This window comes from Pelophylax lessonae, assembly GCF_965119305.1.
Source record: "Pelophylax lessonae genome assembly, chromosome: 12".
Taxonomy (NCBI): Eukaryota; Metazoa; Chordata; class Amphibia; order Anura; family Ranidae; genus Pelophylax; species Pelophylax lessonae.
The window spans coordinates 46,419,974-46,708,331 of NC_138779.1; the positions used below are offsets into that span (position 1 = coordinate 46,419,974).

At 45.3% G+C, this 288,358-nt stretch overlaps 1 protein-coding gene across 2 annotated transcripts; it reads right to left on the reverse strand.

Annotated features, from left to right (window-relative positions):
• Positions 1 to 56,215: 56,215 nt before the first annotated feature.
• ZBTB44 (zinc finger and BTB domain containing 44) lies at positions 56,216 to 176,099 on the reverse strand. 2 transcript variants are annotated; one of them, XM_082273863.1, is made up of 6 exons: positions 175,980 to 176,099; positions 119,661 to 120,725; positions 102,420 to 102,504; positions 90,942 to 91,105; positions 82,351 to 82,651; positions 56,216 to 56,706 (listed from the first exon to the last, which is right to left on the reverse strand). In XM_082273863.1, exons 2-6 carry the CDS (start codon positions 120,667 to 120,669, stop codon positions 56,415 to 56,417), a joined length of 1,851 nt encoding a protein of 616 aa, XP_082129989.1. In that variant the 5' UTR covers positions 120,670 to 120,725; positions 175,980 to 176,099; the 3' UTR covers positions 56,216 to 56,414. The 2 variants fall into 2 exon arrangements, with proteins under 2 accessions (XP_082129989.1, XP_082129990.1); XM_082273864.1 differs by having other exon boundaries at positions 56,564 to 56,706; positions 82,568 to 82,651.
• Positions 176,100 to 288,358: the final 112,259 nt, after the last annotated feature.

Below are 288,358 nucleotides of genomic sequence, written 5' to 3' on the forward strand. Positions count from 1 at the left end.
CCAAAAGTGTAAAAAATATCAGTCAGGGGTCCGATCTGTCCGCCGCAATGTCGCAGTCCCGCAAAAAATCACATATTGCTGCCATTACTAGTAAAAAAAAAAAAAAAAACAATAAAAATGACATAAATCTCTCCCGTAGTTAGTAGACGTGATAACTTTTGCGCAAACCAATCAAAATACGCTTATTGCGATTTTTTTTTTTACCAAAAATTTGTAGCAGAAAACAAATTGGCCTAAAATGTTAAAAATTTTAGATTTTTACATTTTTATTTTTGAGAATGTCATAAAGCAGAATGTGAAAAATAAATTGTCGCTATTTTTCTGTTTATAGCGCAAAAAATAAAAATCGCACAGGTGATCAAATACCACCAAAAGAAAGCTCTATTTGTGGGGGAAAAAATGACGTCAATTTTATTTGGGTACAGCATCGCACCACTGCGCAATTGTCCGTTAAAGTAACACGGTGCCGAATTGCAAACTAGGGCCTGGTCTAGATTATCTAGTGCGAAACCAAAGCCAGGTGTTGGTTTCTGGATCTTGGTCCTCAGGAACTAACTAGCTAAACTAGTTAAAAATTAAAAAAATCACAAACTTTCCCTGTTACAGCTAAGACCAAAAGTCCCAGCAGGGAGCTAGGCCCTATTCCTAACACTAGGCAGAACAAAACTGTTTAGGCAGAGTCTGAGGGGTTATGCCTGCAGGGACAGCCCCCATAGGCGTGGTTACGTTTTTCTCCTGCCTAGTGCCTATTCCTAGAAGGAGGAGCATAACCCTATGAGTCATGAAGATAATGAGCTGCGTCTGTCGATGAACGATAGAGAAATACGAATTGTTACATTTAAACAAAAAGTGCCAGAAAAGGCCTAGGGTTCAAGTGGATAAACATATTCAATCTATATACCAGATACTCACCACCTGCTGTTTCCTGGAGCGGCCTTTGACCTGAGAAATGCATTGAATATCCTCATATCTTGTCAGATGAAAATATTTGTACGCATAAATGTCTGCAAAATATTGTGTATGCAGAAGTTTTGAGATATATATATATATATATATATACTGTATATATCAAAACAAGATGAGCATTGTACTGTATGCTGTTGAATTTAATTGTATGCTTATAAGCTCTATTTTTAATATTTACCAATATTAAAAAATACCACTTCAAACGTATGGTACCGAAGCCCTATCGTTTTCTTCTGTTGGATTTATTTCTTCTTTTCTTTTTTTTATACTATATTTGATTTTATAGCAACAAAAAAAAACCTGTCTAGTATATCAAATATAAGATACAATTGATCAATACATTCTTAATAATTCCCTCCCTCCTCGCTCTCTTTAGCCGATCTCCCCTGCTCATCCTTTCATCACCAACTCTTCTCTCTTCTACCTCCCCTGGCCTATTCTATCCATTTCTCTGTATAGTTCCTATTTTTCTTAAAATCTATCAATTTTTTCAATATATTGTTACATTTTTCGACTTGGCCCTCTTCTCTACTACAGAGATATTCTATGTTTTATATATATATATATATATATATATATATATATATATATAGTTTATTCTCTTCAAACCATTCTTTTCGAGAAGGATTCCCTGGGTCTAGCCATTTTTTTTGGTATTGTTCCTTTCGCTGCATTTATTAAGTGTGATACAAATGATCTCCTATATTGATTTTGCGTGCAATCTGTATTATGGAAAATGCATACCCATGGGTCATTTGGGATCTCCTCTCCTGTGGTCTCCTTTACATAATATTATATTTCTTGCCAATATTTCTTAATTTTTATACAATCCCACCAAATATGGGCCACAGTGCTCTTCTGATTGCAACCTCTCCAACATAAGGGAGAGTTGGTCTGTTGATGTTTTTGGGAGTTCACCAGTGTTATATACCATCTTACTAGGCATTTATAATTAATTTCTACTGTATTTTATATCGGTCACGTACCCATGTGCTGATCTCAATACTTTAGCTACCTGTTGCTCATTCAATCGTGTATTTAACTCTTCTTCCCATTTTCTAATGAATGTGGGCCTTTCCAGTCCCCCAAACTCCTTAAGTATTCTATAAATCAAAGATGTTCCGTGTTTTATTATTGTCTGTGAGTTGCATAATCGTTCAATTGGGTTCAGATTCCCTCCTGACCTAATTAGTTGTGGTAATGTAGTAACAAAATGCTTCAACTGTAAATATCTTTAATATTAATTTATCTTTGTCAGTTCACCTTGGTGTTTTAATTCCTGTAGTGATCAAATGTTCCCTTCTCAAACTATATATTTCAATTGTGTATTTCCTAACCAGTTTCTAAACAGTGTCCTTTTACCAGGTAAAAAAAAAAAAAATTGCCCCTGCTAGTGAGATTAATAGCAAGTTGTATTTCTGGTTGGATTCATTTCTAAAAGCTCCTAAATTGGGAGTACCTATTATGGTTTAACACTAAACACTTCCTCTCTTTTACGTATATCTATTACCAGTTTGCCTGCTGGTCGTGGGACTACAAGTAACAGATCATCTACAAGTAACAAATCAGGTTTACGTTGTCTGTGAAACTACAGGCAACCGATCATCTTGCAGCTGATCTGTGACACTGGTCAACTGCAGAATCCAGGTTTGTCTACTACTGTACAATATAGTTCTCTACAATCCCAATAACACAACCAATTCACAGAATTACAAAAAGGCAAATCATGCAGCCACATGCATGCAAGGGGACAGACATTGAACCACATACAGTATGTAATAGTGTCTCATGTTTTCGTGTGCCCACAATAGCAGGGCAGGCTTCCAATGTCATTTTTCTACCATACGAAAGGCCGGCTGTCTTTTAGCATTGAATGGTAACTGGGTGAATAAAGGTCTTCTGAAGATCATTAGTAGAAGGATGAAGAACATTCTAGTTTCTGCAAACTAAAGTTGAAGAAGAGGTCAGTCCTTAGCTGGGAGTTCTGGCATATTAAATTATCCAGTCAGTGACATGTCTTATTCACACTTATTGTGATCGATTTGACAGTTTTAATGTCACCAAGAGATTGCTGCTCTGTAATCATACTGGAAACACAGACAGGCTTGATGTCAGTAGATATAAAAGCCCAAATACGTACTGACTAGGTTCCTTCTGATATTGTATATGACCCCTATTCTGTGTAATGAATGAGGGATACAGAACATAAACGATGCTGGAATTCGACATTTCTTTGGGGTGTCAGGTCTTTTTACTCTGAATAGCAAGAAGAAAATACCTGTACAACGGAACATGTCTCCATGGAGAGGCTTCTTGGAGGGTACTGTAAGACTTCTTTGTGTTCACTGTATTCTTCTGTCTATTTACAGTGAATGACAAGCAGCTATTTACCATTGCCCTGAGCATTAACGCTACAAGACCTGAATCCTGAGATGTGTGTGCACCAGCCTGGAAGGCAATGCCAACTCTGGGTCCCTTCTCCTCAAGCATACAGAATACATTCTCCTGTACCAATTTGAGTGAACAAAAGTAGCAGACTATTTAGAAATAGTTACTAAATGTAATTTTGCAAAAATGTGGAAGCTGAATACCAAGATGTCTCTGTAATTTATGGCCATACTAACCCTAGGACATATTGTACATGTAAGGGACTAAACTGAGACTAAGAGTGCATATAAATTATTGCATTGTATTAAATTACATTACCATGATGCAAATACCACATTGCATTGTGGTTCCATTCATACTGATTCATTGAGGCTACTGTATCATTCATGCAAACATCATATAAATGAATTTTGCTAATTGGGCTATTTGAGTATCACTTATGCAAACTTGATATGAATTAATTTAGCTATATGTGCTTTTTAAGTCCTTACAATAGTTTACTTAACATCCAAGCCCTCATAAAGAAGGAGCCTTCAGACCCCTAAAACACTGGCTTTTTTTAAAAAACATATTCGAACAATTAAAACTCTTTTGCATTAATTTGTGGTCTGGTGCTTTTTAGGTCAACAATGTTTTTGTATCCTGATTCTGGGTACAGCAAATAATGTGACCCAGTCTGACAAAAGCAGCCTTACCAGGGCCATTGGGCCTTGGCATTTTGTAATATTGGCTTCACTATTTCCAATCTCCTCTCTGATACCTCTGTCCAGTCTTTATTGCAGTCTGTGTCCCTGCTGGAAATGATCAGGACAGAAAAATGATGGGACTGTTCTGATGTAGACAGACAACAATAGCAAATTTAGCAAAGTGTAAAATAGTTAGAACAGCTCCAGGATTTTAGTAATCTCTGTGTCTCCTCAATCTGGTGACTCTTACTCACTCTTATCAAAAACTGGATTTGGGATTAAAAGGTAAAAGGTAAAATCATAAGTGATCTAGAGTTGCTCAGGGTAACCACAGCACTCTGAAATGAGGTAAACGGTTAGGGTGAATTCATACAGTGGGCACAATTCACTAAGCAATATTTTACTGCATCTGAGTATGTGGTAAAATAACGCACAACGTTGGGGGAAGAAAGAACTGTGCAATTCACGAAGAAACTCTCCTTAAAATCTTGCAAGTGTTCCCTTGCATGCCTTAAATATCACATGAAATGATGCAGTAAATTACCGCAAGCATCTTGCATGAACGTCATCTCAAGCTACCATCTGATAGGATGCTTTGCAAAAAAGTGTTAGGCAGCCAACAATTCAGTAATGGGTGGTATGGCATGGCTTCTCTGGGTTAAGGGCTCAGGGTACCCTATGAGTTGAGTATACAGCTCCATGATCAGTGCCGTGGATAAGCGGAACTTCTGCAGGGTATCAGCATCCGTGAATGTATCCAGCAATGTGGACTTCTTAAAGCTTCTTTCCTTTAAAAGGACCACTTGAGATCTTCTTCTTCTCCTCCTCCTCCTCCTCTGCATTACCTTAGATTCCAGAAGACTGGATACAAAGGGCTGGAATTGACTTTGATGCCTTTGTATGCAGTATTTAACAAGCATTTTTCGTGTTTGTGCTAAATACCACATATGAGCAATACTGAATATACCTTTTCATTATCGCATGCATTAAGTGGTCGCATGGCCGTCTTAAGGCATGCGATAATCTTTAGTGAATTGTGCCTATAGTGCGATGACAGGCATTTTACGGCATTGTAAAATGCTTGTCACCGCAAGGACACGCAGAAATGTCCTGTGTTTCCCATTCACATTGCAACGCAGTACAGAGCTAAGCTAAAATACAGACACGGCACTGTACAGCAGCGGCGTGTACTTTTGTATGTTTCAAATAAAGTTTGTTTAAAAAGAAAAAATACACCAAAAAAAGGGAGCTGAATCGCGCACCACACTGCCCCCTACCGCAGTCAGAAATGGACAGATGCTGGAGAGGTAAAGTGATCTGGCAGCTGTCTGTTCCTGTGTGAGTCCACCCTTATTGTAAAGATTTTTTACAATAGCAATGAATAACTTGGGCTCTTTAAATAGACTTGTGTAGCCATACCATTAAAATATTATTATTATACAGGATTTATAAAGCGCCAACAGTTTGCGCAGCACTTTACAACATGAGGGCAGTCAGTACAGTTACAATACAATTCAATACAAGAGGAATCATAAGGTCCTGCTCCTTAGAGCTTACAATCTAAAATATAACTAGACATTTGGTATATCTGGAAAGCAACATTCCCTGCAGAGTTGACTGCTGGACTATAGACTGGTGTAAGTTCTGCCTAGAACGCAGATCACATTCTGCCTCCAAAAGGCATACTGCAACTGTTTCAATATTTGGAATAAAACAACATCATAATTAATTTAACAAGGGTCTCGAGCAGAAGGTATGGGGCCACGTGGACAAAATAGCATTATTACATTCTTGTGGCCTATACATCACAAGGAACAGAACCCATTATCCAACACTTTTAGGAATATCTATCAATGTGCAGCAGATATCCATTATAGCTCTTCTGACTGAAGGAATTGGCACATGGAATATCTACATCTCTGTGGAGGGTGTAGCTGAAGCATGTGTCCTCAGGCCCCAACACAGGGGAGGTATGCATATTCCTTACAGGTGCCAAGTTTTGTGTGGTTTATTCTCGGAAGTACAGCAACAAAACATACATGTACAAGTGTAAAGAGCACAAAGCTCTTCATGCCAAAAGCTGGTAGCGATGCCAGTTTACACATGCTACAAAGACCAGGTGGGGGGCATGAAGGTACATAGAGTCCACATTTAACACAAGTGGAAATAAACATCAAGGTTATTAAAATGATCAAAAAACAAGGGGACTTTTGAACATTATTTAACTTGTTCAGAGAGTTTTATATTTTCTGTCTGTTGGAATCACTTAAAAAAAACAAATATTCCAGCAGTAAAGAGTGATCAGTGCTTCCAGTACTTACCATAACAGCCTGTGGTCTTGGGAACAGAAGTTATAAATCCCCTTATTTACGTATTAAGAACACGTGTTTTTAAGTAGCCTTGCAAGATTTGAAAGGAACCTTTTTTGTGTATGTGTGTGCTATACTATATGGTTCAATTTGGATATTGGGCTCTATAGCAGCACCAGCCTTAGAAATGTATGTTTAGGGTGTGCCCCCCAACCCTTTCTTTGTTTGTAACATATTGAGTCCTGACCAGACTTCTGGGTGGAGTACCCCACTCTCCCACATTAGTACTTCATTATCAGTGTCCACCAGTAAGTAGTTATAGAAGGAGTCTCTTTAACAATCAGTTTTAGCATTTAGAATTTGCAGTTAGCACACTTCACCCATGTAAGGAGTGAGTATGCCCCATGGTTTTGAGAAGTGGGGATTTATCTTCCATTCTATGAATAGTGTAGGACCCACTGAAAATGGGGTACTTTGATGCAGTGATGGGCTAAAGCATGGTATGGCCATATGATGTGACTAAATCCCCATATTTACTTAAGATCAGGTGTTATTAAGTAGCATTGGAAGATTTGAAAGCAAACTTTTTTTCTGTATGTGTGCGCTATTCTCTATGGTGCAATTTGTGTATTGGTCTCTATAGCAGCACCAACCATAGAAATGTATGTTTAGGGTGTGCCCCCTAATCCTTTGTTTGTTACAGAAGTTATAAGGGTACAGGAAACTAAAACCAGAAAAAAGTTAATACTGGGATTTTTGACTTACCGTACAATCCATTTCTCTGATGTTCATTGACGGACATCGCTCCTGGTCTTCATAACCATCGGAGTTAAGTTACAGGAGTAGGCAGAAAAAGAATCTGGCTTCGCCAATGGGCAGTCCCAGGGGGGTATACTCCCTCTCCCTGCGATAGGTACTCAGTTTAGTTACAAGCAGTGTCAGAAGAATTACAACTGCACAGAGGGGTGGGTTCTGTGTCCATCAATGAACATTAGAGAAATAAAAAGAGGGAGGGAATCAGCGCTTAATTTCTAAATGTGGTGGACCACAAATAAAACTGTGAATAAATAATAATGGCCAATATGGGCGTGAAATGAAGAACAATGAATGTAAAAAGGATGAGTGTAAAAGAGCAATCCTACGTAAAAGATGTATGAAGGTATAATAGATGTTAAATAAAATAGTTGACCATAAATGATGATATGAAGCAATATAAAATAAGGCACAATCCTGATATAATAATGTGAACAATATAAAGGTGCTGAAGTGCTAATACATATAACGATATAGGTGATAAGTGCTAGACATAAATAATAAGTGCTAAAAAACACTAATAATGAGGACTGTGAACAACAGACTGGTTGCACAATGCAGGTGATGAATATCCTGTGCAGGTGAAAAGTGATCAATAGTGCAAAATGAATTGCTCAATAGTGCAAAAAATATATAAACCAGCAAACAATGCTGTCAATGCTTGGAATAAATAAACGCAAAAAAACATAAAAGCAAATAATCCCAAAATAGTTGAGTGCACAAACTAAGGTGCTACCAATGACAAGTGAGGGAAATAAAGTTCGTTGGTGATCCAGTGGCTAAATAAAGAAAAACACTTCTAGGTGACAGCCAGGTGCAATAATTAGTGAGCTTTGAATCCAAATTAAGTGCAATGACCGCTCACCTCCATTAACACTCAAATGAGCGTTTTGGTATAATCAATCACCATAGGGGACCTCCAGATATTCTCCAATAATCTTAGGGCTTATGGATGTGAAAAGGTCTTCAAGGATATAATGCCCAATAGATATTCCTTTCCCTTCTAAAGGATCATCACTTCTGGCAGATGGGAATCGATATTCAAAATGGATTCCTGGGACACTCGCTCATCAAGAATGATAAGAGGGGGCTCTCATAGTGCAGTAAATTAAATTTAATGGCAAAACAAATATATCACACTTACAGTTAAAATTGCAGTGATGCGAGTAGTACACAGCAAAAAAACGCCGATGCGGTATGTTCCGATACTTTCGGTCTCGGCCGTAGACCGGAAGTGACGTCACCCGGCTTCTCCCTTAGAGAAATAGGTTTTACAGTAAGTCAAAAATCCCATTTTCTTTTCGTTCATTGACGGACAGTTCCTGATCTTCATAACCATTGGGACGTCCCAAAGTAGTGTTAAACATGAGGGGTGGGAATAGCAAAAAAAAAAAAAAAAAAAAAATCAAGGCTAAACAGTAGCTAACCAGGCTAAAGGAGCTCAAACAAAACAACTGGAGCCCACCTGAAAAAACAATACACCCTCGAAGAGGATCAGGTCCTCTAAACAGCAGCCTGAAAGTGTGCACCGATGACCAGGTGGCCGCCTTGCAAACCTGCGTCACTGACACCTAATGAAGGAAGGCCCAGGAGGCATTAAGCGCCCCATGTAGAGTGCACCTTAATAGAGAAAGGAGGAACCTGACCCTTGATGGAATAGGCTTGAATCTTTCGTCTGTCTAATCCATCAGGAAATGGTCGCAGAGGAAATAAACAACCCTTTCTAAATCCCAATCCGTGAGCACAACTAGTGAGTCTGAGTTCCTAAAAGACTCCGTAGCTGCAAGGTATAGCCTAATTACCTGGACCACATGCAAGGCAAGCAAGACAATTTCCTTCGGATGTTTAGGCCTGGGACACAGGGAAGGCAACACAATGTCTTCATTCAAATTACATTTAGAGACAACCTCTGCTAGGAGCGACAGACCCACCTTATCTCTGTGAATCACCAGGTAAGGTGAACGACAGGATAACCCCGCCAGTTCTGACACTCTTCGCGCAGAGGTAAAAGCAAGGGAATCTCCCGAAGATTCTCAAAGAGAGGCTTCTGGAGGACCGAAAACACAAAATTGAGGTCTCAAGGCGGCGACTGGGACCTCACTGGAAGAACCAAATGTCAGACACCCTGAAGAAAGGTACGCACTAGGGAGTGTGTGACCAAGGTTCATTGGAAGAAGAACGCCAAAGCAGATACCTGGCCCTTAATGGTAGGTCAAGATCTGAGCCACTGAGAAGGAGCGAGGATGAACCTCAAGAGACTCACACCACGCAATTTACGTCTTCCACGTACAATGGTAGATCTTCTTAGAAATAGATTTCCTAGCTTTTAACAGCGTAGGAATCACTGACTCAGATAAACCTCTATCCTTCAGCACCTGGCGTTCAACAGCCAAGCTGTCAAAGCCAGCAACTGTAAAAGCAGGATGGAAGATTGGTCTTTGGGACAGCAGATCCTCCCTGAGAGGAAGCTTCCAAGGAACATCAGCGACCAGCCGCACCAGATCGGCGTATCAAGCCTGGCGAGGCCAGTCTGGAGCCACTAAGATGACCGGAATCCCTTCTGCCTCGATCCTGCATAGAAGCTTGGCAGAGGCTTGAGAGGAGGGAAGGCGTAAATCAGACGATACTGACCCCATGGGGCCACCAGCCCATCTGTGGCGTGCGCCAGAGGATCCTGTGACCGAGCCACAAATCTCTGCACCTTTCTGTCAAAGCCGAGATGCCAACAGATCCACCTCAGGCATGCCCCACAAGAGACACAACTGATGAAACACCTGATGAATGGACCATTCACCTTGGTCCAACACCTGCTGACTAAGGTAATCCGCCTGCCAGTTTTCCATCCCTGGAATGTATACAGCAGAGAGGGCTGGAACGAACCGTTCTGCCAACCTTAGAATGCCGACTTCCTTCACAGAATCCAGCCAAACTCCTGCAGAGTTCGTATGGTGATCTCCAGGTTTTCCACCAGAGCAGTAGGAGACTCCGCTCGCAGAAGGAGGTTGTCCAAGAAGCCCAGTTCCGCGATCCCCCGATGGTGTAACAAAGCTAACACCGGTGCTAACATTTTTGTGAAGACCAAAGGAGCAGAGGGGAGACCAAAGGGTAATGGCACAAACTGATAATGCTCCTCTCCCACGGCAAAGCGGAGGAAGCGCCAGTGACGGGCATATATCGGAATGTGAAGGTAAACATCGTTGATGCCGATAGAGGCAAGAAAATCCCAGACGCAGGGATACCACCACCGTGGGAATGGACTCTATTCTCAACTTCTGCACCCGCACAAAGCAGTTTAGACATAAAAACTACACCGACCTAAATCGATGGGTCAGCGATCACTGCAGCAACAGGAAAAAATTACCACACATGATAAAAGCAATAGAAACTGAGTCAATGAATGTATCTAAAATCCAAAAACCTGTCCATGGAGATGTGACTCTGTTATGAAGCGTCCAGGGTGGGTTGAAATGTACTGGCCTCTGGTGAAAAAGATGAAGAGAATCCAAGGGACATGTGGGTACCAAGACCGGCAGCTCCTAGATGAGGTGAGGGATCCCTCCAGACATGTAGACAAGAAAAAACAAGGGCGCCAGGTCAAAAGTGGAAATTTGTAAAACAGCATTTATTCATGAACACTTACATAAAAGCAGGCAAACGTCAGCATGCAGACAATCAAAAGAATATCCCCAAGCGTGATGGACTGGAGGGTGACGTGGGAGTCGGTGAGCCAGCACCGAATGTACCACTATGTACCAGGGGCGGAGGTGAGATGATGCAGGGCAGGATCCGAACGAACCTACCCCGAGGCATCAGCGGCGCAACGCCAGAAGTCGGCAATGACGTCACTGAGCACTGCCGGTTCCTCCACGGACCCCGGCAGAGGACAAAACAAGCAGTGGAGAGGGCAGTCCGCAACGTCGTTTCAGAGGATCAACCTCCTTCATCAGCCTGGCTCACCGACTCCCACGTCACTCTCCAGTCTATCACGACTTATTGGGATAATGTGCTAGGCTGGTGTGCCCTCTCTTCTTTGTGTTTTTCTTTTGTAGAATGCTATCAGGGCATCCCCAGTCCGGAAAGGGGAAGCAAAGTGTGGTGCATCCCTGATTTCCATTTATGAAGCGGATATATGTGAAAAGATGGGGTCTGACCATTGTACTCATGCGCAGGAAAGTGGATTATAGTAAGGTTCCCCCCAAGTCAATACTTTGTAGAACCATCTTTTGCTGCAATTACAGCTGCAAGTTATTTTGGACATGTCTCTACCAGCTTTGCACATCTAGAGAGTGACATTTTTGCCCATTCTTCCTTGAAAAATAGCTCAAGCTCTGTCAGATTGGATGGAGAGCGTCTGTGAACAGCAATTTTCAAGTCTTGCCACAGATTCCTAAGTTGATTTAGGTCTGGACTTTGGGCCATTCTAACACATGAATATGCTTTGATCTAAACCATTCCATTGGAGCTCTGGCTGTATGTTTAGGGTCGTTGTCCTGCCGGAAGGTGAACCTCCGTCCGAGTCGCAAGTCATTTGCAGACTCTAACACAGGGGTGTCAAACCCAACTTCATCAAGGGCCACATCAGCATTATGATTGCCCTCAAAGGGCCGGTTGCATCTGTAATACTAGATGTCCAGAGTATCCCAACCCCCTTAAATCAGATGTTTAGAGTCTACCCCCACCCTCTCTCTGCACCCCCTTTCCTTGTATTGCTGCTGGGAAGAAGTTGGTGGCAGAGCTGGGAAGCAGAAAGTGCAGGGTCTGCAGGAGGGCTGGAGTTCTACTGCAGCTCCAGGAGAGGTGTGAGGGCCACATAAAATGGACTGGAGGGCCCAATTCGGCCCGCGGGCCTTGTGTTTGACACATGTGCTCTAGCAGGTTTTCTTCTACGATTGCCCTGTATTTGGCTCCATCCATCTTCCCATCCACTCTGACCAGCTTCCCTGTCCCTGCTGAAGGAAAGCATCCCAACATGATGCTGCCACCGCATTGTTTCATGGTGGCGATGGGGTGTTCAGGGAGATGAGCAGTGTTAGTTTTCCACCACACAGAGTTTTGCTTTTAGGCCAAAAAAACTGAATTTTTGTAAAATCTTACCTGTAAAATTCCTTTCTCTGAGTCCTCCGACAGTCGCCGCCTCTTCATATTCGTCACATATGGGGTATTAGACTTTGCTCCGAAGGAGTAGCTAGGCAACAGAATATGTTAACAATAAAGCTTTAACATATCCCACCCTCAAGGGGTGGTCCCCTCAGTCAATACCCTCCTACTTCCTGCAACCATATCTCAGTTTTAGTGGAATAGCAGTAGAGTATACAATCAAACCCCAAAAGAGGGGCGGGGGCGGCGACTGTCGGAGGACTCAGAGAAAGGAATTTTACAGGTAAGATTTTACAAAAATTCCGTTTTCTCTTACGTCCTCCGACAGTCGCCGCCTCTTCATATTCGTCACATATGGGGACGTCCCAAAGCAGTGCAAACATGAGGGGTGGGAAACGCATCCGCGCCGAAAGGCAACGCAGTCTCCGCATCAAAGAAGGAACCTTACCAAAGGAAGGAAACCAGCTGGGCAACAGCAAAAAACAAGTGCTCAACAGGAGCAACAACCCAGGAAAAGACAAAAAACCAGGGGATACAAAACTTATCCCAACAGCCAGGAGTCCCCAACAAGGGACCCTAGGGAACAGCCGCACTAAGAACCTTGCGGCCAAAGGAAGCATCCGCCGATGCCTGAACATCTACTTTGTAGAATTTTGTGAAAGTGTGCACGGTCGACCAAGTCGCCGCCTTACACACCTGGGCTACAGAAGCCCCATGACGACAGGCCCAAGACGTACTCAGAGATCTAGTAGAGTGCGCCTTCACAGGCACAGGGGGAACCTTCCCCTGCAAAGCATAGGCCTGTTCAATGGTCTGCCTGATCCATTTGGCGATGGTAGAGGCCGAAGCCGCCATGCCCTTCCGAGGACCCTCTGGAAGAACAAACAAGGAGTCCGTCTTTCGAAAAGACTCAGTCGATTTAAGGTAAACCCTTATCGCCCGAACAACATCCAGAGAGTGCAATCTCACCTCCTTTGGATGTTTAGGCTTCGTGCACAACGAAGGCAAGACAATATCCTCATTAAGATGGAAGTCCGAAACTCGTTTCGGAAGAAAAGAAGGATTAGGTCGCAAGACCACCTTATCCAAATGAATAACCAGGTACGGAGACTTGCAGGACAAAGCCGCCAGCTCCGACACTCTGCGAGCCGAAGTGATCGCCACCAAAAAGGCGACCTTTTTGGACAACATAGACAACGAGATCTCTCTGATCTGTTCAAAAGGAGCACGTTGTAACACAGATAGAACGAGATTCAAGTCCCAAGGGGGCAGAGGATCCCGCCTCGGGGGAACCAGACGCCGCACACCCTGAACAAAGGTGCCAACCAATGGGTTGGAAGCCACGGGACGTTGAAACAGAACGGCCAGAGCAGACACCTGACCCTTTATCGTAGCCAGCGCCAAACGCTGATCAACACCCGTTTGAAGGAAAGACAGCACACGGGACACCGAGTACGTGCGGGGTGAAAACCCCCTGGACTCACACCAGGCAAAATAGGCCTTCCAAGTACGGTAATAAACCTTCCCCGAGGAAGACTTCCTCGCGTTGATTAAAGTATGAACGACCTCCGGAGAGAGACCCCTCTCCTTCAGGACCTCGGTCTCAACAGCCAGGCCGTCAAAGCCAGCGACTGTAAAGCAGGATGGTATATCGGTCCTTGAGACAGTAGATCGTCTCGAAGAGGCAGACGCCACGGGGCGTCGACCGCCAGATTCACGAGGTCTGCGTACCAGGACCGGCGAGGCCAGTCCGGTGCCACAAGAATCACCGTGTTGCGTTCCGAGTGTAACCTGCGAAGGAACCTGGACAGCAACTGAATCGGTGGAAACGCGTACATCAGCCTGTACTGATGCCACGGGGCCACTAACGCGTCCGACGCGTCTGCCCGAGGGTCGCGCGTCCTTGCCACGAACCTCTTCACCTTGTTGTTGAGGCGAGACGCGAACAGGTCCACATCTGGAAGACCCCACTTCGCGCACAACGTCTGGAAGACAGCCGGATGGAGAGACCATTCCCCCTGATCCAGGGCCTGGCGACTCAGATAGTCCGCCTGCCAGTTCTCCACTCCCGGAATGTGAACCGCCGTTATCGCCGGGACATGAGTCTCGGCCCAAGACAGAATGTCGGCCACTTCTCGAGCCGCTCGGGCACTCCTGGTGCCCCCTTGGTGGTTGATGTAGGCCACCGCCGTGGCATTGTCCGTCTGCACCCGAACCGGGCAACCCTGCAGCCGGTCCGTCCAGCGATGAAGACAGAGACTTATCGCACGCAATTCCAGAATGTTGATCGGAAGGGAAGACTCCCCCTCCGACCAAGTCCCCTGAGCGGACAGAACGCCCAGAACTCCACCCCAGCCCGACAGGCTGGCATCCGTGGTGATTACCGTCCACGAGATCGGACGAAACGACTTGCCCCCGGACACCAACGGGGACTGGAGCCACCACAGAAGGTTTTCCCTGGTGCGAAGACTCAACGAGATTTGAAGATCCAGAGATTGAGGTTGCCCGTCCCACCTGGACAGGATCTCCGCTTGGAGACCCCGCGTGTGAAACTGTGCAAAAGGAATCGCCTCGAAGGCCGAGACCATCAATCCCAGACATCTCATACACGTCCGCAGAGACGAGTTCGGAACGTCCCTGAGGGACCTGACTTCCTCCCGGAGAGTCCTGAGTTTGTCTTCCGGCAGGAAGACCTTCGCCTGCACCGAGTCCAGTATCATTCCCAGATAGGGGAGACGAACCAACGGACTCAGTGTCGACTTTGGAAAATTTATCGTCCAACCAAACTCCTGCAGAGTTTGCATCGTGACAGACAGGTCCTCCTCCAGACCCTGGCTGGTCGCAGACCGAACCAGAATGTCGTCCAGATACCCCAGGACAGAAACGCCCTGGGCCCTCAATAATGCCAGAACCGGTGCAAGCACCTTGGTGAAGACCCGCGGAGCCGAGGCGAGACCAAAAGGCAACGCCACGAACTGGTAGTGATCCTCCGCAATGGCAAATCGAAGGTACCTCTGATGACCCTCGAATATGGGGATGTGAAGGTACGCATCCTTCAAATCGATGGAGGCCATGAATTCCCCCGGAACCAGGGCAGCCACCACCGACCGCAGGGATTCCATGCGGAACTTGCGAACCCGCACAGAGCGGTTCAGAGCCTTCAAGTCCAGAATCGGACGAACCTTGCCCTCCTTTCTGGGCACGGTGAACAGATTGGAATAAAACCCCCGAAACCTGTCCCGATGAGGCACCGGAACCACCACTCCCTGAGCCCTCAGGTCCCGCACCGCCAGGTGCAGGTCCCGCAAGCGCTCTGGAGACAGCTGAAGATTTGAGGGAAAAAATCTGCTCTCCGGCCGAGAGAGAAACTCGATCTTGTAACCAGATCGAACGATTTCCAGAACCCATCTGTCCCGCACACGGGCCAACCAGGGCTGAAGAAAACCGAGCAAGCGTCCCCCCACCCCAAAACTGGGTGAGGGCGCCCCTTCAGGCCGAACTGTTATGGGCTGCAGGTCCGGATTGGCCGGACTTCTGTTTACCAGACCAGGGCTTCTTCTGAGAGCCTTGACCTTTGAACGGTTTGCCCTTGTAGTGCGGCCGAAAGGCACGAAAGGACCCCTGAGGGGGCCGAAAATTAGCATGCTTCTTCCCAGAAGCCCCCTTAGCCTTGGGGAAATGGGACAAGAGAGTGCTCTTACCCCCGGTGATCCCCTTAATCAACACATCCAGGGACTCCCCAAAAAGGCGAGACCCATCATAAGGCAGATTGGCTAAGGTCTTACGTGAAGATTGGTCCACCGACCAACATTTTAACCAAACCAGGCGGCGAGACAACACCGCCACGCTGTGCACACGTGCAGCCAACGGAATCAGGTCCAGGTCCGCATCACACAGATACATGACACCCTGGTGGATCTGATCCACCATATCCAGGGTCGCCGGCGAGGCCGAGTCGGCCACTAGGACGCCCCTAAGCATCTGCGTCCAACTTGCGATCGCCTGGGCCGCCATGAGAGAAGCAAACAGAGCCTTAAGCATAGAACCCGTAACAGAATAAGTATGACGGGCAAGAGACTCCAGTCTCCTATCCGTGGCATCACGGAAAACAGGGGAACCCTCTGCAGGAATCGCAGTGGCTTTGTTCAAAACCGCAATTGCATGATCCACTGGTGGAGGCACACACCACCTTTCATCAGTGGCAGGCGAAAAAGGATAACGCAGCTTGAATTTGCTTGGTACCGCAAAAGGTTTGCGCAGATCGCGCCATTGATCCTTAACAGCGCGCTGAAAATCAGCATTGCAGGGAAAAACCTGCGGCGTCCTGCGTTTCCTCTGCGTCCCATAAGCCGCCAAGGCAGCGGGGGGACACACTTCGTCCTGCAAACGCAGCGTTTGCTTAATGGAAGCAATCAACTCATCCATGATTGCAAGCTCTTCAGGCGAGCCAGGGGGAGAATTATCAACCCCCTCAACTTCAGCCTCCACCTCAGACTCCACTAGATCAAGAGAGGAGCGGGACCCCGATAAGGAGGCCCCTGCCAGAACAGCCCCATCACCTTCACCCTCAGAATCAGAGGAAAGAGCAACTCTGGGCCTTTTAGTAGATTGAGCAGCCACCAGCATTTGCACCTGAGCAGCAAGGCCAGCCACAATAGTGGCTAAATCCCCCCCTGGGGGGGAAACAGCGGTCCCCTGGCTTTCCACCAATACTGTAGGAAATTTGCCCTCCTGAGAATCCATTGCCCCTGTAATGCCAGACAACCAAGGGTTAACTGCCCCTTTTAAGCAAGCGCGGCAAGCGCAGCCCACCGCACCACACTCAAGCACAATGAGACCCCCACAGGGAATATGCAAACTGAACACAGGCAATGGATAGCAAGAACAGAAGGATAAAACCTGAGGAGACCCTCGCCGCTGCTGCTGCCTCGATCGGTGTTCCTGGAAAGAGGAAGTGATGCTGCCAGGGCGCTCTATGTAAGCCTATGGAGGCTACAAGAAAATGGCCGCCATGCATGTAAACCATGCGGCCGGAGCGGGTGTAGGCAAAATGGCGTCGTTTGGCGCCGAAACCGCCGCTCCACAGTGCATTAAAACACACATTACATTCCAATATCAGAATACATGTCAGATCGCCGCAGCGATCGCTGTATATGCCCAAACATGCCAAAAAAACATGCCCCACAGCACACAGCTTCTCACACTGACCAGTCTGACACACACAGTGTCATACAGCTCCCCCCCCCCTTGCAGCCCACAGCATGCAGCCGAGAGATAGGGAGACAAGCAGTGTGAATAGAGGCAGGTTACACAGTCCCAGACTGACACCCCCCCAGACAGACAGGTCCCCACATAAATACACTTACCTCACATGGCGTGGGGGACCCGCACAGGCGAACAAGCCGCTGCACATGAGGCAGGGAGAGTCGCAATTCAAGACGCACAAAATGGGGGTTAAGAAACCGCACAGCGTCCAGTGAGGTAGCCACCTCACCAATCATCCCTGCACCGAACAGGGATGGGTCGTTCACTATGCCAGGAGCGTTACCTGGCTGAACGCTCGATGGCAGACTGGGAAGCCACTGACCCACGACCTGCGACCAGGGGGATCAGCCCGAGACCCAGTCCGCATGATCCTCTTCGTCCGAAGAACTAACTAACGCTGACAAAATAACAGCTAAATAAAGGTAGAGAGAAAAACTCAAACAAAATATTAAAAAGAAGAAAGAGTCTGGGACAGAAAGTCCCAGCACAGAGAGAGCCAGCCACTCCTGACAAGCTAGACATTAAAACTGAGATATGGTTGCAGGAAGTAGGAGGGTATTGACTGAGGGGACCACCCCTTGAGGGTGGGATATGTTAAAGCTTTATTGTTAACATATTCTGTTGCCTAGCTACTCCTTCGGAGCAAAGTCTAATACCCCATATGTGACGAATATGAAGAGGCGGCGACTGTCGGAGGACGTAAGAGAAATTGGATTTTTGACTTACCGTAAAATCAATTTCTCCATTGTTCATTGACGGACACAGCTCCTGATATTCTTAACCATATATTATGTTATACTGCCCCCTACAGGAGTAGGACACTGGGCGGAAAAAAGTCTGGCTACGCCTATGGGCAGTCCCAGGGGGTATACTCCCTCTCTCTGCTTTCGGTACTCAGTTTTATTACAAGCAGTGTCAGAAGAATTACAACTCCACAGAGAGGTGGGTGCTATGCCAGTCAATAAACATTGGAGAAAATAGAATTTTTGTAAGAACTTACCGTAAAATTATTTTCTCTGAGTCCTCTGACAGTCGCTGCCCACTCATACAATCTGCACGTCTGGATATTGGTCTTATCCACAGGAGTAAGCTAGGCAGAAGATTTTGTTAGAAAACATTCACAAAACCTTTGTATAGACACACCTACAGGGGGCCGTCCCTCTGGTCCAATACCCCCATCTAGCTGCATTCCCAGTTCAGTTTGGTAGCAAGCAGTATAGAGATCCATGAACCCCAAAAGAGGGGTGGGGGCGGCGACTGTCAGAGGACTCAGAGAAAAGAATTTTACGGTAAGTTCTTACAAAAATTCTATTTTCTCTTACGTCCTCTGACAGTCGCCGCACACTCATACAATCTGCACGTCTGGGACGTCCTAAAGCAGTGTAGATGTGAGGGGTGGGAAACGTAACCGTCAAAAAGGCAACGCAACACCCAGGTCAGAGAAAAGAATCTCTTCTGAACCAGAAAGGTAAAACACTGGGTAACAAGAAAGCTCAACTGGAGCAAACAAACCCAGAAAAGCAAAATAAACAAGGGGAAAAAAACCCCAACAGGAGGAGAAAGGCTAAAACCACCATGTCTCCCCTAAGGCACTGCTGCACTCAGAACTTTGTGGCCAAAAGAGGCATCCGCTGATGCCAAGATATCAAGTTTGTAAAATTTTGTAAAGGTATGCACGGACGACCAGGTCACCGCTTTGCACACCTGAGTCACTGACGCCTGATGGCGGAAGGCCCAAGACGCACTTAATCACTCTGGTAGAGTGTGCTGTGACAGGGAAAGGTGGAACTTGATCCCTCATTGAATAGGCCTGCACAATCGTCTGCCTGATCCATTTTGAAATGGTTGCCGCAGACGCAGCCGTACCCTTCCAAGGTCCCTCAGGAAGGACAAAAAGAGAATCCGACTTTCTGAAGGATTCAGTAGACGACAGGTAAACCCTGATCGCCCTTACCACATCCAAGGAATGCAAGGCAAACTCCTTAGGATGCTTAGGCTTCGCACACAGCAAAGGTAGGACAATGTCCTCGTTGAGATGGAAATCCGAAACCACTTTCGGAAGAAAGGACTGATGAGGTCGCAAGACCACTTTGTCCCTATGAACAACTAGATAGGGGGAGTGGCAAGACAGGGCCGCCAACTCCGACACACTGCGAGCAGATGTGACCGCCACCAGAAAGGCAACTTTCCATGACAGCACCAGCAGAGGAATCTCCTGGATGTTCTCAAAGGGAGGAAGTTGCAAAACGGACAAAACCAAATTCAGGTCCCAAGGAGGCAAGGGTGCCCTCCTAGGGGGAGCCAGATGACGCACCCCTTGAATGAAAGTGCGGATCAAGGAATTTGACGCCAAAGGGCACTGAAAAAGAATGGCCAGCGCAGATAACTGGCCCTTAAAAGTGGTCAGTAGGGATGATCGAACGGTTCGGGGCGACCATCGGTTCGACCCGAACATTGGCTGTTCGAGGTTCGGCCGAATTCCGAACTTTTTGCTGAAAAAGTTCGGAATTCTGCAACCAGAACCGACCAAAATGCAATGGGACAGGAAATGGGCTTTAAAAGCCCGTGATTGGACCAGAACCATCAGTAAAAGCCAATTGAGGGGGCAGGAGAATGCTAGGAATGTGATTGGAGTGACTAGGGGGTCCAAAGGCCAATCATTAGTGAATACGCCCCCCAGTATATAAGATAGCCCCCGCCAAATTCCTAGCATTGTAATACAGGGACGTGGAAGAGAGTGGAAGCAGTTCTGTGACTTCTGCTTCAAAGTGTCATTTAGCAATTTTTAGTGGGAGGAAAGGGATAATCTAGTGTAGTTAGGGTGCTATCTTCCACTATAGTTAGATTTAATAATCTAGTTTCTGTAGGGAAAGTGTCAAGTGTAAGGGGACCGTAGTGTAGTGTAGGGTTAACTGAATGACTGCTATGGCAGGGTGACAAAACCCTTCCATGTCAGGGTGACCACTACAGAGAAAAGATTGTTTCCCTTAGGTCACTTATAGAACAGCGATATGGCTTCTCGCCTGTCACCCTGCTTTTTGCTGCAGGCGTTTATAGGGCTTTTTTGAGGACATGTTTGGAGTCAGGCATGACATCTGAACTTCTGTGTAGGGGTATATATATACACACACACCCATGTATGTATATATACACATATATAGGTGTGAAAGTAGCAGAAACCTATGGTTGCGCTAATGAAATAATTAACACCCATATGGCTTCTCTGCTATCACACCTATATGTGTGCATGTGTATAAATACATATCTGTGTGTGTGTGTGTATATATATATATATATATATATATATATATATACACACCCCTACACAGAAGTTCAGATGTTATGCCTGCCTCCAAAGACGCCCAAAAAATGCCCAAAAAAACGCCAGCTACAAAAACGCCCAGGTGTGTTTTTGAAGCAGGCGTTTTTTTGGGCATTTTTTTTGGGGTCTTTGGAGGCAGGCAAAACATCTGAACTTCTGTATAGGGGTATATACACACACACACTATGTATTTATAAACATACACCCATATAGGTGTGAAAGCAGAGAAGCCATATGGGTGTTAATGTAATTATTTCATTAGCGCAACCATAGGTTTCTGCTACTTTCACACCTATATATGTGTATGTGTATATATACGTACATGGGTGTGTGTATATATACCCTTACACAGAAGTTCAGATGTTATGCCTGCCTCCAAAGACCCCCAAAAAATGCCCCAAAAAAAACGCTTGCTACAAAACCAGCAAGGTGTGAAAATAGCGGAGCCATATTCCTGTTCTAAATAAATTCTAATACAAACAACCTTTTTTTTCTGGTTCTGGACATGCTACAGAGCTGAAACTTCACAGGTACACTTTTTAGAACCCCCAGACACTAAATCCAAAGAAATCTCATTTTTTTTTTTCAATATTTTTTTCAATAATTGGCTCCCTATCAAAAATGACAATTTTTAAGAACTTTTTTTTTTGTGTGATTAATAGTCCCTGGGGCATGACCCAGAACCCTAGGCACTTTTTAGGGGCATGTATTGGGTTTTAGGGCTTCAAAATTGTGTTTTTTGATTCCAGAAGTTCGGGTCCCATTGATTTCAATGGGGTTCTGGAATCCGATCCAAACTTTCAGGAAATTCGGGTGTTCTAGTCGAACCAAACTTTTCAAAAGTTCGATCATCCCTAGTGGTCAGCGCCAGACGCTGCTCCACACCAGTTTGCAGGAAAGCTAACACCCTTGCCACCAAAAAGGAGCAGGGATGGAACCCCTGCGATTCACACCAGGCAAAATAAGCCTTCCAGGTACGATAATAAATCCTACCAGACGAGGCTTTCCTGGCCTTGAGTAAGGTAGGAATGACCGCCAACGAGAGACCTCTGACTCTTAAGACCTGGCTTTCAACAGCTACACCGTCAAAGCCAGCGACTGTAAAGCAGGATGTAAAATCAGCCCGAGACAGAAGATTGTCTCGTAGTGGCAGCCCCCAGGGAGGCTCGACGATCAGTTGCATGATGTCCGCGTACCAAGACCGGAGCGGCCAGTCTGGTGACACTAGAATCACCAACCTTGGTTCCGAGACCAACCTGCGAAGGAATGTGGATAACAACTGACTCGGTGGAAATGCGAGTGGCCGCCCGGGCACTCCTTGGTCATTGATGTAAGTCACCGCAGTGGCGTTGTCCGTCTGCACCCGCACTGGGCAGCCCCGCAGACGATCCGACCAACGGAGCAAACAGAGCCTGATTGCTCTCAGTTCCAAGACATTTATCGGCAGGGAGGATTCTCCCGCCGACCAGGTGCCCTGGGCAGACAAATTGCCCAGAACCCCACCCCAGCCCGACAGGCTGGCGTCCGTGGTGACCACTGTCCATAGCAACGGTCGAAAGGACTTGCCTATCGTCAGAGCTGGAGACTGGAGCCACCACAGGAGATCCGATCTCACTAGGGGGCTCAAAAAAATCCTTCTTTCCAAAGAGTGAGGACGTCTGTCCCACCTGGCGAGAATCTCCGCTTGAAGAGATCTCGTGTGAAACTGGGCAGATGGGATTGCCTCGAAAGCCGACACCATTAAGCCCAGAGACCGCATGCAGGTCCAAAGCGAGGAGGACTCGTTGTCCCTGAGGGACCTGACCTCCGCCTGCAGGATCCGGAGTTTGTTCTCCGGAAGAAAGACCTTCGCCTGGGCGGAGTCCAGAATCATCCCCAGGTAAGGGAGATGAACAGAAGGGGACAAGGTCGACTTCTGAAAATTGATGGTTCACCCGAACTCCTGGATCATCTTAACCGTGATCGACAGATCGCGCAACAGAGTGGCACTGGAGCTCGACCTTAACAGGAGATCGTCCAGGTAACCGAGGACGGCAATCCCCCGTACCCGCAACAAGGCTAGAACAGGAGCCAAAACTTTGGTAAACACCCTTGGAGCCGAAGCGAGGCCTTAAGGCAGCACCGCGAACTGATAGTGCTCCTCCGCTATTGCGAATCGGAGGTACCTCTAATGACCCTCGTATATAGGGATGTGTAGATACGCATCCTTGAGGTCGATGGAAGCCAGGAAATCTCCTGGACTCAGGGATGCCACCACCGACCGGAGGGACTCTATTCGGAACTTCTGGACCCGCACAAAGCGGTTTAGAAACTTTAAGTCCAGAATCGGAAGCACCTTGCCCTCCTTTCTGGGCACTGTAAACAGATTAGAGTAAAAACCCCAAAACCTGTCTCAGTGATGAACCGGGACAACCACCCCTTGGGCGAGGAGATCCTGAACCACCCGATGGAGATCTCGGAAACTATCTGGGGTCAAATGAAGATTTGAGGGAAAGAATCTGTCTGCTGGGCGCGATCGAAACTCGATCTTGTACCCTGACCGAATGAGTTCTTGAACCCACCTGTCCTGAATCTTGGCAAGCCAAGGTTCGGGAAAACGGCGCAGACGTCCCCCCACCCCTGAAACGGGTGAGGGCGCCGCTTCGGGTCGAGGCGGACTGAGTCGCCGTGCCAGTGTGGGCGGCTTTTGACTTGCCCGCCCAAGGCTTCTTCTGGCCACCAGAGGCCTTGAAGGACTTACCTTTGTCTTGTGCCTTGAAGGCACGAAAGGACCCCTGGTTAGGTTTAAAGGAAGGGCCCCGCTTACCGCGGAAGGACTTGCCCCGGGACACCTGAGTGTCCCCAAAAAGACGATTCCCTGAATAAGGGATGTCAGACACCGTCTTCTTGGAAGAATGGTCCGCCGACCAGCTTTTTAACCAAACGATCTGACGAATCGTAACTGCGACTGCAGACAGTCGTGCGACTAAAGGGGCCTCATCTAAGGCTGCGTCACACAGGTATAAAACAGCCTGACCAATTCGATCCACCATCTCCAGAGTAGCAGGAGGGGCGGAGTCAGGAATTAGAGTGCGCTTAAGTGCCTTGGCCCACTCCACAACAGCCTGAGAGACCATTACAGAAGCGAACATGGGTTTCAGCAAGGAACCCGCTACCATGTAGATGTGGGGGGTAAGAGTTTCCACCCGCCTATACGCTGGGTCTTTAAACACCGGAGAATCCTCCACGGGCATTAAAGTGGCTTTGTATTAAAAAAGAATAGCGCACACATGCAAAAGAAATGACTATCAAATATGAAGACAATCCATAAATAAAAATGGGGATTTGGTCCCACCATATGGCCATATCGTGCTCAAGCCCACCACTACGTCAAAGTACCCCATTATCAGTGGCTCCTACACTATCCATAAAAAAAAAAAAAAAAAAAAAAAAAAAAAAAGGATGAATCCAGCCTCTCTAACCCTTGGAGACAACACTCCTTGCTGGTAGAGATGTGCTACTGCACTACAAGAGACTCCTCCTATATCTACTTGATAGTGGACTCTGATAGAGTACAGGTGTGTGTGGGGAGGTGGGGTGCTCAACCTCAGAAGTCTGGTCAGACCGAATACATAATAAACAAGCAAAAAGTTTCATAGCTGCATCAGCTTTAGAAATACATGTTCAGGGTTTGCTCCCCCAACTTTTTGCTTGTTTATTATGTATTCGGTCTGAGGGTTGAGCACCCCACCCCACCTCCCCACACACACCTGTACTCTATCAGAGTCCACTATCAAGTAGATATAGGAGGAGTCTCTTGTAGTGCAGAAGCACATCTCTCCCAGCAAGGAGTGTTGTCTCCAAGGGTTAGAGAGGCTGGTTTCATCCTTTTTTTTTTTATGGATAGTGTAGGAGCCACTGATAATGGGGTACTTTGACGTAGTGGTGGGCTTGAGCACGATATGGCCATATGGTGGGACCAAATCCCCATTTTTATTTATGGATTGTCTTCATATTTGATAGTCATTTCTTTTGCATGTGTGCGCTATTCTTTTTTAATATACATATCACTTGGTTCATAGCTGCACCAGCTTTAGAAATACATGTTCAGGGTTTGCTCCCCCAACTTTTTGCTTGTTTATTAAAGTGGCTTTATTCAACCTGGACACAGTGTGGTCCACCTTAGGAGCTGCAGTCCAGCAAGAATCCACCGGATCCGCAAAGGCATAATGGTACTGAAATCTCTTGGGCACCACAAAATTACGTTTTAAATTGCGCCACTGGTCATTCACGGTATCGTGAAACTCCGCAGGACAGGGAAAAACCTGGCCCGACGTCTGGGCTTTGCGGGTCCCAAAGGAAGACCGCTTACCCGACAGGTGGGGCTCATCATCCAAATTCAAAATGTCTTTCACAGAGCTAATAAGCGCAGACATTGCAGCGCGTTCTCTTGCTGATCCGGAGGGGGAATCCTCCTCCTCCTCCACATCCGACTCAGAGGACTGAGACCCCTCAGGGGTACGCTGTCCGTGGCAACCAAATCTGGCTCTGAGTCAGACGACTGAGAGGGCATAGGCCTTTTCTTAGAAGCCCGGTCAGACACCAACAAATCCACTTTAGACGCTAAAGTCACAAGTGCAGCAGTAAGTGAGACTATAGCAGAGGATTCGGGAGTACCTGAACCCTCCACCAGATCTGGGTGGAATTTGCTATCCTGGGACTCCATAATAGCAAGCTCAAATTTAAATGACACTGGCCCTTTAAATCAGCGATTTCCACGGTTCCCACCGCAAATGCACCGCAATCAGGAACACGTCCTGTGCTACCAGAAACTGCAGGAAAATTAATGCTAGCAGGAATGCAGGCCAGGAAACACCATAAAATCCCCCCAAAGTGTGCCTATACTTGCCACACGCTGCCAACTCGATCTGCATGTGAGAATAAAGGAAGTGACCTCACGCCTCTAGAGGCAGAACGCAGCCCTGAGCCACAAAAAAATGGTTGCCAATACCAGTCTATGGAGAAAGCTCTGGGAAAATGGCTGCTGACCACATAAAGACAGTGCCCACAACAAAGAAGGCGCCCGATCGGTGCCAACAGTATTGCAGAAAATGGCTGCTGCCCTCATAATGAGGCCAAAACAGCCTGCCCACACCTAAAATGGCGGCCGCGCGGTTTTTCGCCGATTGCGGCCCCCACACACCATGTCTGTACTTCCAAATAGATGCCGAAGGGACCCCCGCAACCCCCCATACAGCGGTAGAACCGCCACAGCGCCCCCGCAGGGACCGGGAAGGGACAAACAGCGACCGCACTGACAGACATGAGGGGGATATTACAGATCCATACCGAACTACCATCCCCATAAACAGAGGGCCCACATACACACCCCGACAGCAATGCCATAGACAGAGGGGTAGTATGGTACTCACCGGTCCAGCGAAAACGTGGGTACCGCTCTGTGACAGGAAGCCTCCCATTCTGGGTGGTGGTGCCGTCAGCCGAAAGGGACGCTGGCAACACGCGGCGTACCGCAGTTGAGACATCCCAGCGAAGTAGCCACTCCGCAGGCTCGTCCCCGAGGACAGGGACATGGTCCGACTAACTAAGCGCAGGAACAAATAAAAAGCTATCATTGTAAAGAAAAAACACTTTCTTAGAGGAAAAAATAAGAAGAAGAAAAAAGGCTGAGACTGCAGCCCCAGCCAGGGAAAAGCCAGCCTACTCCTATGCCAGGCAGAGACAAACTGAATTGGGAATGCAGCTAGATGGGGGTATTGGACCAGAGGGACGGCCCCCTGTAGGTGTGTTTATACAAAGGTTTTGTGAATGTTTTCTAACAAAATCTTCTGCCTAGCTTACTCCTGTGGATATGACCAATACCCAGACGTGCAGATTGTATGAGTGGGTGGTGACTGTCAGAGGACGTAAGAGAAATGGATTTTACGGTAAGTCCAAAATCCCATATTGGCTTTCGTTCATTAACAGACACAGCTTCTGATATTCCTAACCATTGAGACGTCCCAAAGCAGTGTTAAATATGAGGGGTGGGAACAGCAAAAAAGTCCCAAGGCTAAAAACAGTAGCAAACCAGGCAATATGGGCTCAGCCAAAACAACTGGAGCCCGCCTGAAAAAAACAATACACCCTCAAAGAGGACCAAGTCCTCTAAACAGTAGCCTGCAAAACCTTGCGACCAAAAGAGGCATCCGCAGATGCCAACACATCCACTTTATAGAACTTAGTGAAAGTGTGCACCGACGACCAGGTGGCCACCATGCAAACCTGCGTCATCTATGCCTGATGAGGGAAGGCCCAGGAGGCACTGAGCGCCCAAGTAGAGTGCACCTTGATAGGGAAAGGAGGAACCTGACCCCTGATGGAATAGGCCTGACCCACTGCCTGTCTGATCCATCTGGGAATGGTCACAGAGGAAGCGGACAACCCTGCCCGAGACCCATCCATCCTGACTTCCTAAAAGATTCCATAGCTGCCAGGTACACCCTAATTGCCCGAACCACATCCAAGGCATGCAAGGTAATTTCCTTAGGATGTTTTGGCCTGGGACAGAGGGAAGGCAACACAATGTCTTCATTCAAATGGAAATCAGAGACAACCTTTGGAAGGAATGACGGGCAGGGGCGAAGAACCACCTTATCTCTGTGAACCAACAAGGAAGGTGAACGACAGGATAATGCCGGCAGTCAACACAATGTCTTCATTCCCACCTTCTGAGATAGCGTAAATAAGGGAATCTCCTGAAGAAGGTAAACTTCTAGAGGATGGAAAACACCAAATTGAGATCCCAAGGCGGCAACGGGGACCGCACTGGAGGAACCAAATGGCGAACAACCTGAAGAAAGGCCGCACCAGGAAGTGTGGGGCCAAGGGTCGTTGAAAGAAGACCGCCAAAGCCGACACCTGGCCTTTGGTGGTACTCAAGGCCAATTTCTGTTCAACCCCCTGTGAAGGAAGGTCAAGATTCAAGCCACAGAGAAAGGGTGAGGATGAACCCCAAGGGACTCAGACCACGCAATCTAAGTCTTCCACGTATGATGGTCGATCTTAATCAAAGTTGATTTCCTTGCTTTTAACAGCGTTGAAATCACAGATTCAGACCAACCCCTATCCTTCAGTATCTGGCTTTCAACAGCCAAGCCGTCAAAGCAAACGACTGTAAAGTAGGGTGGAAGATTGGCTCTTGGGACAGCAGATCCTCCCTGAGGGAAGCTTCCAAGGAATGTTGGCGACCAGCCGCACCAGATCGGCGTATCAAGCCCGGCGAGGCCAGTCTGGGGCCACTAAGATGACTGCAATCCCTTCTGCCTCAATCCGGCATAGAAATCTTGGCAGAAGCTTGAGAGGAGGGAAGCCATAAATCAGACGATACTGACCCCACAGGGCCACCAGCGCGTCTGTGGAGTATCCTGTGACCGTGCCACAAACCTCTCGGCTCAACAGAAAGGTGCAGATGCCAACAGATCCACCTCTGGGATGCCTGACCGTAGAGACAACAACTGATGAAACACCTCCGGATAAAGAGACCATTCCCCCTGGTCCAACGCTTGCTGACGGAGGTAATCTGCCTGCCAGTTTTCCACTCCAGGAATGTGTACAGCAGAATAGAATGCCGGCTACCTCCAGAGCTGCCAGGGCACTTCTTGTGCCCCCTTGGTGATTTACATAAGCCACAGCTGTGGCATTGTCTGATTGAATGCACACTGGACATCCTTGGAGATGATCTGTCCAACGTTCCAGGCACAGTCTGATCGCTCGGAGCTCCAGGATATTGATTGGAAGTCAGGACTCTTCCAAGATTCAGACCCCCTGTAGAATTTCTGTCGAGAACCCCTCCCCATCCCGACAGACTGGCCTCCGTGGTGACAACTGTCCAATACAAGGGGAGGATGAATTTGCCCTGCCGGAGCGCCGGGGGCCGAAAACACCAGATCAGGGACCCTTTTGCACCCCGGAGAGGTGCTCTAAAAGATTCCATAAGTCACCAGGGGGTAAAACACTGCTAAGGGACACCCCCACTGCTCTGGCAGCCCACCCGATTGCCAGTCACAGAGCCCCGATCAATCCTCAGCAGAGAGGGAGAGGACCCCACCAGACTCACCACCCTGCAGAAACCAGGCACTGCAGCCACCAGGAGAATCTGCACTGCACGTACGGCGATCAGAAAAGGAAAGGATCCAGGAGTCAGCACCAGGGGACGAGGAGGGGCTTCCACCACCAAAATCTTTGCCCATAGGGCACCACTTTCATGGCCGCTGCTGTTCTCTATGGCAAACCACCGCAAAATGGCTGCCGGACTACACAAACACAGCCGCCGTTCATTGTAGCACAAAGGCTACAAGAAAATGGCGGCCCCACAAGGCTCCTAGGGACCCAGGAGGGATCCCTAGGCCTCAGGACAGTCCCAGCCAGGACGGGGGGCCCTGGCAAAAGCCTCCACCAGGTACAACCCTCCCCCCCTGCACAGCCGATCATCCAGTCGCCAGTGGCGTACCCCTTGGCCTCCATCGACAGCATAACGCCCTATACCCACTCTGGGAGGTGTACCAGACCACGCGCACAGTCCCAGCATTGGTGGAGGGGGGGGTAGGATGGGGGAACAGGTGAGGGGGTGCCTGACGGGAAGGAGGGGAACCCGGGGGTCAGACTGTCCCATGGAGGCACCAGCGTCTACCTTAAAACCCTCCAGGGGGAGACAGCTACTCACCATACCAGGAACCAGGAGGGCACCTCTTCAGACAGAACCCCTCACCATAGAAATGTGGGGGCTGTCAGCCAGGAGGAATGCTGCGACTCCAGCCGAGGCCCGGTCGTATGCGACCTCGCAGGCCAGCCCCGATCCAGTGGGGCTATGTCACGGCCAACCTAGCATGGAGTTGAGGTCTGCGTGTGTTCGGTGGCCAGACTGGGGTGACCACTAGATCTAGATTATCCAGCCCATCGCCCAGTCTAACAGCTGATTGTAGGATCTTACACAAAAAACAGGGGAATAAAAATGTATCTAAAAGAGAAAAAATTGCCAGGACCAAAGATCCCAGCAAGGAACTAGGTCCTTACTCCTGACTAGGCAGAAAAAAACTGAATGGCTATAGCATAGAGAGGGAGTATACCCCCTGGGACTGCCCATAGGCATAGCCAGACTTTTTTTCTGCCTATTGTCCTACTCCTGTAGAGGGCAGTAAAACCCAACGGTTAACCACTTTCCTGCTGGACACTTGAACCCCATTCCTGGCCAGACCAATTCTCAGCTTTCAGAGCTGTCACACTTTGAATGTAAATTTGCGCGGTCATGCAACACTGTACCCTAATGACATTTTTAGCATTTTTTTTTCAAACAAATACAGCTTTCTTTTGGTGGTATTCAATCGTAAACAGAAGGGATTGTGCAGACTGGGGGAGGGGGAGATTGTGCAGACTGGGAAGGAGAAATTGTGCAGACTGGGGGTGGTATGCACAGACTAGGGGTGGGGGGATTATTCAGACTGGGGGGGGGGACTAAGAGCAGCACAGAGGAAACTACAACTCCTGGAGTTTTAGAGGCAGGCAGAGCGCTCCAGGGAGTCGGGGCACACCTGACTAGCTAAGGCTGCATGCCGGCTGCCACAACTTGACCCCAGGACCAGGAGCATCACTCCCCCAAGGGGCTGTGCAAGGACCCGCTAAGCTGCCATCGCTGAGGTGAGAGATCATAACACAGCTGACCCTCACATCAGGCTGCATTGATGGGTACTGGTGAGGCTGATCTGATGGGCACTTATGAGGCTGAGCTGATGGGCACTGGTGAGGTTGAATTGCTGTTGAGAAAGGGGTGGGACATATGTGATGTCATGATTTGGGCAGATCATATGGGTTTGTGATGTCACATCGTGTGCTAAGCATATGGGGGGGGCGCGGACAATTTTTATTTTGCCAAGGGCGGCAAAAATCCTTGCACCGGCCCTGGATAGACTGCACTGATGGGTGGCACCGATGGGCACTGGTAGGTGGCACTGAAGTGCAATAATAGACGGCACTGGTAGGTGACACTTATGGGCAGCACTTATGATGGGGCACTGACAGGTGGCGCTGATCCTCTTTGGGACTGATGTTCCTCTGACAGCAGCGGTGATTGGCTTTTTTTCTCCTCAGCGTGAGGAGAAAAAAACAGCGGATTGAGAGCTGCTGTTTACATCACACGATCAGCTGTCATTGGCTTACAGCTGATCACATGGTAAGGGACCTTACTCCGATCTGTGATCAGCCGAGTTTAATGGCCTCGCTGATCAGAGCGAGCCGCACGCGCTCTGCAGGGAGCTCCCGGCAATTAAGGTCTGTGCTGTAGCCGTCTTTCGGTTATAGCGCGGACGGGAAGAGGTTAAGAATATCAGGAGCGGTGTCTGTCAATGAACAAAAGAGAAAGTTCAATTTTGGTCTCATCTGACCAGAGCACATTCTTCCACGTTTGCTGTGTCCCCCACATGGCTTCTCACAAACTGCAAACGGGACTTCTTATGGCTTTCTTCTTGCCACTCTTCCATAAGGGCCAGATTTGTGCAGTGCACGACTAATAGCTGTGGCTCTCTGCAGCTCCTCCAGAGTTACCATGGGCCTCATGGCTGCTTCTATGATTAAAGGGATTGTAAATTTTTTTTTTTTTTTTTAAAATAACATATTCTTACTTACCTCCTCTGTGCAGTTGGTTTTGCACAGAGCAGCCCGGATCCTCCTCTTTTCGGGTCCCTCGTTCCTGCTCCTGACCCCTCCCTCCCATCACGTTACCCCACAGCAAGCAGCTTGCTATGGGGGCACCCAATCGGAGCTGCAGCTCTGTGTGTCCGTTCAGACACAGAGCTGCCGCTCGGCCCGCCCCCCTCTCTCTCCTGTTTGGCTCACTTACTTCGACAGCTGTGGGAGCCAATGGCGCCACGGCTGTATCTCAGCCAATCAGGAGGGAGAGTCCCAGGACAGCCGAGGGATTCATGAACTTCGCTGGACTGGACAGAGAGGGGGCACAGGTAAGAATTAGGGGTGCTGCTACACACAGAAGGCTTTTTATCTTAATGCATAGAATGCATTAAGATAACAAAACCTTCCTGACTTTACAACTCCTTTAATGCTCACCTTGCCCAGCCTGTTCGTTTAGGTGAGGGGTGGGGAACCTGGGGCCCGCACGATTGTTATGTCCGGCCCACACGATCATTACGTCCGCCCCCCATGCCGCTGTGTCAGAAGGAGCCGATGGCTCAGTCCTGACACGGAGTCTCCGAAAAGGGTGGACCCGGGGCGCAGAGCAGTGCGCCTCGAGCCCGCCCATTTGTGTGACAATAGCGAATAAAAATTAGCTATTGTCTCACGGATCCTCCTCCTCGGCCAATGCCATTGGCCGAGGAGGAGGTGGGACGCGGGAGGACTCGAAGAGACGCAGGGACTGAAGAGAGGAAGCCGCCGCTACAACAGGTAAGTCAAGTGCACTGGTCTGGGGGGCTTGGCAAGCTGTTCACTCTGCATTGTAAGGGGGCACGATGATCTCTGCATTGTGGTCAGTCTGCATTGAAACGGGGCATGCTGTGGTCAGTCTGCATTGAAAGGGGGCACTCTGTGGTCAGTCTGCATTGAAAGGGGGCACTCTGTGGTCAGTCTGCATTGAAAGGGGGCACGCTGTGGTCAGTCTGCATTGAAAGGGGGCACGCTGTGGTCAGTCTGCATTGAAAGGGGGCACGCTATGGTCAGTCTGCATTGAAAGGGGGCACGCTGTGGTCAGTCTGCATTGAAAGGGGGCACGCTGTGGTCAGTCTGCATTGAAAGGGGGCACGCTGTGATCACTCTGCATTGAAAGGGGGCACGCTGTGGTTACTCTGCATTGAAAGGGGGCACGCTGTGGTCAATCTGCATTGAAAGGGGGCACGCTGTGGTCAAATATAACAGGCTTATTTTTAAGTTGATCATTTTTTTACGGCCTCCGAATGATGTTACATAAATCCAAATGGCCCTTGGCAGACAAAAGGTTCCCCACCCCTGGTTTAGGTGGACAGCAATGTCTTGGTAGGTTTGAAGTTCTGCCATAGTCTGATGGATGATGATGGATTGAACAGTGCTCCGTGAGATGTTCAAAGTTTGGGATTGGGATATTTTATTTATAACCTAACTCTGCTTTAAACTTCTCCAGAACCTTATCCCTGACCTGTCTCACGTGTTTGTTGGCCTTCATGATGCTGTTTGTTCACTAAGGTTCTCTAACAAACCTCAAAGGGCTTCTCCTAACAGCTGTATTTATATTGTGATTAAATTACACACAGGTGGACTCTATTTACTAATTAGCTGACTTCTGAAGGCAATTGGTTCCACTAGATTTTAGTTAGGGGTAGATGACAAGGGGAGGGTACCTGATGGGAAGGAGGGGAACCAGGGGGTCTGACTGTCCCAAGGAGGGGCCCACGTCCACCCCAAAACCTTCCAGGGGGAGTGGGGGGGGGGGGTAGCTACTCACCATACCAGGAACAGGCGGGCACCGCTCCAGACAGAACCCCTCTCCATCTAAATGGGGGGCTATCGGCCAGGAACGCTGTGACTTGGGCCGAGACCCCATCGTATGCGACCTCCTGAGGCATTTGTGGGGCTATGTCTCGGCTGACCTAGCGGGGAGCTAAAGTCTGCGCACGCTCGCTGGCCAGACTGGGGGTCACCACTGGATCTAGATTATCCAGCCCGTCGCCCTTTCCGGCAGTTGATTGTAGATCTCACAGGAAAAACACAGGAGAAAAAAATTCTTTCTAAAAGAAAAAAAAAATTGCCAGGACCAGAGATTCCAGCAAGGAACTAGGTCCTTACTTCTGACTAGGCAGAAAAAAAACTGAGTACCTATAGCAGAGAGAGGGAGTACACCCCCTGGGACTGCCAATAGGGGTAGCCAGACTCCTATTCTGCCTAGTGTCCTACTCCTGTAGGGAGCAGTATAACTAAATGGTTATGAAGATCAGGAGCGGTGTCCGTCAATGAACGAAAGAGAAATGGGATTTTTGACAGACATTGTTTATTGATGGACACAGCTCTCCAGTATCCTGAACCATAAAAAGAAAAGAGAAGGCGCCTGGCCCTTTAAATAAAAGATTGTTGAACCTGCTGCCCTTTTAATTGTAATAAAACAATAAATAGGTATATATCATAGGTAAAAAGGCGCTGGTAATCTTAATATATCAAGTGTTATAAAAATTAATAGGTGATTTAAAGTGTAATATATGTGATTAAAAATTGCTACAAATATATATATGATCTACTATTGGTGCAATTAGCAAAGAAAAGTGCATACCAGTGCAATTTCAATTCAGAAGTGTTTGTGCTTCTCAAAGTAAATTAATCCACAAAGGTGTGGATCAGTGAACCAATAAATAGATATATAAAGAATTCCATACAAAAATCACATAAGAATATATAAAAATATAAATAGCCAGACTCCTATTCTGCCTAGTGTCCTACTCCTGTAGGGAGCAGTATAACTAAATGGTTATGAAGATCAGGAGCGGTGTCCGTCAATGAACGAAAGAGAAATGGGATTTTTGACAGACATTGTTTATTGATGGACACAGCTCTCCAGTATCCTGAACCATAGTGATATATTGCCCCCTACAAGAGTAGGACAAGAGGCAGAAAAAAAAAGTGGCTACGTCTATGGGCAGTCATAGGTGGTATGCTCCCCCTCTCTGCTATAGGCCTTCAGATAAGTAACAAGCAGTGTCAGAAGTATTACAACTCCATAGAGGGGTGGGTGCTGTGTCCGTCAATGAACTCAGAGAAATGGATTTTACTGTAAGTCAAAAATCCCCATTTTTGTCTTGTTCATTGACAGACATAGCTCTCCAGTATTCTGAACCATAGGGACTTCCCCAAGCAGTGCCAAACATGATGGGTGGGACAAAAAAAAAATCCCAAGGCTTAACACAATAGCCAGGTAAACAGGAGCTCAACAAAAAACAACTGGAGGCCAACAAATACACACCTAAAGAGGAAACAGCCCATATAATCAGCAGCCTGCAAAACCTTGCGGCCAAAGCATCCCCAGATGCAAACACATCCACTTTGTAGAACTTAGTGTAAGTGTGCACCGACGACCAAATTGCCGCCTTGCAAACCTGCGCCACTGACGCCTGATGGAAGGCCCAAGAAGCACTAAGGGCACAAGTAGAGTGCGCCGTTACAGGTAAAGGAGGAACCTGACCCTCGAATCCCTGTTGTCTGATCCATCTGGAAAATGGTCACAGAAGAAGCGAACAGCCCCTTTCATGGCCCGATCCTGATCACAGTGAGTCTGACCTCCGAAAAGGCTCAGTGGCTGCCAAATACACCCAAAATCGCCCAAACCACATTCAAGGCATGCAAAGCAAATTCCTTAGGATGCTTGGTCCTGGGACACAGGGAAGGCAACACAATGTCTTCAATCAAATGGAAATCAGAATACCTTAGGATGGTTCTTCGCCCATGTGCGTCATTCCTTCCTATCTTTGTGAACCACCAAAAAGGGGGGTATGACAAGATAATGCCGCCAGTTTTGACACCCTGTGAGCAGAAGTAATAGCCACCAAAAAGGCCACCTTCTGGGACAACATAAGCAGGGGAATCTCACAAATATTTTCAAAGGGAGGCTTCTGGAGAACTGAAAGCACCTTAAACTGAAAGTTTAGATCCCAAGGCCGTAGAGGAGACTGCACCAGTGGAGTCAGATGTCAAACCCTTTAAGTAAAAGTACGCATCGGGAAGTGCATGGCCAGAGGTCGCTGAAATAAGACTGCCAAGGCCAACACCTGGCCCTTGATAGTACTCAAGGCCAATTTCTGGCTCAACACCTCGTTGAACAAAGGTCAGAATCTGAGCCACGAGAACGAACGTGGGTGAACGCCAATCGACTCACACCACGAAATGTACGCTTTCCATGTACGATGGTAGATTTTCCTAGAAAAAAGCTTCCTAGCCTTCAGCAGTATCGGAATCACTGACCCAGGCAAACCTCTATCCTTCAGCACCTGGCTTTCAACAGTCAGGCCAGCGACTGTAAGGCAGGATGGAAGATCATCCCTTGGGACAGTAGAGCCTCCCTGAGAGGTAGTTTCCAAGGGACGTGGGTGACCAGCTTCACCAGGTCAACATACCAAGACCAACGAGGCCAATCCAGGGCCCCTAGAATTACCAGAATCCCCTCAGCCTCGATTCTGTGCAAAAACCGTGGCAGAAGCTTGAGGGATGAAAAGGCATAAATCAGATGATACTGGCCCCATGGGGGCCACTAAAGCATCTGCCATAGGATCCTGTGACCTTGCTACAAATCTTGATACCTTTCTGTTGAGCCGGGACACCAACAGATCCACCTCGGGGGGTTCCCCGCCGGAGAAATATCTGATGAAACACGTCCTGATGAAGGGGACCACTCACCTTGGTCCAATGCCAGTCGACTGAGATAGTCTGCTTGCAAGTTTCCACTCCTGGAATGCGTACGGAGGAGAGGTCCGGAACAAAGGTTTCTGCCTACCAGAGAAGGCTGGCTACTTTCAGGGTTGCCAACACACTCTTTGTTCCGCCCTGGTGATTGACATATGCCACCACAGTGGTATTGTCTGACTGGGTCCGCACCAGAAGTCCTTGGAGTCGATCCATCCAGTGATCCAGGCACAGCCTGATTGTCTGAAGTTCCAAGACATTAATGGGTAGTCTGTACTCTTCCAGTATCCAACAACCTTGAGCAGAGCTCAGTCCCAGGACACCTACCCGCCCAGATAGACTGGCATCCGTAGGGACCACTGTCCAATACAAGGGGAGAAAGGATTTGCCCTGCCGAAGAGCCAAGCCACCAGACCAGAGACCCCCTGGTTTCCCAGCTCAGATTGTCCATAGACTTTGGACACGTCCCATTTTACCAGGATCTCCTTTTGAAGGGACCTCATATGGAACTGTGCAAATGGAACCATCTCAAAAAAGGTAGATACCATCAGGCCCAGCACCCGCATGCAAGGGAGGACCAGCAGGAGATGAATCACAGCATGCAACTTCTGGAGTTTGTCCAGAGGAAGGAACACTCTAGCTAGGGCTAAATCCAGAGGGTCAGCCCCAGATAATCCAATTTTCTAGATGGAATCACAGAGCAGACTTCTTGTAATTTAGAAGCCAACCAAACTCCTCCAGGGTCTGTATAGTGATCTCTACGTCGTCCATCAAGGCAGCAGAGGACCCCGCTCGCAGGAGGTTGTCCTCCAGATAGCCCAGTACTGCAATTCCCCACTGATGTAGCAACACCAGAACCGGGGTTAACACTTTTGTGAAGAACCGAGGAGCAGAGGCGCAACCAAAGGGTAACACGGCAAACTGATGCTTTTTTCCTACAGCAAAATGGAGGAAGGCCTGGTGTCGGGCACATATTGGAATGTGCAGGTAAGCATCCTTGATGTCGATAGAGGCAAGAAAATCCCCCTGCTGTAGGGATGCCACAACTGTGCACATGAAATCCCATTCTGAACTTCTATGCCCCCAAAAAGCAGTTTAGGGCCTTGAGGTTCAGAATCTTTCTTTGGGACCGTGAACAGGTTTGAATAAAAACCCTGAAACCGTTCCGATACCGGAACTGGAACAATTACTCCCTGAAGTAGCAGGTCTTGTATCGCCCCAAAGAGAGCAATCAGTCCTGGGACAGACGCACATTGGAAGGGAGGAACCTTTCCAGAGGGCCAGAACGAAACTATCTTGTAACCGGACAGTATCAATTCGTTGACCCACTTGTCGTTTACCAAGGAGGTCCACGGGCCCAGAAACCAGCGAAGACATCCTTACATAGTAGGTGAGGTTGAATAAAGACAATAGTCCATCCAGTTCAACCTGTGTAGGTGTGTGTGGCTGTAATCATCTCACATACCCCTGAATGTTCTGATCCTTGAGATGCAAGTCTAAGAGTCTTTTTTAAAGCCACCATACTACCCGCAGAAACCACCTCTTGTGGTAGAGAATTCCACAATCTTGTAGCCCTAACAGTAAAGAACCCCCCACGTTGCCTGAGGTTAAAACGCTTCTCCTCTAATCGCATTGTATGCCCTCGAGTCCTCATGCAATCCCTTCGAATGAACAGCTTTTTTTCTAAGCTGGGATCCCCATTAAGATATTTATAAATTGCTATCATGTCCCCCCTCAGACGTCTCTTCTCCAGGGAGAATAAATCGAGCGATTGTAGACGCTCTTCATAGTCAAGGTCCTCCAATCCCCTAATTAGTTTAGTTGCCCTTCTCTGGACTCTCTCCAGCTCCAACACATCCCTCCTGAGGACTGGCGACCAGAACTGGACAGAATACTCCAGATGCGGTCGGACCAGAGTTTTATAAAGTGGAAGGATTATAGTCTTATCTCTGGAATACATCCCTTTCTTTATGCATGCTAATATTCTGCTGGCTTTGGCAGCTGCCGCTTGACATTGCATGCTGTTGCCTAATCTATCATCCACCAAGACTCCCAGATCCTTCTCCATTTTTGATTCCCCCAGGGGTTCCCCTCCTAAAGTGAATTGTGCTTTTATGTTTTTAGTCCCCAAGTGCAAAACCTTACACTTCTCCATGTTAAACCTCATTTGCCATGTCTTTGCCCACTCTGTAATTTTGTCCAGGTCATTCTGTAGGATATCTGCTTCATGCTGTGCAGTTATTGCCCTGGCCAATTTTGTGTCATCTGCAAAAACTGATAACGCACTACTGATCCCGTCCTCAATGCTGTTTATGAATAAATTGAACAAGGTTGGTCCCAGGACTGAGCCCTGGGGCACCCCACTTACAACCTCAGACCAGTGTGAGTATGCGCTGTTTATTACCACCCTTTGGACACGCCCTTTAAGCCAATTCCGTATCCAAGAGCAAACTCTGCGGTCGATGCCTGCAGACCTTATTTTATAAATTAAGCGCTTGTGGGGAACTGTATCAAACGCCTTAGCGAAATTCAAGTACACCACATCCACTGGTCTCCCCCTATCTAGCTCACAGCTTACCTCCTCGTAGAATGCTAAGAGATTGGTTTGACAAGAACGCCCATTTGTAAACCCGTGCTGATTACTGCTGATGATGTTGTTGTCTTTAGCAAACTCTACGATATAGTCCCTTATCATCCCCTCCAGAAGTTTACATACTATTGATGTAAAACTGACAGGCCTATAATTTCCCGGGATATGCCTCTGGACCTTTTTGAATATCGGAATCACGTTAGCTTTCTTCCAATCCCCTGGTACATCTCCTGTCCTAATACTGTCAGCAAAGATCAGGAACAGTGGTCTGGATATAACCTTACTGAGTTCCTTGAGTACTCTCGGATGTACGCCATCCGGGCCTGGTGATTTGTTTGTGTTAAGTTTATCCAGCCTTTCCCTGATTTCACCCTCTGTTAGCCATAGTGGCAAGTCCTGTGTATTACTACTAACCATACAGTCATGGTCAGTGTACCCCTCAGTTTCCTGTGTAAAGACCGACGAGAAAAAAGCATTCAGCACGGTTGCTTTTTCAGTGTCCTCTGTAACCATCCCCCCATCATCGCTAATTATGTGTGCAATATGCTCTGCCCTAGTTTTTTTGCTGTTGATATATTTAAAGAATTTCTTTGGGTTTTTTTTACTATCCTCCGCTATTTGTCTCTCAAAGTTGATTTTAGCCATCTTGATTTTGTGTTTACTTTTCTTATTTGCCTCCTTGTATTGCTCGAAAGCTGATACTGTGCCCTCTGATTTATATTTCCTGAAGGCCAATTTTTTTCCCCTAATAAGTTTTTTAATGCTACGGTTTAGCCAGCCAGGTTTGGCTTTGTCTCTTCTAAATTTATTTCCCATAGGAATGCACTGCAAGATGCATTTGCCTAATATGTTCCTAAAGCATTCCCATTTTTCCTCTGTGGTCAGTGATCCCAGGGTTTGGTCCCAGTTTACCCTTTCCATCAAGGAGTATAATTTTGGAAAGTTAGCCCTTCTGAAGTTTAGGGTTCTTATGTTCCCCACTTGCCTTGTTATTGTTATTTACACTAAATGTGATCATCCTGTGATCGCTAGAGCCCAGGTTGTCTTGGACTACTACCTCCGAGATTAGGTCTGGGTCATTAGTGATCAATAGATCCAGGACTGCATTTTCTCTAGTCGGAGAGTCCACCAACTGTGACATGTAATTATCCAGTAAGGTTTCTGTGAATAGGCGGGCCTTCTGTGAGTGTGTAATCCCCTCATCCCAGTCAATGTCGGGATAATTGAAGTCCCCTAATATGATGACTGATCCCAATTTTGCCACTTTACTCATTAGTGCTAAGAATTCCAGCTCTATCTCCTCCCCTTGGTTAGGTGGCCTATAGCAAACCCCCACAATTACTTTCCCCTTTTCTCCTTCCCTATGGAGTTCAACCCACACAGATTCTAACTCCATACTCATCCCTTCCGTAATGTCACTCCTTTCTATCACCTTTATATTGTTCTTGACATAGAGACATACCCCTCCCCCTCTTTTTCCTACCCTGTCCTTCCGGTACACTGAATACCCTTGGATATTGGCCAGCCAGTCATGTGAGGGGTCGAACCAAGTCTCTGTTATTCCCACAAGGTCTATGTCCTCCTCATGTACTAATATTTCCAACTCATCCATTTTATTAGCTAGGCTTCTGGCATTAGCATATACCCCTCTTAGTTTTACGGAAGTTGAGCGCAATTGGTGGTTATGTTTATTCCTGTTTGGTCTGAGGTTTTCCCGCACAGACCTACCGATTGATGTTGTGGACCTACTGTCGCTGCTGACCCTACAACTGCCTTCAGTCCTCTGCTCCCTCCTGACTGACTCTACTTCTGAGCCCTCCCCCCCGTCTCCTAGTTTAAAAGCCCCTCCAACTTGGTGGCCATCTTTCTCCCCAAAAGAGCTGTACCGTCCCCATTAAGGTGCAGCCCATCCTTACTAAAGAGCCAGTAGCCGACTGAGAAGTCAGCCCAGTTCTCCAGGAACCCAAACCCCTCCTTCCTACACCAATTCCTCAGCCACTTGTTAAGTTCCCTAATCTCCTTCTGCCTCTCCTGTGTGGCTCGAGGTACAGGCAGTATTTCAGAGAAAACCACCTTGGAGGTCCTTTTCCTCAATCTATTACCTCCCACCGTAGGCATGGGTGAGGGCGCACCTTCATGCTGAAAAAGCCTTGTCTCAGCTTGCCAGACCAGGGCCAATTGGATCCTCCCAAGGAGGACTTGAAAGGTTTTGAGCCCTTGTCAGTGGACTCTGAGGGATGAAAAAAACTTTGTGAGCCGAGAAAGATGGGCCACGTCTGAGACGAGGTTCTTTACCCCTCCCAGACTGTGGAAGAAAAGTACTCTTCACCCCTGTGAGACTGTTAATGAAGTCATTCAGGGTAACCCCAAACAGGTGATCGCCCTGAAAAAGGTAAATAAGTCAGAGCTTTTTTTTTTAGATGTCTGGTCCGCAGACCAACGCTTAAGCCACAACACTCCTAAGCACCACTGCTGAAACAGACAGCCTAGAAATTAGGTGAGCTGCGTCCAGAGGCATCACAGACAAACTGCAGCCCCTGGACAAACTGTTCTGCCAATTCAGCAAAGGCAGGGGGAAGCTGCTTACCATCTAGGTCATGGCGCAGAAGTTTAGCCCACTCGGTCAGTTTGCGACACCAGGGAAATGGTCAGGACTGGCCTCTGCGCTGAACCAGCAACAGTGAACATATTGAGGGCCACAGACTCCGCCTTTGCCGGATCTTTAAAAGCCAGAGATTCCTCTACCAGTATCATGGTTGCCTTGTTCAAATTGGAAACCGGGGGGTCCACCACCTGGTGGAACAGTACACTTCTTGAGGAGGAACTCCTCAAACAGAGATCCCGGCAGGGAACTAGGTCCTTACTCCTGACTAGGCAGAAAAAGACTGAAGGCCTATAGCAGAGAGGGGGAGTATACCACCTAGGACTGCCCATAGGTGTAGCCAAGTCTTTTTTCTGCATAGTGTCCTACTCCTGTAGGGGGGCAATATAACCCTATGGTTCAGAATACTGGAGAGCTGTGTCAGTCAAGGAACGAAAGCAAAATCTCCTTTCATGCCATGGAAGCTGCCTTTCTGCTGGTCCCATCTTTCCACAACTTCCTCCTGGATTCCCCAAGTGCTTTGCAGCTTCTCCTCTGCAGTTTACTTTTACATTTTATGGACAACATATCCAATGGTACCTTGTTGCCTGCAAGCAGTGATAGCTTTACTGACTCCACCTCTTGCCATCCTCTTAGCACCTCTGTAGTTCAGAAGGTAGGCTCTGTGAAATGTGTGACACAGCAGTGCCTACTCACAAGGCATAGTGAATATGTACCACCGAATTCAAGACAGTAAATGTGTGGGGATCTTCACAAAGCAAGTTTACAAACTTCAAGATCGTTCAGATTAAAAGCAATAGGCTAGAAATAGTCCACATTTGTTGTGGAAATGAACACATGATTTTACATTTTGACCATCGATGCATGAGGGTAGTGGGAGGGGTTATACTGGCCCTCCCACTGTTTTTTCTTTGTCAGTGTCCTATCTCCTGTAGGCGGTGTAATATAAGCCATACATCTAACACGACTTTGCTCTGTGTCCCTTAATGAACAATAAAGAGGCTAGCTGATGAATCAAAGGTCATCTGGGATAAACACAAAGTGAAGCAAAGACTTAAAAACAAAAATAACAAAAGGAAACACATACACCAGAGGACATTAATAATAATATATTTTAAGGAAAAAATCTTAGCATCATTATGTTTCTATCCAAAGACACTCAAAACTAGTTTTTTAAATCCTTATTTTGACCTATGACAGAACCAGTGAGAACTCATGTCTTTTCTGCATTTCCAAACAAGTTTTTTGTTTTTTTGTTTTTTTTGTTTTTTTATTTCCAAGATTAAACAACCAGGCTAGCAAAATGTACCCAATACATACTTCTCTTATATCAAATATCAAACAAGCTAGGTATTCCATACAATGTAGCTATACAGAGTATATACAATACACAACAGGGGTAGAGCCGGACCTGGTCCTGGATGGTAGATGTTGGGAAAAGGAGAGGAGTACCATTAACTGCTTGCAGGATGCTATATAATCAAACAGACTGGCCAATAATAAGCAACTGTTCTGTTTTTAAAAGGTTCTGTTTCTTGTACTGAACTGTCATCCTAATTTTACATGTGAATCTGCGTCACCAAGAGCAGCAGCTTTGTTTTAAGAGCGATAAATTAAGGTTTGGTAGAGCAGCTGGACTGTGTCAAGGCTATAGCTAACAAGTCCTAACATTTCTAAATCTACAGCATTAGTGTGCAAATTGAGAGCAGGCCAGATGCAAAAAAGCAGCCATCCAGAACAGAGATAAGCAAATTAAAGACGTTCTAGAATTTAGCTATTATTAGTACAGGTGTATACCTATTCACCTGTATATCAGAGCCAAGCTTGCTAACCGGTATATATGAAAACTCATAAATTTAGCTTGCCGCGATTTATGAACTATGCGATTCTCCAAACACGAGTATATACCTAATCAAAATACTTGGAGAATGAGGATTTGCTTAAAAACTGGTGGAAATTCATTGATTTTGTAATTAGTTTATCTTTCCATAGAAACAACAGGCTGTGATTGGGTTCTGTCCCCACAACTAACCTACGATTTTGTTAGCTCAAACCACTACTGCAGATTCTCCACAGTACTGGTGACCAGGGCAGACTATATGTGTGTGGGGTTCTTGCTGGTTTTACTTTGCTACCCTAGCTCAACTGGCTTGTGGACACAGCTCACTACAGAGGTTCATAGAAGTCTGGATGTCTCTTGCACAAGAGAAGTAAATATGTGAAGCACGCCTTAATCTCCAGAAATGAAAACTACCTTTATTGTCCTCTCATCTCCATATCCTAGAGAAATTTTTTGGAACCACCAGGGGTCCTTCCATCATGAAAAGTGATACTTTTCCTGATAAATGACCCCTAGTGGAACTGTTTCTAGAAGGACATGTGCAAGGGAAGTCAAAAAAGACAATTCTAATTGAGGCTCTTCTGGCAATATATTTTCTTCTGACTGCTGTGATCCCATTCACTACTTGCTTCAGCACTCTAAACTTTGGTGTATGGCACAACCAGTTACTTCAGCTCCCAATACTTAGCTATATGGTAGCACCTGTTGCTTCAGCACCCTATACTTGGGTGTATGGCACCACTAGTTATTTCAGCGCCCCATAGTTGGGTGTATACCAATTTGGTGTGTAAAAGAGGTGTCTATACGATTTCACACAAGAAAAACCTGAGCAGTGCACCATGCATATTCGTGTAGGTAGATGGAGGGGTAAAGAAAAGTGCTTTGACCAGGACAATATTACAATCATGCTAATCTTACTATAGAAAGCAGCGACCCAAGACTTGTCACAGCTCTAATCATTTGTCTGTACATACACTACATGAAATTTACCACAAATGCATATTCCTGGTAGTGCAGCAATTGCTGGCAACTGACAATGGTTAAAGAGGGTACCTGGCTATCACTGCTAAAAAGCCTGCACTTGTTACTAAAACCCAAGTCACTAAACATTCCCTATGGATGTTTGAAATAGACATAGGTGAACACAAACCATATAATGTATGTCTGCTCACAATACAAAGGAAATATTGACCATTTAACAAGGCATGTGTGTCTGCAAGGTTACATTTTACAAATGACAGAAACACATAACCAGAATAACAGAGACAAATTCTAAGGTTTTAATCTTCACTCTCCAGATTTCTCTCTCCCCATCACAGGATGTGAAGTTCGGCTCTACCCCTCTTAGACATTTGAAAAACATCAAAAGCTTACAGCTACAGGCTCAAAAAACAGATCAGAAAATAAAGGACAACAAAATTAGCAACTGTGACTCTCACACGGATTACAAGAACTGTAGAAATAATCGTAACGTTTCCAAAACGGCACTTGTTTTCCAAAAATGGGCACAAAAATAGATATTGTTGCCACCAAGAACAATGGGGTACTATAAAAATGTTAAAAGCCAGATACAAGTATATAAAATGTGTATTTTTTTTTTAAACATTGTATACATTTAAACAAAAGAAAGCTATTTTTGCCAACAAATTAATGTACATGCTCCGTGTCTAAAATGAGTTCAGAGGCATCGGCTAATGCCATAGGAACCGTATAAGTGTTATTAGTTCAGCGAGAGTTAAAGAAGGGGAAGGAGGTTTGATGAGACAGGATAGAGGCTCCCCAATACTAGGTCTTCGCACCCCACTGTTATAGTTCAAGGTGCTGCGTGCAAACAGCTACAAGGTAAAACACATATCAGCATCTTAGCAAGAATCTGATGTGCAGAGTGATTCAGATTGTATGTAGAGAGAGGTGCAGATCCTGTGCTGGGTCTATTAGAGGGAATGTGTCATTAGGAAATCCAATATAAAACTGACCTTAATGGATGATGAGAGACACTACAATGTGCTGTGTACACCATGATTTTGTTATAATTCCTTTCCAAAGCTCCCTAGACCCAGTGAGCACACAGTAAGCAAAGTTTGACTTTACAAAAAGTCCTCACATCCCACAAAGCAATAGGTGTGCCCCCACCCATCTGTTAGCAAGTACTGGCATGGCAACAAAGGGAAAGTGAAGGGAAGGTTACACCCGTGCTCTCTGATTAGGCCCAAAGTCATGATTTGTCTACTGGGGCACCAACATTGCAGCGAGGAAGGGAAGAGTTTTTGTGTGGTTTCACCTATGCTCTGATGGGTCCTCTTGATTTTGAAGGTAGCCAGTAAAGGAATCATACAAAGACACAGACATGTTCTGGCATTTTTTGGTACTGTTTATCTTCCAGAAAAGCAAGGCTTTAATCATATCTCCTTATGACAGATTCCCTTTAACTTGCTGGAGCTCAGACATCTACCTGTAAACAAGTCTTTCACCTCGTGCACAGCAGAGTTTGGTTTGCTGCACTGCTACAAATTGCACACCACTTCCACACATGCAGAAACATCTGGACAAAACACCAAAGTGCCTGTGTTTGTTTATACTCAAGAAAAGACACAAACCTACCAAGGGCAAGAAAAAAAATTCTTTACACTGGAACTCCAAAAAAAAATAAAACAGGATTTTTCACTCGCCTATAAAATCCTTTTTCTGGAGTTTAATGGGACACAGGATATGCAGTAAAATTGGTCGCTGACAAACAAAAAAGGTTCTGTTGTGCAAGATAACCCCTTCTAATTCCATCATGCCTAGGTTTTGTGGCAAATCTATAGAGCTGTAGATCATAGGACAGAGGGAAGGGACCTATGTCCCTTAAAGAGGTTGTAGACTCAGTTACATTTTTTTACAAGCTGAAAGAGAAACACATAATGAGCTAGTATGCATCGCATACTAGCTCATTATGAAATACTTACCTTAGAACGAGCCCCCGCCGTGCCGCCCGCTTACCTCTATGATGGGCGACATGTCCAGTCGCCCATCTTCTGGGATCGCGGCATCCAGCCATCTGATTGGCCGGAGCCGCGGTGACGTCACTCCCGCGCGCGTGAGCCAATGGTCACGGCGCTTTGAAGGAACGGCACCAGCGGCCGTTCCTTCAGAGCGCATGCGCCAGTGACGTCACTGGCTGCATGTAAGGTAAATATCTCCTAAACGGTACATGTTTAGGAGATATTTACAGTACCTATAGGTAAGCCTTAATATAGGCTTACCTATAGGTAAAAGTGTCAGAGGAGGGTTTACTTCCTCTTTAACTCCCAAAAAAAAAAAGGATTTTACAGGGAAGTCAAAATCCAAATTTTCTTAACCACTCATTAAGGGACAAATGATATTCAGAGACAAGTGGGACATTAAAGAGCAGTCCAACTGAGGGGTGGGCAACAAAGCAAAGAGCAATGAAACAGGACTTGTAGGATGTTTCAAAGAGCTGCCTGAAGGACCCTACATCTGAAATGGGCATCAGCTGAGGACTGAACATCCACTTGGTAGAACTTAGTGTATGGGTGAAAAAAGAAGCAACCTGGCAAATCTGGAAAACAGATGTTTAAGGCTAAGTTCACCTTTTGGGAAATATAAATGCACATATTTTTTCAGGCAAAAAATGTGTATTTATTATTTTTTCCCTCAGGAGCCTACATAGTATTGCACCAATGATCAGGGGAGCAATGTCAGGATTATGCAGACAAGCTCTGCAGCGTTCAGCCCATACCTCCAATACATGCTCTGACTGATTGAACTATGAGAGTGCTCATTGCAGTCTATTGATAGGTACAAGCCATCAGTCGCAATGAATGATGGTACTTGTACTCTTAATCAAAGATGGCTGCTGTGTGAGCGGAACGGCACTCCTTTCAAAAAGCGGCAGCGAGTGCGGGGAGAAAAATCCCCTGCTTGCTGGCACAGGGGGGCAGGTCTGGAGCATGTTACACATTAAACCTGAATTCTGGGTGTAATATGTAACATGCTCTGAAAGGTGAACTTGCCCTTTAATGCTGAAAAGCTCAAGAGGCACTTAGGCTCCATTCACACCTGGGCGTTTTTGAGTGTTTTTCAGCTCCAAAAACGCTAAAAAAAAAAAAACATTCCAAAACGCCCAACAAGTAAAACCCCATTCATTTAAATGGCCCCTGTTCACATCTGAGCGTTTTGCAAAACGCCTGTAGCTGAAAAAAGTACATGAGCTTCTTTTTGGGCTGATTACCAGCGTTTTTGATAGATGTCAATGCCTGCCTCCAAAAATGCCTGAAAAAAACGCCTAAAAATCGCGGTAAAAAATGCAGTAAAACGCTACGCTCAAGTGTGAATGTAGCCTTACTGATCTAGGAGAGTACACCCGAACAGGAAATATGGGAACCCTAATCCTTTAGTCCTTAGGCTTTAATGGTAACCGGTCTATGCACCCCTAGAGATGGTGGAAAGAGAAGCATGTAATTCCCTTTGAGGTCCCTCAGGGATGGAGAAAAAGCATCAGATTAAGGGCTAGTTGCCACTGCAATCACATGCATTTCTAAATGTGTTTGTAATGTGTTTAAGTGCACCCCCACCCCTTTTTTTTACCCCACTTGAAAAATCTTTATTTTTAAATAAATATGCTAGCATTTCCTATGAGGTCACTTTCAGCTTCTTCCTAAAGGCTTTTCCATTGTGTGATGTGTGCATTAGTGTACAGAATCAGAGTGGTAAGTATATCTGCCCTTACAGACATAATCATGGTGCTGGCCACTCCAACGTTCTGGTGCATTTACACACATTCCAGTGCATGCTGCTCTACTTTTTTTTTCATTATTAAGCACTGGAATTAAACACAGTGCTGGTAACTAGGGTGAACTTTAACAGCTAGCAACCAGGAAGCAAGATAGCATAGAAGTCCTACTTTGTTCCTTCTGGGCTAATTTGTTGACACTAGAATTACAGGAATGTCCTCCATTTCAACCCTGTGGAGCAGACGAAGAGGGACGGTGTAAATCAGGTTGAACTAATCTCATTGAGCACCCAAAGCCTTAACTGCCAGGAGGATCTTTTCATCTGGAGACAAACTGACTCCATTTCACATTGAACCTGGACACCAGGAGATCCACATCTGGGGTTTCTCTCCCACAACAGACATGAACAGGGGTTTGCAGCTGCCTGACACAGTGCACAAGGTGATCTGCGCAGCACCAGAAGCAGAGACTAGCTAAAAAAAAAAAAAAAAGAAGGGTCACATTATAGGTTGGCCCCATGACTTCTTTGCAGCAAGGTAAGAAGAACCAGAAAACTGCATGCAGCAGCACTCACTTGGCTTCACAGGGATCTTGCTAGTAGAAAGAAAAATATCTTGATAAAAAGGTGAAATAGTAAAGCTTTTCCCCCAGAGAAGAAAAGATATCCATTCTCCCAGGATAGTGGCTAAAAAAACAGGGCATGCTGGGAGTAGATCTTTCCTGACTGATATATATATATATTTTTTTAATTGCCAGTAACCCATTCTTCTGTATACAGCAATATAACCTACTCATCTGAATATCCTGTGTCCCTTATTGAATGGTTATGAAAATATAATCATCAATATAATCACCACCCTTTAGTTTGGTTAAGAAATACAAAAAAAAATAAAAATCTTTGAATGTATTTTTAACTATTGCTACCATAACTATAAAAAAAAATCCGCCTTTATTTTAGCGTCCGTGAAACCGATCTCAACCAGACAGAACCAATTAGGCTCTATTGCACAGTGCTATGCAGCCATCATAACACATTTCAGGCACTGGGGGCTGGAGGGGAGGTGTTTAGGCAGCTTACAGCAAGGGACTGTTATTTATAGTCTAATAAGACATCTGGAGGTGGGGAGGTGATGCAGGAAGCTGCAGGTTCTGAAGGTTGGCGTCACCTTCCTAGTTATATACTACAAAATGTATGAATCAAATATTTTGGCAGATAGAACAAGTTACATGTGCGGTTTAGTGAACTACTTTTTTTTTTTTTTTTTAACAATTTGCAAATTCACTCTGCAAAGTAACAGAATCATTATCTTAAATAGTGCAGCAAGGTCAGACCAGACATCACAACTGGGTAAACACTGATATGGGCGTGTGTTCTGTGTGATGTCAGGATCATGACCGGAGATTAAATAAAAGGAGTAATAGAAATCAATCAGAGCACATCTAAATTGCAGGTAAAACATGCAGTTCCCTACTGTATTAGTGAGACTCTAGTTTTCCCTTTATTAAAATATAAAAATGCTCTGCAAGTGTGAAAAGGGAGGATAATTCTGATACTGCAGTACCAATCACATTTAATATATAAAAGGGATTTGGTGGACAGATGACATCTCTATTGGCGCTTTTCCACTGCATGGAACCGAACGGTTCGGCTCGCTTTTGTGCTTTTCCACTGCTGGTACCGCATGGTATGGTGTAGGAACGGTTCGGTACGGTACAGCGGCGCTTTTCCACTGCATGGAACCCAACGGTACGGCTCTCAAAAGTACCACCTCGATTGTGGTTCCAAGAGGTACCATATCCCACAATCCTTTGCATACAGTCACTACTAGCCACTCATTGGTCAGAGAATCCCACCCACCCCGTTGTTATCCCACCCACTTAACTTTAGTACTACTTTAGTGGAAAAGCAAACCAAACCGTACCGTACCGAACCGTTCTAACACCGTACCATGCGGTACCAGCAGTGGAAAAGCAAACCGGGCCAAACAGGGCCAAGCAGGGCCAAGTAGAGCCGAGCCGGTACTTGCAGTGGAAAAGTGCCATATGATACAATCCAATAGTACAGTCCACCAAGAACCCACAGAAAAGTCATCATGATGTTGCAAGGCATAACTAAATCAGTGGTAGAGAATAATCTGCAGAATTCAGGAACAAGCCATTCCCAGACACTAACCAGCAGGCAATTTTAAGAAGCTGGAGAACATGTGCTTCTACTAAAAACATTAGGTTTAAAAAAGGTTTTACATCAACCTCCTATACAGGTAGGTGGCCCTATCTGGGGTCTGAGCTTTGTCCACACCTGCCCTCCTCCAATATAAAAGAATAAGAGAATTAAGACAAAAGTCTCAAATAATGATTTTTCATGATAAAAATCAGCAAGTACTAAGCATTTTAAACATTTTTCTGTCATGATAATAACCATTGGGGGGGTCCTCATTGAGTAACAGTAGCCTGAGTACACTGATAACAATTCTTCATCTACTGGCAAGATTCACAAAATACATAAAAATTTGCAACCCCCCTCCCCTCCAATGAAAGATTCTCAAGGCGCACTGTGGGATTGCACAGCAGGATTGGGCAGTAGATATGGTTTGTGCTGTTTTCTGTTACTTTCCTGTATGAGTGACAGGTAACATTGTGCTGCTATGGCTGGCTTTTTCTCATGACTAGAAGATGTGTGCTCATTTCATTTTTTTCTAAACAATAAAGAGGAGGACTTTTTGTAAAGATCAGTGAAATATCTTCTGTTTTTTTTCTGAGAATTAAAACCGAACACTCTTTCTGTATAAATACTAAAAGCTAGGGTGGACAAACACATAAAACAAATCAGAGAAAGACACAGCAATTCAAATCACTAAACACTGAATTTTCATCTCAATCTGTAGCCAGCTGTGATTCCTTAAAACAGACTAAAAATTTATTTATTTTTTCTTACTTGCAATTATGAAAACAGCATTCATACTGTAAACAGTAACTGTCTCACTGCTTTTTCCAAAAGTCGGCACAAAGCACGGGGACAAATGACAGGCATTCCCTGCTATGTTCTTAGCCTTACTGCACTAAGTGTTATATCTTTGGTGAAATATATGCCTAAGGTGCTGTGTGTAGACTGCAAAAAGTGGGCCTGGTCATGTGATTACAGTAACCGCAGAACAACTTGGACCTAATTTTTGTGCCCTACTATGTTTAGTAGGGCACAAAAACCTCATTAGAGCTTTCTATCCCGCCTCTGTGTGCATGTGAGGGAATAATTGACTCAGTCTGTGTTTTTTAGTTAACTGCCACATAATGCACTAGAACAGTGATGGCGAAACTTGGCACCCCAGATGTTTTGGAAATATATTTCCCATGATTCCCAACTACACTGCGGAGTGCATGAGCATCATGGGAAATGTAGTTCCAAAACATCTGGGGTTCCAAAGTTCGCCATCACTGCACTAGGAGAAGACAAGGACACTCATAGAGAAGAGCCCAACAGGAACAAACTTCTAGGTGTACAGATAGGAGTGCCTTGTAAAAAACGATTATCTTGCTTGAAATCTTTCAGTATTAGGAACTACAGATACAGTTAATCCATTTTTGAAGAAAGAACTCTCTTTGGGTCCTTTCACACGGTGCGCCGTCCGGCGAGGTCCGTTCTGCGCAGCGGGGGATCGATCCGCCGATCAGGCGGATGACAGCTCCGTCTCCGCTCTGTGTGCGCAGACGGAGCTGTCAGATCCCCCCGCTGTCCTCTATGGGGAGATCGGATGAGAACGGACCGCCTGTCCATTCTCACCTGATCCAATCCGCCAGAAGGATGGAAAATTGGGTTTCCATCCATCCGGATTTCACGGACAGGATCGGATCGGAGAGCAGCAGGTGTCAGCAGACATGTCTGCGCTGACATCCGCTGCCCCATTGGAATGCATGGAGCATCCGATCAGGTCCGCCTGAAAAACTGACAGGCAGATCGGATTGGATCGCCCGTGTGAAAGGACCCTTTTTCTGGGGCTTGAGACCGAGTTCACACTGGGGCGACTTGTCAGGCGACCTGGTCGCCTGCCATAGATTAGCACAGGAACCGTTCTAATAGGAGCGACACAAGTCGCTCCGACTTAGAAAAAGGGTCCTGTACTACTTTGGGGCGTCCTGGAGTGACCTGCATTGACTTCAATGATACGAAGTCCGTGCATGCCGCTCTGAGGTCGCGGTGCGAGCTGTGCACCGCGACTTTACAGGTCGCCCCGGCAAGTCGGGTCGCGCCTATGTGAACCGGCTCTGAACAACAATTGTTTAATAAAAAAAAGAAAAAACAGAACCTGTATTTGAGGCTGGATGAAATCTTGTGTGCCCCAGCAGCACGTAAACATCCGGCTGGAATAGAAGCAGTTAATAATGTGTGTTCTGTCATTGGCATAATAGCCAAGATCTGAATCTGTGAAGTGGATATTATTTTAGTTGTATATTGGATTGGTGTAATTGCGGTAAGTAAGCCTTGGGTAAAGTAATGACGAGGCCTACACACGGAAACAAAATAAGTACCATTTACGTGTGCAAAAATTCCCAGTTTTGTGTCCTTATAGCTGTAGCCCATTTTATCAAAGGACTCAGGGGACACAGGCAGCACTGTATTGATAGGGCTTCCCTACATTATTATGGCTTGCTACAGCACTAATTAAAGAGAACAATTCACACAGGAGTTGTGCGTAGTCCTGAGGATCGAGTGCTCACCAGGGGAAAAAAAATATGCAGAAGGTGTGCCACCTGTGTGTGTGCTATTTTGATTTCTGAAAAAGGCACTGTAGTTTCTGGCCAAGAAACACTGATAAAACAGTTTCTGCACGTAAAGTGGTGGATGCACCACACAAGTAAATCCTCAAATTATGCTACCAATGCTTATAGCTGATCTGGTGCTTTGGGGCAATCATACCTGAATCCCTGAGGCCGGGTTCACATATGTGTGAATTGGATGCTGATTTCCCTGCATCCAATTCGCATTACAGACAGGTGTGACCGGCTCTCAATGAAGTTGGTTCATACATGTCTGGGAAGGCTGCGGTCCGCATTCAAAAAAGGATCCTGTGCTTGTTTGGTTCAGATGCAAATTCAGGCAAAAATTCAGACCTGAATCACACCTGAATCACACCTGAACCAGTGGACAGGAACGCACCGGACCCCATGCTGGGAACTGTGACCGCACATATGTGAACCTGGCCCTACACTTAATCTCACAACATCCAAAACTGTAGCACATCAAATAGGTTATGTGCCAAAAAAAATCTATGCTAGTAAACAGAAAGTCAGTCAAAATGTTTGCTGAACATTTCTGCTTGGATATACAGGAGCATTATACTGGCAGTAGACAATTCTCTGAAGAAGAATTGATAAAATATTCATTAAACACAAACATCATTGCATTCTAGGGGCAAAATAATCACTGAAAACCTAAAATAGAAGATCAACTTGATTATCTGAACCAGCAGCCCTAAAGATTTCCAACACGTTCCTATTTTTCAATTCTGACCATTTTCATAAAGATCACTCGTTCAGTGTTCCAATATTTGTCAAATGTTCTGCAAATCTTTCCGAATACTATGCCATCTATGAGCAGCTCTAGAAGCAGACTGGCTGGAGTGCAGTTTTGTACCAAAACCCCAGCACGGATGTTACTATAGAAATAACTGTACACAGCAAGGAGGATACAGAGATGAACAATTTTAGACATGGCGACAGTTGGTTCTGGCATATGAAGGTCTTATAGAATCATAGATGTCTAGTGTTTGCCACTTGCTGACATTGAGGTGTGATAATATTCTAGTCATGTAGTGTAACATTGTGATCATATAAATGAACCTGCTGGGTGGCAGAAAAGGATGACCGCACGAAAGTAACATTTCCTGCCAACCCACAGCTGAAGAGTTGAACTGCCGCACCCATCCAAGTAATCTTGGCCAAATCAAAGCAAACCCCACAAGATGCTCATTAGAATTCAATCCAGGTGTTGCTGAATCCCCAGGGTGCACTTGACTGCCAAATCCTTTCACTTCCTTCACCACCCTCAGAAGTGTTACTTTTATTAGCTGCTGAGCCCACAAACACTTCTCTTTCCCGCTAAACAGCCATAAATCAGGAAAACAGAACATAAGAGACATAAAATTAACCATAGTTCTAATCCATTCTATATAAAAGGTGACCTGCTCTCCTGCCATATTGCAGAACTCAGTGAAGAAGGCATAGACAGACTGCAAGGAAGTTTCTTGCCATATCTGATCTAAACAACCAATTATGGCTAGAAACCAAGAGTAGATGTATCTAGCTAGTGGCAAATTTGCTCTTGCCAACCTCTACATACTGGGGTCACAGGATGAAGGTAATTTCAATCATCAACAGAATCTGAAGTGTTAAATACCATTTATAATTATTTAGGCACATCGGCTATCTGACTCCTGGCATTTATCCAGCCCTGATAATTAGCCTTTAACAAAAACAAATTATTTTTCTGAAATCAGACTTCCATCACCTCTTAGTTGGTGACACAGAATGGAAGCTTATTTAATAAAGAATGCAAGAATGAGAGAGCCAAGGATGAAGCGAGACCGCTGAACCCCCGAAACATGTTAGATTAGTGACCTTCTGGTACAAAAAAAGGGACTCACTATATGCTTGGCATTCTCATCCCTCTCACATTATTTAGAATACTACAAAGACCACTGAGAATACCCCAGCTGACAGAGAACACTTGTAAAATCTGGATCCAAAGTCCTAGCTCTCCTGTTTTTGGTTCAGCTCTCTAATATGTCCATTGTTGAGCATGGATGTCATGCACAGTGCAGTAAGAATGAGTGGGGAATTCAGGTGAGTAGGCTGCAGACCTATGCTTTTTAATCAAGCCTGATTCTGTTGAATTTCCGGAATGACATATTTTCTAATCAAAACTTATGGCAGACAGACCAGGCAGTGAAGAAAAGTTTGCTTCCACAGCACTTCAGACTTTTGGTTGACAAATACAATTAAGTAGGGAAAATCCAGAGTTGACAAACCTTACTCCCCTGCTGATCTCTTCATTAGGCTCTAAAGCTGGCCATATAGCTTTGAAACTGAGTTTGCAATCCCTATTCAATTTCTTTTAGGCCCACCTTAACAATCAAATCAATTTCAAGTCAGGTAGGCTTTCATATTGTATGTTCAATCTAAGGACGCGTGTTCCTTCCTTCCTCCATCATCCTCTTCCCATGCTGACACAGCTCCTTCTCTCATTAACTCAAGTCTTTTCTTCACCGTCATAAAAAGGCCTGAAGCCACCACCAGACACAACAGTGCTTGTAAAATCTGGCACTACGCCCCTTCCAATCTCTCTGGATCAGAAAATCCCCAAACCTGGCCTACAGGTAAGGCTTACAAAAATAAACTAAAAGGAGAATAATAAACTCCTATAAAGTAGGAGAATTAGTTTTATATATTATAAAAAAAGGTTAGTAAATAAAAAGAAAAAAAAAAACACAGGTAATATCAATATATAGGCAACAGCAGCTGAACTATCAGTAAAATATTAACCATAAAATATTAAAATTTAGCTTAGTGCGGCTTTCACCCGAGGACAAACATGTTGTGCTTGCTGACAGAAGAGGTTACACTAGATTAGCTACAGAATGATAGACTAGGCTGTTCATACATCTCTCGGGCTGACAGTATGTCATATTATACTCATTCTGTTCAGAGATGATCTGTACACTTCTGTTTGCTGGTGAATACATTTGGTCAAATCATTTCTGAAAATTAAAAAAATAAAATACCACACAGAAAAGCATATATGAGTTGAGATAAAATCTCAGTACCAGAGCAGTCCCAGTGAGACAATACAGGTCACTTCTCAAATTAAAAATAAAAAAAAAAATTAAAAATAAAAACAACACTCCAATCATGTAATACGATTACACTGAAAGTTTCAAGCTTCCTATGATGAGCAGAAAATTGTCGAGTTCTGAGCAGCATGATGAGGAAAAAGAGCATTCCCACCGCAGTACACACGGGTCAAAGCCAATGCGGACCTCTCGAGCAACTGTCCCCGCACGCAAACTATCACACCACACCAGGGAGCAGTCAGACGCGAGTCACATCCTCTTCATATACACAGCCATCCTCCTGCAGAAAAGGTTATATAGAACAAAATGATATAGAAACGACCTCCAAATGTGCGATGGTTGTATCCAGCACAGCACACAAAATAAAAAGGAAGCCAAAGTTCCTGACAGATTGGGATCGGAGATAGACAAGTGATGTCCTCAGGAGCTTGATTTACGTTCCTTAGAAAACAGAAGGTAAACTAGAATTGACCAATCACGGGTGTTTCCCAAACAAGGGGAAAAGAATAAAGATGAAGCAGATTCTCACGGGGTGTGGGACACGTATATCCAGACTATTCCACAGCAATGGAAGATACCTCTGCTTTGGGGGTGTCATCTCTGCTGCTCTCATCCATAGGGCTGGCCTTGACAGACTCGGTCATCTCCTCCTCTTCCCCCTCTTTCTCGGCCAGGCTGCCCAGGGAGCCCAAGGGGAAAGTACTCTCGCAGTTCTGTGTGGAGGAAACCTGGGAGATGACCGGCATTTGGACAGAAGAGTTGTTTTCAAAGCCGTGTTCTGCCAGTTCGTACTGCCCAAGCGCCTCTTCCTGCTCCTGGCTCAAGTAATCTGGGACTAGGAAATCGCTAATGGAAAGAGAGAGGAGAATCACATTACCAATAAACGATGGTAAGCACAGATTAGAACATCAAATTAACAAGCACATGACAAAGTTTAGGCTGGTTGAATACCCCTAAGCGCAATTTTTGTAGAGGTGTTTTATAATCAGTTATACTATGTACTAACAGCAACATTACAGACAGGTAGTCAGCCATGTGTCACCAAAGAAATTTCATGCAAACACACAATCAAACTGTAATGGAAAAATGGGATGTTTACCTTAAAATCCATTTCTCTGATGTTCATTGATGGACACAGCTCCTGATCTTCACAACCATTGGGTTATACTGCCCCCTACAGGAGTAGGACACTAGACGAAAAAGAATTTGGCTATGCCTATGGGCAGTCCCAGGGGGTATACTCCCTCTCTCTGCTATAGTCACTCAGTTTTGTTACAAGCAGTGTCAGAAGAATTACAACTCCACAGAGGGATGGGTGCTTTGTCTGTCAATGAACATCAGAGAAATGGATTTTACGGAAAGTCAAAAATCCCATTTTTGCTTTTGTTCACTGACGGACACAGCTCCTGATCTTCATAACCATTGGGACATCCCAAAGCAGTGTTAAACATGAGGGGAGGGAACGGCAACAGGAGCTCAACCTAAACAACTGGAGCCCACCTGAAAACAAACAATACACCCTCAAAGAGGATCATATCATCTAAACAGCAGCCTGCCAAACCTTGTGGCCAAAACAAGGATCCGCAAATGCCAACACATCCACTTTATAGAACTTTGTGAAAGTGTGCACCGACGACCAAGTGGCCGTCTTGCAAACCTGTGTCACTGACTACGGAAAGCCCAGGAGGCACTGAGCGCCTTATTACAGTGTGCCTTGAGGGGAAAGGAGGAACCTGACCCCTGATGGAATAGGCCTGAATCACCGTCTGTCTGATCCATCTGGAAATGGTGGCAGAGGAAGCGGACAACCCTTTCCGAGGCCCATCTGTGAGCACAAATAGTGAGTCTGACTTCCTAAAATACTCCATAGCTGCCAGGTACACCCTAATTGCCTGGACCACATCCAAGGCATGCAAGGCAATTTCCTTTGGATATTTCGGCCTAGGACACAGGGAAGGCAACATAATGCCTTCATTCAAATGAAAATCAGAGACAACTTTTGGAAGGAACAAAGGACATGGGCGAAGAACCACCTTATCTCTGTGAATCACCAAGTAAAGGTGAATGACAACATAACGCCGCCAGTTCAGATACCCTGCATGCAGAGGTGATAGCCACTAAAAAGACCCCCTTCTGAGACAGCATAAACAAGGGAATGTCCTGAAGATTCTCAAAAGGGAGGCTTCTGGAGGACCAAAAGCACCAAATTGAGGTCCCAAGGCAGCAACGGAGACCGCACTGGAGGAACCAAATGTTGGACACCCTGAAGAAAGATACGCACCAGGGAGTATGGGGCCAAGGGTCGTTGAAAGAAGACCACCAAAGCTGACACCTGGCCCTTGATACTCAAGGCCAATTTCTGTTCAATCCCTCATTGAAGGAAAGTAAAGATCCGAGCCACCGAGAAGGAGCGAGGATGAACCTCAAGAGACTCATACCATGCAATGTATGTCTTCCACTTACGATGGTAGATCTTCCTAGAAGTAGATTTCCTAGCTTTTAACAGCGCTGGAATCATCGACTGAGATAAACCTCTATCCATCAGCACCTGGCGTTTAACAGCCAAGCCGTCAAAGCCAGCGAATGTAAACCAGCATGGAAGATTGGTCCTTGAGACAGAAGATCCTCCCTGAGAGGAAGCTTCCAAGGAACGTCGGCGACTAGCCACACTAGATCAGCGTAGCAAGCGTGGTGAGGCCAGTCCAGGGCCCCTAAGATGACCGGAATCCCTTCTGCCTCAATACTGCGTAGAAGTCTTGGCAGAAGCTTGAGAGGAGGGAAGGCTTAAATCAGACGATACTGACCCCACGGGGCCACCAGCGCATCTGTGGCGTCTGCCAGAAGATCCCGTGACTGAGCCACAAACCTCTGCATCTTTCTCTTGAGCCGCAACGCCAACAGATCCACCTCAGGTATGCCCCACCGGAGACCCAACTGATGAAACGCCTCCAGATGAAGGGACCACTCCCCTTGGTCCAACGCCTGCCGACTAAGGTAATTCGCCTGCCAGTTTTCAACACAAGGAATGTATACAGCGAAGAGGGCTGGAACGAATTGTTCTGCCCACCTTAGAATGTTGGCTACCTCCCAAGCCACCAGGACACTTTTTGTGACCCCTTGGTGATTGACATAAGCCATGGTCGTGGCATTGTCCAATTGAATGCTCACTGGACATCCCTGAAGACAATCCGTCCAATGGTCCAGGCACAGTGTGATCACTCAGTTCCAAGACATTGATCGGTAGTATGGACTCTTCCATTGTCCAGATGCCCTGAGCAGACTTTTTGCCGAGGATGCCTCCCCACCCAGACAGGCTGGCATCCGTGGTGACCACTGTCCAATACAAAGGAAGGAAGGATTTGCCCAGCTGAAGCGCCAGAGAACGAAGCCACCATATCAGGGACTCTTTCGGTCCCAGGCTCAGCCAGGTCTATTTGTCCAGAGACTGCGGAGTCTTGTCCCATGTGGCCAGAATCTCCCTTTGCAGGGACCTCGTATGGAACTGTGCAAACGGAACCGCCTCGAAGGTAGACACCATCGGGCCCAGCATCCACATGCAAGTCCAGGGGATGACCATCTGCTGGACAGCAGGAGACGAATTGCAGCCTGCAATTTCTGGAGTTTGTCCAGAGGAAGGAGCACTCTGGCTAAGGTCGAGTCCAGAGTCAGAACCAGACAGTCCAGCTTTGTGGACGGAACAAGAGCAGACTTCTAAAAATTCAGAATCTAGCCAAACACCCTCAGATTTTGTATGGTTATTTCCAGGTTTTCCACCAAAACAGTAGGGGACTCTGCTCGCAGAAGGAGGTCGTCTAAATAGCCCAGTACCGTAATCCCTAGTTCCCCAACAATGCTAGCACCAGGGGTAAAACTTTTGGGAAGATCTGAGAAGCAGAGGCGAGACCAAAGGGTAACGCCGCAAACGGATAATGCTCCTCTCCCACGGCAAAGCAGAGGAAGTGCAGGTGACCGACACATATTGGAAAGTGAAGGTAAGCATCCTTGATGTCGATAGAGGCAAGAAAATCCCCTTGATGCAGGGATGCCACTACCGTGCGAATGGACTCCATCCTGAACTTCTGCACCCGCACAAAGCAGTTCAGCACCTTGAGGTCCAGGATTGGACGCACCTTGCCTTCCTTCCTGGGAACTGTAAACAGGTTTGAGTAAAAACCCTGAAAACCTTCTGAAATCGGAACCGGGACAATCACCCCTTGAAGCAACAGGTCTTGTACTGCCTCAAACAGACCATGTAAATGGTCCGGGGACAGGAGCAAGTTGGAAGGAAAGAACCTTGCTGGACCGAATTACTTTTTGGACCCACTTGTCTTGTACCGGAAGTCCACGGGTCTGGAAACCAACAAAGATGTGCCCCCACCCCTGATACGGGTGAGGGCGCACCTTCATGCTGAAGGAAACTTGTCCACGGGTCTGGAGAAGCCCCCTCTCAGCATGCCAGACCAGATTAGTTTGGATCTTCTATAAGAGGCCCTGAAAAGCTCTGAGCCTCGTCAGTCGACCCTAAGGGACGAAAAAAAAAAAAAAAAAAAAAAACTTATGAGCCGAAAAGGAAGGTTCCTTACCCTTAGTAGCCTGCAGAAGAAAAGTACTCTATCCCCCAGTGAGACCTCTAATGTCATCCAGGGTAGCCCCAAACAGGCGATCCCCTTGAAAAGGGAGGTCAAGGCCTTTTTAAAAGTCTGGTCCGCAAACCAGCATTTAAGCCAAAAGACACGCCGAAGGGCCACTGCCGAAACAGAGAGCCGAGCCACTAGGGGAGCTGCATCCAAAGAGGCATTACAGATAAACTGCAGCCCCTAGACCAGCTGGTCTGCCAGCTAGGAAAAGGCAGGGGGGAGCTGTTCTCCCTCCAGGTCACGGGGTAAAAGCTTAGCCCACTTGGTCAGAGTTTGCAATGGTGAATACCAGCCTCCATGCCGAACCTGCCAGAGTGTACATATTGCGGGCCACAGCCTCCACATTCCTGTCAGCCAGATCCTTAAAGGCGGGGGGCTCTTCAACCAGAATCATGGTTGCCTTATTCAATCTGGAAACCGGAGGGTCCACCACCGGTGGAACAGTCCACTTCTTAATAAAGAGCTCCTCATAGGGGTAATGCCTAGTAAATCGCTTAGGACCCCAAGGGAAGCTTGGTTGTCCCCACTCTTTAGCGACAATTCTGTCAAAATAGGTGGGGGAAGGAAACACCTTTGGCGCTCTGGATAACTTATGAGTGCCAAAAGGAATCTGCGCTTCCTCGCAGCTGCAGCCGCTATTTTCAATGGCAAACCACCGCAAAATGCCTACCGGTCTACACAAACATGGCCACCGTGCACAGAAACACACAGGCTACAGCAAAATGGCGGCACCAGAGGCTCCCAGGAGGGATCCCTAGGCCTCAAGGCTAGGCTCAGGCAGAACGGTGGGCCCTGGCAGGACAGCCCACCAGGTACAATTCCTCCCCCCTTCCCACCTGATTGTCCGGTCGCCAGCAGTGCTCTCCCCCAGCCCCCTGCCCCCATCCCAGAAGGTGGACAAGACCACGCACACTGCCCCAGCATAAGTAGAAGGGGGGGTAGGATGGGGGACAGATGAAAGGGGGGCGCCTGATGAGGAGGGGAACCCGGGGGTCCGACTGTCCCAACCCTCCAGTGGGAGAGGGGGGACACTTACTCACCATACCAGGAGGGCACCGCTCCAGACAGAATCCCTCACCATCGAAATGGGGGGGTTGTTGGCCAGAAGGAATGCTGCGACTCAGGCCAAGACCCAGTCCTATGCAACCTCGCTAGGCGTTCAACTTGCAGGCCAGCCCCCGTCCAGTGGGGCTATGCCACGGCCGATCTAGTGTAGCACTGGGGTCTGTGCGTACTTGGTGGTCAGACTCGGGTGACCACTGGATCTAGATTATCCAGCCCATCGCCCAGGCCGGCAGTTGATTGTAGATCTCACAGGGAAAAAAACAGGAGAAAAACATTTCTATTTAAAAAGGAAAAAATTTGCCAGGACCAGAGATCCCAGCAAGGAACTAGGTCCTTACTCCTGACTAGGCAGAAAACAGTGTTTTTGCATGCTATAGCAGGGAGAGGGAGTTTCCCCCCTGGGACAGCCCATAGGCATAGCCAGATTCTTTTTCTACCTATTGTCCTACACCTGTAAGGGGCAGTATAAAGCAATGGTTATGAAGATCAGGAGCTGTGTCCGTCAAAGAAGAAAAGAGAAAACAACCACACAGTGTGCTACACACCCTCTGGAGTCTTGGCTTCCTCTCCCAGCCTTTCCACAAGGTCCATTCTTGCATGAGGTTAGGAATATCTTCCTCCCTCAAACAATAGTCATATTGGCCTGGTCACTCTATTATGAAGCACTGCATTTTGGGTAAGCAGGGAGACAGCACAAGTGCCCCCATACCTGAAATACTCTCCCCACCCCCTGTCTCTCGTCCATGGCTCTCATGAAACATCACTGGATTGAGATGGGGCTCAGATAAGATTTAGGGGGGGGGGGGGGCTGATGCACACAGAAGGCATTTTATCTTCATGCAGAGAATGCATAAAGATAAAAAAAAAAAAACCTTCTGCCTTTAGAACCACTTTACATGTATAAAATGTCTGAGGGTTGCATCTTCTATTTCATTTTGACTATTGATTTAGGACTACAAACTTCTTCCTATGCAACACATGTGGTAGGTCTTTGTGATATATTTTATAATGCCTGCACAGACTCTTTATATATTATATTAAACTCAAGGAACAATGACTGAATTTACCTTTTTAGTTATATCTCTGCTCTCCTGAGCTTTCCATAGCACTGTGTACACAGTGTGTAAGGAGTGAAGGACCTGGACCATACTGAGCAATACAGTATATAGTACACTTAGGTTAAAGCTGAAATACAGGTATGGAATTTTTTTATGGTTACATTGGTCCAGGCTAGACCAATGTATTTAGCATAGGTCATATCCATGGGATCCCTGTGAAAGCAGAGAATCACAGTAGTAATACAGGGATAGCCTTCCAAGTCCCAAGCCAAGCAGCATGAGTGCCATTCACAGAACACCTTGCATTTTTCTCACTGAATGCAAGGCATAATCTGACTGGATGAGGTGGAAAGGTGGGACAGTGAGGGAATTTTAACCCAACTGCTGCTCTTCCACGCCTTAAAGCAGTATTAAATCCAAAAGCAAATCTTTATTATATTGCAGCTTATCAATTCTTGAATGTAATAGCTGCATTCATTTTCTCTGCAATGCTGCTGTCTGCGGTGCTTCATGTGCTCCTTCAACTAATACAGGTGGTGTGTTACTGGTCAGATCACCAGGTGAAACCAGAGGGAAAAAAAAGCCAAAGAAAAGAAAACCGAGCTAGCCACCACATCATTGCATCTGCAATATATTCCATTTTTGGTTTTGGCTTTAATACCACTTTAATTACATATTTTTCCAGAGAAATGTGAGATTTGATTGCATCTTTACTAAAAGGATTGAAAAAAAGAATTACTATTCATATGGGTACTTACACTTGCTTACTTACAACAGCTTTAAAAAATTTTTTCGAGGAGCTTAGTCACTATAAGCATGGCCCTAACCAGCAATTGTTTGTTTTATATATTATGTGATTCTGATATGAATCCATTGTTGATAAATCTTTGTCACCAGCTTTTCTATTGGCTACCAGGAAAGCTATGCTACGCGTTCCTAGATTTCCACCCTGGTAGCTTCTGGGGTCACCGTTCCCATTTTTTTTACTCGCTGAGAGTGCAGAGACAGGGCTTGCAGCTTTTTATTGAAAACTTCAACATATGATATGATAAATAATAATTCTTTGATATTCTCCTGATGAAATGGAACTGTCCATGAAACAAAGGGTTCTCCAGTCTAATACATTTTATACACCTCTGTAAATGTGTATTCATTTCACAAGCACAGCAATGTCCTTGTTACTATAGATGTTGTTACAAGCCCTTTATTAGGCTTTGAGTATTTTTTTTTTTTTTTATAAACAGCAATTTTTAGGTCTTTGTTACCTAAAGAAATTTTGCACTGAAAAAAAATCAAATGTGTTTTTTTTTTTTTAACATTTTTCTAATGATGTAGATTAATTTTATACCTTGAAAATCCAATTTATTCTCAATATTTTTTTGTGTAAAGCTTTCCGTGAATGGCATCTGTGCCAGGCAGGCCAACCCGTGTGTTCACTAAGCAGCAGGGTGGCTACTTAGTAGGGAATAGAGAGGGCAAAAGCAATCACTATAGTAGCGATGACTACTACAGTGATTCCCTGCCTCCACAGGGATCCCAAAAGTATGGTATATGTATATTCAGATTGGTCCGAGCTGAACCAATGTAACTATGCATAAAATCCATTCCTGAAATTCAGCTTTAAAGTAGAATTCCATCCTAAACCTATATATAGTCTTTAAATGTCCCCTTCCTCCTCCTAACACCTATGCTGACTAACCCGTGTAAAAAGAATGCATGCACTTAACCATTTTAAGCCTGCCCCAGTCTGGTCACGTGATCCAGCTCCCCTGTGTCAGCCAGCTGTGGCTGCGGGGCAGAGGAGGGAGTGCAGACAAAGGACGGGTCATGGGAGCATATGGGTGAAGTCATTGTTTCAGGCTTTACAAGCCGTTGTTGAGCACTCTCTCCTCTCCCCTGCAGCCACTGCTGGCCAACACAGGGGACCATGTGTCTCAAATGGAGCAGGCTGAAAATAGGTAAGTACATACAGTACATCATAGTAAGCAGAGGTATTGAGATAGGGGGAGGGGACATTTTTAGGGATAGTTAGAGTTGAGCTGGAATTCCACTTTAACTATTGCTTTTGCTAAAGGTTTTAATTCACATACAAATCAATAGGAAAGTGACGTGAACATAGCTTACTTACACAAATCATTTTAAGTTTGAAAGCATGTAACAGCATGCTGGGTTTGCATTGCTCCTAAGTCCAACCCCAGAGTACACCGAGCGATGGCAGAGTGAAAACAGGCTTTAATGAAAGCCAACTCCAGCCCAATCTTTGTTTTTGGCTACTGTCTGTTTCAGGGTTTTTTTTTTTGCCCTCTGTGACGCTAGTGAGGATATTTCTCTGCACTTCCTGTCAGGAGAGGAAGTGATTGGAATACTCTCCCAAAAGGGACACATTTTGAGTAGGACAGACTTTTTAACAGGTTATTGCTGTATGAGCCTGACAATCACATTCCTTATTTCCTGCGTGTCAAAAGGGCAGAGAGTAAAGCCTGGTACACACGATGAGAATATTGGACGAATGATAATCTGTTTTTTTTTTTTTTTTGCATGCTAGTCTCATATCGAAAATAAAGAGGTTACTAAACTTACAAAAATTCTCCTACAACAGAATACAACTTCGGACGTGATTTAATGTGTTGGGTGGGTCAGACAAACACTGCACTGGTTAAACATAAATCGTACGATCTTGTATTGTACAAGCAAAATTTTCTTGTTTGTCCCTTCGGTTAATTTTGGCTAAACTGTATTGATTGGCTCTCAAAAGCTGTGTACTAACACTCAGGTTATCATACGATTGATTCAAAAGCAGTATTTTTAGGTCTGATTTCTGATCACATGTAGTAGGCTTAAGGGAGAGTCTCTGGGTTGCAGACAGAAAAAAAAAAAATTCCCATTCTACCTACTACTACAAATTGTTAGGAGTTGAGCTTTAAAAAGGGGTTTCCCAGTTTCTATTAAATTCTATGGAAATGCCCCTGAAGCCTATAGTACATACCACTAGATTTTTTTTTTCGTTCTGACAGGGGGCCCCCCCACACAAATCAGACGTTGTGTTCACCTATGATAAAAGTTTTATAGCCAGCACATTCACTTTTCGTCATCCGAAAATTCGGAATTGGTCGTCGAAAGCACAATACTAATGATCCGAAAACTGTCAGATCGTTCGTCAGACGAAGTTTTAGCTCCAATTTTCTTATCGTGTGTTAAAATTGAAGCGTTCAAAATCTGGTGCAGCTAAGCATAAAAACCAATCAGTTTGGAGGTTTCATTGACAAAACTTAATTGAACAAGCTTTAGTTAGAAGATGATTGGTTACTATGTAGCGCTGCACCAGATTCTGAGTGCTCCAGTTTTAGTAAATCTCCACCACAGTTTTGCAAGTACAGAAGTGTGCACAGTTTTTAACTTGCAATTTCAGATTGACTACAATAAAAAAATGCCTACTCCATTGAAGACATTGTTTCCATACACTGCAGGGATGATGGTCAAAAAGCCTGAAACCGTTGTATGTAGGAATAAATTACTCTAGAATATTAGGTTATATTTGCACTATACACCTGTGGTTTTGGATGAGCATCTAGTTCATGGGGGCATAAAGAAATGATTTGCATGGCTCTGAAATGGGGGAATAATCCTCTTATTTTTGGGATACGTGATGGAATGAGATGTGAACATCTTCTGTCCTACGGGCTCATGCACATGAACATATACTATTTACACTATTTACAGATCTTGCTGGCAGAAAAAAAATCTTCATAAACCGATCTCTATAAACTCTATGCAAGTAACGCCTGTGCTAACGTTTACATGCATACACCATGAATGAACTCCTTTGGGGTCCATTTACAATGGAAATATCAATATGTTACACCACAGTTTATAGAAGTCATTCATGCGGTGGCAATGCATACACATGGTTTGCGATTACATGGTGTATTCGATCGCATGCAGAGCTGCACAGGGGGGATCATATAGGACAAGATGCTTAATAAAAGGGGGAAGCCACACCCCTGAAACAAGTTGCATAGTTTCCACAGGAATAGGCCACACTCTTCCTGGCAGTGTCCGGTGATCAGCTGAGCCTCCTGAGCCTTACACCTTCCCGCTTTGCAACTCTGCATTGGAGGCTCTTGGCTCCCCCCCCCCCTCCTTCCAGCTTACCGGTATACAGACAATGGTGCAAGGCAATGGTGAGATGAGGTTGTTCCCGCCAAGCCTTTTTGATGTCCCCTGTGGTTTTTTTTCCAAGGCAAGCTGATTTATTACACAAGCGAGTGCATTTGATTTCTTTTTATTCCCATTCCATGAAAAGTTTTATTGCGCTTTGATATGCTCTTCCCTTGTTTGTTTTTCATCTGGAAGTAACCCAACAACAAACTTTGCCTATTTGACCCTTCGGTCTGTTAACTATACTATTTTGTTACATCTGTTCAGTAAGAAAAAAAAACGAAACCCTGTACTCTGCATTATTTTCCACAGTCTTTGAAAACTACAGAACCCAACTTCTCTATGTTATGGAGAGGAGGGAAAGATGTTCTGCCGTACTGCCCTAGGGTAACAATGATGCTACTCTACAGATACAATGCAACGTGTGAGCATTGTCAACCTAGGACAGGAAGAATATTAATGGCAGAATCACCAGGTAAATAAAGGAATAAAATACTGAAAAAAAGAAAGCTAATGCAGCCATCACATCTAAGGACTAGTAAGCTGCAGTATATTAAAATTACTGGGCTTAGATACATTTTTAAAAAAAGACACTTCTGTTATACGCAGTGACTCAGATCTTCATTTATTATTATATGAAACGCTCCCAGGTTTGTCTGATGCCTGCATCTCCCACTGCACACTGCGGTTCCTTCAGTCCCCCATTACATTAGTATTGCTGAGCAGTGATACAAGACTGACATAGCAGCTGGCAGGTGAAAACACAGACAAATGACAAACCCACGAGGGTTTCTGAAGATCCTTTGGCTGTTGTAGCTCCGCAAGAGACCGAAGACTGGAGTCACTGCTGACTGAGCTTAAATTAGAACGCTTGCATTTTTTTTTTTTTAAAGATCTGGTAACAGATTTATTTTAATACTTTGTTCAATACTACAATAAATTGCAGGTTTCATCAGGAGAAACAAAACAAGAAATGTTTATTTTCTTCTACATAGAGCAATCTTCAGCATGCACGACCACTCAATGCCATTTGCACTGGCCCCTGCTGCTACTGACTGTAATTGACAGTTCAGACGGCTGTCAAATACAAATGCTGGCACATCCACCTCCCAGAAATCACTGAAAGCCTTTTCAGTGACTGTGTGTGCATTGTGGCTGAACTGAGGTTTGAAGTGCTTACATTGGGGGCTGATCAGTTGTCTGGGTGTATGCATGCGTCTGATCAGAGAACCGAAGCGTATGCATAGGGGGATTGATCTGAAGTCTAAAGTGTATGCACTGGGGCTGATCAGTTCTCTGGAGTGGATGCATGGGTCTGATCTGAGGACGGAAGCCTATGCATTAGGATGGATCTGAGGTATGCAATGCATGCATGCATGCATTTGGACTGATTTGAGGTGGGGAATTTATGCACCTAGACTGATCTGAAGACTAAAGTTCATGCATTGCAACATTTAAAATGATTTTTCACATTAAGGCAGAGAATGCATTATGATGAAAATCTTTGGACTTTACAACCACTTTAAGGAATATAAAGCTATAGTGTCATTAGCAGTACAACAATCACTGCATACATTGTCTTGTGCTAGAATTATTGCTCTCGCTCGAATGAACGTGGCAAAACCTCACGTGTGGTTTGAACACTGTTTACATGTTTACATTTGCGGTTGCGACTTCCGTATGCATTCACTTCTGCGTGCGAGAACGGAGTAATGGAGCACCTTAATTTTTTTTTTTTTCTTCTTATTTATTCTATTTTTTTTTTTACACTTTCCCTTTAAAAAAAAAAAAAATAAATAAAATTATGATCACTTTTATTGCTGTCAGAAGGAATGTAAACATCCCTTGTGACAGTAATAGGCGGTGACAGGTACTCTTTATGGAGGGATCTGGGGTCTTTAAGACCTCAAATTCCTCCTTTGCAGTTAAAAGCATTCAAAATGCCAAGTTTGGCTGTTTTGAATGCTGTATTTTTTTTTTTAAATTTGGCACCTTTAAAGTGTTTTCTGTAAACCGGAAGTGATGTCATGACATCGCTTCCGGGTTACTAGATCAGAGACCCGATCAAAGCCAATTCTGGCTACGTTCGGGTCTCCTGGTGGGATGGGAGAGCCAGGACGAGCTGCGGAAGGCGACGGGAGAGAGATGTCCCCTCCTGCTGCTTGGGATAACAGCCAAGCGGCTTCTTAGCCGCATCGGTTGTTATCCCAAAAAAGAGAACCGCTGGCTCTAAAAAACGATACCGGGGTGATGCGTGCAGCTGCAGGAATCACCCCGGTTCAACCACTTCAAGCCGAGGCTGCATATTTGCCTATGGTCAGCATGAAGGGGTTAAAGTGATTGTAAATGATCACCTTGTAAAACAATCCATTCGGTTTAAAACTGAAATGAAAGGCAAAAACATATGTATAAAGATATAAAAAGTGCATTATAAAAACTTTTTTTCCCCTTTTTTTTTTAGAAGCGATTACATTTATAATCTCTGTTCTCAGCTGCATAAGAGCTTGGGGGAGCAAAAGCAACAGCACACTGAACTCCCCAGTGAATAGCTGGGCATGTCAGGACAAGTCTGATCATTGGAGGAGAGCAGGCTGGGTTCCCAGCATAGCTAGAGAACTAACCACAATGTGCTTTCCAGCTTAGTGTGGTCAGTTTGTAATAAGAAAGCAGAGGGACAGGCAGAAATGCCAGGGATTTCCCACAAAGGAATCAATACAAAGAAACCAAGATACTATACCCGTACAAGAACATGGTACAGCAGGCACATATCAGGAATTTGAAATGCTGGGCTAGCGAACACTTAAAAGTCTATCCAAACCTAAAAACACATATTGCATCATTCCAATCTGTAGATGTTGTGGCTGCATTCGTTTTCTGTTTTCAGTTGTTTGATGATCTGGCCAGTAGTACAATGCACAGTAGTAAGGCAGTAGTTCCTGCCTCTATAGAGGAGCAATGGAGACACCCTTGGACAGCAGCACTGTCTGGAGAAGTTAGTGCTCAATGGATTATCACACTGCTCAAAAAAATTAAAGGAACTCTTTTTAATCAGAGTATAGCATCAAGTCAGTTAAACTCCTGGGATATTTATCTAGCCTGTTAAGTAGCAAAGGGGTTGTTAAAATGTTTCAGCTGCCCTGGTGTTAATTAAATAACAAGTGCATTAGATGTGCAGCAATAAGACAACCTTCAAAAACAGGAATGGTTTTACAGGTGGAGGCCACTGCCATTTTTTTCCCCACTCCTCCTTTTCCAACTGTTTTTCACTAGTTTTGCATTTGGCCATGCGGTCACTACTGGTAGCATGAGGCGATACCTGGACCCTATAGAGGTTACACAGGCAGTCCAACTCTTCCAAGATGGCACATCAATACGTGCCATTGCCAGAAGGTTTACGAGGCTTCCCAGTACAGTCTCAGGAACATGGAGAAGATTTCAGGAGACAGGCAGTTACTCTAGGAGAGCTGGACAGGGCCACAGAAGGTCCTCAACCCATCAGCAGGACTAGTATCTGTTCCTTTATACAAGGAGGAACAAGATGAGCACTGCCAGAGCCCTACAAAATAATCTTCAGTAGGCCACTAGCGTGAAAATCTCTGACCACACAATCTGAAACTGACTTCATAAGGGTGGCTGAGGGCCAACGTCCTCTAGTGGGCCCTGTGCTCACTTGCTTGGCACCATGGAGCTCAATTAGCATTTTCCATTGAACACCAGAATTTGCAGGTCCGCCACTGGCACCCTGTGCTTTTCACAGATGAGAGCAGGTTCACCCTGAGCACATGTGACAGGCGTGAAAGGGTCTGGAGAAGCCATCAAGAACATTATCCTGCCTGTAACATCTTTCAGCATGACCGGTTTGGTGGTGGGTCAGTGATGGTATGGGGAGGCATATCCATTGAGGGATGCACAGACCTCTACAGGCTAGACAATGGAACCCTGACTGCAATTAGGCATTGGGATTAAATTCTTGGACCCATTGTCAGACCCTATGCTGGTGCATTGGGTCCTGGATTTCTCCTGGTGCACTAAACTGCCTGGCCTCATGTGGCAAGAGTATGCAGCCAGTTCCTGGAAGATGAAGGAATTGATACCATTGAATGGCCCCCACACTCGCCTGACCTAAATCCAATAGAACACTTTTGGGATTATTATTATTATTATTATACAGGATTTATATAGCGCCAACAGTTTCCGCAGCGCTTTACAATGTGAGGGAAGACAATACAGTTACAATACAATTCAAAACAGGAGGAACTAGAGGGCCCTGCTCGTTAGAGCTTACAATCTAGAAGGGAGGTTTTGTCATAGAGGTGGTCGGTAGCAGAGTAGAGAACAGAAGGGTTGAGATGGCGTAGGTTTCTGCGAGTAACTGTAAGGTAGCTGGAGGTGGAGGAGAGGGAGAGAGTGAAACTAATGAGGTAGTGATCAGAGAGAGGGAAAGGATTGTTTGAAAGGTTGTGCGGAGTGCATAGGTGGGAGAAAACAAGGTCAAGGATATTGCCTTCAGAGTGAGTAGAAGCATGTATCCATTGCTTCAGGTCAAAGGAGGAGGTTAGACTGAGAAGTTTGGAAGTGGTAGGAGTGTTAGTATTAGTAGGGATGTTGAAGTCGCCAAGAATGATTGTGGGGATTTCAGAAGAGAGAAAGTAGGGTAGCCAGGCAGAGAAGTCATCAAGAAATGTCGATACTAGTCCAGGGGGGCGGTAGATCACAGCTATCCTTAGAGAAACAGGGGAGAAAAGAAGAATGCAGTGTACCTCAAATGAGGAGAGTGACAGAGAGGGAGGTGGGTGAAGTACCTGAAAGGTGCTATGTGGGGCTAAAAGAATCCCAACACCCCCTCCCTTGCGTCCATTGGGTTTCGGTCCATCCAACACTGCCAGGTTGCACCTCAGTCTGTTCAGGAGCTCAGTGATACCCTTGGTCCGGATCTGGAAGGAAATACCCCAGGACACCATCCATAGTCTCATTAGGAGCATACCCCGACGTTGTCAAGCATGCATAAAAGCATGTGGGGGCCATACAAACTACTGAGTACCATTTTGAGTTGCTGCAATGAAATTTCAGCAAAAAGGACTTTTTTAACTTTGATTTTTGGGGTGTCTTTGAATTCAGCCCTCTATAGGTTCATAGTTTTCACTTCCATCAAATGATGTAGCATCCTTTCATTCCTAACACATTAGCCAGTCCATATCAGTATAGATATCCAGCATGAGATTTTTCCACATTCAGATGTGTTTTCAAAGCGTTCCTTTAATTTTTTTTAACAGTGTAGATTAAGATGGACTCCCCCTTCTCATTTTCTACTTCTGCCCCCTGGTTGTTTTCCCTTGTTTACTGTTTCATTTGGACCACTTCTGAAAGATGATCTTTCTTATATTCTCATTACCTGTCAATATGCAAGACTTAACAATTTCTCAGGTGCTCTATGCTTTTGTATTGAGTTTATACTTGGGATTCTGTGTCACTGATTTGCACGCTGCTTATTTAACTCTTGATGCCCTGCTGTACCACTTCTTTTAGGCTCCATGTACACGGGACGCTGGAAATGGCCGTTTAGGAGCAGTTGGGCGTTTTTTTCAGAAGCCCCTGAACCCATCTACATTTTATCTTATCTGTCCATGTACACCAGGTCGTTTACAGTCATTTGCGGGCAGTTGCGTTCAGGGACTGTTTAGAACGCAATTATTTGCGTTCGAACGTGTGTTTCCCGGCGTTTCAAACGCACAAACGAGTCCGAACGCGATGACCCACGTTTAGCATTCGCGTTTTTCCATTTTAAAGGGGAATCATTTTTTTGACCTCTAGGAACGCTTCTAAAACGCAAACGCCTGCAAACGCTGCTAAACGCCCACTAAACGCGGGTACAAACGCGAACGAACGGACGTTTCAAACGTCATAAAAATTCCAACATTCAAAAGGGACTTTTAACAACGTCCCGTGTACATGAAGCCTAATACTCAATCTCTTTTAGGCCTTATGTACACTGATAAACGGACATTTAGGAGCATTTTTTCAGCAGCCCCTGAACTCTCCTCTATGTTATCTTATCTGTCCATGTACACTGGGATGTTTATAGTCGTTTAGAGGCAGTTGAGTTTAGTGGCATTTTTTTTAAAAGCAAAAAAAATGCGTTAAGACGAAAGTTTATTGGCATTTGAAATGCCAAATGCTTGTAACTGTGTGCAAACACGTCTAAACACTGTAAGGGCTCGTTCACATGGTCCGCCTCCGTAGGCGGATCCGTGCTGCTCAGCGGACATCAATCTGCGATCCCCGCTGAGCCGGCGGATGACAGCTCCGTCTCCGCTTGCAGAGCAGAGAGGGAGGTGTCACAGCCCCTGCTGCTCTCTATGGGGGATCGGATGAGAGCGGACCGCCTGTCCACTCTCATCAGATCCGATCCGATACCTGAACGGATGGAAAAATAGGGTTTCCATCCGTCCAGATTTCACGGACAGGATCGGATACGGATGGCAGCAGAGGTGTCTCCGCTGACATCCGCTGCCCCATAGAGCTGCATGGAGGATCCGATCAGATCCGCCTAAAAAACTGACAGGCGGATCTGATCGGACCGCCCGTGTGAAAGAGCCCTAACTCATGTTTATAAGCATTTTATTTATGGGTGTTTTCAATGGGGATACATTTCCTGACCATTTAAAATATAAAAACTCTTCTGAACGCAAACGCCGCTAAACGCGGCAACATGGACGTTTTTAACTGTCGGTTACTAGCTGTCAAGTTCCAGCGTTCAGGAGAACTTTTCAAACATCCCGTGTACATGAAGCCTAGCGTGAAGTTTCTTTTGGTTGTTTTGAAGACTTAAAAAAAAAAAAAAAAACGTTTTCGGTTAAAAAAAAAAGCCCATTTTTTTATAACTGCATCATACATGTAATTTTTGATTTTGCCTTTACTACCTCTTTAAATGTAGAATTGGCTGCCAACCCATGGCATAGAGGGTCATTTCCTCCTCTAAATTTGGGGAATCCTGGTCCCTCCCACCTAACTAGGAAAAACACCATCCATATCTACCAGGTAGGCGTTTCCTACAGGCAAAGGTGCAGTCAGACAGCTGGAAGGTAGTAGAGGTGGGATATTTGGTATAGTCAAGGGGTTGGATTAGTACATTTGGCCGTGTCATGTGTTCATTCATGACGTTACAATATCAGATTGAGACATGCAAACTATGTCCTTTTGTCCTACTTTACACAAAGATCTGTTAATTTATAGCACAGATACTCAGTGTAGTATAATTTACCAAGTTTGCATAATACAGTTTCAGACTTGTTAGCTCTTATCAATGCTGAACATGAACACCAAGCCCTTACAGCTGAAGTTCATCCTTCTGTTCAGCTTGCACAGGCTCCTCTCTTGTACCTGACATTCCTAATCTGATTTCACTACACACTGTGAGCTTCTCACAATGTTCATTAGAAGCTACAGGAAGTCAAACACAGCCTTCATCAGTCCCTTGCTGGAGGACATCCAGCACCATTTAGTCCTTTCGTCCCTTCTCAGGCTTATTGTCTCAGACCTGCTGCTTTCATAAACTGAATTTAAACTCTTTCAATCAAGGAGGCTGACCATCACATGTGGACATTACCAAGGGAGGCCTGAATAAAAAAGCAGCTGGTCAAAAAACACCCACTCCTCCAGACTGATATCCACCCATCAAAGCATTTTGGTATTCGCATAACTTCTCCCAAGAGTCAAAATATTACTAGAAATGTTTTTAAGTTTCTTCTAACAAGGTATTTGGAGGTCATGATTTCAAACACTAACTCATAAAGTCAGGCGGTTATTGTTAATTTTGTAGTCAGTGACCTGAGGGAGTAAAGCAGGGCAATGATCGAGTTAAACCTCTCCCTGTTCTGACAAGCCTATTTACACAATCACAGAGGCTGAAGAGGGAAAAAAACAAAAGTTACAAATCCCAACTACTCTGCCAGTACATAACTTGGCCTGGAGAATGCATGTTTGGAAGTGTGACGCACAGCGTAAGAAATCAGAATTTTTACTAGTAAAATGATGATGTGGACAGCATGATAGGAATGCGGAGGACGGGCTCATTCCATCAAAATGAAGTCATGGGTACCAGGAGAGCCTCCACATATCCTCTTACTCATTGCTTGATGCCACTAAGAAATATGCCACCATATATCTGAAGGCTGTGTAGAAAAACACAAGGACTGTTTGTGGTTTCACAACGCCCTGAAATTTATGGACAAGGAGGTCAAATGTCATCTAAGTCTGACTGTTTAAAATATCATTGTCCACAGTTTACAATGTTACACAAAATATTTAAAGAGGAAGTAAACCCTCCTCTGCAACTTGTACCTATAGGTAAGCCTATGATAAGACTTACCTATAGGTACTGTAAATATCTCCTAAACATGTACCGTTTAGGAAATATTTACTTTGCATGCAGCCAGTGACATCACTGGCGCATGCGCTCTGAAGGAACGGCCGCTCGGAGCCCTGTGCTGTGAACGTTGGCTCCCGCGCACATGCGCGGGAGTGACGTCATCGCAGCTCCAGCCAATTAGATGGCCGGATGCCACAAACCCAGAAGAAGGGCGACCGAACATGTCACCCGTGAGAGAGGCGAGTGGTCGGTTCTAAGGTAAGTATTTCATAGTGAGCTAGTATGTGATGCACACTAGCTCATTATGTGTTTATCTTTCAGGCGTTTTTTTTTTTTTTTTTTAAATTCTGAGGTTTACAACCATTTTAAAAGGATGCATCCTTCTCTGAACCCATTACTTTAATGCTTTTGCATAGGGCCCCTATAGCGCCATTTCCCCTAGTAATTCACACACAATATCTTCAGGGCCATATACAACATTATTAAAAGTACCACTACCATTAATATCAGAATTATGGTAATGCCTAACATGTTTACAGATTTGTGGATACATTATATTATATTTTGAGTTTGTAGCCCTGGTACTGGAAGTAAAAGCAATCCAGAGCAGAAAGGCAGGAATTGGTGAAAAAGGAGTGTTAGCAATATATAAAAAACTATAAGTACAGAATACAGGACAGAGCCCCGGCTCACTTGAACATGGCAGATTGGGCATTTTAGAATGCACCGGGGGAAAATAATAAATGCACTGTTCTTTTACAGAAGAACCCAATCAAACACTGTTAACATCTACATTGGCCAAATAAACCTAAATCCAATGCAATTTCAAAAAACAATATACAGTGTACGACAACTTCTAACAAGCTATACACAGGTGGGGGCTGGGCACAGCAGGAAACCAGGCCACAGACATTTTATTCTGTGTGTCAGCTTGTGGAATGGATGTTACACAAGAGACCCAGACAGCTGTCATTAAAAACTTTAAAACATATAGGCCTGATCTGTAGAAAATCTACCCCCAAAAAAAAAAAAAATTTGCTTACTCTGCACAAGTTACATACGTGAATATGGTATGAATGAAAATAGACAAAGGTCCATCTATTTCAATCAATCAAAGATAGAAAACCTACATATACAGAACCCTAAACTGAAGAGGGTCCTGTGAAATTTGCACGATTCCCCCATCAACACAGACAGTACTGACAGGGGAATCCCTCCTGCTGAGCAATTGTCTGCTCTTGGCGGGGGAAGCCATCACCGCCGGGAGAAGACAATAATTATCGTTTGCGGCTATAGCAGCCGCTCGCTAGAATTGCAAGAGAATCCGGCAGGCTGGTTGTACCCAAGCTGATCGATCAACTTGGTACATTCAATCCTGCCCATTAACGGTTTTGAATCTCGGCAAGTTCCTGCTGAACCGGCCACAATTCGAACCGTGTATAGCTGGCCTAACTACACCTCTTATCAGTTTGGTTACACTTCTCTGTACTTTCTCCAGTTTCCCAGTATCCTTTTTTGAGAACCGGTGCCCAAAACTGAACTGCATATTCCAAAGGTCTTACCGATGATTTGCACAGAGGCAAAATTATGTCTCTGTCTTTGGAGTTTATAAATATTTTAATACAAGAAAGTATTATGTTTGTTTTAACTGCAGCTCGGCATAGCATGCTATTATGGAGTAGAATTTACTCAGGAAACCTAGCTCCTACTCTATCATTGACTCCCCCAGTTGTACTTTTAGAATGTTTGAAGCATGCATGTTTTTAGCACCTAAGTGCATAACTTTACATTTGCCAGCATTAAATATCATCTGCCACATAGCTGGCCAATCAAGGTGCAATCAGGTCTACTTGTAAATTATAGACATCCAGCAGTGTCCTCCTCTGCTTCCCCCCCCCCCCTCTCTGTACTATGGAGAGTTTGAATAAATTGGACTGAAGGCTTTTACATAGCGAGTGGCTTCCTTTGGAAAAGTTAAAGTGATTGTAAAGTCTCTTTTTTTTGGGGGGGGGGGGTTTAAAAATAACAAATGTAATACTTTTGCGTGCCCTCACAGCAAGCAGCTTGCTATAGGGGCAACTGAGCCGAGCTGCAGCTCCCTGTGTCCATTCAGACACGGAGCCACATCCCAGCGCCACCCCCTCCCTCTCCTGATTGGCTCACTGAATTTCATTGACAGCACCAGGAGCCAATGGCGCCGCACTGCTGTCTCAGCCAATCAGGAGGGAGAGTCTCAGGCAGCTGAGACACTCCTGCGCTGGATCGAGATGGGTTCAGGAAAGCATTAGGGGGGCTGCTGCACACAGAAAGCTTTTTATCTAATGCATAGAATGTATTATGATAAAAAAAACCTTCTGACTTTACAACTAATTTAATTTCCTTCGCAGTTTTACAGAATGAGCTTGAAGAAAAGAGGTAAATCTAAAAATACAACACTTAGGTTATTAAAAGGAATCTATAGTCTTACAAATAATTAGGCCCCTTTGACACAGGCGGTGTGCCCGGTAGGGATGATCGAACTTTTCAAAAGTTCGGTTCGACCAGAACACCCGAACTTCCCGAAAGTTCGGCCCGGATTTCAGAACCCCATTGAAATCAATGGGACCCGAACTCCGGTAATCAAAAAACACAATTTTGAAGCCCTAAAACCCAATAAATGCCCCTAAAAAGTGCCTAGGGTTCTGGGTCATGCCCCAGGGACTATTAATCACACAAAAAAAAGCTCTTAAAATTGTCATTTTTGATAGAGAGCCAATTATTGAAAAAATTATTGAAAAAAAAAAAAAAAAGATTTCTTTGGATTTAGTGTCTGGGGGGGTCTAAAAATTGTACCTGTGAAGTTTCAGCTCTGCAGCATGTCCAGAACCAGAAAAAAAAAGGCATAACATCAGAACTTCTGTGTAGGGGTATATATACACACACACGTATGTATATATACACATACACATATATAGGTGTGAAAGTAGCAGAAACCTATGCTTGCGCTAATGAAATAATTAACACCCATATGGCTTCTCTGCTAGAACACCTATATATGTGTGTGTGTATAAATACATATAACACCTATATATGTGTGTGTGTATAAATACATATAAGTGTGTGTGTATATATACCCCTATACAGAAGTTCAGATGTTTTGCCTGCCTCCAAAGACCCCAAAAAAATGCCCAAAAAAAAACGCCAGCTACAAAAACGTCAAGGTGTGTTTTTGCAGCAGGCGTTTTTTTTGGGCATTTTTTGGGGGTCTTTGGAGGCAGGCAAAACATCCGAAATTCTGTATAGGGGTATATATACACACACACTTATATGTATTTATACACATATAGGTGTTATAGCAGAGAAGCCATATGGGTGTTAATTATTTCATTAGCGCAAGCATAGTGTTATGCTACTTTCACACCTATATATGTGAATATATACACACACATGTGTGTGTATATATACCCCTACACAGAAGTTCAGATGTCATGCCTGACTCCAAACATGTCCTCAAAAAAGCCCTATAAACGCCTGCAGCAAAAAGCAGAGTGACAGGGGCGAAGCCATATCCCTGTTCTATAAGTGTTCTAAGAGAAACGATCTTTTCTCTATAGCGGTCACCCTGAAATGGAAGGGTTTTGTCACCCTGCCATAGCAGTCAGAGTCAGTTAACCCTACACTACAATACGGTCCCCTTACACTTAACACTTTCCCTACAGAAACTAGATTATTAAAACTATAGTGGAAAATAGTACCCTAACTACACTAGATATCCCTTTCCTCACACTAATAATTGCTAAATGACACTTTGAAGCAGAAGTAACAGAACTGCTTCCACTCTCTTCCACGTCCCTGTATTACAATGCTAGGAATTTGGCAGGGCTATCTTATATACTGGGGAGCGTATTCACTAATGATTGGCCTCTGGACCCCCTAGTCACTCCAATCACATTTCTAGCATTCTCCTGCCACCTCAATTGGCTTTTACTGATGGTTCTGGTCCAATCACGTGCTTTTAAAGCCCATTTCCTGTCCCATTGCATTTTGGTCGGTTCTGGTTGCCGAATTCCCAACTTTTTCAGCAAAAAGTTCGGAATTCGGCCGAACCTCGAACAGTCAATGTTCGGGTCGAAACTGATGGTCGACCCGAACCGTTCGATCATCCCTAGTGCCGGCGGACTCAGTTTTGCTCAGCGGGGATCGATCCGGCGATCCCCGCTGAGCAGGTGGATGACAGCTCCCTCTCCACTTACTTTGCTGTCAGAGAGACCCGCTCTCCTCTATGGGAGATCGGATGAAAACGGACCGCTTGTCCGTTGTCCTGTTTTCGTTTTCACCCGATCTTATCCAATCCTCCAGACGGATGGAAAATAGGGTTTCCACCCATCCGGATTTCACGGACAGGATCGGATAGCAGCGGGTGTCAGTGGAGATGTCTCCGCTGATATCCGCTGCTCCATATGGCTGCATGGAGCATCCGATCAGGTCCGCCTGAAACACTGACAGGCGAAGTGGATCAGAAAGCCTGTGAGAAAGGTGCCTTAAGAGATTAATGCTCCATTTACTTTGTTTCAATAGTTTGTAATCCTTGGTACACAGGGCAGCTATACTTCTTCATTACATGTACAGGGCTTTGCTTCCTATGGCTTTTTTATCTCAATGCATGTTCATCAGTTTTTCAGCATCTGTTCAGCAGGGATGCAGACTTCTAGGTATATTCACTAGCAGGAGAATCTATACATCTCTAGATGAAATATAAAGATTGCTTCCAACATTTGAAGCCACATTTAACCACTTGCCTACCGGGCACTTTCACCCCCTTCCCATCCAGGCAAATTTTCAGCTTTCAACGCTCTCACGCTTTGAATGACAATTGCGCAGTCATGCTACACTGTACCCATATGAAATTTTTATCATTTTTTTCACACAAATAGAGCTTTCTTTTGGTGGTATTTAATCATCTCTGGGTTTTTTATTTTTTACAAAAAAAAAAGAAAAAAGACAGAAAATTTTGAAAAAAAAAGTTTCTTATTTTCTGCAAGTAAATTTTTAAAATAAATAAATTTTTCTCCTTCACTGATGTGCGCTGATGAGGCGGCACTGATGGGCGCTGATAGGCTGCACTTATGGCACTGATGAGGTGGCACTTATGGGCACTGATGAGGTGGCACTAATATGCCACACTGATGAGCACTGATAGGCGGCACTGATGAGCACTGATAGGTGGCACTGCTGGGCACTGAGAGGTGGCACTGCTGGGCACTGATGGGCACTGACGGGTGGCACTGATGAGCAGCACCATCAGTGCCCACACTCAGTGCCCATAGTGCTGCCAGTCAGTGCTCATCAGTGCCTAGATGAGCAGGCACTGACTGGCAGCACTATGGGCACTGATGGCGGGCACTGTGGGCACTGATGGTGGGCACTTAGTGTTTTTTTTTTTACCTTGTGTAATCAGGGCACTGGTGATCAGTGCCCTGATTACATTCCTCTGTATCCCCGGCAGCTGATCGGCTCTCCTCCTTCCTCACACTGCAGTATCCGTGTGAGGAAGGAGCGCTGGCGATGAGAGATGATCTCATATGTTTACATACGAGATCATCTCTCATTGCATGGGCCGATCACATGGTAAATGGCCGCTGTGATTGGCCATTTACCACGATCTGTGATTGGCTGTGTCCAAGGGACACGGCCCACACAGATTTTCCCCCATGCGCGCTCGTGGGAGCGCGCGGGGAGCCTGTGTCTGGGAGGCCGTTTAAAGGCGGCCTCCCGAAAATGTGAGTCCGCGCTGCAGCCGTACATAGGCTATAGCGTGGATGGCAACAAGTTAAGAAACCTCCACCATGTTTGTTTGTTATGCATTCCCATTCAAAAAGCATACCTAAAAATAATTCATACCTTTCTAGTTGTTTCTTTGGAGTAGGATTATGCACGTGACTCTATAGAGTCACATGCAGTTTTTGCTGTTCAGAATAACTTGCAATGTGCTTATTTGGGACACTTTACTTACAGCTTGGTTTAAAAGTGCATTAAAGATATCAAGGCTTAGGTTCTGCATTGTAGTTCAATTCCCTTGTTAGGGCAGACATTGGCCACAACTAGTTCGCGACTGACAATGAGATCTGCCAGCACAGTACAAACATGGTTATACATGGTAGACATGGTAGACATAAATACCCCAGTCCCCTCCCTAACATTACATGGAAGAGAGAGCTAGGAATGATTTTCAGTTTTGGAATTTTCAAAAGAAAGCACCTAAAGCGCTAAGCAGCTATTTTTTCTTTTAAAGTTACACAATGTGAATGGGAACAAGTGGGTGTTTTGCCAACTTGGCTACAAATGTGGAAATACACTTTAAAACATAAAAGTCTGGCAACTCAATCAAATGTTATTTCATGTGAAATTTAAAATGCAAAAATGTGTCTTCAATGAAAATGCCCTATAGTTATCATTTAATTACAGTTCCACATACTGTATTATTTTGCTATTTGGCAGTACTTGATATTTTTTTCATTGGAAGATTGAAATCTTCTTACTCAGAAATGTCTGTCATAAATCCAGATAAGAAGAAAGAAGTAGCTGCACTACACGGATGGGAATAGGAGACTACTTTATTTATACTGGATAATTACTACAAGAAAGCCAACTCTTTCAAGGGGTTTACAAACTCCCCCCTTCATCAGGGCTTTTACAATATGTGATATAACCGAAAAAATGCCTGGACTCAGACATATGAAAATGTTTATAGGTTTCACATCAATCGATGTGCATCAGCAAGTAATGCAGCATGGGGAAAGTTTTTCAGATCTCTTTTTGAGTGAAGGCATTTGTGAAGTTACAGAACATATAAACCTTGATGAAGGAGGAGTGTCTGAATCCCAGAAAACATGTTAGATTTCTTATGCTATTGAATGGTAATAGAGTCCAGAGTTTTTTTTGGATGTGCTTTGGTACATGAGAGCGGCCTCACTGAAGTGCGTCAGCCTAATTAATAGGATTGTCATTCACATCACTGGACATTTATAATAGGAGATCTAGTTATGCATATTTACCTCTATCATAAATCCAGCATTTAAAATATTTTGGTCTAATACCGCAAACCATTCGTTGACATAAAGCTAGGGTGTATGGCTGATCAGTGAAGCCCCTTGCGCTGTGTGAAGGAAGATTTGGTTATTTAAGGCCTGTCAACCCTCTGCCATCTTCTTGCCGGGTACCTCACCTGCTCTGGAAGTAGTTTGCTAGCTCTGACGCTTCGTGGTTCAGGCTCCTCAGGTGCACGATTAAATTTCCAGAGTTGGTGAACATGGCACCGCATGTTTTGCACTCATATATCCGAGGCTTGCGGATAATGTGCCGGGAAACCCGCATGTGGTGTTTGTATTCCCCGAAGGAAGTGAATGTGGCACTACATATCTGGCACCGGAAACAGCGTTTACCTTCGTGTTTCAGCCGATGCATCTTTAAGGAGTATGCCCGAGTGAATTTTTTCCCACAGCGATCGCACTGAAACGGTTTAATTCCTGAAGGAGAGAGAGAGGCATGCCATCAACACAAACACCTACATGAGATTTGGGACATACAGACATCTAAAATATACATAATACTAAAGCTGGTCATACATTACACTGTACAATCTCCTTGGATTGCACAAATATGTGCTATGTACTCCCTATTAATGCCCAAGTAGACTCATCCTAACAGAACCATGAACTAGTTAAAACAGAACTTAAAGGGCAACTCCACTTTCGTGGGGGGAAAAAAAAAAGCAAATTAAGAAAAATAATATAGCGTATACAATTGCGACACAAGTCATATTGTAATTGAATGTTATTAAAAATTACCTTTCCTTTTCGAACTGCAGCTCTGTAATTTTCTGAAAATGCAATGCAATATGGCTACCTGGAGTTCTGTACACAGAATGTATACTGAACATGCCCCAGAAACATAATTTCCTGCCTATGTGATTGGCTCACCGATTTTCCCAGAAGTCTGCACTGAGATGCAAGTCAGATTTAGGCATCCCCTGCAACAAAAATGTCATTTTTGGTGAGATACTCCCAATAGGAACACGTCTAAAGGGATGCAGACCCAGCAGCTTTTCTCATTAGTGCCCTAAAACTGCTGCAGCTGAGAATTAGGAAACCACTCCCATAAGACTTAGGGCTCTTTCACACGGGCGGTCCGATCAGATCCGCCTGTCAGTTTTTTAGGCGGATCTGATCGGATCCTCCATGCAGCTCTATGGGGCAGCGGGTGTCAGCGGAGGTCGCCTCCGCTGACACCCGCTGCCATCCGCATCCGATCCTGTGCTGAAATCTGGACGGATGGAAACCCTATTTTTCCATCCGTTCAGTAATCGGAGCGGATCTGATGAGAGCGGACAAGCGGTCCGCTCTCCTCCGATCCCCCATAGAGGGCAGCGGGTGCTGAGACACCTCCCTCTCCGCTCTGCAAGCGGAGACGGAGCTGTCATCCGCCCGGCTCAGCGGGGATCGAGGATCGATCCCCGCTGAGCAACACGGATCCGCCTGCGGAGGCGGACCGTGTGAAAGAGCCCTTACTTAGCACAGAGGAACAAACCGTGATTTCTTCAGAATAACAAAAGGTAGGAATCTGCAACAAAATTTGTTAAAATCCTTGCAATGTACAGAGATCACCCAGAGGGGAATGTTTTTTTTCTCAACAAAAGTGGAGTTACGCTTTAAGGAAAGACTAAGTGCCGGTTCACACTAACGCGGCACGACTTCAGGGGCGACCTGTGAAGTCGCGTGCACCGCGACTTCCGCGCGACTTGCACGGACTTCATATAATGAATGTCTATGCAAGTCGCCCCGAAGTAGTACAGGAACCTTTTTCTAAATTGGAGCGACTTGTGTCGCTTCTATTAGAACAGTTCCTGTAGCACACAATGGACCGCGACTTGTCAGGCTGACCAGTCGCCTGACAAGTCGCCGTAGTGTGAATGGACACGAAGACCTGTCATGCAATCCATACTAAGACTAAACGAAAAGAAAACATTTAGAGCTTGTGTAGACCGGTAGAAAGGCTTTGTTTGACCAATGCAAACATCTTATTAGAACCTGCTCTGTTGACTAAGTTCCAGACTTTGGCCGTCCTACACACACACACACACAAAAAACGTGAGTTGCACAAAAGATATGTGTAGCATGTCCAGTCTCTCTGCCCCGATTCTAGGACCAAACCCCTCCCCTCCCAATATACAGCAGCTGTCAGCTTTGATTAATCAAAACCAGGATTGCTGAGTACTCAGAGAAGGTGAAGGCAGCTGCAGCTGTCAAAAAAGCAGTCTGAATAAGGCCCTTTTCACACAGGCGGACCGTTCAGATCCGCCTGTCTGTTTTTTTGGCGGATCTGAACGGATGCCTCATGTATCTCTATGGGGCATTGGATGTTAGCGGAGACATGTCCGCTGACATCCGATCCGTCAAATCTGGACGGATGTAAACCCTATTTTCCAATCCGTCCAGCGGATCGGATGAGAACGGATAGACGGTCCATTCCCATCCGATTCCCCCGTAGAGAACAGCAGGACCTGACAGCTGCGTCTCCGCACACAGCGCGGAGACACAGCTGCCATCCGCCTTCTCAGGGCGGGATCAGCGGATCGATTCCCCCGCAGAGAAAATAGGAGTCCGCCTGATGGACTCCCTGTGTGATAGGGGCCTAAGTGTTAATTATTCTGCTTAGAATACAGGGAAAAAAAAAACTAACAATGTTACTATTGTATCATTCATCTGCAGATCAAAGGTATGAACATAGATGTGCAGATCAAGTCAGTAAACGCAACCTGACAAAGTGAGACAAAAAAAAAAAAAAAATTTCCCCTCTATTTAACCTTTTAATATTGATTGAAACTTTTTTTGGTTGTTAACATTTTACACAATTAACATGTATTTACACATTTCCTATATAAACAAGCACAAAAATTGGAAAAAAAAAACGAAACTAAAAAATAAACAAAAAATCATTTGTAAATAATACTTTTTACAAAAATTTTAAATTTTAGTGTCATTTTAAACAGGACAAATTGCAGGAAAAAAATACATATTTTTTATCTGCAGTAACACTATTTTTTAAAGAACACTGCTCAAAAAAAGAAAAAGGGAGTTTTGTTTAGTTTTGTTGGCGAAGGATTGCGAGAAAAAAAAAACAATTGATGCAAAACAAGGACATGAAAAGAAAGCCTGGTTTGTCCTTAAAGAAACATCATATGTATTACCTTAAAGTAGAAATAAAGTTCCACATATTACTTTTACCTATAGATAGGCCTATAAGGGCTTACCTATAGGTAGTGTAAATATCTCCTAAAGTAGGCACAGTTTAGGAGATATTTACATTAAATGCAGCCAGTGACGTCATTGGCGCATGCGCTCTGAAGGAACGGTCAGCCATGCTGTTTCTTCCAAGCCCTGTGCCATCATCGGTGGCTCCCACGCGAATGTGCGGAAGTGACATCACCGTGGCTCCGGCCAGTCAGCGCCATAATCTGTGAACTCAGAAGCAAGACAGATGAAGATGGAAGCCTGCTGCAGTTCTGAGATCTCGGCACGGGAGGGCTTTGTTTTAAAGGGAAGTTTAACATAATGTGCTAGTATGCGATCATGCATACGAGCACAATATGCCTTTAGGATGTAAAAAAAAAAAAGTTAAGGTTTACAACCACTTTAAGTAGGGACAAAAGTTATTGCTGAATGTTCAGGTCTGTAGCAGAAATGAAAAAATTGTTCTGGCCCATAGGAGGTGAACAGGTTTGAGATTGAAACAATCAACACTTTATTCTCTAGAGTCTCTGCTAAAATATATATAATGTTTGAGGGTTTTAAGTAATCTAGCAAAAAAAAAAAAAAATGGGATTTACTTACCGTCAAATCCATTTCTCTGATGTTCATTGACGGACACAGCTCCTGATTCTTCTTAACCATTGGGTTTTGCTACAGGAGTAGGACACTAGGCAGGAAAAAAACTTGACTATGCCTATGGGGGCAGTCCCAGGGAGTATACTCCCACTTCCTACTATAGGTACTCAGTTTTAGTTACAAGCAGTGTAACAAGCAGGTTTACAAGAATAAAAAACCCCAACTCCATAGAGGGGCGGGTGCTGTGTTCGTCAATGAACATCAGAGAAATGGATTTTTACGGTAAGTCAAAAATCCCATGTTCTCTTTCGTTCATTGACGGACACAGCTCCTGATTCTTCTTAACCATTGGGATGTCCCAAAGCAGTGTCAAACATGAGGGGTGGGAAACCGCAGAAAAAAATTCCCAAGGAAACCCAAAGCCAACCAGGTAACATGGAGCTCAACCACAAACTGGAGCTCACCTGAAAAAACAATACACCCTCAAAGAGGACCAGGTCCTCAAAACAGCAACCAGCAAAAACCTTGCCGCCAAAAGAAGCATCCGCAGATGCCAACACAACCACTTTACAAAAACTTTGTAAAAGCATGCATTGACAACCAGGGGGCCGCCTTGCAAACCTGCGTCACTGATGCTTGATGACGGGAAGCCCAGGAGACACTAAGCGCACTAATAGAGTGCTCCTAAAAAGGGAAAGGAGGAACCTGACCCCCGATGCAATAGGCCTGAAGAAGCGGACAACCCTTTGGGAGGTCCGTCCATGAGCACAAATAGAGTCGGACTTCCTAAAAAGACTCCGTAGCTGCCAGGTACACCCTAATAGCCCAGACCACATCAAAGGCATGCAAGGCAATTTCCTTTGGATGTTTTGTCTGGGAAACAGGGAAGGCAACACAATGACTTCATTCAAATGACAGTCAGAGACCACCTTAGGAAGGAATGATGGAAAGAGACAAAGCACAACCTTATCCTTGTGAATCACCAATAAGGTGAACAACAGCATACTGCCGCCAGTTGAGACACCCTGCGCACAGAGGTGATAGCCACCAAAAAAGGCCACCTTCTGGGGCACCGCAAGCAGGGAAACCTCCCGAATATTTTCAAAGGGAGGATTCTGTAGAGCTGAAAGCAATGCATTAAGATCCCAGGATGGCAACGGACCCCTACACTGAAGGAACCAAATGTAGGACATCCTGAAGATAGGTACGCACCAGGGAGTGTGACACCAAAGGTTATTGGAAAAAGACCACCAAAGCCCATACCTGGCCCTTGATGGTACTGAAGGCCAATTTCTGTTCAACCTCCCATTGAAGGAAGGTTAAGATCTGAACCACTGAAAAGGAGCAAGGATGAACCCAAAGACATCACACCACGCAATGTACGTCCTCCATGTATGATGGTAGATCCTCCTAGAAGTAGATTTCCTAGCTTTCAACAGCGTAAGAAATCACCGACTTAGACAAACCCCCATCCTTCAGCACCTGGTGTTCAACAGCCAAGCAGTCAAAGCCAGCGACTGTAAATCAGGATGGAAGATCGGTCCTTGGGACAGCAGATCCTCCCTGAGAGGAAGCTTCCAAGGAACATCGGCGACCAGCCGTACCCGATCAACATACCAAGCCCGGCAAGTCAATCTGGATGGAATTCCTTCTGCTTCCTCAGCTGAGGTGAATGGCCCATGTCTACGACGGAGCTCCTTGCCCTTGGTAGCCTGCAGGAGAAGAGTACTCCCCCCCATGTGATACCTTTAACAATGTCACCCAAGGAAGGTCCAAACAGGCAATCCCCAACAAGGGAGAGATCAGATAAGGCCTTCTTAGAAGTCTGGTCTGCAGAGTGCAGACCAGTATTTTAGCCAGATAATAAGCCAAAGAACCACTGCTGATACAGACAGCCTAGAAATCTAAGGAGCCGCATCCAAAGAGGCATCACAGATAAACTGTAGCCCCTGGACCAACTGATACGCTAGCTCCGCAAGACAGGGAAAAACGGTTTCCCTTCCAGTTCCCGGCATACAAAAGTTTAGCCCACTCGGTCAGAGCTTGCGACACCAGGGCAATAGTAAATACCACCCTAAGTGCAGAACCAGCCTCCTCAACCGGATTGAAGGTAGCTTTATGTAACCTGGAAACCACAACAGGTGGGATTGTCCACCTTTAAAAATGCAGTGAATCCTTAATTGGACACCGCAAGCAAAAAGTGCTTAGGAACCACTGCGTTTTGGACAACCCCACTGTTTTGTGACAATGTTATCAAAGTAAGTGGAAAAGGGAACACCCTCGCAGCTTTGTAGGGCCTGTGGGTGCCAAAAGAGACGGGCGCCTCTGACGCAGCATCAGTCGCAACCTCTATTTTTTAAAGTGTCAAGCACTGACACAAACCATGCATCCACCAGCACCTTTTCATGCGCGGCTAGAGGAGCAGAGGAATCAGCCTCACTATCTGAGCACTCAGGGTGCGTGGACACAGACCCAGTAGGGTCCCTATATACCAAGCTCACCCGGAAAAACATAACAATCAGGGGGGACGTCAACTGCGATCCTACAAAGGGGACGCCAACAAAAGGGCCCACGAACGGACCATCTACTGAACCCAGCAGAAAAAAATAAAAAAAAACTAGAGGGTCGCCCTCCATAGAGGGCATAATAGGAAATAGCCCCCTTAAAAGGGGGCCGTCTGCGGTGACGTGGGTGCGCAGGCAGGGTACCCTGATGGTCCCGCAGCGCAAAAAAAGGGCAGTTGCCCCACACAATAATGGTGGCAAGGCTGTCATTAAAAAATAAAACGCCCCCACAGCACCACCCATTCCAAGGGAGGCACCAAGCTGACCACATGGCCTAGCCAGGCTGCAAGCCACAGCCTAAATTTTTGTGGAGGCTCAGCAGCAAGTGCACGGATCCCAGCCAGGCAGATGCCCAAAGGAACAGGTGGCCCAATAGGTCCCAAGGCGCGACCTAAATTTTTGTGGGCGCCCAGCTGCTTGGGCGCGAGCCCCAGCGAAGTCGACCGCCCAGGTGCAGCTGAGGGGAGGGCAGATGCCCAAACGGAGCCTTTAGCTACCCTCACAGGGGCCGCCTCACATAGTTTCTGACTAGTAGGCGATCAGGCCGCATGAGGCGCCTACCCGCAGAAGCTAAACTATCTGCTCCCCCAGCCCAACTGCCGCCACAGGGAACCCAAAGGACATCAATGCATCAGTCACCAACCCCCAGAGTGGCAGGGAACCCTGCTCAACCCCCCGTTGCGCACCAGGAAAAACTCTGTCAGCAACTCCAACCAGCCCCCCTTAAGAGCATGCGGCAACAGCCAGCTCATAACTTCACCCAGGGAGGGGCGGCCGTAAGACTCACAGTGACCACTGGAATTTTAGAGGGGCTGGGGGAGGGGAACCTGGGGGTCCCACTGACCCAGGGAGGGGCCCACGTCCACCCCAAAACCCTCCAGGAGTAGAGGGGGGACAGCTACTTACCATGCCAGGAACAGGGTGGGCACTGCTCCAGAGAGACCACTGCTCCATCGTAATGTGTGCTGCCGACCAGGAGAAACGCTGCAATTCAGGCCAAGACAAGGTCGTATGCGTGCTCATGAGATGTTTGACTCGCAGTCCAGCCCCCGTCCAGTGGGGCTATGTCGCGGCGGACCGAGCGCGGAGCTGCGGTCTGCCCATGCTCGCTGGCCAGACTTGGGGGACCCTCTGGATCTAGATTATTCAGTCTGTCCCCCAGTTGAATGTAGATTCTCACCGGAACAAAATAAGATAGGAACAAAATTCCATTTAAAAAGAAAAAAATGCCAGTACCAGAGATCCCAGCAAGGAACTAGTTCCTTACTCCTGAATAGGCAGAAAAAAAAGTGCCTATAGCTGAGAGTGGGTGTATACCCCATGGAACAGCCCATAGGTGTAGTGAAGCTTTTTCCTGCCTAGTGTCCTACTCCTGTAGGGGGCAGTATAATCCAATGGTTAAGAAGAATCAGGAGCTGTGTCTGTCATTGAAGGAAATAGAAATGCTGATTTTAACTTGTAAGCAACAAGTGTCAGAAAAAGGCTTAGTCTTTAAGAGGTTAAACTGCCCTCACAGACAGAAGTTCATTCCTTTGATTTAAGAGAAGGAAATTATACATTGTAAGAGCCAGTTCACACTGGGGCGACTTGTCAGGCGACTTAGTCGCCTGACAAGTCGTGCTCCATTCAGTGCAATGGAACCGTTCTAATCAGAGCAACTCAAGTCACTCCGACTTAGAAAAAGGTTCCTGCACTACTTTGGGACGACTTCGGAGTGACTTGCATTGACTTCTATGAAAGAAGTTGTTTGCAAGCCATGCTGAAGTCGCGATGCAGGGGGTGGCTTCAGAATCGGGCGGCTCTGAAGCTGCCCCAGTGTGGACCGGCTCTAAAGCATTGTGTTTTTTAGTTATCTAGCAGCCTTATAAATGTTAATAAACATTTGCCAGAGGCTTTTTTTTGACAGCTGTGAGTGAGCAGAGAACAACTGTAAGAATCGAGGACATGCCATGTGAAGATCGTGATAGGGGATGAATCGAAATCACGATTTTTTAACGATTAATCGTGCAGCTCTAATATGTGCCCAAGTGGTATAAATCAATGAGCAAAATTACAAACATTTTGGCATAAAAAAAGCAAACACACATACATATATCTACTGTAAACTTGGTTGCTGGAGATTTCCTTTATAAAGAAACAATTTACTCCATTAGATTTAGACAAAACTGGAAGCTTTGGAGGGTCTAGTAACAGTAGAACATGATGGGTTCACAGGAATGCATGAAGAAAATGGAAGCAAACCTGGGTCGGAGTTAGCAGCCCCCAAAGCGCTCTAGAGATAAAAGCTGAGAGAGAAGTGAAGTGGACAGACGACACCACAGACACTATGGACATTTATATCCCCCACCCGCCACACCCTCAGTACTGACCAGAATGTATCAGCATGTGCTGCTTGAGGTTCTGGATCCGAGTGAAACGCACTCCGCAGGTGGGGCACTGGAAAGGTCTATCAGGGCCGTTGGGACTAGGCCGCTCTGTACTGCTTGTGGAGGGAGTCAGGTACAGCTGGTAAGGATACTGAACATTTTCCAGTCTGAGAAAAGACAACAGAAACATAAGCTTATACCAAAGGCTCCTCCAGAGGACCGGTCACTTGAGCTTTACATCAGAGGCTCATTCAGAGGACCTGTCACATGAGCTTTAAACCAGGGGCTCCTTCAATGTACCTGTCACATGAGCTTTAAACCAAAGGCTCCTCTAGTGCACCTGTTATGTAAGCTTTACAACAGAGGGTCCATCATATGAGCTTTACACCTGGGGCTCTTTCAGAGGACCGGTTACTCAGCTAGCCAAGAACTGCAGGGAAAATACATGTCAATCTAGAACCAGGATGGAACCTCCTTCTTTAGCATCTTCCCAACACTAGAACTTTTAGTTATTGGAATATAAGTTATAATGTTGTGTTTTCCTGTTAATAAAAAGGTAGAAAGTCACCATCACTCTTAAAATGAGTTTTCAGAATTTATTACAAACACATATGAACTAGGACATTATTATCAGGGACGAGGGTCAGACTGCTAAAATGTACTGGACTCCATGGTCTGGTAACTTGTATACGGATTGTCAAAGAGTCATTCTGATGAAACGGAAGGGGGTCCTGCAATGCCCTGAAACATTTGCATTTGGACTTGATGTGACATTATGTGTTCCAACTGAATCTTGGAAATACATAACTGAAGTACTGGTGACTTTCTACTCTTCACTACTGCACAGCACCATCCATTGAGGGCACTGCATGGATTAGACATGGCCAAGGACCATCAGGACTGTGCAGCTCTACATTAGATTTGCTTCATGTTTCCCCAAACATCACATTCCCATTATTTTCCCATTCGGAAACCTACTGCATGATGTTTCTGCTGTGTAGAATAACGCAATGTCATCATGGACTGTATTTCCAATGTAGAGAAGGAATTTGACACACAACCCGTTAATCGCTACCAGTGATCCTTACCGAGCACATATGAGCTCTGAGAGGACTGTAGCAGCTGTCTGAAAAGTAAATGTAAACCCAATCACTAAAATCTTACATAAGATTTAACATGTTAAAGCGGTTCTTCAGTCAGTCATTCTGCAAAAATAAAAAACTAAAACCGTAGCTGCTGATTTTAATAAACAGACACTCACCTGTCCAAGAATCCAGTGCTGTCCGTACCTGGGCTGGGTTTTTCAATGATCTTTGGTCGAGGGCACCAGTGGGTAGCCGGCTTTGATGCCTTGCGAATGGTTTTGCAGCCTTCTGGGAACTGTGACGTGTCCCAGAAGGATGCAGGCCAGGGGAGGGGGGACCTTCTGCTTGGATTGCCCAGGCAATCCGAGCAGAAGTGGGAGCAGGTACCTATTAAAACCAGGTACCTGCTGCCCACCCTTTTTCCCTAATATGTGCCAAATATGTCAGAAGGGGGGGGGGGGGGGGGGGATGATGAGCGAACACCCCTTTTTCGGTGAAGTTCCGCTTTAATGCAAATTGAAAAATAAATGTTATGATCCTGCTATGTGGGTTCTTTTTCAGCTACTTCCTGTTATAGGATGACACCGCTCTTTCCCAGTATCCCTTTTTGTTTCTGCATGGTCACCCTGTCACACGGGCTTCTAATGCAGACTACAAGCAGTCCTTTCAACACACATTATGGTACAGAAATGCCATGTAGCCACCACTGGAATGCATGTAGACAGAAAGCGGCTGCAAAAAGGCTGCAGGAGATCAGCAGCACTGAGATAGAACCTGACCAGTTATCGTCTCGTCTTTTCATCAATTTTGGAGGGAAGTCCAGTTCTTGGTAATGTCACTGTTGTGTCATATTTTCTCCACTTGATGAGGACTGTCTTCACTGTGTTCCATGGTATATCTAATGCCTTGGAAAATCTTTTGCACCCTCCTGACTGATCCCTTTTAACAATGAGATCCCTCTGATGCTTTGGAAGCGCTCTGCGGACCATGGCTTTTGCTGTAGGATGCGACAAACTAGAACAGCTGAACTTTATTTGGGGTTAATCAGAGGCACTTTAACCACTTAAGCCCCGGAGGATTTTCCTGCTAAAAGACCAGGGGGTATTTTGCGATTCGGCACTGCGTGACTTTAACGGACAATTGCGCGGTCGTGCGACGCTGTACCTAAACGAATTTGACGTCCTTTTTTTCCCACAAACAGAGCTTTCTTTTGGTGGTATTTGATCACCTGTGCGATTTTTTGATCACGCGCTATAAACAAAAAAAGAGCGACAATTTTGCAAAAATAGCAATATTTTTCACATTTTTTATATGAAATTCCCCCCAAAAAAAATGTAAAAATCAAAATTTTTTAACATTTTTGGCCAATTTGTTTTATGCTACCTATGTTTGGTAAAAAAAAAAAAAAAAAAAAAAAAAAAAAAAAATCGCAAAAAGCGTATTTTGATTGGTTTGCGCAAAAGTTATCGCGTTTACTAACAAAGGGAAAGATTTTTGTCATTTTTGTCGTTTTTTTTAACGCGTAATGGCGGCGATCTGCGATTTTTTTTGCGGTACTGCGACATTGCGGCGGACAGATCGGACCCTTGACTAACATTTTTGACACTTTTGGGGTTACCAGTGACATTTCTACAGTAATCAGTGCTATACATATGCACTGTTACTGTAAAAATACACTGGCAGTGAAGGGGTTAACTTTATTTGGGAGGGAGGGGCTGTGTGTGTCCCTAGGGGAGTGATTCTTACTGTGATTGGCTGTGGCTCTAGCTGTAAGGACACTGATCAACGGATCTACATACTAGATCCGTGTAATCAGTGTCTTTACAGCGAGGAGAATGACAGGTGGCTTGTTTACACAAGCTGCCTGACATTCTCCCTCTTCCCCCGACGATCGCCGAGTGGCCGGCGGACATCGGGTCCGCTGGTCACACGCGGGGGGGGGGGGGGGTGCGTGACCACGCGGGCGCGCGCTCGCTCCCCAGACCCTCCCAGGCTAGTGACGTTAATTAACGTCACTCTGCCTGGCAGGGGCTGACCGCCGCAGTAAATCTACTTGCGGCGGTCGGCAAGCAGTTAAATGATGGCGGGCGTGTACGGACTCCTATTTAAGAGGAGTTTGAATCTGATTGCTTAATTCTGAACACAGTTATATCTGAACACAGTTATAAGAGAGTGTACACACATATGCAACCACATTATTTTAGTTTTTTTATTTTTACTCGCCCCCCCCCCCAAAGATTTCAGTTTGTTGTTCAACTTAGTTGTACTGTTTATAGGTCGCACTAAAGGTGGAAAAAGTTCTGAAATTATTTATCTTTGTCTAATTTCACATCACAGAAACCTGATATTTTAACAGGGATGTGTAGAAATTTTTTTTTTTTATCCACTGTACCTGTAAATTCCTTATATTGGAGTACAGTACATGATATGTATTAAAAAAAAAAAAAACAATGGGTTATGCTACTATTTTATGTGATTGGACACTGGCAGAAACTTTTGCTAGGGTTGCCCTTAAAGTGTACCCATATAACCCTGCCCACTATGTGAGGCTTCAGTTTTTTTCAATTTCAATAGGTTTTTATAGAAAAAAATTAAAAGGTACAAAGCATGGTGTAAGAGAACTTTTTGAAATTTCCATGAAGATGTTAGACAGCTGGAACAAAGCTGCTGAAAATGCAAAAACATCCAACAGTATAAATAGCATATTAATAAACAAAACTTGTAGCTTGCAAGTTATGGCGCTTTTCCACTGCATGGAACTGAACAGTTAGGCTCGCTTTTGTGCTTTTCCACTGCTGGTACCACATGGTATGGTGTAGGAACGGTTCGGTACGGTACGGTGGCGCTTTTCCACTGCATGGAACCGAACGGTACGGCTCTCAAAAACAGTACCACCTCGATTGTGGTTCCAACAGGTACCATACCCGGTACCATATCCCACAATCCTTTGCATGCAGTCACTACTAACCACTGATTGGTCAGAGAATCCCACCCACCCCGTTGTTATCCCACCCACTTAACTTTAGTACTACTTTAGTGGAAAAGCAAACCCTACCGTACTGTACCGAACCGTTCCAACACCGTACCATGCGGTACCAGCAGTGGAAAAGCAAACCGGGCCAAGCAGGGCAGAGTAGAGCCGAGCCGGTACTTGCAGTGGAAAAGTGCCAATAGAGTAGGTATCAATGAGCCAGGTAAATTTGTTGCAGGCCGGAAAACAACAATAAGAAGATCAAGACATCAAGTCTGAATAAACAGAATGATCTACAACAAGGAAATAAGAAAGAAGGAAAGAGGAAGGATGTTGAGGCTCCAGTTTTTTTTTACAAGCAATATGGAGTAATCAAAACACAAAGGGGAGGGACCTGTGTCTTGTACTTTCCTCCAAGATAATAGGAATTTTGACTTGCTGTAAATTCTTTATCTTATTCGTACAGTACATAAGCTATATTCATAGATTATAAGATGTACTTAAACATAAGGGGTGAGCAACAACATAACCGACAACAGGCCCACAAGAAACACAAGCGTTTAGCAACCCAAAAAAACTCAAGATAACAGCTTGAAGCACCTCGTGACCGAAGCTTGCATCAGCTGAAGTCTAAACCTCCACCTTGGAGAACGTGTCAACAGAGGGCTAGGTGGTGGCCTTGCAAATTCAAGATACAGATGCTCGATGATGAATAGTCCAAAATAAATCAACAACCCTTGTGAGATGGGCTCTGATGGGAAAGGAAGAAAAATGTCTCTTAGGGGTGTAGACTCTAAAAAGTAGCTATCTAATCCACCTAGCATGATGGAGCAGGGTGTCCTCTACAAGGACCTCCAGACAGAACAAAAAAAAACCTCTGTATTGAGAAGAGGGACCATGGCTGCCATATAGACGGACAGTTCAGACGATATCCAAACATTGTGGGGCAATTTTCTTGTCATGGCCTGGGGCAGGACAGAAGGAAGGGGAGACACTTAGAGGCGGAAAGAGGAGGACACCTTAGGTAAAAAGGAAGGTTTAAGTCTCAAAACAACCTTGTTCTTGTGCAAAACAAGAAAAGGTCCCTTACAGGAGAGCTGCTAAATTCTAAGGGCGTCCCTGAAGAGGAGAGAGAGGTTTAAAGCTGAATTCCAACTTTCTTTTTACTAGAACTGAATGGAATGATCAGTGCCAGCACAGATTATACCTCTGTACCATGTTGATCTGATGTCTGCAGATCCTCTGATATTCTGCATTTAGTTGAGGCAAAGGGAACCCTCATGAGGAAGCAAAATGATGAGTGTCATTGTGACCCGAAGGGTCTAAGAGCTGGAACAAAAGGAGGCAATCTTCCAAGGGAGGAAGACTGACTTGAGCACAGGTACTCCAGATGGCGTGTGGGGTAGAAAGCGGACTTTGGAAAGTTGACTTTACAGTCAAAGGTTTGAGGGAGCTGGGTGGTCCATTGGCAGACGAGGAGGAGGAGTAATTCAGCAGGAGGTCATCCAGGTAACCTGTTACATGAATGTGCTGGGTACATAGAAGCGTCAGAAGAGGGACAAGCACTTTCGTGAACACTTGGGATGCAGAGAAAAGCTGAATGGCAACACCACAAACTGGAAGTGCTGATCTCTCCCAGCAAAACGCAGAAAGGGTTGGTTTGAGGAGAAAATTGGAATAAATCGATAAGAATCTTTTTTGTCTAATGATGCAAGAAATTCTTTTTGACTGGGGGAAGCAATAACAGGTGAGAAAAACAAAGATGACCAGCACTATGGACTATCTCAAAATTGAAAGATGAATAAATACAGGCGTAAGCAGCCAAAAACCAACCTCTAGCAAAAGCCAGGGGCACGATATATGTGAGAGAAAGGGAGTTTGTATATGGCGCTACCTGTTTAAGCAGTTTTTCTCCCACAAAAGGGGATAATGACCTCCACGCAAAAATGTGTGCACTAAACCAATAATACAAAAAGTATGTGCATTGCGATAAATGATGCAGTGGTAAGTGTTGGTGCAGTGGGTGGATTAGCATGCACCCCCTAGAAACAAAGTGCACAGTGCAATTAAAATGAATAATATAAGTGACTGCTCATACAAATAGAAGTGACTTCTTATATGGATAAAATCAATGAATAAAAAAGTGCATAACATAAAGGTGATAATTTATTGCCTGTAATGGTGCTGGTGAAAAGTGTACAGACAATACAAATTAAGGTGAGCCAACAGTAATAGAAATTCTCATTGGTAACAGGTAAAATTTATAAAATATAAAAACACCTTCCAGAATGTGGAGAATAGTGAAATTAGTGATTTGTAAAGAAGGTATGGTGAGTGAGGTGTCCAAAAGGTGAAACCAATAGGTAACGCTCTCTCACCCAATTATTTCTCTCCTGGGCCAGGGATGTATGGTAACTAGCCACAGAGAGAAAAGAGGATTCAGTCCGGAGTTCCTTTGGTCCCGGTGTCCGCTAGACAGCTGATGTGATCGGTCCGAATAGTAAGTTATCTACACTTGCCTCTGATTTTTCTACTGCATACTACGCCATTGGGGTTCCTTGTTCTTTCTGTTGAGCACCACAGATTTGAACATTCGAGGGAGGCAGCTCCTAGTGACCAAAGGAACTCCGGACTGAATTGAATAGGATTATCATTGGATAGAAATGTTGTACACGTTTGAAATGACAAATTGGATTTAGAGATCCAGGATGTTTTGGATCCACAGTGGAGCAAATGGTAACAGACATCACCCCCATTCCAAGGAATCTAAATGCCTCTTCATTGTGAGGAGGGCTTCTGGGAGGGCTTGGTGGACCCGAGGCTTGCAATAAAAGAAAAAGTGTTAAGTCTTGGTTTTGAAGTTAACGTCTGGGTAGAATGGAAAGACCCTTTCCTTGAGTACAGGTAGAAGCCGTAGGAGTCTTAAGCTTTTTCTTAGGAATACCTTTTCCCCAGTTACTTAATTGATGAATTTGTCAAGGGAGTCCACATAGAGGCATTCACCATCAAATGGTACGTGTACAGGACATTTCTTTCAAGCAGGTTAGGCAGACCAAGCTTTTAGCCAAAAATCCTGCACATGCGCACAGAAAAACATGATTCCCGTCACTTGTCAAATTACATTCTTAAGAGAATCAACACAAAATGGGGCTGAAAGGATCAGCTGTATTTGTTCCAAGAGCAGGTTCCTTGTCTTTGTTTTTGTGCCTTTACCAGTTAGCAATAGTCTGGCAAATGGCCCCAATTGCTGGCTGCAGAGATGGACCTGGAAAAGCAAATAAGGTCCTTAATAGGGCTTCAAAACACCCATTAACTGAATTCCTAAAAGAGGGACAATCCTCAATAGGAACTATAAGGAGTTTACTGAGAACTGAAGTGATATGATCCATTACAGAAGAGACCATTTCTTGAAAAGCTTGGGAAAAGCACATACCTTTTTAGGGTTAAGAGACTGGCTAAGTCTTTTTAGACATAGCCAGTCTCTTAGTACCTATAGGGGTTGGTTTAGGTTGTGGAGAATCAGGTGCAGTTAGGCAAAGATTATTGCACATGCCATCAATTAGTGTTTCCATAGTGGAAAGCATTTGACGCAAGGTCATAGGTTGTAACTCATAAGTTTCAGAGGAAGGAAAATGCTCTACTGCCTCTCTACAAAATCAACATCTGCATTACTTTCTTCCATAGCTTTCAGTAAAGGTTTCACTCCTGATTCTTATATAGGGTCTGGAGGAAAAATTGGGATGTGTAGCCTTTTTGGCCTCTGGAAATCAAACGTTCTTAAAGTATTGAAAGTTTTCCAAAGAATTTAGATAAAGTGACAGAGAATCCTGTTTAGTCAGACAGACCGCATAGTGTTTGCTTAAAAGGGAGCTAGAGCAAGATGGGGGAAGTGGTGTCAATATAGAACATTGCTCCATTAACAAGGGAACAGCTATCACTGTGAGAGGTGTTCTTTGCTTCCTGTAGGCCATCAGCAGAATGAATGTTATTCTGGCCCTTATTCTCAGCTTTCTTGTGCCTGTGATCTGCCATTGCTAGCATGAAGATCTCCAGTGGGCTACTCAGAATTCAGGTGTGTGGAATAGAAAGGGTTTTGCAGGTATGGAAATAGAGCTGGACAGGTTTTTGTAACCGTGTCTCTGTAGAAGATGGCTGCAGGAAAGCAGCAACCAACTGTGTGCTCTCGGTAGAACAGGCTGGTGAAAATACGTCACCTGGGAGGTGACACAATTACTTCATCCTTCTGAGAGAAGTTCAGATAGGAGGGGGAAAAAACGTAAATTTAAAATGTGCTAATGCTGAAAAAGCATTACGAGACAAACTGACAGGGATTACCACAATAAAGTGAATACCTCCTAATCCTCTGCCAACTAAAGCACATAGTCTTACCTTAGCCACAAAACTGGGCAAATTAGGGTCCAGGCCCATCATGGTGGGAGTACACCTAAAAGGGGTCTTCAGGGTATCAGTACCATAGAAACGGACCACCACCCTGGACCCGTATAGCACCCTGCAGCCAACTTCACACGTTTCACTTTTTGCTAAGGAGAGTGCCTAGCACAGAATCCAGTGCCCGCAGCAAACATTACAGGTGGCCCGCAGCAAACATTGGGGTCTAGGTATGGTCCCTGAGGTACACACCAAGGGTAACTGATACGGAAAATGCTGGGTAGTGCAAGGCAAAAAGTAGTCAGATGCTGACAGTGGTTTTAAAAGAAAAAGACGTTAATGGTTAAAAAAAAAAAAAAACACAACAGGTCCAGTACCTAAAAACGGTAGCAAAAAAAAAAAAAAAACTTGAGTTTATACAACGGACAGGGTTATATGGGTATGTTCAATGGGCAGCCCTAGCAAAAGTTTTTGCCAGTGTCCAAACACCTGAACGTAGCAGCAAATAACCCACGGTCTATAAATAGTGTACTGTAGGATTAAGATACATTTTTTTTTATAGTACAGTGAATCAAGTACCGTACATACTATTAAATTTAGTTCAGATCTACTTACAAATATTGACACTGTATCTCTTCTGTGTGGACATCAAGTTAGCAAACTATAAGGCCTCTTGCACACGATACTCCTGTTTTAGCATCTCCTTTTGGCCTCTTGCACACAATACTCCTGTTTGAGCATCTACTTTTTCCAGACCTTTTTTTTGTATGTATTTGCAAGTATTTGCGTGCATTGAGGTTTAAATTACTGACCGAAAATGCAGATTTTTCTATTTTATTCTTACTGAAGAATGCACAGCGCTTGTTTATGCACCTGTTTGCATAGGCACATTACAATTAATGGGCTGTATTTTAGCTCAAAAAGCTGTACTGAGCTTTTTTAAGCCGTGAGATGCTCAAACAGGAGTATCGTGTGCAAGCCCTTAATATCATCGAAAGATTAGTGTGCAGATCAGGAATATCCCAGTGTACAATAAAACCTTAGGGGAGATTATGTTCCCCAAACAGAAGGCTGCCAGCAATGATTGGTGAGAATTTGTGAATGGAAAACAGAATACATAGTGGGTATCCACCCTTGAGTACACTGCACAAATAGGATTATTATTATTATTATTATTAACGGTGGATCTCACATTAACTTTATAACTTTGCATGAATAGATTCCTGACATGTCATAGTGTAGTTTTTCAGAGAAGCTCCGCCTCTTTTCATTAACGAGTTTAGTTAAAAGAGAAGTACACGGTATGGGATTTTTGCTAATTTATTCTTACCTAGGTGGATACAGCACTGGTCTGATGCCGCATCTGTCCTCCGCTGCCTCTAAAACTGAGAACCAAGCGATCTAACACCGCAGATCGCTCAGTTCTCACAGCTCACTGAGGAGAGAGCTGCTGTCAGTCACCGCTCTCTGCTCTGCCCCCCCCCCCCCCCCACGCTCACTGGAGCGTTGAGCTGTGGAGGGGGTGGGAGCAGCCAGCTCAGGCTCTCAGCGTCTCGCTGAGAGGCTGAGCCAGGTGCCAGTCCAGGCATGTGGGTGGATCCCAACCCTGTGTCGGGATCTTGCCCGGGCCTGGACCGGCTGTGACGTCGGCAGACAGCCGACTTCAGCCCGATTTCTGCTGAAAACGAGTCACCGTCACAGGAGTGCAGAACGAGCTTTGGATGTACTACTTTGCCTAGGCGGAGATGATGGCCTCAGTCTGCTGCGGAAAGCAGGATACATTTTCTTCTTAGGGCTCTTTCACACGGGCGTTCCGTATGTCCGTTTTTCATCCCATCCGTTTGCGGATGAAAAACGGACATAATGTATCTCTATGTAAATACGGATGTCATCGGACGATCATCCTCTGACATCCGTTTTTTGTCAGTTCAGTTCAGTTTTTTTGAACGGAGGAGAACCCTATTTTTTCTTCCTTTCAAAAAACGGAACTGAAGCAAAAACGGATGTCAGTGGTGTCATCCGCAGACATCCGTATTTACATAGACATGCATTATGTCAGTTTTTCATCCGCAAACGGATGGGATGAAAAACGGACATACGGACCGGATGACACAAGTGTCATCCGTGTCCGTTACAAAAAAAAAAAAAAGGACCTGATCGGGCAAAAAAAAAGGAACGCCCGTGTGAAAGAGCCCTTAGGGCTCTTTCACACGGGCGTTCAGTTTTTTTTTGTCCGATCAGGTCCTTTTTTTTTTTGAAACGGACACCGGTCCGTCTGTCCGTTTTTCATCCCATCCGTTTGCGGATGAAAAACGGACATAAGGTATCTCTATGTAAATACGGATGTCAGCGGATGACACCACTGACATCCGTTTTTGCGTCCGTTCCGTTTTTTGGACGGAAGAAAAAATAGGTTTCTCTTCCGTTCCAAAAACTGAACTGAACGGACGAAAAACGGATGTCAGCGGATGATCATCCGCTGACATCCGTATTTACATAGAGACGCAAACGGATGGGATGAAAAACGGACATACGGAATGCCCGTGTGAAAGAGCCCTTACTTTGCTCTACCCCAGAGATCAAACTGCAACACTAACTTTGTAGCAAGTCACAAGGTGGGGGACTGCAGCAGGGGCTGGTCTGTGTCAGGCATTTGTGAACACAGCCAACAGGATTTACATAACTGTCATCTCAGTCCAGGGTGTAGATGGAAAACCCTGGATGATGGCCAAAAAAAAATACATCTCTGTCCTTCTGGAGGGAAAAGCTGATGAAAGACATTGTCATGGGGAGTACTGTGATCTTTCTGAGAGGAAAAAAAAATACCCGAGTGTTATACTGACACATTATTCAGCATGCAGCACTTAACCTGAAAAAATATATCTGATGTCAGCTTTACTTTCACTGGAGTGACAATAAAAATTAAGTATATAATTTTGCACAGGATCAGACATACATATAGACCAGAATAAACTTAGTTGCTCCATAAAGAAATAAAAAAAACATTTCAAATACCTGCACACTGCAGATACCTACCTGTCATCATCATCTGCATGAACATTGGTGCTTGCTGTTCCCTGGAGCGCAGGCAGTCCTTCCCCAACACCCTCATCGATGGAGCCTAAACACACAAGAACAAAAGCATAAGCTTAGAAGCGGAAGCTCAGGTCTGATGTACCATCCTAGCATTTGTAGGGCAAAGATATACATTATCAGATAGAGAATTAAAGGTTACTAAAGGATAAATTACAAATAGATCTGAGTGAAATCGTGTTTTTTTTTTTTATTATTCAAAAAGAAAAGAACTTACTGTAAAATTATTTTCTTAGAATACATTAGCCACTTGTCTGCCTGGGCAATTTTTTTTTTATTTTTTTTGTACACATTTTAAAATTTGAATTTTTTGCTAGAAATTACTTTAAACCCCCAAACAATATATTTTCTTACAGCAGAGACCCTGAAGAATAAAAATGGTGGCAGTTGCAATGTTTACGTTGCACGATATTTGCGCAGCTAATTATCAAACACATCATTTCAGGAAACAAAAACATTAAAATGAATTGTAGTGCAAAGAAACACAATATGGTATTCATTTTTTTTTGGGGGGGGAATATAAAAGTTGGGGTTGCATCGAGTTAACAGATACCAAACATATCAAGCCTTAAATTTGCATGCAACCATAAGGAAAAAAAAAAACGATGATGTCCAAAATTCTCCATAGGTGACACTTTAAAAGTCTTTACACCAGAGAGGCTTTAGAGCCAATTATGAATGGCCTCAGACTGACTGCTCTCATTTGGGCGTTCACATCCATACCACCCATGTGTAGAACCATACCACCCATGTGTAGAACCATACCACCCATGTGTAGCACAATTGTGTTTAAATACATTTTCGCACCCTATATTGCAAGTTTGCACTTGGGTGTGTACAAAGATGACAAGGGTGCTTTCAATTGCTTTTTAAATCTTTGTTTTTTTTCTTTTTGTAAACAATGATTTTATTTTTAAATGTAACTTTATTGCTACCACAAGGGAGCTAAAGGGGGGGGGTCTCTTAATAGAGACATCAGGGATCCATTAGGCCCCAGTGTCTCCTCTGTCCTCCACTGCAACTGATCAACCACGTCATGACAGCTGTGAACCCAGAAATGAAGTGATACACTTCCTGGGTTCATTATTCACAGGGCGCAAAGAAGAATGGATGTTCCCCAATCACCTCCTGCTCTCAATTCTTCAGCCATTTACCACAATCCTGGGTTTCCTGGAGAAGTGGAAGAGCCAGGGAACCACTGCTCCCTTTTACCTGCAGTAGAGGCCCTGAACTTACTTGAACCTAGAGCTACACGATTAATCGTTAAAAAAATCGTGATCTTGATTCACCCCCCCCCCCTCACGATCTCAAAACAGCATGTCCTTGATTCTTAGGCCTCATGCACACAGGGCGCTTTTGCAGTTGCTTTTAGGAGAGTCAGATGTTTTGTTTTTTTTTGCAGTTTAAAAACGCCCCTCCATGTTATTTTAAGGCCTCATGCACACACAGACGTTTTGAAGCTGTGGTATAGGTGTTTTTAAGCTGCAAAATAAAACCCAGGGCCAGCGCATTCTGAGGACCGGCGTTACAGCTGTAAAAACGTCTGACGCTGCTAAAGGCTGCTCAACGTTGCTTATACAGCATTAAGCCGCATCATACGTTTTTTTTATGTGAAAATCAATGATTCCCAATGGGAGCCCATTGATTGGAATGGAAGTTGCAGGATGATCCGACTTGTGGTGCAACTTGCTCTCTGAGGATCTTGAGGGGGAACTCCATGCCAAAATGGGAAAGAAAGGCTGGTGTGGGGGACCCCCCGGGTTCCATACCAGGCCCTTCGGGTTACTTCCGGTGAGTGTACACCAAGAATAATTGGAGATTTCGGCCACATGGGGTTTTCGCAGAGCACTGGCAGCCTATATACTCCGCTACATGCTATAATAAGTGCAGAGTGTTAGTCCGCCCACTAATTGTCACCGCCTAGGAGGCGGCCATGTTTTTGGTTACTAGCAGGCGGAGTAACAATTTGCACGAATTATAGCGTCTACCGGAGTATATAGGCTGCTGGTATTGTGTGAAAACCCCAAGTGATCGAAATCTCCAATTATTCCTGGTGTACACTCACCGGAAATAATGTCGTTCGAGATCTCAGCAAGTTGGAGTTTTCAGCAGGACACCGACAAATGTTTATCAACATTGTTAAGGCTGCTAGATAACTACAAACACAATGCTTTACAATGTATCTTTTCGTTCTTTTAGGCTACGTTCACATATCAGCGTAGCGATCGTGGGCAATTTTTTTTGCGCGATGTTACCGCGATTCGGCAGGCGGAAATCATGGCAACAAACAGTGTTTGGGGTGCTATTGCAAATCACGGGCAACGCATGGGCAATGATTTCCAGATGCATACTAGCTCATTATGCCTTTGTCTTTACAGGGGTTTTTTTTTCTCAATTTTTTTATGTGGGTTTACTGCCTCTTTAAAGACCCAACCTTTTTCTGACACTTGCTGCTTACAAGTTAAAATCAGTATTTTTTGCTAGAAAATTACTTAGAACCCCCAAACATTATATTTATTTTTAATAGCAGAGACCCTAGAGAATAAAATGGCGATCGTTGCAATCTTTTATGTCACAATGTATTTGTGCAGAAGTCTTTCAAACGCAGTTTTTTTTTGGAAAAAAAATACACTTTAATGAATTAAAAAAAAAAAAAAAAAAACAACAACTAAAAACAGTAAAGTTAGCCCATTTTTTTTTTTTTAATAATGTTAAAGATGATGTTATGCCGAGAATAGCGGGAAAATCGTGATTTGTTTTTGAATAAAGATCACGATTTTCTTTTACATTATTCAAAAAAAAAAAAAAAAAATATGGGCTAACTTTACTGTTTTTAGCTTTTTTTTTTAATAAAGAATCGGGATTCTGATTTTATCCAGAATCGTGCAGCTCCACTTTAACCCCTCAAATACTAGAACTTTTATAAACTTAGACAAGGGGTTTAGGAACACAGGACACATTGCCCTATGCTGCTGCCTTTAGTAGATTAGGCACTGGCAAACAAAGCTACATGCAGAGCTCAGGATGCCCCCTCCCACCCAAGCCTGCCTTGGATTTAGGACAAATTCACACCAGAACGCAGTGCTGGAAACCTGTGGTTTGTACGCGTTTTCTGCACCGTGTTCAAAATGCACTGCACTGCGATCTGCAGAGGAGGACAGTGTTAACTTACGGATACCCCAAACACCGGTCTCAAATGCATTGCATTTGCCTGCACCAGATTGCATTGTACAATAGTACCATGTGATTCGGGTGCAGTGCACTTTTTAAAGTAGTGCATGCACTATTTTTGGTGCGGTCCAGCACAATTTTAGCCCATTTATATGAATGGGCTGAAATCGTACTGCACCCAGATCGCATGTGAATCGCACAGTAACACACAGCTTGTTCCTGTGCGATTCATGGTGTGAACTGGCCCTTAAAGCAAACAATAGTAGCAAGAGTGGATTATAAGAACAGAAGAGACACTTGTGTTCCTTAACCTCTTCACACCTAAGAGTAAATATTTTGCAATATGAACATGCGTTAGGAAAACAGTACATATCAATACAACTACTTTGTGCATCCAGTGTTTTATTCAGGACAAATTGGGCTTTCTTATGGAAGTAAATGGTTGTGAATATCTCCTGATTTTTTTATATTATCAAAGGAAACTGGGCAAAAATAGTAAAAATAAAAAAAAGAGAATTTTCTTGAACTACTTCAGCTCCGGAAGGTTTTACCCATTAATGACCAGGCCATTTTTTGCGATACATGACTGCATTGCTTTAAAGGGTAACTTCACTTTCGTGGGGGAAAAAAATAGCAAATAAAGAAAAAACAATATAGCGTATACAATTGTGACATAAATCATATTGTACTTGAAGGTTATTAAAAATTACCTTTCCTTTTCAATCTGCAGCTGTTGTAATTTTCTGCAAGTGCAATACAATATGGCTACCTCTGGAGCTGTTCTGTATACAGAATGTATACTGACCACACCCCAGAAACAATTTTCTGCTTGTGCGATTGGCTCACCAATTTTCCCAGAAGTCTGACTAAGATACAAGTCAGATTTCTGGCATCCCCTGCAACAAAAATTTCATTTTTGGTGAGATATTCCCAATAGGAACACGTCTAAAGGGATGCAGACCAAGCAGCTTCCCTCATTAGTGCCCTGCAACTGCCACAGCTGATAGATAATTATGAAACCACTCCCATTAGACCCACGCAGCACAGAGGAACAAACAGGGATTTCTTCAGAACAAAAAGGATAGGAATCTGCAAAGCCAGCAACTTTACAGCAGGATGGAAAATCGGATCGGTCCTTGGGACGGCAGATCCTCCCTGGGAGGGAGCTTCCAAGGAAACATCGGCAACCAGCCGCACCTGATCAACGTACCAAGCCCGACAAGGCCAGTCCCAAGCCACTAAGATGACCATAACCCCTTCTGCCTCGATCCTACGTAATAGTCTTGGCAGAAGTTCGAGAGGAGGGAAGGCGTAAATAAGCAGATACTGACCCCACGGGGCCACCAGCACAAAAAGTGGCATCCGCCAGAGGATCCCTTAACTGAGTCACAAACCTCTGCACCTTTCTGTTGAGCCCAGATGCCAACAGATCTACCTCAGGGGTGCCCCACGGGAACACAGCTGATGAAACACCTCCGGATAAAAGGGGCCACTCCCCTTGGTCCAACGCTTACCGACTGAAGTAGTCCGCCTGCCAATTTTCCACCCCGAGAATGTGTACGGCGGAGAGGGCTGGAACAAACCATTCCGCCCACCTTAGCATGCTGGGTACCTCCAGAGCTGCCAGGACACTTATTCTGTCCCCTTGGTGATTGACATAAGCCACGGCCGTGGCACTGTCCGATAGAATGCGCACTGGACAACCCTGAAGATGATCAGACCAATGATCCAGACACAGTCTGATCGCTCAGAGTTCCAAAACATTGATCTGTAGTCTGGACACTTCCAGCATCCAGATCCCCTGAGTAGAATGCTTGCCCAGGACGCCTCCCCAGCCGAACAGGCTGGCATCCATGTTGACTACTGTCCAATACCAGGGGAGGAAGGATTTTCCTAGCAGAAGCGCCGGAGAACAAAGCCACCATATCAGGGACGCCCTCGTTCCCTGACTGCAGAGTATTGTCCTATTTGGTCAGAATCGTCCTTGCAGGGACCTCATATGGAACTGTGCAAAGGAACAGCCTCAACAGTAAACACCATCAGGCCCAGCACCCGCATGCAAGTCCAGAGGGATGACCATCGGTTGGGACAACAGGAGGCGAATCGCAGCCTGCAATTTCTGAAGTTTGTCCAGAGGTCGGAGCACTCTGGCTAGGGCAGAATTCAGAGTCAGGCCCAGATAGTTCAGCGTCATGGACAGAGCCCAAGCAGATTTCTGAAATTTCAGAATCCAGCCAAACTCGCAGAGTTAGTATTGAAATCTCCAGGTTTTCCACCAGAGCAGAGGGAGACTACTCACAGAAGGAGATCATCCAAGTAGCCCAGTAATGCAATCCCCCGTTAGCGTAGCAAGGCTAGCACCTGGGCTAACACTTTTGTGAAGATCCAAGGAGCAGAGGTGAGACCAAAGGATAACGCCACAAACTGACAATACTCCTCTCCCACAGCAAAGTGAGAAAACGCTGGTGAATGGCACATATTGGAATGTGTACCCGCACAAAGCAGTTGAGCGCCTTGAGCTCCAGGATTGGACGCACTTTGCCTTCCTTCTTTGGGACTGAACAGGTTTGTGTAAAAACCCTGAAAACGTTCCCAAGTCGGAAACGATCTGGGGCAGGCGAAAATTGGAAGAAAAAACCTTGCTGGGAGACCAGAGCGAAACCCGATCTTGTAGGCGGAGCGAAAGACTTTGTGGACCCATTTGTCTTGCCCAAGGGAAGTCCACAGATCCTGAAACCAGCGAAGACATCCCCCCACCCCCGATATGGATGAGGACGCACCGAAGGAACCTTTTCCACTGGTCTGGAGAAGCCAGAGCTTGGCATGCCAGACCAGGTTCATTTAGATCCTCCTGAAGAGACCCTGAAAGGTTTCAAAAAAACTTTATGAACTGAGAAGGAAGGCCTACATCTACAAAGAGATTCCTTGCCCTTAGTAGCCTGCGGAAGAAAAGTACTCTTCCCCCCCACTGTGAGACTTAATGATGTCATCCAGGGTAGCTCAAAACAGGCGATCTTCTTGGAAAGGAAGATCAGTCAAGGACTTTTTTGAAGTCTGATCCACAGACCAGCACTTGAGCCAAAGGCACGCCGAAGGACCACTGCCAAAACAGAGAGGCGAGCCATCAGGGGAGCTGCAGCCAGAAAATCAGAGACAGACCAGAGGAAAGGGCTAAACAGTACATTTGCTTTGCCTGCATTCTGAGTCAGCCACCACGGTGAAAAATTTTCCAGTTGTTCTGGTATAACCACAGATATCTCCTCCCTGTGTTACACAGAGAAGGGGGCAACACTTGAGGGGGCAAACAAGAATCCTAGGAGCATGTAGAACTGTAGCAGGGGACACTGATCTGGGCTATTGGTGACTGAACTAGGGCTCGAACATGGCAACTAGAACTCTCTTCCTTCTCACCTGTGCCCTCTCCTCTATCAGTGCCGAGCTGTCCCTCTCTGTCTATCACTGTGGGGGCTCAGTGCAGAATTAAAGCCTAAATTTATGAAGAATTTTTTTTGTTTATGGGATGTTTTATGGCAAAACGTAAACAAATATTGTTTTTTTTTTCTCCAAAATTTTCAGTCTTTTTTTATTTATAGCGCAAAAAAAAAAAAAACAAGTGGAGATCAAAATATCACCAAAAGAAATCTCTTTTTGTGGGGAAAGAATAGATTTTTTATCTTACCGTAAAATTCTTTGATGTTAACTGACGGATACAGCATCATATCTTCATTTGACGGATGGGTTATGCTGCGCTTCCTAGGAGTAGGACACTAGGCGGAAAAGGGTTACCAAAGTTAACAGAGCTTAACTACGCCTATGGGGCAGTTCCAGGTGGTATACTCCCACTTTCTGCTCTAGGATCTCAGTTTTGTACCAAGCAGTGTGAGAAGAATACATAACCCAACTCCAGAGGGGTGGGTGCTGTGTCCATCAATGAACATCAGAGAAAAGGATTTACAGTAAGACAAATATCCGGTTTTCTCTTTCGTTCATTGATGGACACAGTGCCATATCTTCATTTGATGGATGGGATGTCCCAAAGCAGTATCAGCATGAGGGGTAGGAAACAAACACTGCAAGAAACAATTCCCAACAACCAGGTAAATCAGGAGCTCAACCAGGAACAACTGGAGCTCACGTACCAGAGAAAAACCCCCTCAAGAGGCAGAAGTCTCTGCCACAGCAGCCTGCAAAACCTTGTGGCCAAAGGCAGCATCTGCAGATGCAAAAATATCCACTTTATCCACTGACGCATGATGACAGAAGGCCCAGGAGGCACCGAGCACCCTTGTAGAATGCGCCTTAACAGGGAAAGGAGGAACCTGACCCTTAATGAAATAGGCCTGCACCACCGTCTGCCTGATCCATCTGGAAATGGTCATAGCAGACACAACCTGTCCTTTACAAGGACCCTTCAAGGAATCCGATTTCTGAATGGATTCAGTTGCCATCAAGTACACCCTGATGGCCCGAACCACATCCAACAAATGCAAACCAACCTCCTTCGGGTGCTTAGGCCATAACAAACGTAACACAATGTCCTCATTCAAGTGAAACCTTGAAACGACCTTAGGCAGGAAGGACTGACAGGGACGAAGTACCACTATGTCCCTGTGAACCACCAGGTAAGGCGACCAACAGGACAACGCAGCAAACTCCAAAAACCTGCGTGCAGAAATAATAGCCACCAAGAAAGCCACTGTGACAAGGCAAGTAAAGGTATTTCATGAATATTCTCAAACGGCGGTCTTTGAAGGACCGACAGTACTAGGTTGAGGTCCCACGGAGGCACTAGGGACCGCACCAGGGAAGACAAATGGCAAAGTCTCTGCACGAATGTGCGAACCAAGGAATTGCCAATTGTCTTTGGAAGAAAACTGCCAAAGGCGATATCTGGCCCTTAATGGTGCCCAAAGCCAAACGCTGATCAACGCTTTTTTGTAAAAACTCCAGAAGACGTGATACCGAAAGAGGAGCTGGGGGAAATCCCCCAAGACTCACACCAACATATGCTTTTCGAACTCGACAATACATTTTTTCAAGAGGTAGATTTTCTAGCTTTTAACAGGGTAGGAATCGCCGATTCTGACAAATCCCTATCCTTCAGTACCTGGCTTTCAATAGCCAGGCCCTTAAAGCCAGCGACCATAAAGCAGGATGGAAGATCGGTCCTTGAGACAGAAGATATTCCCTGAGGGGAAGCTGCCAGGGGGCATCGGCTACCAATCTTACCAGGCCCGCGTACCAGGACCAACAAAGTCAGTCTGGTGCCACCAGAATCCCTTCTGCATCGATTCTGTGCAAAAGTCTTGGCAGAAGTTGTATTGAAGGAAATGCATGACAAATCAGACGATACCGGCCCCAAGGGGCCACCAGGGCGTCTGCAGCATCCGCCAGAGGATCCCGAGACCTTGCAACGAATCTCAGAACCTTCTGGTTGAGACGAGAAGCCAACAGGTTCACATCTGGTGTCCCCCACCGAAGACACAGTTGTTGGAAAACTCCCGGGCGAAGGGATCATTCGTCCGGACACAGAGCCAGACGACTGAGGTAGTCTGCCTGCCAAATTTCCCCCCTTGGAATCTGCACTGCCGATAGTGCCAGAACAAGATGTTCCACCCACTGTAGAATACTGGCCACTTATTTTGCCGCTAGGGCACATCTGGTGCCCCCTTGGTGATTAATATATTCCACAGCCGTGGCATTGTCCAATTGAATCCTCACTGGACACCCTCGCAGATGATCTGTCCCCAGGGACAGGCAAAGCCTGATGGCTCGAATTTCTAGGATGTTGATCAGCAGACTGGACTCCTCCGGAGACCAAAACCCCTGGGCTGAATCCGTGCCCAGGACACCCCAAATGCGGAAAGGCTGGTGTACGTAGTCACCACTATTCAGAACAGGGGCAGGAAGGATTTTCCTATTTTCCTTAACGAAGCGCCAGGGAACGGAGCCACCAAAGCAGTGACCCTCTCCCAACCCGACTCAACAGGATCAAATTGTCCAGAGACTGTGGATTCTTGTCCCATTTGGTTAGAATTTCCTTTTGCAGAAGTCTGGTATGGAACTGAGCGAAGGGAACGGCCTCGAAGGTGGAAACCCTCAGACCCAGCAAGTGCATGCAGGTCCTCAGAGAAGACCAACGATTGGATAACAGTGGATGAATCGCTCGCTGCAATATCAATAGTTTTGTTTCTGGGAGAAACACCTGGGCTGATGCTGAACCCAGAGTCAGCTCCAGAAAGTCCAACTTGTTGGACGTAGTCAAGGCTGACTTTTGAAAATTCAGGGTCCAGCCAAACTCCTGCAGAGTTCTCACCATTATGTCCAGATCCTTCTTCAGGACTGATGACTATTCCACCCTCAGAAAAAGATTGTCAATGTACCCCAGAACCAAAATCCCCCATTGTCTGAGTAAGGCTAACACCTGGGCAAAAACTTTTGTGAACACCCGAGGAGCAGAGGCAAGACCAAATGGTAACGCCAAGAATTGATAGCGCTCCTCGTCTATTACAAAGCGAAGAAAATGTTGATGCCCGATCTAATTACCTAAATCGTAATATGAAGGTAAGCATCCTTGATAATCGATGGAGGCTAGAAAGTCCCCCGATGGAGAAGCCACGGCTGAGCGAATGAATTCCATTCTGAATTTTTGAACCCACACAAAATGGTTCAGGGCCTTGAGATCCAGGATAGGATGAACCTTCCCTTCCTTCCTGGGAACTGTAAAGAGGTTTGAATAAAACACCTGAAAGTGTTGAGACTCTGGAACAGGGGCTATCCCCCTTTGTGACAACAAATTCTGAACCGATCCGAAAAGGCCTTAAAGCCGATCCGTGGACAAACGGAAATTAGAAGAGAAGAACCTTGGTGGGGGCAAGGACCGAAACTCGATCTTGTAACCCATTTGTCTTTGATTGTTGAGATCCGTGGATCCGGAAGAAACAAAGACGTCAGGGTACCTGACCTGACCAAGGTGCTGAGAGAGCTCCCCTTGCGGCTCAGTGCGGCACACCCCTGAAGGTGGTACAGAAGGTATAGTGTCCAAAGTGGCATGGGTTACCAGCAGGATACAGATGAGTAGAGCCGATGGACTCCAAAAGCCTGCTGGAAGAACTGGAAGCACAGCAGGGTGGAAGTCTCTAGAAAGCTCTAGAGAAGCTAGGCAACCTTGTGCAGCGGTAAGTCCAGGCAGATGGTCAAGCACAGAAAGTCAATCCAATGGTAAGTCTTTGGTAGAAGAAACAGGAACAGGCCGAGGTCTTTAGGCAGGAGAAGGTAAAGAGATCAGTAGTGTAGCTGGGTTCATGCACAGGAGACTGACAGAACAATGGAGAGAATTCCTTGAAGCAAGCCAGGGTCATACACAGTAGATCAGCAGGAGCGAAGTTGGTGAAGAGAGCCAGAGAGTCAAGCCAGGAGCAGGAAATCAAACAGAGTCAGGAGCAAGCAGGACCACAACAGACAATCCAATAGCAGAATACAGGAGGCACAGGAACACGGCGAAGCTGTTGATAATCCAGCAATGAGGAAGATCCCACAGCGACCTTTTATAGGCCGGCAAGAGGCTGTGTCTGTCAAGCATTGCGTACGCGCGTTTGCCAATTCTCACAGCCACAGGGATGCACTGAGTGCGCTCATTAGTACTACTGGCAATGCTGCCAGCTCTCTTTCTGCCATTTTCCTGACACCCCTAGCACGGTTGAGGGCGTCCCTTCAAGCGGAGGAGGGCTTATCCTCTAGACTGGAGGGACCCGCCTTGGCCTTACCACCCCAGTGTCTCTTGGAACCCCCCCCAAGAAGGGTCGAGAGGGTTTTGATCCTTTGTCCTGCGACCCCTTTGGGGCGAAAGGGCGCTTGTGAGCCGAAAAGATCGGACCACGTTTGCGGTGAGACTCTCTGTTCTTTGTAACCTGTGGGAGCGAAGTACTCTTGCCTCTCGCGAGACCCTTAATGATCTCTTCCATGGAGGTTTCATTGCCTCTCGCGAGACCCTTAATGATCTCTTCCATGGAGGTTTCAAACAGACGGTCACCCACGAAGGAAAGATCCGTCAGAACCTTTTTTTTAGAGGCCTGGTCCGCAGACCAGCATTTCAACCAGATCATGTGACGCAAAGTCACCGCTGTCACCAACGCCCTACAGGCTAACGGGGCTGCTTCCAGGGAGGCATCGCAAATATATTGCAATACCTGAATTAATTGATCCACCAGCTCCTTCATTTCCTGAGGGTGCTGACCCTCCTTCAAATCCTGACGTAACAGCTTTGTCCACTCAGTCAAGGTCTGGGAGACCAAGGTTATGGCAAACACCGGTCTCAGAATTGAGCCGGACACGGTAAAAAGATGGAGCACCAACGATTTAGCCTTCCTATCTGCAGGGTCCTTAAAGGATGGAGCATCCTCCACAGCTAGTAATGTGACTTTATTCAATCTAGAAACCTGGGAGTCCACCACCGGTGGTACTGTCTGTTTCTTTACAAACTGAGTCTTTAAAGGGATATCTCCTAGTGAAACGCTTAGGTATCCCAGCCATGCGTTTCGGGGACCCACACTGACTGACTAGCCAAAATCTCGTCGAAATATGCAGGGAAAGGAAACACTTTAGCCACTCTGCCAAACTACACCAGTGTGGCCGATGCAGTTTCCTCTGCGTCCTCCATTTTTAAAGTTTCCCGCACTGACACATTCAGTGCCTCTACCAGTGCTTTTTTATGTGCCGAGGTGGAGGAAGAGGAATAGTCTTCACTGTCAGAGCAAATCGAAGTGCGTGGACGGGGACCCCATGGGGTTACTTACGTCCACGACGGCCATATCAGCCTCAGATTCTAAAGGAGGCAGAAGAAACAGGAGAGGACAGTGGGTGCTTTTTGGCGGGTCTTTTTTGTAAAACCATGTTCACTTTTGACACTAAAGATTGTAGGACCGCCGTCATGGTCGCAATAGCAGAGTGGGACCCCGAGGATCCCCCCTCAGAGTGGTTCTGGTGGTGAGACATGTTCGGCCGGCTCCCTGACACCCTTGTGCCACAATGGGAATACAGTAAAAGTTTCAACAGTAGCTGTGAGAAAAAAAAAAAAAACCCCAGCAGCGCTAATGCCTGTGGGTCTACAGGTCCCAGAACACTGCAATAAATCAGACCAGGTAGGGAGATACTGCCCCAGGACTCAACCACATTGTGTCTCCGCAGCACAAGGAGCGAGGAAAAGAGGTGCCAATCGCTTGCAGCACTCCGCTCTCAACAGAAGAACAGCCGTGTCACCACTAGAGGCCACCTGCCGCATACTGTACAATGCAGCTACAAGAAAACGGCCGCTGTGCCTGCGCATCAGCCTGATCCACCAAAGCATGGCACATGGATCCTCAAGAAGGTGGCAGCATCTATGGGCACGCGAAGCACCCAGTACAGCACACCTCAGGGATCCCGCTTAGGTACCACCCCCCCCCCCCCCCACAGCCACAATACTCCCTGGCTGATGCCCGGCCGCACAGGCAAATGGCAGCTAGCCATTACACCCACTAATCACCTCACCACAATTTAAATTAACCACCCCTGGACAGCCCCCAGGGGAAATGGGGGGTGGGAGACGGACCCCTTGTGAGGATAGGCAAAATATGGGGGGAAGGCAGAGCATCGCCAAGACCACCGACCCGGGAAGGACCCACACTAACCCCAAACTTCCAAGGGAGAAAGGGGGTTACTCACCATACCATTGGAGACTCAGTGGGGTTCACTCCATGCGGGTCACCTCCTCATCTTGAAACAAGGGGTGCTGTGGGCCCGAGGAATGCTGCGACTCCGACCGCAACCAGGTTGTGTGTGGCCGTGCGAGATGTCCCACTCATAAGCCTGTCCCCTCCAGAGGAATCATGTTGCAGCCAACCTAGCGCGGAGCTGAGGCCTGCAGGACCAGAGATCCCAGAGAGAGAAAAATGCCAGGACCAGAAATCCCAGCAAGGAGCTAGGTCCTTACTCCTGACTAGGTAGAAAAAAAACTGAGATCCTAGAGCAGGAAGTGGGAGTATACCACTTGGGACTGCCCCTTAGGCTTAGTTAAGCTGTGTTAACCCTTTTCCTCCTAGTGTTCTACTCCTAGGAAGCGCAGCATAACATGAACTAAAGAGAAATACAAAATTCCCTTTGTGTACGGTGTTGCATGACCATGCAATTGGTAAAGTAGCGCAGCACACTATAGCAAAAAAGCTTTGTTAGTTAAAAAAACTGGCTCCTAACTTTTTTAGCTGGCTCCTAGATTCGCTAAGTAAAGAGATAGCCAACATAGACTCTTGAGGTCTTACCTGCCCTTCACTAAAGGTCACACTCCATTAGCTTCTTCCCTGACTACAGCGGTCAGGGAGAGGGATAGCCAAACCCGAAAATTATGTAATACACAATACTTCCTTGTTTTTACTAGGGGGGGGGGGGGGTGCATTGAAGCGAGCCGACATCTGTACAGAAACTTTCACATGACAGCCGATAGTGAACTTATCATCTGATTTACACACATTTGCAGGTGCTATAGCAGAGTGTGTAGTACACCACGCTGCTGCAAACCTGTATCATACCTCAAGCTTTGTTGACCAAGAATACATTTTAGGCAAATACACTGTAGATTCTCCCTCAACGAATGTTTACATTGATAGCAATTACTATAATTACACCTGCTAAAAGACCGTGCCAAGATGGAGGGTCTGCCTACTATAATCATACAATGAGTACCAGGGTTGTAACACTACTTTCCCCTGGCATCCGTTTAGGCACAAATCATTACATCTAAAAGATGAAATGCTAAATGTTTAAATCCCTTACCTGCAAGGAATGTCTCATTTGATCTCATGTTCTATGAGCATTTCCGTGAAAAGCAGTATAGCAATCAAAAAAGAAAGCGAATGAGAACTCTGGAAAATCCTATTTACAAACCTAACGTAGTCTTTTTCTAGCAAAAGCTAAAAATTATTACAATGTACAGTTTATGCAATACCAAATTATTTTGCTTAGGCATTCCATCCTATCCGTCTTTATTTTCTATCGATTTTTTGCATAATCACACCTTGTAAAAGCATTCAGCTTGTATGTACAGCACTCTGGAGCAGGGCTGAGAGGGGGTAAATTTAGAAGGGCAAATACATTTCCTACAGCTCTGCCTATTAAACTGGTGGTTTAGAGACAGTATGGTGGTATGTCAAGAGGAGAGAACTTTTTATAGCCAAAATCCTAGTGAAAGCGGACACACTGGAATGTCTTGTACTTGAACCTGGTTGGTGAGCTTGGTCTCTTATACTGTGAATTTGTACTGAAGTAAACACATAACTGGCTCTGTTCAAAGACTGTTATGCGCTGACAAGAATCTGTTACACGTTTTGTTTTGCATTGAATGAAACCCCTATGTCTTTATTTTTTTGTCTGCTGACCAATAGAATGGACTTTAGGTTTATACAGTGCTGTTGATGCCAGTTTCCCCTCTGATCCTAACAGCGCATATAAAATGAGAACCTGGCGTCTAAATAAACTCATTATCAGAAGCTTTAGGTACGGTTATAGGCTAATGCCAGATGACATAGTTGAACTTGGCCCTCCTCTGAACACAATCTAGCTTCTTTCAACTAACAATAAGCTGTGCACACCTGTTATTGCACAGCACAGACAACACACTGAGCAATCTTGCAATGTCTGTCTGACCTTCTGTCCTCGGCTGTAGTTTGGAATGGATAGGACATACGATCAGATGAGCCAAGTGAAAAGTATTCAATGACTTCACTGAAAAGCACAAAGGTCTTCCAGAAATAAAATAAATAGAACATTTTTTTCATTGCTAGGCAAAACAAGTCTTGTGTTGCGAAACATTCCTTTACAATGGCATTATCACAAGCTGACACACACAGGTCAGATTAGTAACAGGGACATCAGATGTGGAAACCGAGAGGAATTTCACATTACTGCAAAATAAACCTACATCTGATTTAATGACCAGAGGTCACTGATGCTTAGATGCCCAGACCATGTATTAACCGTTGGGTAATTTAGCAACAGCTATCTGATTAATTTGTTTGCCTAAATCATGTTCACATTGCTTTTATTAAAGGCTTTAATTACAAAAATGTGATATTTTATATAGGCATGAAAAAGTATATAAACCCCTAGGAATTAATGCAGAACTTCACTCTAAAAGGGAATGTTCCGCTTTTCTGCCTCCTCCCTCCTATTTTTTAACTGGTTTTGACAGGTACCTGCTCCCACAATCGCTCGTATTGCCTAAGCAATCTGAGCGAAGTTTGGTCCCCCATTGCCCGCAGCCTCTTGGGACACGGCTCAGGTCCCACGGGGTTGCAGGACAATTCACAAAGTGCAGTGCGGCTCGCACATGTGCAGTGGGAAGCTGGCTTTGAAGCCACAAGTAGTCACAGCCAGCTTCTCAAACTAAATATGCAGGTGCCAGGGACCGGAAGACCAGCGAAGAACCAGTCCGTGTGAGGACAGCGCTGGATCCTTGAACAGGTAAGTGTCCTTTTATTAAAAGTTGCAGCTACACTATTTGTAGCCGTTTACTTTTAGTTTTTTTCTTTCTGGGGTGAAGATCCTCTTTATCTGGTTTTCTGTAGCAATTTGCCATAAAACACGAACTGATCCTCATCTAAGTCACAATCGCGGCTGTACTCTAGAATAAAACTAAGATTGGTAAGACATGCAAGAAATAAACCTTTTTGGAAGTCTTTGTTCTTCAAATTCTTGAAGTGGCAGACTTACTATAAAAACAAGCAAGTGCACACAGAAAGAAACACTGACAGCTCGAGCCAGGAGAGGTTTGTTTACTAACAAATCATGTGTGATGACCATGTTACAATAATCATATAATTTTAGAGTGGTGGAAAACCCCCTTCTCTAACTTGTACCTATAGGTAAGCCTATAATAAGGCTTACCTATAGGTACTGTAAATATCTACTAACCTTGCAACGTTTAGGAGATATTTACTGTATAGTGCGCCAATGTCATCTGCGCATGCGCTCGGAGGGAACGGCCGCCCGTGCGGTTTCTTTAGAGCCCTGTGCCGTGTCCAGTGGCTCCTGGGTGCATGTGACCTCACGCGGCTCTGGCCAGTAGCACAGCCTGGAGTCCGGAGACCCTGAAAAGAGACAGCTGAAGATGGATGCGGCCTCCAGTGGGGACGACGAGGGCTTTGTTTGGAGGTAAAGGTCACAATGTGCTAATATGCGATGCATACTAGCACATTATGCCTTTACTTTTCAGGTAACAAAAAAAAAAAAAAATCACTGGCTTTATGTCCTCTTTTAGGGCGATTTCACACAGGTGGAGAATTTGCCTGCTCAGCGGGGAATCTGTTCGCCGATTCCCGCTGAGCAGGTGGATGACAGGTCATTTTCTTGTTCCGCCTTTGCAGTGAGGACACAGCCCACTTTCCTCTATGGATGGTTGGATGGAAACAGACTTCCTGTCCTTTTACATCCAACTGTCATCAAATTCCACCATCCGTCTATTTTTAGTGGACAGAATGAGATCAGATCAAATGTCGGCGGGTGTAAACTAATACAAGCTCGTTTACATCCGCTGCTCCATAGAGGGCAATGGGTGGTCCGATTGGGTGGGTTTGGGCAGGCCCGAATCGGTACACCCATGTGAAAGGGGCCCAAGCCATGTAAATTAGTACTATTTAGACAAAAAATGGTCAGAGACTGCATGGTCTACCAGCTTAGTAGTATTATCAGATCATGGTATCAAAAGGTGTTCTGACTAGTATGGGTTGCTAAAATAATTACTGCCTGGATCACAGCATATAACAAAGACTGAGACATCTATGGCACAGAGTACCCCAGTTTATGGGATCCTCCTTTACCTGGAACACCTCATGCATTCTAAATTACGATAACCTACCTGTACTGCAATCCCATATTCAGGGCTCTTCAGCTTCTTCCGAGAAGTCATTTTCTACCTATATCTCTGTTACGGATGCTCTACAGCATACAGCCATATGGAAAGCAGAGGAGTTTCATACCACTCACCTATGGAAGATGACTGAGGGCTGATAAGTAGGTCTTCCTGCACTTGCTCACTGCCAGGGACAGTTTGCTGGTCACTCACTGAACTCTGAGATGCACTGACAGGTTGCGACACCTCTTCATGTACCTCTTCATCACTCAACCTCTCCACCTTGACCCGAACATCTTCCTCCATTACCAGTGGAGAACTGACTTTAGTGCTTTCGCACGGCACATAATCGGTCACTCTCCTGGTTACTTCAGAAGGTCCAGGAAGTTCTAATGTTCTGGACTCAATCTGCTTCACTTTCTCAGACTGTAACCGTCGATCAATGCCAAAAGGGAAAGTCCAGGGGAAAGCGTGTGATGAGTCCACAGGTTGACTCCGTGCCTCAGTGTAAGAAGCTGTGGGGTTTAGGACTTGTGGAGAATTAGTCTGAGTGCCACACTTTAAGGGGCTCTCAGGGGACATGACAATATAGCTTTTTCGTTTGCGCCGGGACTCGCGGCAGATGGGAATCGTCCTCTCGACAACGCTGCACTCTGAGGACACCGGAGAAAGGCTACCATCTCGGAAGTTGTTACAATTGGCTGGGTTCTCCTGTCCGGTATCGAGAACCTTCTCTTGTTGAGTGTTCCATAAGATGCTGGACTTCATGAACTCTGAGCATGTGCTGGCCACACTGAACATCTGCATGTAGCTGGCTGCAGCTAACACATCAATAATATTTTCTGTATTAATAGACAGGGTTGCTGTGTAGGCATACTCCAGCAGAGGGATGAATCCGGTCACCGTTACATGGTGCAGATCAAGTACACATTGGGTGCTTTCTTCCGCCTGACCCACCAACTTAGTACGGAAGAATTCACTGCAGGCCGCCAGCACCACTTTGTGTGCTCGAAAGATCTTATCCTGGACCCGTATGGTAATGTCACAGAAGTGTCCGTCATTACGTAACATATTCAGTTTCCCCAGCATTTCCTGGCTGTGTGCCGGGGAACTGTGCGTAAATGTCTTCACCCCCATCTTCATGTGCTCCAGGGGGTGGCGCTTTCTTCTATACAGAAACACTTGCAGCAGCCTGGGGTCTGAAAGGAAGGAGAAAGAAATATATATAAATTTAGAATTAGACTATGTTCCTGGGTCACAAAAATATGCTCATTATTTATCAATTTATATTTATAAATGCCCTATTCTGATTTGAGGTCAAGAGTATTAATGGCCAAGATGTAACCCTAATCACAATTAATTCTAGTCCTAGCACCCCTAAGTAGCAAAGGAAAGAAATTCTTAGGAGAAACCCACCTTGTTATTAAGCCACTCCCGCTCAACTGTGTTGTACATTAGATAGCCCTTACCACTGTAGCCTATGTGCTGCGTCATACTTTACACTGTCCAGATCCTTGTACTGAAAACAACAAATACCTAACCAAAGTACTTATTGCCTCAACAGCTGCTTGTTTCAATGTACTCCCTACCTTTTAAAGTATTGTTCTTCTTTATGGTAGGCTCAGACACAGTGTTGACTCTGTCTATATGACATGTGTATAAAAGCATATGAGGATATTAATTTTACAAAAATGATCTTTTGTCCTGAGGTTTGTGTGTGTCTCAGAGATTGTTGCTTGTGGTAAAGTAAAATAGTTTTGTGGGTACAAAGATGGCGCTATACGTATGCAGTATACTGTGGCTCAGAGTTTATTTAAACCATCCTCCTTGAGGCTACTCCCATTATTCTTTACTAGCTAGCCACATGTACTTTTTGTCTAAGCATGCTGCATATTCAAGCACCAAGCTGCCCCTTTTTTCTAAAGCTGGGCATTTTTAAGCTCCATTCACTACATCACTTTCAGCACATAATTTCCGGTCCCTGTGAAGAGAGCAGCCAGCTTGTTAGTTGGATTTCTGTTATAATGTAAACAGACTGGCGTTTTTTGTTCCTGTTGGTTACAAATAAAAGTTTTAAACTGGATTACACTATTGTGCACCCTTTCCTTTTATGACGGCGGCGCCTGAGAGACCCAAATGCAGAGAAGGAATAACATAACACAAAAATGTACATTGACCTTCTTATGATATATGGTGTCACAACAAATCTGGTGAGTGGAGCACACAAAGGGTGGATGATGGAGGTGATCACAGGCTATGGGTCGTCCCCCAGGACGGTCACATGAGAGATAGGTTTAAAATGGCCACCGCAACAGCTGCTCCTCAGTTGTGTAAAGATGACCTGGACAGCATAGGCTTTTGGCCTGAGATAACCAACTAACAATTATCCAAAAAATATGGTGGGGGTCCACCGTCCTTGAGGATTCCGAGAAAGGGGATTATTAGGTAAAAACTCTGACTTTCCCAAGTCATCCTCCAGGACGGTCACATGAGACCCCAACGATGCATACCTAGGGTGGGACTACCGCTTGCAGGACCTAATGACCAAAGGTCAGATATCAGGCAGAGACCAGATCAACCTAGTTGTGTCTCATGAAGGTAGAGTCACTGGACCTGGTGGCTGCTCGGCAGATTTGGTCAATGGACGCCCCAGCCTTTTCTGCCTAGGAAGCAGCTACCGAGTGAGTGCAGTGTGCCTCAACATCTGAAGGACTGATCTGACATTGGGTCGAGTAGGCTGTTCCTATCACCAACTTGATCCATCTGGCTACAGAGTTTTTAGAGGCTGCTTTACCCCTTCGAACAATATAAAAGAGGTTTGACGCTCTCCTGAATGGTTTATTGACCTCCAAGTAGTGCAGGACGCACTTCCTGACATCTAGCGCAGCGAAAGGTACTTCCAACTGGTTAGAAGGATTTTGGCAAAAAGACGGGAGTATCACTTGAACGATGAAAAGTCGATGCGACCTTAGGGAGGAACAGGGGGTCTGTTTTGAGTACCAATTTATCTGGAAAAACTGTTAGGAAAGGTTCATTTATGGACAGAGCTTGCAGTTCACTCACTTGCCTGGCCGATGTGATGGCGACCAATAGTGCTACCTTAAGAGTAAGGATTTTTTTTAGAGAAGCCTCCGCTAGAGGTTCAAAGGGGTCGTTAGTGAGAGCCTTGAAATACTGATAATGTGGTTGCCTGGACTTTGAGAGTACTCACTGCGAGTCATGTTCAGGATCCAAGCCACCAGTTCTGGATATGGGGGTGATAGGCTCCTGATTGAACTAGGTCTCTCTGGTTTGGAAGGATCTAGGGGTCCTCTTCCGTCATCCTTTTAAGGGGTGTGAACCATGCCCGTTTCGGCCAGTAAGTTGCTACAAGGATCACCCAGCCAGATCTTCGAGATTTTTCTCGAAATGAGCTGGATTGGCGGAAATGGGTAGGTGAGGTTTAATCGCAAAGGGAACCCCAGGGAGTCTATTCCTAGAGAATCCTTCTCTGTTCAAGGAGAAGTAATTTGCCCCTTTTTTTTGTTGTTCCCCGTGGCAAACAAATCGACTTCTGGAAAACTCAATCTTAGAGTTAGTGTCTCGAAGATCTGGTGGTTCAGCTCCTATTCTGTCGGATCTAGCTGTCTGCGACTTAAAAGGTCTGCCATCACATTGACCGTCCCCTTGATGTGGAAAGATGAAAGGGAAAGCAGGGGAGTTTCTGCCCATGAAAGTAAGTCGTGGCCTACCCTCATGAGAAGTTTTGATCGTGTCCCCCCTGGTGGTTGAGATTTGCCACCGCCATGACATTGTCTGACAGTACCTGGATATGTCTGCCTGTCGTTTCCTTTTAAAAAGCGAACAGAGCTTCCCATACCACTGCGAGTTCTCTTACGTTGGAGGAGATTTCTGGTCCAGAGTGGAACAAGGCTCCCTGTCTCACCCGGTGGTCTTTGTGGGCTCCCCACCCGGGAGCGCTTGCAACCGTGGTGACTCTGACCTAAAATAGGTGACAGCCAGAGTCTTCCCCTTGTGAGAGTTCTTTTTCAGCCACCAAGAACAGAAGAACAGCAGGAAAGGAAAGTCAGCATGAAAAAAAACAACAGCTACCTCTCCACCCTTGGAGCAGCCACCTACAAAGTCAGTACTCCATCCACCATAATAAGGCTGGGGTCTGTATCAACAGCCTCTGGTAGGGGGCAAGGTCCTCTGTCATTGGGACCGCCTGGAGGGAAGGTAGCACGCCAGCTTCCGGGAGTAACTGCGCCGCCATCTTGTGCAGACTGCCTTATACAGTATCTCACAAAAGCGAGTACACCCCTCACATTTTTGTAAATATATTATATCTTTTCATGTGACAACACTGAAGAAATTACACTTTGATACAATGTAAAGTAGTAAGAGTGTACAGCTTGTATAACAGTGCAAATTTGCTGTCCAAACTGGGCCCAAAGTGTCATCATTTTATGTGGCCACCATTATTTTCCAGCACTGCCTTATTTATTTTGAGGGGACAGCAAATTTACACTGTTATACAAGCTGTACACTCACTACTTTACATTGTAGCAAAGTGTAATTTCTTCAGTGTTGTCACATGAAAAGATATAATAAAATATTTAGAAAAATGTGAGGGGTGTATTTCACTTTTGTGAGATACTGTATATATAGGGGGAGAGTAGAAAGGGAGGGGGCAAAACTGCCCCCCCCTAAAAGCCACCAACCAATCTCAGGCAATGAAACTTCCCCCTGCACCAATGTGCGCTCGTTCCCTGATTCAAGATGGCCGACGCGCTACTTCCAGTGGTGGCGCCATCGTGAAAGTGTCACTTCCATAGGCGTATCCAGCTGGCGTGCTGCACGTGGAATCTCCAGCCCCTAGAGCTCCGCGTGCGAGCCTGAACGAGAGGGGTAGCGGGCAGCCTCACACAGGGCCTCCGGCTGGTTGTAAAGAACTCCCCCCCGGTAAGTGAAACAAAAAATGCCTTGGGAGGACACAAGCCCCCTTAACCTCTGCCATACTTAAAACACCTCCTGGTGCAAAGAAAGCAAATAGGGAATCAAGGACAGAGAGGGGAAGTCCTGTGAGGATTACAGGGCTCACCCCTGGAAGTCCCTCCTCCCTTACTCCAAAAAAAAAAAAACCTGAAACTGGTGGCCTCACCAGTTGGATACAGGCAGAGGAAGGATGTGTCCAGGGCACCTACTGTGGACAGGGTAGAAAAATAACAAACAGGGGATGAATGTCATCTTCAGCTCATGTATGCAGGACAGAAAACACAAGAATTGAAGGGTGGCCATTTTAAACATATCTGTGCTTGTGTTTCCTGCAGGAGGAGGAGCCTATCTCTCATGAGACCATCCTGGAGGATGACTTGGGAAAATAGGATTAACACTTTATATTCACTGGATGAACTTTACTTTATGGTTGCAGCACTCTATTGAACTATACACCTTTTGGTTGGTTGGAGCACTGTTAACGGACTTTAAATGTACATTTGAGCTGTGACTATTATAATGAACTGGAGTAAGGCAAGTGATATTATTATTAGTAGTTGCCTCTTGATCTATCATTTGAATGCTGTGCATAATAAAATAGTCATAATGTTTGCATTTATTTATATATTGTTTTGCACATAGAAATGTAGGATTTGCACTGGGAATTAAGCTTAACCACTTGCCAACCGCCGCACGACTATCTACGTCGGCGGTCAGCCCCTCACAGGCAAACTAACGTAGGGCTACGTCGCTTGCTTGTGAGGGTCTAGGGAGCGAGCGCGCGCCCCCGGAGGCGCGCTCCCACTCCCGCGTGGTCACGGACCCCCCCCCCCCCCGCGCGTGTGACCAGCGGACCCGATGTCCGCCGGCCACTTGGCGATCGGCGGGGGAGAGGGAGAATGTCAGGCAGCTTGTGTAAACAAGCCACCCGTCATTCTCCTCGCTGTAAAGACACTGATCACATGGATCTACTATGTAGATCCGTTGATCAGTGTCCTTACAGCTCAAGCCACAGCCAATCACAGTAGAAAGCACGCCCCTAGGGACACACACAGCCCCTCCCTCCCAAATAAAGTTAACCCCTTCACTACCAGTGTATTTTTACAGTAACAGTGCATATATATAGCACTGATTACTGTAGAAATGTCACTGGTAACCCCAAAAGTGTCAAAAATGTCAGTCAAGGGTCCGATCTGTCCGCCGCAATGTCGCAGTACCGCAAAAAAAAAAAAAATCGCTTTTTGCGATTTTTTTTACCAAACATAGGTAGCATAAAACAAATTGGCCGAAAATGTTAAAAAATTTTGATTTTTACATTTTTTGGGGGGGGGGGGGGGGGGGGAATTTCATATAAAAAAAATGTGAAAAATATTGCTATTTTTGCAAAATTGACGCTCTTTTTTTGTTTATAGCGCGTGATCAAAAAATCGCACAGGTGATCAAATACCACCAAAAGAAAGCTCTGTTTGTGGGAAAAAAAGGACGCCAAATTCGTTTAGGTACAGCGTCGCACGACCGCGCAATTGTCCGTTAAAGTCACGCAGTGCCGAATCGCAAAATACCCCCTGGTCGGAATGGGGGTAAAATCTTCCGGAGTTTAAGTGGTTAAAGTGAAATGGATACTAGTTATATTTCTGCAAGTGTATTTTCGCAGCACCAGGTTTACTAAAATATTTTTTTTAATCCTTCCCATGTTTTTGTGGTATTCCTTCAACTTTTTCTGGTTTCTTTTCACAAAAATATACTCAAAAGATAATCATCTTGCACTAATGTCTTTTACTAAATGGGGGCATTTTTTCCTTTAGTACAGAAACTGATGTAGTTCAAGCATAAAGACAGTATTGAAGAAAAAAACATAAAATGCAACATGCACGTGTATTTTTAAAAGTCTATGTAAGACGGTCAATTCAGTATTGCCACTAAAAATCATAGTGGGCGATGGGCTGGGGATTTAAGAATGCCAGTATGAGCTGTCCAGACTAAAATAGAACTTAGTTCTTATAATGTATCTGGAGGTTGTGCTGCGAGCCAGCATGTACTTTCACAGGGCATGCTATGGAAAAAAAAATCTTTAACATCAAACCGTGAAAGATGCACAGTTGGCAAAACTGAAAGCTTAGGTCTATAACCTCCAAGCCAAAACCATCTTCTTACACCAACACTGCCAAACAAAGCCTCTCATTTCTGAAACATCTCAGAGCACTTCAAAGCTATTTTCCATGCCAACTACCTTGCGTGGATGTCATCAGCTTGGAATGTCATCCTAATAACAAGCCTTTTACAGTATGGCCATGGTGTTATCAGGATACAATGAACGGAAAGAGAGACTGTGGCAATAGACAGGTGCACAATGAGCTCAGTGAATGTTAAAGGACAAATAAATGATATACTAAATACAATAGAGTAATAAGAATAATTATCTGTTGCCAGATACATAGTGAAAAGTAAATACAGGTCCTCATTCTTATATTAAACCACAACAGGCATATAACACAGGCTGGATACAACTGCCATGTTCTTCACTAGAAATATACGGCTAATGTAATTGTTATAATTAAAAGATAAAATAAAAATACAATGAAAAAATAATCTGAAAAGGTAATAAAATTGCCAACTTTCAGTCTGAGTTTTGTAAATGTACTCTCATGAATCTCCTTCTTTCTAAAAGGGAAACATTTTGAGGACAGGAAGGCAAAAACAGCCCATAAACGTTATAAAACGGTCAATCGTTTGACTGATATGCAATACTATTATAGATGGCTTTTTGACAATTTTCTTGCCAACTTTTTAGCTGATAATTTTTGCTATCCTAAATCTTGTATCATTTATACTTACTAGAAATCAACTGGTGCATTTTTACTTTATCCCCCCCACACACACACAACTTTGCCACATTTTATCTTTCTCTGCTAGCATTTTTTTTTTAAATTACATCAACATTAGAACCTTCCATGTCAAACTTACACAAATGAAGCTCAACCATGCATTTTTGCCATCCCCCAACCACAAGACTAATGCCCTGTACACACTATCAGATTATCTGAAGACTTTTGTCTTCAGATTTACCTTTTCTATGTAGTGCAAGGGCCTGCCGGATTGCATACAAATTGAAAGTGTTTAGGTTTGACCTCATATTATATGGTTTTGGTAAGTCTGCAGACAAAAGTCTTCAGATAATCTGATAGTGTGTACAGGGCATAAGGCTCCTTTCACACACTCCATCCGTTGGACGGAGTCCGTTTTTCTCAGCGGGGGATCGAGCTGCCGATCCCCCGCTGAGCAGCAGGAGGACAGCTGTGTCTCCGCGCTGTGTGCGGAGACACAGCTGACAGTTCCCCATGCATCTCTATGGGGGAAATCGGATGTCAACGGACCGTCAGTCCGTTCTCACCCGATCCCATCCGATCCGCTGGACGGATGGAAAATAGGGTTTCCATCCGTCCAGATTTGACGGATCGGGTCGGATGTCAGCTGACATGTCTCCGCTGACATCCGATGCCCCATAGGAATGCATGGGGGGACCGTTCAGATCCGCCAAAAAAACGGACAGGCGGATCTGAACGGTCCGCCTGTGTGAAAGGGGCCTTAATGAGGCTGGCCGTATTGTCAATTTACAAGCATTAGGCCCTTTTAACACTGATCCACTGCATTTTCCCTGCAGCACGTGGTTTTCGTGCGAGTTACCCGTGCTTTGTCATAGCCCTACATGAGACTGGACAATTTTGGTGCATTTTCTGAAAGCCCACCAAAAGTTGGTAAGATTTCATAAAACACACCAAGACTCCTCAATTTAATGAAAATCTATGGCAAAGCGTTTGTAGCTACGCCGTGGGGAAACAGCAGTGTGAAAGGGGCCTTAGACAACCAGCATTCCAATAGCCATATAGTCAAAGTAGTTCTAAAGGCTGAAGGTTTTTTTTTTTTTTTACCTTTATGTATTCTTGGCATGAAGGTAAAGTAAAACTTCAGTATACAGCTCCCCCCGAACCCAACCAAATACTTACCAGAGCCCGATCATGATCCAGCAAAGTGCATGAGAGCAGCTGCTCTCCTGCATCTCTGCCTCCTCATTTGGCTAGAAGACAGCAGCAGCAGCAGGAGCCACTGGCATCCACTGCTGTCAATCACAGCCAGTGAGGAGGGAGCAGGGGCTCAAGGAAAAGCACACACGAGTGTCCCCATAGCAAGAAGGCTTGCTAAAGGGGCCCTCAGAGAAGAGAAGGAGACAGGAGTCCTGATGGGGGACCAGAAAAGAGGAGGATCAGTGCCTGCTCTGTGCAAAACATGTAAAATGTTGTTTTTAGGTTTTTTAATCGCCTTTAATATCACTTTTATTTCCAATTTTTGCCACAAAGTTGTACTACTAAGAGAAAGTTAAATTCTTTAATTAGTATAATATGCTTGTACATACTTTTTTTTTTTATACAAACAGGTTTAAATTTATCTGCTCAGTGCAACTGAATTGCAGAGAAGTCATAAACCTTCTCTTCTCGGGTCCCCCGCTAGCGCTCTTGGTTCCTCCGGTCTAGTGACACTGATGCCTAAACATTTTTTACCCTAATGTAAGGAATGTATAAAAGGTCAAATGCATTCCTAAGGACAGATGCATGCCTGAGGTAAAGACAGATGGATTCCAGGAAGTAATTGCTACATAATTCATCTGCCCTTACTCAATATGGCTGTAGCTAGAAACACTGGGGTGGTGATTTCTCAACAAAATTATGCAAGGAGACTAGGATGGGTGAATGTGCTTTGAATAATAAAAATGAATCAAATAGCGATTTGGTTTGTGATGCTCAGATACAGTAAAGTTCCATTAATCTTCGTGCACCACAGTGTGCTAAAATACAGTGTAGCCTGTCACAACAGGTAACTGATGTAGGTCGGATTTGAGATAAACTGACAATGATCTTCAGGTGTGTAAAAAATATGCTTAGACATATATGTGGATCCAAATGCAAAGAAAAATGTACCAGAATAATGTAAAGGCTACAATTTTCAAATATAATTTGCCTGGTACACTCACAACAAAACAGACTGGATAATAATAATTACCAGACTTTACTACAAGTGCTTTAGGTTGTGGACTCCTGATCTCCTTGCTTTCATGGGAAACATGGAAAAAAACTCATAAGTGGGTATACACAATTTAGACTAAACGTTGACTAAAATCTGTTTTTTTTAACTTACCGTAAAATCCATTTCTCTGACGTTCATTGACAGACACAGCTCCCGTCATTCTTGACCATTGGGTTATACTGCCCCCTACAGGAGAAGGACAGTAGGCAGAAAAAAAAAAAAAAAAACTTCTGACTACACCCATGGGCAGTCCCAGGGGGTATACTCCCTCTCTCTGATATAATCACTTAGTTTTGTTACAAGCAGTGGCAGGAGAAAAATAAAATAACTCCAGAGAGAGGTGGGTGCTGTGTCCGTCAATGAACAAGAGAGAAATGGATTTTATGGGAAGTCAAAAATCCCATTTTCTTTCGTTCATTGACATACACAGCTCATTTCATTCTTGACCATTGGGACGTCCCAAAGCAGTGTCAACCATGAGGGGTGGGAAAAAGCAAAAAATTCCCAAGGTTTAACATTAGCCAAACAGGCAACAGGTGCTCAACCAAAACAACTGGATGCCACCTGAAGAAAATAATACACCCTCAAAGAGGAACGGGTCCTCTTAAACAGTCTGCAAAACCTTACAGCCAAAAGGAAGTATCCGCAGATGCCAACACATCCACTTCATAAAACTTTGTAAAAGTGTGCACCGACAACTAGGTGGCCGCCTTGCAAACCTGCGTCATTGATGCCTGATGGACGGAAGGCCCAGGATGCACTAAGCGCCCTAGTATAGTGCGCCTTGACAGGGAAAAGAGGAACCTAACCCCTAATGGAATAGGCCTGAACCACAGTCTGTCTGATACATCTGGAAATGGTCGCAGAGGAAGCTGACAACCCTTTGCGAGGTCCATCCATGAGCACAAATAGAGAGTCTGACTTCCTGAAAGACTCCGTAGCTGCCAGGTACACCCTAACTGCCCAGACCACTTTCAAGGAAGGTAAGGCAATTTCCTTTGGATGTTTAGGCCTGGGACACAGGGAAGGCAACACAATGTCTTCATTCAAATGAAAATCAGAGACCACCTTAGGAAGGAATAATGGGGCGAAGCACCACCATATCCTTGTTAATCACCAGATAAGGTGAACGACAGGATAACGCCGCCAGTTCTGACACCCTGCGCACAGAGGTGATGGCCACCAAAAAGGCCACCTACTGGGACAGCGTAAGCAGGGGAGTCTCCCGAATATTTTCAAAGGGAGGCTACTGTAGAGCTGAAAGCACAAATTAAGATCCAAAGGCGGCAATGGAGCCTGCACTGGAGGAACCAAATGTCGGACACCCTGAAGAAAAGTACACAGCAGGGAGTGTGTGGCCAAAGGTCGTTGGAAAAAGACTGCCAAGGGCGATACTTGGCCCTTGATGGTACTCAAGGCCAATTTCTGTTCAACCCCCAGTTTAAGGAAGGTTAGGATCCGAGCCACTGAGAAGGAGCGAGGATGAACCCCAAAAGACTCACACCATGCAATGTACGTCTTCCATGTACGATGGCACATCACAGATCACATCACAGATTCAGATAAACCTCTATCCTTTAGCACCTGGCATGCAACAGCCAAGCCATGAAAGCCAGCGACTGCAAAGCAGGTAATAGAGGGTGCCGTGAAGTGGCCCTGCAGCTTACACATGCGTATGCAAATGTATGCCAATTGAACTCGTGTTTTTAACGCATACTGTTAGACAGGTTAATTTGGTTGGTAAGCAAACTGGTTGGTAAATTGAGCTGGTAATTTTTTCTGTTTTCCTCTCTAAAAGCAGGATTGAAGGTCGGTCCTTGGAAAGCAGGATTGAAGGTCGGTCCTTGGAACAACAGACCCTCCCTAACAGGAAGCTTCCAAGGAATGTCGGCGACCAGCCGCACCAGATCGGCGTACCAATCCCGGCTAGGCCAATCCGAAGCCACTAAAAATTACCGGAATCCCTTCTGCCTCGATCCTGCGTAGAAGTCTTAGCAAAAGCTTGAGAGGAGGGAAGGCATAAATCAGTTGACACTGAACCCACACGACCACCAGTGCGACTCTCTGCACCTTTCTGTTGAGCCGAGATGCCAACGGATTCACCTCGGGGGTGCCCCACCTGAGACACAGCTGATGAAATACCTCTGGATGAAGGGACTACTTCCCCTTGGTCCAACGCCTGCCAACTGAGGTCATCCGCCTGACAATTTTCCACCCCTGAAATATGCAAGGCGGAGAGGGCTGGAATGAACCATTCTGCCCACCTTAGAATGCCGGCTACCTCCAGAGCCACCAGAGCACTTCTTGTGCTTCCTTGGTGATTGACATAAGCCACTGCCGTGGCATTGTCCAATTGAATGCGCACAGGGCATCCCTGAAGACGATCTGTCCAATCCTCCAGACACAGTCTGATCACATGGATCTCCAGGACATTGATCGGTAGTCTGGACTCCTCCAACGTCCACATCCCCTGAGCAGAATGCTTGCCAAGGAAGCCATCCCCAGCCGGACAGGCTGGCATCCGTGGTGACCACTGTTCAATACAAGGGCAGGAATGATTTTCCCAGCCAAAGAGCCGAAGAGAGAAGCCACCATATCAGGGACTCCTTTGTACGTCGACTCAGCAGGATCGGATTGTCCAGAGACTGCAGAGTCTTGTCCCTTTTCGTCAGAATCTTTTTTTTTTCCCAGAGACCTCGTTTGGAACTGCACAAACTGAACCACTTCGAAGGTAGACGCCAACAGGCCCAGCACCTGCATGCAAGTGTGGAGGGATGACCATTTGTTGGGACAGCAGGAGGCGAATAGCCATCTGCAATTTCAGGAGTTTGGCAAGAGGAAGGAGCACTCTGGCTACAGCCGAGTCCAGAGTCAGACCCAGATAGTTCTGCTTTGTGGACAGAACCAGGACAGACTTCTAAAAATTCAGAATCCAGCCAAACTCGCAGAGTTCGCATTGTGATCTCCAGGTTCTCCACCAGAGCAGATGGAGAATCTGCTCGCAGAAGGAGATCATCCAAGTAGCCCAGTACCGCAATCCCCTATTGCTGTAGCAAAGCTAGCACTGGAGCCAACACTTTTGTTAAGACCAGAGGAGCGGAGGCAAGACCACAAACTGATAATGCTCCTCTCCCACAGCAAAGCGGAGAAAACGCTGCTGACCGCAGCAGGTGAAGGTGCGGATCCTTGATGTTGATAGAGGCAAGAAAATTCCCCTGATGCAGAGATGCCACCACCATTCGATTGAACTCCATTCTGAACTTCTGTACCCGCAGAAAGCAGTTTAGCACCTTGTGGTCCAAGATTGGACACACTTTGCCTTCCTTCCTGGGGACTGTGAAAAGGTTGGAGTAAAAACTCTGAAAAAGTTTTGAAGTCGGAACTGGAACAATTACCCCTTGAAGAAACAGGATGGAATATAGGGTTTGTAGTAGATATTAATAACAAAAAAAGGTACCGACATACATCCCCAGTTAACAATTGCAATTTTGGGAGTCACCCAAACTGAATTGGAAAGGAGATGGGCTCTGACACCTAGAGCCTATCATCCTCTTCTGGGACATCTTCCTTTTTCTTTACTTCTCTCTCAGATGATGGGCTCCGACACCTAGAGCCTATCTCCTTGAAGAAACAGGTTTTGTACCACCTCAAACAGAACCTGTACCCGGTCTGCGGGCAGGCGCAGGTTGGAAGGAAAAAACCTTGCCGGGGGGACAAAAGCGAAATGTGATCTTGTAACCGGATCGAATAACTTCATGGACCCACTTGTCTTGCACCGGGGAAGTCAACGGGTCTGGAAACGAGCGAAGACTTCCCCCCACCTGTATCATGCTGAAGGAGCCTTGTCCGTGGTTCTGGAGAAGCCTGCTCTGGGCTCATTTGGAGCCCCCAGAGGAGGCCCTAAAAGGCTTCGAGCCCTTCTCAGACCCTGAGGGACGAAAAACTTCTTATGAGCCAAGAAGGAAGGTCCACGTCTATGGTGAGGTTCCTTGGCCTTAGTAGCCTGCGGAAGAAAAATAGGTACTCTTTCCCCCCTGTGAGACTTTTATTTATGTCATCCAAGGTAGCTCCAAACAGACGATCTCCTTGAAAGGGAATATCAGTCAAGGCTTTTTTAGAAGTCTGATCCGCAGACCAGCATTTAAGCCAAAGTGACACGCCGAAGGACCACAGCCAAAACAGAGGCGAGCCATCAGGGGAGCCGCATCTAAGGAGGCATCACAGATAAACTACAACCCCTGGACCAGCTGGTCTGCCAGCTGAGCAAAGGCAGGAGGGAGCTGTTCAACCTTCAGGTCATGGCGTAAAAGCTTAGCCCACTCGGTCAGAGCTGGCAACACTAGGGCAATTGTAAATACCAGCCTCGTTGCCGAACCCGCTAATGTGTACATAATGCGGGCCACAGCCTCCGCCTTCCGGTCAGCTGGATCCTTAAAGGTCGAGGACTTTTCCACCGGAATCATGGTTGCATTGTTTAGTCTGGAAACCAGAGGGTCCACCACACATGGCACAGTCTACTTCCTCATAGGGGTAATGCCTAGTAAAGTGCATAGTAATCCCACGGGGACGCTTTGGTCATCCCCACTTTAGCGACAATTCTGTCAGAATAGGAAAAGAAATAAAAACACCTTTGCCACTCTGGATGGCTTGCGAGTGCCAAAGGGTACCTGCGCTTACGTCGCAGCTTCAGCTGCGTCCATCTTCAGGGTCTCACGCACAGATACACTCAGTGCATCTACCAGTGCCTTTTCGTGCGCGGTCGCAGACATGGAGGAATCATCCTATCCTATCAGAGGATTCCAGACGTGTGGTCGCAGACCCAACAGGTTAACCCACGTCCGCAGCGGCACAATCAGATTCAGGATCTGAGGAGACAGATGAGGCAGGGGGCAAGCTGCCTCCACCCGGGACACAAGGGACTCCAGGACGGCTGTCATTGCATGGATGGATGATTGGGACCTGGGGGGCCCTGCAGCCTCAGAGAGGGGATCAGGTGGGGAAACGTGCTCCAAGGACTCAATAAGTCACCAGGGGGACCCCACAAAAAGTGTAAAACACTGCTAAGGGATAACCCCCACTGCGCTGGCAGCACCACCTGGTCGCCAAGCACAAGGCACAGAGCGATCCTCAGCAGAAAGGGAGAGGAGCCCACCAGACTCACCCCTTGCTGACACAAACACCTGCAAGCACCAGGAAATTCTGCACTACACGTGCGGCGACCAGGAAGCTAACTGATCCAGGAGTCAGCACCAGGGGATAAGGAGGGGCTCCCACCGCCTAACTCGTCCCCCACAGGGCTTCACTGTCATGGCCACCGCTTTTTGCAGTGGTAAAACAAAAGAAAAAATGGTCACCAGACTACACAAAAATGGCCACAGTGCATAGAAACACACAGGCTACAAAATGGTGGTGCCACGAGGCATACAGGGATCCAAAATGGGGGTACCAGGCCTCAGGACAGATCCAGGCAGGAAGGGGGGCCTTGGCAGGAGCCCCCACCAGGGACAACCCCCCCGCGCAATTGATCGTCCAGCCGGTGGCATACTACCCCCCCCCCCCAGCCCCCTTTGCCAGTAGCGCCCTGCCCCCACCCCAGCAAGGTGGCAAGATCACCCAGAAAAAAAAACATCCCCAGCGTATGTGGAGGGTGGGGGGGCAGGATGAGGGACTTGACAAGGGGGAGTGCCTGCAGGAAGGAGGGGAACCCGGGGGTCCGACTGACCCAAGGAGGGGCCCACGTCCACCCCAAAACCCTCCAGGGGTAGAGGGGGACAGCTACTCCCCATACCAGGAACCAGATGGGCATCAATCCAGACAGATCTTCCTCTTCATCGAAATGGGGGGGGGGGGGGGGGGGCTGTCTGCCAGAAGGAACGCTGCGACTCAGACTGAGGCAAGTTCGTATGTGAACTTGCAAGACATTTAATTCACAGGGCCAGCCCCCGTCCAGTGGGGCTATGTGGCGGCTGACCTAGCGCGGAGCTGAGGCCTGCGAGCGCTCGCTGGCCTGACTGGGTTGACCACTGGATCTAGATTATCCAGCCCATCACCCAGTCCAGCAGTTGATAGTAGATTACACAGGAAAAATCCAGGAGGAAAAGATTTTGCCAGGACCAAAAATCCCAGGAAGGAACTAGGTCCTTACTCCTGACTAGGCAGAAAAAAAAACTGAGTGACTATAGCAGGGAGAGGGAGAACACCCCTGGGACTGCCCCCCGGGTGTAGCCAGAAGTTTTTTTTGCCTAGTGTCCTACTCCTGTAGGGGGCAGTACAACCCAAGCGTTAAGAAGAATCAGGAGCTGTGTACGTCAATGAACGAAAGAGAAAAGATTTTTATACACCAGCAACTCACTTTTCATACGGTTGCCTAGCTGAAATAAGGTGAAACGTTAAAAGGCAAAGTCTAAAAATAGTAGAAAGTTTGCTTTTTTGTTCTCGTGCTCCACAAGTGAGAGGAGCAAAGGGGGAGGATAACCAACACAGACGCTCAAACATAGCCAGAAGCAACCTACGCTGCAAAACACACTACTCATCCATATGTATGCCAAGTTAAATAAAAACAGGTGTGTGACAAAACAAGACAACAGTGCTTTGGCCTAGAGAACAGTGAAGTTCCCAGCACTACAAAACAAAAAACAAAAAAAAGGGGGGGGGGGGGTCAGAACTGACACTGTATTTCACATTACCCTCTGTGTTACTCAGGTAAAACGGACTCTTCAAAAGGTATTCTGAGTACAGGGATTTTTGGACATTCTTGACCCTCAATCAATTTTCTACCCACACAAAATTGTGTCTTCCCACCTCAAAGTCATCTTAACGGGAGCGATCGATTTCACATCATGTCTGAAATACTGGACCCATACAGATTTTCCTCACAGTTCATTTTTTTTCAGGCGTTAGAAAGATGATTGCTGTGTGTTACAGACACAAGATCTGTACAGACATAAGATCTGAAATGAAGGAGGAAAATGGAAAATACCAAGTAAAAAGGAGATCAATTTGTTTTGAAAATAAAAATGTGACTGTCTAGAATTGATGATTTACGTCACTAAGATTTCATTGTACATTATATCCAAGGTTGATGATACAAGGGTGTTTTGCAGAGATTAGATTTCTAATACCAGCTATTAACAGCGATTTGCAGCTAGCGTTTTAATTGCTAGATTCACTGGGAATTTTCTACCGAATGGAGTTTTGCTCTGCTACAAAACTGCTCTTCAGTTAAAGGGTAACTCCACCTTTGTGGGGGAAAAAAAAAATAGCAAATAAAAAAAAAAAAAGAAAAAATAATATAGCATATCATATTGGAATTGAATGTCATTAAAAATTACCTTTCCTTTTCAAACTGCGGCCACTGTAATTTTCTTAAAATGCAATGCAATATGGCTACCTGGAGGTGTTCTAATCTGTACACAAAATGTGTACAGAACTCTCCCAAGAAAACTAATTTCCTGCTTGTGCGATTGGCTCACCGATTTTCGCACTAGGGAGATACTCCCAATAGGAACACGTCTAAAGGGATGCAGGCCCAGCAGATTTCCCCATTAGTGTTCTGCAGCTGCACAACTGATAGATAATTATGAAACCACTCACATTAGACCCATTCAGAACAGAGAAACAAACAGTGGTTTCTTCAGATTAACAAAAAGGTAGGAATCTGCAACATAGGTTGTTATAATCCTTGAAATGTACATAGATCACCCAGAGAGGAATGTTTCTGAACAAAAGTGGAGTTATGCTTCAAAGTGATTTTAAGAGCCGGTTCACATTGCAGCGACCCGACTTGCCGGGGCGACCTGTGAAGTTGCGGTGCGCAGCTCGCACCGCGACCTCGGAGCGGCTGGCACGGACTTCATATCATTGAAGTCAATGCAGGTCGCTCCAGGTCGCCCCAAAAGAAGCTCAGGACCCTTTTTCTAAGTCGGAGCGACTTTTGTCGCTCCTATTAGAACAGGTCCTATGCTAATCTATGGCAAGCTACCCACGGCAACTTTTCAGGCAACCAGGTCGCCTGACAAGTCGCCCCAGTGTGAACCGGCTCTTAAAGTCTCGTTAAAATATAAAATAAACATGATATACACACCTGCCCTGTGCAGTTTGTTTTGCACAGAGCAGCCCAGATCTTCCTCTTCTCGGGTGCCTATTTTCTGCTCCAGGCCCCTCCCTTCTGTTGAGTGCCTCCACAGCGAGCAGCTTACTATGGGGGCACTCGAGCCGAGCTGCAGCTCCGTGTGTCCATTCAGACACAGAGCAGTGATTCGGCCCTGCCCCCTCTCTCTCCTGACTGTATTTGACTGACAACCGCAGGAGCCAATATCACCTTGGCTGTGTCTTAGCCAATCAGATGGTAGAAAAAAAAAAAATAAAGACAGAAGAGCGCCTCCAAGTGCAGTATTTTATTGTACATAAATAAGGCAATAAGCCAAGTGAAAACTCACATGTAAAACAGAAAAAGCAGGCTCATCTGTGGTGACACTCCAGCAGCGGGGGGGATCCCCGTATCCACACTCAAGGGTATGGAGCCGCGGTATAGCGTGTACTCGCGAGAAAGTAATCGCTGAGTGGACCGCAGTGTCACAATCAGAAGGGCGAAGGACTCAGTCCCAGGCAGCCGAGGGACTTGTGGACATCGTTGGACAGAGAAGGGGCTCAAGTATTAGGGGGTGCTGGGGAGGCTGCTGCAGACAGATGCTTTTTATTCTAATGCATAGAATGCATTAGGATAAAAAACCTTCTGCCTTAACCACTTGCCGACTGGACCATAGCTAAATGACGGCTACAGCGCGGTCGGTTTATTCTGCGAGGGCGTACAATGACGTCCTCCCAGAATATGACTTCCCGCAAGCCCCCTAGGGTGTGCACACAGAAGTGTTCATGCTCGCCGGGTCCAAGTGACCTGGCACATCACGGATCGTGGTAAAGGGCCAATGACAGCGGCTCTTTGCCACATGATCAGTTGTCAACAGACCGGCGCATGTCCGGTTCAGTTCTCTCCTCGTACGCTGTACACAGCGTTCGGTACAGCTTGCGAGGAGAGGAGAGAGACTACAGCAGCGCTCATCCCCTGCCCCCTCTATGCCTCAATCATGCCTCATCCATGCCCATCTCATTGAGGGGGAAGAAGTTGAAGCCGCCGCTGCTGCCTGCCTCCCTCCAGGGTGAATGACCTGGCGGGGGGAAGGGAATATGATGTGTGGCCTGGTGTGGTCCGGGGGGGGGAGGGGGGTGGTGCTGCGGTCCATCTGCCCCCCCCCCCCCAGCCCAAGTAGCACCAGCCGCCACTGCATTGTAAACATGTAAACCTGGATCGGCCCATTGATCTGTACATTTTTCCGATCCCAAATCCAGCTATTTTGTCAGTATCAAGGCCGATACCCGATCCTAATATCAGATAAGTGCAATGCCATATTATATATATATATATATATATATATATAAATATAAATAAGACTTAGAACCCCTGTCAGTTTTTTACTGCTTAGGATTCCTCACCAGGAATCGTAAGCAGTCCTGGTCACCATTATCACTGGGACAGAAAGTTTAGAGAATTCTAAGATGTTATAGTTGTCATCAGAACAGAAATACAGAGACACCTGTTGGTAGGTACACCGGTTCAGGGGACAAATGTAATTTCCCTCACCTTGAGAGATTCCCTCTCACTACCTGTTGACTGTACAGGAGAGGAAGCAAATGGAAATATAGAAAATTAGACACGGATGGCAAAAACAAAAGCCCGACAGCGATTTTAACCATTTTCTTGTTTTAGCTATAATGTATTCAGCATACATTTTCTGCACATACTTGTTTTAAAACTTATTTTATTTAAGATTTTGCTCTGTATGTAAGCAGCGTAGATGGGAAATAAGTGTGCCACCTGTGCCCACTGAAATGTGGTAAAAGCTTCTTTTTAATTTTCTCTATAGGAAGGTACAAAGATCTGAGGGTTCTGGCAATCTGAGAACACTTCGGAAATGCTTGCTGAGTGATCTAGGCATCTGGCAAATATATGGGAAGATAACACCAATGTGTTAAAAGTCTAACCAAAAAAGAGGCTTCTGTGACTTGCCCATCTGATTCCCTCATGTATTACTGCAGGCCTGGACAAGTCCCAGGAGCCATCTGGCCAAGGCCAAGGCTTGTAAAATGAATCCCAAAGCCCCGGGTCTAAGAAATCTGCAACTCGTGTCAACAGAAGCACACACATCATTCTTTTTCTAAACTACAGAATTTCATTTTACTTTACTCGGAATCCTGGTGCATTTTTCAAGGCTTCGTGTCCTAATGCGAAATGATTTTATTATATTGCCCTATGCTTTACAAATCCCATTAATAACCAGCCTTGTTTTTGGTTCAAACACAATATGGATTGGCCACCTCTGTGGGCATGGGGTACACACATGTATTCAATTCTACTTCATAGAGCCAGCAAAAATCAGAAGTGGAATGACAGAGACACAATGAAGAAGGCTAAAATGTGGATCTACACTGGAGCAATGTGCTCTGTAATTAACCAGCGTAATAAAAAGCAGAAATACTCAAAGGATTTATATTCATATCCACCGGGGCATTTTACTGTGATGGAATCATTCAAAAAAATCGATTGATGGAATTCCAGCAAATTATCCACCCCTAATCAATACATGCTGCCAAATATCAGGCACTCATACTAGCCATGTGCGTTATTATGTAGCAGATTATACCTCAAATGTCCCAAATAAGGGCCAAAGGCACACATATACTAACCACATAAAGCACAAGATGAAGAAGACAGAATCATCCCCTCCTGCTTAGACTTCTCTTCTACATAAACACACCAGGGAAATATGAAAAAAGGACACAAGCTGCGTGTTGAAATGACTTCTTTACCTCCAGACAATCCTCTTGTGCAGTGAATAGCCTTGTTGGCAAATTTCCATAAATGCCAGTGTTGTCATTCTCTGCATGGGCCTGAATCTGAACCTGAGAAAACACGGGTCTTTATGTTCCCTGGGTCAAGCTCTGTCCTCTCTTTAAGCCCACTGTCGCCCCAACCACACAGGCTAAAGGCCCGTACAAACGATAAGAAAATCGGAAGGGAAATTTCGTCAGACGAACGATCTGCCGATTTTCGGATTATTAGTATAGTGCTTTCGACAGCCGATTACGGATTTTCGGATGCCAAAAACTGGATGTGCAGGCTATAAATTTTTTATCGTACGTCAACACAACGTCCGATTTTCGCTTAATTAGTACAGTTTTCGTCTGAAAAATATCTTAAGAGCAAGACTAGGCATCCTCAGAAACGAAAGAACACATACAAAGCAATTCAACACGACATCACTTCTGAAGTAGAATTCTGTCGTACGAAAATTTTCTTATGAAAGTAACCTCTTCACTTTCGACATGAGGCTAGCATGCAACAAAAAAACGGACGACAGATCGTTTGATAATCTGATCGTGTGTACGAGGCTTTAGAAACAGGGCTGGGGCGGGGAATGCACAGCACATATCCAAGTCTCAGCTATAGATAGATCTTAGCCTGGATATACTGGTTGCATGGTATTAAACGGTGTGACAGAAAAAGACACTGTCACAGTGAAAATGGAGGAGAATATGACACAGGATTGGCATCAAGGGCCAGTTCACACTATAAAACCCAGTCCAGATTCTGGATGTGTTTTTGCATGCGCATTTTTGATGCATCCTGGTGCATTTTTCCCCCTTTTATTTCCTTCATTTTAAAATGAGGACGTGCTTTTCGCTGCATTTTTTATGCATTTTACTGCGTTCCAGTACAGTTCAGTGCAGACAAAAGAACTGCACATTCTACTTTTTTTTCTGGAACTGACCGCACTGGTGTGAACTATGCCATTGGAAACCATATGACCTACTATCCATGAGTTTTTGTTGTAGAAAAAAAAAAAGGCACTGGACTGCATGTGGTGTGAACCGACCCCAAGGGTTAATGCAAGAACCAAACTATCATTTCTGAGCAGAAAAGCCTGTGTTTTTAGTTTTCTCCAGATTCTGTAGTTCTAGATCAGAATCTTCGATCCTGTGTCCAGATTTTTCCAGGTGCCTGCAGTCTTCTTGAGTACACAGGTGTGTAGGATCGTTATACACAAGCCTGAGAATAAATTAGAGCTCCCAGTTTGCCAGCAGCCAAGGAACCTCACCCAAGAGTCGAGAGAAAAAAAAAAAAAAAAAAAAGGTCTCACCCAGGGGTCAGAGGAACCCCAGTCAGCAAATCTCCTTCCAGGAGTCAGGTGGGCTCCTATCAGGGTGTCAGAAGAACCCCTACCCAGCCAGGATTGGGTCATGCAGTAGGGAGCTGAGGCTAAGCAAGCCAACACAGTCAGAGGGACTGGTAAAAAGAGCAGTGGTGTAAATAAACAAGGGAGCCAGGTGTCTTGGTATTTTAGTTTGTTCATGATGATGTGGAAAAACCCCTGCGTGGGCAACTGATGTGCATGTGAACTTTACGTTTTATTTAACCACTTAAGCCCCGGAGGATTTGGCTGCTAAACGACCAGAGGGTATTTTGCGATTCGGCACTGCGTGACTTTAACGGACAATTGCGCGGTCGTGCGACGCTGTACCTAAACGAATTTGGCGTCCTTTTTTTCCCACAAACAGAGCTTTCTTTTGGCGGTATTTGATCACCTGTGCGATTTTTTGATCACGCGCTATAAACAAAAAAAGAGCGTAAATTTTTCAAAAATAGCAATATTTTTCCCTTTTTTTATATGAAATTCCCCCCCAAAAAAATGTAAAAATCAAAATTTTTTAATATTTTCGGGCAATTTGTTTTATGCTACCTATGTTTGGTAAAAAAAAAAAAAAAAAAAAAAAAAAAATCGCAAAAAGCGTATTTTGATTGGTTTGCGCAAAAGTTATTGCGTTTACTAACAAAGGGAAAGATTTTTGTCATTTTTGTTGTTTTTTTTTTTAACGCGTAATGGCGGCGATCTGCGATTTTTTTTGCGGTACTGCGACATTGCGGCGGACAGATCGGACCCTTGACTGACATTTTTGACACTTTTGGGGTTACCAGTGACATTTCTACAGTAATCAGTGCTATATATATGCACTGTTACTGTAAAAATACACTGGTAGTGAAGGGGTTAACTTCATTTGAGAGGGAGGGGCTGTGTGTGTCCCTAGGGGCGTGATTCTAACTGTGATTGGCTGTGGCTTCAACTGTATGCAGAGTGATCAATGGATCTACATAGTAGATCCATGTGATCATCTCTCATACAGAGAGGAGAATGACAGGCAGCTTGTTTACACAAGCTGCCTGACTTTCTCCCTCTCCCCCGCCGATCGCAGAGTGGCAGGCGGCGATCGGGTCCGCCGGTCACACGCGCGGGGGGGGTCCGTGACCACGCGGGAGCGCGCCTCCGGCGGCGCGCGCTCGCTCCCTAAACCCTCACAGGCGAGCGACGTAGACCTACGTCACTTTGCCTGTGAGGGGCTGACCGCCGCCGTAGATAGTCGTGCGGCGGTCGGCAAGTGGTTATTAATGGTGGGCTGAAATGCTCTAAAATACAGTTTGGACTAGGGGTGTTGAATATAATCCCAGTATCACGATTCAGATATTCACGATTCTGCATTGATGCTGAGAGTTGGCTAAATCGATCGGCGATGACATCATCCGGTGCTCCGCGCGGTGCTCTGCCTCTTCTTGAAAAACACAGAGGCAGAGCCTGCCTAGTGACTAAAGCACCCTCCCCTACCAGATGGACACTGGAGCAGAAAGTCAGCTGATGAGCTGACAGCCAGTAGAGTGAAGGGGGAGGAGCACGAGGAAACCCCACGTCAGCAGAAGCATTACTCGAGGCACCGGAAGAGAGGCATAGACACACTAAGCATGGAGGAGGGGGAATCGACTGACACTACCATCCCTCTGCCTGATCCCATCCCTCCACCACCATCCCTCTGCCTGATCCCATCCCTCCACCACCATCCCTCTGCCTGATCCCATCCCTCCACCACCAACCCTCTGCCTGATCCCATCCCTCCACCACCAACCCTCTGCCTGATCCCATCCCTCCACCACCAACCCTCTGCCTGATCCCATCCCTCCACCACCATCCCTCTGCCTGATCCCATCCCTCCACCACCATCCCTCTGCCTGATCCCATCCCTCCACCACCATCCCTCTACCTGATCCCATCCCTCCACCCCATCCCTCTGCCTGATCCCATCCCTCCACCACCAACCCTCTGCCTGATCCCATCCCTCCACCACCATCCCTCTGCCTGATCCCATCCCTCCACCACCAACCCTCTGCCTGATCCCATCCCTCCACCACCATCCCTCTGCCTGATCCCATCCCTCCACCACCATCCCTCTACCTGATCCCATCCCTCCACCCCATCCCTCTGCCTGATCCCATCCCTCCACCACCATCCCTCTGCCTGATCCCATTCCTCCTCACCATCCCTCTACCTGATCCCATTCCTCCTCACCATCCCTCTGCCTGATCCCGTTCCTCCTCACCATCCCTCTGCCTGATCCCATCCCCCCCCCACCACCATCCCTCTGTCATTGTCACTTATACTTTGTGTATTTAGGACAGGAACGCATTTCAGGTCTTTGTTAACCACTTCTGGTCCGGAAGGTTTTACCCACTTAATCCTCCCACTTGTAAATCAATTATTAAAAAGTGCTTAGTGCATATAATTATAATGTAAACATCAAATCAAACAAATTGAATATGTATCATCGCATAAAAGGAAAAATAAACCTCCCAATGCATAAAAACATATATTAATATTGGATCAGAAGTCACCCTTTTAGATTTAAAGAAGATAGGTTTGAAAACAAAATATAAAAGAGCCTAGTGCATATAGTGCAAAATAAGAAATGATAAAGTGCAAAATCACCAAGGAGCTGAACATATAGGTTCTATCTAATGCAGGGGTCACTTTTACCTTTCAAAGGGTGTTGACCGCCTCCACAACATATAATTGATATACAAATGAGAGGAATCTGACTTTCTAAGTTCTGAACGCGGCACATATAAGGATTATATAAGTTAGAAACAATATTGTTGTATTGAGTGCCTGTAGCCTCTTTTTTCTTTCTTAGTAAGCGCAGTAATCCATCTTAAATCTTTTACCCACATAATGACCAAGCCATTTTTTGCGGCACTGCGTTACTTTAACTGATAATTGTGCAGTCATGCGACGCTGCACCACCCAAATAATGTCCCTAATGATGTCCTCCCCCCCCCCCCCCCCAAATAGAGCTTTCGGTTGGTAGTATTTGATCACCTCTGTGGCTTTTATTTTTTGTGCTATAAACAAAAAAGAGCGACAATTCTGAAAAAAGAAAAAGAAAAAAAAAAAAAAAATTTTTTTAATTTCTGCTATAAAACGCAGCCAATAAAACAATTTCTAAAAAAATCTAATTGTTTCATTATTTTAGGCCAATAGGTATTCTGCCACATATTTTTGGCAAAGAAAATCCCAATAAGTGTATATGGATTGGTTTGCACGTCTACAAATTAGGGGAAAGATTTATGGCTTATTTATTTATTTTTACTAGTAATGGCGGCGATCAGCGATTTTTAGCGGGACTGCGACATTGTGCCAGACAGATTGGACACCTGACACTTTTGAGAGGACCAGTGACATTACTACAGTAATCAGTGCTAAAAATATGCATTGTCACTGAACTGACACTGGCAGGGAAGGGGTTAACACCGAGGGGCAATCAAAGGGTTAAGTGTGACCCTAGAGGTGCTTTCTAACTGTGTGGTTGATGGACTCACTAGATGAACACAGAGACCCGTTTTCCTGAATAGCAGGAACACAGGACCCCTGTGTTCATCTGTGATAGAACAGCGGTTTGCCTTGTTTACATAGGCAGACCGCCGTTCTGTCTCTATGGGGAGCGGTTGCGGATGGCCAGCTTACATTACGGCCGCCGGACACACCGATTACCTCCCCCTCTAGCCAATCAGCGCGCACGCATCTCCATCCACTATTGCACCAAACTACGTACAGGTACGTCATTTCGCACAATAAAGCCGGCCTGCTGCAGTAAAACTACAGCGACTGGTCAGCAAGTGGTTAAAACAATCTACTGGCTTTAATATGTTCTGCTACTATTAATAAAACAACGATCTTTGGATCCAAGTGGGATTCTTATTGTTAAACATTGGGCAATCCTTTAACCGACTGCCACTAAAAACAATCTACTGAGCAGCCCAGAACTAGTTTGTGAGAGAGTCAAGTCTATTCCACATTTTCACAGCTCTTACGGCAAAGAAACCCGCTTTTCCTCTAGATGTAAAGAATGGCCTTTTGTTCTCGGTTATGAACAAAGTAAATAACTTGTAGCCCTCTTTGGGAATGGTTATGAGAATTACAGCCCATTCACACTGATCCGACTTGGACCGCGACTTGGTCAGCCTGACAAGTCGCGGTCCATCGCGTCCCATAGTGTAGTACAGGAACGGTTCTAAGTCGCTCCGACTTAGAAAAAGGGTCCTGTACTACTTTGGGGCGACCTGGAGCGACTTGCATAGACATTCATTTTATGAAGTCCGTGCAAGTTGCGTCGAAGTCGCGCTGCACGCGACTTCACAGGTCGCCCCGAAGTCGGATCCGACATAGTGTGAACGGAGTCTTACCCTCCCCAAATAGGATATTGTGCTAAGAGCAAATGAAAATAAACAAAATGGAGTTCTCTTGACTGCTTGAATTTTTGGATAAAAACCATAGGCATTAATTGTGATGCATTGGGGAAATCAAATCGAATCGTTGATAGGATAAATCGTAATCGAATTGTGAGACCAGTGAAGATGCACACACCTTGTTTGGACTGGCACAACTCATTGGAAAAGCATCTACCACATGAGTATAATCTCCCCAATACCACAACAGTATAAAAAACCTGTAGGGTATATCAAGTAAACTATATTACACAGCTGCAATGTTCCCTAGATAGCATTTCAGAGATGTCCGCAGCTGCGCTTTTAAACAGAAGACTTCAATATAATGAGTGTGTAATGGATAGAATTGAGAGCGGAATTCAGTAGGGCCTTCCAGTCTAATAAAGCTGCACAGAAAACAGAGGGAATACATTCTATGAAGCTGTTTGTCTGCTCACTCCATGTGATCCAGTCATGTGAAAGACACACAGATGATCCAGCTCCCCCTCCTCAAGAACGGCACCATGTGCTAACACATCCTGTGACCGCAGTGAGCAGAATGTATGCCCACCCACAGGCATGATTGTAAGATGTCCATCAATCAGATTGCAAACCATTTATGGGCCTTATTATTTTCAGGTTAAACTTTACCAGATTCCAACCTACCTGGAAGTTGGCAAATGAAAATGTAAATCTCATTGGCTGTTCTAGGACAATAAAGATAGCCCCCCTTCTTGCTGAGGTACTACTGAACGTACACGGTGCTGCTACCAGTTCCCAGCGGTCTGCCCTATTTTCAAAGACTCTCTCTTGAAATTACACTCTAAAAGGAAAGCACACTCCTGAATTGAGAGTACAAGATGAAATGCTGAGGCCTGGCAGCGGCTGTTTGAAGATCTCCACTGTGACTTGTGGTTTACGCACATCTATGTTTCCCACCTAGCTTGGCCTAGTTTGGTTTCTATGGCGACTAAATTCTTCAGAGGAATTGTACTAACCCTCTATAACAGGGATCCTCAAACTATGGCCCACCAGCTGTTGCGGAACCACACATCCCATGAGGCATTGTAAAACTCTGACATTCACAGACATGACTAGGCATGATGGGAATTGTAGTTCCCGAACAACTGGAGGGCCATAGTTTGGAGACCCCTGCTCTATAACAAGACCGCTGCCTGTGGAATGTGCAGGTAAATCACACACATCACTGACACCCTGCTGTTTACATTAAAGGGCCTGGCTCTATCAGTCACAGCTGGTCAACCTTGCAGCTGCTACTGGACTAAAATTCCTAAAAGTCATCCACAGCTAGGGCATGGTGGGACTTGTATTCCCTCCGTAGCAGGAGGACAGCCAAAAAACAGCAAAAGAAGATTTAGGAACAAAATTCTTCAGAGAGTAACAAGCATGTTTTGTTCTCACTTAAGCAAGCTTCTGATTATCTGCTGCATATGCCATAATATGAGATGCAGTGAAAAAGGCAGGACTGGGTGAACCGCAGGGACCACTGTGCTTACAAACATTACAGCCAGGGACTTATTTTTTCACTGTTGTCATTCGAAAATCTGCTCAGCTGGATGTTGGCCTCTATTAAAAACAGTGTTAATTTCGTCGACTAAAACCGACTAAAACGTTTTCGTCGACTAACATAATTCAGATGACTAAAATACGACTAAAACTAAAAGGGCATTTTAGTCTTAAGACTAAAATACGACTAAAACTAAAATGGCATTTTAGTCAAAAGACTATTAACTAGTACTCAATGGAAATTTGCTGCCATAATTAACACTAGTGCATGCTCAAAGCTTAGTACCATAAATAACATATTAGATTTTTCACTCCAGGAACAGCAGTAGTATATAATGAGTTTGGAAATTGTAGAGAAATGCCTAAATAATGCATTACAAATTACAATTGAACTACACCCATTTGATTATAGATGACTAAAATGAGTTTTAGTCGACTAAAATGTAGGACATTTAGTCAACTAAAATATACTGGAGTTTTAGTCGACTAAATACGACTAAAACTAAAACACTTGCAGAAGACTAAAATGGGACGAAAACTAAAATGCCATTTTAGTCCTAAGACTAAGACCAAAACTAAATTGAAATTTGCTGCCAAAATTAACACTGCTATTAAAGCAGAAGTAAAATCTTCTGTCCACCTGCAAATATCTCTAAACCCCATTGCTAAAGCATTTCAAATGTCTGATAAGTTTTTACACCCACATTGGCACGCTTTGCGTGTACCGTAATGAAGTCTGTATTGTCCTTCATATGAAGCCAGCGCCATCTCTGATGTGTCCCACTGCCTTCTTCCTTCACTTCCCATTATGCCAACAATGCAAATTAGCAAACTCCTGTGCATGTGCAGTCATTAGTCAAATGAGGTTGCTGAAAGGGGACAGAATAGATCACCACAGAGACCATCAATGCCAGAGCTGAAGTCAAGCAAAGGCACTCTGAAGCTCTAGGCATGGGAGGGATGCCAGAATTGAACATACACAAGTATGTGTTACCTCTTAAAAAAGGGTAACTCCACTTTTGGGGGGGGGAGCAAATAAAGAAAAAATAATATAGCGTGTACAATTGCAACCCAATTCATTATGTTAATTGAATATTGTTACAAATTACCTTTCCTTTTCAATCTGCGGTGCCATCATTTTCTGAAAATGCAATAAATTGTGGCTACTTGGAGATGTTCTGTACACAGAATGTGGATACAGAGATTAAAGCGGAGTTCCGCCTCCCCCTCCAAAAATTAAAAGTCAGCAGCTGTACACATACTGTAGCTGCTGACTTTTAATATTAGGACACTTACCTGTCCTGGAGTCCAGCAATGTTGGCACCGCAGCCGATGTTTCCAACGGCTGTCGGGTGCTGCCGCCGCCATTGCCGGTAAGGGAACCCAGCAGTTAAGCCTTGCGGCTTCACGGGCAGGTCCCTATTGCGCATGCGTGCGCTGCGCATTCCTACTGGCTGGGTGGCGGAGGAGGGAGCTGAGCTTCCGAGGGACAGAGCTGTATTCCCGGAAGTGGGGAAGGGTACCTGTCAACCCCCCCCCTCCCCCCTAAAAGGTGCCAAATGTGGCACCGGAGGGGGGGGGGGTGGGAGGTAACAAAAGAGCGGAAGTTCCACTTTTGGGTGGAACTCTGCTTTAAGATGGAAAAAAAGAGGCTAGAATGGTGTTATGCCATCCAGAATGTGTACAGAATGCCCCCCACAAACATAATTTCCTGCCCTAAGATACAAGTCAGATTCCAGGCATCCCCTGCAACAAAAATGTCATTTTTGGTGAGATACTTCAACAGGAAAGCACAGCTAAAGGGATGCACACCCTGCAGCTTTCCTCAGAGCCCTGCAGTTGCACAGCAGATTGATAATTATAAAACTACTCATTAAGACTCGCTTTCCCACATGGATACAGACAAACACACAGGGAGTTCTTCAGAACAACAAAAAGGTAGGAATCTGCAACAAAGTTTATAAAATTCCTTGTAGTGTACAGAGATCACCCAGAGGGGAATGTTTTTTTTTTTTTTTTTCCTCAACAGAAGTGGAGTTACGCTTTAAATAACAGGGATAACTCATCAAGGTAAAAGCTTAGAAGGACTTTACTGCTCTTGATGCAATGTATGCATGCATGCTACACTTTTATATAAGGGGAAACTTTTTCCATGGAGAGTTTACTTCTTCATTTTCCCCTCAGTTAAGCTACAAGGTCTGTTTATACACTTGCACAGGCTATAAAATTCTTAAAGCAAACCTTCTACCCCCTCCACAAGCCTGACTAGCTAAAAAAAAAAAAAAAAAACATTCCACTAACCAAAACTAGAAAACTTAGTAGTACTTACTTGCCGCCTCTTCCTCCCATGGATTCCTGAGTCTGAACACCAATATTCCCCCACTGGTCACTAACCCAAGCAACCATCTTAAAAAGAAAAGTCAGGTACAGTGCATGCACACAATGTCATTGTTACGCTGGCAGAGAAGGAAAACGACAGCCATTGGTGAGGTGAGGTACCTGCAGGTAGCTTTCACCGTGTCAAATAGTTTTCAGTAAACCCGGGTACACTCCTAATTTCAGAAGCACTGTACCTGCGTGGGCCTCAATTTCAGCTCCAACCATAAGCTCTACCAGGATCCATAGATGACAATCACGATCGCTCTTGCACAGCTTGAACAATCAGATTGCTCCCTGTGATACAAAAACCTCCTTCTCTAGAAAATGGCTCCTGGGCATGTAGAATTTGGGCCTGCAGGGACCAGCAACCCTTTCTGTACACTGTACATTTCTGCAAATCCCATATAGGACAGACTTATACCAGTCAATCATAGGTTGAATTCCAAAATAATTTTCTTTCAAAAATCGTAACTAAGAATTTGTGTTTAAAAGTTCACACCGTTAGCGGGCTGCAGAAATGGCCAATTTTCATGCAGCTATTGAATTGGAGTGATCAGGCATGTTGGAAATTTTTTGAAAAACCAAATGATTTTGTAATCAATGATGGGAGAATCGTGTGAGAAATATAATAAAAACACAAAATGCGCATGAGCGCAAGGAAGTAAATTCCCAGAAAGAAAAGAAGATTCCCAGCCACGAAAATTCTTGGGGACCTTTCACACGATGCACCGTCCAACGAGGTCAGTTCCCTGCTAAGTGGGGGATCGATCCGCCGATCTCCGCTGAGCAGGCAGACGACAGCTCCGTCTCCGCTCTGTGTGCGGAGATGGAGCTGTCAGGTCCCCGCTGTCCTCTATGGGGGAATCGGATGGGAACGGACCACCTGTCCGTTCTCATCCGATCCGCTAGACGGATGGAAAATAGGGTTTCTATCCATCCGGATTTCACGGATAGGATCAGAAGCGGATAGCAGCGTGTCTCCGCTGACATCTGCTGCCCCATAGGGATGCATGGAGCATCCGATCAAGTCCGCCTGAAAAACTGACAGGTGATTCTGACCGGATAGTTCGTGTGAAAGGACCCTTAACTGTAGCAATGAGGTGAAACTGAAGGCTTGATTGATTCGAATTTTGAAATCAATAGTGGCACCATCAGATCACAAATCGCACAAAATTTCTGATATTTATAGTAAATTTGTTTGGATTTTGACCCATATTTGGCCTGCACTACTCATTGTGGTGTTTATTCATTTAAATCCATGAAAAGCTAGGGACAGATGCATTTGGTGTGCATTTCCATGCAGTTGATGCATCAAACAAGCCCTTTTTCCCAGAACAATGAAGTCCTTTTCAGACACCTGAGTAAATGAGGCCTGGACATGCACACACGCTTTTAAAGCTTTATAAGACTCGGATATGCATCAGTACTTCTCACATGATCCAGCAAGTTGGAACAGAGGATGGAAATAATGTATGAAAATTCTCATACAACAAAGGCTTTTTTTGTGTCCCTTCACTTTGTTTGAAAAGTCTGAATCAGATGTCAAAAGTTGTGTGCACACGATTCGAAAATCGAAGGATCGTGCCTCGTACGGAATTTTTCTTCCAATTTTCTCATAGTGTGTATCCAGCTTAACACTTCCCTGCTTTATTCAAAGATAACCATTTTAGATTGAGTTGTGCTTCATCTGTGTATTTAGAGCACAGAAAAAGCAAATCAATGGTTTTTAATTTTCTGTAAGCAAGACATAGTGGAATTAGTAGATGAAAATACCAAAATGCTTACTTCTCCAATATACTTCATAAACAATAACCACCAATACAACAAAAAGGTCCCACACCTTCACAATTATTCCCATAAAAAATATCCCCTGTACTGCTGGATTTCAGCACAGTGGGGGAGATACAAGGCTCGAACACACTAGAAGAAAATCAGGTGAACATTTTTGTTCAAGGGACGATCATACAATTTTCTGATAGTGTGTACACAAATTTCAATCTGCCAAACAAATATTTCCGAAGGGACAAACTTCAAAATGTCTCTCGTATGGGACCAGAATGAATGATTTTCGTTTATTGTTTATCGTTTTCGTATGAGAAAAATCAGAAACAAAAGACTGCGCAGGATCAGAAACAAAACAAAAAAAAAAGTCTGTGTCATACGAGAATTTGTGCCCAGAGATTTAATTTTATTATATTAGATGAAAGATTGGGCATACAGTATATAGGACTGCTTCCCAAGGTGGAAAAAAGTACACGCAGTATAGGTCTGTTTTAACCACTTGCCAACCAGCCATCGTAATTTTACTGCGGCAGGTCGGCTCTGTTGCGCGAATCACCGTACCTGTACGTCGCTTCGTGTAGCAGACAGTAGGGGCACGCACAAGTGCGGATTGGCTAGAGGGGGAGCCAATCAGCAGGTACGGCAGACGCGGTGTCCGCCGGGCACCCACGAACGTTCCCCATGGAGACAGAATGGCAGTCTGCTGATGTAAACACGGCAGACCACTGTTCTGTCAGTGATGAAAACAGGGATCCCGTATTCCTCCTATTTAGGAACACAGGTCTCAGTGTTCATCCAGTGAATACAACCCCCACACAGTTCGAAAGCACCTCCTAGGCACACATGTAATCCTTTGATCGCCCCTGGTGTTAACCCCTTCCCTGCCAGTGTCATTAGAACAGTAACAGTGCATATTTTTAGCACCGATTACTGTAGTAATGTCACTGATCCCCCCAAAAGTGGCAGTTAGGTGTCCGATCTGTTCGGCGCAATGTCGCAGTCCCACAAAAAAAAAAAAAAAAAAAATCACTGATCGCCACCATTACTAGTAAAAAATAACCAATTATACACTTTTTGGGATTTTTTTAAACCAAAAACCATGTAGCAGAATACATATTGGCCTAAACTCATGAAAAAAAAATTGGTTTTTAATTTTATTATTGGGAATGTTATTACCGTAAAAATCATTTCTCTGATGTTCATTGCATAACCCAATGGTCAAGAATGACAGGAGCTGTGTCCATCAAGGAACAAAAGAGAAATAATTGTTTTTTCTTTCAGAATTGTCACTTTTTTTTAATTTGTAGCGCAAAAAATAAAAACTGCAGAGGTGATCAAATACCACCAAAAGAAAGTTCTATTTGTGTGGGGGGGAGGACATCAGTTTTATTAGGGTACAGCGTCGCATGACCACGCAATTATCAGATAAAGTAACGCAGTGCCGTATCGCAAAAAAATGGCCTGGTCATTAAAGGGGTAAAACCTTCCGATCTTTAAGTGGTTAACATATGCATTTCTAATGTGAATCTATTAACATGCTGCAGGGTCCCCTTTTCCATAGGGAAACAAATGTTCATTCCAAGCACAGAAATGGAAAGTGAATCATAAGATGGAGAAGAGTAAACTATGATTGAGAGGAATAGATGAGGAAGACGGAGCAGTGCCTCGGATCTGTGTCAGAAATGGAGGATTCCTCAAGATGTCACTGCAACCTGTGGCTGTGTGGTTTCCTCCCACACTCCAAAGACATGCTGGTAGGTTAGTGAATGTAAAGCCCCGTACACACGCAACGATTATCGGCCGACCCGATCGGCCGTCTTTTGTCCAGAGTGGTGTCTGTTGGTTGGAATGTGCCTAGACTGCACACAAATTTTCCCGCCCAACAAAATTCTACTTCAGAAGTGATGTCATGTGTTGGTTTGCTTTCTTTGTGTTCTTTCTTCTCTGAGCATGCCCAGACTTGCTCATCAGATTTTTCCCTGTCGAAATCTGTACTGACTGCACGAAAATCGGACGTGTTTTGACGGTGGACAAAAATTTTATAGCCTGCACACCAGATTTTTTTCGGCCGAAAAGTCGGAGTTGGTTGTCGGAAGCATCATACGAACAAGCCGAAAATCGGCAGATCGGTCGTCAGACGAAAATTCCCTGCCGATTTTCGATGCGTGTGTACGGGGCTTTAGGCCTCAGGCACACTAGACGTTATAAAAACGCCAGTAGCATTAGCTGTAAAATGAGTTTTTATGCATTTTTGCAGTAGCGTTTAACTTTTTTTTTTTAGCAAAACTATACTCCCACAAAAGCTTATGGCTCAAAAACACTGATTAGACTTGTTTTTCGGTGTTTTTAAGCTTTTATCAGAGTCAGTGTTTTTTTACAGCTGAAAAACTCCTCTTAAATCCCACTAGTTCTGTTTTTTTTTTCCAGCCAGAAAAAAAAGCCCCTGCCAAAAAACACAGATAACAGCCTATGTGTGGCCACACATGGACACATAGGATAATATGGTGAGGACAAAAGTACATGAGGAAGGCAGCGCATGAACCACACCGGGATGCAATGGATAAGGAAGTCAGGTGAACATCCAGTATAGGAAGGTTTAACAGTTTATTGGTATCGATAACCGAAAAACAAAGTACATAAAATGCTTACATCCCCCTGGGCTGGAGTGGACAAGGGCACCTGGCAGCAAGCAACACGAGTGCGAGGAGGTCAGTCTCCCAGGACTGCTGAGCAGTGTGTGCACAAAGCCGGAAACCAGCCGGCGCGAGGATGAAAGGACTCCGCTGTAGTTCCGTAGCGGTAACATCAGCCAGACAGGCGCCACTTGCGGGGAAATACCAGGAACCAGGGTGGACCATAAGCTATATGGTTGCCATGACTACATGTTTCGCGCTATGCGCTTTATCAAGTCACTACATGTTTCGCGCTATGCTCTTTATCAATATGGTGAGGAGTTTACTGGCTGCAGAAAAAAAACATCTGAAGCCAAAAACAGCGGCTGTAAAAACATCCAGTGTGCATGAGGCTTAAAGAGGAAAGGATCGCTGCTACTCCCTCAGCCCAGGTGAATAAAGGATAAAAAGCGGCCTCCAGCAAACCACACACACTGATGCATTTTGCCTCACCCACCAAGGCTTAAAGTGGTTGTAAAGTCAGAATGTTTTTTTATCTTAATGCATGAAGATAAAAAGACTTCTGTGTGCAGTAGGCCCCTCGGCCACTCTAATATTTACCTGAGGTCCATCTAGATCCAGCAATGTTGCACGAGTGTCTCGGCTGCCCAAGACCGCCTCCTCATTCGCTGAGACAGCAACTCAGCGCCACTGGCTCCCGCTGCTGTCAAAGTCAGTCAGCCAATGAGGAGAGAAAGGGGGCATGGCGGGCCACGGCTCAGTGTCTGAATGGACACAGGAAGCTGTGGCTCAGCTCGAGTGCCACCAAAGCAAGCTGCTTGCTGTGGGGACACTCAACAGGAGGAAGGGGTCATGAGCACCGAAGGGACCGGAGAAGGGGAGGATCTGGGCTGCTCTGTGCAAACCCATTGCACAGAGCAGCCCAGATCCTCCCTGAGGCCGCGTTTTATCATGTTTTTACCTGAACTGGTCAGGAGCAGCGATCCTTTCCTCTTTACATTTACTAACCCCCTGGATTGGTATAAGCTCAAGCCCACACCCCATGTTCTGGGACACATGGATATGCTTTCACCTCTACTTTGAGTGGCACCAAAAGCAATCAAACAGGTCACATGCTGGGAGGTTAATTGGCTCCTGTCTAAATTGGCCCTAGTATGTGTATGTATGAACGGGAGTTTGAGACCTTAGATTGTAAGTTCCTTGAGTGCAGGGACTGATGTGAATGTATAAAATATATGTAAAGGGCTGCGTAAATTGACAGCGCCATGAGGCTACATTCACACCTGAGCGTAGTGTTTTTTACCGCGATTTTACCGCAATTTTTGTGTAGGCGTTTTTAGATTGAATAGAGACCAATGGAAAACACCTGTAATCTGCCCAAAAAGAAGCTCATGTACTTTTTTGAGCGTTGGGCGTTTTGTATACAGCATCAAAACGCTCAGATGTGAACAGGGACCATTGAAATGAATAGGATTTGTCTTGTTGGGCGTTTTGGGAGCTGATCCTAGAGCAGAAAAACTCCCCAAAAACACCTACATGTGAACGGAGCCTTAAGTACCTGTAATAAGTGTAAATATAAATATTTATAGATTAATATAGATTTTTGACCTACAGTAAACCCCCCTCCATTGTGGGGGTTACGTTCCGGACCCAGCCGCGAAAAGTGAAAATCTGCGAAATAGAAAAACCCTATTAAAATGCATTGTAGGCATGTTTTTTTTACTGTCACTGTACGTGTAAAAGCATTTTGAGGTCTTTAAACACACTTTTAAAACAATAGAAACTCATTTAAACACATAAAAGATACTGAGAGACAGAGCAAGAGCTATGGAAAAACACAAAAATATTTCATTTTTAATGATTTATATAGTAAAATAACATAACAAAAAAACCCGCAATATACCGGGACCGCAAAAACTGAACCGCGATGGAGCGGGGGTTTACTGTACTAGTAAAATCTGTTATTTGGACTACAGTATAGGAAACAAACTCTTTAATCATTATGATTGGGTAATTTGCAGCTATCTTTCAGGTGATTGGACACTGAGAAAAAAACAAGACTGCTAAAACATCCCGTATACAACTCCTCCCACTCCTAGCTAGCCTCTGGTTTGTGGCAAGTAATAGGGAGATCCTAAACACCGAGGGAAGGGTTCGGTTTCCTGTACTGTACTCCAGGAAAACGATTTCACTGGTAGGTAGAAAATGTTCTTGGTTGTACAGTACGGGCCTAGGCTCCTTCTTTGCTAATGAAGCACAAGACGCTGCTACTGGCTTTGAGAAACAGGTAAAACTAAAGGCATAATCCCTTCAAAATGAACTTTCTAAAACTGCTGTGGGATGCAACAGACCTGCTAATAAGACAAAGCAAGTACTACAAAAAGTCAAATTTTGTTTTCATTTAAATACTGTATTTTGCTATGTAAACAGATATGTAAATGATATGTATTTTAATATGCTTTTCAGGTACATCCTGGTGTGCTGCAAATGCTGTAGGAAATTGATTATGTGAACCAGAGGAAAACACAACATGCAGGTATAAGGCTGGGTTCACATATATGCAAATTGGATGCGGAAAGTCGCATGACAGGCGAGCGTGATGGGCTCTTGATGGAGCCACTTGACACAGGTCCGGGTGGCCGCAGAGCGGATTTCAAAAGGGTCCTGTGCGGGTTTGGGTCCAGGTCAGGTGCAAATTATGGCAAATACTCGGACTTGAATTGCACCTGAACCAGTAGGCAGACACGCACTGGACCCCAGGCACAAACTCGCGGCTGCACATATGTGAACCCGGCCTTATACACCATGGAGGATAAGACCTTTCTTTCCTATACACGGGGGTTAGTATTTTGGAATCGATTTGGGAAGTGTACATATAAGGCGTTAAATACATGCTTGGTATGCAAGAGTGTTTACCTGCAGCTTTAAAGTAATGCAAATCCTGAACACTTAAAACAAACTTAAAAAAAAAAAAAAACTCTAAAGACACCTGTTACATCTATCTGCAACGATGTGGCATTTTTTTATCAGCTTAAAAATGGCAAACTTTTGCAAGGTTTTCAACCAAGTGACAAAACAAAAAATTACACAGCTGGCCAGCCTCCTGTGAAAGCCATTATACAGGCACTGGGTCAGCAGTCTAAATCAGGGATCTTAATACACATTGCAATTTGCCATTTTTGCAGAATGCAACTTTAAAAATAGAAATGACAATAGGCAACTTTAGCAGACACAGTTAAGCAGCAGACTCTGCAACACCGTAAATGTTTTTAACCCGTCTACCTAGCCAAAGCCACACTTCTCTTTTCCATTCTTCTATCAAGCACACAACACATAAGGGGAAGCCTGAGTATATGTCCCGGGGTTTTTATACTGTATAGGCATGTACCCATCTGCTTTACCCCTTCTGATCAACTGCTGCAGGAATTAGTTTCCTAGGTGAGAAGGGACTCTTGGCTAATATAGAAGCCTGTGAAGGTCCAACAACCACGCAATGCAACAGAAAGATGTGAACAGCAACGCCTTTATGTAAAATTGCCTGTAAGCATCCATCTCAAGCAAAGCGGCCCAATCTGCCAAAAACTTGTGTAGATCAGTTTGCTTGTCCCTGCTGGGAAACCCTGCAGTTAGTAAGAACGGGTGTCCATATCATCCTTGGAAGGATCAATACAAAAATTTCCCAGCACACTTTTCAGCAAATCAGCACAAAAAGCCAGTTCAAATGGGGAAATTTCTCCTCAGTTCTTGACAGTGTGTCACAGGAACAAAAAGCGATGTGAAATCTCCCTAACAGGGCCACAGGCACCAATAAAACCTGTGAACAAGTGTGAAAAAGGATGGTAGGTTGGCCCTTGAGAAGGTAGGTCTGGAGCTGCCCACAAAAAGTCTCCCAGAACTTAGAGAATGTCAGAAAATTAAATTCTTCTGAGCCAATGTGGAGCCTCAAAGATTACCAGAATGAACTCTATCTGTGAAACAGCCAAGAAAGAATCAGTAGTGGAAGGAAGGCATAAAAAAGCTGGAATTGATCCCACAGGGTTAAAAGTGTGTCCCCTTAAGCCTTGTACACACGTGTCGAAAATCGGCCGGGAATTTTCGTCCGACGACCGATCTGCCGATTTTCGGCTTGTTAGTATGATGTTTCCGACAACCGACTCCGACTTTTCAGCCGAAAAAAAATTCTGGTGTGCAGGCTATAAAATTTTTGTCCGCCGTCAAAACACGTCCAATTTTCGTGCAGTCAGTACAGATTTGACAGGGAAAAATCTGATGAGCAAGACTGGGCATGCTCAGTGAAGAAAGAACACAAAGAAAGCAAAACAACACATGACATCACTTCTGAAGTAGAATTTTGTCGGGCTAGAAAATTTGTGTGCAGTCTAGGCACATTCCAACCAACACCACTCTGGACAAAAGACGGACGATCGATCGGCCGATAATCGTTGCGTGTGTACTAGGCTTTAGAAGGCCCTTGAAACCTGATCACAACCAGTTCACCTTGCTGTTAAAGCAAGAAGCCAACATGTTCAGCATCCAACAACTGAGACAGATGTTTCAGAACACCTCAGGGAGAAGAAACCCTTAAGCCCCGTACACACACGCAGATCGTCGTCATACAAATGTTCGTCTTTTCTCCCCGGGATGTCGGTGTCTGTTGAAAAGTGCAAAGACAGCACAAGGACAGCACAAGGACAGCACAAGAATTTTGTCTGCAGACTTCAGCTGACTGCAGAAGTGATGTAATGTAATGGTTAACTTTCCCTGTGTTTTTTATTTTCTGAGCATGCCCAGTCTTGCAAATCTGCGGTCTGTCGGCCGAATTCTGTACTGACAGGCGAACAATCGTCCGTTCTGGTGTCTGCAGACAAAAATTTTCATGTTTGCAAGAAAGACTTTTGTCCGCGGATTGTGCGCAGACATCTGTCGGAAGCACCATACTAACACGCATGCAATCGGCAGATCTTTCGTCCGCCGACGTTTGTATGCAGACGATCGGTACGTGTGTACAGGCCTTTACCCCACATTTAGGTGCTGGCAACAGAGGAAGTCTGCTTGATAATGGTCTACTCCAGGAATGTGGACAAGGCTGGAATGTGCCTTTCAGCCCAAGCCAGGTCTGCTTCTTGAAGGCCCTGCAGCTTTTGGTGCCACCCTGATTATTGATATAGGCTATGGTGTTGTCATACTGAATGCTCGTCAGTCGTCCTTGAAGCTGGTCAATACATTGCAGCAGAATAAGGCGAATGAACTTTAGCAGAAGAATGTTGATGGAAGTCTGAACTTCCTCAACGACCACATTATTTGGACTGTTTTCAGCCCTAAGACACCCCTGTAACCCAAAAGGCTGGCATCTGTCGTGAGAAAATAGATTCGTGGGAGAAAGGACTTCCCTGGTTGCAACGCAGGACTGTTCATAGACATGCTTTGGGACACAGGCACATGGTCCAGAGACTAATGCCTCGTACACACGTACCGATCGTCGGCCGAACGATCGGTCGTCTTTTGTCCAGGGCTGTCGTGTCTGTTGAAAACTGCAAAAGACTGCACACGAATTTTGTCGACCAACAACAGCCGACTGCAGAAGTGATGTCATGTGATGGTTAACTTTCCGTGTGTTTTTTCTTTTCTGAGCATGCCCAGTCTTGCAAATCTGCTGATTGTCGGCCGAATTCTGTACTGACTGGCGAACAATCGGCCGTTCTGGTGTTGGCCAACAAAAATTTTAATGCCTACACGACAGATTCTTTTCGGCCGAAAGTGCGCTGTCGGCTGTCGGAAGCATCATACTAACAAGCCTACAAATCGGCCGATCGGTCGTCGGCCGAATATTTACGTCTGACAATGGGTATGTGTGTACAGGGCTTTAGAAAGCTTGTCCCAGTGAGCTGCAGAGGCCTAGGTAAAACAGGTCAAACATCACCGCCTCAAAAGGTCGCCACCATGAAGCCCAGTACCCTAATGCAAAATTTGACTGATGGAAGCTTCTTGAAGCGCAGGGTCCTAACATGAGCACAAAGGGTCAATACCGGTTCCCATAGAAATTACACCGAGAATGGGTTGTGTCCAAGACTAGGCCAAAACACTCCAAGCAGTTTGTCGGATCTAATGCATACTTCTGTAGATTAAAGATCCACTTTAAGTTCCGGAGTGTCCATATAACACATTGCATGCCATGCACACTGACTGCCAGGACCTGGGCAGATCATTCAGATATCCAACCATATGAAATCCCTGAACATGCAGCTGCAAAAGGATCAGGTAAAGCACTTTAGGGAAGACCTCAGGGACCATGGAAATGCCTTGGGAAGAGCCACAAACTAGAAGTGCTACTCATTCAATGCAAATTCCCCAGCTTGCAGGCTGCAGCAACGCATTTATAGATCAGGCTAATTCTAACTGGAACTTCTGGACCTACAAGAAAGTTTAGAGGACTTTCAGGTCTAAGATGGGGTGGATGCTCCTGCTAGGCTTTGGGACCATAAGCAGGTTTGAATAAAAGCCTTTTAACTGTTTTCCTTGTGAACTGGAACAATCACTCCTGAAGATTAAAGATGCTGCAAGGCGGTCTGAAAGGCCAAGAAATCTCATTGCAGAATGGTTATGGAATAGGTGTGCAGAGACAGACTCCTGCACATCTAAAAACGGACATAAAAGCCAGGTGAGAATTCTGGCGCAGGAAGTTCGCCAAACAGTCTACGCAGTAACACAAGGCTACTGGAAAGACCTCCAACTTTGGGTACGAAGGGTCCCATCAGAATTGTGTGCCATGTGCTTAGCCCAGGCTGCCAGGGTTTCACAAACAGCCATAGACACCACCAACTGTTACAATGCCGATCTTGACAGAGCAAGAGAGGCTTTAAGGAGGTCCCATACTGGTAACCTTAGGTCCAGAAGGTGGAGACAGGTCTAGCCTGAAACATGAGTCTACCTCGTCCACCAAAATCTTAAGAGCTTCTTTCAGCTTTGGAGAGATTGAGGGTGACTACCTGTCCTCCTGGGAGAAGTTTTCAGACTCCAAGAATTATTTTTCCACTTCCTCATCTTCATTGGGAAGCAACACTGCCATGAAAGAGGAGTAGGACAATAATTCAGCAGGGTTCAATGACTGGCGATGCTTAGGTCTCGTCTATCCTACAGTTTTTAGTAGAGCAGTGACTTTTCCTATCAGGTCTGGCAAAGAGGCAGACAACAAACTGTTTAAAAGTGGTGCCCAAAATGTCATGGCCATGATAAACTATTAGGCCTCATGCACACTGGACGTTATTAAAACATCAGTAGAAAGCTGTAGCTGTAGGAGTTTTTCAGCTTATTTGCAGTAGCGTTTTTCAGCTGTAGCGTTTTTTAATAAATATATGCTCCCACAAATGCTTATGGCTCAAAAATATCAGCGGTTTTCAGCGTTTTTAAGCTTTAAAGGCTCATACACAGTATAAGAAAATCGTGCAAACATTGTCGCCCAAAGAATTTTCATACAGTGTGTACAGAACTTTCTTTCAGACGATTAAGAATTTTGTATGAAAATTCTCGAAGGGACAAACTCCAAAATGTTTTTTGTACGGGAAAAAAAAAAAACTAACAATTTTCGTTTAATGTGTACCGGTTTCGTACAATTTTTGTACAAGAAAAATCTGAAAAAGACTGCGCATGATAAGAAACAATAAGCAACTAAAAAAAGCCTTTGTCGTACGAGAATTTTCATTCATCGGTTCAGAGCTGCTGTGAAACAACGAGGAAAATCAGACGATTGTTCGCCCAATTTTCTTATAGTGCGTACCCTATCAGAGTAAGAGCGTTTTTACAGCTGAAAAACTCCTCTCACAACCCACTAGTTCTGTTTTTTTTTCCCCAGCCAGAAAACACCCCTGCCAAAAACTGCTGATAACAGCCTATGTGTGCATGGACACCTAGGACAACGTGCTGGGGAGTTTACTGGCTGCAGAAAAAAAAAAAAAAACCACGCCAAAAACAGCCGCTGTAAAAAATGTCCAGTGTACATGAGGGATGCATGGGATGCACCGATACCATTTTTTTTTTTTACACCGTGTAAGAGTACCGATACTTTTTTTTTTTTTTAAGTATTCGCCGATACCAATTACCGAAACCCATCGCCTAGCAAGAGTAGGGAGAGGGGTGCCTTAGGAGGTGGGGGGGTTAGGAAGTGGGGGGGGGGGGAAGGGGGGTGAGGGTGGGAGTAGGGGGGATAAGTACGGGTAGGGTGGAGTGAGTAGGGAGATAAGTGAGGGCACAACAGGGGGGGGGGGTTCAATCGGTGGTACACAAAATTTTGACAAGAGAACTTCTTAGAGAGAGCAGCACACTTTTCATGGTGTGCTCTCAGACAGAGTTGTAAGCAGTAGGGAATGAATCAATAGGTAGGCTGTGCTGTGTTCTCTGGTCTCCTCCAGTGTAAGCCTGAAGCTGCATAGCCGATTGTGTGTCCTTCTCCCTCCTCTGCCCTGATTTGGCTGGGCTTTGTGTGGTAAGGTGGGGGGGGCAAATCACCAGTGTCCTAAGAAGGCGGGCCGTATCTCCAGGCATGCGGCGCCATCTTGCCTGTCCCACTGGCCAGCTGGCAGGGGGGTAGAAACCAGTAAGCCGCTTGGGAGGCTTGGTCAGACTTTGGGACCCAGGTGAAAGAGGATCCCGGGAAGCAGCTTAGATGCCAGAATCCGCTCCTCCAAAAGTTGCAGTGTTCGCCGCTGAACACCTCAGAAAAGTAGGAGTGCTGAGCTAAGAAGCTTCTTTCTCAATGGCAGACACACCCTTTGTTGACAGCTGAAATGTCATTGATTGTTAAGGATGCGGCGGCTCCGCTCCTTAAACAATATTTGCTGGCATTCTTTTCTTTACATTTCAGCTGCTAGCGGGGAAATCCCTCTGACAGCTAAAAGAACCGAGCCAGAAGGTAATAGGTACGTTTTCACAAGTAATAATACAAGTGCAAATGCCTAGTATTGGCAACGTATCAGTGCAACCCAATAAACTATTTACAAAATGTCACAGCACCACCACACCAGCGTACTGGCTCTGGGAGGGGGGGGGACTCACCAGGTGGGTACCTCCTGCTTAACCCACTTTTGGCAGGGGTACACCCTCCTCTATAAACAAAATGTTTCAGGTACAACATAATGCTGAACTGCAGTCCCAAGGTTGAGTACAAAATGCAGAGTTCGGTGCCGACTCACACTAGCTGGAGAAATTATTTCACTCCATGTGAAGAACTAAGAGAGAGGATACGCATCTCCTAACGACATACAAAAACTATCAATGGGGAACGAACTGTCTGACAGCGGGGAACTCATCAGGAAGGATTACCCCCATCCACATAGAGTGTGTGGATGGGGAATGGGTCATTTTGTTTTCATTCAACCCCCTTGTTGAAAAAATGAATAAATGTATGGCCTGCCTAACAGTGGCACCATAAAATCCATGATCTTAATTATTGGAAGCCTCTGTTCTGAATCTGTACAATTAAGAAAAGTAAAAGTTCAGGCTTTACGTACACTTTAAAGCTAAAGTTTAACACACACTATACTGTAAACCTTTATTTTTGCACCCACTGCCCCCATGCAACAGGACTGAGATAAAATCTCTTTGAAACGAGGGGAGTTCACTTCTTAGCAGGTATCCCCATTCAGAAGATATAAACTGGCCATACGCTAGTAGATTTCCAAACGAGCATTCTTACAAACATTCCAAAGAGGGTTCCAAAGTAGATTAGGTGACTTCACTAATCTCATTCAAAAGTACTTCAAAATTTTGTTTGCTTTTACCATTCGATTTTAGAATGAGCCCAGGTTCACACTAAGGGCGGGTTTTAAATCGTGAGTTCAGCTGAACTCACACAATTTCAAACCGGCATTTCAATCCGAATTCGGGGGGCAATTTGACAGACATCTGTGCGGGTTCCTGAACAAATGTCTATTGAAATCGCCCCCCGAAGTCGCCAAAGTAGTGCAGAAACTGCTTTTGGAAAATCGGCGTGGCGCCGCATCGATTTGAGCAGTGCCATTGCCGGCAATAGGCTCAGATTTGGAATGGGATTTGACATATCAAATCGGCCCAATGTGAATGTGGGCTAAAGGGACTTTTCCACATAAAAAAATATGCTCCATGTTAGACATTTTGTTTGAAAAAAAAAAATCCATCCTGCTTCATTGAATTTTCTTGTTACTGTGGTCAAACACAAATATGGATTTGACCCAATAAAATCAAACAAATGACTTCGTAAACAATAAAATTTGTATGGAATTCTTCTATTGTACAGCAAGCTTTACCCTCAACTCTTGTTCACATGTAGGCGTTTTGGGGCGTTTTAGGGGAGTTTTTCTGCTCTAGGATCAGCTCTCAAAACGCCCAACAAGACAAATCCTATTCATTTCAATGGCCCCTGTTCACATCTGAGCGTTTTGACGCTGTGAGCAAAACGGCCAACGCTCAAAAAAGTACTTGAGCTTCTTTTCGGGCAGATTACAGGCGTTTTCCATTGGTCTCTATTCAATATAAAAACGCCTGCACAAAAAACGCCTATAAATCGCGGTAAAAAAACGAGCGAAAACGCTACGCTGAGGTGTGAATGTAGCCTTAGTGAAAACGAAAGATTTTAGATTTCCCCTCACTTTTCTCCCACTTCAGGAAACTAGAGATGAATCTCCCCAGATGGGATGCAAACAGCATTGGAAACCTAAAAGTTTTTCTTATCCTTCTCTATATCAAATACTATCTGGTATAGACACAATACACATTTTTAGATAATTAACCAAAAAGCATGCTATTGTGAAATAACTGAGAAAATCAATCAAACAGATGTGTGGCAATACAACAATGTGAAAAAATAAAGTCATTCTTAAAGGGGACCAAAACCTGTGACAATCACCCAACTCATTTCTTGCCTTGTCAGTTGAAATATGTGATGAAATACATAAAAGACCCAAAGACTAAAATAAAAAAAGTTACAGGTTTGGCTGGAGATGGACTTTAGGGATCACCAGCCCACTGAGCTGCATTGGGCAGCGTTGCCTAGTACAGTCCCAATGCAAGCACAAGGCGATTTTCATTGTGTTTTATAGCTTGGATTCAGAAGAAGAAAAACATTTTCTATTTTTGCACAGAGCATTTCAACCTGTTGTAAGGCATTGCAAGGCACTTCGGTGCAAACAAATAACATTGAAGTTAAAAAAAAAAAAAGAAAAAAGCACTTGAATGTGTTATTAATGCACTGCAGACCACACATGTTATGTGCTATGTGTTATGCACAATGTTCTGTGAATGAGCCCTTAACCATGCACAGTCATTAGCAAGGGAACACAGCAAATAGCAGGAACATACCAAAAAACGATGTTGTGTTGCAGTTTCTAGGTCACGTGATCTGATCACAGCAATAATGCACTGTGTGTAAAAGACTCTTCATGATGGCGCGCACAGTGCAGAACTGCTGCACGTCATGTGACCTAACACTTCATTTTCAGCTCATGGAATGCAGGGGACCTTACTCCAGCAGTTCAGAAGCCAGCTTTACCACCACCCCTCCCCCTCAATAGATGTCAATATGATGAAAGTCAAGAGAGTGCCAAATATGACAGCTTGATCCCCACACATACATGACAGTCATCCAGTCCACACAAAGCTGCCTGGGGATTCACTTCTGCAATATGGTGGCAACAGGAGACATTTGAACTGAACCAGGCAGACTTCCTGAAATGTTTTATTACAACCTTTAACTTCAGCTGCACATGCTTATTCACTTTAAAGCTCTGGGCGCACAAACTTTCATATAAATATATTCCTCAACAGCTGCAAAGGATATAACCAAGATATTACCTTGTAAAAGCAGCAGTAACATCACCACTGTGCTGTACCTAGTCTGTGCAGAGAGCAGAGCCATGGGAGGGACCCAGCAGCTCCACCTACTACAGACTGCCTGCAAGAAACTATAGGAGGGGGCGGAGACAAGACCAGTCACCCTGCAGAAGCAGAGAGAGCAGCCGTGACTGGTCTTTATTACAGGAAGCTGCTGCACAGAAGGAAAGTCTCACGCTGGATTACTGCACAGATGAGGAAGAAATACACATCAGGAATACACATGCTTCTTGCATTTAGAGAATGTTTAAATATCCTGCAGTTCAGCTTAAACTGTATAACTTCCCCTGCCGGCATTTAGAAAAGCTACAAGCAATAGTGCCAGTGTGAGTTAGGCCTCGTACATACAGTATTTTATCGCCAGCTGTGGCCAAGAATCAATGACAAAGTTGACAGCTCCCATTGGCGTTTGTATGTAGCTGCACATGGAGCAAGCTGCTTGCATCCGGGGGGGGTCATCTGTCCCAGATCACAGGTAATCACTCAATGTGCAATTACAGTCAACCCCTTCTGCTGTCAGCCTGTCATTGCACTGTACATGCTGAGCAGCTGCAACTATTTGTCCCCTTTTGGGATTCGCTGGATTCTTGCCTCAGCTGGCACTAAAATGCTTTGAATGAGGCCTAACTCACACAATTTGTTATGGGTCAGAAGAGAAAATCTTACAGCTGTTACTGCTACAGGTGTAGGGGAAGCATTTCTAATGGACACCTTTAGTACCGGGCTCCATTCACACCATGCAAGTGCAGCAGAGCATGTGCGTGTTCCTGTGTGTCTAATGTAGTGACCCTTTCGCAAAATTGTGACGTGCCGAACCACATGGTGATGAGCTTGAAAACGTGCGTTAGCGGATACCTGGGGGTTCAATTAACCACTTAAGCCCCGGAAGATTTTACCCCCTTCCTGACGAGGGTTTTTTTTTGCGATTTTTTACTGCGTGACTTTAACGGACAATTGCGCGGTCGTGCGATGCTGTACCTAAACGAATTTCACGTCCTTTTTTTCCCACAAACAGAGCTTTCTTTTGGTGGTATTTGATCACCTGTGCGATTTTTTGATCATGCGCTATAAACAAAAAAAAGAAAGAGCGTAAATTTTGCAAAAATAACAATATTTTTCACTTTTTTTCATATGAAATTCCCCCCAAAAAATGTAAAAATCAAAATTTTTTAACAAAAAAAAAAAAAAAAAAAAAAAAAAAAAAAAAAAAAAATCGCAAAAAGCGTATTTTGATTGGTTTGCGCAAAAGTTATCGCGTTTACTAACAAAGGGAAAGATTTTTGTCATTTTTGGTGTGTTTTTTTTAACGAGTAATGGCGGCGATCTGCGATTTTTTTTGCTGTACTGCGACATTGCGGCGGACAGATCGGACCCTTGACTGACATCTTTGACACTTTTGGGGGTACCAGTGACATTACTACAGTAATCAGTGCTATACATATGCACTGTTACTGTAAAAATGACACTGGCAGGGAAGGGGGTTAACTCTATTGGACAGGGAGGGGTTAAGTGTGTCCTGGGGGCGTGATTTTAACTGTAGTGGGACATGGCTACTAGTGTAAAAACAGAGATCAATGGTTCTACATAGTAGAACCGTCTGATCTCCATTTTTACACAGGGGAGAATGACAGGCGGCTCTCTACCGACGATCGTAGTGTGACTGGCGGACATCGGGTCCGCTGGTCACCTGCCCGCACTCCTCCGTGAACGAGCCGAGGCGGGCGCGCGCTCGCCCGCTATTGGCTCAAAACCCAGTGACAGGCGAGCGACGTAGACCTACGTCACTCTGCCTGACCGGGGCTGACTGCCGCAGTAAATATACTGTGCGCAGTCGGCAACCGGTTAAGAATTAAAGTGTAATTCCATTCAAAAACTAAGCCTAAATCTACTCCCAGCCCCATTCTAAGCCTATTTGATCTACCCTGTACAGTAAAAGATATTTATACTGACCTTTTCTGAAATCTCTATGGTCCAGTCACATGATTTCCCCAGTGTAGTGAGATCCCTGACAACGGCTGCAGAGCCTGGGTCATGTCACCCACAAGCTTACTATGGAGCATCCGTTGTCAGCTGTCTTTCCTCTACACTGAAGCTGGGACCTGATCATGTGACTGGACCAAAAGGGACTTAGAATACAGAATAGGTAAGTACAGACTTCTTTACTTTTACAGGGTAGATAGAATAGGCTTAGAATGGGGGTGGGTGTAGATTTTACCTTTGCTTAGTTTTGAATGGAATTTATACTTTAATAGCACCATTGTACATCCACTAAAGGGAAGGTGTCAGCCAATGGGGATGTCGGTAGGACCAGCTGATCAGCGAGGAGAGACACAGAACAGAGCTCTGCCTATATAAACAAGGCAGAGCTCTCTTTTCTGTAAGCAGGGAACCCTTGGTAAAAACAGCACACACAGTACACAAAAACACTGGTTAAGCACATGTTTAACCCTTTGATTGCCCAAGATGTTCAACCCCTTCCCTGCCAGCATCATTAGTACAGTAAAAGTGCACTGATCGCTATATTAGTGTCACTGGTTCCCACAATGTGTCAGTTAGTGTCAGACTGTCCGTAACCATTACTAGTATAAAAATAAATAAATAGAAATTTTAGTATACATCCCATAGTTTTTAGACGCTATAACATTTCCAAAAGCCAAATCAATATACACTTGTTGGAATTTTTTGTGACCAAAAACAAGTAGCAGAATACATATTGGCCTAAATTTATCAAGAATTTTTTTTTTATTGAATATGTTTTATAGCAGAAAGTAAAAAAAATTATTGAAGGGGGGTAAACCTTCTGGAGGTCAAGTGGTTAAATATATACGCACACACCGAAGGCGTTTACACACTAGAAGAAAATCGGAAGTAAAAGTTTGATCTGCTGATTTTCGGATCATTAGTATAGTGCTTTCCACAGCCGACTATGAATTTTTGTATGTCAAAAACTGGATATGCAGGCTACAGAATTTTATTTTTTTGGTTTAATTAGTACAGTTTTCGTCCAAAAAAAAATCGTAAGAACAAGACAGGCATGCTCGGAAACGAAAGGACACAAAACAATTCAGCACATGACATCACTTCTGCTGTAGAATTCTGACGTACGAGAGCTGTCGTATGAAATAATCTCTTCACTTTTGATAAAAGAGTAGCATGCAACAAAAAAAACGTATGAAAATGCATCCAATATTCTGATCGCATGTACAAGGCTTTAGGCTCCAATCACACCGGCATTTTTTAAAAATGTGTTTTACGTTTGTGGTGCCATTCAATGTTACCCCCCTGGTTCACACCAGTGCAGCTTTAAAGTTGTGCAACTTCAGCGTGATTTCATAGCGGACGATCAGTGCAGCGTCATGTGCGGCTTGCTGACATCTGTGCGACTTCATTTAACAGATGTCAATGCATGTCGCAGTGAAATCGCACAGAAATAGTGCAGGAACCTTTTTCTGAGTCACAGCGATTTGAACGATTCTATTGCGACAAGTGGGGTGCGACTTTGGATTATCGACACATGACAAGTCACACTGGTGTAAACCAGGGCTAAATGGCGCCCCAAATGCAGCAAGATGATGCCTGTTTTGCCATGTAGAAAAACACACCAAAATATGCAGTAAAAACACTACATGAGCTACTTTTCTGTATTTGTTGTACGTACGGCAGCCCATTGAAATGAATGCGCTGCTTTACGCATGCCGAGCAAAATAACATGCACAAATAAAAATGTGCATTATAAGAAAATATTAGGTGTGAATGGAACAAGAGTGTGTTTATACTTTACATAGGCCCTATATGTATAAAACCTATATGGGTTAACACAGTGTATCGGCCCTGTGGATGTGCATACACACAATACATGGATTCTATAGGCGTATATATAAACTGCATACAGGCCCTGTATACATCCACAAACCTTCAAAGGTGTGCTTATACCATACACTGGCCTTGATATACACACACACTGCCTATAGTCTCAACATACACACACACGGCCTATTGGTGTGTACACTGAATTGTTCAAAAGGAGGTGTGTATGTCCGCATATACTATCAATGGGCCAAAGAGGTGTGTATGTCCGCATATACTATCAATGGGCCAAAGAGGCGTGTATGTCCGCATATACTATCAATGGGCCCCATTTATACGCATTTAGTCTAGGGTCACATCTATGCAGTTGCCGTTGATGCGATTTTCTGGCATGTTTTGGGTAGCAAGGAGGTGGGGCCACCAGATGACGTCACCAGGTGGCTCCCCGTCTTACCTATATAAGAACCCCGCTAACAGCTGATGACTCATTGGTTGTTAAGGACGCTTCCTGGCCTGCTCCTTAGCAACCAGCTATTTACAGTGTTTTTAACCACTTCTGGACCGAGCTTATTTCTGCCACATGTTGTTTACAAGTTAAAATCAGTATTTTTAGCCAGAAAATGACTTACAACCCCGAAAACATTATATATATATATATATATTTTAGCAAAGACTCTGAAAAATAAAATGGCGGTCGTTGCAATACTTTTTGTCACACGGTATTTGTACATCGGTATTTCAAATGTAATTTTTTTGGAAAAAATACATTTCACCGCATGAAATAAAAACCTAAACAGTAACGTTATCCCATTTTTTTGTATATTTTGAAAGATGATGTCACGCCGAGTAAATAGATACCCAACATGTTACGGTTTAAAATTGCGCACACCCTCAGAATGGCGACAAACTAAGGTACATAAAAATGTCCATAGGCGATGTTTTAAAAAATTTTAACGGTTACCAGTTTGGAGTTACAAGGTAGTCTTGTTTTTTTTAATGATTGCTCTGGCGATCGCAGCGATACCTCACATGTGTGGTTTTAACAGCGCTTTCACCACTAAAGCCCCGTACACACGTACCAATTGTCGGCCGTAAATATTCGGCCGGCGACCGATCGGCGATCGTAGGCTTGTTAGTATGATGCTGCCGACAGCGCACTTTCGGCTGAACAGAATCTGTCGTGCAGGCATTAAAATTTTTGTTGGCCAACACCAGAACAGCCGATTGTTCGCCAGTCAGTACAGATTTTGGCCAACAGACAGCAGATTTGCAAGACTGGGCATGCTCAGAAAAGAAAAAAGACAAGGAAAGTTAACCATCACATGACATCACTTCTGCAGTCGGCTGTTGTTGGCCGACAAAATTCGTGTGCAGTCTTTTGCAGTTTTCAACAGACAAGACAGCCCTGGACAAAAGACGGCCGATCGTTCGGCTGACGATCGATACGTGTGTACGGGGCTTTACGTACGCGTTTTCTTTTGTGCGCGAGCTCTTGCAACAGGGGCGCTTTAAAATGTTTTTTCTCCTATTTATTTTATTTAAGCACCTTTAGCCGCCAAGTAACCCGGCTGTGACATCATCACATCTCTTCCGGGTTACTAAATCGGAGACGCAATCAAAGCCGAATACGGCTTTGTTCAGAACTCCAACCAGCCGGCGGACGTGCCAGCTGGTTGCTCAAGTCTCCCGGTGGGACGGGAGACCCGGGCAGAGCGCCCCCTCCAGCTCGCTAGGATAACGGCCGAGCCGCATGGGCAGTTATCACCCGAGAGCTCTAAAAATTGGTACCGGGTTGATTCCTCTAGTTGCAGGCATCACCCAGGTACAAACACTTCTCTGAGCCGACGTAGGGTTAGGTCGATTCGCGGGAAGTGGTTAAAGGGAAAAACAAACCGCAAAAAAGTACAAAAATCAAATGCATAAAAAAACGCAACACTTACGTTTGTGGTGCAACTTCATTGAAATCTATTACATGCAAAATGCAATCTGCTGCAGGAAAAAAAGTCCCTGACCCTTTCCATAAAGGCAACGGCTGAAAAACACACAGATTTGAATGTGTACTAGGGATCGACTGATATCGTTTTTTCAGGGCCGATACCAATTTTCCAGCCACCCTTTAGGCCGATTGCCTAAAATTCGGTATACGTTTTTATTTTACTGTCCTTTTAAAAAAAAAAATGTTTGATCACTTTTATTGCTGTCACAAGGAATGTAAACATCCCTTGTGACAGTAATAGGCAGTGACAGGTACTCCTTATGGTGGGATCTGGGGTCTAAAAGACTCCAAACCCCTCCTCTGCACTTAAAAATTCAAAAATCCAAGTTTGGCTGTTTTGAATACTGTCTTTTTTTTTTTTTTTTTTTTAAATCTGGCACCTTTAAGGCTCCAGTAACCGGAAGGGGTGTCATGACATCACATCTGGGTTACTACATCAGAGACCCAATCAGAGCCGATTCCAGCTTTGTTTGGGTCTTCGGCCAGTCGGTGGAAAATCGAGCTGATCGCTTGGGACTCCCAGTGGGACGGTAGACCCGGGCGGTGGGGCGGAACGTAGCGGGATGTCCCCTCCTACTGCTTGTAATAACAGCTGAGCGGCTGATTAGCTGCATTGGTTGGTATTACAAGAAAGCCGACCGTGTGATCTAAATAACAGTATCGGGGTGATGGCACTATGGTACAGCCACTTGAAGCAAAATCGGTAAGTTAGTGGCCGATGCTTAAAAAAAGTGAATATCGGCCCCTCCGATAATCGGTCGATCCCTAATGTGTACCATAGGAAACCATGGTAAATGGACAGCAGTGTGCTTCTGCAAAATGCATAGGTGTGAACTCAGGGTAATACATTAGAGGTGTGTATATACTGTGTACGGGCCCAATATATACACATTCAGTTTAAAGGTGTGTGATTACACATAGGTGTACACAGCGAGTAGCCCCAATGTATATACACATACCCCCCCCCCATAGGTGTACACAGTGAGTAGGCCCCATGTATATACACATCCCCCCCCATAGGTGTACACAGTGAGTAGGCCCCATGTATATACACATCCCCCCCCATAGGTGTACACAATGTGTAGGCCCCATGTGTATATACACATCCCCCCCCCATAGGTGTACACAATGTGTAGGCCCCATGTGTATATACACATCCCCCCCCCCATAGGTGTACACAATGTGTAGGCCCCATGTATATACACCCACTCCCCCATAGGTGTACACAGTGAGTAGGCCCATATATATATATATATATATACACACACATATACACACACATATTCCCCTCCCCCACAGGTGTATACAGTGAGTAGGCCTATATATATATATATATATATATATATATACACACATACACATATTCCCCTCCCCCACAGGTGTATACAGTGAGTAGGCCCCATGTATATACACATATCACCCCTCCCCCCATAGGTGTATACAGTGAGTAGGACCCATGTATATACACATATCCCTCCCCCATAGGTGTACACAGTGAGTAGGACCCATGTATATACACATACCCCCCTCCCCCCTATAGGTGTATACAGTGAGTAGGCCTCAGGTATATACACATATTCCCCTCCCCCATAGGTGTATACAGTGAGTAGGCCTCAGGTATATACACATATTCCCCTCCCCCATAGGTGTATACAGTGAGTAGGCCTCAGGTATATACACATATTCCCCTCCCCCTATAGGTGTATACAGTGAGTAGGCCTCAGGTATATACACATATCACCCCTCCCCCATAGGTGTATACAGTGAGTAAGACCCATGTATATACACATATCTCCCCTCCCCCATAGGTGTATACAGTGAGTAGGCCCCATGTATATACACATATTCCCCTCCCCCATAGGTGTATACAGTGAGTAGGCCTCAGGTATATACACATATTCCCCTCCCCCTATAGGTGTATACAGTGAGTAGGCCTCAGGTATATACACATATTCCCCTCCCCCATGGGTGTATACAGTGAGTAGGCCTCAGGTATATACACATATTCCCCTCCCCCTATAGGTGTATACAGTGAGTAGGCCTCAGGTATATACACATATTCCCCTCCCCCATAGGTGTATACAGTGAGTAAGACCCATGTATATACACATATCTCCCCTCCCCCATAGGTGTACACAGTGAGTAGGCCCTGTGTATATACACATATTCCCCTCCCCCATAGGTGTATACAGTGAGTAGGCCTCAGGTATATACACATATTCCCCTCCCCCATAGGTGTATACAGTGAGTAGGCCTCAGGTATATACACATATTCCCCTCCCCCTATAGGTGTATACAGTGAGTAGGCCTCAGGTATATACACATATCACCCCTCCCCCATAGGTGTATACAGTGAGTAAGACCCATGTATATACACATATCTCCCCTCCCCCATAGGTGTATACAGTGAGTAGGCCCCATGTATATACACATATTCCCCTCCCCCATAGGTGTATACAGTGAGTAGGCCTCAGGTATATACACATATTCCCCTCCCCCTATAGGTGTATACAGTGAGTAGGCCTCAGGTATATACACATATTCCCCTCCCCCATGGGTGTATACAGTGAGTAGGCCTCAGGTATATACACATATTCCCCTCCCCCTATAGGTGTATACAGTGAGTAGGCCTCAGGTATATACACATATTCCCCTCCCCCATAGGTGTATACAGTGAGTAAGACCCATGTATATACACATATCTCCCCTCCCCCATAGGTGTACACAGTGAGTAGGCCCTGTGTATATACACATATTCCCCTCCCCCATAGGTGTATACAGTGAGTAGGCCTCAGGTATATACACATATTCCCCTCCCCCATAGGTGTATACAGTGAGTAGGCCTCAGGTATATACACATATTCCCCTCCCCCTATAGGTGTATACAGTGAGTAGGCCTCAGGTATATACACATATCACCCCTCCCCCATAGGTGTATACAGTGAGTAAGACCCATGTATATACACATATCTCCCCTCCCCCATAGGTGTATACAGTGAGTAGGCCCCATGTATATACACATATTCCCCTCCCCCATAGGTGTATACAGTGAGTAGGCCTCAGGTATATACACATATTCCCCTCCCCCTATAGGTGTATACAGTGAGTAGGCCTCAGGTATATACACATATTCCCCTCCCCCATGGGTGTATACAGTGAGTAGGCCTCAGGTATATACACATATTCCCCTCCCCCTATAGGTGTATACAGTGAGTAGGCCTCAGGTATATACACATATTCCCCTCCCCCATAGGTGTATACAGTGAGTAAGACCCATGTATATACACATATCTCCCCTCCCCCATAGGTGTACACAGTGAGTAGGCCCTGTGTATATACACATATTCCCCTCCCCCATAGGTGTATACAGTGAGTAGGCCTCAGGTATATACACAAATCCCCCCCCCCCCCATTAGGGTTACCACCCCATCCCTGTAATCCAGGACACACATTGATGAGCCAGGTTGTGGGGCTGATTGAGGTGATAATAGAACTCAGTCAGTGCCTTATATCAGCCTCAGACCCGGTGTAATTAATGTGTGTCCTGGTTTATAGGGATGAGGTGGCACCCTCCCCCCTCCCCCCCATAGGTGTACACACAGTGGGTAGGCCCTGTGGACGCGGTGTACGGCCCCTCTAGGTGAGTACACAGCACTGTGAATACTGTAGGTGACAGGAAGTGGTTCTGCCCCCTGCTGGAGGGGTAAATAGCTGTGTGCTGGGGGGAGGGGCGGGTGTAATGACCCCTCCCCCACCCGGGTCCGCCGCTCACCTGCCAGTAGAGGCTCCGTGCGGCCTACAGGAGCGGCCGGCCGTTTGTCTCCTCCCGTCGCTCCGCTCTCCCGGGGCGGCCTTCGCGCCGGGCCCGGCTCCCCCACTACCTCGCTACACTGGCGGGAGGAGGAGGGCTGCCGCCGATTGTTTGTGTCCCACAATGCACCGCGCCCCGGACACCAGAGGAGGGGCCACCGCCGGTGACGCGCGGCCCTGGGCGGAGACCGTCTGCTGCCGCCGGTTACCTGGAGACCCGCAACATGGCGAAGGAGCGTCCCGCCCCTCGTGACTGGGACAGCCCCCTGCCTGGCTGGAACGCCCTCCCGCCTCCGAGATCCCGCCCACTCTGAGTGAGACACATAGCCGCCTGTCTCGTCTTCTGTCCCGCCCTCACAGCTACTAGTAGAAGTCTGATCGGGGCTGGACTTCCCGCCAATACTGACCAATGGTAATCTCAGCAACCAGTACTGAGGTAAAACTCCGCCTCTACTGCTCTGTGAGCATCGCTGCCTCCTCCTCCTCCTCCTCTACTACCCGGAGTATCAGGAGCTGTGACCAGGGCTGCCACCTCATCCCTTTACACCAGGACATTCATTACACAGGTTCTGGGGCTGATTGAGGTGGTAAAAAACTCACTCAGAGCCTTATGTGCGTTATATCAGCCTCAGAACCGGTGTCATTATTATTATGTGTCCTGGTTTACAGGGATGAGGTGGCAACCCTACCACCAATCACCATACAGAGAGTCACTGCTCCCACCAATGACCATACAGAGAGTCACTGCTTCCACCAATCACCATACAGAGAGTCACTGCTTCCACCAATCATTATACAGAGAGTCACTGCTTCCACCAATCATTATACAGAGAGTCACTGCTTCCACCAATCACCATACAGAGAGTCACTGCTTCCACCAATCACCATACAGAGAGTCACTGCTCCCACCAATCATTATACAGAGAGTCACTGCTTCCTCCAATCACCATACAGAGAGTCACTGCTTCCACCAATCACCACACAGAGAGTCACTGCTCCCGCCAATCACCACACAGAGAGTCACTGCTCCCGCCAATCAGCATACAGAGAGTCACTGCTCCCACCAATCATTATACAGAGAGTCACTGCTTTCTCCAATCACCACACAGAGAGTCACTGCTCCCGCCAATCACCACACAGAGAGTCACTGCTCCCGCCAATCAGCATACAGAGAGTCACTGCTCCCACCAATCACCATACAGAGAGTCACTGCTTCCACCAATCACCATACAGAGAGTCACTGCTCCCACCAATCACCATAGAGAGAGTCACTGCTCCCGCCAATCACCATACAGAGAGTCACTGCTCCCACCAATCACCATAGAGAGAGTCACTGCTCCCGCCAATCAGCATACAGAGAGTCACTGCTTCCACCAATCAGCATACAGAGAGTCACTGCTTCCACCAATCACCATACAGAGAGTCACTGCTCCCACCAATCACCATACAGAGAGTCACTGCTCCCACCAATCACCATACAGAGAGTCACTGCTTCCACCAATCACCATACAGAGAGTCACTGCTCCCACCAATCACCATACAGAGAGTCACTGCTTCCACCAATCACCATACAGAGAGTCACTGCTCCCACCAATCACCATACAGAGAGTCACTGCTTCCACCAATCACCACACAGAGAGTCACTGCTCCCGCCAATCACCATACAGAGAGTCACTGCTCCCACCAATCACCATACAGAGAGTCACTGCTTCCACCAATCACCATACAGAGAGTCACTGCTCCCACCAATCACCATACAGAGAGTCACTGCTCCCACCAATCACCATACAGAGAGTCACTGCTTCCACCAATCACCACACAGAGAGTCACTGCTCCCACCAATCACCACACAGAGAGTCACTGCTCCCACCAATCACCATACAGAGAGTCACTGCTTCCACCAATCACCATACAGAGAGTCACTGCTCCCGCCAATCACCATACAGAGAGTCACTGCTCCCACCAATCACCATACAGAGAGTCACTGCTCCCACCAATCACCATACAGAGAGTCACTGCTTCCACCAATCACCATACAGAGAGTCACTGCTCCCACCAATCACCATACAGAGAGTCACTGCTCCCGCCAATCACCATACAGAGAGTCACTGCCCTCAACAATTACCAGTGGTCACTGACTGAGACCTTATATACGTTAATTTAAGGTACCCCATTTCACTGCTATACATTCCTCTATAGTATCTCACAAAAATGAGTACACCCCTCACATTTTTGTAAATATCTCATTCTATCTTTTCATTTGACAACACTGTAGAAATGACACTTTGCTACAATGTAAAGTAGTGGTGAGTGTACAGCTTGTATAACAGTGTACATTTGCTGTCCCCTCAAAATAACTCAACACACAGCCATTAATGTGTAAACCACTGGCAACAAAGTGAGTACACCCCTAAGTGAAAATGTCCAAATTGGGCCCACAGTGTCAATATTTTATGTGGCCACCATTATTTTCCAGCACTGCTTTGGACATTGTCACTTAGGGGTGTACTCACTTTTGTTGCCAGCGGTTTAGACATTAATGGCTGTGTGTTGAGTTATTTTGAGGGGACAGCAAATTTACACTGTTATACAAGCTGTACACTCACTACTTTACATTGTAGCAAAGTTTCATTTCTTCAGTGTTGTCACATGAAAAGATATAATAAGATATTTACAAAAATGTGAGGGGTGTACTTACTTTTGTGAGATACTGTATACAGTCAGTCTGGAAAATATTCACAGCGCTTCATTTTTTCCACATTTTGTTATGTTACTTCAAAATGGATTAAATTTATTATTTTATTAAAAATTCGACAAACAATACCCAATGATGACAAAGTTAAAGAAGTTTGTTATAAATCTTTGCAAATGTATTAAAAATAAAAAATAAAAATCCCGTGTACATGAGTATTCACAGCTTTTGCTCAATACTTAGTTGAAGCACCTTTGGCACCAATTACAGTCTCAAGTCGTTTTTGGATACGATGTTACAAGCTTGACACATCTACAGTATTTTTGGGCAGTTTCTCCCATTCTTCTTTGCAGGACCTCCCAAGCTCCATAAGGTTGTATGGGGAGCGTTGGTGCACAGCCATTTTCAGATCTCTCCAGAGATGTTCAATCGGGTTCAAGTCTGGGCTCTGGTTGGGCCACTCAAGAGCATTCACAGAGATGTCCTGTAGCCACTCCCTTGTTATCTTGGATGAGTGCTTAGGGTCGTTGTCCTGTAAGAAGATGAACCTTTGCCCCAGTCTGAGGTCCAGAGCTCTCTGGAGCAGGTTTTCATCAAGAATGTCTCTGTGTATTGCCATATTCATCTTTCCCTCGATCCCGACTAGTCTCCCAGTTCCTGCTGCTGAAAAACATCCCCACAGCATGGTGCTGCCACCACCATGCTTCACTGTAGGTATGGTATTGGCTAGGTGATGAGCAGTGCCTGGTTTCCTCCAGACATGATGCTTGCTATTTAGGCCAAAGAGTTCAATCTTTGTTTCATCAGACCAGAGAATTTGGTTTCTCATGATCTGAGAGTCCTTCGGGTGCCTTTTGGCAAACTCCAGACAGGCTGTCATGTGCCTTTTACTAAGGAATGGCTTCTGTCTGGCCACTCCACCATACGGGCCTTATTGGTGGAGTGCTGCAGAGATGGTTGTTCTTCTGGAAGGTTCTCCTCTCTCCACAAAGAAACCCTGGAGCTCTGTCAGAGTGACTATCAGGTTCTTGGTCACCTCCCTGACTAAGGCTCTTCTCCCTGCTCAGTTTGCCCAAGCGGCCCGCTCTATTATACGAGTCTTGGTGGTTCCAAACTTCTTCCATTTACAGTTGATTGAGGCCACTGTGCTCATTGGGACCTTCAATGCTGCAAACATTTTTCTGTACCCTTACCCACATCTGTGCCTCGATGCTATCCTACAGACAATTCCTTGGACTGCATGCCCACATGGAAGAAAAATATATTTAAAATATATTTTAAAAAAACATTTTTTATTTTTCCCCTAAATATATTAGAAATATATTTGAAATGCTACAATTTTGGCCATATTCAATATATTTCTAAAAAAATTTTCCCTAAATATATTGGAAATATATTTTTCTTCCATATGGGTGGGCTTGGTTTGTGCTCTGACATGCACTGGTAACTGTGGGATCTTATATAGACAGGCGTATGCCTTTCCAAATCATGTCCAATCAACTGAATTTACCACAGGCGGACTCCAATCAAGTTGTAGAAACATCTCAAGGATGATCAGTGGAAACAAGATGCACCTGAGCTTAATTTTGAGTGTCATGACAAAGGCTATGAATACTTCTGTACATATGATTTTTTCCTTTTTTATTTTTAATACATTTGGTAAAATTTCAAACAAACTTCTTTCATGTTGTCATTATGGGGTATTGTTTGTAGAATTTTGAGGAAAATAATTATTTAATCCATTTTGGAATAAGACTGTAAGATAACAAACTGTGGAAAAAGGAAAGCACTGTAAATGTTTTCCTGATGCACTGTATGTGCATTATATGTTTAAATAATATTCTATAAGTACATTATATCACCCTCATATGTATATCATGTCAATGTGTATACAGTATTTCACAAAAGTGAGTACAGCCCTCTAATTCTTTTTTTAAATATTTTATTATATCTTTTCATGTGACAACACTGAAGAAATTACACTTTGCTACAATGTAAAGTAGTGAGTGCCTATCTAAGCCATCTGACCCTTCTAGATGGGAGGGGGGTCAATGGCAATTGTGATATGACTAACCACTTCCCCCTGTGATGCTGGTTCCCCTTACTCCATCTCTCTCTTTTTTTCTTTCCATCTTTCCCCAGTCTTACCCTCTTCTCATACCCCTCCCCACCCTCACCCTTCCCGGCCTCCCCTCCCCTATTCCCTTATTCCCTTTCAATCTCCCTTGTATCCCCTGCCTTCCTATACCAACCCCTCCCCCCCCCCCTAGATTTCTAGGGCTTAACCCCTACAGTGTCTACTTTTATTTCTAACCTTCAGCTATAGGTTTTCAATAGACCTGCTGGGTCCTGTACCTGCTTCCTTGCATTGTTCAAGTTGTTTTGTTTTCATATACTTATTGTACACTTTGAAAACCCAATAAAATATTGATTTAAAAAAAAAAAGTAGTGAGTGTACAGCTTGTATAACAGTGTAAATTTGCTGTCCCCTCAAAATAACTCAACACACAGCTATTAATGTCTAAACCGCTGGCAACAAAAGTGAGTACACCCCTAAGTGGAAATGTCCAAATTGGGCCCGAAGTGTCAATATTGTGTGTGGCCACCATTATTTTCCAGCACTGCCTTAACCCTCTTGGACATAGGGTTCACCAGAGCTTCACAGGTTGCCACTGGAGTCCTCTTCCACTCCTGCATGATGACATCACGGAGCTGGTGGATGTTCGAGACCCTGCGCTACTCTACCTTCCATTTGAGGATGCCCCACACATGCTCAATAGGGTTTAGGTGTGGAGACATGCTTGGCCAGTCCATCACCTTTACCCTCAGCTTCTTTAGCAAGACAGTGGTCATCTTGGAGGTGTGTTTGGGGTCGTTATCATGTTGGAATTTCTGCTCTGCGGCCCAGTCTCTGAAGGGAGGGGATCATGCTCTGCTTAAGATTGTCACAGTACATGTTGGCATTCATGGTTCCCTCAATAAACTGTAGCTCCCCAGTGCCGGCAGAACTCATGCAGCCCCAGAGCATGATACTCCCACCACCATGCTTGACTGTAGGCAAGACACATTTGTCTTTGTACTCCTCACGTGATTGCCACCACACACGCTTGACACCATCTGAACCAAATAAGTTTATCTTGGTCTCATCAGACCACAGGTCTTGTCTTCAGCAAACTGTTTGCAGGCTTTCTTGTGCATCATCTGTAGAAGAGGCTTCCTTCTGGGACGACAGCCATGCAGACCAGTTTGATGCAGTGTGCAGCATATGGTCTGAGCATTGACAGGCTGACCCCCCCACCCCCTCAACCTCTGCAGCAATGCTGGCAGCACTTATACGTCTATTTCCCAAAGACAACCTCTGGATATGATGCTGTGCATGTGCACTCAACTTCTTTGGTCGACCATGGCAAGGCCTGTTCGGAGTGGAACCTGTCCTGTTAAACTGCTGAATGGTCTCGGCCACCATGCTGCAGCTCAGTTTCAGGGTCTTGGCAATCTTCTTGTAGCCTAAGCCATCTTTATGTAGAGCATTTTTTCAGATCCTTCGAGAGATCTTTGGTATGAGGTGCCATGTCGAACTTCCAGTGACCAGTATAAGAACGTGAGAGCCATAACACCAAATTTAACACACCTGCTCCCCATTCACACCTGCGACCTTGTAACACTAACGAGTCACATGACCCTGAGGAGGGAAAATGGCTAATTGGGCCCAATTTGGACATTTTTACTTAGGGGTGTAAACACTTTTGTTGCCAGCGGTTTAGATATTAATGGCTGTGTGTTGAGTTATTTTGAGGGGACAGCAAATTTACACTGTTATACAAGCTGTGCACTCACTACTTTACATTGTAGCAAAGTGTCATTTTTCAGTGTTGTCACATGAAAAGATATAATAAGATATTTTCAAAAATGTGAGGGGTCTACTCACTTTTGTGAGATACTGTGTGTGTGTATATATATATACAGTGTATATATATATATATATATATATATATATATATATATATATATACCTTTTGAGGAGCGAGGGCCACTTTAGAGACTTGGTAACTGGTCATGGGCCACAATGAGAGCAGCGGGCAGATGACAGGTCTGTGCCCATTCAGCATATACAGAGCAGACATGGACACAGCACGCTCTACTCTATGGGCCCTCCAATCAGATCCACCCAGACAGAAGGGGACGGATTCCCTTCTGTTTTTTTAAGTGGATCAAATTGGAGATAGGCAGGTGTAAACGGATACAAGTCCGTTTGCATCTGCCACTCTATACAGGCGAATAAAGGGTCCGATAGAGTCCACCTGAAAAAACAGAACGGCAGACCGGAAAACAGAAATCATTGTCGGTGAACACAATCCACCGTGCCATTCGCCGTTGCTGGCTAAAACTCGATAGGCCAAAAAAGAAGCCATATCTAAACATGATCCAGAAGCGCAGGTGTTTTCTCTGGGCCAAGGCTCATTTAAAATGGACTGTGGCAAAGTGGGAAACTGTTCTGTGGTCAGACGAATCAAAATTTGAAGTTCTTTTTGGAAAACTGGGACGCCATGTCATCCGGACTAAAGAGGACAAGGACAACCCAAGTTGTTATCAGCGCTCAGTTCAGAAGCCTGCATCTCTGATGGTATGGGGTTGCATGAGTGCGTGTTGCATGGGCAGCTTACACATCTGGAAAGGCACCATCAATGCTGAAAGGTATATCCAAGTTCTAGAACAATATATGCTCCCATCAAGACGTCGTCTTTTTCAGGGAAGACCTTGCATTTTTCCAACATGACAATGCCAGACCACATACTGCATCAATTACAACATCATGGCTGCGTAGAAGAAGGATCCGGGTACTGAAATGGCCAGCCTGCAGTCCAGATCTTTCACCCATAGAAAACATTTGGCGCATCATAAAGAGGAAGATGCAACAAAGAAGACCTAAGACAGTTGAGCAACTAAAAACCTGTATTAGACAAGAATGGGACAACATTCCTATTCCTAAACTTGGCCAACTTGTCTCCTCAGTCGCCAGACGTTTGAAGACTGTTATAAAAAGAAGAGGGGAGGCCACACAGTGGTAAACATGGCCTTGTCCCAACTTTTTTGAGATGTGTTGATGCCATGAAATTTAAAATCAACTTATTTTTCCCTTAAAATGATACATTTTCTCAGTTTAAACATTTGATATGTCATCTATGTTGTATTCTGAATAAAATATTGAAATTTGAAACTTCCACATCATTGCATTCTGTTTTTATTCACAATTTGTACAGTGTCCCAACTTTTTTGGAATCGGGTTTGTACATTACCTCACATTATATATCCTCTATATGTACATTACATCACATTATATATCCTCTGTATATACATTACTTCTCATTATATATTCCTTTATATGTGTACATTACCTCACATTACAGTATAATATCCCACCACACATACATTGCAAGTACAATACCTCACATTATATATCCTCTATAATATGTTCATTACCTCACATTATATATACTCCATATGAACATTTCCTCACATTATATATCCTCTATATGTACATTTCCTCACATTATATATCCTCTGTATGTACATTACCTCACATTATATATCTCCTATATGTACATTACCTCACATTATATATCCTCTGTATGTACCTTACATTATATATCCTCTATACGTACATTACCTCACATTATATATCTCCTATATGTACATTATCTATCATTATATATCCTCTATATGTACATTACCTCACATTATATATTACCTCACGTTATATATTCCTCTATGTGTACATTATCTCACATTATACGGCCCCCTTGAACTTTGCAAACCTTTGCCAAATTTCAGGCTTCAAACATAAAGATATAAAACTGTAATTTTTTGTGAAGAATCAACAACAAGTGGGACACAATCATGAAGCGGAACTAAATTTTTTTTGGATATTTCAAACTTTGTTAACAAATAAAAAACTGAAAAATTGGGCGTGCAAAATTATTCAGCCCCTTTACTTTCAGTGCAGCAAACTCTCTCCAGAAGTTCAGTGAGGATCTCTGAATGATCCAATGTTGACCTAAATGACTTAAGTTAATACTTTGTAGCGCCACCTTTTGCTGCGATTACAGCTGTAAGTCGCTTGGGGTATGTCTCTATCAGTTTTGCACATCGAGAGACTGAAATTTTTGCCCATTCCTCCTTGCAAAACAGCTTGAGCTCAGTGAGGTTGGATGGAGAGCGTTTGCGAACAGCAGTTTTCAGTTCTTTTCACAGATTCTCGATTGGATTCATGTCTGGACTTTGACTTGGCCATTCTAACACCTGGATATGTTTATTTGTGAACCATTCCATTGTAGATTTTGCTTTATGTTTTGGATCATTGTCTTGTTGGAAGACAAATCTCTGTCCCAGTCTCAGGTCTTTTGCAGACTCCATCAGGTTTTCTTCCAGAATGGTCCTGTATTTGGCTCCATCCATCTTCCCATCAATTTTAACCATCTTCCCTGTCCCTGCTGAAGAAAAGCAGGCCCAAACCATGATGCTGCCACCACCATGTCTGTCTGACAGTGGGGATGGTGTGTTCAGGGTGATAAGCTGTGTTTCTTTTACGCCAAACATAACGTTTTGCATTGTTGCCAAAAAGTTCGATTTTGGTTTCATCTGACCAGAGCACCTTCTTCCCTTGGTGTGTCTCCCAGGTGGCTTGTGGCAAACTTTAAACGACACTTTTTATGGATATCTTTAAGAAATGGCTTTCTTCTTGCCCCTCTTCCATAAAGGCCAGATTTGTGCAGTATACGACTGATTGTTGTCCTATGGACAGAGTCTCCCACCTCAGCTGTAGATCGCTGCAGTTCACCCAGAGTGATAATGGGCCTCTTGGCTGCATCTCTGATCAGTCTTCTCCTTGTATGAGCTGAAAGTTTAGAGGGACGGCCAGGTCTTCGTAGATCTGCAGTGGTCTGATACTCCTTCCATTTCAATATTATCGCTTGCACAGTGCTCCTTGGGATGTTTAAAACTTGGGAAATCTTTTTGTATCCAAATCCGGCTTTAAACTTCTCCACAACAGTATCTCGGACCTGCCTGGTGTGTTCCTTGTTCTTCATGAGGCTCTCTGCGCTTTAAACGGACCTCTGAGACTATCACAGTGCAGGTGCATTTATACGGAGACTTGATTACAAACAGGTGGATTCTATTTATCATCATTAATCATTTAGGTCAACATTGGATCATTCAGAGATCCTCACTGAACTTCTGGAGAGAGTTTGCTGCACTGAAAGTAAAGGGGCTGAATAATTTTGAACGCCCAATTTTTCCGTTTTTTATTTGTTAACAAAGTTTAAAATATCCAATAAATTTAGTTCCGCTTCATGATTGTGTCCCACTTGTGGTTGATTCTTCACAAAAAATTACAGTTTTATATCTTTATGTTTGAAGCCTGAAATGTGGAAAACGGTTGCAAAGTTCAAGGGGCCCAAATACTTTCGCAAGGCACTGTATATCCTCTGTATGTACCTCACATTATATATCCTCTATATGTACATAACCTAACATTATATATCCTCTATATGTACATTATCTCACATTATATATATATATATGTATCAATATCAGGGATCCTCAAACTACGGCCCTCCAGCTGTTGCGGAACTACACATCCCATGAGGCCTTGTAAAACTGACCTTCACCGATATGACTAGGCATGATGGGAATTGTAGTTCCTGAACAACTGGAGGGCCATAGTTTGAAGACCCTATATGTACATTATCTCACATTATATATCCTCTATATCTACATTATCTCACATTATATATCCGCTATATCTACATTACCTCACATTATATATTCCTCTATTTATACATTACCTCACATTATAATATCCCATTACACATACATTACAAGTACAATAACTCACAATATGTATCCTCTACAGTGGTGATCAAATGTTTGGGCACCCCAGGTAAAAATTTATATTAATGTGCATAAAGAAGCCAAGGAAAGATGGAAAAATCTCCAAAAGGCATCAACTTACAGATTAGACTTTCCTTTTAATATGTCAACAAAAGTTGCATTTTATTTCCATCATTGACACTTTCAAAATTACAGAAAACAAAAAATGGTGTCTGCAAAAGTTTAAGCACCCTGCAGAATTTATAGCATGCACTGCCAGTGTCATGGATTGTTCTCAATCATCGTCTGGGAAGACCAGGTGATGTCAATCTCAAAGGTTTTAAATGCTCAGACTCATCTGACCTTGCCCCAACAATCAGCACCATGGGATCTTCTAAGCAGTTGTCTAGAAATCTGAAACTGAAAATAGTTGACACTCACAAAGCTGGCGAAGGCTATAAGAAGATAGCAAAGCATTTTCAGATGTCAATATCCTCTGTTCGGAATGTAATTAAGAAATGGCAGTCATCAGGAACAGTGGAAGTTAAAGCGGAGTTCCAGCCATTCACTCACCTGTCCAACGGTCCAGCGATGCGGCCGCCCGAAGCCTCGATCCTCTCCCTCGGCGCCGGCATCACTGCTGTAGGCACCCGGCTGTGACAGTTTGTGGCTTCACAGCCGGGTACCCACTGCGCATGCACGAGTTGCGCTGCGCGTGTCGATTGGCCGGCAATCTTCTGGGACCTCTGACGTGTCCCAGAAGATTGCAGGGAGGGAGGGGGAGAGGAGAACTTCCGTTCAGGGCGCCGCGGCGCTCCGAGCGGAAGTGGGAGCGGGTACCTGTCAAAACTAGGTACCCGCTCCCCCCCAAAAAAAAATGACATGCCAAATGTGGCATGTCAGGGGGTCAGGACTCCCTAAAGCGGAAGTTCCACTTTTGGGTGGAACTCCGCATTAAAGCAAGATCTGGAAGACCAAGAAATATATCAGACAGAAAAGCTCACAGGATTGTGAGAAAAACAATTCAAAACACACGTTTGACTGCACGATCCCTCCCGAAAGATCTGGCAGACACTGGAGTTGTGGTACACTATTCCACTATAAAGAGATACTTGTACAAATATGGTCTTCATGGAAGAGTCATCAGAAGAAAACCTCTTCTACGTCCTCACCACAAAAATCAGCGTTTGAACTTTGCAAATGAACATATAGACAAGCCTGATGCATTTTGGAAACAAGTTCTGTGGACTGATGAGGTTAAAATCAAACTTTTTGGCCGGAATGAGCAAAGGTACGTTTGGAGAAGAAGGGGCACAGAATTTAATGAAAAGAACCTCTGTCCAACTGTTAAGCATGGGGGTGGATTAATCATGCTTTGGGGTTGTATTGCAGCCAGTGGCACAGGGAACATCTCACGAGTAGAAAGAAAAATGGATTCAATAAAATTTCAGCAAATTTTGGATGGTAACTTGATGCCATCTGTGAAAAAGCTGAAGTTAAAGAGAGGATGGCTTCTACAAATGGATAATGATCCTAAACACACCTCAAAATCCACAGGGATTACATCAAGAAACGTAAACTGAAGGTTTTTCCATGGCCTTCACAATCTCCTGACCTCAACATAATTGAAAATCTATGGATAGACCTTAAAAGAGCAGTGCGTGACAGACAGCCCAGAAATCTCAAAGAACTGGAAGACCTTTGTAAGGAAGAATGGGCAAAGATACCTCAAACAAGAAAGACTCTTGGCTGGCTACAAGCGTTTACAAGCTGTGATACTTGCCAAAGGGGGCAGTACAAGATATTAACTCTCCAGGGTGCCCAAACTTTTGCAGACGCCATTTTTTTGTTTTCTGTAATTTAGAAAGTGTAAATGATGGAAATAAAATCTAACTTTTGAATATAGGAAACAAAGAGGTTGATAAAGGCGCTACCTATTGGTGATGAAATGCTAAAACCAAATGGTGTACCCAACAAATAGTTAAACCATAATCTGTGTGACTTATTTCCATAAAGTGCACCAGAAATTACGTGGTTTATTCACATAAAGTGCACAAGTGACAAAACAAAATATATCTGCTTATAAATATAAAGTGCACAAGTGATGAAATTATTCCACTCCACTAGGGGAAGGTACTCAATATTGTCCTAGACCAGACAATGTACCAAAAATAAATATAGTGCCAAGTGCAAATAAATAAATAAGCAAAAGCGGTGATAAATTTTATTCCAAAAAACAGAAATAATATACAGTGCAATTTCAAACGAGGGTATGGTGCTCATTGTATTCCCAACATATATAATTTGATGTGTAAGTGAGAATAAATAAATATGAACTCCTTCCTGAAAGTGCTGAGTGCAAAATGGTGGAACTTTGTTGGAATAAATGAAACAAAGTTCAAGAATAAATTAGAGAAAAAAGAAAAAAGGTTGCGTACACCAGTATGGCCACTAGGTGTCGCACCGTGTATATGACCTGTTTGCTTAGTTTGGCAATAATAAAGCTGTATCGAGCAATTCGGGGTTCCCTCCAGTCCAGAATGAGCAAAGGGCAGGTTCTCTAAGTGCTCAAGCGAAAAAAGGAGACCCCATGAAGGAAGGTATAAATTCAGTCAATGTTTTTTTTTTTTTTTTTAATAGCCGGAGGTACGCTAGGTTGACGCCTCTCCAGCAGACGTCCTCTGACGAAATGCGTAGGGTGGAGTCTAATACGTCATACGTCACTTCTAGTTTGTGGAGTTCGGCCTGTGGAACGCGAAAGCTTCCCGGCTACCACGCTGATCTATAGCAGCCGACACTGTGAGTTACTATGGGCCTGATTCATAGTACGGCGAATTGGCGTTTCGGCGTGATTTTGCGAAGCGGCGATTATTTAAGTCTGAAATTGGCATTCAAAGAACGGCGGGCGGAAAATAGCGCCTAGTGTGAGATTCATTAAGATGCAATATGGTCAGAGCGCGACTTAAAACCACGCCAGCTAAAAGCTCGACTAAAGTTTAGCCAAATTTTCCCCTGTACCCCCAAAAATCCCAAATCACTGTGGAAGGTGTGGAAGTCAATTTGGAGATGACTTGCGTTTAAAAAATCTCAAAAACTGACTTAGAAAGAGAGATATCTGCGAAAGTGTGGAAAGGTTAAACAGCTCCTCCAGCCGTGAGCTGCGAACTCGCGAATGTGCGCATGCGCAACGTCAAATTGGCTCAAAAAATTTCGCCAGCGCGATTTTGGGTCAATTTTTTTTTGAATACCGCTTGCAAATCCGCTGTCTCGCCCATAGAAAATGGCAAAAACCGGCGGAATTGGAAAAACATGCACACTTCCAACAAGGGATCCTTTAGTAAACACCATCACATTCCATACACCTTTCCTGCTAACTCCGAAATCATAGCAGTCAAATCTACAGTGTTTATATAGAACCTCCACATTCTCTGAAAAAACCCACAAAATATTACATTGGGGAATTGGTCGTCAGATAGAAAAAAAATAGATGTAAAACATATTTCAAAGAAAGATTATTAGCATTTCACACATATCAAGGAAATGTCACAATTTTGACAATATTTTATGTGTTTCCAAAGAATGTTTTTAGAAATATATTGCAAATACTACCTTTTCTTCCATATGGGTATGGCCAAGTGTTACCATTTTACTACACATTTAACTGAAGGTATATATATATATATCCCTTATACTTGGCTAATTAGCAAAGTATGCCCAACAAACAAATAGAGCTTTAGCTCACAATATTGCTACATATTGACTTTATGGGGCATCTTTTGTATTTTGTTCATGTCTTTGGATTAAAAGTTTGCTGATACACATGCCTTTTTCAAACATGAACAAAATTAATGATGTCAACATTTGGAGGATTGGAGATATCCAAGTGTTGCCCATACAGAGGGCACCTTCCGGATTCGAACTTACAAACCTACAGCAGGAAGGCAGACTCCCTAATCATTGTGCTATTTCTCAGTGAGCGTTGGGTGTTTTCCTCATGCCGTCAAAATGCTCACATGGGAACAGGGGCCATTGAACTGAATAGGATTGGATTTTTTGCCTGTTTTGGGAGCTGATCCTTGAGCTGGACAAATCCCCCTCAAACGCCCCCAAACGGGCTACGTTCACATGTACGTGTTTGTGGTCTGTTTTTGGGGCTTTTGTAGGTGATTTCATATAACAATGCCTGCCCAAAAAATGCATGTCAAAACGCCTGGGAAAACGCCAGCCAAAATGCACATAAGAACGCCTGATATAATTGCCACGCCAAATTTAGGGATGTTCATGAGTGATGAGTCAGATTGTTGGCTTACATATCTGGTCAATCGTCACAATCTCACTTCTCAAATCCCAAAAGGTGTGTTTCAATTGTTTCCCTAAATATATATTTCTCTCTCTCTCACGTAATTGTATATATATGTATGTATTCCTGTATCTAAACATTCTAAATAATGACTAGCAAACTTCAAGAGAGAATTTTTTCAATTCACATATACTATACACACCTACATACATTTCTATTCCTCATTTCTATTTCCCTTGTTTTGGCAACTGAGCATGCTCCAAAACACACAGGATACACACAGTTAATTTTTGGACTGGGCGTTACCATTCTGGGTGTGTTTGCTTGGATTATATATAGCTCACTCAGACATCAGGAAAGATTTGACCTACGAAGAGGTCCAATATATTTGTGTGTCACATGTTTTATGGGTAACATTTTTGGCCCTTTGTTATTTATGGAGGTGAGATTTGGCTGTGTTGTGTGTTGACTCTCTGTAAGTATTTATTGCTGTTAACATAATTCTGTCAATCTGCACATGCATCTGTTGATTATGGGCTCTTTGTCGATGTATATGGTCTAAATGTTGTACAAAGGTTGTTTTGGTTTGAAAAATACAAATGTAATAAACAGCATGTTTCCAATTTTTTTTTGAAAATGTCTTCATGTGTCTAAATAAAGTTTTCTGGTGTCCACAAATGTATGTATTTGTATTTCTTTTTCTAAGTTAAATCTGCTTAATGGTTGTGTATGTTCACTATTCGCGAATTCGCGAATATACAAAACCGCGTTCTCACATTTATACATGAAACCGGAAACGAAACTTTTGCTGCGTGCACACGTTTCCGGAAATTGTCCAGGCCCTGTCGTAAGTGTGCATCATGGCTCCTGCACTGTTTACAGACGAAATCGTGGCATTTGTGTGTAAGGTAAGGAGGGGGTGTGAGTGTGCAGGGTGCGGGATGGGGGATGGGGGATGGTGGCAGGGTGGGTCGCTTATCTAGCGGGTGTGCAAGAAACTTTTGGTCTGCTGATCTGCGCATGCACTTTCTGCCTATTAGACGTGATCTAGAAGCTTCCTGTTATAGAAACTTCCTAGATGTGAACCTGTTCCCTATATATATATATATATATATATATATGTATGTGTGTATATATATATATGTGTATATATATATATATATATATATATATATATATATATATATTATATGTATATATATATATATATATTATATGTGTATATATATATATATATATATTATATGTGTATATATATATATATATATTATATGTATATATATATATATATATTATATGTGTATATATATATATTATTTGTGTATATATATATATATATATATATATTATGTGTATATATATATATTATATGTGTATATATATATATATATTATATGTGTATATATATATATATATATATTATATGTATATATATATATATATATATATATATTATATGTATATATATATATATATATATATATATTATATGTATATATATATATATATATATATATATATATTATATGTATATATATATATATATATTAATATATATTATATGTATATATATATATATATTAATATGTATATATATATATATTATATATATATATTAATATGTATATATATATATATTATATGTATATATATATATTATGTGTATATATATAGATGTATGTATGTGTATCTAAAAAATATATATATTAGACAATATATATACTATGTATATATTATATACAATATATATACATTAGATACATTATAGAATGTTATATACCATATATTAGTGTATATAATAGGGAACAGGTTCACATCTCTGAACTTTCTATATAGATATAGATAGGCATACCCTGCTTTAAGTACACTCACTTTATATACAATCGTGAGTAAGGACACAGCTTGTTCAGCTTGCCATGACACTGCTCACAAACCATAAGTGACAGGGATAACAAACTTAGGGAGCAACGACAGGGTACCCAGGTACCCAGGACTACACCATATCCATTTTGTGGCTGGCCAGCTTGCCTAGGTAATCTATCATGTCATAGTCCTGGATCCCCTTAACATGCTCCCACATGGTTTGGGAGTAAGGCTATGTCAATGTGGCCAAAATTTACAATGGAGCTGGTGTATTTTCATGCATCGAGAAAAGAAAAAAGGGATTGCTTCACTTTAAGTACATTTTCAGTTTCCATACATGCCCTGGTCCCATTGTGTACTTAAAGTGGGCTATGCCTGTATATAGATAGATTTGATTCGTTTCAACTTTTACACAAAATGAAACCCAATTATCTGTGACAGATTGCTCTGACGCTTTGGAATCTATCTAGATAAAGACAAATGTATTGACCCTTTTCATATATGCAAGATTAGAAACATTATATTCCCTAAATGCATAATGCAAAAAATTATTGCCTTACATACATCCATACACACTGCAAGCTCGGCCCCGTTTGTCTTGTCTGACACTCTTACCATCATAAGCTGGATCTGCACACAGCAGCTAATTGGTTCACCTGAGATGGAATCAGTGATCACAAAAATCTGGAATGGTCATGTCTTCAAAGGATTGCCTTGAACAAATCACCTCTAAAAGAAACACATGAGTGTATAATCACTTGTCTCAATGGATCACATTCCCAACAGACCCATCTCACACTGCCATATGATAATGAATGGGGGTGTCCATTGCAAGTTAAATACACCCCCAGATCCCATTGCTTTGTTAATTTACAGATCTAACTGGAATCTGATGGCACTGCTGTGAACCACTATGCCATCAAATTCTGCTGGTGACCTTTAAAAAGGATTATGTGTGATTGTGTGGATAATTATGCCACCTTAAATTTGCATCTCCCACATACCATGTGCAACTCTTGCAGGAATTGTGAATCAAGGATAATTCAGCACAGCTTAATGAACAGACACATTGAGGAGTGTAGGAACACACCGTCAGATTACCCGATCACACTATGGGGTTTTAACTCCTCCATAATTTTGCCACTTTGGAAACCAAGTGCTTACTTTATGTATACTTTTTAGACGGAACTACAATTTCTAGTAGGGTGATATCATTGCATGAGATTTTCCCTCACTTCCTGTCTTAGTGTCACCAAGACAGGAAGTGAGGGGAATATCACTGTGGGGAAATAGCTTGCAATTGTTGCCTTATAATGTCCATAGTATATATAAAAGGAAAGAATTGCTGGCTGTATCCCCACGGGAGATTCCCTCACTTCCTGTCCTGGTGACACCAAGACAGGAAGTGAGGGGAATATCACTGTGGGGAAATAGCTTGCAATTGTTGCCTTATAATGTCCATAGTATATATAAAAGGAAAGAATTGCTGGCTGTATCCCCACGGGAGATTCCCTCACTTCCTGTCCTGGTGACACCAAGACAGGAAGTGAAGGGAAATCTCCTGCAATGATATAACACTGTTACATGTTCTAGTTATGTAGCAAACTTAAGAATATACAAAGCAAACATCTTTTTTTTTCCATTTTGGCAAAATCATGGATTCATTAAAAAAATATCTTTGTTTGTCCCGTGGCTTGCAGGAAAAACATTTTGCCTTGATTCCACCATCAACACAGACAGGGGAAACCCTCCTGCGGAGCCATTGTGTTCTCCTGGTGCTGCCCCTGCCAGGAAAACACAGTGATTATTGCTAGTGGCTACAAGAGATGCTAGCGATAAGTGTGTGTAAAATCTGACAGACTGGTTGTACGTTGTCCTCCAGGTGATCGACCAATCAACTTGGGTACCTTCAGCCTGGCCATACACAGTTTAAATCTGCATCTCAAATGAAGCAATCCCATTTACATATAACACTCCATAAAGGAGAATTGAGGGGCTTATCAGGTCTGCGTCAAAAATTAACAGCCACACCCAATCAGACAGCTCGTGTTAAAAGGGACCTGAAAAGCAATCTGCATGGCTTGCTTTTCCAAGCATTGGCTAGTTTAGTGAGCCTGGACTAATAACAGTCACTGTAATGCTACCCATACTGCTGTCCTTTTAACATGGTGACAAAAGTTGATACCTATGCTACATGTGTGTAAAGTTACTTGCACCCTGCTAAATGGACAGCAATAAGGTTGTAAATACAGTGACTGCCTGTCCCCCCTGATGGCGGCCCTGGGTGTGTCATGAAAGGCCAATTGAGAAAATGGCTATATCATGTAGAGGAAATCACCAGTGTGGGGCAACCTATGTCATGGAGGTAGATTTGGACATCGATGTATATGTATCACCAGAAATGGAATTCTTTGTTCTACAATATCTCAAAGACGACCTAGCATGTTATTTGAAGACTGTACTATTTTGGACATACTTGGACTCAAACATACACTGCTCTTTCCACAGCTCCTCCTCCTCTGGGGGTATGATAAAGTTTATACGCATCTTCACCAAAAGCACAAGATGATGTGTCGTCTCCGGATGAGGCTGCAGCGGAGATTTCAGTTCCAGGCTGATATAGTGGATCTGCAGCGGGCCTGGAGTGATGCCAAAAGGCGCTCACCCAGGCTCCTGCTAAAGGCTGTGGAGCAAATCTCCGGTAAGTAAAAATATACATTACATGTGACCAGATAGGTTACAATTTTTTGGGTAGGTGGACATGTGTTTAGCTATGCAACAACACTAATACCAACACCCCCCCCCCCCCCTCCCTCTCGCTCCTACCTTTCCTACCTCCATCAAGTGTCTCTTCACAACCTTTAATACTACTATGTACATTCGTATTTTTTATGTTTTTTTTTTTCTTCTGCTTCTAGCCAAAGCGGACGGACGGCACCCTCTTGTGATTTTGGTGAAGAAGGGGAGGAGGAGGACGGCCACACTCCAATATGCAGTCAGAGGCAGCGAGCCATTTGAGCAGCTGAAAATTGTGGATCGTAAGTAGAAAATAAAAATGTTAGAAATTTCTAATCTCTAATCACATTTTACAGAGCCCCCTTTACATCGGAGTCTCCAGACTTACTACACTGTAAGAGGGAAGTGTGAAGACTCTGATATAAGGAGAGTTTGGGAACCATTATTTGAGGGGGGAAGCTGGGGACTCTGGTGTAAAAGGGAACTCTGTGTTCCCCAAAGCTCCCCCATACATCTGAGCTTACAGAGACCCTCTTACACTTCCCTTCCTCAGTCCACCACAGTCAAGGGCACAACAAGTCCCACTGCAGAAGGCTACCTGCTTGGACTTGTAATCCTCTCTGTAGGGGAATGAGGAAATACTGCCTGCTATGCTAAGACTTGTAGTGCCCTCTGTTAGGGACTAAGGATTCCTCAGTCCTCAACATTCTAGGGCACTATAAGTCTCAGCATAGTGGGCTGTCATACCTCAGTCCCTCACAGCTCGGGTCAAAAACAACACAGTTAAACATCTAAAGGACAACTCCAAACAAAACTACCAATAATGGACAGAGTCCATATGCTCTATAATGTCAAAGACCCGCTACCACTCACCTTCCACCTCTGGTGCTGTCATTGTGTAGGGCAAAGGGCTCCATCTACACCATGTTTGGCTTTCATGTCAGATAGGCAGGACTTGCTCAGCTCCACTCTCTTCCTTGGCAATTGACTCTGGCGTCATTGTGGATCTTTCCTCCTCTAGAAAACCCCCAGGGGCCCTCTCCTTGTCCCCCAGCCACCCAGGGCCTTCTTCTCCTCCTCCTCCACCAACCATTTTCAGACTCTTCCAACTTCCCTGGGGCTACTCAACCACTTTGCATAGTGGACACAACAAATCTATGACCAGCCTGCAAAATATCAAGTCTGGGCCTGGTTACCTGTATGTTCCGGGTCCAGGGCGGAGCTCTCCTCCCAGAGCAACAACTGATGATAGCAGAGTGAGTTGACCGGCCAGTCACTTCCTACTGGTGCAGGTACACACCTACCGATTCCTCCACATCTTAGGATAACATGATCAGACGGCCAATCCCCAGGCAGAGAAGGAGGAGTAAGTGTCAGCGGACAACAGACACCTGGCAGACGCAGTGAAGGGACTGCAGCACACTGCTGCAACTTTTTGATCCGAGGATTGAAAGCAATCTTTTACTTGGGAGATTTCCCTGACTGCGCCCTTCGAAATGTTGGTGCTCCGCCACTGGCCGCAAGGCCCCTGTAGGTGCGAGGCCTTAGGCGCCCGCTTAATTTGCATGGTGCCCTCCTGTTTTAAAACATGGTCAATGCATCTCATTGGTGTAAGTGCACTTCTATGTTCTGAATTGTAGGGGCATTGAGTATGGTGCTAGCATGATGAGAGGTTACTGCCTATTTGTGTCCATAAATAATATATAATGTATTTCTTTTATTTTAGAAACCAGTGATCAGGATGTTGCGGCTCAGCCTTCTCAGGCCCCCTGTAAGTAATGTGGATGTGCTGGTGTGTTGTGTATTAGGTCGAACTTGGAGGAATGATTGTTTGTTTTGTTTTCTTTTGTGGTTGATGTAACTTCAGCAAGAGAGGAGCCTCAGGCAGGGCCGAGTCGCCTGGATCCGGGCCAGGAACAAACTGTTGGCCAAGAAGAGGCCAATTGGTCCGACTCGGATGAGGACCTGGGCTCTCCTCAAAGGGGAAGTAAGTATTCTACATGTGTTTGTGTGTTCAATGTGTCCTGGTAAATATAAGGGCTGTAATATATATATTTTGACATTGGGGTTTTGTAGCAGCTGACATTGAGGATGTTTGTTGTGGAGGACTGGGGAAGAGGGGCCACTGCTTACCCAGTCCACTGTAACTACTACCTTCAATGTTTCCAGACTACTTTCTGTGTGCCTTTATCAAATAGCTTTTGTTCAAGGATTGTATTTGTGTCTTTGTGTTTCTAGGAGATACAACGCCATCCCCCCATGAAGGGACACCATCCCCCCATGTAGGGTCTCCCCCATCCTCCCCCACTCCAGGCTCCCCTGAACTAGTCTGTAAGTACCTAAAATTAGATTCTCACATGAATTGTGTGTGCTAGGATGATGTGTATCTAGGATAATCTAAGTTGGAGTCAAAGCAAGTGTAGTTTTGCTATATGTGACAGGAAGGTTGGTCATGAAACACTCTTGCTTAACCTTCATGTTTGAAAGGTGGTTTTGGGGAGCTTTACAGGACATGTTATCTTTTGTAAGTTATCTCAAGCCACCCTATTCTAAATTGGTGTTAGTTTCTCTACATTGGAAATGGTGTGCTTTGTACTTGTAAATTTTTAGGGGACATTGTAATTTAATCATGTCCTGATTTAGTCAACACTGAAAATGTGTGTTTGTCAATCTTTCATAAATACTCTTCCTCGGTAATGTACCACATTCCAGTTCACAATTTGTGTTCTTTTTGTGCAGTTTCTCCAGAGCCAGCCACGCCATCCACTTCAGGGGCCCCAAAAAAACCTGATGATGGTAAGTTGTGTGCTTTTCCAGTAATGTGTCTACTTAGTAAGTGGAGAAATGCTAACTGTGTATGTCCCCGCTCAGGCTTCAAGTTGTTCTAAAGGCAGCGGGTTCTTTATGTGAATGCATTCTATGCATTAGTATTCCAAGTGATAGGTGTGCATATTCCCCCTAAGACTTACTGGGACCATTTTTTACGGTCCAAATGTTTGCACTAATACTTGTCTGGAACAGACTCCCCCTCCTCCTTAACTGAGGTGACAGCATGCCAATATTGCCTCCTGATGCTGTCACTCCTAATCATTGAGACCAATGGAAGGGAGGGGGGCAAGGCTGGCTCACAGCCTAGTGCCTGAACAGGCACAGGGTGCTTGGCTTCATCTCATGTGCCTCCATAGCAAGCTGCCTGCTGTGGGGTCAAACAACAGGAGGGAGGTGCCTAGAGGTGTGTACAGGGGCCATGTAAAAAGGAGGATTGTTATTTCTCTTGTCCCCAAAAACCTAGAGAGTGTAAGTCTAACCTGATTAGTTTTCCGCAGCCCTCCCAAAATGATATGTTTCCAACACTTAGAACAGGCAGGGCTGAGGCACCAAAAACATCAGAAAAACACAATCAGCACAAAAGCAGGGAGTACGTATCCTTAACGCTACAAGCTTCACCCAGAAGAATGACGCTTGCACTGTACAAATCTGCATCACCACCATATCAATGTCTAAATAAAACTTTCAGGGAAATGTGGAGGGGTAATGAGTGGGTGTTAGAGCGTTTTCATGACTGCGTAACCTACAGTTAGCGTGAGTCCATTTGTTGATAAACTTTTTCTTCTCTCTTAACACAGCTGGGATGGCGGAAAGGAGATCAGGGGAGCAGACACATCTGCTCCGTCCAGAACTGGCCCTCAAAATTCCTAAGGGTGAGTCTCTACTATGTGTCAGGTTCAATCTATAGACAGTAAGAGTGAGAGAGAACGCTCCACAGATTCCAATGGTGATAGAGATAAATGTGTGCACATGTATCGTGTTGACCAATTGAACCCAAAACACCTTACATTCTTCAAAATGATTGCTTGTGTTTACATGCAGAAAAGCATTTTACTTAGCTTTGGTGGAACTGCTACTAACATTCCAAGCCATCTTATGTAACCTTTTGAACAATTTGCTGTGAAAGTTTGAGTTTAAGGTTTACAACAGCAATTTAGCATATTTGCTTCAGAGTGTTGATAAAAGCCAACCAATAGACTCCTAAGCATATTTGTTGAGGCACATTAATTACAATCCTTGTTTGGATCATTTTGCCTAAAACTAATTGTCATGTTTTTTTCTACCCAGGGCACACCCACCTCACCTACGAGGTCCTCCTGGATTATATGAGGTGGTGCGGAGACCGAATTCTATATTTGGAACACCTTTGTGGCGTGGATCCAGACCCTAAGGAGCCATTCGTTAGGAATGTCACACCTTTAAAAAGATCCTAGTATTTTTTTTTTGTGGTTTGTTTACTTATGTTGCACGTTGCAACACAAAGAAATGTCCCATTTGTAATTGTTGCCCATTATAAACAAAAATCTAACAAAAAAATCAAAAACAGTTTAAAAAAAAACCCTTTTTTTGGGACCCAAAAAAAAAAAAAAAAAAAAAAAGCCTTGTTTTTGGCAACCAAAAAAAATATAAAAATTTATAAAAAACCCTTTTTTTGGGGACCCAAAAAAAAAAAAAAAAACAAAAAGCCTTGTTTTTGGCAACCAAAAAAAATATAAAAATTTAGAAAAAACCCTTTTTTTGGGGACCCAAAAAAAACAAAAAAACAAAAAAAGCCTTGTTTTTGGCAACCAAAAAAAATATAAAAATTTATAAAAAACCCTTTTTTTGGGGACCCAAAAAAAAAAAAAAAAAATAAAAAGCCTTGTTTTTGGCAACCAAAAAAAATATAAAAATTTATAAAAAACCCTTTTTTTGGGGACCCAAAAAAAAAAAAAAAAACAAAAAGCCTTGTTTTTGGCAACCAAAAAAAATATAAAAATTTATAAAAAACCCTTTTTTTGGGAACCAAAAAAACCAAAAAAAAACAAAAAATGCCTTGTTTTTGGCAACCAAAAAAAAAATGTTTACAAAAAAGCCTTGTTGTTTTTATGGCAACGGACAAAACCAAAAATGTTTACAAAAAAGCCTTGTTGTTTTTATGGCAACGGACAAAACCACAAATGTTTACAAAAAAGCCTTGTTGTTTTTATGGCAACGGACAAAACCACAAATGTTTACAAAAAAGCCTTGTTGTTTTTGGTAACAAACTAAACCAAAAATGTTTACAAAAAAGCCTTGTTGTTTTTATGGCAACGGACAAAACCAAAAATGTTTACAAAAAAGCCTTGTTGTTTTTATGGCAACGGACAAAACCACAAATGTTTACAAAAAAGCCTTGTTGTTTTTATGGCAACGGACAAAACCACAAATGTTTACAAAAAAGCCTTGTTGTTTTTATGGCAACGGACAAAACCACAAATGTTTACAAAAAAGCCTTGTTGTTTTTATGGCAACGGACAAAACCACAAATGTTTACAAAAAAGCCTTGTTGTTTTTATGGCAACGGACAAAACCACAAATGTTTACAAAAAAGCCTTGTTGTTTTTATGGCAACGGACAAAACCACAAATGTTTACAAAAAAGAATTGTTTTTGTGAAAACCTTCCAAAAAATGATGTCAAAACATAAAAAATGTTTAAAATGTTTATCTAAATTAAATTTAAGTATGTTGCTCTTTGCAACACAAATGTTACATTGGCAATTTAGTTCATTCTATTATATATTGTAATATATTTTTTGTACGCTACAGTTGGTAGACACCCACATGTGTTATTAAAACATTTATTTTATTACCCAAGTTTTCTTTTTGGTGTACACATCGAATGTCTTTTGTGTTGTATTTGTTTACTTGAGTGGTGTGGTCTGTAATTGTTAGTATGTTGGCTTTGGTTTATGTTAGCCTTGAGACTTGTTTTGAAGCTACATTTGAAGGGAGACCTTTTCTTGGGTCGTTATGTGAACATTGAGTTATCTAAATTTACATGAAATCATATGTTTGGAGATCGAGAAGCACGTGTGTATAAATGCCTACATTAACCAGGGCCATTACTTGGCCACCAACACTCCTAAAAAACCAAAGAGCAAACACAAACTAATCATTTTGCATAAAATTTTATTTCATCCCCAAAAAAAGCACTATAAGAAATCATATTGTGCCACCCTCAAATTTAAAAAAAAAATGGCCCCACAAATTGGCCAATGTAACAATCATTAACAAAACCAAAAAAAAAAAAAAAAAAGAAATTAAGTTGGTGGTGGTGGTGGTGACTGAAGCAGTGTGGTGAGCAATGGAAAGGTTCCTGCCATCAAATGGTGGGCCAATAGTCCCATCTGCTCTGGGGTTAGCCTTAGAGTTCTGGTAAAGTGGCCCATTAGAATCAGATCTTGTGTCTGAGGCTGCTGCTGATGCAGGGTGTTGAACCCTGGAAATGTCCCAGACTGAAGATCTTGTGCCAATAGTCCCATCTGCTCTGTGCTCAGCCTAAGAATTTGGGTAACGTGTGCCATTACCATGAGATGGGATCGTTGCTGCTCCAAGGCTATTTGATGCTGCTGGTGGTGCAAGGGTTGTGAAGATGTGTGGGGAGTGGTGGTTGATTGGTTGTTGTGGTCCACGGTGCGGGGGCAAACGACATGTCGCATTGGTGACAAAAAAGAAGAACGGCCTGGGGAGGAGTGAAGTGATAAAGGTGTGGAGGGAATGTAGTCAGGTGGAAGGGGTACTGTGGAACCAGTGCGCATTGAGGTTGTGCAGGAGGATTGCTCATTGAGGGGTGTGGGAGTCCGAACGGAGTGTGAAGTGCTAGGAGTGGCTACAGGAGGAATTGTCCCATCCCCAGCTGCCTGACAAGTGGCCAACACTGGCATTACCCTCCCACTACCACAACCTGCAGTGGCAGGTGAGTGAGATGTTTGGGAGGGCTCTGCCAATGGGGCATCTTCAGATCCAAACAGGCATTGGCGTGTGGCCAGCACCTGAGTGTCAACACTTTGCCGATCCCGTTGATGCTGGTCTGCTAAACTTACCAAGCTGTTACGCATATCCTGTTGAACCTGTAACATATCCTGGTGAACCTGTACCATTGTTGCTACAGATTCCTGTATGAGCCCGAGCAGACGTACTGCCTCAGTAGATTGCTGAGTACGCCTCCTTAACTCATTTTGGACCTGATACTCATCAAGCAGCCTCTCGGCTACATCCAGCATAGATGGACGAAGTTGGGTAGGTGACAATCCCTCTGCATCTAAGGCTACCTGAAAGCAGAAGAAATAGACCAAATCATTATCAAACATCATGACTAAATATTTCAGATTAGTTTGACAACTTAACACCCCAAGCAGAACGTTGAAAAGTTTGATGTGCTTCTAATGAGTACTTGTTCATTGTAAGATTATCCAAGCTAGCAACACTTCTGATAATGGGTACATATTATATTGGTAGGACTAATATGACAAAGGCAAAAAAGATTCAACATGAAGGTGTTCCCAATTAACCCTGGTGTGGTAGGTTGTTTATGCTTTTGGTAAATCTGTTACTACACCAATGACTTTATACATCTACGTATGTTGTCTAAAATCTTGCCATCAATCGGCTAGAGGACAACCCAACCAAACGATACCCATGAATTTGGACCTGGAAAATCAAAGACGGGCCGGACTTTAAAGATCCTGGATGTTTTTGGAACATTAGTGGCACACCAAATTATAACATAATTCCCTGATGTTCAAGATAGAACTCTTGTTGTGCTGGTGCATCGTCAGAATGTCATAGCACTAATTTAACACACACAATGTAAGCCACATCTAGTCCAAAATCAATGCTACCATTGAAATGTTACATGTGCACCTTGTTCCCTTATATCACATACCACAGCACTGGATGCAGAATCGTCGCCAGCTCCTGATCCAACTCCAGCTGCAACGTCAAGAGGGGCCTGATGTTCTTTTAAAAAAAAAAAAAAAAAACATGTTTAGTACATAACCTTAGTCAGTAATGATTATGGCCAGATTGCCCTCCTAGCTTCATGAATGAAGCATTGAGGCCAAACATTCAAAAGTGCTTTCCTGGGCTCATAGGACACTTGCTAAACCCTCCCAAAGGTTAAGAAGGCTTGGTCTGCCTACTAATGACGGCACCCATTAATGCTGTCAACTGTGTTTTGCAGGGTAAACATCTAAAAGGCAACACTCTTTCCTAAGAAAAAACATGTGTGTTAATGGGGTTAATAAGATTCAAAAAAACATTATTTGACTAGACATACCAACACCTTCCTCCAGGCCTAGCTGCACTGGGTGTGTTCCCTGCTGCGGATCTTCTGTAAAGGACATAGCAATATGAGCTATCTTGGCCAAAAAAAAACATCTACATTGTTTGGCACAGTATGATATTGGACCTACCAGGAGGAGGGTCAGCACTGATGTCAACACCTGTGAGTCCGTCTGGTTCGCCAAGCTGCATGGGCTGTGGAGGGGCTGAGATCCGTGCTACAGATGAACAAATTGCAGGTTGGGGAAAACAAAAAAAGGACAATTGGAAGGGCAAGTATCACATTCTCTTAATGTCACACATAGGATAGTAGTTAATCTTTTCCAAACAACTCACACAATTGACATCCAAGATAATATCCTACCTCGGTGCAAAGCATCCGAATCTAAGTCCTCTCTGGTAAAGATGGTATCGGGTCCTATGATGTTCAAGAAAGGTAATTGATAATCCCAGAGAGAACTTCGTGCACGTTCATCCAGCCGACCTTGACGGTCATAAAGACCCTCCGCAGCCCATGCAATTAGCTTCTTCCGAACGGACCCACAGATGTCGTTGACCTTCTTCCGCACACTGTCACGGTGGCGAGGTGCTTCACCCAGTGCATTTACAGCATCCCGGATTTCATCCCACAATCTGTTCTTCTCTGTTACTGAGTAAGACGCGGCCCTGGTCCCATGTATCGCCTGATATCTGGCCATATAGGCGTGGACCAGGGCACAGCACTGATTGTGGGTGAAACGGGGAAGCCGGGTTAATGTGGACAAGCTGACTCTGGTGGACGGACCCTCTCCAGGACTACTGTCAGAAGAGCCAGCTTGTCCACTTGGTGTGTTAACACCTCCCCCGGCTTCCTCCTCCGGGATGGGGATGGTGGACTCCCTCATGGATACAGCTGGAGCCTCCCTCACACCAGAGCCAGACGATCTGCCCACCCTGCCCCCCCTGCCCCCCCTGGCCCCCCTGGCCCCCCTGGCCCCCCTGGCCCCCCTGGCCCTTCTCATCCTTCCAGTGGGTGGGGCCATGGGAGCACGAGGTGGGCAGAGAATCTGGCTGTCCAGCAGCAGCAAAGAGCCCCAAACTCCTAAATCTGAAATGACAAAAGAGAAAACAGAAAAAACAGGATTTGCAGATTGCTCTTCATATACAGTATAATTAGTGAACAGTTACAGAACACACTTACCTAATGGCACAAACAGACTTGGTCGTGGTGGTGGTGGTAGTAGTGGGCAAAGAGCAGAAGAGGCTGCAAAGAAAAGGAAAAAAAAAAAACACATAAGAAAACGCATATGGGTACAAATCACACGAGGCCCTCCAAACACTTACCTAATGGCACAAACACGGTGGTGGTGGTGGTGGTGGCAAAAAAAGCAGAAGAGGTTGCAAAGAAATGTACAAAAAAAACACATAAGAAAACGCATAGGGGTACAAATCACACGAGGCCCTCCAAACACTTACCTAATGGCACAAACACAGTGGTGGTGGTGGTGGTGGTGGTGGCAAAGAGCAGAAGAGGCTGCAAAGAAATGTAAAAAAAAAAACACATAAGAAAACTCATAGGGGTACAAATCACACGAGGCCCTCCAAACACTTACCTAATGGCACAAACACAGTGGTGGTGGTGGTGGTGGTGGTGGCAAAGAGCAGAAGAGGCTGCAAAGAAATGTAAAAAAAAAACACATAAGAAAACTCATAGGGGTACAAATCACACGAGGCCCTCCAAACACTTACCTAATGGCACAAACACAGTGGTGGTGGTGGTGGTGGTGGTGGCAAAGAGCAGAAGAGGCTGCAAAGAAATGTAAAAAAAAAAACACATAAGAAAACTCATAGGGGTACAAATCACACGAGGCCCTCCAAACACTTACCTAATGGCACAAACACAGTGGTGGTGGTGGTGGTGGTGGTGGCAAAGAGCAGAAGAGGCTGCAAAGAAATGTAAAAAAAAAAACACATAAGAAAACTCATAGGGGTACAAATCACACGAGGCCCTCCAAACACTTACCTAATGGCACAAACACAGTGGTGGTGGTGGTGGTGGTGGTGGTGGTGGTGGTGGTGGCAAAGAGCAGAAGAGGCTGCAAAGAAATGTAAAAAAAAAACACATAAGAAAACTCATAGGGGTACAAATCACACGAGGCCCTCCAAACACTTACCTAATGGCACAAACACAGTGGTGGTGGTGGTGGTGGTGGTGGCAAAGAGCAGAAGAGGCTGCAAAGAAATGTAAAAAAAAAAACACATAAGAAAACTCATAGGGGTACAAATCACACGAGGCCCTCCAAACACTTACCTAATGGCACAAACACAGTGGTGGTGGTGGTGGTGGTGGTGGCAAAGAGCAGAAGAGGCTGCAAAGAAATGTAAAAAAAAAAACACATAAGAAAACTCATAGGGGTACAAATCACACGAGGCCCTCCAAACACTTACCTAATGGCACAAACACAGTGGTGGTGGTGGTGGTGGTGGTGTTAAAGAGCAGAAGAGGCTGCAAAGAAATGTAAAAAAAAAACACATAAGAAAACGCATAGGGGTACAAATCACACGAGGCCCTCCAAACACTTACCTAATGTCACAAACACAGTGGTGGTGGTGGTGGTGGTGGTGTAATCCTTTATAGGCAAAAGGAGGCTGCAAACATTAAACATACATGAGAAATCGCATGACCTACATACGTGCACATAATAAATTACAGTTATCAGGAAAGCAAAAATGGTGTCTTTGGAAGCTGGGAAGGTAAGGGGGCAGGTTTAGATGCCAAATCTAGACTGCACACCTTTAACAAACATGAGAAAACACATGTCCAAACCACATGCACATGGGGCCAACTGCCAATGATTAAAAGACACTTGAGGGGTTCCCAAGCTATTGTGGGTTGGAGGGGATTCACCATAGACAACTTAAGCACACCCAAGATAAGTACAAATTGTCTCCTTCCTTTTTTTTGGGAGAGAGAGATACAATTGTCTTACCTCCAGATAATGTAGGTTGTGGGTCACAGGGTCTTGCTAGCACATAAGAAACATCGATCTATAACATCCAGCAGCCATATTGGCCATGTGCTCCTTTTATAGCTGGCTCACAGGTGTGATAATTAGCGGCCGTTTCTATATATATCTGCGCATTCGCGAATTTGCGCGTTCAAAATGGAGGACGATATCCCAGACGCATTAGATGGTGCAATGCTGGCATTTATTGGTGCCTTGTTTGAGGAGGCCCTGGCACAGGAGGCAGCAGAAGGTGGGGAAGCTGCAGCAGCAGCAGCAGCAGCACCTTCAGCAGCAGCACCTCCAGTCCGTGTGCCCTTACCTCGCCAGCCACGCATTTTTGCTCCAAGGATCTATTTGGACAAGCTGCGGGATTCTGATGTCAGGAGGAAGTTCCGGCTCGAGCGAGGAACTATTCTACACCTCTACCAGCTCATAGCAGAGAAAATTGACCCGGACACACAGCGCGGCCATGCGGTGCCCGGCATGGCCAGATTGCTGGCCACTTTGTATATTTTAGGGCGTGGCAGCTTCCAAGCCACTTCGGGAAGTATCATGGGCATTAGCCAGCCCACAGTTTCAAGGGTGTTCATGTTGGTCATTAATGCCATAGTGGATATAGTGCCCAATTTTATCCACTGGCCACAGAATGAAAATGAGTGGAATGAAGTCAAGTTGGGTTTCTACCGGCGGGCACACATGCCGCAAATCCTAGGGGCAATCGATGGCACCCACATAGCCATTAGGCCCCCAAGGAGCCACGAAAGTGAATACCGGAACCGCAAGCAGTACCACTCTGTGAACGTCCAATTAGTGTGTGACGCCAAACAGCGCATCATGAGTGTCAACACTGGTCACCCAGGGTCGTGCCATGATTCCAGTATGTTAAGAACAAGTACTCTGTACGAGGTGTTTGAAAGTGGACAAATGCCCGAAGGGTGGCTTATTGGTAAAGTATTTTGTCTTAACAACATAAACTGTAAGATTACATAGACATAGGAATAAGCTACATCGGTGTACACCCTGATTTAAGCAAAGCCTACCTAAAATGGATGTGTTATTAGTTGTCAGGCTGTTCACACACAACCAGATCAGCAGCTTAGCAGCTCACAAAAGAAAGATTTGCAAAGTTGTCTTTGAGTCCAATGAAGGTGGTTAACCAATGTGTAAATGGTGTCCTCTAGCCACCCAAAGAAAACCTACAAATGATTCCAATGGTATTGCCATATCCCCAAAGTACTTTGCATAAGTGAGTCAATATTGGTTTCCTCACTCTAGTTGCAGATATATTCCAGAAGTAAGACCTAGGCTAATGTAATAGGAACAGAATAGGGGCCAAGTTGTAACTTGCAAGAGAAACCCACCACTTTGTGTGTCCTTTTTCCCATTTGTATTAGTGATTTAGGCAGTTAGACAGAGTTGAGATGTTTCATATGATTTTTTGCAAACAGACGAGCAGGTTGTTTAGTAAAATGCCTAATTGTCTCCCATTTTGAGGAGTCATCTAAAGTCACATGATATGAATAACTAATGTATATTTTTCTTATTTTTCAGGGGATGCTGGTTACCCGCAGCTGACGTGGCTGATGGCTCCAATCAGGTACCCCCAGGGCCCAGCAGAGAGGAATTACAACAGGGCCTTGCGGAGAAGCCGGAGTATCATTGAGTTGACCATAGGTCTTCTCAAGTCCCGGTTTCTCTGCTTGGCCCGGCCTGGGGGTGAACTCCTGTACTCTCCTACAAAGGCTTCCAAGATCATCCTGGCGTGCTGCGTGTTGCACAACATGTGCGTTGCCCGGGATGATTCTTGGGAGCTGACGGAGGAGAGGGAGCCAGAGGTCCGTCAGCCGGCGGCCCCCAGGCGGCGGAGCACCGCTGCCGGTATGGCCACCCGGAATACCCTGGTTGCTAGCCACTTTACATGTAAGTACTGTAACCGGTCAAGATAGGGCATGTGTATTAATTAGCTAGTTAGCAGAGGTGCCACTCACAGGGAGACAGAGGGTGATTATCATCTGCCAATGACACTTGCCATTGTAGATAAAGTGTAGTCAACATTGGTAAAATTGTGTTACTTGAGCAAAAACATGCACCTCTAACCATAAACATGTTGGTATTGTGAATAGTGTAAAGGGCTGAGAAGAGCTGGCAGGTGTTTATTTGTGTCTATGCCACCTGTGTAGTTATTGATAACATGAACGGCTGCTTGGTATCTTATGGTGTTGTAATTTTCCAGAACATCAACATCTTGGAATCATGGCACGTACCATGGGAAGCCTGTGGTGATGGGCTGTCTGGCGTCACAGGTGTGTATTCAAATGTTTACATTAATGATTTCTGGTTTGTGTAAGTTGGCATAAAATGTGTTATTTCACTCGTGATGTCGAAATTAAATGAAGTTCAGAATGAAGCAAACAGGCATTAAGATGTGATTTTCATAATGAAATGTCTTATCCTTTGTTTTATTTTTCCAGGAGTGGTACTGCTTGCGGGTGTAGGTGGTAGAAACCCACCTTGATGGACTCCACTCATTTTCTTTTGTGGTCAGTGGATATTTGGTAAGGCACATGGCCAATGACCAACATGAACACCCTGGAACTTCGAAAGTGGCTTGGAAGCTGCCCAGCAACCTTGCCATGCCTGTCCCCTATGAGCTGGTAGAGGTGCAGAATGGATTCTGAACTCTGCCGGAAGTTGTGGAAGACATCAGAATCCCGTAGCCATGGAGCAAAGATCGTGGTCTGGCGCTGTAAAGGCACACGGACTGGAGAGTGACAATATTCTTTTGCTGCATCCCTCCTTCTGCTGTCATTCTCAAATAAATAAATACATTAGAATTGAACATGTGTTTTTTTGTTTTGTGTGGGTGCCTACAGACAAAAGGGCCATCCACACTGTAAGATTTAGAGAAGACTTTATCCTTCCGATTGACATTTTCTATGTAGTGCAAGGGCCTGCCTGATTGCATCCAAATTGAAAGTGTTGAGGTTTGAGCTTCTATTATATGGTTTGGTTAAGTCTACAGGAAAAAGTCTAGACAAATTGTTAGTGTATGGCCCATTAAGCTGCCAAGGCCGGAGTTTTGCACTTTGCATGCTGCTTGTACTGGTGATGTGAGGGGTTGTAATGTAGAGTAGGGATGTGACAGTGTTGTGTTGAGGTGTGAGGCAAATGTAGTGTTGGACTATGAGGGCCTGTGTTGTTGAAATATGGAGAGAGTCCAATATCAGACACCTATGTTTATTGGTCAAGAAATTGTAAGAACCATGGTAAATATGTAAAGAATTGCATCTCGATAAAACTAGGACCACACTCATAAAATCAAAATTGTGTTGTTTCCATTGATGTGCTTGAAATTTGGGTAGGACACCCCCCTCCCCCCCCAAATTCAAGATAGTTTAAAAAAACTGTTTAAAAAAATGAGAGTGAAAAGAGATCCCAAGTGTAGTGATGTGATTTGAACCCATGACGTTGTGAACTGCAGTGAAGTTGCAAAGCACTTAGCTATTGTGCAGAATAAAGCTGTATGGTGGAAAAAAGGGAGTGTGTTAAGGCTAAAAAGCACATATAGCTAAAGAACTAAACATTGTATGGAATGTGGGAAGAAGACCATGGTAAAATTGTGAGGTTTCATCTTGCCCTGAAGTAGGGTAGGGGTTTGGTCACTTGCCTTTGGTACTTTCCTTCATAAGATCGATTCGACACACAGACAAGATCAAAAAAACACTTAAAATGGTGTAAGCTTGCAAGCGCTTCTGAGTGTAACATTATTTAGCAATATATATGATGTAATCCGTTCCATTTTAGCAATATAAACAAAAAAAGAAAATAAAAAAAGTAGGTGGAGATGGTAAGCCTCGAACCTACAGCAGAGGGAGATGAATTACAGACATGTGATGTGTGCACTAATCCACTAGCCCACATCGCTATGTGAAACTGCTATAAGCAGGAAGACATAAGTTTGCGAATTGGCGAAGCCGCGATCGTAAGTGAATCCCGCTGACGGCGGAATTCATTATTGCTGTTTTACTCGCCAATTCGCCGCAGCGCCAGTTAATTGATTTGAACGCGGCGAAACTGAAACACGTCATAGATGTTTGAAGCTGCAGTTTCTTTAAATCCGGCCCCCCGTGTCCTTGTTACATTGACTGAATTTATACATTGCTTCATGGGGTCTCCTTTTTTTCGCTTGAGCACTTAGAGAACCTGCCCTTTGCTCATTCTGGACTGGAGGGAACCCCGAATTACAGCTTTATTATTGCCAAACCAAGCAAATAGGTCGTATACACGGTGCGACACCTAGTGGCCCTACTGGTGTACGCAACCTTTTTTCTTTTTTCTCTAATTTATTCTTGAACTTTGTTTCATTTATTCCAACAAAGTTCCACCATTTTGCACTCAGCACTTTCAGGAAGGAGTTCATATTTATTTATTCTCACTTACACATCAAATTATATATGTTGGGAATACGGTGAGCACCATACCCTCGTTTGATATTGCACTGTATATTATTTCTGTTTTTTTGGAATAAAATTTATCATCGCTATTGTTTATTTATTTATTTGCACTTGACACTATATTTATTTTTGGTACATTGTCTGGTCTAGGACAAAATTTAGTACCTTCCCCTAGTGGAGTGGGATAATTTCATCACTTGTGCACTTTTTATTTATAAGCAGATATATTTTGTTTTGTCACTTGTGCACTTTATGTGAATAAACCACGTAATTTCTGGTGCACTTTATGGAAATAAGTCACACAGATTATGGTTTAACTATTTGTTGGGTACACCATTTGGTTTTAGCATTTCATCACCAATAGGTAGCGCCTTTATCAACCTCTTTGTTTCCTAAATTCACCTTTAACCCTTAGGCAGGGTGTCAAACTCCATTTCATCGTGGGCCGCATCAGCATTATGGTTGCCCTCAAAGGGCCGGTTATATCTGTAGGATTAGATGTCCAGAGCACCCCATGTCCTGGGGGGGGGGGGGCAAAGAGGAGCCTTTCTACAGCTGCACAGAGGAGTGCAGGGTCTGGCAAATGAGTTCTGTCCTCTCTGCTGTTGACTACAGAGACAAGGTGGGGGCAGAGACAAGGGGGTGCCGCAGCTGCAGGAGAGGTGCGAGGGCCACATAAAATGGCCTTGGGGGGCGCATTCGGCCCGCGGGCCTTGTGTTTGACACCTGTGCCTTAGGGGTTCGGTTGTTGGCAGCTTACACCTTCAGTACCCATTTTACATATATTTTCTACTTACTCCATAGTGCTGGTCACCTTTGCTTTATTAAAATCTAACTTTTGTTGACATATTATAAGAATGTCTAATCTGTAATTTGATGCCTTTTGGAGATTTTTCCATCTTTCCTTGGCTTCTTTATGCACATTAATACAAATTTTTACCTGGGGTGCCCAAACTATCGATCACCACTGTATATATACATTGCCTCACATTATATATTCCTCTATATGTACATTATCTCACATTATATATCCTCTATATGTACATTACCTCACATTATAATATCCCATTACACATACATTATAAATACAATATCTCACAATATGTATCCTCTATATGTACATTACCTCACATTTTGTATCCTTCATTTGTTTATTATCTCACATTATAAATTGCGTGAGGCAATAGGTGGTCACACCAGATACCGACTGGTTTTCAGACCCCCCCCCCGGACCCCCCCCCCCCCCAATATAGTAAAACTGCACACTTAAGGGTCCTTTCACACGAACAATCCGATCAGATCCGCCTGTCAGTTTTTCAGGCGGACCTGATCGGATGTTCCATGCATCCATATGGGGCAGCGGATGTCAGCGGAGACACCGTTGCTATTCGCTTCCGATCCTATCCGTGAAATCCGTACAGATGGAAACCCTATTTTCCATCCGTCCAGCGTATCGGATTGAATGGGATCGGATGAGAACGGACAGGCGGTCTGTTCTCATCCGATTCCCCACAGAACGGAGATGGAGCTGTCATCCGCCTGCTCAGCGGGGATGGGGGGATCGATCCCCCGCTGAGCAGAATGGCACTATCGGCGGATGCGGGCCGTGTGAAAGGACCCTTAGAGCCGGTTCACACTACCGCGACCAGAAAGTCGCCCCATGAAGGAGCGACTTTTTAGAGCGACTTTAGCGCGACTTTGAAGAGACTTTTGAAGAGACTTTGAAGAGACTTAAATGATAGACGACTTTGTCTGTGGGGAATGCCTGGGTAATCTTTTTCTTCTTCCTGGAAAGTCTAATTACAGTCACTTGAAAATAGATAAGGATCTGACTTAGAGGCAACTCCCATTGAAGTCTGTGTGTACAAGTCGGATAGAGGTCGCCTTGAAGCAGTACATGAACCTTTTCTGAAGTCGGAGCGACTTCAGTAGTGCATATTAAGACGGCTCTCATTCATTTACATTGAATTTGTAATGACAAGCGACTTGGGGCGACTTGAGGTCGCACAAGTTGCGTCCCAAGTCGGAGTAGTGTGAACCGGGTCTTAGAGTGGCCTTTATTGTGGCCAGCCTAAAGCACACCCGTGCAATAATCATGCTGTCTAATCAGCATTTTGATATTCCACACCTGTGAGGTGGATGGATTATCTCGGCAAAGGAGAAGTGCTCACTAACACAGCTTTAGCCAGATTTGTGAACAATATTCGAGAAAAATAAGCCTTTTGTGTACATAGAAACTGTCTTAGATCTTTGAGTTCAGCTCATGAAAAATGGGGGCAAAAACAAAAGTGTTGCGTTTATAATTTTGTTCAGTGTATATATATATTCCTCTATATTTATATTACCTCACATTATATATCCTCTATATGTATGTTATCTTACATTATATCTAGGTCTTTATTGGTTCTAAAATGTAGCTACCCTTTTAGTACTATTAGGCTAAGTTATTTAACCTGCCACATCTCTGAAAAGTGACCCACATTTGGGTCACTTTTCAGAAGGCATGTGATGACTCCTCACCCAGTTATTTAACCCTGGAACTGCCACATCAACACACCACACCTGCATGGAATGCATTTTCTGGACATTTGCAGCGCTTCCCCATTCGCTCTAATTAAGTGCTTTCTGCAGTGGTACTGCCAGTCAAATTTAATGGGGGGAGGTAGTTTACCACTGCTTTTGCAGCCTAAGGGGGGGGGGCACCAAAAGCACGGCTCAACCCCACATTTTTAATGCCCCCTATCCATAAGTCTAAACAAGCCCCTGAAGCGGAACTAAAATCTCCATGTAAAAAAAAATGCAAGCAGGCAGGCTCTTTATTGTAGAACAGACATGCAAAGTTATTTTGCATTAAAATAAACCTACCTGCCTGCTCACAGTCTTCTTTACAATGTACAGTGAGGTGCGCATGCGCAGCTCCGTTTACATTCTGGCACAGATTGTATATGCTTGAAGAACTGAACCCCTGGACATGCTCAGGAGTGATGCCATGCCACACCAGCCAATGAAGACCACTGCAGCCAGGCATTCTGAAGATGCTGGCGCCAGCGAGGGACCTTAGACCATCGAAGAAGAGGTAAGTTTTGTGGACTCCAGTTCCACTTTCAAGTCACAGATTGTCAATGTACATACACTCTACCACAGACTGAACTATCTGGTGTAGTGCATGTGGAATAACAACAAGGAGACAATTATACTTCTGTCACCAGTCTTTAAAAACATATATCCCTCTCTACTTCCTAGCCACCCAGAAACAGGAAAGGATTATACAACCCCAATTCCAAAAATGTTAGGATGCTGTGTACTGTAAAATATACATAAAACCAGAATGTAGGGATTTGGAAATCTACTAAACCCATATTTTATTCACAGTAGTATATAGAAAACATATCAAATATTTAAAGAGGTTGTAAACCGAAACAAAATTTTTTTTTTCTTTCCATCCTGAAAGAGAAAGTCATAATGAGCTAGTATGCATCGCATACTAGCTCATTATCAAATACTTACCTTAGAACGAGCCCCCGCCGCACCGCTCGCTTACCTCTATGACAGGCGACATGTCCAGTCGCCCGTCTTCCGGGATCGTGGCATCCGGCCATCTGATTGGCCGGAGCCGCGGTGACGTCACTCCCGCGCACGAGCGCGGGAGCCGACGGTCACGGCACGGGGCTCTGAAGGAACGGCACCAGCGGCCGTTCCTTCAGAGCGCATGCGCCAGTGACGTCACTGGCTGCATGAAAGGTAAATATCTCCTAAACGGTACATGTTTAGGAGATATTTACAGTACCTATAGGTAAGCCTTATTATAGGCTTACCTATAGGTGAAAGTGTCAGAGGAGGGTTTACTTCCTCTTTAAAACTGATGTACTGTTTTAAGAATAAATAAAGTAATTTTGAAAAAGATGGCAGCAACACGTCTCAAAAAGTTAGGACAGGGCAACAAAAAGTAAGTGGCACTAACAAGGAGGATCTAGAAGAACATTTTGCAACTAATTAGGTTAATTGGCTACAAGTCAGTAATATGGCAGTGTATAAAAAGAGCATCTTAGAGAGTCAGAGTGCGTTAGAAGTAAAAATGGACAAAGGTTCACCAAGCTGCGTCTAAAAATTGTTGAACAATTTCGGTAAAATTGCAAAGATTTTAAATATTGCATCAACTACAGTACATATTATCATAAAGGCATTCTGAGAATCTGGAGAAATCTCTGTGCACAAGGGACAAGACCTAAGTGCAATATTGGATGCCTGTGATGCCTGTGATCTTCAAGCCCTCAGACAGCTATCCATTAAAACAGGCATGATTCTGTGATGGACATCACTGCGTGGGCTCAGGAATACTTCCAAAAATTACTTTTTGTGACCACCACTAGCCGTACCATCCCAAAATGCAAGGTAAAGCTTTATCGTGCAAAGAAGAACATGATCCAGAAACTCCAACTTCTTCTCTGGCCAAAGCTCCTTTAAAATGGTCTGTTGCAACATTGAAAACTATTCTGTGGGCAGCTTTCAGATCTGGAAAGGCACCATCAATGCTAAAAGATATACAGTATCCAGATTTTAGAGCAGTATATGCTCCTATCCAGACAATATATTTTTCAGGGAAGGCCTTGCACACTTCAGCAGAAATATATTAAACCGCACACTATGACAACAGCATGGCTTCACAGTAGAAGAGTCCAGGGGTTCTTAACTAGCCTGCCTGCAGTCCAGACCTTTCACTATTTAAAAATATTTGGTGAATCTTGAAATAAAAAATAAGACAAAGACCCAGGACTGTTGATCAGTTGGAATCCTAAATCAGGCAAGAATGAGACAACATTCCTCTCTCAAAACTCCATCAGCTGGTTTCAGTTCCTACACGGTTACAGAGTGTTGTTAAAAGAAGAAGGGGATGCTAAACATGGCCCTTTCCCAACTTTTTAAAATGTACTGCTGTCATCAATTAAAAAAATACCTTACTTTTTTTCTTCAAATGCTACATTTTCCCAGTTAAAACAATTAATATGTTTTTTTTATTTTCTATTGTGAATAAAATATGAGAATATGAGGTGGTTAAGAAAACTGTATTGCAACATGATGCTAACCAAACTGAAACATAGATTTTGTGTTTACATATACCTTAACTGCTTCCTGTCCAGCCATAGTACATAAACTGCTGGATTGGAGCAACGCTGATGCATGTGGGCGTACCTGCATGTCTGCCAGGATCAACTGCTGATGATATCGTGATTGCTGTGACCAATCACAATGATGCAATGTAAGCAATGATGTCACCAACACTCCAGTTTCACTGTCTATGATTATCGCCACACCTGTTATAGTGTCTACTGTTCTGGTGCCCCAGGGTCTAAAAAAATGTGATAGGTACTCTGGAAAATAGATGTGTGATTTATGCGCCTAGAATGCCTGAAGGTGTTCTCCTTGATAGAGAGGAGTCTGTACCTGAGCATCTGCAAAGCAAGGATCTCGCTGCTTCTGCTTCATCTTTTCTGTGGATCTGGGTTTCCTGTACCTTAATCATTACCCTACCAGTCATCAAATCACTAGTACTTTTGGAGGCTACTCTGACATTGGGAAGCTAAGCCCTGCCTCAAGATAGTGAATGTGTTCCTCTGAGATTCCGATGAGATTCTTCATGGGGAATGCTCAGTAACCAGTCTGAAACTAATGGCCATCTTTCCTGGAGTGCTAGAGGTGTGCAAGCTGCAGTGCAAGCTGTAACATGCTACACATGCCTAAAAAAAAAGTATTTGAAATGCACAGGGTGTCTCTAATATTCCCTGTTCTTATGCCTTGCTGCCACTTATCTAATTTTACTTGCCAGAAATTGCACAGGTGGGAATGATAGCAGAGCAAGACCCGGTGAGCAGACAGAGGAGGATGAATACCCAAAATTTAAGAGGGGGGGGGGGGGGTTAGTAAAAGGTGCCAGACAGGAGCACCTTAAAGCATAACTAAAGGCAAAGTTTTTTCTTTAGTTTTGGATAGAGTGGAGTGGGATCAGAACACCACATCACAGGGAAGCACTATGTACAAGGGCTGCTGCTTCTGAGCATGCTGTGTGCCTTACTATAACAATGCCCAACTGTCACACTGGCCCCCCACCTGTCACACTGCTCTCCCATCTGTCATACTCCCCCCCACCTGTCACACTCCCCCCCCCACCTGTCACACTGCCTCCCTCTTATCACACTGTCCCCTCACCTGTCACACTGCCCCCTCTTATCACGCCGACCCCCCCATCTTTCACACTGCCCCCTCTTATCACACTGCCCCCACCTATCACACTGCTCCCCCACCTGTCAGACTGCCCCCACCTGTCACACCCCTCCACCTGTCACACTGCCCCCCCACCGGTCACACTGCCCCCACCAGTCACACTGCCCCCCCACCTGTCACACTGCCCTTCCACCTGTCACACTGCCCCCCACCTGTCACACTGCCTCCCTCTTATCACATTGCCCCCCATCTGTCAGACAGCCCCCCTCTTATCACCCTACCCCCACCTGTCACACTGCCCACCCACCTGTCACACTGCCCCCCACCTGTCAGAAAGCCCCCTACCTGTCAGACAGCCCCCATCTTATCACACTGCCCCCCCCCCCACCTGTCACACATTCCCCTATACCTGTCACACTGCCTCTCCACCTGTCACACTGCCCCCCGACTGTCAGACTGCCTCCCATATCACACTGCCCCCCATCTGTCACACTGCCCCCACCTGTCAGAGAGCCCCCCCTCTTATCACGCTGCCCCCCACCTGTCACAGTGCCCTCTACCTGTCACACTGCCCCCCTACCTGTCACACTGCCCTCCCACCTGTCACACTGCCCCCCACCTGTCACACTGCCCCCCCACCTGTCACACTGCTCCCCTCCTGTCACACTGCCCCCCTCTTATCACACTGCCCCCCACCTGTCAGAAAGCCCCCCACCTGTCAGAAAGCCCCCTACCTGTCAGACAGCCCCCATCTTATCACACTGCCCCCCCACCTGTCACACATTCCCCTACACCTGTCACACTGCCTCTCCACGTATCACACTGCCCCCCACCTGTCAGACTGCCTCCCATATCACACTGCCCCCATCTGTCACACTGCCCCCACCTGTCAGAGAGCCCCCCTCTTATCACGCTGCCCCCCCACCTGTCACAATGCCCTCTACCTGTTACACTGCCCCCCTACCTGTCACACTGCCCTCCCACCTGTCACAGTGCCCCCCACCTGTCACACTGCCCCCCACCTGTCACACTGCTCCCCTCCTGTCACACTGCCCCCCTCTTATCACACTGCCCCCCACCTGTCAGAAAGCCCCCCACCTGTCAGAAAGCCCCCTACCTGTCAGACAGCCCCCATCTTATCACACTGCCCCCCCACCTGTCACACATTCCCCCCCACCTGTCACACTGCCCCCCACCTGTCACACTGCTCCGCTCCTGTCACACTACCCCCCTCTTATCACACTGCCCCCCACCTGTCACACTGCCCTCCACCTGTCACACAGCCCCCTTATATTACACTGCCCACGTCATACTGCCCCCTCATCACACTGCCCCCCAGCTGTCACACTGTCCCCTGTCACACTGCCCCCCTGTCACAATACCCCCCTGTCATACTGCCCCCCTCCTGTAACACTGCCCCTCCATCATTCTGCCCCCTCGTCACACTGCCCCCTTCTGTAATATTTACCTCCTGTCACACTACCTCCGTCATACTGCCCCATTGTTGCACTGCCCCCCTACTGTCACAATACCCCCCCATTATACTACTTATCCGTCACACTACCACCCCTGTCATACTGCCTCCCTCCTGTCATACTACTCCCTTCTCGTTACACCAACCCCCTCCTTTCACAGTGCTCCCCTCTAGTCTCTTTTTTTTTCTGAATGGACACAGTGAGTGATCGATACCACACTCACTGTGTCCTTTCATAACTGAAGCATAGTAACTGTTTACTCTGCTTCAGTTTGTGAATGAATGGGAAGCTCTGTACAGAGTTATTCCTGTCCATTCATTCTGTGCAGCAGAGGCTGCAGAGGTGGAGATTGAGTGCCCCTGCCAGGGTCGGGGGCAGAGGTAGGCAATCTTGGCACTCCTGCTGTGCTGAAACTACAAATCCCATCATGCCTCTGCCTTAGGGAGGCATGCCTGTGGCTGTCAGATTCTTACAGTGTCTCATGGGACTTGCAGTTCTACAACAGCTGGAGTGCCAAAGTTGCCTACCCCTGGTCGGGGGCCATTCATGATTTCTTGCACAGGGGCCCTGAAGGTTCTAGTTATGTCTCTGGTGCTGAGTTGGCTTGCATGACTTACAGTATGTACATGCATGTAATCCTCTGAATGCAAACTGGGATAAACAGTGTGGCAGATACTCTTGTAGTACTATGCTTGATGTAACATGTCATACTAGGATATGTGTACCTAATGTACTATAGTGCTTCTATATTGTCTATATTGCTACTTATCTAATATTGATACAAACCTATTGCAAAAGCATTCTTTGGATGTGGTGTATACTATACTGTGTACTTCCTATCACTGAATTTTGCTATTGCGTAACAATTAATCATTTAGCTGAAAAACCGATTAAGTGTTATAAATGATTAAATAAATAGAGCCAACATAGAACACTCTCTAGCGGTATTTTCTAGTTGTATTTCACTATTAGTGTAGAAAGGGTAGTGCTGGCTTGAAGGGTTTGCTGACCTTTAAAGAATATGAGCAAAGAATATGATGTTTGCATGTAGATCTTGTTGCTATCTAAAGTTAATCAAGATCACAGCAAGTCTCAGGAAGGCACCCAGACCTGCAGAACACTGATGAAAGACATTTAGTTGGTATATAAAGTCACAAAAAAATTTCCAAAAACGCAGACACATCTCAACAAGTGGAAAATGGTCCTGATTTGATTACATGTAAAGCCCAATTCAAGATTGGGCAAAAAAAAAAAATGCAACAAAAAAAGAACCCGCTCTCCCCCAACAATTGTTTTAGCACAAATTTTAGTATACAGTATGTATCTATTTCTAACTGTCTTTTTAGTCATGTGATAGACAGGGTCCTTCTAATGTCCTTCCCTATTTGCTCCTGTGTAGGGTTGAGCGGACACCTAGATGTCCGTGTTCGACGGGTTCGGCCGAACTTTAAAAAAAAGTCTGGGTCCGTGTCCCGGACTTTTACCGAACTTTTCCCGGACACCGAACCCCATTGAAGTCAATGGGGACCCGAACTTTAAGGCACTAAATGGCTCTAAAACACCAATGGAAAGGGCTAGAGTGCTGCAAATGGCAGCAAAACGTAGTTAAGAGCATGGCAAGTGCTCTGCAAACAAATGTGGATAGGGAAATAACTTAAAACAACAAAAAAAAAACAGAAAAATAAAACAATGTTCTTCATCTCTGAAGGACGAGGCCCATATGGAGTAGGAGGGAGGTTGAGGTGGTGGTGGATGTGGCGGTGTCATAGGCGTGCGCACAGGGTGTGCCGGGTGTACCTGGGCACACCCTAATCACCTAGAGCACATAGCATTATCGCTCTGTTTGCCAGTGAGGAGATGGGAAAGATCTCCCTCGGACCTGCTCTGCTCTATTTCTCTTTGCCAGCAGGGAGAGTAATGTATCGGGGCCATGTACATGTAGGCAAACACATGCATGTGTATTTCAACTTTGGGGTGCACACCCTAATGCAATAGGCTGCGCACACCTATGGGCGGTGTAGGTGGAAACGGCGGTGGAGGAGGACCAGGGCCGGATTAAGAGCATCATGGTCTTGGTGCTGAGGATTTTGAAGGGCCTTAAGGGCCGTGCCTTGGCATGCACCCAGAGGAGGAAGGGTGCAGCCATGCATGCCTAATTCAACATGGGATGCTGTCTCTGAAGCCCATAAACACATCCATGCATCGGCAACTGTCCCTCCTTGTCAGGCCTTCGCGCTGTGTGGGGAGGTTCTGAGGGTGCTGCCTGGGGAAGCGAGCATAAAAGCCAGACTTCTGTGTTTACAAGTGACAGAAGAGCGGTCACAGTGAATATGGCCAACCCGGGGCCTATATAAAAGGTAGGGGCCTGGAGCTGCAGCTCCAATAGCCCCTACGTTAATCTGGCCCTGAGGAGGAGGACGAGGTAGCCAACACTGCTTCTTTTCACAAATTTTAAATGAGGGTACACCCCAAAAGAGTGAGAAAGAGCAAAAATGGAACAATGGGTGGGTAAGGTCGGTATCCATTGCTATTCTGCACAAGGTACGGAAAAGTCCCGTGGGATCCATGCCTGGTTCATTTTAATGAACGTGAGCTTGTCCACATTGTCTCTGGACAGACGGCTGCGCTTGTCTGTTATAAAGCCCCCAGCCGTGCTAAATACCCGTTCAGATAATACACTGGCTGCAGGGCACGCCAGCACCTCCAAGGCGTAAAGGGCAAGCTCAGGCCATGTGCCCAATTTGGAGACCCAGAAGTTGAAGGGGGCAGACCCCTCATTCACTACATGTAGGCGTGTGCACACATACTGCTCCACCATGTTGGTAAAATGCTGCCTCCTGCTAAGACGTTCCATCTGAGCTGCTTGTGCTGCTGTTTGTTGTGGCGTGCTGACAAAGCTTTTCCACATTTCGGCCATGCTAACCCTGCCTTCTGAGGTGCTGGCGGTGCCCTGGTTGCGTTGGCGACCTCCTCCTCCTCCTCCTCTGCCTTGTGCTTCCACTGTGGCCCCGCTGTCAGATGGGAATGCCAGCAGCATCGCATCTACCAGCGTGCGCTTGTACTCGCGCATCTTGCGATCGCGCTCCAGTGAGTGAATTAAGGACGGTGTCCTTGTAACGGGGATCCAGCAGCGTGGCCACCCAGTAATCAGCACAAGTTAGAATGTGGGCAACTCGGCGGTCGTTGTGGAGACACTGCAGCATGTAATCGCTCATGTGTGCCAGGCTGCCCAGAGGCGACGAAAGGCTGTCCTCTGTGGAAGGTGTATCGTCCGTGTCCTCTGTATCCCCCCCAGCCACGCACCAGAGATGGCCATGAGCTGGCCTGGGTGCCACCCTGCTGTGAACATGGTTCCATCTCCTCCTCCAGCTCCTCCTCCAGCTCCTCCTCCTCCTCATCCTCCAGAACTGTGCCCCTGCTGGACAATTGTGTCCCTGGCATTTGTGTGTGCAGGAACCCACCCTCGGAGCCCCTTGCGAATGACTGCCCTGAAAGCCTTTGAAATGTTACCTCTTCATCCTCCTCCTCCTCCTCCTCATCCTGTGCCACATCCTCTTCCATCATCGCCCAAATTGTTTTTTCAAGGAGGCATAGAAGTGGGATAGTTAAGCTGAGAACGGCAACATTGCCACTGGCCATGTTGGTGGAGTACTCAAAACAGCGTAACAAGGCACACAGGTCTCGCATGGAGGCCCAGTTATTGGTGGTGAAGTGGTGCTGTTCCGCAGAGCGACTCACGCGTGCGTGCTGCAGCTGAAACTCCACTATGGCCTGCTGCTGCTCGCACAGTCTTTGCAGCATGTGCAAGGTGGAGTTCCACCTTGTGGGCACGTCACATATGAGGCGGTGAGCGGGAAGGCCGAAGTTACGCTGCAGCGCTGCCAGGCGAGCAGCAGCAAGGTGAGAACGCCGAAAGTGCGCACAGACGGCCCGCACTTTCTGAAGCAGCTCTGACATATCGGGGTAGTTTTTAAGGAACCTCTGCACCACCAAATTCAGCACATGCGCCAGGCAAGGGATGTGCGTCAAACCGGCTAGGCCCAGAGCTGCTATGAGATTTCGCCCATTATCGCACACCACCAGGCCGGGCTTGAGGCTCGCTGGCAGCAACCACTCATTTGTCTGCTGTTCCATGCTCCTCCACAACTCCTGCGCGGTGTGTGGTTTGTCCCCCAAACAGGCAAGTTGTAAAACTGCCTGCTGTCGTTTAGCCCTGGCCGTGCTGAAGTTGGTGGTGAAGGTATTACGCTGTCCGGATGAGGAGGCGGTAGAGGATGAGGTAGCAGAGTAGGATGAGTTAGGAACAGGAGGCAAACTGAAGCGCCCTGCAATCCTCGGTGGTGGAAGGACATGCGCCAAATTGCTATCCGCCTCAGGCCCATCCGCCACTGCATTTACCCAGTGTGCCGTTAGGGAGATATAACGCCCCTGACCGTGCTTACTGGTCCACGTATCGGTAGTTAGGTGGACCTTGGCACAGATGGCGTTGCGCAGTGCACACCTGATTTTTTCCCCCACTTGGTTGTGCAGGGAAGGGATGGCTTGCCTGGAAAAGTAGTGACGGCTGGGCACGACGTACTGTGGGACAGCCACCGACATAAGCTTTTTAAAACTGGGCGTCTCCACCAGACGGAATGACAGCATTTCAAAGGCCAATAATTGTGAAATGCTGGCATTCAGGGCCAGGGATCGCGGGTGGGTAGGGAGGTACTTCCTCTTCCTCTCAAGTGTTTGGGAGATGGAAAGCTGAACACTTCCACGGGACATTGTGGAGATGGTTGTTGGTGACCCAGGTGGTGGTGTTGCTGACAGATCATCTGTTTGCGGGGTGGCAGGTGCCGGTATGACTACAGAGGTGGCTGGAGCGGCCGAGACTGCAGCAGAAGAGGAAGCAGGATGAGCCAGAGACGTTTCTTGGTTTTGAAGGTGTGTACTCCACTGCAGCTCGTGCTTTGCACTTAGATGCCTGATCATGCAGGTTGTGCTCAGGTTGAGAAGATTTATGCCTCGCTTCAGGCTCTGATTGCACAGGGTGCAAACCACTCGTGTCCTGTCATCAGCACATTTTCTAAAGAACTTCCACGCTAGAGAACTCTTTTGAGCTGACTTTGGTGCGCTCGTTCCCTTGCTGCGTTGGGCAGTAGCAGGCGTAGTGTCTAGGGCACGGCCGCTCCGCTTCTGCACCCTGCTCCCTCTTCTGCTGTACTGGTGGCTCTGTGCGACCACCGCCTCTTCCTCCAAAATACTCAGGTCACCTGCATGACCTTCATTCCATGTGGGGTCGAGGACCTCATTGTCCTCCACATCATCTTCCACCCAGTCTTCACCCCTGCCCTCCCTGTCGGTCTCCACAATGCTGAACGCCGCAGCAGTTGGCACCTGCGTTTCGTCATCATCGGAGACGTGCTGTGATGGTCCTTCCATGTACTCATCTTGAGAAATAAGTGGTTGGGCATCGCTGCACTCAATCTCTTCCACTTCTGGGGCAGGGCTAGGTGGATGGCCCTGGGAAACCCTGCTGACAGAGTCCTCAAAAAGAATAAGAGACTGCTGTATGGCTTGGGGCTCAGACTGCTTGCCTGATTTGCAAGGGGGTGAGGTGAAAGACGGTTGGACATTGGCTGCAGGTGCCAACTCTGACCTTTCTGCAGTAGACTGGGTGGGAGACAATGTGAAGGAACTGGAGGCACTGTCAGCAGCAAACCAATCTACTATCGCCTCTCTGTGTTCTGGCCTCATCACTTCTAGAGGCGTATGATGCCCTACCAAATACTGCTGCAGGTTCTGTCGCCTACTCACACTTGAGGAAGGTGTTTCACTTGTGCGTGTAGCTGGCACAGATCGACCACGTCCTCTCCTTGCAACAGGAGCTCTAGCAGCAGCACCACGACCCCGGCCACGGCCCCTATTTGACGCTCTCCTCATATTTCTGAAATTTAAGATCTTGCCCTAGAAAGGTCTTTATTGAATAGCAGAACAAAAGAACAACAGTATCGCACGGGTGTATCTCACAGTCAAATATGCAAACTATGCCGCAATTTAATGTTTTTTACACCAAAAGGGTGTGTATTGAATAGCGGAATAGGATAAAAAACTGTGTATCTCACACGTACAAACACAGACTAGGCCCGATTAAATTTTTTCCTACCCTAAAGGGAGGATGAGGAAGAGGAGTATGGAACAGGCAGCACCCTCAAATCTTCAGAAGTATGAGATGAACCTCAAAAACTTGGAAAGGTGGATCTCACACGTACCGACACAGACTATTCCGCAATTTAATTGATCCCCAAAGGTTTTTATTGAATAGCGGAATGGGAAATATGATCAAAAAAAGTGTATGTATCTCACACGTACAGAAGCACACTAGGCCCCAATTACTATTGTTTGTACACCTAAAAGGATGGAGGAGGAGGAGGAGGAGTATGGAACAGGCAGCACCCTCAAAGCTTCAGAAGTATGAGATGAACCCCAAAAACTTGGAAAGGTGGATCTCACACGTACCGACACAGACTATTCCGCAATTTAATTGATCCCCAAAGGTTTTTATTGAATAGCGGAATAGGAAATATGATCAAAAAAAGTGTATGTATCTCACACGTACAGAAGCACACTAGGCCCCAATTACTATTGTTTGTACACCTAAAAGGATGGATGAGGAGGAGGAGGAGTATGGAACAGGCAGCACCCTCAAAGCTTCAGAAGTATGAGATGAACCCCAAAAACTTGGAAAGGTGGATCTCACACGTACCGACACAGACTATTCCACAATTTAATTGATCCCCAAAGGTTTTTATTGAATAGCGGAATAGGAAATATGATCAAAAAAAGTGTATGTATCTCACACGTACAGAAGCACACTAGGCCCCAATTACTATTGTTTGTACACCTAAAAGGATGGATGAGGAGGATGAGGAGTATGGAACAGGCAGCACCCTCAAAGCTTCAGAAGTATGAGATGAACCCCAAAAACTTGGAAAGGTGGATCTCACACGTACCGACACAGACTATTCCGCAATTTAATTGATCCCCAAAGGTTTTTATTGAATAGCGGAATAGGAAATATGATCAAAAAAAGTGTATGTATCTCACACGTACAGAAGCACACTAGGCCCCAATTACTATTGTTTGTACACCTAAAAGGATGGAGGAGGAGGAGGAGGAGTATGGAACAGGCAGCACCCTCAAAGCTTCAGAAGTATGAGATGAACCCCAAAAACTTGGAAAGGTGGATCTCACACGTACCGACACAGACTATTCCGCAATTTAATTGATCCCCAAAGGTTTTTATTGAATAGCGGAATAGGAAATATGATCAAAAAAAGTGTATGTATCTCACACGTACAGAAGCACACTAGGCCCCAATTACTATTGTTTGTACACCTAAAAGGATGGAGGAGGAGGAGGAGGAGTATGGAACAGGCAGCACCCTCAAAGCTTCAGAAGTATGAGATGAACCCCAAAAACTTGGAAAGGTGGATCTCACACGTACCGACACAGACTATTCCGCAATTTAATTGATCCCCAAAGGTTTTTATTGAATAGCGGAATAGGAAATATGATCAAAAAAAGTGTATGTATCTCACACGTACAGAAGCACACTAGGCCCCAATTACTATTGTTTGTACACCTAAAAGGATGGAGGAGGAGGAGGAGGAGTATGGAACAGGCAGCACCCTCAAAGCTTCAGAAGTATGAGATGAACCCCAAAAACTTGGAAAGGTGGATCTCACACATACCGACACAGACTATTCCGCAATTTAATTGATCCCCAAAGGTTTTTATTGAATAGCGGAATAGGAAATATGATCAAAAAAAGTGTATGTATCTCACACGTACAGAAGCACACTAGGCCCCAATTACTATTGTTTGTACACCTAAAAGGATGGATGAGGAGGAGGAGGAGTATGGAACAGGCAGCACCCTCAAAGCTTCAGAAGTATGAGATGAACCCCAAAAACTTGGAAAGGTGGATCTCACACGTACCGACACAGACTATTCCGCAATTTAATTGATCCCCAAAGGTTTTTATTGAATAGCGGAATAGGAAATATGATCAAAAAAAGTGTATGTATCTCACACGTACAGAAGCACACTAGGCCCCAATTACTATTGTTTGTACACCTAAAAGGATGGAGGAGGAGGAGGAGGAGTATGGAACAGGCAGCACCCTCAAAGCTTCAGAAGTATGAGATGAACCCCAAAAACTTGGAAAGGTGGATCTCACACGTACCGACACAGACTATTCCGCAATTTAATTGATCCCCAAAGGTTTTTATTGAATAGCGGAATAGGAAATATGATCAAAAAAAGTGTATGTATCTCACACGTACAGAAGCACACTAGGCCCCAATTACTATTGTTTGTACACCTAAAAGGATGGATGAGGAGGAGGAGGAGTATGGAACAGGCAGCACCCTCAAAGCTTCAGAAGTATGAGATGAACCCCAAAAACTTGGAAAGGTGGATCTCACACGTACCGACACAGACTATCCCGCAATTTAATTGATCCCCAAAGGTTTTTATTGAATAGCGGAATAGGAAATATGATCAAAAAAAAGTGTATGTTTTTCACACGTACAGAAGCACACTAGGCCCCAATTACTATTGTTTGTACACCTAAAAGGATGGATGAGGAGGAGGAGGATGAAACAGGCAGCACCCTCAAATCTTCAGAAGTATGAGATTGTGTTCACTGTACCCCACAAAGATTGTGTTCACTGCATCCCAAAAGGATTGTCTTCACTGCACCCCACAAAGATTGTGTTCACTGTAATCCACAAAGATTGTGTTCACTGTACCCCCCACAGATTTTGTTCACCGCACCCCACAAAGATTGTGTTCACTGTACCCCACAAAGATTTTGTTCACTGTACCCCACAAAGATTTTGTTCACTGCACCCCACAAGGATTGTCTTCACTGCACCCCACAAGGATTGTCTTCACTGCACCCCACAAAGATTGTGTTCACTGCACCCCAAAAGGATTGTCTTCACTGCACCCCACAAAGATTGTGTTCACTGTACCCCACAAAGATTGTGCTCACTGTACCCCCCAAAGATTTTGTTCACTGCACCCCACAAGGATTGTCTTCACTGCACCCCACAAGGATTGTCTTCACTGCACCCCACAAAGATTGTGTTCACTGTACCCCACAAAGATTGTGTTCACTGCACCCCAAAAGGATTGTCTTCACTGCACCCCACAAAGATTGTGTTCACTGTACCCCACAAGGATTGTCTTCACTGCACCCCACAAGGATTGTCTTCACTGCACCCCACAAAGATTGTGTTCACTGTACCCCACAAAGATTGTGTTCACTGCACCACAAAAGGATTGTATTCACTGCACCCCACAAAGATTGTGTTCACTGTACCCCACAAAGATTGTGTTCACTGTACCCCACAAAGATTTTGTTCACTGCACCCCACAAAGATTGTGTTCACTGTACCCCACAAAGATTGTGTTCACTGCACCCCAAAAGGATTGTCTTCACTGCACCCCACAAAGATTGTGTTCACTGTACCCCACAAGGATTGTCTTCACTGCACCCCACAAAGATTGTGTTCACTGTACCCCACAAAGATTGTGGTCACTGTACCCCCTAAAGATTTTGTTCACTGCACCCCACAAGGATTGTCTTCACTGCACCCCACAAAGATTGTGTTCACTGTACCCCACAAAGATTGTGTTCACTGCACCCCAAAAGGATTGTCTTCACTGCACCCCACAAAGATTGTGTTCACTGTACCCCACAAAGATTGTGTTCACTGTACCCCACAAAGATTTTGTTCACTGCACCCCACAAAGATTGTGTTCACTGTACCCCACAAAGATTGTGTTCACTGCACCCCAAAAGGATTGTCTTCACTGCACCCCACAAAGATTGTGTTCACTGTACCCCACAAAGATTGTGTTCACTGTACCCCACAAAGATTTTGTTCACTGCACCCCACAAAGATTGTCTTCACTGCACCCCACAAAGATTGTGTTCACTGTACCCCACAAAGATTGTGTTCACTGCACCCCAAAAGGATTGTCTTCACTGCACCCCACAAAGATTGTGTTCACTGTACCCCACAAAGATTGTGTTCACTGCACCCCACAAAGATTGTGTTCACTGTACCCCACAAAGATTGTGCTCACTGTACCCCCCAAAGATTTTGTTCACTGCACCCCACAAAGATTGTGTTCACTGTACCCCACAAAGATTGTGTTCACTGTACCCCACAAAGATTTTGATCACTGCACCCCACAAGGATTGTCTTCACTGCACCCCACAAAGATTGTGTTCACTGCACCCCACAAAGATTGTGTTCACTGTACCCCACAAAGATTGTGTTCACTGCACCCCAAAAGGATTGTCTTCACTGCACCCCACAAAGATTGTGTTCACTGTAATCCACAAAGATTGTGTTCACTGTACCCCACAAAGAGTTTGTTCACTGCACCCCACAAGGATTGTCTTCACTGCACCCCACAAGGATTGTCTTCACTGCACCCCACAAGGATTGTCTTCACTGCACCCCACAAAGATTGTGTTCACTGTACCCCACAAAGATTGTGTTCACTGCACCCCAAAAGGATTTTCTTCACTGTACCCCACAAAGATTGTGTTCACTGTACCCCACAAAGATTGTGTTCACTGTACCCCACAAGGATTGTCTTCACTGCACCCCACAAAGATTGTGTTCACTGTACCCCACAAAGATTGTGTTCACTGTACCCCCCAAAGATTTTGTTCACTGCACCCCACAAGGATTGTCTTCACTGCACCCCACAAAGATTGTGTTCACTGTACCCCACAAAGATTGTGTTCACTGTACCCCCCAAAGATTTTGTTCACTGCACCCCACAAGGATTGTCTTCACTGCACCCCACAAGGATTGTCTTCACTGCACCCCACAAAGATTGTGTTCACTGTACCCCACAAAGATTTTGTTCACTGTACCCCACAAAGATTGTGTTCACTGTACCCCACAAAGATTTTGTTCACTGCACCCCACAAAGATTGTGTTCACTGCACCCCAAAAGGATTGTCTTCACTGCACCCCACAAAGATTGTGTTCACTGTACCCCACAAGGATTGTCTTCACTGCACCCCACAAAGATTGTGTTCACTGTACCCCACAAAGATTGTGTTCACTGCACCCCACAAAGATTTTGTTCACTGCACCCCACAAGGATTGTCTTCACTCTACCCCACAAGGATTGTCTTCACTGCACCCCACAAAGATTGTGTTCACTGTACCCCACAAAGATTGTGTTCACTGTACCCCACAAAGATTTTGTTCACTGCACCCCACAAAGATTGTGTTCACTGCACCCCAAAAGGATTGTCTTCACTGCACCCCACAAAGATTGTGTTCACTGTACCCCACAAGGATTGTCTTCTTTGCACCCCACAAGGATTGTCTTCACTGCACCCCACAAAGATTGTGTTCACTGTACCCCACAAAGATTGTGTTCACTGTACCCCACAAAGATTGTGTTCACTGTACCCCCCAAAGATTTTGTTCACTGCACCCCACAAGGATTGTCTTCACTGCACCCCACAAGGATTGTCTTCACTGCACCCCACAAAGATTGTGTTCACTGTACCCCACAAAGATTTTGTTCACTGCACCCCACAAAGATTGTGTTCACTGCACCCCAAAAGGATTGTCTTCACTGCACCCCACAAAGATTGTGTTCACTGTACCCCACAAGGATTGTCTTCACTGCACCCCACAAGGATTGTCGTCACTGCACCCCACAAAGATTGTGTTCACTGTACCCCACAACGATTGTGTTCACTGCACCCCAAAAGGATTGTCTTCACTGCACCCCACAAAGATTGTGTTCACTGTACCCCACAAAGATTGTGTTCACTGTAACCCCCAAAGATTTTGTTCACTGCACCCCACAAGGATTGTCTTCACTGCACCCCACAAAGATTGTGTTCACTGTACCCCACAAAGATTTTGTTCACTGTACCCCACAAAGATTGTGTTCACTGTACCCCACAAAGATTCTGTTCACTGCACCCCACAAAGATTGTGTTCACTGCACCCCAAAAGGATTGTCTTCACTGCACCCCACAAAGATTGTGTTCACTGTACCCCACAAGGATTGTCTTCACTGCACCCCACAAGGATTGCCTTCACTGCACCCCACAAAGATTGTGTTCACTGTACCCCACAAAGATTTTGTTCACTGCACCCCAAAAGGATTGTGTTCACTGCACCCCAAAAAGATTGTGTTCACTGCAGCCCACACACAGAAAAATGGATGTGGATCACTGACACCTGCCTATCTCCTATCCCACACCACACAGCAATATCGATTGATTGTAATTCAGCAGACTCTGTCCTTAAAATGCCTACAACTCGCCCTGCCTAAACACTCCGACCTGACCCTAAATTCTATCCGGACACCAATTCGTTTTCCCTGCCTGTCTTTCCCTAATCAGCAGCCAGCACGTATGTGTGCTCTGTCCCTGAGCTAAGCAGCAGAATGACGCCGCTGCGGCTGCCTCGAACTTATAAAGACTTGGTCACATGCTTCAGACGGCCAATCACAGCTACTCATACATTTACAGGCATGGCTGGGATAGCTTAAGGCACACCAGTTAAACGATTGTTGATTGGCTGTTGAAAGCCCGCCATGAAAAGAGCGCCAAAACATGCAAAACCCGGAAATAAAACGACCGAACACAGATTTTTTACCCGAACATACAGTAAAGTGTCCGTGTCCGTGTTCGGGTAACAAAAATCCAATTATTCGGTACGAACACGAATAATACAGTCCGTGTTCGCTCAACACTACTCCTGTGCTAAACAATTGGTACAATTAAGCCCCATTCAGTAAACAATACTCTGAGTCCAAAGTGCTGTGATAATATGTTAAAATGCACCAGGTTCTTAACAGTCTAGGCCAATGGTACTCAACTTACATGATATAATGGGCCTCAAGTGTGGCCCCTGTCATCTTCAAAGGGGCACACATAATATTCAGTGAATGCAATGGAATGTCAGAGACTTCAGACATGAAAAAAGATATGAACAGAGACTATGGGCATGCTATAAGAGATGGTCACAAAACTGAAAATATGCAACAAGAGAAGATCAGAGACTGCAAACATGCTATAGGAGTTGTTTAAAACTACACTATATTGTCAAAAGTATTGGGATGCCTGCCTTTACACACACATGAACTTTAATGGCATCCTAGTCTTACTCCATAGGGTTCAATATTGAGTTGGCCCACCCTTTGCAGCTATAACAGCTTCAATTCTTCTGGGAAGGCTGTCCGCAAGGTTTAGGAGTGTGTCTATGGGAATGTTTGACCGTTCTTCCAGAAGTGAATTTGTGAGGTCAGGCACTGATGTTGGACAAGAAGGCCTGGCTCGCAGTCTCTGCTTTAATTCATCCCAAAGGTGTTCTATTGGATTGAGGTCAGGACTCTGTGCAGGCCAGTCTAGTTCCTCCACCCCAAACACTCACATCCATGTTTTTTATGGACCTTGTTTTGTGCACTGGTCCAAATTTTGTGGATGGAGGATTATGGTGTGGGGTTGTTTTTCAGGGGTTGGGTTTGGCCCCTTAGTTTTAGGTAAGAGAACTCTTAAGGCATCAGCGTACCAAGACATTTTGAACAATTTCATGCTCCCAATGTGGGAGTTTGGAGATGGCCCCTTCCTGTTCCAACATAAATGGAAGTGGACCAACTCAATAATGAACCCTACAGACTAAGACTGGGATTCCTTTAAAGTTTATGTGTGTGTAAAGGCAGGCGTCCCAATACTTTTGACAATATTGTGTACTTCAAAAGACAGTCACAGACTGGAGACATATTACACGAGACTGCTAGATATCCCTGCTGTTACAGCTTCTTTACAAAACAGTGTTTCCACATTTGTGCTCCCTACAGCCTCTTTAAAAAATGACTTGTGCCACATTTGATATTTCTCTTAGCAAGATGCATTATAACAACATACTGTAAATGTATTTTTAAACAATAGTGGCCAGTACCAGACTTAAGCTGGCCATAGATGAATCGATTCTGGGCCGGTTCAGTAAAGACCGGCCGAGATTCAACCCATGTATGGGCAGGCTGATTGCACCCAAGTCGATCCAAGGAATACAATTATCGCCAGCGGCTATAGCTGCTAGTAGTAATCACTAATTGAGTGGTGAATTGGCGCAAGAAGAGGTCTCAATAAAGTCAGGTCCTGGGGACCCAGGGGAGGGGGGAAGGAGAAGGGAAACAACCAGGGGTAGGGGGGCCACCAAAGTTCAGGGGGTAGCTGTCCACTGTAGCGGCTGCCAGCGGAAGAGACAGAAGAGATCTCTGGGGGGAGACAAGAGGGAAGATAGCGCAGCGCCTTCTAAGTGCAGCAAGACATTTATTGAAGTATGTGCAGCAGTAATACACTCACATTTTGTCGGTGAATGAGAGGCAGTTAATCAAGTGATGTTGATCATCAGGAGCATCACTGGTGCGGGTCCTGGCGGTGGAAGCAGTGGATCCCGATGAGAGCGGCAGGGGGGGTTCCTCCGTATGTGCAGGGACGGCCTCGGTGGTGTTTGCGGGCTCCCTGTCAGCTGGTGGAACGCTGGCACTCGTGTGTCCTGGAATCCTGAAGTCACGGCCTGAAGAAGGAGCGCATGCTCCGATAACGCGTCGCCGTAGCGTCCCGCCGTAGTGTCCCGCATCACCGCCAGGAGTGACGTCAGAATTCCAGGACCCACAAGTTCCAGCTGAAAAAAGCCCTGTATACAACCAGTTCATCCACTCGTACTTTACCCCAAAGCTCCAATAAACATACTGTAAATTGATCTGAAGATACAATATTTTACATCATATAGTTAACTGTTCCAACCCTGAGGAAGGGTGTGTACATTTTTGGCGTGCTTCACAGGTATTTGCCGGCTTCATCAGCAAATGTGGAACTATTTTCCCTGTGAGGTGCATCTGCATACGCAAACCCTATATACGCTGTTAAAGTTCCACATTTTCTTGTGCTTTATAGAGGACCAGAATTGCGACACTAGGACAGGAAGTGTGCTAGGACAACAGCACCTCATCCCACTCTTCATCCCCATAACATAAGCAGAAGATGCTCTGTAGCATAGCAAAGAAGAACTGGTCAGGGCTGACAAAACTGCTTGAGATCTCAGTGCAGCAGGGCAGAGTGCATGGGAAGTTAATACAAAAAAGAAGAAAATCACCCATGGGACTTTGATGAGGTGGGCACCGTGGCCAAGAAAACTTTATTGCATCATCCAATACATGTTAAGTAGGACCAGTCAGTAAGGAAGTACATATGAATATACATATCAATAAATGACAGTAAAAATAGCCACAGTGCCCACCTCATTCAAAGTTCCATGGGCGATTTTCTTCTTTTTTGTATTGATAATGGGGATGGAGGTGTGTCACTACAAAAGCAATCTCAGACCCTGCTCTCTTTTTGCATGGGAAGTTAGATAAAATAATTTTTGGCAGGTCGATTCTGTAGAATTCTTTTTAAAAGAGATAATACATGGAAAATGTATACAGATTTTTTTTCCTAGGCACATACTTCAAGGAATTTATAATATATTATATGTATATAATGGCCTAGACATCACATTAAAAGGGACCTTGCAGAAAAATGCAAGATCTCCTTATTAGATCCAGGCCTCCTCCCACTGCAAAAATGGCTGCATGATAGTACTTGAAAATTGTATCTGTAAGGAAAAAAGATTATATACTCACCTTACCCTCATTTTCAACTCACGGTGCCTAGGTGAGGGTAACGTAACATGGTTTCAGGCTAGATCTTGAGGAATGCTGAGCAGACCATATCTCCTAAAAAGGCACTCTCGCACTGGACTGGAGTGTCTTTTTGTAAGATTTTATTGGGAGGGGAGGTTTGTGGTTAGCCAGGACCTAATAAGCCAAACTTGCAATCTATAACAAAGTCTGCTTCAATTTTTTCTCAACTAATGCACTGAGTGCTTAAGGGTGCCTTGTGTTCATAGGAACACTATGATCTGTGGTTGTAAACTTGTCAAGCTGAATGCCAGGATTTGTACAACCCTTATAGTAACCGTAAAACATAATGTCACTGGGATTAACCACCTACAGGCTTATTTATTACTTGACGCTACAGTACAGAAACTGGTCAAAATTCACTTTTTTGAACCTGCACAGCATGTATTCTTATTGCATGCCATGAGCCTGCTCGGTGCTCCTTGTTCTGATCCACTGAATGATCTCAATACAGTAGCCATATTTGTTCCTTAAAGTGGTTGTAAAGTCAGTGCTCACATTTACTGCCAGCCCCTCTGTTATAACAAACTATACTACATAGTGTATGTCATTTTTTAAAAAATTCTGCAGCTAAATACTTTTTTCACATCGCCAATGTGCGGTCACATGGCCGCCCACCGCTCTCCTTCCCTGATCTAAGGACTACAGATGGAGGGACTGAGATCTCCCTCTGATGTCAGCCAGGCAGTTACCTGATCACATCGGCAATGTGGAATCATGTATTTAGCTGCAGAGTTTAAAAAAAACCACATACACAATGTATTATATCTTGTTATAACAGAGGGGCTGGCAGTAATTGTGAGCACTATCTTTACTTCAACACGGAATAGTGCAGGAGGGGAGGGGCAGGTTTTAATATCGGGTCACACACACAGGAGCTGACAGGCAGGGAGGGAGGGGGAGAGGGAGAGACTGTGGGATGACGGAGGCACGTAAACTGACTACGGTATCATGGATCGCAGCCATGATTACCGTGGTCAGCACACCAAGGGGGAAACAGGAACAGGCCGGATCAACCAGGTTTATACAGCATAGAAAGGGACAAATGACACTGCAAAAGCACTTTGCAGTTTAACATGCTTTAAAGGAACAGGATCTTTTTTTTGGGGTGTTACAACCTCTTTAACCCTTTCGCTGCCCTGTGCTCCACTTTTAAACTTAGCTGGCCAGACCATTTTTGCAATTCTTTCATTGCTTTTTTATTTTTCCATTACAGCTTTCAGAATTTGTTAAAGACCGCCCAAACCATATATTTTTTGAAAGCACATGACCAGTAGAGTACAAATAAGGTGCTACTGATTTTTAGGGCACAGTGATATTTGTGCAAATGTTTATCAAAACAATATTTTCCCCAACCGTCTTCCTGGACAGCCCATGAGAGAAGCACCTCCTCCAACAGGAACAGGAAACACATCACCAATACACTTTAAAAGGCAGTCCCTCTGCTGAACTGGTCAGTTTTTGTGTTTCCTCCGGCTGGGGGGATGCATCACCTGGAACCTGGGTGAGGGAGTCCTCTGTTCTCTGGCTTTCTTTTTGTTCCACCCACACCTTTACCTACCTCACTCCACTGGGAGCAGCTAGTAGGATTTTCTGAAAGATGACCCTCCAAGACCTCACATAAGACAGGAAAGTGGTAGCTTGGTTCCCCTTCTCCTTCTGTGCCTTGAAAAGGCCATGACTGGAAGTGGCATACCCCCTTGACAGGAACCGGCACAGGCAGCGTGGGTTTCCAGCCAGGTGTCTGGGTGTGTGCACTGTCTGCACTATAGGACATTTTTTTGGCGGGGGCTCGTGCAGTAGCTACGATGGGTTGTGGCCTGTCTGTGTTCCTGTGTGACCAGATGATGCATGGGCAGTAATCCTGGTAGGAGTAAAGTAATTTCCAGGCATCGGAGGCTCTGATTCCAAGTCTCTTTTTTGGTGCAGGGGTAGGGGAAGGGCTAGCTGGTGCCTTTTAAATAGTGTTTCCTTCAAGCACGGGCTCACAGGAAGCTACAGGTGGAGGACCTTATACTACATCTTGGATTCAATAGCTCAGGCGGATACAGGCGCCCTTGGCACCAGCAGAACACAGGTGGGCCATTGTTTGAAGACCCCTGACTTAGAGGATGATGATTCTTTCTGTGAGTATAGTTGCTAAATTTCCTGGCAGTAAGAGATAACAGTAGATTAAATCTTCAGGGGTTATTGCATAAATTAGCTCTAATTGTTTCTCATATCTGTTACCTGGGTGAGGCTGCCTCACAGGTGTTTGGTTTACCTCCCTACACGGTGCAATTTTCAGTCTGTTAAATACAGTTGACAGAAGTTTAATCTCCACCTGTTTTACAGAAACCTTCCGTTCCCACTAGAGAGCTGGGAAGGATGAAGTGTAAACTCCTAGGCTCTAGATGAAGAACTGGTTAGGTGGTATACTTTGTCTTCACTCGCTTGGGATTTAACTATACAAACCTCCAGTGAAGAGGTCGGTCTCATGGTAAATTTACAGGCTTAGCACAAGTCTGTCTTTTTGATCCTAAGGTTTTATGTTATACTTCACAGGGGTCTGTAGTAATCATTTTTGCCCCACCTGTCTCAGAGCTTTTTATTTCCACTAGAGCAGAGCCGAGAGGATGAAGTGTAAGCTTTTGATGGAGGACTGGTTAACTGGTATACTTTGTCCTCACTCACTTGGGATCTGACTATATAAGCCTCAGGGAGAGGTCTGTCTCATGAAAAATTTACAGCCCTAGCACAAGTCCGTCTTATAGGCCTAAGGTTTAATGTTATACTTCACATCTTAGGTGTGATGTGTAGTAACCATTTTTGTGCTACTGGGTTTGCATGTGTAGTTGCATTTTTTTTTTTTTTGTTACCTGGGTGTGGCATCCTCACAGGTGTTTTGGCTTGCCTTCCTACAACACGGTGCAATATGCAGTCTGTTAACAACTCAGCTGGCAGAAGTTTAATCCCCACTTGGCCTACAGAGCCTTACATCCCCACTAGTGCAGTGCTGGGAAGGAGGAAGTGTAAACTCCAGAGATTTTGATGAAGGACTTGTCACCTGGTGTGTTATGACTTCACTCACTTGGGATTTTACCAACTAAGCCTTGGTTATGTGGGGTTTACCTTTGCCATACACATGCTCTGTGATAGAGGTCTGTCTCAGGGTGAGTGTACAGTCTTAGCACAAATCTGTCTTTTGGGCCTAAGATTTTATATTGTAGTTGTACTTTGCATCTTTGGCCTGATTTGTGGTAACCATTTTGCACTACCAGTTTTGTATGTAGAGTCATATTATGTTTACATTAGACTCTTATGCCTAGACTCTGGCCAGGACCTTAAGTTGAGGTACAGGTTTATTTATACATTCTGCTGCTATATTTCACCCCTGCTTACTGCCACCTGTAACCTCTAGAGATACTCCAAAGGTTGGATATTTCTCTGGATAATCTGTTGCAGCTAAGGCAGCAGATGAGGCTTCTGTCTTTAATGGGGCAACAGCAGGGGTCTCCTGCATTTCCTTTAAGTGTCAGCAGTAGGTAGTTAACTCTTTTTACCACAATATTACCCTCTGTCTACAGGGCAGCTGATGGGGGGGACCACCAGTCCTCTTGTAGGAGGCCCGAGCACACATGGGGGCCCAGACAGGGAGACAGGTTGGTGCGGTGTTGCAATTACAGAAACTATGCACTGTGTGTCCCTCCATCCAGCATCTGAAAGCCGGTTTCTCTACCTCTTCCTCCTGTTGGATTTTTGCTGCGGGACGGAGCTGAAAGCAGCGCTGCCTGTTAATGCACAAGGACCTCCGGGAACTGCCCAGGGGTCCTTGGTGCATGGGGGCCCTAGAAGTTTCCTCCCAGCAGTATTCTGGCAACAGTTCTCCCTGCTTTGGCCAGCTATTTTGCTGTAGGTCAGTTCCGTTATCTATCTCATGTCCACCTGTCTTAATGCCTCTCTCCCTCCCCGACATCTTCCTCCCTGCCTTAGCCACTATCCTGTCCTGCTCCCTTTCATCCTCACACAGGTCTATCTCTGCCTGACACACTGCCTCTCTCCCAGATCTTTGTTATCTCTTGCTCCCTTCTCCCAGACAGTTTGTTGACATCTAAGAACCCTGCAAATTTTACAGCCTCTTCTCCAGCCGTCCAGAAATGTTTTTCCTGACAATTTCCCAACTATAGTCCCTGTCTAGTTCCCTCTCTTCCCCCTCCCAGTCTTCTTCTCTGCAGACACTTCACCTTCACACAGGTGTGTGCCCCCCCCCCCCCCTTTCACAAAAACTGCAAATGGCTGGAATCTCCCATCCTGCAGCCAACACTGGCTTTTTACTAGTTATTGGAGATCTCTCCCTCCCCCCTCCCTGCCAGACAGCCTATTTGCTTTTATTATACTGTGGCTATTCCTCACCAGTCAAGTGTATTCCCCATGCCCATCCCTGACTATCCCTTTACAGTCCCCTTGACCCTCATCTATTTGCCTCTCCTCCCCTTCCATAATGCCAACAAAAATCCTCCACCTTTTTTTTAATCCCTATACAGACCAGGATTCCTTCAGTCTCACTCAATTTCTTCTCCACCCATTTCCTACCCACCTCCACTTTTTCTGCCCTTCCTCCTTCTCCCCTAACCCATGGTTCCCATCTCCACCCTTCATGGGCTATGGAAGAGCCCCAAGGTGGGGCATCTTATTACTGCTGCTTCTTGTGTGGGCAGGATGTGTACTGCGCCAATCCCTGCTGACCCTCCTCCTTTATGCATCCCATGTGATTGGCAAAGCACACATCCTGCCCACAAAAGCAGCAGCAGTAGTAAAATTCTGCTCCTCTGGGTTCTTCCTTAACCACTTGCCGACCGCCGCACGAATATTTACTGCGGTAGTCAGCCCCTTACAGGCAAAATTACGTAGTACTACGTCGCTAGCCTGTGAACCTCTAGAGGGCGAGCGCGTGCCGCCGGAGGCGTGCTCCCTCCCCCGCTCATTCCCTAACAAGTCCGCGCGTGTGACCGGCGGACCCAATGTCCACCAGCCACTCGCGATCTCCCCGTGGAGAGGGAGAAAGGCAGGCGGCTGATGTAAACAAAGCCGCCTGTCATTCTCCCTTATGTAAGAACAGAGATCATACGATCCTGCTATGTAGGATCATATGTCTCTGTGCTTGCATCACTAGCCACACCCCTTTACAGTTAGAAGCATGCCCCTAGGGACACACTTAACCCCTGCATCACCAATAAAGTTAACCCCTTCCCTGCCAGTGTAATTTTTACAGTAACAGTGCATATGTATAGCACTGATTACTGTAGTAATGTCAATGGTAACCCCAAAAGTGTCAAAAATGTCAGTCAAAGGTCCGATCTGTCCACCGCAATGTCGCAGTCCTGCAAAAAAAATCGCAGATCGCCACCATTACTCGTTGAAAAAAAAAAAAACACCAAAAATGACAGAAATCTTTCCCTTAGTTAGTAAAAGCAATAACTTCTGCGCAAACCAATCAAAATAAGCTTATTGCGATTTTTTTTACCAAACATATGTAGCAGAAAACAAATTGGCCTAAAATGTTAAAAAATTTAGATTTTTACATTTTTTTGGGGGGAATGTCATATAAAAAAATGTGAAAAATGTTGTTATTTTTTCAAAATTGTCGCTCTTTTTTTGTTTATAGCACAAAAAGTAAAAATCGCACAGGTGATCAAATACCACCAAAAAAAAAAAGCTCTGTTTGTGGGAAAAAAAGGACGTTAATTTCATTTGGGTACAGCGCCGCATGACCGCGCAATTGTCCGTTAAAGTCACGCAGTGCCGAATCGCAAAATAGGGCCTGGTCAGGAAGGGGGTAAAATCTTCCGGGGCTTAAGTGGTTAAGCACCGAAAGAGAGACAGATTTAGCCAGTGACAGCCTGCCAGAATAGGTAGAATCTGTGACCTCATCTTCCCTGCACGGCTCTTCTTGCGGAGACCATATCTGTGTTATACAGTATTACCTCTATACTGTACCTTCTTGCCCCCTGTACTGTGTACATTTACCCTCCCCCAGTACTGTGCCTTCCTGCTCCCCTCTGTACTGTACACTCCTAACCACTGTACTGTGCCCTCCTCCCCTCCATACTGTACCTTCCTGCCTCCCCCTGTACTGTACCCTCCTGCCCTGCCCTGTACTGTGCCATCCTGCCCCCCCCCCCCATTGCTGTACCCTCCTGTTCCCCCATAAGTTTGAAAGTTATGTTGTGTTTGTGCCCGCTAATAATGATTTTCGTGTATTTTAAGCGGAAATATTGTTTTGATATTTTTTAGGGGGGTCCTGTCAGGTAGGCTGTACAGGGCCCCATGATTTCTAAAAGCAGCCCTGTCTGTCTATGTATACTGATATATTGCAAAGGTATATTACATTTATGTAATGTCTCATAGTGCATGTCAGCACTTGGTTTGGTCTGGGGTTGTGTCATGTACCTAGGTGTCCTTGAACCGGGAGGTTCCCGGTTTTTGCAGCCTTGCCTTGCCTGTTGTGTCACGGGGAAGCTCTGGAGTCTTTGTAGTGATTTTCTAGCTTGATGCATTGCTTTGGACTCACTATCCCCACCTTCTGCCAGCTGCGAACAATGTACAATTTAACCAGCCCATAAATAGCAGCACTTCCTGTTACTCAGTGCCCATGACCAATGTAGAATAGATGTCACCCCCAAACTCTTAGGCTGCTTAAAGCCAAAGGCTCCACCCCCATGCCATAAACCTTTCCCTTTACCTAAATAATTGAGACCACACCGTGCTTGGAGTTAATTGGCCACAGCAGCCATTTTATTAACCCTTTTACCTTAAAATTAACATAAGGAGAAAAAACATTCCTTACAAACATAAAACAATCAGTCATTAGGCCTGTTGGTCTTTGAGGCTCCTCCAAATAATTCCAAATCCTGCACTGCGGGACCTGTGCCCTGATAGGCCTCCAGCCGCGTCACCGGCTCGGAGACAAACCACTCCCCGCAGTGCCACCATTTTGAATTCCATTTAAACTGACATTAAATGGAATGCACCATAGGGACCCATACCAACGATGAGTCCCAACCATACCCTTATCCTAAACTGTTCACCTCCCCCGCCAGCAAAGACCAACAAAACGCCCAGCTGCCATGACAATATAAAATTCCCCCAGAAAGGACAGAAAGCACAAAAGACATGAATCAAAATCAACCATAACAGTCCCAGAAATTAGGGAGGGCGGGTGGGAAGCTTCTTCTTCCTTCGTCCGTTGAACTTCCACTGACCTCCAAACTGAGGGGCCACCCCTCCTAACTGTACCTCAACCCCTCCCAAACCTGATACACCAATCCCTGAATACCCCCCAACTCAAAACAATTTAATTTAACTCACACCTGCCCTGTCTCCCCTCTTCACATGGTCATGTCTGCTCTGCGCTATTTTTTTTTTTTTTTTTTCGCTTCGGGCCTTGCTTGACCAATGTAGAATAGATGTCACCCCCAAACTCTTAGGCTGCTTAAAGCCAAAGGCTCCACCCCCATGCCATAAACCTTTCCCTTTACCTAAATAATTGAGACCACACCGTGCTTGGAGTTAATTGGCCACAGCAGCCATTTTATTAACCCTTTTACCTTAAAATTAACATAAGGAGAAAAAACATTCCTTACAAACATAAAACAATCAGTCATTAGGCCTGTTGGTCTTTGAGGCTCCTCCAAATAATTCCAAATCCTGCACTGCGGGACCTGTGCCCTGATAGGCCTCCAGCCGCGTCACCGGCTCGGAGACAAACCACTCCCCGCAGTGCCACCATTTTGAATTCCATTTAAACTGACATTAAATGGAATGCACCATAGGGACCCATACCAACGATGAGTCCCAACCATACCCTTATCCTAAACTGTTCACCTCCCCCGCCAGCAAAGACCAACAAAACGCCACCAGCACCCAAGGGTGACACCTTACCCTTGCGTGCCCCTCCAAACCCTCAAGGCTCGCTGGATCCCATCCTGTAATCCCAGGGCCCATAAATCTATACCCACCGCATTGAGGTGGACTCCATCATCCCGCAGATACCGCCATGTGTCCACTTCCAACTCCAGGTGGCGAACCACCAACCCCCCATTCCGACACACAAAGCGCCCCACTTCCTTGTTCAACTTAATCCGAGCCTTATTAAGGCGCGCGACCGACCTGGCCATGCGCCAGGACGTGCGGGCCACCATATCCGACCAAACTACAAGCAGCGCCGGAAAAGCCGTGCGCAGCCGAAGGAAATCCAACTTTATGTCCCTGATCAAGGCCCGCGCGGACCTGGCCCCCAAATCGTTGCCCCCGGCATGCAGCACCAAAACATCTGGCTGCCTGTCCAACCGGGCGAAACGATGCACTTCGGGAAGGACCCTGCCCCAAGTAAGCCCCGGCACCCCCAGCCACCTGACACAAGCCTCGTGCCGAGAAAAACCAAGTTGTCTACCATTAGGACGCACATCAGCTCTCCGGGCCCCCCAGAAAACATACGAGTGTCCCACGATCCAAACAAGGCAGGGTTCCAAACCTACAAGAAAAGGGGACAAAAGGAAAAGAAAACCAACCAATAATCAGATAACCAGCCGGGCCCACACCCCCCCAGCGACAAAACCACCCCCCGTACATACCCTACACCAACAGCTGTGGATGAACGTACAACAAGAACCTCCTAGACTCCCAGCGCCCAATGCGTTTGACCGCATCGTCATTCAATCCCCAGCGTGCAGCCTTTAGTGGCCGCCCCGATCCGAAAGGAATGAGATGCAAACCTACCGGCATCCAAACCCAAAGAGCCCACACACCTTCTGAACACCGATACAAATTGAAAACGAGATAACGACGACCCGTCCGCATGCATTAAAAATGAACCGGGCCGCGAAGGGCGGATTGCCCAGTAATCCCGAACCGCCCCTACCGGGCACAGCGGTGAAGACGGCACCGCGAACAACCGGACACGGACCCCCTTGCCACTCTGGTCCGTTTTGGACCGTCGAAGGAGGATAGTAACCCCCTCCCGACCGACAGAGACATCCTGACCCAATAGGCCCCCCGGCACCGTCCGGGAGGAGCTGACCAATTCCCCAATCCGAAAAGCCCCGAAAAAAGCGAGAGAAAAGGCCGCCTTAAACAACACCACCTCGTAACTCGAGGCGCAGTGCTCCCCCAATTGCCGGCAGACGTCCTGCAAAAGAGCGAAGGACACCGGGCGCCTAGTGTCCCTCCTCCGATAAGCCCTGGAATAGCCCCGTAACGCTTGTCTCACCACGAAGTCCTTCGTGTAATCCTGACAACCCAGAAATTTAAACAGAAAGGCCAAGCCGGACAACTTGCGAGCCACAGCGGAAGCCGACGCGCCCCTCTCAAAATGATCAGAGACAAAAGAAAGTAACACCCACCTGACCTCCGGACCCAGAGGATCCACCGATGCCACCCGCAACACCTCCAGCCACTCCAACCATACCTTGCAATAAGCCGACCACGTGGACTCGCTCACCGACTTCCTGATCCATCCAGCGAGGACCCCAAGGCAATCCCCCATAGCCACTCCGGACACGTGACTCCGCGTTGCTCCGCTGCCGGTGCCAACTCCCGGAACCTGTCCCACTGAAAACGAGACAGCGCGTCAGCAATATCATTCTTAACCCCCGGAATGTGCACAGCGTACAGGAAAACATTCAACCGTAGACACCGCAAAACCAAATACCTGAGGAGGCGCACCACCGGCTGAGACGAAGCCGACGCGCGGTTGATCACCTGAACCACCCCGAGATTGTCGCAATGGAGGCGAACCTTCAGGTTCCTGAACTCCGCCCCCCAAATCTCCAGGGCCACCACCACCGGGAACAGTTCCAGCAACACCAAGTTGCTGACCAGCCCCGCTACCTGCCATGCCCCTGGCCAAGGGGCGGCGCTCCACGCCCCCCGGTGAAAAGCCCCGTACCCCGCCGAACCAGCAGCATCGGTAAACAGTTCCAAATCAAAGTTGCTGATCGGCCCGGCCATCCACAAGGATCTACCATTGTATGTGGCCAAAAAACCGTGCCACAGACGCAAGTCATCCCTGTGTTCCCTGTTGAGCCTGACGAAGTGAGTGGGCAACTTCACCCCCGAAGTCGCCGCCGACAGCCGTCGGCAGAAAACCCGGCCCATGGTCATAATGCGGCAGGCAAAATTCAATTTACCCAGCAACGACTGCAAGCTGCGCAACTGAATCTTGCGCAAACCCAGCACCCCTTCAATTTCAGCTCTCAAAGCCCCCAATTTATCCTCCGGTAGGCGACACTCCCTGGCCTCCGAATCCACGACAATGCCCAGGAAGCTGAGCACCGTGGTCGGGCCTTCCGTCTTGTCGGGGGCCAACGGAATGCCGAAGCTCCCGGCCACATGCTGCAACGTGGCAAGCAGGATCGCGCACCCGTTGGAAGCGGGCGGGCCCACACACAGAAAGTCGTCCAAATAGTGGATCACCGAATTCACACCGGAAACCTCCCGAACCACCCACTCCACAAAGGAACTGAAGGTCTCAAACAGCGCGCACGATATGGAGCAGCCCATAGGAAGGCAGCGATCCACATAATACGCCCCTTGCCACCGGCAGCCCAGCAATCGAAAACTGTCCGGGTGAACCGGGAGCAACCTGAACGCCGCCTCAATGTCCGATTTGGCCATCAAGGCCCCCCGCCCATAATGTCGCACCCAGGCCACCGCGGCGTCAAAGGAAATGTAAGACACCGTACAGGCATCCGGGTCGATGGCGTCATTCACAGACCCACCCTTTGGGAAGGAGAGGTGGTGAATGAGGCGAAACTTGTTGGGTTCCTTCTTGGGAACCACCCCCAACGGCGAAACCACCAAGTCACGCACCGGCACCTCCGAGAACGGGCCCGCCATGCGACCGAGAGCCACTTCCTTGTGCAACTTATCCGACACCACCAAAGGGTGGCGCAATGCCGAACGCAAATTCCTCGCCACCGGCGGCACCGAGGCCAAAGAGCAAGGGATACGAAAACCCACCGCAAAACCCTCCCCCAGAAGTCGGGCAGCCGCCCTATCGGGGTACCTATCTAGAAAAGGCCGCAGCCTTTCCACCCTCACCGGCGTCGTCCCCTTTGTGCGAAGGCTCTCCGGACCGCCCTTTTCCGGACTTAAAACACCGAGCCAAGGAATGGGAACCTCCGCAACTGGAGCATTCATGTTTGAAGCGACATGTGCCACCGAACTTACAGGAACCCTCATTAAATTGCCAGCAGAAACCCCTCCTCTTTGCGGCCGGCTGTCCCGGGGTCGCAGAACCACCGGCCCCCCCTGGAAAAAACTGATTCGGAGCCTTCGCAGACGACATGAGCCGCATCCACAGGCTGATGTCCTTGTGGTCCCACCGCAAGGACGGCCTAACCGCCTTCCGCTGCCGGAACTGTTCGTCGTACCGCAGCCAGGCCGACCCCCCGTAAACCCGATAGGCTTCCCCTACAGCGTCCATGTAGCAGAACAGGGCCGAGCAGTTTTCCGGCGCCTTTTCCCCTATGACGCCCGCCAGAATGGCAAAGGCCTGCAGCCAATTGGCGAAGGTCCGAGGGATAAGCCGATAGCGTCGCGCCTCCTCGTCCTCCTTCTTGCGCTCCTCCGGTTTAACCCTGTCCAGGTGAAACTTCTCGAGGGGCAACAGCGTGAAGATTTCCACGTACTCACCCTTCCAGATCTTCTCCCGGACTTCCTGCTTCAAATGTGCCCCCAACGGGCCCTCAAAACAAACATATACCTCACCTTTCGCTGAATCGTCCAGGCGAACAGCGTCCGCCTTCCCCTCCTTCGCCGTCCCGGTCTTGTCCCCCGTCGCCCCGGCCGTCACCGCCACCACTGCCGGAGCACCAACAACCTGGGGAGGGGCCCCAGCCCCCCCCGCAACTAGCCCCGTGGAAGACGGCCCCGCCAGCCCCGGGGCCCCCCCCGGCTCCGTGCCCGAGCCCCCCGCCGCGGAGGCACCCAAGCCGCCGCTGGAGACAAGCGGCCCCCGTCCCCCGGGGGCAAACGCCCCAAGAGGTCCCGTAGACCCAGGAGGAAGCCCCTCAAACCCCAACATCACCCCCTTCCGGGGTCCCCGCCCCCACTGGCCGGGACACCCCCACCCCCCGAGCCCCTCCAGCACTCCCACCCCCCACATCAAACAAGCCCCGCAAATCAGACAAAGCCAGAGAAGGAATTGTGACCTCACCTGTCTGCCCAGGGGGGGCGCCCCCAGCCGCCGGTCCAGCCTCCCTCGTCGCCGACCGACCACCGACATCCTCTTCCACATCCGATCCGGACACTTCGCCTTCCGAACGATCGTCCCCGGGCACCGCCGACATCCGTCCACCAGGTGTCGCACTCCCGCCATCTGCAGAGCCGAGCGACAGGCGTCCACGCCCCCGTACTCCAGCTCCGCCCGACGGAGACCTCTGTGAACCAGCCGAACTTCCGATGACCCGGCCACGTGACTTGCCCCGCCGCGTCATCTCTCTGCGCCCAGCCGAGGCCGACTCCGAGTCCCGCCGATCACTGCTGCCACCGGCCGCCATGAAGCCGCTCCCACGCCGAGGCACCCCTCCGACCGGAGCATCGCCAGTAGGGGAGCCTGCCAGTCCAGTAGCACCCCGGCGAGAGGGACGGGGAGAGACCGAAGGCCGCCTCCCCCCACTACCCCCAGAGCTCCGTCCATGCAGAGGATTCCTCCCAGAGGCGCGCACGGCCGCAGCAGGAGTACGCTTAGCCAGCGGCCCTGAAGGGTCCCTGTCGGGGCTCCTAGGATGACGCTGAGCTCGAGGGGAAGGGTCCGGTGAAAAACGCTCCGGCGGCCGTGACCGCCGAGCCCGCGGGACCGCAAGCCCCTCCGAATCCTGTGCAGAGTCCTGAACCCCCATCAACGTGGAGACCTGGGACCGGAGCCACTCAGTCCCCTTCACCGCGGCAGCGGCCTGGATTTGCTCCAGCAAAACGTCCAAATCCGCCATCACAGACCAGGGAAGCTGAGGTGAGATGCTCTGCAGTGAAAAAGGTGGGTGACCAAGCTTCTTCTTCCTTCGTCCGTTGAACTTCCACTGACCTCCAAACTGAGGGGCCACCCCTCCTAACTGTACCTCAACCCCTCCCAAACCTGATACACCAATCCCTGAATACCCCCCAACTCAAAACAATTTAATTTAACTCACACCTGCCCTGTCTCCCCTCTTCACATGGTCATGTCTGCCCTGCGCTATTTTTTTTTTTTTTTTTTCGCTTCGGGCCTTGCTTTTGTGTGGACTATCTCCCTGGGTGTGCTGTATGCGCTGTGACTCTGATTATTGTGTATGAACTTTTGCCTGAATTATTGACCCCTCTCCAGCCTGCCGATTCCGTACTTCACTGCCAGCTGGTGTATGACCTCTGCCTTCCTGACCACTCTCTGGATTTCGTTTGTATACCGCTTTGCCCGATCTGTTGCCGGCCCGGCCTCCTGACTACGTCTTCGCCTAAATCCTCAGCACTCAAGCTCCACTTCGGACTCTACCTCACAGGTACCTGACAGGTTGCAGCCAGGTACACTTTAAGCCCTTGTCGGGGTATGTGATGTACTCATGTACTTCTGATGTCAATCCCATTCCACAGTGTTAACTGTCTAGATAATGCCTACAGCTCGGTAACACTTGTTTTGCTGAGTTGCGCAGCCAATTAGGGTTTTAACACTAGGACCGACCGGCCATGTGTGGTTCCTGTACTCTTTTGGTGTTATCCATCCTGGACCACCATTTTTAAACCTCTACATGACTTCCTTGTACTGAATGCGTCATCTATTTAGAACATGTATTGTAGAGTATTTCATGGGCTTGCTCTGCAGCATAAGTGTAATGCTAGAACCATTAACATTACATCTTTCAACATGTGCTTTACTTATGAGCACTAGGGGTATCTATCTTGCACCACGGTGTTTCTCTTTTCAAAGCTTCCTTGCACATGGGTAGAAACTTGGTTTCTCCATATCTTTTAAGGCATTTTATGGAATGTCTTGTCTTGCTTTGCTTCACTTAGTATGGAGTGTTGCAACAAATTTACATTTGCAATCCTAACTCCATTTTGCAGGTCATGCGTTGTACTTAAACATTTTGGGGTGGTGTCTATCCTGTATCAAAATGTTATACCTCTTCCATGGCTTTATGTGTAGATGGTATGCTCATTTATATTGCTGCATTTATGTAGTGTGTGTCCTTGTGCTACAAGAAATGTTGGTACAGGGGCAGCGCAGTGGCTTGGTGGTTGGCACTTCTGCCTGGCAGCCCTGGGGTCATCGATTCAGATCCAACCATGCCATCAGAGTCCTGCATGTTTTACAAGTATGCAAGTGGTGCTAAAAGCCGTGGCTGGCAAAGGCAGAATATAAAGATAGCAACTTGGTTGTGTACCTTCTGCCGCATAAGGCTCTGACAAACACAGTCAGCAGCAGCACCTACTCATCTTCAGCAATGATTGCAATAAGTGAGGTGGTAATGGTTGTAGGCACAAATAAATATGTGCATGTTCAATTGGGCATGTCTGTGCTTCAATTAGCAGAGGGGTACATTTGGAGGCTTGTTCTAGTTGATTTTGGGCATTCCAGAATATTCCTGAGGTACGGTAGTCATGTCGGCATTTTAGGCCAACCCCCTACTGCTTAGACTTTTCAGGTGGCAATGAGGGCACAGTAGCTTGGAGTATCAGCATTGCTTGGGGTATCAGCACTGTCGCCATATATCAGAGCTGTTGTGTATATATCATGTTGTTCTTACACAGTGAAGATTAACATGGGTTCCTGAAGGGATAATGTATGTCCCTAGGCATGAGGCTTTGTCACATTAATATACAAGGACGTAGGAGGGGAAAAGTCACTAGACGGAAGCCTTTGTAGCAGATCCTTATCTTTATATTCTATATAGAATGGTGGTTTTGATATCTCCATCATAGTTCAAACCTAGTTATTCCATGTAGTGTCTGTCGGGGACAGTCTCTATTGAGAATTTACGATACCTGGGTCCACCATATCTGATAATTATGGTAATTCCAAGGGTGGTAGAGGTCTTTGGAATTTTAATAACCCCCCCCCCCCCTCTCCAATATAATAAGTTCTTGATAATTCTCTCATGGGCTGTCCTGAAAGACGATTGGGGAAAACCGGAGTTAGACTTACTGGTAACTGTTTTCAGGAGTCTTCCAAGACAACCAGGTTCCCCCCCTTATTTTAATGATTGTTTTTATGTTTGTATATTCTTTAAAGTTTTGTCCTTTGGTTCTTGTTTAAGACTGACCAGTTCTGCAGAGGGACTGCCTTTTAAACTGTATTGGTAAAGTATTTCCTGTTGGAGGAGGTGCTTCTCTCTCATGGGCTGTCCTGGAAGACTCCTGGAAACAGAGTTAGAGGTAAGTCTAACTCCGGTTTTCGCTAAAAATACACTAAAATCACAATTAGCAGATAAAAACACTGCACATTTTACAAAAATTCCTAATAAATATAAAAGCTTACCTGTATTGAGTTAATAAATAATTTGTAAATTTTAGATTGTGCCTTTTTGCGAAATGATGAAAATCGAACATACGCAAAAATGGAAATATCCAGATTTCTCAAAAAATCTAGGTCTTCATTGTTCCCTTACAGCTTTCAGAGTTTGTTTAAGACCCTCCATACTATATATTTTCTGAAATCACATGACCTGTAAAATAAAGAAAAGGTTCTGCTGATTTTAACACCCTGTGATACTTGCACAAATGTTTATCAAAACGATATATTTGCTAAAAATTCTCTAAAGTAATTTTTAGCAGATATAAACACAGCAAATTTTATGAAATTCCTTCTAAATATAAAAGCTTAACCTGTATTGAGTTAATAAATAACAAATGTTTGTAATTTTTAAATTACGGCTTTTTGAAAAATGGTGAAAATTGAACGTATGCAAAAATGTAAATAATCACATTTCTCCGAAAATCTGAAGGTGTTCATTGTTTCCTTACAGCTTTCAGAGTTTTTTTAACCACCTCAATACTGGGCACTTTTACCCCCTTCCTTCCCAGATCAATTTTTAGCTTTCAGTGCTCTCGCACTTTGAATGGCAATTTCTCAGTCATGCTACACTGTACCCTAATGAATTTTTTATCATTTTGTTCACACAAATAGAGCTTTTTTTTGGTGGTATTTTTTTTACCACTGGGTTTTTTATTTTTTGTGATTATAAGCGAAAAAAAGAGGGAAAATTTTGAAAAAAAAAAAAAAAAAAACCCTCAATATTTTCTACTTTCTTTTGCAAAAGAAATCCAATAAAATCAAATTTCATCATACATTTAGGCCAGAATGTATTCTGCTACATGTCTTTGGTAAAAAAAAAATCCAGATAAGTATATGCTAATAGGTTTGTGTGAAAGTTATAGAGCCTACAAGCTAGGCTATGTATCATTGAAAATTGATCAATCCTGATGTACTGACTGCATATCTTGTTTCTTGAGGCCCTAAAATGTCAGGACAGTACAAATACCCCCAAATTACCCCTTTTTGGAAAGAGGACAGTCCAAGGTATTTAGTAAGAAGCATAGTGAGTTTTTTAAAGTTGCAATTTTCTGCCCACAATAGTTTGGGTAATGAAGATTTTTTTTCACAAAATTGTCATATTAGCAAGTTATTTCTTACACATTACATAGATAAACTTACAATTACACCCCAAAATATATTCTGCTTCTCCTCCTGAGTATGGCGATACCACATGTGTGAGACTTTTCCACAGCTTGGCCACATACAGAGGCCCGACATCCAAGTAGCACCATCAGGCGTTCTAAAGACATAAATTACACATTTCATTTCCTGAGTACCTATCACATTTTTAAAGGCCCTGGAGCACCAGGACAATGGAATAACCCACAAAATAACCCCATTTAGGAAAGAAAATACCCCAATGTATATTCTCCGTGGTGTAATGAATCTTTTGAACATGTCATTTTTTTCTACAAGTTTTTGGAAAATGTGGAAAAAAAATGAAAACCTATTTTCTTTTTACACAAAGTTGTCAATTTATAAGATATTTCTAACCCATTGCATGTATATAGCAAAAATGACACCCTAAAATACATTCCACTACTCCTGAGTGTGGCAATACCCCATGTGTGAGACTTTTCCACAGCCTGGCCACATACAGAGGCCCAACATCCAAGTAGCACTGTGAGGCATTCTAGGAGCATAAATTACATATTTCATTTCCTGAGTACCTATCACATTTTTGAAGGCCCTGTGACAGATGCTGATCACTGAGATGTGGCAGATGTTCACTAGGACAGATGTGGCAGATTATTATGGACAAATGTGGCAGATTATCATGGACAGGTGCGACAGATGATCACTGGCAGATGTGGCAGATGATGTGCGCCAGATGATCACGGACAGATGTGGCAGTTTATCATTGACACATGTGGCAGATTATCACGACAGATGTGGCAGATTATCACGACAGATGTGGCAGATGATCACGGAGAGATGTGGCAGATGATCACGGAGAGATGTGGCAGATGATCACGGAGAGATGTGGCAGATGATCAAGATCAGATGTGGCAGATGATTATGGACAGATGCTCCAGATGATCATGAACAGATGTGCCAGATGATCAGGAACAGATGCGCCAGATGATCACTGGCAGATGTGGCAGATGATGTGCGCCAGATGATCACGGACAGATGTGGCAGTTTATCATGGACACATGTGGCAGATTATCACAGACAGATGTGGCAGATGATCATGGACAGATGTGGCAGATGATCACGGACAGATGTGGCAGATGATCATGGACAGATGCTCCAGATGATCACGAACAGATGCGCCAGATGATCACGAACAGATGCTCCAGATGATCACTGGCAGATGTGGCAGATGATGTGCGCCAGATGATCATGGACAGATGTGGCAAATGATCATCGACAGATGTGGCAAATGATCACGGACAGATGTTCGCTGTAACAGATTATTGTACTGGGACAGATGTGTGACAGGTGTTTTTCCTGTATTGAGGACACTGTGTGCTGGGGACACTTTATTGGTGTGTTGAGGACACTGTGTGTTGGGGACACTAGCAGGGTGATCAGCGAGTAAAGAGCAGTAAAACAGCTCTATATTCACTGATCGCTGCCTGCCAGCACCAATCTGCTTTCCTTTTCCTCACTATGTGAGGAGAAGCAGACAACGGCTCTATTGACATCACATGGTGGCTGTGATTGGACACAGCTGTCATGTGATCAGGAGGGCCAATCACAGGGCCCTCCTGCCGAACGGTGTTGCGCTGTGTCCAGGGGACACAGGTACACAGAGATCGCTGCTCCCTCCTTCTGAAGGATGTTCCTGAACGTCCACTCAGAAGAAGGAACCTCCCACCCAGTCATATGTGCTGTGGCCAGGTGGGAGGAGGTTAAAGACCCCCCCAAACCATATATTTTCTGAAAGCATAGGACCAGTAGAATAAAAGGAATGTGCTATTGATTTTTAAGGCCCTGTGATATTTGCGCAAATATTTACCAAAGAAATATTTTTGCTAAAAAACACTAAAATCATTATTAGCAGATACAAACACAGAAAATTTGACAAAATTCATGCTAAATTCCCACTAAATATAAAAGCTTACCCATATTGAGTTAATAAGTAACAAATATTTGTAAATTTTAGATTGCACTTTTTTGCGAAATAGTGAAAACTGAACATACATAACTATAATTAACCACATTTCTCTAAAATTCTGGAGGTTTTAATTTCTCACTTTCAGCTTTCAGAGTTTTTAAAAGACCCCCCAAACTATACATTTTCTGAAAGTAAAGGGCCAGTAGAAAATATAAGTGCTACTGATTTTTAAGGCCCCGCGATATTTGCGCAAATGTTTACCAAAACAATATTTTCGCACTAAAATCAATATTAGCAGATGCAAACAGCAGATTTTACTGCTAAGTTTCCTCTAAATATAAAAGCTAAACCTGTATTGAGTTATTAAATAACAAATATTTGTACATTTTAAATTGCGCCCTTTTGAGAAAGAGTGAAAATCGGACGTATGCAAAGATTTCTCAAGAAATCTGGAGGTTTTCCTTTTTCACTGACAGTTTTTGGAGTTTGTAAAATACCCCCCAAACCATATCCTTTCTGAAAGAATATGGCCAGTAGAATAAAAAGAAGGTGCTACTGATTTTTAAGGCTCCGCGATACTTGCGCAAATGTTTATCAAACCAATATTTTAACTAAAAATACACTAAAATCATGAATAGAGGATTCATACATGGCAAAATGTACAAAATTCCTACTAAATATAAAAGTTAAAACTGTATTGAGTTAATAAATAACAAATATTTGTACATTTTAAATTGCACTTTTTTGTGAAATCGTGAAAACTGAGGGTATAGAAAACTGTAAATAAAAAATCCAGAGGTTACCATTTTTTATTACACTACAGCTTTCAGAATTTGAAAAGACCCCTCAAACCAGACATTTTCTGAAAGCACATGACCTGTAGAGTAAAAAAAGTGCTACTGATTTTTTGGGCCCCCGCAATAATTGCACAAATGTTCATCATATCGCTATTTTCACTAAAATCAAAAAAAGTGCACATAAACACAACATAACTTACAAAATTCCTGCTAAATTACGACTAAAGCATTGTTCACATGTGGCATACTAAAGCGTACGCCCTTGGGGGGGACATATTTATCTGCACGGTGTTTCGTGCATCCCCATACAGGCAGTCCCATTTATGTCAATTGGGATGTAACGGCTGCACAGGCATAGCTGCTGTTCCCAATCTGACATCCCTGTGGGTGAACAACCCCAAACAGACAATGTGAGCTCAGGGATGCGGACCTACAAGGATGTCAAATTGAGAGCAACGGCTCTGATCGTGCAGTTGCTACATCCCACATGACATCAATGGGACTGCCTGCACAGAGATGCATGGAAAACCTGTGCACCCCTTTAAAGGTACGCTGTCTATGCCCAGTGTGAACAAGGCCTTAGGCCCTTTTCACATAGGTAGACCAATCGGGTCCGTTTTTCAAGCAGGCCCAAGCGGACCACCGATTGTTTTCTACGAAGGACTGATGTAAATGGATATGTGTCTGTGTAGACCCGCCAGCATCCCATCCGGTCCACTAAAAACAGATGGATGGGGATCCCATTCCCCGTCCATCTAGCAGATCAGATTGGATGGAAATGGACAGGGGGCCTGTTTCCATCTGACCACCCCATAGAGAACAGTGGGGTGTGACTTTGTCCATTCTGCATCAGCGGAGCGGACGCGGATCTGTCATCCACCTGCTCAGCGGGGATCAGCAGACAGATCCCTCGCTATGCAGACACATCCCCCGCCATTTCTTGAGCCACCCTTTGAACCTCTCCTTCTGCACAAGCGAAAACGGGAAGTTTTGAAGGTGGAACCTGTCTTGATATTTTATCTGTGGCTCCCCCACTAGACCAGATGGTGCCACTGGAGTAGCTGTATTCGCCTGCCCGAGCAGCATTTAAGGTCTTGGCTAGAAGATTAGTATTGTTTCGGATACTAACAGGGATTTTTCCATGATTTCGCTGCAGAGCCCTAGTCCATACTACTCCGGGAATCAGCTCCATCCCAGTGCCCTCTCCCCAAGAATTCGCCTCAAGGACAACAAAGGGCCAGCATGCAAGCTATTTCCCCTGGTTGTAGCACTTTCTTCAGAGTCATGTCTCTAGGGCTTTCCTACTCTTTCCACAGGAACATTCTGCTTCTGCACAAACACAATGATAGGCCTCATGCAGCTTAGGGTGAACATCTTTGACTGAGGAGTGAGTTACCTTCTCATAAGGTCAGTGTTCCTTCCTATCAATAAAGAGTTCTGTTTGGCCCCAGGAGGTTGAGGACACACAACAGCTAGGATATAGAACCGCAGAGAGGCTGAATGTCACGCCAATATGGAGCTATCCATTGTATGGGAATTTCTGTGTTCTAATACCCTAAATCTCCAGGTCTTCCAACTTCTATAGAGGTACTGTATATGTTTCATATACTTGTCATAAAAGTCCAGATAGAGTAATGTCACTTGTGTCCTGGTGTCCACTAGAGTCTTGGTGTAGATACCTTCCACTTGGACTGGAATCATAGGTGAAGGGCAAACTAAGCTGGAGTAGGGACCTTTTGGAGTTGGTTTAGCAGTCTGTATTTGTACTTTCTTCCTGACCCACTTCTGAGGTGTCAATGGCTTTCTTGAATTGCAGGGAGAACAGTGTGCATTGTCTTTCCATATTTGTCCGCCTGAGGTTAAGGAGATTGAGTTAGACATTTGCTCAGGAACTGCAGGAGAGGCCCTCTGGGTGGATTGGGACCTTCACTGTTGTTTCCTCATGTCTTTGAATTTGGAGTGAGCTATTGTAGGTGGGCACCCAGTTGGCTCCTTCAAATGGGGCCCTTTGAAATTTCGCGCTAGCATTTCTAGATTGCATCTTCTATAACTTTCCTAAGACTTTTGCAACATCAGGTGGAGCATTTTCCTTAGGGCTCTTTCACAGGGGCGATCCGATCAGATCCGCCTGTCTTTTTTTTAGGTGGATCTGATCAGATCCTCCATGCAGCTCTATGGGGCAGCGGGTGTCAGCGGAGACACCTCCGCTGACACCCGCTGCCATCCGTATCCGATCCTGTCCGTGAAATCTGGACGGATGGAAACCCTATTTTTCCATCCGTTCAGTAATCGGATCGGATCGGATCTGATGAGAGCGGACAGGCGGTCCGCTTTCATCCGATCCCCCATAGAGGGCAGCGGGGGCTGAGACACCTCCCTCTCCGCTCTGCAAGCGGAGACGGAGCTGTCATCCACCGGCTCAGCGGGGATCGCGGATCGATCCCCGCTGAGCAACACGGATGCGCCTACGGAGGCAGACCGTGTGAAAGAGGCCTTAGGCATTGTGCTATAAAGTGCCCAGCTTCTCCACAGCCATAACATTTCTTTCTAAAAGCAAGTTTGGAATTGTCTAAATCAGCATCCCTCCTAAAGCTAAGGCAACCACTGACAAAGGTAAATTCACAAAAGAGCAACTTTGGACAGTAATGTGGCGAAGGTACCTTACGAAGGTACCTTACTGGTGACTATGCTAAGCCTAGGCTCACTGAACAGAGGTACCCATTACATGCAAAAGGTGTAGGTGTTTAAAGAATAGATTGGGGGAGTAAACTTTTAGACGGTAATCTTTTAGACGGTTCTTCTGCTGGGTATTATAGGGGCTCTTTAAGAATCATTGATGCACATATGGACAGTCTTAATGAACCAGCATTCAGTAAGGATGCAATATAGGTGTGGTATAGGTGCAGCATAAATGCTGGGTAGATGCAGTATAAATGCCGGGTAAATGCAGTAAAGGTGCAGTATAATCAGTAACCTGCCTCTAGTGGCTGGGTCCCTGAAAACAGTGTGAACAATGGGCAGTAAGCCCACCAGGCCCTGTGGTGTGGCTGTGAACTCTTGCTGTGATAGGGGGCCCCTCTGTCTCTCTACAGAATGCCACTGGCAGCAAGCGATGGGAATAACAGGGTAAGCGGACACTCCGGTTTCCCCCACGGCAACAGTGCAGATGCAATTTTGTGGTCCATGCAGCTCTGTGCCAGGTGTTTCCACTCCCAGGCCTCAAGCACGGCCCCCACTGGTCTGGCCTCCAAATAGCTCAGTCAGCATGACAATAGATGTGCTACTACCTAGCTGGACAGTCTCAGAAAAGCAGCTTCACTGCTTTTCTAGCCCCAGTGTGTCTTGAGAATTATAATGCAAACAGTCCATAAGCCCCACAATATGGTTTACTTCCTGGACTTCCAATCCTATGATCAGTGTCCTGCATAGGATTTTATAGGCTTTTATGGCTATAGTTCTCCCTCTGCTGACTGGAGGGAAATGTCAACACAACATTCAGCATAACAGCAGAAAAGTATACTGATTGTAAAGAGGGAAATGTGTCCTTCTCTGTGTTTCTGTAGTCCGGGACACCTGGCTACATATACAGTAAGTAGAAGATTTGTATAGGGTGTTTGCAGCTTCCATCATTGGGTAAGGGCTAATGCTGCCCATTAACAAGTTTTTTTTATTTTTTTTGTTCAGCCAGGCTTAATGAAAAAAACAGGTTGCTCCATCCACAAAAATGAGGTGGAAGGTGGAATCCCCCTGCCAGGACATTGTATTCTGACAGTGGAACACAGAATACACTGATCAGCAGCTGCAGCTGCTATTTGACAAAAGTTTTCCAAATTGTTTAATTGACAGAAGTCAATCAAACGACCGACTTCTGCTAAACAGGCATGGCCACACACTAAACAAAATTCAGCCATTCATGGCCAGCTTAAGGCTCTGAGAGTTTCCAGTCTCAGACCTGTCATTACCCGGCTGCTGAGGTCTTGGAAACAGATAATCAAGCATGTTCTGCGCTCCATTAGCAGCAATAGAAGGCAGGGGAGTCATTAGGGGTTTAATAGGCTGTTGTCAACGCTATTACACAGGGGGTTTGTTAGGCCCCTTGTTAAACAATAAAGTTAAATGGAAAAATATTTACAATTAAAATAAAATGTAATTAGAAAGAAAAAAAATCAAAAGCAACTCAATCGCCCTGCACACCTCCACAAATGCAAATGTACACATAGGGTGCCCACATGTGCACATAAACTGCAATTATGACACATGTATTATATATCGCACTGAATGTTAATGTAAAAGCAGTCATTCTAGGTTCCTCATTTAGGCCCCTTTCACATGGGACGGATCCATTTGGACAGACTCCGCTAGCTCAGTGGGGATCGCTCCATTGATCCCCATTGAGCAGGCGGATGACAGGTCTGTCTCTGCTTACTGTGCAGAGACAAACCTGTCAGAGTCCCGCTCTTCCCTATGGGAGATTGGATGAAAATGGATAGCCTGTCTGTTTTCATCCGATCCCATCTCATCCGACCCTCTGGACGTATTGTGAATGTATCACCATCCGTCGGTTTTCAGTGTATCTTGTCAGATCGGATGCCAGGCGGGTGTCAGCGGACACATCTCCGCTGATATTGGCCTATCAATAGAGGTGAAAAACAGCCAGGCAGACTTGATCGGTCCGATCGTGTGAAAGGGGCCGTACAGTTTACTTTAAACTGATGAGCTGTAAAGGCACTTAAAGCATTAACTATTGATCATTATGGGCAGGGCCGGGACAAGGGGTGAGCAGGAGAGGCAGCTGCCCTGGGCACTAAGGTATCATTTGAGTTGGGGGGGGTGTTTCTTTGACATCTAATGCTCATACATCTTGGATGGGGGGATGTGCATTTTGGCATGTTCGCCCTGGGCTCTAGATGAGTTTGTCCTGGCACCAATGGTTATGGGTACCAAACCTTTTCAATGTTTTTCAAGGACGCGCAGTTTTGAGGCTTGGCACATTGATCTATTTACTCTACGCTACCTAATCTTTTATTTTGTAAAAAAAAAAAAAAGGGGGGTGATTAAATTGTGATTTATTTTTGCAATAAAATTAATTTTTGTGAATTTTTCCTGAATATATAGATTTGATAATAAAATGATATTAAAAAGTGGTGCTGCGCTCCCAAATGCTAATGTGCTAGTATCCCTTTAAATCTGTTTGCGTAGCAATTTTCATATCATATCAAACCATATGTAACATAAATGTAAGAGTAGGGTAGCTTTGCCTTAGCGAGATATGAAGTGATCTGTAGAAATAGTATAATTGTAGATGTAGTGTCATTTTGTATTAAGAATTGTAGTATTCAGTACTCAGTCATACACACATGTCCTTTTATTAGCATTTGAAAAGGACAGAACTGGTCTCTGGGATGGAGGTGACACCTGAATGCCAATTAAAGTCTCCCATGCAAGTGAACAAAAGTTGTCACCTTCCTGAATCCTCAAAGAGAGCTGCTGGTCATCTTGGCTGCGGGGATCCGCAGGGGACGACGATAAGCTCCAAACAGTCTGCAAGCTTTGATTGGTATCATCAGATCAAAGGAATGTATTTTATCTCTCATAAAAAGGTAAAATATTAGTGGCAGAGAGATGAAAATAATTCCTTCTTATGGTTCACGTGTTGGGCTACATGTACATGTAAATCTGGGTCTGTAGCGTGTGTAGAATCCTAGAGAAACGCACAAAACCGTTATATGGCGCCTGATTGCGGCAGGCAAGCAGTGTTTGGTATTGTCACAATCAGACTGATGCGCTGGTGTCAGAATTCCTATCCCTGACTCAGCGGTCAGCGCCGTTCTGGGTCAATTTGACTCTGGTCAATTCAGAACACAAAATCTCCTGTGGACTGGGACAGAGACAACCCCCTGGGGTTGATTGGCCAAGGGCTAAAGTCCAGCCCACATCCATTTTCCAATAAATTGGTGAAACTTAGATAGGGACATGGTTCTTCCATGAAGCCAGATCTAAACTGGGGAGTCCCCACACGGTTTCCAGTATACTTCTACCAAGGGATAAGCTTCGGTAAAGTTTATTTCTGTTTTTATTCCTTTTTATTTTCATAGCAAATTGCCAATTGTGTGTCTTCTTATCTCTTTTGTATTTTTTGTAACTCCTTTTTCTTTGTATATATTTCTTATGCACTGCCCACTTTCGGGATATTAAATTATAAAATGAATAAGTGACTTCTGTGTACAAAGCTAGGACTCATATCTCTGAAGAGATTATTGCATTTTAGTGCCTAATTTCTTGGTCTAAGCTACATGCCAATCTGTATGCAAGTGTGTTGGCAGATTGCATGCAGATTGCAAACCAGACGGAGATCTGCGTGTGTGTGGTGGCCCAGCAGACCAGTCTGCAGACAAACTGTTGGGTGGTGGCAGGCTATCGTTTGTGGTGTGTGGGTATGGGGACAGTGGGAAGAGTGATTAACATCGGGGTTCTAGTTTGTAGGATAGCTGGAGGAATCCTAGTAGTGGGTAACAATTGCTAGACTGCTCCCCAACCCTTACAGTGCACCAGATTGTATGTAAGATTTGTATCTGCCTGTGTGTGGTCAGCCAGCTGAATTGGAGTGGAGTCTCCCTCTAGTGGTGGCCAAAGGCAGTGCGGGCTGTGAAAGTGTCACAGCCAGTCTTATTACTCAGTAGGAATTTCCCTTATTCCCTTATACTACCCAGTCACAAAACCACGTCTCGGTTAGCTAGTCGCCGTGGGCGTGGCCAATCGTGACACCATACATACCATACACAAAACAAAACAAATAATGCATCAGTCCATAAAGTGTCCTTTGGTATGAGCTGCTTGCATATGCTCAACCTTTCATAAAAAACAGGCTTGTGATCACATATCCAAATGACTGCTTCCTTTATGAGTGTTCACCACTATGTGCTCCAATCATCCACATACATTAGTGATAATCCCTCATCCGATGTGCCCTCACCTGGGGTTTAAGACAAACCAATGATCTATATGCGCTTTTGTCCCTCTCTGGGGATCTGTTTTATACTGTTTTATACTGTGGCAATCTTGAATTTAGAATCCTCCTTCTTTTGCACTTCTCTCCATACGCCCAAATCATAAAGAGAGAAACCTGGACATAGTGCTTTATCTTTTAAAACAACCGGTTCATTAACCACTTGCCGACTGCTCACAGTAATCCTACTGCGGCAGTGCGGCTCTCCTGGGTCCAGCGGCGTAGACCTACGCGCCGCCGGAGCCCCGCTCCTGCTTTGTTTAGACACAGCGGGAGTCGGGCTGGGGGGAGGAGAGGCGGCAATTTTGATTTTTTAATTTTTTTTGGAGAATATCATATAGCAGAATGTGAAAAATATTGTTTTTGTTTTTTTTCAAAATTGTCGCTCTTTTTTTGTTTATAGCACAAAAAATAAAAATAGCACAGGTGATCAAATACCACCAAAAGAAAGCTCTATTTGTGGGAAAAAAGGACGTAAATTTTGTTTGGGTACAGCGTCGTATGACCGCACAATTGTCCGTTAAAGTAACACGGTGCTGAATCGCAAAATAGGGCCTGTTCATTAGGGGGGCAAATCCTTCTGGTCTTAAAGTGGTTAAACATGATATAAAAAACACTTACATTTTCCTGGTGATTAGAGTGCACCAAACTGTAAAAAGCATTCAGTCCTCACAGTGTGCATATATGACAATCAGACAGTATTTCCACGGTATGCTAACAAAGCGCGCCTCAGTGTGAAGATAGATGGGGCCCCTCCCCTACGCGTTACGCCACAGGGTCACGTGGCCTCCTCAGGGAGATTTGATAAACAGTTGTACAACTGTGTGCAAAAAAATGAAATAAATGCTCCAGAGGGGAACTAGAGGCTCCAAAGGTAGCAGATAGACAGGCAAAGCTTCACTGCGGGGCAAAAATGATACCCTGTCACATTCACCAGCTGAACACGACCCATTTAACTGAATGCTGCTGCAGTCCAAACGCATGCAGTTGTGGCACAATGGTGTGGGTTTCTAGAGGTTAAAACTGGTGGTGAGGAGGCAACATAACGCCTCTTCTCTGCCTGTCAAACACCCTCTGAAGAGCGATCCACCACTTATCACTCCTCAGATGGCTAAGATAAATGTAAATGAGTCCTAAGATACATGTTCTTGAGCCTGTTCTTTAACAGCTATCAGTGGTTCTTCATTTATTACTTTTTAGAAAAGCAGCTGGTAAATATTTAGAGTGGATTATGACAAGCCAGAGCTCTATCTTTACAAAACGAGGGGTCAGCACTTGTTGAAATTGTTCTTGGAAGTAAGAGCAGGGAATGCGGAGACAGATCTAACAAATGGAGTGTGAAATATTCTCTGTTATTTAAATATGTAATAATCTTGTCACTGTCTGAACATTTTGCCTTGGACTGACGAGAGTGATGTACACAACAATTTTTCCTATAGCGCTGGGAGTCTCTTGTACTTCAAAATGCTTTCTTCTTGTAGTGCTCATTATTACCTGCCAATCCTGCCTAGAAATGTAAATAGTGCTGCTACTTTTCTTTAACTTGCAATGCTTTAGTTACCAGTTTTTGCTTTTAAAATCAGTTTGCGATGCTTCTATGTGCATTGGAAAATGGTGCTTGGTCACACAAAGATTTGAACTGATTAAATAATTGGTGTTTTATACAATGGGTATAGAAAGTAATCACCCCCTTTAAAATAATTATAATTTATTTAATCCTGAAATAAAGACAGACACAGTTTTTGTTTAATCCAGCCGTATTTACTCAGTGCAACTTATAACATCCAAGTAAAAGAGAACACCAACATTTTAGAAAAAATAAATAAATAAATAAATAAAAAAAAGTACTACTGAGTTGGAAAAAGGATCACCCCCCTCCTAAAAATTACTTGTAAACTAAATAAGGTGTAGCTAATCACCTTCGCATTAGCACACAAAGCCTTTTGACTTTCAACTATGATCGGCTGTAGTCATTTTGATTATCTCAGCATGAAAAAAGCTTTCTCGGAGCATTTCAGTCCCGGTAGTGTAACTGAAGCAAACAATCAACTATGGGCGGCAAGGCACTGTTAAAAGATTTCCAGGATGAAGTTGTGGACAGGCACAAGTCAGGAGATAGATACAAGAAATAATTCAAAGGCTTTATCATGGCCTAGAAGCACAGTGAAGTCTATTATTAAAGTGGTTGTAAAAAAAAAAAAAAAAAACATGCAAGGCAATGGCATAATGTTCTAATATGCATACTATCACATTATAAAATACTCACCTTGGAATGAAGCCTTCCAGCACTGTACTATCACCACTGAGAGGGTTGATGCGTTCCCCTGGTTTTACTTCTGGGTTCTTTCCCGGACTATGTGATTGGCTGGAGCCGCTATGACAACATGCCTGTGGGAGCCCCCTGGTTCCAGCATGAAGCTCTGAAGTTCCGGCAAGGTTTGCCGGACCTTCAGAGTGCATGCAGGGTGAATATCTCCTAAACGGTGCTGGTTTAGGAGATATTCATTTTACCTACAGGTAAGCCTTAACATAGGCCTACCTGTAGGTAAAAATGACCAAGCGGGGTTTACTACAGCTTTAACCACTTTCCGACCGGCCCATTGTAAAAACACGGCCGCAAAGTGGTTGTATAGTTCTGGGGCGCGCACATGGGAGTGTCCGTGCTCGCCGGGTCCCGGGGACCCGACGCATCACGGATCGTGGTAAAGGGCCAATGAGAGCGGTCCTTTACCACGTGATCGCTCCGTCCAATGACGGGGCGATCACGTCACAACAAACCGGCGCATGTCCGCTTAATTTCTCTCCTCGGATGCTGTACACAGCAATCGGTACAGCGTGCGAGCAGAGGAGAGAAACTGCAGCTGCACGCCTCCTCTGTCTCAACTGTCCCCCTTCTGTGCCTCATTGTGCCCCATCAGTGCCTCATTGTGCCCCATCAGTGCCTCATTGTGCACCATCCGTGCCTCATCCATGCATCATCCGTGCCTCATCCATGCATCATCCGTGTCACATCCGTGCCCACCCATGCCACCTCAGTGCTCATCAATGCCACATCCATGCCCACCCATGTCACCTCAGTGCTCATCCATGCCACATCCATGCTCATCCGTGCCACATCCGTGCTCATCCATGCCTCATCCGTGCTCATCCATGCCTCATCTGTGTGACATCTGTGCCTGCCCATGCTGTCTCAGTGCTCATCCATGCCACATCCATGCTCATCCATCCCACATCTGTGCCCGCCCATGCCACCTCAGTGCTCATCCATGCCACATCCATGCTCATCCATGCCACGTCAGTGCTCATCCGTGCCACATCCATGCCACCTCAGTGCTCATCCGTGCCACATCCATGCCACTTCAGTGCTCATCCGTGCCACATCAGTGGTCATCCGTGCCACATCAATGCCACGTCAGTGCTCATCCATGCCATGTCAGTGCTCATCCATGCCACATCAGTGCACATCCGTGCCACATCAAAGCCACGTCAGTGCTCATCTGTGCCACATCCATGCCACGTCAGTGCTCATCCGTGCCACATCCATGCCACTTCAGTGCTCACCCGTGTCACGTCAGTGCTCATCCATGCCACATCCATGCCATGTCAGTGCTCATCCATGCCACATCAGTGCTCATCCATGCCACATCAGTGCTCATCTGTGCCACATAAATGCCATGTCAGTGCTCATCCCTGCCACGTCAGTGCTCATCCGTGCCACATCAATGCCACTTCAGTGCTCATCTGTGCCACATCCATGCCACGTCAGTGCTCATCCGTGCCACATCCATGCCACGTCAGTGCTCATCCGTGCCACATCCATGCCACCTCAGTGCTCATCCGTGCCACATTCGTGCCACTTCAGTGGTCATCCGTGCCACATCAGTGGTCATCCGTGCCACATCAATGCCACGTCAGTGCTCATCCATGCCATGTCAGTGATCATCCATGCCACATCAGTGCACATCCGTGCCACATCAAAGCCACGTCAGTGCTCATCTGTGCCACATCCATGCCACGTCAGTGCTCATCCGTGCCACATCCATGCCACTTCAGTGCTCACCCGTGTCACGTCAGTGCTCATCCATGCCATGTCAGTGCTCATCCATGCCACATCAGTGCTCATCCATGCCACATCAGTGCTCATCCGTGCCACATCAATGCCACGTCAGTGCTCATCCCTGCCACGTCAGTGCTCATCCGTGCCACATCAATGCCACGTCAGTGCTCATCCGTGCCACATCCATGCCACGTCAGTGCTCATCCGTGCCACATCCATGCCACGTCAGCGCTCATCCGTGCCACATCAATGCCACGTCAGTGCTCATTCGTGCCACATCCATGCCACGTCAGTGCTCACCCGTGCCACATCAATGCCACAACCATGCCATGTCACTGCTCATCTGTGTCACATCCATGCCACATCAGGGTGCTCATCTGTGCCTCATCCATGCCACGTCAGTGCTCATCCGTGCCACATCAATGCCACGTCAGGGCTAATCCATGCAACATCAGTGCTCATCAGTGCCACATACATCCCACGTCAGTGCTCATCAGTGCCACATCAGTGCTCATCAGTGCTACATCCATGCCACGTCAGTGCTCATCCATTCTACGTCAGTGCTCATCAGTGCCACATCCATTCCACTTCAGTGCTCATCAGTGCCACATCCATGCCACGTCAGTGCTCATCCGGGCCACATCCATGCCACATCAGTGCCACTACAATGCTTATCAGTGCCCTACAGTGTCTCACAAAATTGTAATGGGAAGTCAGGAAATTACGGTGCTCCCTGCATGTTGGGCCTCTGTATGTAGTCAGGCTGTGGAAAAGTGTCACATATGTGGTATCGCCATACTCAGGAGGAGTGGCAAAATGTATTTTGGGGTGTCATTTTTGCTATGTGCATGCTATGTGTAAGAAATGTCTAATAAATGGACAACTTTGTGTAAAAAAAAATGCATTTTGGTTTTCTTTCCACATTTTCCAAAAACTTGTGGGAAAAAAAAATATTCAAAAGACTCATTATGCCTCCTAGATCATGTGTTAAGGTGTTTTCTTTCCAAAATGGGGTCATTTTGTGGGTAATTCCATTGTCCAGGTGCTTCAGGACTTTCAAAAGTGTGATAAGTCATCAGAAAATTATATGTGTAATTTTTGCTTCTAGAACACCTAACGGTGCTCCTTGGATGTTGGGCCTCTGTATGTGGTCAGGCTGTGGAAAAGTGTCACACATGTGGTATCGCCATACTCAGGAGGAGTAGCAGAATGTATTTTGGGGTGTAGTTGCAAGTATGCCTATACAGTGTGTAAAGAATAACTCCGTAATATGACCATTTTGTGAGAAATATATATTTTTAAAAAAAATCTTCATTTTGCAAAGAATTGTGGGAAAAAATTACAACTTCAAAAAACTCACCATGCCTCTTACTAAATACCTTGGAATGTCTACTTTCCAAAAAGGGGTCATTTGGGGGGTATTTGTACTGTCCTGACTTGTTAGGGTCTCAAGAAATGAGATAGGCTGTCAGTACTTTAGGTGTGATCAATTTTCAACGATTGGCACCTTAGCTTGTAGACTCAATAACCTTCACAAAGACCAAAAAATGTATACTTATTTTGGTTATTTTTACTAAAGATATGTAGCAGTATAAATTTTAGTCAAAATTTATGAAGAAAAATGTCTAAATTTGCAAAATTTAAAACCAAAACGAAGAAAAATGCATTTTTTTACAAAATTTTCAGTCTTTTTTCATTTATAGCGCAAAAAATAAAAAACCCAATTATGATTAAATACCACCAAAAGAAAGCCCTGTTTGTGTGAAAAAAAAGGATGAAAATTTCATATGGGGACAGTGTTGCCTGACTGAGTAATTGTCATTCAAAATGTGAGAGCACTGAAAGCTGAAAATTGGTCTGGTTAGGAAGGGGGTTTAAGTGCCCAGTGGGCAAGTGGTTAAGAAGTGGAAGGTATGTGGTACAACACAGACCCTCCCTGGATCAGGACATCTCTCCAAACTGGATGAAAGAGCCTGGAGGAAACTAGTCAGAGAGGCTACCAAGAGGCCTACAGCAACTCTGAATACACACATCACAAATTTTCCACAAATGTGACTTGTATGGGAGGTTTGCAAAAAAAAAAAAAAAAGGCCACTCCTCAAGAAAGGCCACATGCAGTCACGAGCTTTGCTAAAACCCATCTTGAAGATTCTGAGGCCACGTGGAAAAAGGTGTTTTGGTCAGATGAAACAAAAATTTCATTTTTTGGCTTCAACACCAAAGTACGTCTGGCGGAAATCCAACACAGCTCACCATCCAAATAACACCATTCCTACGGTAAAGCATGGAGGTGGTGCTATCCTGTTATTGGGTGTTCCTCTGCAGTTGGGACTGGAGCACTTGTCAAGATAGAAGGAAAAATGGATGGGGCAGAATACCGTCAAATTATTTTGGAAAGTTGGCAATGAGTTTACCTTCCAACATGACAATGACCCAAAGCACACAGCAAAAATGACCACACAGTGGTTGAAGGAGAAAATGGTGAATGGCCTAGTCAGAACCCAGACTTAAACCCCATTGAAAATCTGTGGAATGACTTGAAGACTGCAGCCCACAAATGATCACCATCAAATTTAACTGAACTTTAGCAGTTCTACGAAGAAGAGAGGAAAAATATTGCAAAGTCTAGATGTGTGTAATGTTCCGGTACCTTTGGTACCCTAAATTACACTTTCCACAAGTGTATGCGCCCCACCATTTACTTTTGGAAAGGTGCGCATACACCTTTAAGACTGGAGCTGTCATCACCCAGCGCCGGACTAGATGGCTATTTAAAGCGCCGGTTCTCACTCACATGTGTTCGTTCAAACACCCTTACCTGGATGCTAACCTTGCTTGAAGCTTCCATGCTTGCAAGCTCACCTCGCTGACGGAACCTCGCTGCGCTGATCCCTGTATCCCGCTACTGGATCATCCGCCTCTCCTGAACCACCCTTCGGCTGTATCGCTAATAGTGCTAAGTACCCCGCAGGGGAATTCTCTATAAACTTATACTAAGCTTACACTATCTAGCTCTGCATAGTAAAGACTGTTTATCACATCTGCATAACTAGATTGCTAGCTCTTGAGGCTACTGCTACTTTCCTGCACTGGGTTGATCACTCTTGTATGTCCACCTGCTACTCTGTCATCTGCGTCATCTGCTACCATACATGACTGCTAAACCTTCCTGCTTCCATCTGCTACTGTCTCACCTTCAAGTGTCTATCACCTACCACCTTCCCTCAACCTATCCCTCAAACCCTCATCATTGTGTTACCACATACATAAAGTCACACTAGGAACCAGCTTGCTAATTGTGTGTATTTACTGGCTGAAATAAGACCTTCCACACATGATGAGTCATTGAGGTTGGGAATGGTATCTCAGCATATCTCTTACATGACTACTGATGTGGAACTATTTCTGCAGCTGAAAATCCACACCATATAAGAAACGCAGAAGCGTTACAATGTGCAAAGTTAGCAGAGACGTATCCCAACAGACTGAAGGCTGTAAATATAGCAAAAGGTGGTTCAACAAAATACTGACACAAGGGGTGATCCTTTTTTCAACCCGCTCCCACCTTAGCTCGGGCCCCCTAGGCAGCTTGAGTGGAAGTTCTCCTCTCTCCCTCCCTCCCTGCAATCTTCTGGGACATGTCATAGGTCCCAGAAGATTGCCCATCCACCGAGGACGTGCAGCGTGACTCACACATGTGCAGTGCGAAGCTGGCTGTGAAGCCACAAGCTGTCACAGCCGGGTGCCCACACTAGAGATACCGGCACCGTGGGGAGAAGAGAGATCGCTAGACCATGGGACAGGTGAGTGTGGGTTTATTAAAAGTCAGCAGCTACACTTTTTGTAGCTGCTGACTTTTAATAAACACTAAAACGGGTGGTACTCCGCTTTAAATACGCTTCAAAGCCCAACTCCAGCTAACATTTAGTTACAGCAAAAAATTTTTCTTTTGAAAAAAATGTTTTAAACCATATAAATACTAGCCAACCGTTGTGTTATACAGTTCATCGCAATGGTCACTTTTGCTGGACTTGGCCTCTATGTAGATGAGTGGAAAATAGAAATAAATAATTTGAAATATTAAAAGGAATAGTGTCATTACAGATATTACACAAGGTTAGGCACTAATTCTGTATGACTTTACATTAAGCAGCATATAACTAGATACCTGTGACTCCTCTGCCTGCCTTCCTACACCACAAGTTGAAAGTTCCTGACTTATGTGGCTGTTAGGGAGAAAAATGGTTTCAGAGATAACAATAAAGTGGTTTTATAAATAGAACTATGGCCACAATACAAAGTGTAATATGTTATTTTGCCCAAGGGGTGTATATATACATATGTAGCGGGGTTAAACATGCCTAAAGACACTGTTTGATATGTGGGAAGGAACTAGGCTCCCTCTAGTGGTAGCTGCATGGAATTTCCTGGGCTGTGACTTCCTTTTCACAAGATGAAGAAACTACATCTCCCAGGCTGCTTTGCAAGATCCAGGAACTAGGCTCCCTCTAGTGGTAGCTGCATGGAATTTCCCAGGCTGTGACTTCCTTTTCACAAGATGAAGAAACTACATCTCCCAGGCTGCTTTGCAAGATCCAGGGTGCACGGCTGCACCGCACGGCACTATGGGGGAGGTTATTTAAAGGAAGAGAGAAGCGCGCGAAAGGGGGGCCTTTCTGCGCTGGACTCTGAGGAACCAGCGAGCGAGAGTGAAGGACTGACACTGGATATTGGGCCAGAGCCTTTTAGCCTGGAGGGACGACGTGGAACCGTCCCATCTCAAGCACGAGGCACATTCCTGGAGATCATATTGCTGTTTGCCGAGACCGGAAGTCATCTGCCAGAAGGACCCCGTGCGGCTGGCATATAGCCAAAGGACTGAGACCGCAGTGGAAGCGCGCGAAGGAGAAACTTCTGTTGGTGAGAGGGCACATGCCCAATAACTGACTTTATCTGCTGAAGAGACAGTTTTATCTACAGATAGCGGTAGCGCAGCAGGAGGTGATAAAACCCCGGGGTTTATCACCATACTCTCTCAGGAGACTCATAGACAAACAATAAGGTCTGTAAAGGAGTCGCCAGAGGCTTATCTCTCTCGCAGAAGTTATTGCTCAGTTACGCAGACACCCTGCGGTGACAACTAACAGCTCGTTGTTTTCTCTCTCTTGATCTTTATTCCTAATCTGGATTACAAATGAGCTCTATTCAATAACCTTGCTAGCGAAGATCAACAAGAAAGAAGAGAACTCTGGGGGAGGGACTCAGATAGGCCCACCTACCTGGTACTGTGTCTAGCCTTAATGCAGGAGGAGTGTGGGGGTATTCTTTTACCTTTTTAAAGCTGTTTTAAATAACCTTTTATGGACTTGTATTGTATTGTATTGTATCTCCCCTATTCAATTTGATATATAGTAAACTAAGTTTGGTTAATTACAATCTTGTGCGTTGTTCCATTGTGTCACCCAGAGGGACTACTATTCAAGAAGGTAACAAGGTATTGTTGCATAGTGAAGTATTGTATTCCAACCTGTGTATCTATTTGATAGTCCAGTCCTATTCTGGGTCAGTTGTGCCTGAGGAGGGATCGAGCCAATTTGATTGGGTTGTTAGGCAGGGTGTAGACCCAATAATATAATCAGCAGCTCCTGCGGGGGTGGTGCTACACGTGGGGGCTCGTCCTTAGATTTCTACAGTCCTGCAACACAACCCTCTCAGCCCCAGAATCCCCTCCCACGCAGAAATGGATCCTGTCGCTGCTGCTGAGTGGTGCAAGGAAGAGAATGTCATAGTGGAAAATGGCCTGGTGGTTGAAATCAAGGGAGAAGCCTGGACTGAAGAAAAGCTCCTCCCTGTTTTAAGGGCACTATCCACAGACAGGAAATTCTGGGTGATTGACATAAAAACTGACACCACTGCCCCACACACGTATGCACTGTGTGAGTGGAGGAAAGGGGTCCCTGATTATTTCAATGGAAACAGTGTAAAAACTATTGACCAAACAGAACTTTTCCTGATACATCCAGGAGTTCCTACTGCGGGTCCCTCATCCACCACCCCTGGGGTATCCAGCCAAGAAAAAGGTGTCCAAGAAGGGCATCCTGAGTCATCACCTTTGTCGACTTTTAGCTCAGAACTGTGTGCTGTTCTTGGGGAGATTGTGGCAAAATGTAGCAGGGACTCCTCGAGCTATCTGATGACTGGATATAGGAAGCTCCGGACATTCTCTGGGAAACAGCCTGTGCCTTCAGCAGAAGATGGGTTCGAAGAGTGGCTAGATACCGCCACTCAGGCTTTGGAGGAATGGGAGGTACCAGAACAGCACAAGAAGCAGAGGATCACAGAGAGTTTAAGGGGACCTGCATTAGAGGCTGTACGTAATTTAAAGCTTAGCAAGAAGAACTGCACTGCACAGGATTATTTGGACATTCTGCAAGATGTGTTTGGTCGGACGGAGAACGCGGCTGAACTTCTCTACCAGTTGGACCACTGTTATCAAGAAGAGGGGGAGAAGTTGTCCGAATTCATTAAACGTCTGGATAGGATTATCCACCAGATTCTGTTAAAGAAAGGAATAGACCCCCGGAAAATAGATGAGACTCGTGCACGACAGGTTCTGAAAGGGGCTCAACCTTTAGATCCCATTGCCATACTGTTACGAACTCGTCGAGATGGCGGCATTCTAGAATACCCCGATCTGATTCGAATGGTCAGAGAGGAAGAGGTCATGTTGGACAACAAGAAGAAAAGTCGGCAGTTTGACTCAACTGCCCGGGTTGGAGTGATAAGTGTGGAAGAGGGTGACTCTCAAGTTGAACTCCTAAAGACCCAAGTGTCTCAGTTGATAGAAATGGTGTCCATCCTGACTGGTCAGGTATCCACTCTACCCAAGGGGAGTATATCGGAGAGGCCAGATGAACCTGTTAGTCTCAGCACAGATCCAGAGCCACGGCCTGCAAAATTGTTAACTTGTTTCAACTGCGGGGGAGTTGGGCATGTTAGAAGGGTATGTCCCAGCTCAGGAAATGCTGCCGCGAAACCTCGCGAGCCAGCGGGAAACTTCAGAGGACACCGGTGAAGGAGTCAACCGGGTGTCCGCCAGTCTTAAGGGACTCCAGAAGTGGTGCAGGATCAGGGAAACTGAGTCAGGGGGTCAGACCCAAATATAACACCCCCAGTTCTAGACTCCGGGTTACTGAGGGAAGGAAAGTCAATGCACACCGGATTCGGCGGGGGCCTAGATCAAGGAAGAAAAAGGAGAAGAGGGCCAGGGTACAGAGAACTGAATCAGATAACAAGGCTACATCAAGAGAATTCCCAACTAACTTGGTCGGGCCCTCCCCAGTGGTCTCGGTTCAGGTGGAAGGAATTTACACAAGAGCCCTCCTTGACACAGGGGCCCAGGTGACTCTTTTGTATAGAGACTTCTATGATAAATATCTTACCCATCTACCTTTGCAGAAGTTGGAAGATCTGGAGATATGGGGTATTGGGACCCAAAGTTTTCCCTATGACGGGTATCTGCCAATCAAGTTGACCTTTGATCCATCAGTGGCTGGTGAAGCGGAAACCTTCGACACCTTAGCGGTGGTCTGTCCTCGTCCACCAGGGGCCAACCAAAGCTCTCTCATCGTAGGAACAAACACTGACCTGGTAAGGCGCCTTCTGATACAACTGGTCCAGGGACAAGATGCTCAGGCGCCAAGGATCCATCCCATGCTACGACAGGCCTACCAACGATTAGTGTTGGAGCAAGAGACCCCCGCAGAAGGAGTTGGACGACTCTGGAAGCTGGATAGAGCAGAAAAGGTCTTACAGCCAGGAGAGGTGGCCTGTTTTAAGGCTTCTGTTAAACTCACATGGCAACAGCCGGGTCCCTTCATTATCTTTGAATCAGGTCAAAAGGAGAGACAGAGAGGGATAGAAGTGATCCCTGAGGTGATCCCTTTGAAGGTGTTACAGGAAAACCGTGGAAGGGTTTTAGTGAGTGTCAGAAACACCTCTATTACACCAGTGAAGGTACCGGCCAGAGTGCTCCTGGGCCAAGTCAACCCGGCTACCCCAGTTGCCCCCATTGATTTCAAAGAAAAGGAACAGGGTGAAGCGGTTATAGAGGAGCTTTGCTCTGGAAACGCTGCCCTCCCGCCGGAATGGGTGAAGAGGGCCAAGGCACAACTTGCTCGATGGAGGGAAATATTCTCTAAGGACGAGTTTGACGTGGGATGTGCCAGGAGCGCCACTCATAAGATCCGCCTGAGTGAGGACAAGCCTTTCAGGGAGAGAGTCCGGCGAGTCCCCTTAGGTGACTTAGAAGATCTACGTCAACAGCTGGCAGAGCTCAAAAAGATCGGGATTATCCGAGAATCCAGGAGCCCGTATGCTTCCCCGATAGTGGTAGTCCGGAAGAAAAATGGATCTTTGAGGCTTTGTATCGACTACCGAACGCTGAACAGAAGAACCATCCCAGACCAGTATACCACTCCTCGAATCGAAGATGCCCTACAGAGTCTGTCAGGGGCGAAGTGGTTCAGTGTGATGGACTTAAAGAGTGGGTATTATCAGATCCCCATGCACCCCGAAGATCGGGAGAAAACAGCCTTCATCACCCCTGTGGGGTTCTTTGAGTTCAATCGCATGCCTCAGGGGTTGTCCGGGGCCCCTGCTACCTTCCAAAGGCTGATGGAGAGGACCGTTGGAGATATGAATTTGATAGAGGTACTGGTATACTTGGATGATGTTATCGTGTTTGGCAGAACTTTAGAAGAACATGAGGAGAGGTTGGAAAAGGTCTTGAAGAGGCTACATGAAGAAGGTCTGAAACTTTCTCCTGAGAAGTGCCAATTCTATCAGTCCTCGGTCCATTACCTGGGCCATATCGTGTCTGAAGAAGGGGTGGCCACTGACCCGGACAAGCTGGATGCTGTTGCTTCCTGGCCGAGACCCACAAATGTGACCGAACTCCGGTCATTCTTGGGCTTTTGCTCCTATTACAGGAGGTTTGTGGAGGGGTTCGCCCAGATTGCCCGACCCCTAAATGAGCTCCTGAAGAATGAAGAAGATGATGTCCCTGAGTTGGTAAAGCCGGCGAAGTCCACCATAGGCCCCCGGAAGGCTAAGGAATCCATCCAGGATCAGTGGACCCCGGAATGCGAAGGGGCCTTTGTCCAGCTGAAGGAAACCCTAACCACTGCCCCTGTGTTGGCCTATGCGGACCCCACAAAACCATATGAACTGCATGTTGATGCCAGCCGAGATGGGCTGGGGGGGGTACTTTATCAGGAGCATGAGGGTCATCTGCGACCTGTTGCCTATGTGAGCAGAAGCCTACTGCCTGCTGAAAGGAATTATCCTACTCACAAACTTGAATTCTTGGCCTTGAAGTGGGCAGTGGTTGACAAATTGAAAGACTACCTGTACGGAGCTGAATTCATTGTCAAGACAGATAATAATCCCCTCACCTATCTGTTGACTACGGCCAAGCTGGATGCAACAGGACATCGATGGTTGGCTGCCCTCTCTAGCTTCAATTTTAGCCTGAAGTATCGGCCAGGAATCGGAAATAGGGATGCAGATGCCCTATCCAGAAGGTTGCATGTTCCACAGGAACCTGCGGAAGAATGGACTCATTTGGCTCCAGAAGGGGTGCGTGCCCTATATCAGGGAACTGAATTTCGATCCCGAGGAGGGTCAAGAGCAGAAGAGATTGGGGTTTCGGCTATCGGAGTACCCAAATGCTACTGCCAGGTGACCCAAGTTGAAGGGGAGGGTTTGCCCCGGCTGTCCAAAAGGGACTTGCGGAAGGAGCAGTTGGAAGACCCTTTGGGAAAACTTCTCTTGGAAGCCCTGGAGATCCAGAGCCCTGAGTTGCTTCTAACTGACTCCCCTCAGGGGGCCCGTCTGTTGCATAGAGAGTGGACCCGGTTACAGATCAGAGAAGGAGTGGCCTACCGGAGAGGTCCATCTGAAGATCTGGAGGAGAAGTGGCAACTGTTCTTACCAGCTAAATACAGAGAGGGAGTTCTGGCCGCTCTTCATGATAATCATGGCCATCTGGGGCCCGAAAGAACCTTTCAGCTTGTCAGGGACAGGTTCTATTGGCCTTGTATGAGGGCCGAAGTTGAAGGATACTGTCATTCTTGTGTCCGGTGTATACAGAGGAAGACTCTGCCACGTCAAGCAGCCCCAATGGGCCATCTACAAAGTCAGGGACCCATGGAGCTGGTGTGCATTGATTTCCTTTGCTTAGAGCCTGATCTGAGTGGCCAGGGGAATGTCCTTGTGGTAACAGACCATTTTACCAGATATGCTCAAGCATTCCCAACAAGGGATCAGAAGGCCTCAACGGTAGCCAAAGTTCTTGTAGAGAAGTTCTTTGTACATTATGGGTTACCACAGCGCCTCCATTCTGATCAGGGAAGGGACTTTGAAAGCAGACTGATCAAGAGACTGTTAGATATGTTAGGCATTCAAAAGACTAGAACCACTCCCTACCATCCACAGGGGGACGCCCAGCCTGAACGATTTAACAGGACTCTTTTGGATATGTTGGGGACTTTGAGCTCAGAGAAGAAACAGCATTGGGGCAGGCACGTAGCTGCCATTGTGCATGCCTACAACAGCACTGTCAGTGATGCTACTGGATATTCCCCTTATCGGCTGATGTTTGGAAGGGAGGCTCGGTTGCCAGTGGATTTGGCCTTTGGCATTTCGCCTGATCATACCTCTTCAGCATCGCATAGAGGATATGTGGACCGACTGCGGAAGAGTCTGAAAGCGGCCTATGACAAGGCTCAGGCCACATCTGATCAACGTGGACTGCGGAATAAAAAAAATTTCGACCTAAAAGTTCGGATCCATGACCTGCAACCAGGGGACAGGGTTTTGTTGAGAAACTTGGGTGTCCCGGGAAAACACAAGTTGGCAGACCGCTGGAAGTCCCAACCTTATGTTATCTGTAAGCAACTGCCAAACCTTCCTGTGTACCAAATTCGGCCTGAGGGAAGTGTGGGTCCATTGAAGGCTTGGCATCGGAACCATTTGCTGCCTCTCTCTGAAGCGGTTCGTATGCCCCCTGTGGAAGACTTGTCAGCGGCCCCTTCGACTTCTCGCCGGTCCAGACCAGTTACCAGATCTCAGACAATGCTCCCAGATGAGGGAGAGGGAAGTTCTCCATCTGAAGATTTGGAAGATGAAGAGGAGGTACCCGACTGGTTGTGGTCATCTCAGTTGCCAGAACCCACACCTGCCTCCCTGTCTTCGTCTGACTTGGCTGATAGAGGAGCCCTTCGGGCAGAAGCCCCTGAATTCATACCCTTTCATATGCTTCCAGAAGAAGCAGCTGAGGATGAAGATCCTGAGGAGGAGGTTGCACCCTTCTCTGAAGAAGAACTGACCTCTCTTGAGCCATCAGGTGCCTCTGTGTTGGAACATGAGGAGGGGGACATGGAAGAATCCTCAGAAGTGCCTGATCCTAGTACCTCTGAGAGCATGCCTCCACGGGAACAGAGGGAAAGGAGAGTCATTCACCCACCTAAGAGACTGACCTATGATCAATTGGGTGAATGTTCGGAAGAAGCTGTTTTTATCTCCAAAAGGTCTCCTGACCAGCCTAGTTCCTCCACTGTAGATTTGGTGGGGGACAACCCTAGCTCACCCCCAGGCACAACTGTACAAGCCACCCAAGTTTTGGGGGGTCTGTGAGAGATCATGAGAACAAAGTATTGAAGTAGAAAACGTTTGCATTTAAGTTTGTACATAAGGATATTGGGTTTGGCCATTATAATAAGCACAGTTTTTGAGGTTCACAATTTGGTTTACTTTGTGAGTTAATGTTTGCGCACATTTTGTTGCTCTGACCTCACTATATGTTTTTTTTCTTTCTCACCTTTTGATGTTTTTTTTTCAACACAAACTTTAAGATGTAAGTGTTTAAGAAATTGCAAAGGCACATGTGCTTTTTAAAGGAGCACTATATAAAAGCACTAGAAATTAGCACTATATTAACACTGTAGAAATCACTTATTTGCTTATTAATTGCACTTTATCGTTTTACTGTTGCACTGCTATTAGAATACAAAATTGGATATATTCAGATTGACTTATTTCAGCAAAATGTTAATGTTTTTGTTGTATAATGCCAACCTATGCACTAGGGTACATACTGTTGACCTCTTTGGGGACCAAAGTTTCTCAAGTGGGGGGAGTGTGTAGCGGGGTTAAACATGCCTAAAGACACTGTTTGATATGTGGGAAGGAACTAGGCTCCCTCTAGTGGTAGCTGCATGGAATTTCCTGGGCTGTGACTTCCTTTTCACAAGATGAAGAAACTACATCTCCCAGGCTGCTTTGCAAGATCCAGGAACTAGGCTCCCTCTAGTGGTAGCTGCATGGAATTTCCCAGGCTGTGACTTCCTTTTCACAAGATGAAGAAACTACATCTCCCAGGCTGCTTTGCAAGATCCAGGGTGCACGGCTGCACCGCACGGCACTATGGGGGAGGTTATTTAAAGGAAGAGAGAAGCGCGCGAAAGGGGGGCCTTTCTGCGCTGGACTCTGAGGAACCAGCGAGCGAGAGTGAAGGACTGACACTGGATATTGGGCCAGAGCCTTTTAGCCTGGAGGGACGACGTGGAACCGTCCCATCTCAAGCACGAGGCACATTCCTGGAGATCATACTGCTGTTTGCCGAGACCGGAAGTCATCTGCCAGAAGGACCCCGTGCGGCTGGCATATAGCCAAAGGACTGAGACCGCAGTGGAAGCGCGCGAAGGAGAAACTTCTGTTGGTGAGAGGGCACATGCCCAATAACTGACTTTATCTGCTGAAGAGACAGTTTTATCTACAGATAGCGGTAGCGCAGCAGGAGGTGATAAAACCCCGGGGTTTATCACCATACTCTCTCAGGAGACTCATAGACAAACAATAAGGTCTGTAAAGGAGTCGCCAGAGGCTTATCTCTCTCGCAGAAGTTATTGCTCAGTTACGCAGACACCCTGCGGTGACAACTAACAGCTCGTTGTTTTCTCTCTCTTGATCTTTATTCCTAATCTGGATTACAAATGAGCTCTATTCAATAACCTTGCTAGCGAAGATCAACAAGAAAGAAGAGAACTCTGGGGGAGGGACTCAGATAGGCCCACCTACCTGGTACTGTGTCTAGCCTTAATGCAGGAGGAGTGTGGGGGTATTCTTTTACCTTTTTAAAGCTGTTTTAAATAACCTTTTATGGACTTGTATTGTATTGTATTGTATCTCCCCTATTCAATTTGATATATAGTAAACTAAGTTTGGTTAATTACAATCTTGTGCGTTGTTCCATTGTGTCACCCAGAGGGACTACTATTCAAGAAGGTAACAAGGTATTGTTGCATAGTGAAGTATTGTATTCCAACCTGTGTATCTATTTGATAGTCCAGTCCTATTCTGGGTCAGTTGTGCCTGAGGAGGGATCGAGCCAATTTGATTGGGTTGTTAGGCAGGGTGTAGACCCAATAATATAATCAGCAGCTCCTGCGGGGGTGGTGCTACACATACATATATATATGAGTCCTTGAACTTCTGACCACAACCGTTGTGGCTATAACAGCTTCCATTCTTCTGGAAAGACTTTCCGCAAGATTTTGGATCGTTTATTTGGGAATATGTGTCCATTTGTATAGTTGTGTAAGGATGTTGGATGAGAAAAATCTGCATTGTAACTCATTCCAAAGGCATTCAGTAGGGTTAGGGTCAGGGCTCTGTATAGGCCACATGGCTAAGCCATGTCTTTATGGAGCTGGCTTTGTAGACAGGGCCACAGTCATGCTGGAACAGAAAATGTCTTTCCCCAATCTGTTGCCATAAGGCTGAAAGCACACAATTGTCTAAGGGCTTGTTTACAAGTGTGGAAGCCTCTGCCACCTGTCGGAAATGCGATTAACGCTTGGATTGCTTCTCAGAGGTATTTTAACCCTATAATTGCTGTACTACTGCACTGCAATCTCAGAACTGCATTACTCGTATTCAGTGGGGCACCGCCCACCAAAAGCCACATACCATTTATGTTTTGCGGCAGCCGTGAAGCACAGCATCGTGTCTACAGCATGTGTGCAGCCATGGGCAGCTGTATCTTTAGTGTTCATGCCAGCACTCAGGGAGCGCAAACCGTGGCTCACCCGCCTGGTTTTATTGCCCGCCAAACTCATGTGCGAACAAGCCCTAAAATGCCTTTCAATGCTGTAGCACTAACAGTACCCTTCACTGGAAACACCTGAAATCAATCATTTAAGGCGGATGGGGTCCATATATGTTTGCTCCTAGTGTGTAATTCTCTTGCTCATTTTCCATAAGAAACAAATACTTTTAAATAATATTTAATTTGGTCATTTTCAATTATTATTTTTAATTATTTCAATTACTGGCAATATACTGTATTTGATACGTTGTTTTTAAAGGATAGTATAGCCTTGAACGGGTAAATCAAAAGTCTCTTGGTGACCTAATTGATGGCACATATAGTCTTTGCGTGCACAATCTGGCTTCCTTTATTGACAAAGTCTTTTTAAATGTTTTAAAAACACATGGTATGACAGAGATAAGACACTATTAGTGCTTTTTTATTTGCTGCATTGCCGGGAGAGAAAGATTTTATGGAATGTAAGAGGATCTTGTAAAATAGAGAGTTAAAAGAGTTAGCTATATATTCACAAATTTCTTATTCAGACACAGGCATAAGTTCACCTTTAAAAAAAATAAATTTTGCACATATTTTTGCAGGTAAAGAAATGTGCATTTATTATTTTTGTTACTTGGAGCCTATAAAGCATTGCACCCGTGATCAGCCGATTGCAGGGGCCATGAAGGACTCCTGCAGACTTGTCTGTGTATCTGTCTGCTCGTACCTTGTGTGGGCAGGCAGATATACACTGACAGGAAGAGAGAATGAACTACCACAGAGAGCTCAACAGTGCCATGGTAGTTCATTGAAACTGAAAGCCGACAGCCGAAAAGGCTGCCGTACTTGTAGTTCCCCATTTTACAGAGCACTGTGAAGAATGAAGTGGCTGGGCGAAGGTGAAGGTGCCCGCTTGCTTTCATTGGGGGGGGGGTGGCTCTAACTGCTGGAACGTGCTACATGTTCCACCCTAAATACAGAGTGACCTGTTTTCAGCAAAGAGCAAGCTGAAGTCCGCTCTCTGTTGACATCACAGAGCTGGCTTTGGCTCGGGTGTCATCATGACCAAGGAATCAGGATCCACCCACTTGCCCGACCGGCAGCCGCTGAGAGCCTGAGCTGGCCACTCAGCTGATTTATAGTCAATAAAAAAAAAAATATATAGGGGACGACTAATTGGCCTTCCCCTATAAAGAAGAGAAGTTGTATATGGAGAACCGACCATGGTAAGAGAAAATTAATTAAATACTTTATTAGAACTTTGAATAGCAAAATTACATTTGATCGAAGTCATACTGAGGCTTCCAGGCATCCTATATAATAAAAACCATTGTGGACAACATTTTCCCACACACACACACCAACTTTAAAAAGGGCCCCACACTCACTGACATGCATACCAATGCCTCCTAATCTGTCTCATGGAATTGGACCAAGTGAATCGGGCTATCGGGGCAGTCCTGTAGTACTGCAGATATCGCCCGAGATCCTGTGTAGAGAAGTAATCTGTTGATACACTATAATGTCCCTAGTCCTGAAACAATTTAGGAGACTAGGCTAAAGTCTTGAACCTCTAAAGGGCTTGCCTTCTGTACTAAGTTCATCCACTAATGGAAGTAACGGAAGAATATCACAGTGTGAGTAGATAGACTCCCAATGCTGAGTGTGCTGCCTTGGAATGGTAGTGGTCTAATGGCTCTGTGTAAACCCCACTGTATTTGTCATATGTTTGCTCCAACCTGGTGGCTTGAATAGCCATATATTGAATACAGTTCACAGCAGCTATATGAGCAGTGGGTGAAGGCTCCTGTTCACTGGGACATAGGTGTGCATGGCAAATTGCAACACTGGAAATGAAAGGGTGCCCAGAGTATCTCACCACTCCATGGCACTGCAATCTTCCTTGTTCCTCCCTCCATGCATCAACATGTGAATGCCTCCAATGGGCCAACGACCTGTATACACAAATCCTGGGTTAGGAGTCAATAAACCGTTGATAATTCACTCCTGGCCCACGTGTTGGCGGAGATCTTGCGGAGCGGACTGGAATGCTGATGTCGACCCTCTGGGATATTGGGGTGCGACTTGTGCCTGATAAATGACTGGCGTTGTGTACCGGAGCTGGCATGGAACATCTGGGCCTGGTATGTAGTGAGTGTCTGAATGTTACCATGTGGCTGCAAGTGTGGGGCCAGTGCGGGCACTGTGGCAATCTGCTGCTGTGGGAGGAGAAGAGTGACGGTCAGCCAAAAAGATTGAATGTGTTGTGGGAGACTGGAGTCACTTTTATTCTGTCGGCTTCTGAACCGGGAATCCCTGTGGGCAGAGGAAGAGGACTGCTTAAGGTGCTGCTGGAGCCGGGGCCAGTAGCACCTGTTTGTACTACAGTGTGCCAAGTGAGGGAGACCCGAAACTACAGAGGCAATGTGCATGCAGGTAGTGAGGGCCAAGGAGCGGCCACCTGATGCATGGAAGACTGCAGTGGCAGATACCAGCACTGCTTCAACAATGGCAGAGGGGAGTCAATGGCCTGCGGTGAGAAAGACTGTGAGTGTGAGCAGTGAGGAAGAGGCCGGGGGCCATTGATGTGGGGTCTCCTTGCTTCCAACATCGCTGTGGATCCTTGGAGGAGTGGATTGATGTTTGCAAGTCAGAGGAAGAAACAGAGTAGGACTGGGGAACGGATGAACGGAGTCGTTTGGCCAGTCCTAGCATTCCTGATGAGGAGACAAGGGATTCAGTGGTACGTGGACAGTGTGCTAAAAATGTGGGGTTCTGCGAGGCCTACGCTACACGGGTCCCAGACCTATTCCCACTTCAAACCTATGCCCGGTCTTGGGAACAAAACGAGGCCTATGCCTCCCTCATCACAAGAAAGGAGACCCTGTGTTCCCCACCTGGGAGAGGCAACAGACAAAACCTCCCCAGGTTCTCCAGACTGCAACGGCTGATACAGAGAAAGGTGGCCTTGGAATACGGATATGACTATCCTTATGCTCCTAGGGAGATAATGTTGGAGCTAGAGACCAGGAGAGAAGCTTGGTGTGGCGAGGCTGTGTGGGATTTCCTCTAAATCCCGAAACCCCACCGTATCCAGTCTAAGTCCAAACTATGAAAGACCTTTCACTCTGTTAAGGCCAATTGGAACTTGGGGTGAGCTATCTAAATTGACCGTGATCTGGCCAGGCTTGATCCATCCGTGTCAGAGACTCTGAAGGGAAGATTGTTCAGATCCCACATCCCGACTACGATTGCTGAGGATTGCAGGATGTTACCCTTTTCAGAGTTGCGTGTTAAAGCTTGTTTGAAGAAAAAGAGGGGCTGGGGAGCCTGAAGTTAAAGTGAAAAGTTAAAGTTACAGTTCAGAATTCAAATTTGTTGCTAGGGCAAAAGACCTATTCCCAATATCCCTTCCCCTTCTATCCTTGCAGAAGGAATTGGAGAATTAGTACGACTACCACTGCTGAGTGGTTTCATCAAATTGGGCCGACCCTCTAACCTTACAAAGAGACTCTTGCTAAAGAAGGACTGATTCTATGACTTTGCTAAAATGGAGATCCTTTGGGCCATTGGTACAGGATCACTCACCACCTTAGAGTTAAAGGGACATTCTGTAAAGAAATTTGGGCCATCGGGCTATGAAGGAGGATCTTTTCACAGAGATACTTTTTCCGAAAAAAAAAAAAAAAGAGACACTTTGTGAAGATTTTGTCGGGCCAGTAAATCAGTTGAAGGAACTTTGTGCAATTTGCTACGTCGGGAGAGCAGGTAGTGGCTTGGAGTCTCTTTGGAGGGGGGTGCCTATTGTATAAAAATACTCTTTGTGAATACCTGTACAGTGGATATCTATATTTTTCTACATAACTTATTATGACTATGTACATATGTTATTTCCCTTGTCCCCTTTTCCAGGTTTGTGGGATACTCCTTTAGAAAATTCTGAAGATAATTTTTGTGGGGGGCGGCTGCCCCAGAGCCAACGAGGACATGGCTCGTTTGGCGATGAGTGATTGTAGCACGCTCCTAGGTAGGTGCTAGAGAGTGAGTATCGTTTTTGGCTCTGTCTGCCTATCAGAGGAGCAACAGGTAAATTCTATATTGCACTCTGCTTAACAGAGAGCAGGATCTATGAGTTAGGTCTGCTCAATGTGCTCAGTGTGTGATTCATGTGGTTTGGGGGAGTGTCCCCACTGGTCCAATGGGGAGGCACATTAGACAGTGGAGGAAACCAGACTAATGGACACAAAGGCTTTGATAAAGCCCCAGTGATTCGAGCCCCAGTCTCGATGCATTGAAGGGTGGAGTATAAAAGCCAAGGGCACATGTGCTCGAGGTCTTTGGCTGGTGTGCAGAGTCCCGGAAGGAGGGTGGCGGCTGCCTCCTATTCTGCAGTGCTTGGTGTGCGGTCACAGGCAGTCGGCCTGGTGAGCCAGAAGTGAGGAGCTGAACCTAGGTCCAGAAGAGCTGACTAGGAGAAGTTGAGACACTGGAGAACCTGAAAAGCAGTATCATGAGTACAGGGGATCGTGTCTAAGGGCCTGACCAAGAAGGGGGCCACTCCGGAGTAGAGTAGTCAGATGGGTGTCAGCTGGTGGATAGAAAGGGGGTGCTAGTGGTGAGTACGCTGAAGATAAATGTTTAAAGAACTTTACCTTAGATTCATCTAGTGGCAGGATGAAGCTGCGGCCTTGCCGTATTCTCAGATAGAAGTCCTCAGCATTGTGAATAGTTCAAGTTTGGAGTATCCCACTCTTCCCTTCTCCCATCCCCATATAAAATAAAACAACAAAAACAACAACCCCTAGACTGATCACTGACTGAGCCGGGAAGTAAAATGTTAAGATTCTGCATGCAGTTGCTATCGGTAACCCAGAGGGACCCAAAAAGGTGAGAAATACAGCAGCCCTCAAGGGGCAATGCTACATAACATTGGACTTTTAGTACAGCGGCTCCAACCTGAGCTGTCAGTTTTTTCTCGTTCCACCTGCTAAAGCAACAGCTTTGTGTGCATGTGGTAGAAATGTAGAGTGACATTACCCATGATCCACAGTTTTAATGGCCTTTTACATGACTATCTCCTGGAGGAGCTCAATCAAGCAGTCATTACATGGCGTTGTCCCTGACTAGACATCATTTATTTTCCTAGTTTGTGACTATAAACAAGCAACACAGATGCTCTGTTGATTTCATTAGAATGAATGGAATGGCTCTACAAACGAAATATTGTGATCACAGTGTATACATCTTTCTTGGTCTACATCACACCACTTATTTATTATGGAAAAAATTCCATTGCCAACTGTGGTGATTTTGTTTTGCTATCCACTTTATGTTTATCGGTTGAGTCATAGTTCTTGGGTTTGTGTGTCAACCTGCTTTGGGTAAAAAGAGCCTGATTTATGTCAAGAAATGACTAACGGAGAATTAATTTTAGCTTTACAAGTCATCCAGCAGCCTTGTCTGTTAAAGTCACACCATTTACTATAAATATACATTACGGCAATTTGTATATAATGTGTGATTGGGGCCAGTTGTGCTTTCTTCTAGATTTTGCTAACATGTCACTTCCTCCAGAGTAATCTGTTTGAGGAGTTGCCTCCATTGATCAGGTGATTTTGTAACAACCCTGAGCAGTACTGACCTTTTCACCATTCAGAGGGCTGCTGGGCAAAGTCACTTATTTTTTAATAGTTTTCCGAATTCTGACATGCAGGCACAACCCAGCAAAGAGAGGTGGTACCATTGGTGATACCAGCAAATTGAAGAGAACACAGACTTAGATCCTAGGTTTTATACCCAAAAAAACAAAATCTAATATATTGTAACTTTTTGTTAACCGCTTGCCAACCGTATAACATAGATATACGGTGGCAAGGCGGCTCTGCTGCTCCAGATTGGGTAGGGGGTGCGCCCGCGGACGTGCCGCCGGTGGCCCAAACATGCTGTGATTAAACACAGCAGAGGTTGATCAGCGAGTGCCGACCAATGGATTACCGCTAAAACCTGCTAATCATCCGGAATCTACACAGGACAGAGCCCTGCCTATGTAAACAAGGCAAAGCCCTGTTCTGTCAGTGGGGAAGTAATGGATTTTCTTTCCCCACAAAACAGGGAACAAAAACCATGACTTACTCTAGTGAAAGCACCACACTGTTAACACTAAAACACTGGCTAGGCACACATTTAACCCTTTAATCGCCCTAGATGTTTAACCCCTTCCCAGCCAGTGTCAGTACAGTGACAGTGTATATTTTTAGCAGTTTAAACAGTGGCGACTGGTGCTCCAAATTTTTTTTTTGGGGGGGGGGGGCGCAAACAGAAAAATGTAATAGGCATTGCTTAGCGGCAAAAAACACAGCAAAAAATTGCATGACTTTGAGGTCACACAAGTGTGATAGGGGCCATCAGCAATCAAGGTACAGTGCCTTGATTACAATAGATCCCCTAAAGCAGCAATAGATCCCCCAGCACAATAGACCCGAGCAACAATAGATCCCACAGCAAAGATAGACTACTTGCCACAAAATACCTCCCCCTCCAGCAACAATAACACCACCCAAACAACAATAATAGATCCAAGTAGCCAGCATCAATAGACCCTACAGCAGAGCCCTGGGGCTGTAGGAGAGCCCTGGGGGATGTTGGAGAGCACTGGGGGGTGTAGGAGAGCACTGGGGGGTGTAGGAGAGCCCCGGGGGTGTAGGAGAGCCCTGGGGGGGGGTGTAGGAGAGCACTGGGGGTGTAGCAGAGCCCTGGGGTGTACGAGAGCCATAAGGGGTGTAGGAGAGCCATAAGGGGTGTAGGAGAGCACTGGGGGGTGTAGGAGAGCAGTTGACTATTGGGGGTGTAGGAGAGCAGTTGGGTTGAAGAACCCTGGGGCTGGTCAGAGAACACTGGGGGTCAGTAGAAAGACACTGGATAAGAGGAGCAGTAGAGGCGGCTACATTTTGAAGAATCAAGCTCTGCATTTCCTTCTGCAGCCTCAGAATGCCTGTTTCTCCGCCTCCCCCTCCTACAGGCTTTCAGAGGATGCAGAAGGAAATGTAGAGCTTGATTCTTCTAAATGCAGCCGCCTTGTCATTCCTCCTACCCAGGCACACAAGGGGGCGGTGGCCACACTCACAGGTTCTCTCTAATCCAGGATCTGTGGTGCCTGCAGCAGCTGCCTCCTTTAGCTCCTCTCCCCTTCATGGTCACGCTGAACCCATCGAGATGGCTGGATGAGAGGCTGTGACGCCCGGCCCAAGCACCGCCCCTATGACATCGACGTCCTGATTGGTCCAGGCTTGACCAATCACAGGACAGCAATCGTGAATAGGAATGTCCGGGGCGCATCGCTCTGTGCACTGAGGACACTCTAAAGGAAGGCCAATCGCATCAAAAGAAAAGAGGCACATGATGCCTAAACCCCCCACCCCTCCTATAGCCAGCAATGTGTCGGGCCCCCCGCTGCAATAATAAAGGTACACATTAGCATAAAAGGTTTTTATGCTAATTTTACTGTGACTAGCCATGGGGGGGCGGTGCCCCTGTGCCCCTTATTGACCAGCCGCCACTGAGTTTAAAGTGTCAAAGGTGTCAGTGTCTGAATGTCCACCGTAACTTCACACTCCCGCTATATGTTACTGATTGCCACCATTACTAGTACATAAAAAAATAAAAAAATGAATTGCAGCATATATTCCATAGTTTGTAGACTCTAAAACGTTTGCGCACACAAATTAATATATGCTTAATGGGATTTTGTTTACCAAAAACTTGTAGCAGAATGCATATTGGCCTAAATTTATCAATAAATTTGATTTTTTTTTTTTTTTTGCAATTTATATGTTTTATAGCAGAAAGTTAAAAAAAAAATATATATATATATATATATATATATATATATATATATATATATGTATTTGTTATTTTTTTTAAAATTGTAGGCCTTTTTTGTTTATAGTGCAAAAAATAAAAATCGTAGTGGTGATCAAATACCACCAACAGAAAGCTCTATTTGTGGGAAAATAAGTATATACATTTTGTTTTTTCGTACAGTGTCGTATGACCGTGCAATTATTAGTTAACGTAACGCAGTGCTGTATCGCAAAAAAATGGCTTGGTCATGAAGGGGGGTAAATCTTCCGGATGTCAAGTGGTTAAATATAGTGTTTGTATTGTTTTTCCTTTTTTTTTTTTCCAGGCTATTTTTCTTTAATTTTATCTGGTAATTTTTTTTATAAAACATACAGTATTTCCTGTCCTTGGGGCTAATGTTCACTCACTCTATTGTATCAATGGCAATAGAAGGGTTGTAACCCTAAGCTGCTTTTATGGTTTGTACTAGAAACCTTCTGTCTTCATCTCCATTACATGAAGGGGGGGGGGGGGGGTGTAGTTAAAAAGAAGATAACTTAGAAGGAAGATCTGGATTCAGAGGAAGTTGAATGATGCCGGCCATCAGACTAAAGGTGTTAAAGCAGAGAAGGCAAAATACATTTTGGCCAAATACATTCATTTTCAGGTCTAATTCCACACCTGGCTGGTTAGATCTTGTCAGGGATTCTCCTTGTTGAGGCACTTTATGTTTTATTGTGTAGCACCCTGTTCTAGACAGGGGCTATTATCCAAATGTAGTCATGCTGGGTGGGTGGTACTCAGCCCAGACTAATTTATAGTCAATTTGTTTGTTTGTTTTTCCCCTCAGCTCATGGGACCTGTGGTTTCTCTCTGCTGCCAGTAGGTGTCATTCGTACCTCTGGGAATAGGATGAGATGCTACAGTAATGTTGAGTTATGGGTATTTATGTTTCCCATAGCCAACCAGTAGGAGGTTTATTGCTACCGGTGCATAATGGGTAAGAGGATATTCTCTCCCTCATGGGGAGGGCCAGGTGATCTCTCTCTTCCCCCAGACTGCAACCTGAGGAAGGTGTGTGAGGAGCAACTGAGTGACTAGGCTGGAGAGCAGAAGGAGCTTGTAGGCAAGTGTACTTTATCCTCCAGACTGTAGGTGGTGCTGATTTGCTGTGCACTGCACAGGTGAAGTGGAGACTGAGAAGAACACTGTTCCTCTGCAGACTCCATAGGTGTCACCAAGGGAGCAGTGATCCGATTGGATTCTACAACCCTAAATGACCTTTGGCAGCCATCTTTAGTATGGGCAGTGCTAATAAATAGCAGTGCCCTTGTGGGTTTGATGTGCTTTTTGTA

Coding starts and splice junctions, on each gene's coding strand:
- ZBTB44 (XM_082273863.1), bottom strand. CDS start 120,669: ATGAAGATGGGGGTGAAGACATTTACGCACAGTTCCCCGGCACACAGC. Junction 102,505..119,660: donor CCCTCAGTCATCTTCCATAG/GTGAGTGGTATG, acceptor TTGTGTGTTTAG/GCTCCATCGATGAGGGTGTT. Junction 82,652..90,941: donor GCACATGCTGATACATTCTG/GTCAGTACTGAG, acceptor TCTCTCCTTCAG/GAATTAAACCGTTTCAGTGC.